Here is a 288,358-nt window from a genome sequence, read left to right as displayed (position 1 = left end):
TGTCTTTCAGAAATAAAGGGAAGATTTAAAAAAATTCTAAGCAAACAAATACTGAGGTCTAATCACTACTGTATCTGTTTTTTCAAGAAGTGTTAAAGAAAGTTCTTCAAGGTGAAAGAAAAAACAAAAATATACAACACATTGCTAAAGATAAGCATAGAGTCAAGTCCACATGCTCTAACACTAGAAAACAGTGATGTTTAAATCACTTAACTCTATCATTATGGTGAAACATAACATTTGCTATTTTACTTATTTAAAAAGTATTAAAATAATGATAATTAAAATAAATTTAATGAAATCTATTTTAAACGATGGGCTGCTCACGTAATGAGATTTAAAGACGACCGCTGGACTAGAGCTGTTACTGACTGGAATCCACGGGATGTCAAAAGACCGTGTAGCTGCCCATCTACCAGATGATCAGACTTCTTCATCAAGATCATGAACGATCGGTTTGAGGCTCTTCATGTTCCCAGAGCGAACAGATGCCATTGGGCTACACTAGCACGCGACAGGGACAAATGGAGACGTTACTGGTGCCCGCTCGAGCAAATCGATGACTAAAGGGAAGTTAAGTGATTAAGTGATTAAATAGAGAATGAAAAGAACCACAAGGCACTATATGACAGAACAATACCAATAAATAATTGTACATAAATTTGGGGTACATAAGCAAACTCATCTTGAAAAAATATCTTAATTTCCCTGAACATTGCAATAATATTCATAACATTTAGAGAGGAAAACAACCTAAGTGTGTATATAGATGTAAATGATAGATATAAGTATCACAGATCACAGATCACAGATCATCCTGTTTTTCATCGATTGCCTCGAGCAGGCCCCAGTAACGTCTCCTTCATCCTAGCCCTGAGATTATATTCAAGGCTCTTTAGGAGAATGAGACCCATCATTGTTACTGGTATTTGGCATATTGGGTATGCCACGGGGAGTTTGCCAGACTCTGCCCTGTGGGCAGGCTACATTCGGTAGCCTGCCAGTTTGTCAAAGTAGGAATGAGGTGTCATAATAAGATGTTGCGCGGCCGCAAATGCGGCCGCACGGTTCCGGAAGCTGGTTTTTATAGTCTCAGAGTCTTGGCCGCTGATGGGATTACACGGAGCCAGGGGGCCAGTTGGTGGGTGTGACCCCGCCTACTGGAATTTGGAGGATCTGGGTGGAGGATGCTCGACTCTAATCAGCTCCCGGAGGAGAAGAGCACAGTCTCCTGTCCCCGTGCCTGGCTATTCCTCGCTGGGGCCCTTGGAGGGGAGAGGGTTGAGCTTTCCTTCCCGCCATGGCCAGGGCCCCAGCAGCCGAAAACCTCCAGGACCAGCCACCACCATGCTGAGACCACTCTCCGCACACCTGAAGGTACCTGCAGAGGGACAAAGCCACGTGGGTTCCGGGCGGAGATCTCTAAGATATAAGTATAGATATAGATATATGTTTACATATAAATACAAATCTATTATTCAGTCTGAGCAAAGAAGTAAATTTTACCATTTTCAAAAATATGAATAAAATGAAGGTGTAATGCTAAATGAAATAAGTGAGATAATGGCAAATACAACATGACCTCACTTAAATACAATCTTTAAAATAAAACTAATGAAACAGAATATTGCTAAAGACAGTAAGAGTGCATAAATGTTCAGTAATAAGATAAATAAGTTCTGAGAATATAACAAATAGAAGCCTCAATAGTAAAGCACAACTCTGGTATATGTGGTATACTGACCCTGAGTTCAATTTCAGCACCATAAAACAAACAAAAAATGATAAAGAATATAACGAATAGAATTGTGACTCCATGGATTAAAAAGTTGTGGTAAATGTACATAATAGGTTACAATTCAACTGTAAGAAAGGATTAAACCTTACATTTAGCTGCAAGGTAGATGGAACTGGAGAGTATCATGTGAAGTGAATAAGTGGGAGGGAGACATACTAGATGATTTCACCCATTTATGGCAAACAAAACAAGGGAAACAAAACAAGGGAACACACAGTATCAAAGCGCCAGTAAGCCCTTCACCTTGGATTACACAAATCAGATTACAAATCATATTGTCAAGTAGGTGGAGGGGTGAGAGGAATTAGAAGTGGATTAGAAGTAACATAAGGACTGGTGGCAGAGGATCTGGGGCACTTTGATGGTATTGAAATTCAGTAACTTTATAAATCAAAACCATAAACATCAATAATATCGTACAAGTTTTATACACTAAAATGATACAGCTATTAATACTAGAGTAGTGAGTAGTGACTCTAGTTACAATACTATTGCATATTTGGAAGATATTAAAAGAGTTGAATTTAAAAACATCTCACCAAAGCAAAAGAGAAAAAAAGGAAATATTCAAACTATGTGATGCGAGGTGCTGGGTTTCAAGTAACACTATTGTAGAAAAAATTATATACATATCAATGATATTTTTATACAGGCATGTAGTATTTATATATAAAATTATAGTTCATACATGTACTATTCCAAATACTTAAGATCGTAATCCTTAAAAATCTGAACTAATTGATACAGAAACCCATATAACTTCCAGTTTATGATTAACCTGTGGAAATTTATAATTTTTATTCCAACTCAAGCTCCCAGTTTCCTATAATGTGAAGAAAGAATAGTGATGGGAACTGTCTTTTAGCACATGCCTTTGGGCACATTGTTGGGGATCAAAAATATTTCTCTGAACTACCACGTTAGTTCACCGAAACAAAACAATTTCCTATACAGAAACACCTGCACATTTTAAAGAATCTTTATCAACATAAAGGTGTTGGTCCATTAATCAACTAAAATTGACAAAAATATTAACATTCTTCACATGCATGATGAAGAGCCTTGTGGTCGTAGATTGCTATCGCACAGCTTCCTCTCATTGCTTGAGGCAGCTGAGGAAACAAGTCCCTTCTATTGCTATCTCTGCATCATATTCTTACTCCTCAGCAATAATAACAAAGAGCATGCTGCTTGAGGAACAAATTTAAAACTGAAAAATTTGGACAAGTTTGAATTTGTTGCAACACATATTTCAGAGTTCTTAAGGGCTTTTATTATGGCAATTATATTCTTTCTGTGAGAGTGTTGTGATCAGCATCAGTGCATTCACAAATTTGCAATATCTGCCTAGTTAGATACTGGCTGCTTTATAAGACTACCATTTTTAATCTGGGGTCTTGAAGGATAGGGAGGTACTCCAGAAGCAAAAGTCCGAGGAAATTTTTTGCAAGTAATAGGTGAAAATTTAACTATAAATATTAAAATATCAGATTTTGATCAACTCAAAATGAAATTACTGAATATTTATTCTTCAGATTTTTATTTGCATAAGGAAATGGCATATGGTATTCCTGATAGATTGTGAACGGATTAATATATGTAAAGATAAAAGAAAAGAGGAGAGTTGAGGATGAATTTAAGTTTTTAAGATCCTAACTTTGAAGTGATAGGCCTCGGTATGTAATTTAAAATAGCATAAAAGCAGTTCCAAACTATAAAACAAGAGTAAGAAAACTTAATAACACTGAGATTTCTCCCACAGTACTTTTTAATAAGACCATAAAATAAAATATTTCAAAATATTTCCTCCAACTTTTTTGCATCTCTTATGTTGTTGGTATCTTAAACAAGCTTGGTTTCCTACTGAGTAATTTATCCCTGAGAGGCTGCTAGACTTTCGCCAAGATATTCATTTATTCATCAATTCATCATATGTTAATTAAGGTTCATTTTGTGAAATACTGGGAATTCACAGACAAGCGAAAAGTCCATCTTCTAGAAAGTTTCAATATATAAGGATGAGGTACATGGCTACTTAACAATAGTGTAGCATTATCGTCAAGATACAACCAAGCTCCCGGAAGAGAACAAGGCCAAGTCTCCTGCCCCCATGCCTGGCTGTCCTCACCAGAGACCCTTGGAGGAGGGGGCGTTGAGTTTCCTTCTCCACCCTGAGCAGAGCCCCAACAGCTGAAGACCTCCGGGACCCAGACAAAGCCATGCTGAGACCACTCTCCAAAGACTTGGACGAGCCTCACGCGTGAAGGAACCAGCAGGTGTGTGGGACTCGGGGCGTAGATCTCCAAGCCTGCTCAGATTGGGACTGGACCTCCTCCACCCAGATCCCCCACCTTCCAGTAGCTAGACAGTTACACCACTGACTGCCATGTAACCTCATCAACTGCCATGTAACCCCGTCAACAGCCATGTAACCCCGTCAACAGCCAGGATCCAGAGAGTATACAACCAAGCTCCTGGAAAAGAACAAGGCAGAGTCTCCTACCTCTGAACAACCTCTTATTCTCTAGTTCTCGCTTTCAGGGGACATGGCAGGCTACTGAGAGTATCATGCCTGCATATATGCCTGACTGGGAACACCTGTAAAAGGTGATTAGAGGCTGCTCTAAAAGCCTCCATCCCTGTCAGAGAGCCTGGCAAGCTTCTGAGAGTATCCCGCCTGCATGGTAGAGCCTGGCAAGCTACCCGTGGCATACTTGATATGCCAAAAACAGTAAAAATGATGGTCCTCATTCCCCTGACCCTGAAAGAGCCCCCAATATGTCATTGGGCTACACTAGCATGTGACAGGAACGAATGGAGACATTACTGGGCCCGCTCGAGCAAATCGATGAACAACAGGAGGACAGTGCTACAGTGCTATCTTCAAGATTTAAAAGGACTCAGGAAGCCAAAATAAGGAAGTCTGGAGACAATAGAAACGCCTTTTTGGAGGTGACAATGGAAATTTGTTTTAAATTAAACCTTACATAGAGAATAGAAGGAGACTTCTAGGTACATGATAAAATATTAGTCCTTCAAAAATAAGTCACTCTCAGAACAGGGAACCAGTTCTACTTCTGGGAATAGAAGGATTTCAGGTTTACTTTTACATGCTTCCTTCTTTTCATTTTGTTCTCACTTTGAGTACTTTTATAATTCCTCTTATATTCTGGGTAATTTGGAAATGCTTGTTTTCTTATTTGTTAGGATGTTCAGGGCTATAGATGTCCCACAGTCCTTTCAACTCTTTAGACTATATTTAGAACCTTTGGATCTCCTTTGTTAAGATCTTTAAAATTCATTGCAGTTCTCTTATGATCTTATAGTTGGTATACAAATTTCTATGAGCATTCTTCATTTCCTTTTGTCTTCATTTCCTTTGGTATGTTTGACTAGTCTTTTGTATTTGAATATACTCAGAGAGATCCGTTCCTCTGTCCACATGTATTATGTCAGATTTATGTAACTCTAATGCTCCTCTTAATTTGATGTGCAGATCCAGGACTTGGGGGAGGACGTGCATAGATTTAAGTGATACACTTGGTGCCTCAATGTCTGAGCACCTGGATGCATCTGGGGACTGTTACAGAGCTAATTGTCAGGTGTTGTACAATGCAAGTATAAAGATCTCTCAAGCTTCAAAAAATAACTACCTCATGGGATCCCTAAAGAGAAACATTCAAGTATGCCACCGTCCTATTTGTTAATTATAAAAGGTATTTGTTAATTATAAAAGGTAGATTGTCATGGTTATGGAAGTGGGCTAACTTAGAAGAAATACAACTTAGAAGAAATACAGAGATTGTGGAGCCTGTCATTTATAAACACCAAGATTACTTTATTTCTTTGAACCTAGCTTGAGATATTATAATGCCTCCACTTATGGAAGAAGGCATGAATCATATTTTTTCTTATTTTGCATGGAATACTGGCTTTTTTATTCTCTGTTATTAAAAAAAATCCCAGCTAACTCTTGATTGCTGGGAGACAGAGGTGGCATGTGAATTTGGACAGAGTAAGGATCCTGATGGAAACAGGAGGTTATTAACCAGTGGGTGAACATAAACTTACACACTGTCAGAATAGCCAGTGGAACTGAGTAGTGATAAACATTACAAATCATGACAAGAGAAAATACCCATGGGTTTTTAATTATATAGATATGTGATAAGCTTAGTGTTTCTGAGACAGTAACTGACTTGAAACATGGATTGAAGACAATATTAGTCATATGGTGATCTGCTCACAGTCTATGCTGGCAATGAAAAATGATAAGACCATAAACAGGGGAGTGGGGAAGTGATGAGATTTGGAATTAAGAACAACAGAAGTTCAAGGAATAGAAATGATGGATAAGAATTCAAAGGAATCCTAAAAAGCAAACCAAAACCATAATGTCATGATTGGTGATTAGAAGAGAATTATAGGAATAATACCAAATAATTCTCTTCTGGTTTTAGTGAATAGACGAGGATCAGGACTAGAAACTCAAATATAAAAGAATTAGAAGCATGGAGGAGAGAAATGGTTCTAAAGTTGTTGAATCTATATCCTTCACTTATTCACTCTGTAAATGTGGTCCTTGCCTTTCTATTGGAGTAATGAAAGATCCTATAGTTTTCCTCTCTCATAATAGAACTACTAGCATTAACTTCATTTTTTGTTTTGTACTTTGGGCCACACCCAGTATGCTTAGAACTTACTCTTGCCTTTGTGCTCAGGAATCACTTTTGTAGGATCTCAAAGGAGCATATATGCAGAGCGTGTGCTGGGGACAGAATCCAGGTCATTTATGTGCATGGCAAAGTGCCTTACCCACTGTACTGTCTCTCCAACACGGCTTCATTTTTCTTTAACCAGCACTTTGTGCTTGAAATTTTTAATTAGTTGCTAAGATTTAAAATAAGAAACATTTTACATAAAAATCTGAATTTCTGATTGCTATTGAGAAAGTGAAACATCTGTGTGATGGAAAAGTTATGTATCAGTTTAACTGGGCTTAAGAATGCCCAGATAGCTAGTAAAATATTATTTCTGGGTGTGTCCATGAGGGTATTTCTGAAATGTCTTAGCATTTGAACTAGTATATTGAGTACAGAAGATTATTCTCCCTGAGTAGGTTATATCAAATTTATTGAGGCCTTGAGAGAATACCAAGGCAGAGGAAAGGTGAGCTTGCTCTTTGCTCCTGCTGTGACATTTGTCCTCTCATACCCTTGATAGAGGAACTTACAGTTCTTAGGTCATCAGTTCAGGTAAGCGTCCTTAAAAATCTTTGGAAACAGGGGCTGGAGAGATAGCATAGCGGGTAGGGCGTTTGCCTTGCACACGGCCAACCCGGGTTCAATTCCCAGCATCCCATATGGTCCCCTGAGCACCGCCAGAAGTAACTCCTGAGTGCAGAGCCAGGAGTAACCCCTGTGCATCACCAGGTGTTACCCAAAAAGCAAAAAAAAAAAAAACTTTGGAACCAGTCTGAGATTTAGCATCGTCTCACTAGGCTGTTGGACTGGCACTTAAATATGTCACCAGCTTTTTCTGGTTCTCCAATTTTGTTTTGTAGACAGCATATTGTGGGACTTGTGGACTCCATATTTGTGGGAACCAGTTTCTACAGTATATTCTCTCCCCCAATCTCTCTCTCCTTCCACCCGCCTTTGCCACATATAGATATTACATTGAGTGTTTCATGGGAGAACTTGATTAACACAATCTGCCTCCAAAACAAATAATTTCTTTAGACTGGACATGCTCTCTAAAGTGGTGGCAAAATCCCACCACTCTGTGTTTTCTTTGACAAGCCTTTTTCACTCATTCCATCTTTCCTGTATGGGATCTTATGTATCAAACAGAACCTCAAAGGCCTACCTCACTTTCTTACCTGACCCAGAGGCAATATTGATAGAGTCCCATTGGCTTCCTATATATTTATCTGCCACCACTCTCTCATTGCAGTGCACATGGCTCCTCACTGGACAAAACTAAAGGCAAAAAGAGCTACTTGCCACCTAAATCACCATCAACCAGAGAAATATGAGAGTGATTGGGTATGACTTCACCTTACTTGTCTCCTCAGTGAGACGGTTCTGAAGCATTTCCAAGCAGTCTCTCAGAGATCCCCAGTCTCTCAGAATGGTATGTCAGTCTCCATCCCCAGTGTTCCATTTATCAGCATAGTTTTTTTATCTTTACTTTCTTTTTTTAAATTTTATTGAATCACCGCGAGATATAGTCACAAGCTTTCATGTTTGAATTATAATCACACAATGATCAAACACCCATCTCTCCACCAGTGCACATTCCCCACCACAAATATCCCCAGTATACTCCCCTTTCCCTCCCCCTGCCTCTATGGCAGACAATTTCCCCCCATACTCTCTCTACTTTTGGGCAATCTGGTTTGTAATACAGATACTGAGAGGTTATCATGTTTGGTCCTGTATCTACTTTCAGCACACATCTCCCATGCATCATTTTCTTAGCGATCCCTTCTCTATTCCAGCTGCCTTCTCCCCCGCCCCCACCCCTCATGAGGCAGGCTTCCAACTATAGAGCAATCTTCCTATGTCCTTACTTTCTTGATTGCCTTCCTGCACCTAAACAAACTCCTTGCTGTCACCTTCAAAATAAGTTACTCATACACAATCCATATTTCAGGTTCTGTTTGGTGGAGAATGCAAGCTAATTACAACTTTGGTCATAGAGTAAATCTGACTTAGACCATATTCTAGGTCTTAACTGCTTTTTAAAGGGTAAGTTGGGCTGGAAAGATAGTCCAGTAGGTAAGGAGATTGCCTTGCATGTGTCCAATCTGGTTTGATTCCTGCAATACATATGGGTCTCCCAACTCCCACCAGGAGTGATGACTGAGTCCAGAGCCAGGAGTAATTCCTGAGCACTACCAGATGTGCCCTGAACTTTTTTTTTAAAGAGTGAGTTTCAACTGAGATTGTCAGAGACAAACATGATCATAATGAATGTGAATACCTCGGGATCACGCATAATTGTTTGAGGTCAGTTGTTTCAAATATAAGCTAAGCCTCAGTCTCCTGACCCACAGGAAAGCCTTATCCTACCTCATCTGTGAGCAATCTACAGAATCTTGATTGCCCAAACCCAGCAACTCTGCTTTTAAAATAGTTTGACTCCTCTAAAAGTGATCCCTGAGCATATAGCAAAACGTAAGCCCTGAGCACTGCTGGGTGTGACCTAAAAACCACAACTAAGGGCTGGAGCAATAGCACAGTGGGTAGGGTATTTGCCTTGTACACTGCTGATCCAAGTTTGATTCCCAGAATCCCATATGGTCCCCTGAGAACCTCCAGGGGTAACCCCTATGCATTGCTGGGTGTGACCCAAAAAGCAAAAAAAAATTCACAACTAAAACAAAAACAAATAAAAATAAAGCTGAATGGAAAGAAAGTTACAATTCATTTATTTAATTCTTGGTTTTGGCTGCCTTCTCACTTCTCCAGTGGAGCTGATGTTCTTAATAACCTTAACTAAGATTAGTATCATCCAACCTTAATCTAAAGGTTAAAATCATTTCTATCTGGGAGGAAATATTTGCCACATTCCATACTACCTGGTGTTCATATCAGGGGCATCATACTCCCCAGGTCTTGCCTACAGGTAAAAAAAAAACTACCTTTTCTCTTCTTACATGCTCAATGAGCAAAAAAGGCAACCCCTACCCTTTTATTCAGCTGATCAGAGGATGTTTGAGACAAAGCCAAAGGTTCAAGGCTGCAGCACTGACTTTTCTCTATAAATTTATTTATTATTTAAGCACATCTGCCTGTTTATTTAAAGAGGTGCAGTGGCCTCCACTTGTGCACTTGTGGGGAGGAAAACATCACACTGAGATCTCAAGTGTCACAGCAATTAGTCAGATGGGAAAGATGCTGTTCCAGGATGTTCAGGAACACTGTACTTGATAATCCTTAATTTGCTCAGTATTACAATTAAGGTAACTTCAAATGTGTTATAACCTTAATAATGTCAACATGTTTCCATTATCTCCAGTGTACATATTACTTTTAACCTACTTCATGCACAAGAATGTATTAATGTATTTTTTGGCTGCTGGTAAAGTGGCCCTCCCAACATGCTTGTGAAATACTTAATAACCTTGTGGAAATGTTTTACTGATGAGTATTTGAAAAGTATTGGAAAATCACTCAGTGAGGACTGAAAAAAAATCTACTACATTATCATTGACTGGAAGACAGTTATTCATGAAGGAAGACACAATTAAAGGAAGCCAGATAAAACTGACACTTTGTTGACAGAAAGCAGAGCTGAATGGTGAGGGAAATAAAGCTGAGTTAAAAGTTGAAGACCAGGGTGTCTAACTCAAACTACCAAATAATTAGCTGTGCAATCATAGGAAAGGTGCTGAACTTGTCTGAGACTCAGTTTCTACATAACTCTCTAAAAAAGGTCCCTCTGCTTCTCAGTAGCATCCAGATGAGATTGTAATTAATTGGTGCTGGTGAAAGAGTTATGCAAACTATAAAGAGCTATGCAAAAGTGCATTGTCATCTTATTATCCTACAAACCCGGGGACAAAAATATTGGAATGATGAGTGATGTTGTTTAGTGTGCTCAATTATAGCCATGTGTTTCCAGTGGTAGTTGGAGACAAATAAATTTAAACAATGGGGAAATGTTAGAGAAAGCCCTATTCATTTCCTCCATCTTAGAGCTGTCTTGACAGGAATGATGCATGCTGAGAATTCTCCACCTGTGCCCCTACCCAATATGAGGCAGGTTCTGAGTGGAAGAGAAGCGGCTCACTAGGACACAATCAAAAAATGGAACTTGTGGGAGTAATATTTTATATTATGGCGAGTGTGACAAACAACCAGATTTTATTTTTCCAATTTTGGGAAGAAAATTACTAACCTTAGGCAATGACTGTGTGCCCTCTTCCTTCACAAACTGTCCAGAAGCAGGCATAATCCCATGCGTCGATTATTGAGGTAAACATTTATGTAACTCCAATGCTTTCCACTGGTGTGAAATTACTGATACACTGGGATCCTCCATTTTCCCTAATTAGACCAGTGAGTGAGGGATTTGCAAAAACAATTCCAGAGACTCACACTTTAATATTAACTAATGTGCACTTGGCCTACTTTTTGATTTTCCCACTGAACATATAGGGTCAGTTTCTCATCTTGCTGGGCACCCCTGAGGAGTCAGTGCCAAACTCAGAACTGCAGTGTTTTCAAGGGCGGTGTCTTCCTTCCCTTTACCTCTCACTTGTCCTTTGCTTCCCTCTGGAATGTTGGGCACCGTCCATCCAAGAGCAGAAGCTGTCATTTCCTGGGAATGGAGAGCTATTTTGAGAGTTCTTCTCAGTCTACTCAATTAAGGAAGTTGTGATTCTTCATTTGATTTTTAAGAATATATACTTATATAGACTATAGACTAAATGTTGGCCACTCAATACCTTTATTGCAAACCACAACACCCAAAAGAAGAGAGAGAGAGAGAGAGAGAGACAGAGAGAGAGAGAGAGACAGAGAGAGAGAGAGAGTGGAAAGGGCCCTCAGAGGCAGGATGGGATGGGGGTGGTGGGAGGGATACTGGCATCATTGGTGGTGGAGAAACTGAAACATAGGATTAAAGTTTGCAAATCTGTAACTGCCTCATGGTGATTCATTAAAAAATAAAATATATACTTTGTAAACACCACATATGGATATGTATATATGTGATTTGTTTTTTGCATGCCTTTTTAAACATGGATTTAGTTTTAAAGTTATGGGATACTTAACTCTATACTCAGACACACCTTTGACAAGGGAACCAGGAACATAGAAACATTCTCCCATGAGAATATAAATAAGACACAGTGAGAAGATTGATAACTTAGGGATTGGGACAGAATCTTCAAATTCTGGATTCTGAAACAATTATTTTTCTCCTGAAGTTATTCAACTACTCAGTTTATCTGCATTCCAGATTCCCCACTGGAAAGTGAGAACAAAACTTAACTCTTAATTTGGCCGCAAGGTATATATGAAGCAAATGATTTTCCCTTTGTGGTCTGGTAATAAAGGCACTGAAAGAGTTATTGTTATTGCATAGTAATGGTAATGTGGACTTTCCTGGTAGGCCAATAAATATGGAAGAGATGAGGTGAATAAAACTTCATATGAGACAAAAGTAAATAAAATATTGACTTGGAGGTCAAGAATACTAAGATCAAGACCTTCAATGAGTCACTTTGTCTTTTTAGCATTAGGTTTATTGAAACTCACAAATCTGATGTGTTTGTGGGTAGTGGTGGTGGGGTTTGGGGTAGGGATTCTCAGCAATACTTCATCTGGCAGTAGGGGATCAGTGTAGGTCCTGGTTACTCAGTGTTGCTCAAGCCTAATGGGTTAAATGGTCACACAGAGGTGCTAGGGGGCAGTTCAGTACCATGGGTGAAATTCAGGATTTGCACACACATGGCATGTGCTCCATTCAGCTTTTTAAGCTACCTCCCTAATGGCATGGACAATTTGTTTATTTTTTTGTTGTTGTTGTTTGTCTGTCTTGGCCACACCAAACAAACTGTGGTGCTCAGTAATTTGTGTCTCTGCACTCAAGAATCAACCCTGGTGCTGCTGAGGGACCCATATAATATGTCAGGAATCAAACCCCAGTCAACCACAGGCAAGAAAAGCACCCTACTACTGTACTATCTCTCCATTCCCATGCCTTCGTGATGGTTCACTTGTGTCCTTTTAGAATCAGGCAATCTTTGGGGTTGAACAGACCTCTACTTTGGAAGAGGAAAGGAAGGGGTGGGGAAGAGCAAGACACTTCTCCCTGTGCCCCCAGTTCAGCTTCAACCAAAAGAGTAGTCTCTTGCACACTTGACTTTCAGACAGGATTTGGTTAGTGCAGCAAGCTTCCTCATCTATAACAACCTGGCAAACCACCGGACAAGAGATCTTTTCTAAACTGCATGTTTTTTAAATGTTGTCATATTACTCAAGAGGCAACTTGACAGATTGCCAGGCGGCCTAATATATCAGAACATTTCAAGGGAGTTACAGGTAAAATAGGTTTCACCAAAGTTAGCTTTCTAAAAATTGTGAAGTGGCAACATCATTCCCAAGTCTCTGTTTTTGGAAGACACGTACCTGGTCTTCATTTTTCTGCTTGCACCTCAGGCCCTCAAACCCTTCCAACCCACAGTTCTGTTTTGATATAAACACCCAATCTTTATGCCTGAATGAGTGTTCAGCTTTTCTTGAATTATGACTGATTAGCAGAAAGTACTTCACACTCTTATCCCCTAGGAATGATTTTACTGTCCATAATTATAATAATCAGAAGCAAAGAATTTTCTACAGTGGCATCTTTCCTCAGCTTTCAATTCACACTACAATGTTGTCTGGTGGTCATTCCTGTAAAGCCAGCTTTGAGGTCAGATATCAAAGTCAGCCTTGGTCACTAAACAGTGAACCTTGAGATCTTCCAGACCCCATCTTTGATCTTGGATAAATAATTCCCTTACTTCAGTTCCTAGTACAATTTATTTTGCTTCTTTAATTTCCCTTTATATAAGCAGCCCTGAAAACTAGTGCAGCCTTTCATTTATATCATTGTCAACATCATCACTAAATTAAGAGTTCAAATCACAAAACTCTGGCCTTTGCTTTGTGCTTAGCCAACCTGAGTTCTATCTCCAATACCCCATATGGTCCCCTGAGGCCGCCAAGGAGTGAATCCTGAGCACAGAGCCAGGAGTAAGACCTGAATACCTCCAGAAATCAAAAACCAACCAACCAACCAAACAAACAAACAAAAACCCCAAACCCTGAAAGACTTCAAGACTCTAAGAAACATCACACTTTTAATTTTTATTACAAACAAAACCCCTTGTTTTCTTCTAGGACTGAGTTTATTTTTATGCCTACAACCTCTACATTTTCTGAGTTCAGGGTGTTCAATCAGAGTCAGAGAGATAGTATAGGGTTTAAGGCACTTAACTTACATGTAGCTAACCCTGGTTACATCATTTGCACCCATAAGGTTCCCCAGGCACTGCCAGGAGTTTTCTTTGAGTGTTCTAAAGACTCAGGAGAAAGCCCTGAGCACTGCTGGGTTGTGGCCCACAAGCAAACAAAAACCAGAGTGTTCACTCAGAATTTTCAGAATTCAACTAGGACAAGTTGACACAAGAGGATAAGTGTCAACCTCTAACCAAGAGTAGGGAAAATTTCTCTTACTACCACTGTTTTTCTTTGTCCTTTTTCACCCTTTGTCTCATATTCATGTTTCTTGTACTATTCTACTTCAGGACACACAAGACTTTGTTTAAAATTAGCACAGTTACACACACATTTTTGAGGAAAAGAATAATATTAAAAAATGAGTGAGAGGAAATGTGTATTTATAAGAGAGGCTATAACAGTCCTCTGTCATAACTAACACCATGATCAACATCAGCATCATTTATGCAACTAAAACCAGGAGCACCTTTTCTAGAACATGACACTGTGCAAAGAGAGGACAAAGAAAAGTTCAACTAGCAATATCTTGGGAGAATTTTTTTCTTGTTTAAGGAAAAGAAACACAGACCTGAGAGTCAGAGCAAAACTCTGAAATCTGAAAGACTTGGTACATAGAGGTACCAAGAAATCCTTTTCCTCTCCCAACATTTCGTAGTCTTTTCACCAAGTCTAATCTCCCCTCACAAAGAGATAAGTTATCATAATATACAGGAAAAGAAGAATATTATCAGTGATGACAATAAATCAGCTTGCCATTCAAGTTTCACTTTAAATTTCAAACATGAGCTGGTGGCAGTGAACAAACCATGTTAAATTAGGCATCTTAGTGATGCCTTCACTTTTTTCCAGAAAGAAAGAGAAAGAAAGGCCCTCCCATTGATCATCGATTTGCTCGAGCGGGCCCAGTAACGTCTCCATTGGAGACTTTGTTGTTACTGTGTTTGGCATATCGAATACATCACGGGGAGCTTGCCAGGCTCTGCCGTGCGGGCGAGATACTGTCGGTAGCTTGCCAGGCTCTCCAAGAGTTTTTCCAGATATTTCCTAAATTTGTGTAAGTCTCATGTTACTGATGAAGTATAAAACATTTTCAAAGTCAGGAGATACAAGTGGTCTTGTTTAGTGATAGGAAAGCTTAAACAGAGTACTTAGTATGTTATTCCTAAAACAGTACAGTTTCAGACTTTTGTTGATTATAAGCAGAAATCCCAAATATTCCTCCAGTCCTGATGAAGTAGTAGTAATGTATAAAAACTTAGCTCTCTGCTACCTTCTCAGCAGCAAGATAAAATCTTAACAAACAATATTTCAGTTAATCCTCACATAAGTTTGGAAAAAAAACACCTCATTTCTGAATGGTTACAGAAATTTCAAATACCATACACTCAGGAAGTGGTAAATCTTGATTCAACTTTTGTTTGATTGACTCTAAAACCCATGCTCTTAATTACTAAGCTACACTACTTGGCATGTCCTAGCCCCTTCATCTTATGAAAACAATAAGCCGTTACTAATACAAAATTTGGTTAGTAGCAAACAGCTCTCCCCCACCAGTTTTGTCTACCTTTTTCTGCACCTGTAATTTTTCATCTGTTCAGCTTGAGAAATTGGAGCATTCAATTCCCTTTCATTGACATTCTATTGTCTTCAAAACCTTCACTGCACATTCCCCACATCCAATTCATAGGCACATTTTCTAACTACCAAAAGTATCTTCAGATTATTTCTCTCAGCTTTAGTTTAGACACTTAATATTCGTCTTGTAATTGTGGAAATAGTTTGAATGGAGATTTTGCTGTTCTTCCCTATTTTCATCTGTAAGAACAAGTTTTGAAAGACTTTGAAATATGTGAAGCAAAAAAAAAAAAAACATAAATAAGCTTCTGGTGTCCTATCTGGCACTTCTACAAATTATTTCTACTTTTGCCTTTGACCTACTTACAATGCTCTAAATGTACATAATTTCTATCAATATAATGGATCCAGACATTACACATTATTCACGTAGGCAAAAGGACAATTGACCTTTCCCTGTGTGTGCATGTATATGTGTGTGGGGGGGGGGGGAAGGAGGGGGAGTAGTTTTGCACCTGTAAATTAATTTTAGTTATCCTGATCATGCTATTTTTGTGTATCCCTTTGAATTTGCCTTTGAACCAGTTGGAACATCTTACTGGTTCCCTCATTAATTCATAACTTAAATAAAATTTGACAGGTGTGCATTTCATATTTGTAGGAGAATCATGGTTTTACCTCAAAAAAAAAAAAACAAAAAACTCTTTACATCTTACCTGACTTTGCTATTTATCTTAAATTGGATTTCCCAGAAAACAGAGCCTGCGGCACAAATTTGTTTGCAAGTTTTATCAAAAGGTGATTCCAGAAAGCTACAAAACTGATGTGAGAAAAGAAAGATAGGCAGAAAGGATAACAGTTAAGGTTATATTAATGATCTGGTTAACACTCTGGACTCTGGGACTCTGACTGCTAGGAACTCTCTGGGGACCCATGTAGAATATACATATATCATCTCTCCAAAGGGTAAGAAGCAGGGACATTTCATTGTTTCATAGATTGAGAAGAGATTTTGAGCTAAAAAGATGCTCAAATAGAGGGGGTGATCGTAGCCACACTACAATACTGAGGGAATGTGGTAAAAAACACAAAATCAACTTCTACACAACCAGTACACCTTCTATGAACTGACAACTGTTATCTTCCTCTTCTCATTTCCTTGAATGAAGACAAACTCTTTGTCATTGTAGAACTGAGAATACTAAGTGGTGGGGTGAAGAAAGAAGAGGCAAAGAAAAAATGGCATAGGAACAGTGGTGGAGGGTCTTTAGCATTTCAGTTAAGGTGCAGTAATTTGTGTTTCAAAATCACAGAAGTTAACACTACACTAAGAAATGTTATGTAAACTGCAATTAATAGAAAAAGAATTTGCATTTGCATGACTCAGGAAAATATTTCCAGGTCAAGCAGTATTAGAAAATAAATGGTAAATCTCAGCATTTTAAAACTGTTGAAGTTTATTTTCTACACGAGCTGCATATCAACCGTATCTGGGCAAAGAGCCTCTCTTCATCGCAGTTACTTAGAGTTGGCCAAGCAGTTATCAATCTAAGTATTGTTTTCACTTTACTCAAAGGAAAAAAAGTTCATGAAGATTTTTTGCTGAAAAATAATGTGCTCATTCTAGTAGTGACAAATAACTTTTGCTCAAACTCGTAGTTTTAGACTAGTTTAAGTTCCACTGACCCAAAAATGTTTCTCTAAGTACAATCTTGCCAACTGTCCAGGGGGTAAGGAATTCAAATTTTTTGTTGAATAACATAAATGATTAACATAAAATTTTTGTCATCAATATTTATATGTCTTGGATTGTGTTACCCCCAAATCCTTAACCCCCTTTAGTACCATAAGTCCCAAATCTTTGACCTCCTTAGTACCATAAACCCCAAATCTTGAACTCCCATATCCCTAACATTCTTAATACTGTAACTCCTTTAGTGCCTTGGTATATTTTATTTGTAAATAAAATTTGTCTTAATATAAATAGTTAGGATGAGGTTATACTAGGAAAGGGTGACACCCTAATCCAATATGAGTGTTGTCATAATTCAAGGGAAAATTTTGAGCAGAGGCATGAATAGAGGGAGAACACTACCTAAACGCAAAGGTGGCCATCTATAAGTCAAGAAAAGGTTGGTATTGACCAGGCCTTCATAGTATTCAGGAGGCCAATGGCTTGATTTGGGATTTCTAACTACTAAAGTTGCTACACAAACACATCCATGTTGTTATAGTACTTTTTATAGAGAAAGCTTAACAAGCAAATATAAATTTTCACCCCAGGAGTGTGTGTTGCTCTACCAAACACCTACATATATGAAAGTGGTTTTAAACTGAGTAATGGGTAGAAGCTGGAAACATTTTGAAATTCTTGATTGAAAACGCCTATCATGCCTAGAAAAGACCATTGATGCAAATGGGACTTTAAAGTTTCTTCAGAAGGAAGTGAGGAGCTCTTATAAATGCATAGAAGATTCTCTGCCTACTCATTTCTGGGGAAATAAGAAAGTTTGTTTTCATAATACCCGAGCTATGAGTAGACAAATCTGTCTTGAAAATATCTTGAAAAAGTCATGACTCTAATCAAATATCTCTGCATAATCTATTAATAGGAATAAAGTTATCCAGGAGATATCTGGAGGACTCTTTTGCTCACCAGGACACTTATGAAAGTCAATAAAAGTTTTGAGAATATTATACCAGCTTAAACACTGTCACTGTAGAGTAGGAGGAATAGAGATAGAACATGACAGAAGATGACCTTAAAAGTGGTCTGAAGTTAATTCCTTCTTGGTTGCAGAAGACTGGGTCAAGACTGTAGTACTGTAGTACTACAATATAGGACTATTGCCTAGAGAAAAAGAAGAAGGCCACCACTCCTGTGGGACTAGAATTACACAGCATTGCACCAAAGAGGATTATTCCCAGCCTTAAAATCTAGTGGAATTAACCCTAATGGGTTTTGAAACTTTGTGTGAACTTTTTCTCTTCCATTTTGAAGTGGGCCTATCTATTTTATGTATGTTCCAACATCTCATTTTGGAAGTAGTTTACTTGTTTGGTTTCACAGTTTTACAGATAGAGTAAGATTTTGTGCTAGGATGAATTACGGCCTGAGTCTCACCCATACCTGATTCTGGTGAGATTTAGTTAAATGTCTAGACACACAGTAGATGTTTGAATGGTAGAAGATTTGGTGGTAAGGGCTGATGATAGATTTTGTAAGTGGGATAAGGAAATAACTGTGGGAGGAGGGTAAGAAGATTAACTGTTGTGTGTTAAATTATATTTCTTCAAGAGTTTTGTGTTGAATTCCTAATCCCATGCCTAAGAATATCGCCTTATTTTGCAATAAAGCCAGGAATAAAGTCAGCGAAGATAGTTTGAACATTGACATATTATCCTAATTGGGATGACCCCAAAGCAAACCTGGAGATAAGGGCTAGGATGCATGTAGTCAGCTTAACAAGTAATTTTGTGGAAGACTGTGAAGAAATTGAGAAAGTGAAAAAGGATAGGGAGAAAGTCAACAGGAGTAGACTGACAAGATGGTTTCTATTGCAAGTCATTAGGTTTAGTTCTTCAAGAAACCTATAAAAATGTGCTTCAGAATTGTTTCACTTGATTATAAGAAACCTGGGACATTTTTTTACTTCAACTACCATCCAATTTGAGAATTTACTCCACTTTTATTTAATTCTCTATAACTGCTGATCGTAACAGTGTGTGATACTGTGGCTTGGTGTGCTTAATAGAATGCAACTCAGAGATCATTACAACTTAGGACTTAAATGGTATCCAAGTGCAGAACATAGCCCAAACTGTTCTGAAATCATCTGGCTAAATGGATGTATCCTGGAAAATCCCAAAAATCTGCCACTTTCAGAATTATAGACTGGTCCTGTAAAAATATTTATTAACTACTATACATGAAAATATATATTTGGCATACAAGAAATGCTCCACAAATATCTAATTGGAGGAATGAATGGCAATGGTTGAATGGGATGTCCAGCAAATAATGTTCTTAGACATCCCATTATCTTTAAAATTACCTCTGTTATGAGACAAGACTGTTCCTTAAGGTCTAAAAGAAAGTCATAAGTACATGTCATCCCAACAATGCAGGTATCATACTGATGAACTCCTTAGGTATTGTTTTAAATCATTTACATAAAATATGCATTTATAATGTATTACTTTGGCATATTTTCCATCTTACTGCTGATTAAACCACTTTACTATTTTGCTTTCAATAAAACATAGGAGTTAACCTCAGTGAACATTCCCTTGTTCATGTCTTTCTTCGACAGTATTACTTAGATAGCACTACTTAATCTCATCAGAATTCCCATTTTGAAAAATGATACCCAGTAAGATACTTGATGTACTATAGTTTCACTTTCCTTCCTTCTTTCTTTTTTGAATATTCATCAATTATAGACCCTGAGAAAGGTTTGCAGAAAATTATGTCTAAGGGTTTTGCTAACATCTTATAATTTAACCTTCACAATGATGTAACTATTTAATCTAGTAGAAGTTGTATTTGTTAACACTTTTATTGATATACAACTGTATATCAATTTACCTGTAAATTATATATTGTTAAAATATACAATGTACTGTATCAATGAATTTATATATATATTTGATATTATCATCACCAACATTAGCTAATACCTCAATCTCATCACATAATTATCATTTCTTTTTTATAGTACAATTAAGATATAATCTCTTAGCAACTTGAAGTTCATTGTCTTGTATTGTTTGTTGACTATAATCAATTCTGTGACTAAAACTCCAGAACTCATGTATATAATAGTTGCAGTTTCTACCTTTAAACACCTCCCCAATTTCACACTACTCAGTTCTGTGTAACCACCATTCTACTATGTTTTATGAGTTTGTCTTTTTTATAGATATTAACTTCTAATATTGCATATAATTTGCAAATATTTTCCTCTACTCCATAAATTATCTTTTCATTTTGTTAATTTTTCTTTTGTTGTGCAGAAACTTCTGACTTTAATGTAGTCCTGCTTTTTTGTTTTGTTTGCTTGTGCATTTTGAATAATATTTAAAAAATAATTTTTAAAAGAGAGGAGAAGAAGGAGAAGATGAAGGAGGAGGAGGAAGAGGAGGAGGAGGAGGAGGAAAAGAAGAAGAAGGAGAAGGAGAAGGAGAAGAAGAAGAAGAAGAAGAAGAAGAAGAAGAAGAAGAAGAAGAAGAAGAAGAAGAAGAAGAAGAAGACGGAGGAGGAGGAGGAGGAGGAGGAGGAGGAGGAGGAGGAGGAGGAGGAGGAGGAGGAGGAGGAGGAGGAGGAGGAGGAGAAGGAAAATCATTTTTAAAATAAAAGTTAAGGAGTTACTTTCCTATGTTTTTTTCTAGGGGTTTTATGGTCTTGGGTCACATGCTTGAGCCTCTAATCCAATTTAACTTTTGTGCGAGGTGTGAGACAGGGGTCTAATTTTGTTTTCCTGCATATGATTATCCATTTTTTCCCACCACCAATTGTTAGAGAAACCATCATTTCTCCATAAAGTGTTCTTGTTTCTTCTGCCAAATATTAATTGGATACACTTGTAGAGGCTTATTTCTACACTCTATTATTTTCCATTAATCTATATTCATTTTTATGCCAGTAGCATCATTTTAGTAGCTATAGCTTTTTAGTATAGTTTGAAATCAAGAAGTATGTCCTTTAATTTTGTTTTCTCAGTATTATGTTTCTTGTTTGAGGATCTTTTTGTGACTTTATATGAATATTAGACTTTATCTTATTTCTGTGGAAAATGCCTTTGCAATTTTGATAGAGATAGTATTGAACCCACAGGTGGCATATATAGTTCTCAAAAACTTCTCTTACAAGGTATTCATAAACATTGGTTTGAAGCAGCATAACTGTGACCTCACACATTGTAACATAACAAGCATTTTTGTATCATAATTATTTGCATAACTTCAGTTCCCTTTATTGTTTCCAATTGATATACAAATCTGAAGATGATGATAGATCAATGGAGATATTATTTCTGTGATCTCTGTGGTGTTGGTCTATAAATTTCTTCTATGTTCTTATGAGTCTTTCTTTTTCAAGAGAGTCTGAGGTGTTTTATTTTATTTTTTTTGGTCTGAGTTGTTCATAACTATCTTTCATTTTTTTCCAAAGTAAATTCTGATTCAATTTTCTATCATTTCCTTTGCTTTCTAGGTGACTACAATATGCCATTTTGATTCTGTCTTTCATCAAAAAATGTTAGTGTATCCTTCAAACAATTAGAGAATATATGTTGTCTCCATTGATTAAGTATAAACATAATTGTCACAATTCTCTAGTTCAGCTAGGAATATATAGAAATATTTAATAAGTTTAACAAGAGTTGAATTTCTTGACCCAGTGCAAGTTTCCTGGTGCAAAATGGACATTTAGGACAGTTGTGGCTGTGATGATAATGTTATTAGTCATCTCTACCATTTAGAGATGATATTAATACATAATGTCGACAGCGGTCAGAATATTTGTAACAACTCACTTTCTTGATAAATGCCTTTATATGAATATTTTATGAACATCTATCTCCCTACCAAACACGCATACACTTAGACTCTAGAATTTCATATGAATTTAGAGTTTCATATCCTCAAAATAAGTCAATTAATCTACAAGCCATCTATCATCGATCATTTTCTATATTTAATTTTTAACTTTCTGAGATAAAAAACCCTTAAGAGAAAACCTCCAGTAAGGAAACAGAAGGCTCATAGAGCAGAAGAAAAACTATTTTGGTAAGGAAAATATTTCCATTTAATATTTTTAAGAGGTCGACATAAACAATAGCGAGTTAAAACTATTTTTAAAATTATCCATAATGTCACTTGCCAGTGTTGTGTTAATTAATGCAAATGTAGAACACTGCATCAGTTCATACTTGAATTCTACCAGTGTACATCTGTACAGTAAATATGTTAGAGAATAACCCTAAGCCACTGTCAGAAGATTCTTTTCGAAATTGCTAAATCCTAGAAGAGCCTTGCCAGCAATCTAGGCATATTTTAAAAAGCACAAGCAGATCCAAAGGAACGAATATAGTCTACAGAAGTGAGTGAACTCTCCTGTTATTTGTATACATATATTCTAGAACCAAATAAAAATAAAAATATAAAGAAAATCATATTAATTGGGTACCAATAAAGGAATATTTATTTTAGTTGAAAAATTTATTTTTTCAAAATAGGTATTGTTAGAACATCTCTTAAGACACCTTAGTATCCCCCACACTTGATAATAGTAAGTGCAAAGAGTAGAACAAAGATACTTTTGCCAACATTCTATGTTTGGTACTAGTCCACCACTCCATTATTTACATTTTTATTATTCTAGAAGAATTTCAACAATGACAACATTTTTGAATGAATAGGAAACAAAAGTGTTAATTTTTTAATGTTAGGAATTTATTTTCTTTACATAATATCAAGGAAGAATCTGTATTTGCTAGCTTGAATCTGAGTATTTCTTTATACAGACTCTAAAAAAGTTCAGGGAGAGAACAACAAATCATTGACAATTGCTTGAGTGATTAGTACTGTAAAAAGAGAACTGAACATAATCTAAATAGAAAAAATAAAGAAGAAAAGTAAAACCTCAATTTGGGGGGAGGAGATGAGGAATTTTATAAGTTCCTAAAAGAATAGAAGAAAGTATAGAGACTAATCAGAAAGAGAAGTGTTCTTAAGATACAAGAATTCAAAAATATGGTAATATCAACTGGTATATTCTTTCCACATTAACAAGACAAAAACATTTAAATTGTATTTCAAATTAAATGTCAGACTAATTTTAATGTATATTAAATATAGAGCACTAAGTTTGAAGGAGCTCAAAGGTAGCATATGTTTCATTTCTTCATTCTGTAGGGATGCCAGGCTTTTAGGGCTGGAGTGATAGCACAGTGGGTAGGGCGTTCGCCTTACACGCGGCCAACATGGCCGACCCGAGTTCGATTCCTTCGCCCCTCTCGGAGAGCCCGGCAAGCTACCGGGAGTATTCGATATGCCAGACACAGTAACAACAAAGTCTCCAATGGAGACGTTACTGGGCCCGCTAGAGCAAATCGACGATAAACGGGAGGGCCTTTACCTTTACCTTATTCTGTAGGAATAAAGAGAGTTTTCCTCTCTATCTTTCTAGATAGCACTGCACTGTAGCACTGTCTTCCCATTGTTCATCGATTTGCTTGAGCAGGCACCAGTAACATCTCCATTGTGACTCTTGTTATTGTTTTTGGCATATCAAATATGCCACAGGGAGCTTGCCAGGCTTTTCTGTGAGGGCAGGATACTCCTTTTAGCTTGTGGGACTCTCCAAGAGAGGCAGAGAAATCAATCCTAGGTCTGCAGTGTGCAAGGCAAACGCCCTACCGGCTGTGCTATAGCTCCAGCCCATTTTTCTAGATAATAACATTTTCTTGATTAGTGTGTTTTCTAGGCCTTTGATGTCCTCATATCCTTGGCTTTAACTCATTATAAAAATAGGAGACAGAAAAGAAGTCATTAAATTTGCATTAAAATTTTAGAAAACACAAAATTCTTATTACAAACAATACTGGAGAATAATTAAACTTAGAGAAAGTTGAACAAAAATCAATTATTGAGTTGGAATACTGCTGTGAGAAGATCTGGTGATAATCACTTCTAACGTGGCAAAATAATCATGGAACTCAAGTGTGGCACAGAGCTTTCGGGGCTCCCTTTTGCCTAGTCTCCACTTGCAATGCAGCAAACTTTATCCAAGCCATATCAGGTTGCCATCAACGCTTATTTTTAGAACTGGTGGGAAACGGACTTTATTTGGAATAGAGTTTACACTGTTGGCATCGGGAGTTCCCTGGCCCTGGGAGGCACGGAGAGACCAGATAGACACAATTCCTGCAGGAGTAAAAATGGGGTTTATTTAGACCAGCATGCTGGGACTCCGCAGCATACCCCAAAATGGGCAGTGGCTGAGAGCCCCGAGCTTCTTCAAAGAGGATCTTATATAGGCCTTCACTAGCCGTTACAGCAAGGTCCGCACATTTCATAGCCAATAGATTTGTAACAACATATACTTTCTTAACCAATCCATTTAAAAGTACCTCACTCCTTAGCCTGTAGATTCAAAGATCAGCATTTACGTACATCGATTGTCAGCACAAGCAAGGTTATAGCCGGAATCATTAAGCCTTAGGTAATCTCCCTTGACCATCCTCCTTTTGAGTTACCCAAGTCTGCAGGGTGCTTTAGTGAGACAATACACTCCAGGAAAGGGAAATTTCCCCCAACCACCCGCATCCTGAGTTATCCTTTACCCAAATCTGCAGGGTGCTTTACTGAGACAATACATTTCAGAACAGTAAATACACCTGAATCCTGTCACACTTGGTTTAGAAAGAAGTTATGCCCTGTTCACTTTCCAAGTCCCCTCTCCCCCAGGTGCAAAGCAGCCAAGCAGTTTTACAGAAAGCAATGTTGCAAGTTAGCTAAAGTACACAAAAATTTGATGCCCTAATATGGATTCTTTCAACACCTAAGGGCACTCTCAAAAGCAATGCAGAATTTTTAAAATTTTATTAAAAACAGTCTAGTAGCTCTATGATAACAACAAGGTAGATGGCAGATCAGTCCAAGTTGAACAGAACCGGAGAGAGATCTGAGAAATTATTCTCAGACTTCTGAGAAAGCTTCAGAAAAGGTCTCAAAAAAGGTCTCAAGGAAGTTCTCTGAAAAGATGTTGTGTTTCATTGGATCACACTTTGCAACAGCTTTACCCTAGGGCAAGGTTGAAGAACAACAGAACAATAGGTGGCAATTAGTGAAGACTGCAGACTAACAACTGGGTGTAACCTCCACTGAAGCAGACTAGCAAGAAGTCTAGGAAGGAGAAAGACCTGAGATTGGTAGTTCCTGAGAGAGTCTCTCCAGAACTACTGTCAGGGTGCACTAAAGAGTAGGAAGAAATCAAGATGATTATGTACATATTTAAGGTTGCACCGTATAAGACAAAATACAGGGGAAAATAAATTTCACAGAGTCAATTCATCCACGTTACTGAAAAATTAAAGTATCAAATCATCAAACTAAAATGTACTGTGGTAGGGAAATGAATGAAGAATTTATATAATCTAAAGTGGCTGAGTCAATGAATGAGTGGTGGGTATATACATAAGATTAAGATATTATTGTACAATACTATAGAGCTTTTAAACACTGTATCCTTAGGCTCCACTAAGTTTTAAAATATTTTAAAACTTTGATAATAAATTAACCTTAGTTTACTGCAATCTTTCTACTTTATATACTTCATTTTAAAATTTTCTTACTACTTCAATAGGACTTGGCTTAAGATACAAACATATTACATAATAGTAAAAGTAATTTTATTTTGTTATAGCTGTACTTTATTTTCTTCTATTTTTAATTTTATTCATTTTAATAATTTTTCTTTACTTAAAGACACACGTTAGCCTAAGCCTACACCAAAATGAGATTATTAGTATCATTATCTATTTCCAGCTGCTATTTCACTGGGAGATCTTCAAGTTAATAATTTGCATTAACCTGCCTGTCTTAGGACAACAAAACCTTCTTCTGGAATACATCCTCAAAAACATGCTTGACACTTTTCTTGAAGAGATGTCATTCTTTTCAGAAATATGACCATTGTCATTTGCTTGACTTGTTTCTTTTATCATGATTTTCTTCTAAGCAAATAATGTACCTTGAATACTTATCTTTTTCAATGAAAACTTTTCCTTAGGTTTGGGGTTTTAAACTTGTTCAGTAACTTTTCAGTTCTTCAAAAATTCTCCAGAGGGGACAGGAATTAGTTGGCTAATTAGTTTGCTCTACACAATAAATTTTTTTTCTTTTTTTCTATTTCTTTGTTTCTTGCTCCTTCTTCAGCAGTGTACTTCTGTCCCAGTTTCGACAATTCCTCACTTATCAATTCCTCACAAACTACCTCTAGGAGCACCTCAGTGTCATATGCACAAACACCAACATTAATATTGTTTGTTTTAATAATATTTTAACTTCTTCATAGTTGGGAGACTTTTGAAGTCATACATGCATTTCTCTTTTTTTTTAGTGAAACACCATGAGGTACAGCTGTAGACTTACAAACTTTCATTCTTGGGTTTTAGTTATACAATGATCAAGTACTTATCTCTCCACCAGTGCCCATTCTCCACCACCAATGGACCCAGTAGGCCTCTCTCCACCCCATACCCCCTCCACCCTGCCCCACCTTTGAGTCAGGGCATTCTTTTGCTCTCTCTTTCCTTTACGGTGTTGTGGTTTGCAATAGAGGTATTGGGTGGCCATCATGTTCAGTCTATAGTCTACTTTTAGCATGCGAGTGAATCCTCAAAACATCCTTTACTTGGTGTTCCCTTCTCTATCTGAGCTGCCTTTTTTCCCAGCCATGTGCTGCCAGCTTCCAAGCCATGGAGCAGAACTCCTGGTACTTATCTCAACTATTCTTGGATGTTCATTTCCCATTCTGTTACTTTATATTCCCCAGATGAGTGCAGTCGTTCTATGTCTGTCCCTCTATTTCTGGCTCATTTCACTTAGCATGTTACTTTCCATGTAGAACCACTTGTATGTAAATTTCATGACTTCATCTTTTCTAACAGCTGCATAGTATTCCACTATGTAGAGTTTCTTTAACCAGTCATCTGTTTTCAGGTACTCGGGTTTTTTCCAAATTTGGGTTATTGCATTTCACATATCTTTTTTTCCCAGGTGCCATTCAGAAATACCTTATGACATCAAATCAAAATCAAATAATACATTTTTCTTTTTGTTTTTGAATTCAGTCACTGTGATTTACACAGTAATTCAGAGATGAGTTCAAGCATACAATTATCCAACACCAATCTCATCACAGTGTCAACTTGTCTCTGTTAAAATCCCCAGTTCTGCAGTAATAGATGTCTTAATCTTCCTGTAGCACTGTAGCACTGTTCTGTTCATTGATTTGCTCGAGTGGGCCCACTCCATTGTGAGACTTGTTGTTACTGTGTTTGGCATATTGAATATGTCACAGGTAGCTTTCCATGCTTTGCCTTACGGGTGAGATACTCTCGGTAGCTTACCGGGCTCTCCAAGAGGGGTGGAGGAATTGAACCCAGCTCAGCCAGGCTGCCTGCACACAAAGCAAACACCCTATTGCTGTGCTATCGCTCCACCCTTAATCTTTCTAGAATTTTATAAATATCACTTCAGCGTCTTCTTCAGGTTGGTAATAGCCTGGTCAAAAACTCTCTTCAGGTTTTAGATCTTAAAAGTTTCTGTAACTCCTTGGTCCACTGATTGAATACAAGAGGTTGTGTTTTGGAAGAATAAAAAAAATAAAGGACATAAAATCACTGTCTACAATAAGCAAATGTTTGAAGATGTGTTATTCAGAAAACACTTTTTAATTTCACTGGCATAGCATTTGAGTCATCCATGACTTCTATTGTTCTTGTACAACACTTGTATAATGTACTTATTGATATACTTAAAACCCTTGAAGTTTACATGGTGCCAGATAATAAAAATTTAAATTTGTAAGTAGCAAAACTGACCCCATCAAAATATTTTCCTGTCCTTAAATGCCTTGAAATTTGTCATTAACTTATGAAAAAATTTCTTTCAGGCATCTGTTTCCAGAACAGGGATATTTCATTTATATTGAAATTTTGCACTGGCAAGTAATTTTTCTACACAATAAGCTTATCTAGAGTTTCCAAATTTTTTCAGCTGCCTTTACATCATACATTCAACACTTACATTCACATTTATGCAATGAATGACAATTCAAAAAAATTTTTAAACTACCCAAAGCTAGCAGCAAATTCAGCATCACATTCAAATCCAACTTTTCTTTTAACATAGTAATTCAGGTTTTCAAACTGGGTTGTTAGAAATTTCTCCATACATGATATAAGGCTGTTAAACATTATTTGCCAGTATTGCTACTTTTAGTGATTAAAGATTCTTTAATAGATTTTATTGCTTTTTCCACTTTTATAGTCCTTAGTCACTTTTTTTTAATTTCCAGGTCCATGAATCATAAAACTATTGAAAGTAGGTTTGTTTGTTTGGAGCCTATGATGAACAAAACAGCATGTATTACATCAAACATGAGGGAAAATTATATTGTGAAGGGACATGATAGACCTAGGTTTTATTGGGACCAGGAGATAGTTCAAAATATTGGTTTGCATATTTTGCATGGCCAGGAAGGATTAACCCCTTGAGAAATGCACTGTGAGTAGCTCCCGAAAACCTCAGGGTGTGATTTACAAACCAAATTCTAAAGTGAATTAAAGAAAACAACCATAGGATGCATGAGAATATTGCTGGTATAAACTGCTACATTAAAATATGGTTAACAAACAACATTACTAGAAAACAGGAATTTGGTGGCCATTTTTGGATATGCTGTCTGTCATTTGGTCACAGTCACGGTCCTCCCGTTGTTCATCGATTTGCTCAAGTGGGCCCAGTAACGTCTCCATCATGAGACTTGTTGTTACTGTGTTTGGCATATCGAATACGCCAGGCTCTGCCGTGTGGGCGAGATAATCTCAGTAGCTTGCCAGGCTCTCCAAGAGGGGCAGAGGAATTGAACTCGGGTCGGCCATGTTGGCCACTTGTAAGGCAAACGCCCTACCACTGTGCTATCGCCTCTGTCCTTAGCTAAAATATTATTCTGTTCTTGACTACAGTTTGGGATTGGCAAGGAACTCAAATATATGTGTATATAATATATGATAAAGAATGTACAATCTAAATAATAGTGGGAAAATAAATAAGAAAATCCAGAAAATACAGTCTCAGAGAGAATATAGAATACTTTTAAGTGCACCAATATAAGTCTAGTTAGAGAGGTGAGAGAAGGGAGCAACAAAAATATCTTAAGATAAGCACAGTTAAATCTTCTAAATTTGATGAAAAAATCTAAACCCAAGATATTTAACATGCTTTAAGTAGCATTATCTTTTTTCCCTTAAATTTTTACTAGTGAAACACCATGAGGTACAGTTGTAGACTTACAAATTTTTGTGCTTGAGTTTTAGTTATACAATGATCGAATACCCATCCCTCCACCAGTGCGCATTCTCTACCACCACCAGTCCCAGTATCCCTCCCACCCTTTCCCCCATCCTACCCTACCTCTGTGGTGGGGAATTCCCTTTTGTTGTCTCTCTTCTTTTGAGTGCTGTGGTTTGCAAAAGAGACATTGAGTGGCAATCTTTTTCAGACTATGGTCTACTCTCATCACGTATTTCCCATCCTGAGAGGAACCTCCCAACACCCTTTATTTGGTGCTCCCTTCTCTATCTGAGCTGCCTTTTCCCCTAGTGTGTGCGGCTGTCCTCAAAGCCATGGAGTACTCCTACTGGTACTGATATTGGCTATTCTTGGGTGTTAGTCTCCTATTTTGTTACTTTATGTTCCCCAGATGAATGCAATCTTTCTATGTCTATCCCCCTCTTTCTGATTCATTTCGCTTAGCATGATACTTTCCATGTAGTACTTCTTGTATGTAAATTTCATGACTTCATCCTTTCTGACAGCTACATAGTATTCCATTGTGTAGATGTACCAAAGCTTCTTTAACCAGTCATCTGTTCTCGGGCACTCAGGTGTTTTTTCAGATTCTAGCTATTGTAAACAGTGCTGCAATGAACAAACAACTGCAGATGTTGCTTCGACTATACTTTTTTGCCTCTCCGGGGTATATTCCCAGGAGTGGAATTGATGAGTCAAATGGGAGCTCAATTTCTAGTTTTTTGAGAATCGTCCATACTGTTCTCCCAAAAGGGCTGAACCAGTCGGCATTCCCACCAGCAGTGAAGGAGGGTCCCTTTCTTGCCACTTCCGTGCCAGCACCGGTTGTTTTTGTTCTTCTGGATGTGGGCCAGTCTCTGTGGTATGAAATGATATCTCATTGTTGTTTTGATCTGCATCTCCCTGATGATTAATGATGTAGAACATTTTCTCATGTGTCTTTTAGCCATTTGGATTTCATCTTTGTGGAAATTTCTGTTCATTTTGTCGCCCCATTTTCTGATAGGGTTGGATGTTTTCTTCTTGTGGAGTTCAACCAGTACTTTGCATATCCTTGATATCAACCCCTTGTCGGATGAGTATTTGGCGAATATCCTTTCCCATTCTGTGGACTGTCTTTGTATTTTGGTCACTGTTTCTTTTGAGGTGCAGAAGCTTCTTAGTTTAAGATAGTCCCATTTGTCTATCTGTTTTCACTTGTTTGGCCAGAGGCATGTCATCTTTGAAGATGCCATTAGCTTCAATGTCGTGGAGGGTTTTGCCAACTTTGTCTTCAATGTACCTTATGGATTCTGGTCTGATGTTGAGGTCTTTAATTCATTTTGATATTACTTTTGTACATGGTGTTAGGCAGAGATCTGAGCCCATTTTTTTGCATGTAGCCGTCCAGTTTTGCCGGCACAATTTGTGAAAGAGGCTTTCCTTACTCCACTTCGCATTTCTTGCCCCTTTATCAAATATTAGATGATCATATGTTTGAGGGGAGATATCAGTATATTCAACTCTGTTCCATTGCTCTGCTGTTCTGCTTTTGTTCCAGTACCATGCTGTTTTAATTATTACTGCTTTGTAGTAGAGTTTGAAGTTAGGGAGGTTCATTCCTCCCAATTTCTTTTTCCCGAGAATTGAAGTAGCATTATTTTTAGGTCTCTTCTATTTAAATGACACATCTATCATTTTATGATAATAATTAAGCATTTGAAAGGTTAAAAAAATGGAAAACCTTGACAACAGTGAGAGAAAAGTGACCCAATAGACAAGTGGAGCCTGAAGACTGACCGATGACTTCTCACAACAAAGAAATGACTGTCAAGAGATAATTTAAAGTGCTAAAGTAAAATTTAAAAAGTCTTATACTGACAGACTCGTCTTCCAAACATTAAGTTGAAGTAAATGTATTCTAAGATGAAAGTAGAATTTGTCGCAATTATCTGTTTCATGAGAAATACCGAAGGAAATACTAAAGAAAGACAAAGACAATTCAATCCTACTAACAAATGACATGAAATTAGTACCACTGATAAACTATATTAATAAATTTTTATTTTCTCAACCAAAAGTGCCTGGCATTTCCCTTACATCCTCTCTATTCTAACAAGTAGAAAAGTGCTCAGAAACAAGAACTTTACCTGGCTGAGGACCTTTGCCCCATGTTTCTTTGTAGCCACACTGTTGTAAAAAGTAAAAATAAAAAACAAGTGCCAAAATATCTCCATGTTTGTTCTTGTCTGACAGGAGATCTAGCTTTATTGTAGAAAAGCTGAGTTAGTGTAAGTCTGAAACAGCAACAGATTATTTAGCCCATCTATTTACAGAGATTTGGGGTTCCCCTACACATCTGTACTGCCCTCCCTCAATCTCAGATGTATAAAGTATTCTATTTTAAATGTTCCATCTGCTCTGTACTGGGGTAAACTAATATATTTCCCAATCACAAATGTACTCTTTGTAGTTTATTGGGCTTAATTCTTTTCATACTTTATTGTGTCTTGTGTATATACTACTCTAATTCCTCCAGTTAAAAAGGAAAAAAACTAAGGTAGAGTTTAGCAACAATATTTGACCCTTGACTCTTCCATCTTGGAATTCTTATATCCAATTATGACGACTAAATATGGAATTTCACTAAATCTGCACTCCCCCCCCGCCCCACACACACACCATACTCCGTTCCTGGCAATTGATCTTTAAACACAGCCAATCTAGCAATATTGAAGTTCATTTTAGAGCAATGGGCCTTATTTATATAAAACACTGTTTATTAGAATTAAGTACTTGAGGGACCAGAGTGTGGATCAATAGTAGATTGCATGCTTAGTTGAATAAGAAATATTAGTCTTTACTATAGATAAAGAAAATTAATATGGTAGAAGAAACATTAGCTTTATCCATTTTTCCACATTCCAGTCTGAAATTTTACACAGTGACAAGGTATTCGGAAGCAATGCTGTGAAATCAGTTATAGGTCATTTGTCCATTGACTTACTTCACAGTCCTCCAGAGTCCTAGAAACTCTTTGTCTTATATCCTTCATGTTTAAGACTTTAAGAGTCTGAAATATTTTGAGACCTTATCAACTTTTATAAGCTTAGACATAACTGCTATTTTATTTCTGAAATCCTTCTTTACTTGTAGGTAATATAAACTTTTTCTCTCAGTTGTCCCTTTTGTTCCTCAGAATCAATAACGCTCAGACAAAGTAAAGTCTTGTGTGTGTGTGTGTGTGTGTGTGTGTGTATGTGTGTTAATAGTTCTTTATTTTTTCCAACTCTTGACTTAATCATATAGTTAGAAAGGGAATGTCCTGTTCTTCCAAAAACCAATTATTTCACCTCATCTAACATCATACTTAAGAGAGAGAAAAATAGAAAGCATTCCTTCTCAGATCGGGCAACAGCACCCACTTCTTCCACTGTTGTTCAGCATAGTTTTGGAACTCCTCATCACAGCAATCAGACAAGAAAAAAATATCAGAGATCAAAACTAGAAAAGTGATTACACAATCACTACTTGCAAAGGACAGGATGGTATACATATAAAACCCTAAAGAGTCAAGCTAAAAACTCTTAGAAACAATAAACCAATAAAGTAAAATCAACATACAGAAATGTTTGGCTTGGCCCACCTCCTCCAGCAGTTACCATGTTGCCTCACCCATCAGCCCAGCTCTGCCAATTAATGACTAAATCTCTGAGGAAATGCAAGTCAAGCAGTGAAAATTCATGGACATACAAGTTTCTTGGCTGAAAACTCTGGGGTACCCTGGAGGGGGGGGTCGGACTAAGTCTTTGTCCTGGCAAAGCCCCAGTAGCTGCACCCACACCCCGTGAATATGCAGCCACACCAAAGTCTCAACGCAAGTGCTTCACTAATAATCTTTGAGAGACACCAAGCAGTGAAAATTTTCAGGTGCTACTGTGTCCAGGCTGAGAACTGTAGGGTCTTCAGGGAGAGGGATGGTCTATGCAGCCCCTTACACCTGAAAGCCCTGACAGCCATGCCCACCTCTCACATTGACCACCTTCTTGACTCATTGACCCAGATTGGAGATCCTAAAGTCTCTGAACATCTAGGCTGTGGCATGACATTTCTAAATTTTACAATACTGAAATTCTAGTAGGAAAACACCAGATTAGACTGGAGAGTAACTTAAAAGCCAACTAAACTCAACAACAACAGAAAAACCCAGAAGGCTCAACTTTCACAAAACAGCTTAGTTACTAACAATTTTCACAAATTTTCTTTTACTGAAATATTTTTGATGATTCCATTAGCCATTTCATTGTAACAAGCAATATAAAATAAATTATTGTGTTTCTGCTAAGGGGCAGACAGGGGAAGGTTTAAAAAATAGTGACAGTGATGGTAAGAAGGTTGCTCTGGTGGTGAGATTGGTGTTGGAACATTGAAAGCCTCTAACAATTGTAATATGACCAACTTTGTAAAGCATGGTGTTTAAGTAGCACTGTCCTCCCATTGTTCATCGATTTGCTCGAGCGGGCACCAGTAACGTCTCCATTGTGAGACTTGTTACTGTTTTTGGCATATCAATACATCACAGGTAGCTTGCCAGGCTTTGCCATGAGGGCAAGATACTCTCGGTAGCTTGCCAGGGCAGAGGAATTGAACTCAGGTCGGCCACGTGCAAGGCAAATGCCCTACCTGCTATGCTGTCACTCTGGCCATGATGTTTAAGAAAGCTGTTTTAATTTTTAAAAATTTCACTTTTCTGTATGCAAATAATAAACTAGCACTGTAGCACTGTAACACTGTCCTCCCGTTGTTCATCTATTTGCTCGAGTGGGCACCAGTAACATCTCACAACAAATTGTGAGACTTGTTGTTATTGTTTTTGGCATATCAAATACGTCCCAGGGAGCTTGCCAGGCTTGCTGAGCAGGCAAGATACTCTTGGTACCTTGCAGGGCTCTTCGAGATGGGCAGAGAAATCAAACCCGGGTCGGCCACGTGCAAGGCAAATGTCTTACCCTCCGTGCTATCGCTCAAGAGAGAGAAATTAAAAAAAAAAAAGGCATTCCCATTAAATGCAATGTCCAACTGAGACAATGACTTAAATGACTTTGATCAGTAAATGACGGCTACTGGATTGAAGAAAAGATATGCATGCAAGGAAATATAAGTTAAATAATTAGATTCTTTTTTTTTTAGTTTTTGGTTCACACCCAGAAATTTTTAGGGGCCATTCCTGGCTTTGTGCTCAGGAATTACTCCTGTTGGTGCTTGGGGGAACATACCGGATGCCGGGAATTAAACCCAGATCTGCTGGATGAAAGGCAAATGACCTCCCCGCTGTGCTAAGGCTCTGTCCCCAATAATTAGATTCTTAAAGAGTAATTTATGGTGAAAACTCCAAATACAATCACCACACTGAAAAAAATGTGTAGGCTAGTAATGAGGAAGTTTATTATTAGCCACAATACCCAGCATATTGAGATATATGATATAAAAAAATTTTACTATAAAATTATAAGTGAAAACACAGAAATTTATATTCAGTTGAGTAATAAAACCAAGATGCGATGAGTAAAACGTTTCTTGAGGGTCCTAAGTTGTGGATAAATATTTAAATAGGGAATTTTGGGCGAACAAGTCAGAGGAGAAAAGAGGAACACACACAAAAGTTCAGAAAAGCATGGGATATGTTATAATAACAAATGACTTTTTTTCTGCCTACACTATAAAGTTAGTAATAGAAATTTGCAGAAGCTAAAAAGGATAGAATAAGAAAGAGAATAAAATAATCATAGAAGTCTAAATAATTCTCTAAGTGAGAAAAATTTATTATCTTGCGTTTTGTTTCATCGAATGTGTACTTCTCAGAACACTACGACTAGTTCTTCTTGATGCTCTAAGTTAAAAGGAGGTTTTGGATAAAATACATTGTTCTTTATTTTCCTCTTCAAATAAGACAGGAACATTATTCTATTTAAGACTCAGGGAAGTCAGCCTATTTGCTAAGACAGTGTCTCCTATATTTGATTTGGAGATTATTTGGGGAGATTTTGGTTTTAGGCCACACTCAGTGGACTCAGGGGTTACTTCTGGTTTTTCACTCAGGCATTATACTTGGCGGTGCTCTGGGAACCATATGGGATGTCAGGGATTGACTTCGAGGAGCTGCATGCAAGGCAGATACCTTACCCAGAGCAAAATTTCTTCAAGCATTGTCTCCTATATTTGTTGATCGAAAATTCATACAATTAATGTTCATGTAATATGTATATTAATATCCAGTAGTATTAGCATCCAATGGACAAATTTGGTGATTGTTGAGAAAATACAAGGATGAAAATTTTGTATTTTCTAGAGGGAAATTTGCCCATCTTTCCAATGCAGTGCAGAAGCTATACCTAAGAGTTTTAGCTTGTTTTGTTCTCATGAAAAGAACTAGCATGTATCTCTACATTTAAGCAAGAATTGAGTAAATCTATCTAGACATATATAGTTATAAATATATTGATAGAAATCATCACAAAAGAAATACATGACAAAAAAAGTCACTTGAGTGTGTTGCACATATCTTTGTAACTATAGATTCTGAATCAATATTAGAGTATAGTACGAAGTCAGTTTGAAATTTGTATCAAGGAATTGACTTTCAAAGATTACTGTCCGATATATGTGCTGTGAATAATAGACCCATCTGAACATGCACACAAAATCACAACTATTTACAGAGTAATCTGAAAATGAAATAAAGTATACAGGGGGACTTCTTTCTGATGAAATGATAGCATGGAGGAGAAGATTGGTATTTTTAAAATTCAAAAACTTTGTCTTCATAGACACAATCAAAGTATCCTTTCAGCAACCAGATTTTCTAAGGGGGATAAAAAGCAAATCTTTTTTGCCATTAACATTTGCCTAATGCATAGTGTTAGTTGACATTAGGAGAAGTTGGTCAGGTAGAATTAGCGTAGACTGAATTCTTTGTGGGAGGAGGAGAAAAACTAGATTATTCCGGTACTAAGGTAATTTAAAAATCCATAACAAATAAAGTAATGAGATTTCCAGAGAATCACTTAAGAAAAAAGTGGCATAAAGTTACTAAATCTATACAAGAGTAAATGTTTAAAAGTTTCAGGTTTTAATTTATTGAACAATAGTTTTATGTTTATTTTCTGGTAAAAAGGAGCTGTTTTCTGGGTTTATATACAAATGTTGTTCTGTTATCTGTATGAATTTACTGCTAAAATTTTAGTGTTGAGATCATGCATAGCATTGCACATTAAATTGATATTGATCTAACATTAGAAATAAAAAAAAACAATACCCATTAAATTAATCAATAAGGACTTAATTCCTGATGAACTCAGCAGCCTGAGGTGGGGTATTTGTTTGCTTTTTCCCTTTCCAAGCAAACTGTTTCACTTTATAGGAAGTAATCCAGCATTTAAAAGATTATACTGGAGAAAAAACAGCATTGGTGAAAGCTGCAGTTTGTAATTGCAAAGTTAATTATCTTTCCTAAACCATCAGTTGTCACTTAGAGAGACCAGATTCTTGCAGACTCTCCAGGGACTGCCTTTATTTCATTCCTAATGGCTTGGGACCCACCATTTTGCTGTCTCTGAACATTTGGTCACTGAATGCACCATTTATGGAGTATTGTTTAATTAAGGACAAATTAAGAGAACTGTGCACAGAATTTAATTTCATAGACTCTGTAAATTCTTTTAAAGAGGATACTAACTATAGGCATGATAAGTTTTCATTATCCATTGCTTCAATAAGGTATTGACAATTTATTGTTTGCAACAGTTCCAAGTTTTGTTTACTCTTCAGGGGATTTTGTTGGCACTGATTTTTTGTGCTTCACAGAAATCCTCTGAAGGTATAAGATTCTTCATTAACCGTTTAGGCTCTGATTCACCCAGATATGTGTTTGAAAGGTTGCACTGGCTTTTGTAAAGACAAGGGCATTATGGTAAGGGTCAAATGAGAACTGATAGCCCTAAAACTTGTGCTTAAAGTCTGGATCTTGGAATATAAAATATCTCAAGTGGAAGTCATTTATTCATTCCTTTGTTTAGAAAATATTCACTGAGTGTATGATAGAAACCAGGAAATTTAATGGACAAAGAAGCATTTAAAATTTTTAAAAATTGAATTATTTTTTAACAAAAAGGAAATTAATATTTTTAATGCTTTAAAAATTAATTTTTTTCAGAAATCTTCTGTATCATTTTGTTGTTTTCTCTTTTTTTCCCCCTCTCTATCTTTTGAGAAATCAATTACAAATAATAAATTCCCTTACAGGCACTCTGATAAAATAAATCTGTATTAGATATAGACTCAGTATTAGAGATCTTATTATCCAAACTCAGCTATTAAATCAGTTAAGTAACAGAAAGGTTTTTTAATATGTCCAAATATTAAATATATTAATATCAATTTTGGAATCTTTGAATCCTTAATTATAAAATTATTGAAAGAAGTCATTACTTATAAAATAGCCAGGAACTGTGCTCACTATAGTGGAATTCACTAAAATTGGAACAGGTGCCTGGGCCAAGACCTTCAGAGTTTGTGAAGGTCTTCACACTTTCAAAAATGTATGAATAGTGTCTAAAGTTGGTAGTAGGTCAATATTGTTGGTGTTCTTGCATTTGAATATTACAAAAACCCTATTTAAACTCTCTGAAGTCAGGGGCTGGAGAAATAGTATAGCAGGTAGGGAGTTTGCTTTGCATGTAGTTTACCTGAGTACAAGCCCCAACACTCCATATGTTCCTTTGAGCACATCCAGGAGGAATTCCTGAGCACAGAGTCAGGAGTAACCCCTGAGCATCACCAAAGTGCCACCACTCTCCACTGACCAAAAAAATCGACCAACTAAACAAACAAACAAAAAAAAAACAACAAAAAAACCTCTCAGAATTTAAATAAAAATGTGTTGTAAGACTATATAAATTTCAGAACAAAACTTATGAAATCAGGAATTTGCTCATCAGTATTAACAGTCTTACAGTTTGCGCCTTTTGGACATGCACATTCACTTCGTTCTCTGTGATATTTATAGTTTTATTTCCTCTGGTCCATTTGAAGAACAGTGATGTTTTCTAAGTAGGAACAATCCTAAATTAATAAACTAAACCCTAGCAACTCAGAGACAAACTCTTCTGCTCTAATTCAAAATTTTTAGGAAATCACTCATTGGAAAACTTGAGACAAAGTAGCTTCCTGAACCAATCCATTATGGCCAATTAAGCACATTTTCTTGCACTGTGATTAACTCCTCGTGTCAGTTATCAGTGCAATCTGAATATGGGAGCAATTATGTCAGTTGGGGGATGGAGAGCCTATGTGTTTTATTTCTTAGAGCAATTGCTCTTGCTAAAATCATCTGAATTCTTAGTCTAAGAATGGAGAACAATTCATTTTTCTTTAACAATAAAATTATTAAACCAGTTTTGTGGTTTACATGGAATATTATAAGACAATAGAAAATGAATAGATTTCAGCTACATTCAATAACATGCGTGCACTTCTCAAACATGATTTTTGATATGAAAAAAACCACAAGCAAAAAAACTATATATGATTTTTTATATATAGAAAAAAATACGATTCCATTTTCAGTAATTTTTAATGGACCAGGGGAAGTATTTAGTAATCCATATTTAAAGCCATAAAACATTAAAAAACAAAAATATTAACAGAAATAAAGATTAACTTTAGGAAACAATGAAGGAAAAATTATTGAGAAGACTCATGATGAGAGTTTTGGAGAAATAGCCATGTTTTATCTTTTGAACTGGACAGAGGGGAATATGTGCTTTGTGAGAATTCATTGGGAATTTTTATATTTTGGAACTTTTCTTTGGGAAAGTATGATTATGAGAAAAGATAAGCCAATATTTCTTTTCTTTCAGCAGGGGATTGTGTTTTGGGACACACCTAACAGTGCTCAGGGCATTGCGCAGAGCTCAGAGCTCTGGGCTCAGTGGTCATTCTTGGTGGACCTTGGGAGACTAAATAGGGTTTAAGGATTGAACTCATGTTGACCAGATGCAAGATAAGTGTCCTAACTTCTGTTCTTTCACTCCAGCTCAATAAGCCAATATTTCTGAAAAGGGATATTGTTTTATGCACCATCCCCCAATTCAAAGTTGTTTGTATGGAGGAGGGCCAATAAAAATTCCCCACGTAATTTTGTGCCTCTAAGAATAGAGGAGCCTAAGGCTCTATTTCTGCTCTGATTGTTCAGGTGCTATCAAGTCTCAGGAGCCTGTCTTCCTGCTACCATACATCAGCAGCATAGGGAAAGAATATTTGCACTATTTAGGGAAAGGGATTAGCCTGGACAGCCTTGAGTGGTGCCTTGTGCTGCCTCTGGTAATAGGAGAGAATTCGATGACCATTTCGTGAAACGACAGTTAGTGGGCTTGAAAAAAATCTGTGGTAAAGAAACAGGGGTGAGGGGTGGGGGGAGTAGTAGGGAAAGTTCGAATGAACGAGCCGAGTTTGGAGGGGTGAAGATAACGGAAACTTCTATTCATAGGCTTTGACTTCACAGTTTTCCTGTCTCTGCTGCTTCTGGACTGTACTCAGAATCCTGAATCTTTAGTGAAATAGGAGTTCCCAGAGTGCAGTTCCAGCCTTCTGACTGATACCTTACAAAGACACATTTTCAGATCTCTTATTGGCTTTCAGTTTTCACTAGATAAAGATAACTTTGTGCATCAAAAAAAAAGTTCACTGAAACTTACCTTTATTCTCTTCCTTCAATTCTAAAGTCTTCCATGGATATGTTTTTTTAAAGAAGTCATCCAGGAAATACATTGCAACATCTCTAGGAATCAAATAAAGATCCTGGAACTTATATAAATTGGGGTTAAGAGAAGAAAAAAGTACAGGTCAAAAACATCAACAGAAAGTTGAGCATCAAATTATAAATTTAATATGTATAAGTAAGCTTTTTAATATCTACTTAAATTAGTTAAAATTGACTAAAAAGCAGCAAAGACTTTCATGATAGTAAAACCAGTAGAAAATTATGTTCTCAGTTTACAAGTCATGAAAGAAGCCAGTTACTACCATGGGTTCAGCATTTGTTTATTATCATGACTCAGAGCTTTAAAATTTATTAATTTTTTCCATCTGGTCACAGTATGACTGCCACAAATGAACCACAAGGCTTCACTCAAGGCAGGAAAGAAAAGAAAATTGGTGGAAGAGTGGTACAACTCTGTACAAAAGGTTTTTTTTCACAAGAAACTACCACTTTATCTGTTTACAAAATTAATTGTTGAAAATCAAGTTCCCTGTTAACTAAAAAAAAAAAAAGACTTGAGACATTAGCATTCAACAGACTCAGTGCTTCCTGTTGCCTAGGAAAAACATCTATAAAACTTGCATGGCATATTTTTTATAAATTAGTCCTATGCCATTTATCCTGTGTTAACATTAATTTCAGAGAAATTTTTAAAACTGGGAAGTTTGTCAAAGGCAACCCCAATTTGAACCATTTAGAAAAATTACTTTCTCTTATTTTGACAAATTTTCAATGTGCCACTAAGTTTGAATGAGGACTCTTATTCCTATGCAAAAGAAAATAAATTTGTTATTATTTAATTTTAGTTTTACTTTTGAAGTATTTATTTAATTTTAATGGCTTGCTTTGGTTTGGGACCACATCATTGGCTCATGGCTTACACCTGGCTCTGCTCAGGAATCACTCCTGGCAGTGCTCAGGGACTATATTTGGTGTCATGATTGAATTGCAGTCTACTGTGTGCAAGGAAGCTTTTTAATCCCTGCCCCGATGCTCCAGCACCTCATTTCTGTGTTTTTAAGGTAATAATTGGATGGGATGAAGAAATATTTTTAAAGCATTTCAAATTTCTTCTGACCCTATTTCCTGACTTTCATATTTCAACAGTCCCACGTCACTTTTGGAATCTGGAATACTGATGTTTTACCATAATTACAACAAATCAGTACTTTTTAACTACTGTTGTGATTGATTCATAACTATTTTACCTCGAACTGTGAAAATGTATTATTTTGAAAGAATAGCACTATTCTTTACTGAATAAGAGATAGAAAAAGAGATAAAAAGAGACTCATTAAAGAAAACAAAGGCCTTGTGTGTGTTTGTCTGTATGAGTGTATATGACTACATAAAGTGGGGCCAACTCAGATTTTATGAAAGACTGAATCACTAAACAAAGTAGAGGGGACTAAATTATTTCAATTTACATTTCTTCTATCACAGATGAGGATATAATAATGTTGGGTATAGAAAAGATAGACATAAGGATATCAACAGAAAAATAGATTCATAAAATTCTGCTCCTTATCCTCATATTTGTAGATGTGTACACTCAGATGTGCAGCCAAAGAGTATTTAATTATCATATTTTAGAAATAATTCTCTAATTAGCCATGAGCTAACTGCTAAAATATTTAGATAAATTGGATGTATACAGAGAGAGGAAAAGAGAAGAATATAACAGGGAAAAGAGGGAGGATTCAAAAGGAGAGACTAAAGGGCTTAGAAAGTGTCATCTGAATCATAGCTAACATATTGCTCACCCAACACTAAAATGCTATAGAAAAATTATACCAAATTCAAAACCCGTCAAATGAGATTTAGCAACACAGTTCAGAAGTTATCCCCCACCGGGTAACTGTCTATAATCTTGCAACAAACCCCATAAGCATTCACGGTAGTTATTCCATATGCTAAGGGTAGCATATCATTTCAGAGCTGTCAGTTTTAATTTCTGTTTTATTAATTTTACCATAAGCCTACAGACATATATTTCAGAAGACATATATCATGAAGATCGTAAACTCCCACAAAGAAGATGGCAATAGTTATAGGTTGTGTCACAGGTTGACGGGAGTTAGATTCATCAAGAGAATTGTAAGAGAAGGTTTAATGTATATGTCAAAGCATACATGAAGAAACTAGTCAATCCACAAATTGGCAGACAGTATGTGTCCAAGTGATTAAAAATACTTTGGGGATTCAAAAAAAATTAACAGTACATTGTGTTAAAAAAAAAATAAAGTAGGCCTTGGACCTGAGCTTGTGATGAAGGGTTGAAGTTTTTTAATTAAAATTATCTTTTATTTTAAAGTAGTTCTTCTTATGTCAAAATTTCTCACAAACTTGATTTTTATATTTCTGAGAACAAGAGTCAAATTTTTATAGTGTATTAGAAGCATCTTTCTAATACTGAGTGTCTAGGAGTTTTAAAATATGAAGAGGAATGAAACATATTGTTGCCAATTAAAAACGGTTGAAAATTTCTTGCCATCTATGCCATTGAGAAACAGAAGTTATTTCCCTCCCCTTGAATCTGGGGTGACTTTGGAACATTTTTTTGTCCAATGAATGCAGTAGAATCTTCCACACTGAACTTTCACCTTGAGACCCAAGTCCCAAAATAATCTGAAAATGGCCCTGTCAACTGAAAATCAATCACAAAAATTATTCAATCTTAAATTTAATCCAAGAAGGTGATTTTTCCTTTGATTGTGATAACATGATAATTCAGAATCACAAAATTTTTACCTTCAATTCTCCGCACCTTTCCTCTTGTCAGTACTTTACCCCTAAGATGATCTTCCAACCTTTGACCCCTACATTGCAAAGGAACTCACCTCATCTGCAGGAGGAGTACAGCAGTGCCAGGTACTATGAACCTTCCTTTTGTCTTCCAGCTCTGTCCTATTTGTAGCCAAATGTAGCAAAACGAATGGCTTCAACTGACACCAGGCAGCAGAGCACTGTCCAGTAGAGCACCACCCAGATAACTCATTCAACGAATAAGTGAGATATTACAGTTGTTTTGGTTTCAAACTACTGATTGTTGTGATGGTTTGTAATGAAGCAATAGACAAAGCAATACAGGTCGTAGATGTATTGAATGCAGATGTATAATTATACATATAACACATGTTCATGAATATTATTTTTTAAAATTAGTAAAAAAAACTTAATAAGAGATCAAATTAATACATTTTAGTATGTTTGGGGGTTACACCAAGCAGAGCTTACTGTTTATTGCCAGCTCTGCACGCAGGGATCACTCCTGGCAGGGCTTTGGGAACCAGATGTCATGCTCAGGATTGAACTCCAGTTGGCAATGTGCAAGGCAAGCTTGATACCCTCTCTACAATCAGTCTGATCCCTCTATTATTTAAAGAAAATACATTCTTTAAAAACACTGGTAAACATGGAAAGTTGGCTAGGAACACAAGACAACTAGGAAATATATGAGAGGATTATCATTGTTTAAAACTAGTTTTGAGTTATAGAGCGGCAAGAAAAATATTCAGTGTATGACCAAATTTTAAAAGGAACTACTTGTGCAAAAAAGGAAGAGGGGTCAGAGAAGAAGATAGCTCTAAGTTTTGGATGTTATTGATTTTTAATAAATCAACTTGCCAAATAGCATTCTACAAAGAATGGCTTGGTTCTGGAAATACTTCTTCCAGGGATTATAGCTGTCTGGAAGGTGGCCCTAGAATAATATTTAAATAGTCCCACCAATGAAAATGCTACCTTGGAAAATGATTAAATCTCAAGTATGGCCCATTGATAGGCCTTTCGATTTTTATGACAAAAAATTTAGCTCCCTAGGGTCAAGAACATAATCATAAATAATCTTGCCAAATGGTGCTCACCAATGTATAAATGAAACATCTTGCTCAGTAAAAAACTTCAATTTTATTTAGTAAGTAAACACTTTTACTGAAGTCCATGTAAATAACCTAAAGCCTATAAACTGTGCATTTAATATTGAAATGCCCCAAATAGCAAGCCTTTTTTTACAAAGCAGGCATTTCAAGTTGTGTGTGTAAATGATGATAAGATCTTCATGAGTCTGAAGTGTTAGTAAATATTTATAATGTTAACTCAAGAATTTTTTAAAGAAATAAAGACATGGACCAAGAGGTAGCACAATGTCTAAGGCTCGTAACTTGAAAACAGTTGATATGGAGGTTGATTCCCTGATGGTCCCCTTAGCCCTGTCAGGAGGGAGTGGCCTTTGAGCACAGAACCAGGAGCAAGCCCGTAGTAAAGCTGGGTATGGCCCAAAAACCAAAAAGAAAAGTTTATTATTTTATCACAAGTCATCTTGATCTCCCGTCATGAAAACAATGTGTTTTTATTGTAGAATCCTTGCTAGGTTCACATTAAAATAAAAAAGCCAAGAAAAACTGTATTGTAATGATATACCATATAAATGAACACATGTGCATTTCAAAATTGATGGTTAAAACAGCTTTCAGTGGAATAACCTGCAGCTTTGCTATTGCCCTAATCATTAAAACAATCGAGTCAGAGTATTGAATTAGTATTGCTTTGCAAACAAGAATGTGAATATGTTCCAAGAATCCACATCCATACTCATAAACATTTCTTTCTCAGGATAGAGCAGTCTTAGACCAGAGAAAATGAATCTTTTCTAAATTCTACATATTTCTGAGTCATAATTTGTCTAATATTTTTAAAGTATTATTTCTCAGTATTGTAGTTTTTCAAGGACTTGAGAACTAAGAATAAGGAGTAAGAGAGATCCTACACTGGGCAGAGGATTTGCCTTGCATGCCTCTGACCTGGGTTCAATTTCTGACATCCTATTTGGTCCCCTGAGCCCTGCCTAGAGTGATCTAAGAATGCAAAACAAGGGAAACATCCTGAGTACAGCCAGGTATGATCCTCAAAATTTAAAAACAAATTATTTAAAGGAAATGTATCTGCCATAACTAGTAATCAAAAGACAGTGACTGCAGGGGTGTTCACAGAAACAGCGCCTACAAAACTTTTAATAGCATGATCTTTAACGTTATGGAAAAAGTTGTGATTGTATGTGCTACAAGGTTGAAAGCACATACACATAAACCCCTGTTCAATAATTGATGAATATTTTATTCAGGAAAAACCTTCCAGGGTAGACTTAGTGTCAAAGTATATTGTGCAATATCCCTGTAGATAGACCTACTTTGATTAGTATGTGCCATCTTTTATATCTCTTTTACCTCCATAAGAAATCATGACATGGTAATTCTGTCCTTTTAGCCTGGACTCCAGGTAAATTAACGCAGAACAGACACAAAATATCAGCATAAATCAAAGCAACAAACCCAAATGAATCTATAGTTAGACGCACCAACCTGATTCATATACAGGTGAGAAATAAGAATCGTTGGAATATACTGCAGTGGTGATGTGAATATCTGTTAAATAGAAATACATAGGTGATAGTTTATTAGAACATTAGATGAAAGGAAAGTGAATTATATTTTGAGGGTTCAATGAGTTACACCCTTCGATACTCAGGGTTTACTCCTGACTCTGTGCTCAGAGATCACTCCTGGCAGTTCTGGGGGTGGTGGAGACAAGGGCACCAGAAACAGTGCCAGGGACCAAACTAGGATTGAGCATGTTCAAAGTAAGCATCTTAACCTCTATACTGTCTCATTATCACCACTGTGGATTTTTGAAAAGCATCTGTGAAATATTCCCTACTAATACCTTAGAATTCTAGCTCTACTTAACTGAATGCTAGACAGAGAAAGTACAGGAGAACTGCCATCTATATCTAGCAACAACAACAGCAAAAAAAAATCAAATAGGAACAGGTGTGAGAAAAGGAGCAGATACAGACAGAAAAATGAGCAAAAGAAAAATCGTAATAGACAATGCCCTATAGAACTCATTTGGTATCGAGTTGATAGTATCGATCCTAAAAGTGGGTTTTATTAATTATTTCATTTATATTACCTTTCTCACCCTCACCAAAGATCTTTTTATTGTATAGTATTTTTTGTCATTTGACCCTTACAATATGTAAATGAAGGAAACAGGAAAGATTTTTTCCCCCATCTTTGTTTAATAAACTAGAAAAAGTTCAGAATTCAAGTGCATTATCTATTGTTATCTGATGCAAAGATTTGACCCTATCTCTTTGCCTCCTAGATCTGGATCTTTCCCCAAGGATGTTGTTCATTTAACTTTTATTATAATAAAACTAAAAATAAAAGTATATCTCAACTTGGGATTCAATATAGCATCTTTCCTGAGAAGCATAAAATACTGTTGAACATTAGCAATGCTTATCTAAGGACAATGATTTATGCTTCTTTGGGTTTATTGGTTTTGTCTGTTATAGGTATGTCATCAGGGTCAATCACTCACCCTCCTTAGCGGTTGGCCTCTTACCTAATGTTGCTAACTGAAGCTGAATCCCAGCAATGGACAAAGTCAGAAATTGGAGGCGGAAAAAAAGTTTGAGTTTGATTCTCATGTAATGGATTAAGTAGAAGCAAAATGCTAGCAGTAATTAAAAATATATCTTTATCTTAGGTTGATATTTAGCATCTTGTCCATTAGTCTACTGGCTTGAGAGTTCACAGCCTTTGTGGTCATTCCATTTGAGGGTTTTGATTTGGGCATTGTGGTAAATTAAACATTTGTCAGCACTCACAGGGTCTATTAATAGCAAAATCTACAAGGTTACAGTATATTGGGTTTTTGTTGTTGTTTTGATGTATTTTTCCATCAGAGCAACAGAACCCTGACTTTCCCATTAAAACAAATTCTATGATGATATTCCATTAGACGAACACACAAGTTCTTCGGCTAGTTTTTGCAAAGGTTTTCTCTGAATCAAAGCCATGTTTTTCATTTTGCAGACAATCACCTTTTATGCTCCAGGCATTATTATTCAAGGTTAAATAATATGCAATTCCACATACATTGCTTTGATTGCTATTTAGTAGTTTGTATAATAATAAAATAATTAAATCTTTCTTAAGATAAACTAAATTAATTAATCTGTTTAATGATTCAGTCTTTGGACAGCTACATGCAAAAAAATGGGCTCAGATCTCTACCTAACACCATGTACAAAAGTAGGATCAAAATTGATAAAAGACCTCAACATCAGACTGGAATCCATAAGGTACATTGAAGACAAAGTTGGCAAAACCCCCCACGACATTGAAGCTAATGGCATCTTCAAAGATGACATGCCTCTGGCCAAACAAGTGAAAACAGATAGACAAATGGGACTATCTTAAACTAAGAAGCTTCTGCACCTCAGAAGAAACAGTGACCAAATACAAAGACAGTCTACAGAATGGGAAAGGATATTCACCCAATACTCATCCGACAAGGGGTTGATATCAAAGATATACAAAGTACTGGCTGAACTCCACAAGAAGAAAACCTCCAACCCCAATCAAAAAATGGGGCTACGAAATGAACAGAAATTTTCTCAAAGAAGAAATCCAAATGACTAAAAGACACATGAGAAAATGCTCTACATCATTAATCATCAGGGAGATGCAGATCAAAACAACAATGAAATATCATCTCACACCACAGAGACTGGCCCACATCCAAAAGAACAAAAGCAACCTGTGTTGCCACCGATGTGGCGAGAAAGAGATCCTCCTTCACTGTTGGTGAGAATGCTGACTGCTTCAGCCCTTTTGGAAAACAGTATGTATGCTTCTCAAAAAATTAGAAATTGAGCTCCCATTTGACCCAATAATACCACTCCTGTAAATATATCCTGGAGAGGCAAAAAAGTACAGTCGAAATGACATCTGAACTAGTATGTTCATTGCTGCACTGTTCACAATTGCCAAAATCTGGAAAAAACCCGAGCGCCTGAGAACAGACGACTGGTTAAAGAAACTTTGGTACATCTACACAATGGAGTAGTATGTAGCTGTTAGAAAAGATGAAGTCATGAAATTTACATACAAGTGGTACTACTTGGAAAGTATCATGCTAAGTGAAATGAGTCAGAAAGAGAGAGACAGACATAGAAAGATTGCATTCATCTGGGGAACATAAAGTAACAAAATAGGAGGCTAACACCCAAGAATAGCCAAGGTAAATAACAGGAGGTTCACTCCATAGCTTAGAGGTCAGTCACACATGCTGGGGGAGAAGGCAGCTCAGATAGAGAAGGGAGCACCAAATAAAGGGTGTTGGGAGGATCCTCCCAGGATGGGAGATGCGTGCTGAGAGTAGAAGATAGACCGAATATGATTGCCACTCAATGCCTTTTTTCAAACCACAGGACCCAAAAGAAGAGAGAGAACAAAAGAAAATGCCCTGCCACAGAGGCAGGGTGGGATGGGGGGGGGGGGGGGGGATGAGAGCCATACTGGGACCATTGGTGGTGGAGAATGAGCACTGGTTTAGGGATGGGTACTCAATCATTTTATAACTGAAACCCAAGCACAAACACTTGTGTGTCCACAACTGTACCTCATGGTGTTTCACTAATAAAAATTTTTTAAAAAGAGAGAATACGAAAAATGATGAGAGTAATCATTTGTATATATATATATATCAATAATATATTGATTATCACAACAAGCTCCCGGGAGAGCACATGGCAGAGTCTCCTACCCTGTGTCTGACTATCCTCGCCAGGGCCCAACAGCTGAAGACCTCCAGGCCCCAACCAAGGCCTTACTGGGGCCACTCTCCACACACTTGGATAAACCTCAGACATAACAGAACTGGCAGAGGAACCCAGGTGTGTGGGACCCGGGGCTGAGATCTCCAAGCCTGCACGGTTTGGGACTGGACCTGTCAGTAGCTAGACAGTTACACCCTCCAACTGCCGTGTAACCCCAACAAAGGCCAGGATCCAGAGATTATCACAACAAGCTCCCGGGAGCGCGCGGCCACATTCACGGCCGCGCGACTATTTATTTACTTTTCTCTAAATTTTCAGGGTACCTTAAATATCCTTAAATATCCAACCCGCACGACAGAGACTGGCAAGCTATCCGTGGTCTATGCCAAATAGACCAAATTGATATGCCAAATCCAGTAATAAATGGATCTCATTTCCCTAACCCTGAATATGCAGAGTCGAGAAGGATATGGAAGGAGAGGCTGATAAAACACCAAGGCAGACATAGGCTGCCCAAACGCAGAAAAACAAAAATGATTGTCTGTACTTTTAATGCTCGTACGCTGGCATCTGCTGCATCCATTGAAGACCTTATGGTACAAGCACGAAAGATCAAGTACGACATCATTGGTCTGACCGAAACGAGAAGACATCAATCCCATCATGCTGTTTTCGACACTGGAGAAGAACTGTTCCTTGGAACATGTGATAAAACAGGCGTCGGTGGTGTCGGTATCCTTGTCAACACAAACTTAGTCACGAGCATTGATTCATTCGAATGCCTAACAACCCGAATCGGACGATTACACTTGAATAAATGTGGCTCACTACCGGCAGTTTCTATCTTTGTTGTCTATGCACCAACATCCAGTTATGGTGAAAGAGAAACTGAGAAATTCTACATGGAGCTGGAGAAATTCTATAAAGAAGATCACACCTTCTACAAGATCATTGTCGGTGATTTTAATGCCAAGATAGGACCAAGAAGATCAGTCGATGAACTCCACATCAGAACCCATGGCCTGGAATGGAACGAACAGGGTGACAGACTGTCTGAGTTCATCATGTCAACCAAAACCTTGCATGGTAACTCACAATCGCAAAAGGCTGAATCTAAACGTTGGACATGGGAGTCTCCCGATGGACGGTTCCACAATGAAATAGACCACATCATATTCAATTGGCGGTTTTGCCTAACCGATGTTGCTGTTGTCCCAAAATTCCAAACGGGATCAGACCACTGTCTTCTTCGTGCAAAATTCTACCTCACAGAACGAGGAGAAAAGAATGCAAGGTTTAAGAAGAGGACTCCCAGAACAACCACCAACTGGGAACTCTTTGGCTCTGTTCCGGCAACATGGGAAGATGCCGTCATTGACAACATTGATGAGGAATACAATCGAATGATTCAGCACCTCCATGATTGTGCAAGGAATGCCAAGAGAGAGATAACCACAAAAAACCGTCTTTCTTCGAACACTCTTGAACTTAATCGCCAACGTGGCTTGGCACATGCCTCAGGCAACCACAAGCAAACATCCAAACTGGCAAAACAGTGCAGAGAAGCCATCAAGGATGACCTCAAAAACAGGAGAGCAGCAGTACTGGTAGATGCAGCAGAAGCTGGGAAAAACATTCGTATTGCCCGCCTGTCCTTCACCAACTACAAAACCAAGATGACTGCCCTCCGACATCATGATGGATCTATCACATCTTCCAGAAGGACAATGGAGAAGATTATTCATGACTTCTACTCAGATCTCTTTAATAGCCACATCCACTTGCCCACATACCACATACCACATGATGGATATGTCATTCCCAATGTTCTCCCTTCCGAAATCCAACATGCCATCTCGTCGGTAAAGAAACAAAGAGCACCTGGCCCAGACAGATCAGACCTGAACACCTGAAGAACTTACCATCAGTACTCATCAATACATTGGCTCGACTCTTCACACGCTACCTGTCTGAATGCAAGGTTCCATCCCAATGGAAAACCAGCAAGACTGTACTACTATACAAGAAAGGAGACATCCACGACATTGGCAACTATCGCCCTATCTGCCTATTGTCTGTCATCTACAAACTATTCACTCGAGTCATCCTGAATAGGATTAGCAGAACACTAGATGAAGGACAACCATGTGAACAAGCTGGATTCCGAAAAGGATTCAGTACCATCGACCATATCCACACAATAACCAAGCTCATTGAGGTATCTCGGGAGTTCAAGATGCCACTCTGTCTAACGTTCATTGATTTAAAGAAGGCCTTTGATTCTTTGAGACGGAAGCGGTCATGGAAGCCCTAGCCAATCAGGGCGTACAAACTCAATACATCAGGATCCTTCGTGAGCTCTATTGCGGATTCACTACCAAGATCTCACCATTCTACAAAGAAGTAATCATCCATATCAAGAGAGGGGTTCGGCAGGGTGATACCATTTCACCAAAACTCTTCAGTGCCACCCTCGAGAACATCATGCGACGACTGGAATGGGAAAACATGGGAGTGAAGATAGATGGTCGGCAACTACACCACCTCCACTTTGCTGATGACATCTTTCTAATAACACCAAACATCAACCAAGCAGCACAAATGCTGAACGACTTTGACGGTGAATGTGGAAAGGTCGGACTACAGCTGAATCTTATGAATACAATGTTTATGAGAAACAGCCTTGTTCCTGACACTCCATTCGCTCTCAATGGAACCACCATCTCCGAATGCAACAGTTATATATACCTAGGTCGAGAAATCAACATGATGAATGTCCTGGCACCTGAGTTGCGCGGGAGGAAAAGAGCGGCTTGGAATGCCTTCAAGAGCATTGAAGAAATAACTAAAAGGACAAAGAACCTCCAGCTACGAGCACATCTCTTTGATTCCACTATTCTTCCTGCATTAACATATGCCTCAGAGACCTGGACCCTACGAAAACAGGATGAGAACACTATTCGGGTCTCTCAAAGAGGAATCGAAAGAACTATGCTTGGAATATCACGATTCACTCAAATGAGAGATAGAATTCGGAGTTCTGATCTTCGTCAACGCTCAAGAATCAGGGACGCTGTCTCATTTGCCAAGACATCAAAAATCAGATGGGCTGGACACGTAATGATGTTTACAGACAACCGCTGGACTAGAGCCATTACTGATTGGATTCCACGAGACATCAAAAGATCACGTGGACGCCCACCTATAAGATGGTCAGACTTCTTCGTCAAGACCCTAAATGATTGGTTTGAGGCTCTACATGTTCCTAAAACGAACAGATACCATTGGGCTACGCTAGCACGCAACCGGGATGAATGGAGACGTTACTGGCACCCGCTCGAATAAATCGATGAATAACGGGGATTAAGTGATTAAGTGATTAAGTGATATCAATAATAATTTTGAATGTAATATTAAATTCAATAAAAATAACGAGATAAATTAAAAAATAATATTCAGTCAAAAATGATTAATTCAGTCTAAACACTTTTAGATAAACCATCTTGAGTAAACTGTTGTTCCAGAAGTTTACCCAGGGATCTTCTCCTATTAAAACCCGTGAGCTAAATTGTGAGACAAGCACTATAACACTGCACTGTCCTCCCATTGTTCATCAATTCTCTCGAGCAGGCCTAGTAATGTCTCCATTGTGAGACTTGTTGTTACTGTGTTTGGCATATCGAATATGTCATGGGTAGCCTGCCAGGCTTTGCCATGCGGGTGAGATACTCTCGGTAGCTTGCCGGACTCTCTGACAAATCTAAATCATTATTATCAGCCAGGTGACAACTTGATGGTTGGGATTTAACTACTTCCGAATGCAAGTTTTGTTTTCTCCTAATACTACTGAAGTGAGGTGAACAGGATCCTGGAATGTGACCATCCATTATTGTTAGTCATCACAGCTGATTGCAAATATATCTATCTATCTATCTATCTATCTATCTACCTATCGATCGATCAATAGATAGATAGATAGATAGATAGATAGGTAGATAGATAGATATCACCAAAACTCGGGGTTTTGTTTTCTGCTCCTAACATACATTCTCTTTAATTTGTCTTGGGAAGGTTCTGGGGGAGGTCATTCAATCTTGTGACTTCTAATTTGACTTTCACAAGACTATTCTGGTCTCCATAGCCCCCTACAGATTCTACTGCTGTGCTTCAAAGAAAGGAAAAAGTAAATAAAATGAACTGCTCTCTATCCCACTGTGATGCTTTTGTCACCTGGCTTGTTCCAAATGCCCTATGGTTTCAAGTTTCTCCATAAAAACAAACAAACAAACAAACAAACAAACAAACAAACTAGCTTATATCTTTGTGATATTACCATAGAAGAAACAAACAGGTCTTCATCCCTAACTTTTGGCTTGAACTCCTAAAATCTTTGTAATTTCCTAAGTAATAACGAATTCTGGGCTGGAGGGATAGCACAGTTGGTAGGGCATTTGCCTTGCATGCAGCCGATCCTGGTTCAATTCCTTTGCCCCTCTTGAAGAGCTGGGCAAGCTACTCAGAGTATCTCGCCTACACAGCAAAGCCTGGCAAGCTCCCTGGACATATTCGATATGCCAAAAACATTCTCACAATGGAGACGTTACTGATGCCCACTCGAGCAAATCGATGAGTAACAGGAAGACAGTACTACAGTGCTACAACAATGATGCAAAGAAAATTATTTTACTCTAATATTCAGTCTTTGACCCCAGTCCCAACTCACAACTCTTTCATCTTTAGCAATTCCTTGGGTGTTAAGAAGTCTTTGTTCATGATCGTGACTCTTGGTGGACTCTTATTTATCTCTTGGTGGATCCTAGTTCTAGGAAAGGTGCTGGTCACCGAAAGGCTAGAGTCATGAGGAAAAGCTTGGATCTTTTACTCTCCAGGTCCCATTCTCCAAGAAGGACAGAAGAGCTAGTGGTTAACACTTAAAGTGCCAGGGAAGGTGGCTGAAGCACTGTTTCCCTTCCCACATACCTTACTCTATGCGTCTCTTTCATATAGCTTTTCCTGAGTTGTATCCCTTTATAATAAACGATAATCAAGTAAGTAAATATTTCCCCTGAGTTCTGTAAGCTACTATCGCAAGTTATCAAACCTGAAGAGATAATCATGATTTATAATTTATCAGTCAGAACTATAGGTGACGACTTGGGAATTTCCCCTGGCTTCTGAGGGCAGTCTTGTGGGACTTAACCCTAACATGTGGGATTTGATGCTAACTCTGGATAGATGGTGTCAGATATGAATTGACTTGAATTGAGACTCACCTAGCTGTTATCAGAGAATTGGTCAATATCTGTGTGTGTGTGTGTGTGTGTGTGTGTGTGAGTCTGGGGGAGGAGGGGGTGGAAGGGAAGGGAAAAATACTATAAAGTTGGTCATATAAATAAGTAGAAAAAAGAAGCACTTTTTTTAAGCTCTTATCTTTAGTCAAGAGTCACATTAGTCAATGTTGTAATCATATATGGCCAGTTAGCTCTTGAAAGTGGTAAATCAAAATCAAATATAAGATATTCATATTTACGGGGTCAGAGCGATAGTACTACAGGTAGAGTGCTTACCTTGCATGCAGTGCAGACCCAGGTTCAATCTCCAGCAGCCCATAAGTTTACCTAAGCACCATCAGAAATGATCTCTGAGTGCAGAGCCAGTAGTAAGCCCTAAACACTGCCAAGTGTGACCCCAAACCCTAAAAGAATAGGTCAATAAAAAGATATACATATTTACAGAGCAGGGAGCTATTTCTGAGCAGTTGGGTGTGGTCTATACCCCCTTAAAGATATTTCAAAGATTTAGTATAAAATATGTAATATTTCATCAGCTGTTTTCTATCAATTACATGTTGAAATGATATGTTGAAAACCTTGGACTATATGTCATTAAAATGAATTTTACTTGTTTTTATTATTGTTTTAATTGACTTTTGAAAAAAGTATACAAAACTTGTGTAAAATTCTGTTGAATGACTCTTCTGTTCTGTATTCAATACACCAAGAGTGATTGCCTGAATACTTAAGTTCTTAATATTTTATTCTACCTTTTGTCTGTCTCAGGCACTGTATTCTAGCACCATCTTACTACAAATCCATACAAGAATATAATTTCACCATGCATATCAAAAAAATTAAAACAGATGCCTGGGGGTGGGTCCCTTACCAGCATCTTAATACCTTTAAAATTAATTAAGGTTTAAGCAGAGCATCCTGTCAGACCTGGTGGAGTTAACATATTGTATTATCTTTCTATTACTACATTAAAAAATGACCATAAACTAAGTGACTCAACAAAATTAATTTATTATATTACAGTTCTGCATTTCCAAAGAGTGGACTAGATCTCCCTAGGCTAAAATCAGAGTCTGCTGGGCTATAATTCCACAAACTCTAGGTGAGATACATTTCCTTACCTCTTTCAGGATTGTTAGAGGCCTTTTGCAGTCTTAGGCTTGCAGCTTCTTTTTTTTTTTTCCCCCTTTATTTTATTTTATTTTTTTTAAAGTTGTAGATTTACAATTTTTTGTGCTTTGGTTTCAATTATACAATGATCAGATACCCATCCCTCCACCAGTGCCCATTTTCCACCACCAGGGATAATATCCCTCCCACCCCCATCCCCCCATCCCCCCTGTCTCTGTGGCAGGGCAATCCCCTGTGTTCTCTCTCTCCTTTTGTGTGTTGTGGTCTGCAAAAGAGGCATTGAGTGGCAAACATGTTCAGTCCATAGTCTACTTTCGACATGCATCTCCCCTCCTGGGAGGATCCTCCAAACATCCTTTATTTGGTGCTCCCTTCTCAATCTGAACTGCCCTTTCCTCTAGGATACCCGGCTGGCCTCTAAGTTATGGAGTATCCTCCTGGTGCTGATCTCAGCTATTCTTGGGTATTAATCTCATACTTTGTTACTTTGTATCCCCCAGATGAATGCAATCTTTCTATGTCTATCCCTCTCTTTCTGACTCATTTCGCTTAGCATGATACTTTCCATATTGTACCACTTGTATGTAAATTTCATGACTTCATCTTTTCTAAGAGCTACATAGTACTCCATTGTGTAGATGTACCAAAGTTTCTTTAACCAGTCATCTGTTCTTGGGCATTCAGGTTTCTTCCAGTTTCTGGCTATTGTAAAGAGTGCAGGCTTGTAGCTTCTTACTTAATGTGAAAGTCAGTTACTATGGAGCAAGCCCTTAAAACACATATTACTGATCTCTGCCACCCCCCACCTTTTTTTTCCCTTTTAGGATCCTTTTGATAATTTGGGCACACCCAGATAATCCAAAATAATCTCCACATGTCAAATTCTTCAACTTAATCAAATTAACAACATAAGCAAAGTTTCTTTTGCCTGCAGGTTCCCAAGGTTATTTATGGGCTAGAGGTGGGCATTTTAATGCCAACCATATTCATTTAATCAAACAAAAATAAGCGAATGCTTTCATTTTCTCCCCTATTTCATAAATAGAGTTTCTCATGGGACTAGAAAAGCCGTGGGCAATAATTAGGCAAGAAAGTATGACACAGGTATGTGAAGTGAGGGTGATCTATCCATGAAGTGCTTCAAGATCAAACATAAGCTCAAAGGATATTGTTTCTAGAATTTAATAATAGTAACATCTGCTCCATATGACTTATGAAAATGTGTCATATATGTGAGAATATTGTTTTTTTTCTTTTTCAACAGGGCTAATTGTAATTCCCAGAAGACTTATAAATTAGGGCATCATTGCCTAGATAGGAAACTTTCAAAGTAAACTTGCAAAAAGTATTACAAATATTCAAAGAGTTGAAAATTCTATGTGTCTTCCATACCATTCTCTTCACCACTTTATCTTGTAATATTCCCTTTAGTGCTACCAGAATCTATGAATCAGTTTCTGAAATCCTGGTCTGTTAACACTTTGGCCCAGATAACATTTTATGTGGCATCCTGTGCTGTACATATGTTTAATAGCATCCCTTGTCCCACAACGGCATACTTTCCACCTTATTCCAAATGTTTAAAAAATATACCCAGGGAGATAAATCTATAACCTGTTGAGAGCCATTGTTCTAGATAAAAACTACATGAGAATACTTTTATTGAAGTAAAACCTTATTCTACTACATTCCTGCAACTCTTTTAGACTTGAAGTGTGATGTCATGTGTGATATCATGTCTGGCTGGAATTTTTTAGGATTTTTTTTTTTACTTTTTGGGTCACACCCGGCGATGCTCAGGGGTTACTCCTGGCTCAGGAACTCAGGAATTGCTCCTGGCGGTGCTCGCGGGAACTGTATGGGCTGCTGGGAATCGAACCTGTGTCGGCTCTGATGGCTGTGTACAAGGCAAACACCCTACTCACTGTGCTATCGCTCCAGCCCTTTCAGGATTCTTTTTAACTCACTGCTCCCTCAAGCAGTTTAACTTGAGAGCTCACTTTTCCACATAAAAAGAAATCACCATATAGGAGATCTCTCTCTCTCTCTCTCTCTCTCTCTCTCTCTCTCTCTCTCTCTCTCTGTGTGTGTGTTTGTGTGTATAAAGAGAAAAGGAGAGAGAGCACACTTTGGGATCTTAAAGACTTATTGTGACCTTAGTTGACATTTTTGAGCTTTAATTACAACATTAATGCATGTGGATTATAAATCTTCCTTAATAAACTATCAGTAGAGTACTCATTGATACTGTACAGCTGCTGTTACTCTCTCCTAGATAAAAACCTCTTCACAATCCTGGGGGGGGGGGGGGGGAATGAAGAAAAAGAGAAAAACTGGCAAAAGAATTTACACTTGTGAGCATGCAGAAATACAAGCACATGCAAGATATATAAAATGACATTAAATTGCTAAAATCACAGGCATAGACTATCTCATCTTGATTTAACCATTGCTTACCTCTTTGGAGCCAAGTTTGATATACTTTCAGACCACAGTTGCCAGTGCTTTGAGGTATATCTACCTCAAATGTGGCACAGATGGCTATTTTGATTTATCCTGGAGGCTTTGATATCATGAAAAAGTCCTTGAATTTTGAAAGTGGAATCTTGCCTGTAGATTACCTAGTATAGCAATGTTCAAACTAGGCACCCTGAAGCCTCAGTATCCTCACTGGCAGAAGGGTGCTAGGAGCTAGATCAAACTCTTACCCTTTCTAGTCAGGCTTCAATTAGAGTTAATTTCACTTGATCTGTTTTAGATACACAGAGTACTATGTTGAATTTGTCTGATGGAAGATTTCTGCTGAATTTTTATTTCCAATTTTAAGCCATTCATTTAATACAACGGTCTCATTTTATCAAAATGAAAGTGAGTTGACCTGTGTTACTCAGTCCATTAACGGTATCCTTTTCACTTCAGTTTACTGTCTTTCTAGGGATCCCAATTGTGAGAACAGGATCATTGTCAGACTGAGCATCAACTGTTCTACAATCAGCCAAGGGCATTGTGCTGAGAAGCCATCAATTATCCTGAGTAGTCAATGAGAGTTTGCTGTTGTAAAGGGACTCAATTGAAGATAATCCATAAAAAATCAATTACATTATTATTTCTTAATTAGGGCACTTGACAATATAGCTTTCCTCAGCAAAGCCATCAGTGAATAAGCACATAAATACACATAAATAAATGACGCTTCCGTTCCACTGAGCTCCTCAATAAGTTCACAGTGACCTTTATCACTTCCAGACAAGAACATTGGACTGTTTAAGGAAGTCCCCAAGCTGTTTTTCTCTTTTGGATAGAAAAATAAGTCTCTCACAACTGATAACAATAATGATGATGGTTATGTACAAATTATTGAAATATCACTTCATATTTCTGTACTGCTTTCTGTAGTACAGAGTACTATTACTCATTTTCTTCCTGAGGCAGTAGTAAGCTCAATACTATACCCTGAAGTATGCCAAATATGCCCTTGAACTAATCATTAATAAAGAAATACTTTGTTGTAGAAGATAGTTTTCAATAATTTTCTCCAATTCTCAATAATTAGGGATTAATGGAGAAAATTGTTGAAAACTATCTTCTACAACAAAGTATTATTATTAATATTATTTTGGGATATGTCTGTGAAGGTGCTTCTGGAAGAGTTTCATATTTGAATCAGAAGAAAAACAATTCACCTTTTGGTCTCAAAAAATTGAATAATGCCTGTCCTTAGTGGTGAGGATGGATCTCAGGTACTGTCTTCTGATTCAAATATGTATCTCTTCCAGAAGCACCTTCACAGACAAAGTATTTCTTGATTAGAAACGAGTTTTGTTCTTCTCTGTATAATATGTTTCGTAGAGTAATCAAATGTTCCAGACACAGGAATCATTGTCTATTCCACTAATATATTACCCTGCCTCAATGACTTTGTACTTGCTGTTTCTACTACCTGGAATGATCTTCTCCAGGTATTAGGATGACTGATATTAACAGAGCTATTATTAGCACAAATGTCATATTAGAGATCTTCTTTTGCTCTACTGTCATGTTGCCTTCTATTCAACTGCCTGGTGTTCACTGGTAGATCATTCTGTTACATTTTTTGGAGTTGTATTTCAGTACCAGATAAAAGGTTTACTGACACTTCTTCACTCCATTCCAAAGTGGAATGGCTCAAAGACAATAAGAATCTATCACAGTATTAGTTTGAGGTAAGCATTCCTGATTACAGGATGAATTTTCTATCTGCAAAGATATATAAAAAAAAAAGACCCAGAATGCTTTCATATGGCACTGTGACTTTCCTAAAGTTTCATCCAGCTTCTGGGAAAAGTAATATGTAGCAAGTAATATGTAGCACACAATGTCTTCCCTTCTTCCACTGGAGAGCCTGATTGTCATGAGCACTCAGCTAGCTAAAAGAGCACTAGGCAAAGGGAAAATGGATCTTAGCGTATATATCTGCTAAGGTACATGATCTGCACTGCACTGCACTGCACTATCCTCCCTTTATTCATCGATTTGCTCGAGTGAGCCCAGTAACGTCTCCATTCTGAGACTTGTTGTTATTGTGTTTGGCACATTGAATATGTCACAGGTAGCTTTCCAGGCTTTTCCGTGTGGGGGAGATACTCTCAGTAGCTTGCCAGGCTCTCTGAGAGGTGCGGAGAAATAATCAGTGTTTAAAAATATCTAAAATATTTAAATAAGTAAAAAACAAACAAATAAATAAATAGTATTTAAAAAATTCCTTTATTACTTGTAGAATTATTTTATTCCCACATCAAAAATTAAATAACTCTGTGATGTCAGGTACTTTTCCTGCACTGAAAATGATCGTAATTTCAGTTCTCAGAATAGAGCTCAAAAGAGACAACAATCATTTTTTGTTTTTAAAAATATGTTTAAGCCAAAGCATTTGAAGCTTGATCTTCATATCCAAACCCACTCTCTCTCTCTCTATGATGGTGTTGTCTCAACTTTCCTAAAATAAAGCTGAGACCTGGCTGTCTTGAGAAGTACAGATACAGGTTACAATTATCAGAATCTGAATTTCACCAGCTCTCAGATTCTGTGCATCCTGATTTCCTCTGTAGTGTGAAAGGTAGAAGCTTCTTTCTGTCCTGAGAATCTAGGAGAACCTTGCATTAAATAAGACAATGGCTTACATTCAATGGTCTGGCTTATGGACTGGGGCACATTCTTAAAGCTGAAATGGCCTTAATGTGGATCCTGACACCTTTAACTATGGAATCCTTTCTGCAAGGCTAACATTATATGGTATCTCCTGAGAAAGACAAGCAAAGGGATTAAATGAAATCTTTCTATCATTTAAATAAAGCTAAAATGCAATATTCCTAATTCATGAACCAATCCTCCTGATTTCCTCAATGTTCAACAATTTCAGGCAAGTCACTGTCACTCCCGCTATTCATCAATTTGCTCGAGCGGGCCCAGTAATGTTTCCATCGTAAGACTTGTTACTGTGCTTGGCATATTGAATGCGTCACGGGTAGTTAAAGAACAAATACATCCAGGTTTAAGATAACTGATGACAGTGTGCATATTTAAATTTCTAAAAAATGCAAATAGCTGACCAGCAGAATGCCATAAAAATGTTTATGACTAACAAATTCTCCATTATTTTTAAAATGTCTGTTACTCTCAGACTTTGCTGCCTCGGTTGCTGTTATTCTTGTCCTGCTTTATTGTCTGTCAAAAAACTGCAACTCTCTCTTTTATTTTCCAAAAAATACCCCAGCCACTTTATGTATTAGACATTTTCTGAAAAGCTCAGAAAAAGTAGCATCCTGAAAAATCTAACCTAAAAGTAAATCCCAAACTCTTGAAAATTCTACTATTTCAAACACAGAGGTGTTCATTTGGGAGGATAGATTAGGTAAATCCAGCAGTGGCCAGGTTTACTCCTGGTATGTGTTTTGATTACTTGTTTGGGGATTACTCCTGAGAGTGCTCAGGGAACCATATGAGAGTCCTCTTTTCAAGCTGGAGTTGACTGTACACAAGGCAAGTACCTTAATCCTTTTACTATCTCTCTGGCCCTGAGGTAATCAGTTTCTAAAACTCACCGGTTAAGGTGGTCTTATTCCATTTACTACTCCAGTTTTTTGAAATCCTTGAGATTTACTAAGTACAAAAATTATTTTTATTTGCTTCCTTTTTTCTTAATGGTATGCTTTTTACCTCTCTCCCCATCTATCATGAATGTCATCACATGGCTACTGTATGATCATTCTTCATGAGTAACTGTCGTTTGTACATATCCTACAACTAAGTTACAGACTACCTTTAGTCTTGAAAAAGCATTTTAAGAATATTTATATGCCATCTAAAACCACTGGGAATGATACATAGCAAAAATAAAGCGAACAATATTTATTTTGGGGGCTGTGAGGATAAAAAGGGATAAAAGGAACTCTCATCCACTGCTGTTGGGAATGGTGTCTGGCTCAACCCCTATGGAAAACAGTACATCAGGTTCTAGAAAACAGTATGGAAGCTTCTCAGCAAGCTGAAAATTGAGTTGGTATATGACCCAGCAATTTTACTTTTGAATATTTCACTCCAGGACAGAACAGCATTAATTCAAAACGACTTGTGCCCCAAAAAAGCGGGGGAGGGGGCTTATGCACATCATTATTCACTGTGGCACAGAGGACAATAGCTAAGATTTGGAATCAACATAGCATATCAGTGGATCATGAAGATGTGGTATATATACACAATGGAATTCTACAAAGTTATAAGAAATGGTGAAATCATGCAATTTGCTGCAACATGGAGGGAACTAGAATATATCATGTTAAATGAAGTAAATCAGAAGAAGAAGGATAAACACACGATGTTATCATATATATGGGATATTTAGAGTAGCTGGAAGAAAAATGCCCTGGTTTAAACAGGGATGCCCAGATCACTCTTGGTTCCCAAGTTAAAGGGGAAGAGGGAAAGTTGAAGAATGGCAGTGGGGTGTGGAGAAGAGACAAATAAGAAGCAAAAGGGGAAATATCTAGGACCACTGGTCATGTTGAAGAATGATAGAGATAAATATACAAACTACAGTGTCGACAAACTGGAGTCATGAGACCCAAACTTTAATAACCAAACTTTAAAGGTGCCTGTCCAGATGGCAGGATGAGTGTGGGGGTAGGGGTAGGAGAGAGAACCTGGAGAAAATTGACATTTCTCATCAGTGATGATGCATTTTTGTGTCTAAATGAATTCCAACTATGAATAACTTTGTAAATCATAATGCTTTAATAAAATAAAATTTGGAAAAAGTAATATTTATATGATTAATTTTCTTAGAATAAGTAGTCACTGGAGCTATGGAAAATTTCGCTTAGCATTTTTCTTCTTGTTTTTTATTTGTATGTTTATTTGGGGGGGAGGGTATTCTCAGCATCGCTCAGGGATTACTCCTTGTTTTGTGCTCAGGAATCACTTGTGGTTGGCTTCTAATTTGTGGCAAAAGCTAATTGGTTGGGACTTCTAATTTGTGGGAAGTATATATTTGAAATGGTGACTAAACAAAGCAGATAAAGATTACAGAAGGTGAAGCTCACCAAGTGAAATACATAACATATTTTAAAATACACATCCAACTTTACCAATACAAATGAATTTATATTTTTCTCATCATAGTGGTAAAACAGCAACTTTCTGAAATGGTTATTAGGTCAGAAAAATAATAAATAGCAGTAGAGCTAAAAGTAAGGATCAAATTATTTCCATGAACTAAGAGAGTTAAAGCTTGGGAGAAATAGTAAAGATTTTATTTTCTGAGGGTCCTGTACCATTCAGGATGGTCCTGTCAGCTTTTGTTTGTCTCAGAGCACAGTTTTACTTTTATGACTGTGGAAAGAAAATTGCACCGTCATAGTGGAGATTATAAAACCATGACACTATATTTATTGTGTCACGTATCTGAGTTTAAAATAAGTCATTTTCATTAAAGTATTTGGTGCTCTTAGGAATAACTCTAAAGGCAGTATAAAATAGGATAATGTTATTTAAAATTTAGCATGTTTCAAAATCAATTGTTTGTTTTTTTAATACTCTGATTATAGATCCCACTCTAGATTTTCTAATTCAGTGGATTTAGAATAGAATTTGACAATCTGCCTTTCTTTTCTTTTTTAAAATATATCTACATTTTTCAAATGTAGATTTGTTCCTGTTTTTTAAAATTTATTTACAGTCTTAACAAGCTAAATTGACAAAACATTATAACATTTATGATTGGTGCTTTAATATATATATGTACATGTACTGAAAGAATTACTAAAGTAAAGTTAGTTAACAATCTATCATCCCAAATAATTACAAATGTCAATATGTACTGGTTGAGAACTTTTAACAGGTATTTAGCAACTTTCATATCTCTAATACAAAGTTATTAATTGTAGATACCAAACTGTATATTATATCCCAAATTTACCTGATAATTGGAGGTTAGTTTTTATATACTACCTTCACACATTTCCTATGCATCACTGATATACTCCATTTCCTATGAGCTCTATTTCTTAAATTCTACATTCGTGTTTTCACATGAGTAGTTATGGGATTTCCTTCTTTTTTATTCAGAAGAATATCATGCATACAAGTATACAAGCATATATACAAAATTTTCACTATCCATTTATCTATGATGCTACACATGTTTTCAGTCTCAAGTGTTGTGAAAAATAAATGTGGTAATGAGATATGCAGATATTTCTTTAAGAAAGAATCTGATTTCCTTAGCTGGATACCCAGAAATTGGAATTACTGGATCACACACAGTTTTATGATTAATTTAGGAGAAAATTAAACATTCTTAAGTCCTTTGCCTCTTTACCATTTAGTGCTGCATTGATTTAAATCCTACTAACAATGCATGTTCTTTCTCTCAGATCCTTGCCAACACTTGTTCTTTCTTGTCTTTCTGGTGATAGTTATTTTACAAATGTGAAGCTCTGTCACATGTGACTTTAATTTGCATTTTCCTAATGATTAATGGTGTGGAGCACCATTTCTTGTATTTGTTGGAAATTTAAATAACTTCTTTAGTATAATATCTCTTCAGGTCCTCTGCCCAGATTTTAATCAAATTGCTTGTTTTTATGCTTTTGGATTTGTATGTTGGCTATGTATTCTTGATACTAATTATGTATATGGTTTACAAATATTTTATTTCTGTTCCATAGGTTGTCTTGTCATTTTGTCAAATATTATTTTTCTGTGCAGAAAGTGTAGTTTTATGAGATGCAACAGAACTAAGCTGTTTATTTGAGCTCTTTTTTTCTCCTTTAACATTTTGAATTTTTACTTCATTGTATTTATATTTGTAGTGCCAGGGATTGAACCCAAGACCTTACAAATGCAAAACAAGTGTTGTACTACAGAGAGATACCCCTTGCCTGTATTTTTCTTGATATATGTGTGCATTGCCTTACAACTGGCTTTGTTGTATCTCATAAAATTGCAGGTGTTTTGCTTTAATTTTAATTTGCCTAAAGATATTGTCAATTTTTCCTTTTGATTTTTTGACCAATTTGCTGTTCATGGAATGTCATATAAATGCCATATGACTTTTTTCGAGCTTTATTTATTGGTAAATTTCCACTTCCAAAAATTTCAGGTAGGACTGCTGTTGTTATTTCAGGAATAATAATTTGAGAAAGACTGTATTACTGGATTGTAGTTAGAAAATGTTGCTACTGCTGTAGCTGTGGCCATCTAGATTTAAATTCTTGATCCTTAATTTACTTTTCTACTAGGACTGTGCTTAATTTCTTCATAGAAATAATAAGAAAAATTAGACATTTAGTTTTTAAAAAATGCCAAACAAGGAAACCAATGTAAAGTTTGTGGAACAATTCCTAGCACTCAATAAGCACTCATGTGTGCAGGTGTTGACAAACTATACACTGAAATATAGCCTTTAGAAGAGATCCGTTGGGCCAGAAATAGTACTAAAAGATGAATGGACACTCATCTTGCATGACATTGACCCAAGGTCAAATATCTGGCACCACAATAAATAAATAAATAAATAAATAATAAATAAAGCACCATTGGGGGTCACTTTTTAAAAATGATATTGAGGGGATAGAGTGATTCTTGAGTTCAGAGCAGATACTAACCCATGAACATTGCTGGGTGTGACCCCCAAAATAAAAAATAATATTAAACTAACTGTAACACACAAAAATGGTCTATTATATTCTATAAAACATTGTTTTCATATATGTGTATATATGTGGTACATATACATATATGTATATAGTGGCAAAAAGAAACATATATGTATGTACATATACACATATATGTGTATAAATATATATACATATATATAGTGGTGAAAAGAGCTATCACAATCTAGTTAAATAACTTCTCTCCCACCTCTATGTGGCTATCATTGTGCCTCAGAATAGATTTAAGATCTAAAATATTGGCAAATCTCAAATATACTATAATACATTATTAACTATTTTCACAATACTACAGCCCACCTCCAGAACTTATTCATCATTAGTGAGATTGTATTCTTTGACCAACTTCTCTTCATTTCCCACACCCAACCCCTGGCGATAACCATTCTACCCTGCTTCAATGATTTTAACTACTCTAGATTGCACATATAAATAAGATCATGCAATATTTGTCTTTTTATATCTGACTTAATTAGTTCTTTTCCCTCTTTACACAGCACTTTAGTAATGCTTTAATTAAACACTATCACGTTGACTGCATGCTATACATTTGTATATGCCTAAACACAGTATCTGGCATGTAGCTAATGCATTTATATTGCATTAGCCAAGAAGGGAAAAAAAAGGTATCCAAGGAAAAAACAAAGATCCAGCATTTTAGAAAACAGAAGAAATTACATTTTAAATAATGAAATCAATGGAAATCAATTTAAATGTATATGAAAACTCCTTAAAGGTAACATAATCAAGTAAGGGAATCAATCATAAAGCATTTTTTACATAATACAATACTTAAATATTTACGTATATTCCTTTATTTCATTCTTGTTTTGTTTCTGAAAGGTTAAAAAACGAAAATCAAAACTCACAGAGGAGAAACAACTCACCTTGAATCACCAAGCTAATTATTATGGAGTCAAGATTCAAATTTTTCTAATCTGGTTTTTCTACTGAAATATGAAGTCAGTCTAATCTATACCCCAAAGCACCATAAGCTTCCTACAGCATTTGCACTCAACAATCACTTAATAAATATTACTGACTTTTGCCAGCCCAAGCCTGGTAAAAAAGTAATTCAACTGTACACATTTAATTCATTTTAGTCTTTCAACTTTTGATAAACTAGTGTAAATCTAGGACTTGAAAAGCACGTTAAAATTATAAAGTGTATAATTTTCTAATTCAATACCACAACACTAATTCACCCCTCCATCATGTATATATTGTTCACCCATTATGAAATAGCTTACATTCGTTGTCCTTTTAATATGTTCCAACCAGGATGCTGAAGTTTTTACATATATTTTCTTTCTTACATCTATTTGAAACAGATACTATTATTATCTGTACTCTTCAAATAAGATTAGTATCTTAAGATATTCAAGGCCAACAACTAGTTCATGACTGAGCTAAAATTTACACCCATGAGGCCAGATAGATAGTACACCTGCTTTGTTATGGCCAATTTTAGTTCAAATATCCAGTACCACATATGGTCTCCAGAGTACTGTCAGGACGGGGAGGGGAGGAAAGGCGTGAGGAGGGGAGAGGAGGAAAATAATAAACCTAAATTTAATACTTGTACTGTTGACCTCTATAAAATATAACTTTATGTTGCAAAATAAAGCTATCAAAGCCTCTTTTCATAAACATCTATGCTAATATTTTTTGGTAGTAGAGACTCAAGAGTCACAGAATAAGTTCTTGCCTCAAATGCATATATGGTCTGTTCGGAGAGAGAGATTTTGACATAAATAAATTTAGTTAAAGTTACTTTTTTGCTTATTTTTCAGTAATTCAGAAAATATGGGATATGGCAACTAAAGTATATAAATGTCAAAATGTGAAGTAGACACTGAAATATAAGTATAAGAGAACAAGAAGCAAAAGTCAACCGTTTCAACTTTTGGAAAGTTGGAAAGAATGCTGATAATCATGTGTCACCAAGTAATTATAAGTCATTGTAACATGGAAGTTTAGAATGCGAGATTAATATTAGGTAGCAGAAGCTTCTGAGAAAGAAAATTAGACTTTATTTTTTAACCATTTTTTATGGAAGACAGATTCATCAACAAAAGGCAAAGGATGCACCATAATATCTCTGTCACATGTTTGTCAAAGAAATTGATGGGTGAAGGGTTTGGGAGAGGGTAGGGTATAAACTAACCTAGAAATCTACACTGGAGATGAGATAGTGCTGGGGATATGAATTAAAAAGATATACTGCAAAAGCCATTATGAAGGAAGACTCAATATGATTTCCTGATTACAGATCGGGGACTGTCAAAGTTTGTAACTCTAGTAATCTGTAAAAAAGAATGAAAAGCAAGGATACTCAAGGACCAGTATTTGTTTATGAATATAGTGGCACTCTTGTTTGCAGATACACAACATGCAATATAATAGAAAAGTGTCTAAACAGAAAATACCGGGCAGCAAGAGATTTTTATGAAAATGGAATTCAGGGAAAGGTTCTAGACCAATAGTTAGAGAGCTATGTACTAGAGATAATGATATCTTGATATAGGAAAAAATTCTGATCAAATATAGCCAAAGAACAGTAGGATCTAAACCTGATATAGTTGACATTTAGGGGATGAAAAGAAAGTGTGATCAGCAGAGGTGAAAAATCAGTAAATTTTTCTTAAATCAGCTAGTGTCAAGAAATCACAAGTGAGAACATGGCCAGACATGCTAAGTGCTTAAAAAGAGCTTCAAATAAGATATGGGATGGAAAAGTCTATTTCATTTTACTACTTATGTACCGAACTCAGATACAATGAGTTGTACAAAAATCAAATCGCTGTAACTTAAAAATGGTGAAGAATGGAAGACTTCAAGTACAGATAAAGTTTATAGTGAGCTAAGAGAAAAGGCAGTAGGATTTGGGCAAGTTATTTTGCCAAAGTTGAAGAAAGGAACAAGATTGGAGAAAAGACAGAGAAAGATGAAGGACAGATGAAACAAGAACCTTGAAAAAAGCAAGAGGTGCTGCTATAAAAGGAACAATTTGGAGGAACTACCTATAGACTGGAAGATAATGACTTCTTTTTCTTCCTGGACAAACAAGGCCGAATCAGAGAGAATATTTTGCAGTGAAAGAAAAGGTATAGCTATTAGGAAAGGAAATTGTTTTGATAATCTACATGCATCCAAACTCAGTCATCCTGCCAAGTTGTCAAATCATTGTTTAGTGGAAAGACTTTCCCTAAAGGGAGCAGGTGTGATTGGAACCAATTCAAGAGTGAAGGAGGTGACGCTTCCTTTGGCAATCTCCCACCATTCTTCTCACTCTTTTTTCTACCACATCCCGCAGGTGCCCACTGGCCCCCCTCCCCATCTGAGAAACTACATCCAGTTCTGCTGCCTCAACACAATTCTCAGGACTGTACTTATTATAAAAAGTCGTGCCATACGGTTTCAAATGGGAGTGGAATCTGTATCAATAGCAGGGTTCCACAAATATAAAACATAGTGGCTGAGATAAATCTACAGTTCAACCAATCAATAGCTAAATACATGGAAAGGTGAGTAGAATTTGTTTTTAATTTTGAAGAATTGACCTACTGATTTGTGAGATAGAGTTGGTAGTCAGGCTTGAGCTCTCAGGCAAGAGCTGATGTTGTAGGGTTAGGTGGACTTTCTTCTTAGGAAAACCTCATCTTTGCTTCCATGACTTTTCACCTAAGTAGATAAAATCCACTTATTGAGTAAAAGCTCTTTAACCTAAAATCAGTTGTTTGCAGCTGTGAACTATATCTATGAAATACCTTATTATCTTAAGATGTTCAAATAACAAAGTACTATAACCCAGTCAAGTTGACTTGTATAGTTAGTCATCCCAGGAATTAAGCAATAACCTGTGAGACTAAGGATACATGGGGCATAGTTTTAAATTGATGTTTGTGATATATACTCAATATTTTCACATCTGCTCTGCATCAGAGATGCTATAGGAATAACCAAAGCAAGTGGTTTTGATTAAATCTAGATAAAGAAAGGAGACCAATCACTGTTGGAGAAATATTTAGAGAAAAATTCTGTTTCAACTGATTTAGAGAATTAAGTAGAAAGAGAAAATAGTATTTCCATATAAGAAACTATCAAAATTAAAGAATCCTCATGGACAACTTGAGAAAATAAGGAATGGTTTTCAAACTATTTTCATTTATATAGCTAAAAAAGTTTTCCCATAATAGTAGACAATTTTTGTATACAGACAACTGACACAAAATTTCATTTAAAGAATGAAATACTGTTCTTCTCATCTCTTATCTTTGGTCCTTTTGCATTGAATCTTTCATTTTGCCTATGAATTATTTTTTATATTTGGGATGTAAAATCAGATATTATCACAACCAATTACTGATCAAAGCCAACATCAATTTTTCTACTAAGCTATGTAGTCTTATAAGGAATAAGATATGGCATGTTAAGCAGAGGGCTGGAGCGATAGCACAGTGGTAGGGCGTTTGCAACATGGCTGACCCGAGTTCGATTCCTCTGCCCCTCTCCGAGAGTCTGGCAAGCTACCGAGAGTATCTCGCCCACACGTCAGAGCCTGGCAAGCTACCCGAGACGTATCTGATATGCCAAACACAGTAACAACAATTCTCATGATGGAGATGTTACTGGGCCCGCTGGAGCAAATCTATGAACATCAGGAGGACCGTGACCTTGACCACGTTAAGCAGAATGGTATGGGCAAAGGAGGAGAAGGAAGAGTTCATATTTGCTGTGTGCTTACTGTATGCCAAGCCAGTTTACTAATTTCCTCACTTTCTTCTTCTCCTAAAGAGGTCTATTTAAATTAGGCATAATTATCTTTATGATGGAGCCGTTACTGGGCCCAATCGAGCAAACTGATGAACAACGGGAGGACCGTGACCAATTTTGTGTAAGCAGCAAAATGAAAGAAATCAACAACACTCCCACTTTGTGGGCCGTCCCCCACGCCCCACCGAGGTCGCCAGCTGCCCCCCACGAGCGGCTCTCCGGCACGGCCACGGCCCCGGAGGCACAAGGACTTAGCACAGAGAACCAGCCGCTTGGAGCAGAAAAGCAAATGGACTTGTGTTGATCCGCGCCACCAAGCCTGCCCGGAGGGGGGAGGGCGTTGCCAGCCCGCCCGCTCCTCTCTGGAAAGAAAGATGGCGGCCGCACGGGAGCCTTGTGGAAAGCGGGTTTGAGCCGGGCTCGGGGGAGCGGCGGGGACCTCATGGGAAGGGGGGCTTTGTGGGCCGTCCCCCACGCCCCACCGAGGTCGCCAGCTGCCCCCCACGAGCGGCTCTCCGACACGGCCACGGCCCCGGAGGCACAAGGACTTAGCACAGAGAACCAGCCGCTTGGAGCAGAAAAGCAAATGGACTTGTGTTGATCCGCGCCACCAAGCCTGCCCGGAGGGGGGAGGGCGTTGCCAGCCCGCCCGCTCCTCTCTGGAAAGAAAGATGGCGGCCGCACGGGAGCCTTGTGGAAAGCGGGTTTGAGCCGGGCTCGGGGGAGCGGCGGGGACCTCATGGGAAGGGGGGCTTTGTGGGCCGTCCCCCACGCCCCACCGAGGTCGCCAGCTGCCCCCCACGAGCGGCTCTCCGACACGGCCACGGCCCCGGAGGCACAAGGACTTAGCACAGAGAACCAGCCGCTTGGAGCAGAAAAGCAAATGGACTTGTGTTGATCCGCGCCACCAAGCCTGCCCGGAGGGGGGAGGGCGTTGCCAGCCCGCCCGCTCCTCTCTGGAAAGAAAGATGGCGGCCGCACGGGAGCCTTGTGGAAAGCGGGTTTGAGCCGGGCTCGGGGGAGCGGCGGGGACCTCATGGGAAGGGGGGCTTTGTGGGCCGTCCCCCACGCCCCACCGAGGTCGCCAGCTGCCCCCCACGAGCGGCTCTCCGACACGGCCACGGCCCCGGAGGCACAAGGACTTAGCACAGAGAACCAGCCGCTTGGAGCAGAAAAGCAAATGGACTTGTGTTGATCCGCGCCACCAAGCCTGCCCGGAGGGGGGAGGGCGTTGCCAGCCCGCCCGCTCCTCTCTGGAAAGAAAGATGGCGGCCGCACGGGAGCCTTGTGGAAAGCGGGTTTGAGCCGGGCTCGGGGGAGCGGCGGGGACCTCATGGGAAGGGGGGCTTTGTGGGCCGTCCCCCACGCCCCACCGAGGTCGCCAGCTGCCCCCCACGAGCGGCTCTCCGGCACGGCCACGACTCCAGGGCACAGAAATCAATCTCTTAACTAGCTAACTTTTAATAGAAATTCTTACAGGGTCAATAAGAAAAATAGCAGAAATTCAAAACCGCGCGGCCGCTATTGCGGCCGCGCGACATCATTTTATTCTTAAACCAAGTTGTAGAAAGCAAATCATCTCACAACACTGTTTCAGCATGTCTGATTGGGGGGGGGGGTCGTAAACTCTAAACAATAATTGTGCATCTTCTATCGAAATAATCTATCTAGTCAAAGTAGATAGAGTATTAACTAGAACTCATCTGTCTCACAAGAATTGGGAGGGGTGGGAGGTGGGGTCTATTGGGGTTCGGGATTAAAAATGAGTATTGGTAAAGGGAAATGTGTTCGGTATCTACATGACTGAGACCTAAACCCGAAAGCTCTGTAACTTTTCCCACAGTGATTCAATTAATAAATAAATTAAAAAAAAAAAAAAAAAAAAAAAAAAAAAAAAAAAAACACTCCCAGTGATAAATGGAAGAATTCAGAGTGACTCAAGACATCCAGATAGGACCTCCAAAGTCCAGACTCAACCAATATGTTAAAGTCCCATCCCAAAGTAGCAGAAGATTGTTTCTAGAGGACTTTCCAAATGTGTTCCTTGGTGCCTTATTATGCCATCCACTGCCCTCGGGATAACCTAAAAATATTATATTGGGGTTGTAATGCTCAGCTGCCAAATCTCGCACAACAATTAGATCAATATTTATGTGCATATCATGAACGTATTGTTTTCCAGGACTGGGGAAATATATATATACCTATATATATTTATACTTCGTTTTAGATCATTCAATCCATGTAGCTATTAGACAACCCAGTGGCTGCAATTGTTCTTGAAAAGCACTTATGATACAAAGGACTTGCTGTGGTTTACAGTTTGGTGATTCAGGTCCAATCACAGTTCAGAAGACTCACCATTTAGAATAAAGATCTCCTTACCAGCAGAACCAACCTCAGATCTAAGTAAGATAAGTGTATTCTCTGCATAAGTGGCCTGGGGCAAACTAAAGTCATTTTTAGATTTTATTTCATCTCAGGCTGCCTATAGAGGTATGGCCATAAATCAGAGGCTCTCCTCAGTAAGAGTTCTTTCTAAATCTAGATAGATCGGACTTAAGCATCAGTTCTTACTATAGCACACAGTATAATACAAAAATCAAAACATAAGGAGTCTTTAAGTGTTATCAAATCTATTAAGTTCAAAATAGTTCATTGATGACCAATTTCCAAGTGCTTAAATGGTGCAACTGCATCTTGGCTTATGTGAAAATCAATGCAAAAACATGAATCACCAGAGAGTATGCTGGAGCCTTCCAATGACAGTTTGTAATTAGCAAAGCATCGATCCAAAGAGACAGGACACCGAAAGCTACAGAGACCAGGCAGGTGAAAAGCCAGAGTCCCTGTCCTTTACAATTAATCATTCTCACTCTAAAGCCACCCCCAATCCCAACCACATCAGAAACTTCCATCCAGACTTTGTCATTTCAGATGATTTGACAATCACTCAGCTGTGGCACCTAAGAGAGATATGTGTAATATTGAACAAAACTCTTATTACATAAAATAAATGCTCTGTTTCAAGGGCAGCTCTATTTGCATTACTATTAACAGAATCTTCTTTTGACCCCCTCATAATCTGGCCAGCATTATACAAATCCAAATAAAATTCATAATTCACAAAGGCATAGACACTTGTAACAAAAAAGAAAATGAAGAGGTTATTTTGTCCAAGCTATTCATATACACAGGTGATATGGCAATTTATCTAATATTACAGGGTGGGAGACAAGAGGCTAGAATCAGGCTCTCATTCCCAGGTATGACACTTCCCTCCATATCTTATTAACAGAAGCACAGATTTAACCTGGCAGTCTAAATATTTTATTTTAAAGTGATTGATCTTACTGTTAATTACACCATGTCCAAAAAGATATCTGACCTACTCTAACAGAAGACTCCACTCAGGCCTGGATCCATGCCATGAAACTGATGTGTGTTTGTAGTTCATAGACTAATAGAGAATCCCTGTATTTTTTCTTTCATATTCAAAATTATTGTAGAGATTCCACTTAAGGCTGACCTTCCTACTGCTCATTAACATCTAAGTCCCCTCAAGGGAGATTGTTCTGGCATCTCTTTTGAGATGGCAAGGTCAATACTACTTCCTGGCCACTCAGGGGGCTTGTTGACTGTGGTCAGAAATGACATGCATCATATTAGGACCAAATCATTTAATTGCTGGGATGAGTCCGTGCCCCTGCTTTGCTCCTTTTCTGTCTTTTAATCTAAAACACTACAGCAAAATTGATTGTCCATCAGCATAACTCTTGAGTGATTCTATCAAGCAGTATTGAATATGAGTTATTGGTATTTGGGGTCCCTTATTACTAAAATATCAACAGGTTTTTTCTATTTAATACAATAATATTTTACCAAATCAAGTTTCTCTAGATTGATATCAGATTGGGAAACACTGACACACCTTCACGGTTCAGACCAAACTGTATTGAATCGTCCTCAAGAAGATAGAAGTGTGATTCTTATTTCACCCCTCTCGGAGAGCCCGGCAAGCTACCGAGAGTATTTCGCCCCCACGGCAGAGCCTGGCAAGCTCCCCATGACGTATTCGATATGCCAAACACAGTAACTATAAAATAATAAAAAAAAAAACAGCTAAATGCCACCTCTCTGTTTCCTTGTTCCTTTTCTCCGCTTTAAAAAAAAAAAAAAAAAGATGTACCAAAGTTTCTTTAACCAGTCATCTTTTCTTTGGCACTCAGGTTTTTTCCAGATTCTAACTATTGTAAACCTATGTAGCTGTTAGAAAAGATGAAGTCATGAAATTTACATACAAGAGGTACTACATGGAAAATATGATGCTAAGCTAAATGAGTCAGAAATAGAGGGACAGACATAGAAAGATTGCATTCATCTGGGGAGCATAAAGTAACAAAATAGAAGACTAACACATAAAAATAGCCGAGATAGTACCAGGAGGTTTACTCCATGGCTTGGAGGCTAGCTGCACATGCTAGGGGAAAAGGCAGATCAGATAAAAAAAAGGGAGCACCAATTAAAGGGTGTTGGGAGGATCCTCCCAGAATGGGAGATGCATGCTGAGAGTAGACTATAGACTGAACATGATTGGCACTCAATGCCTTTTTTGCAAACCACAGCACCCAAAAGGAGAGAGAGAAGAAAAGGGAATGCCCTGCCACAGAGGCAGGGTGGGTTGGGGGCGGGGATGAGTGATGGGAGGGATACCGGGATCAGTGATGGTGGAGAATGGGCACTGGTGGCGGGATGGCTGTTCGATCATTGTATAACTGAAACCCAAGCACAAAAATTTGTAAGTCTACAACTGTACCTAAGGTGTTTTACTAATAAAAATTTTTTTTTTAAAAAAGAAAGATACATCGGGGCTGGAGCAATAGCACAGCGGGTAGGGCGTTTGTCTTGCATGCGGCCGACCTGGGTTCGATTCCCAGCACCCCATATGGTCCCTCAAGCACCGCCAGGAGTGATTCCTAAGTGCAGAGCCAGGAGTGACCCCTGAGCATCAGCTGGGTGTGACACAAAAAGCAAAAATAATAAAAAATAAAAAATAAAAAAAATTTAAAAAAAGATACATCTTGTTAAAGTGGACAAACTCTATCTTAAATTGTAAATGCCTATTGAGAATGTTATTATTATTATTATTATTATTTAATCACCATGATATAGAGAATTACAAAATTTCTCATGATTGCGTTTCAGTCATACAATGTTCCAACATCCATTGCTTCACCAGTGTAATTTTCTAGCACCAGTGTCCCCAGTTTCCCTCCAACCCCTTCAAGCCACCCCCCATCCCAGCCTGCCTTTATGGCAGGCACCTCTTCCTCTACTCTCTCTCTTTTTCTTTCTCTCTCTCATTTTTTGCATTATGGTTTGTGATACAGATGCTGAAAGGTCATTATCTATATCCCTTTACCTGCTTTCAACACTCAGTATTGAGGGTGTTTTTTTTTAAAATCAAATTCCTGTACAGTGAACCTTGAATTATAGAAGAAACAGAGACCAAAAACCAATGATTAAAAATTCTGGAGATTCTGGGATATTTGTGAGTAGAAATGCTAAAAAAATGAACTAAAACTAGAAGTAGTACTATTTGACTTGTGGCCCTTCTACCTATGGCAAAAGCTTTTCAGTTCCTAACAGTTTGTTTCAAATTCAAAAAGGTCCCACTCCAGAAATTAAGGTCCCATTATAGAAATTCAGGTCCCACTTCAGATCTAGTAACTCAGAATTCTTAAAGTAAGGTGCAGGGCTATATGTTTTCACAGTCTCTGAAACCAAAGTCTGGGAATAAATTGTGTTGAGTTTTTAATGAACCTCTGTGCATTTTTTTGTATTTCTATTTTTCTCTGGAACTTAGAGGGCACCTCCAGGGCTGACAGATAGCCCAGGGTACATTATTCAGTTGTTCTGAAGCCTCTGTCCCATGGAACCCTGCTGATGGCAATGGTGATAGCGGCTCCTGCTTTGTGTGCTGAGAAAGTGCCAGAACAATTGCCTTTTCTTAGATAATTCCAAGATTAAGGGTCTCACATTGCACATATTAACAGGGCTTCCCACCCTGCAGTCAGACAGGAGAACACACTGTCCTTTCTGTGGGCCAAGGGGCTCGCTTCCCAGCCATCAGTTTGGGCAGGAGAAATCCTGATCAATATAAGTCACTGCCTGTTCCCAGATTGTCACCATTACCCAACCAGTGAGACATTCTGTTCTGGTGCTCAAGCAATGCTCTGCTGGTTTGCCTGGCTCATGCTGTGGTAGGGCAATTGCATCACCAATTGCAAAGGGCATCCTGTTTCAAAGAGAAAAAGGCAGACAGGGAAAATCCTTCCCACCTGATTCTGGGAGGAAATGTCAAAGCAGTAAAATGGTTGTTTACAGAGAGAAGCATCAGCTCCTTGAGCATTCATTCCTTAAGAAGCCAGCTGGACTTTGAAGTATTTAGGGTGCTTCCCAGTGGAGGTTACCATGGGGACATCTAGCCTCCTGGACATTGTGTAAACACACAAAAAATAAAACGGCCGGCAGTCTGCCGTTTCCCCACTCCAGGGAGGTCGAAGGGGATGGTCAGGTGAAGGAAGGAAACGAGGCCAAGCTAGTTGGTCTTAGTAGCTGTTTATTACACGGAAGAGATGTATGTCATGGAGGCCTCAGGAATCCTCGAGCACGTGCGCCTTTGTTCTCTCAGCTTCTGTCCTCAGCCCCATCTTCCCAGGTTCTCTGATGCACGTGTCCCCCCCGTTCTCTGGTGCACGTGTCCCCCCAGAGAGCCCTGAAATCTCCCTTATATAGATCATAGTACCTCTAAAGGGCGCAATATAATGATGTCATCAAAAGGAGTTACAGAAAGAACACTGAGGCGGCAAACATACATTGTTTCCTTACATCCGCAGGCCAGTAATCCTGGCCTCCGGAAAGAAGATACAAAGCCAAACTGAAACCTTTCACAAGCACTTTCACAAGCTGCAAGCACCTTGATTTGCATCCCAAAGACCAGCCTGGCTAGAGCTGGGAATCTACATCCTAAAGATCAATCCTGGCTACCACCTGAGATCTGCATATCTAAGACCAGCTAGGGCTCTGAGAGAAAGGGGAAACTGTCTCAATATACTGGAATCACTTACTGAAGACAGTTTGAAGGGGAGAAAGCAGTCTCATCCAAGCTAGTCAGGACACACAGGAAACTGCTTCTAGGACGTGTTTCTCCTCTCCTTGTCCAAGCAACATATAAGCATACATAATATTAATCATTTCGTATGGACACAGTAAGAAATACTTTGAGCTTATAGAATTGCTCTCCTAGGGCCATCTCAATCTCAGACTGCAGTGCTCAGGCCAGATATCTTTCCTATTCCTAGCAGCAGGGCCCTAGTCTCGTCGTTACTTTTGGATCATGACATCATTTGCCTATGATCAAACTCTTAACTTATAGTTAAGAATCGTGGCGCCTTGGCCTGGCCCATCGCGATGCCAGGGTAGCACATAACTTACCGGCTTGCCCTGGTTCCATCCAGTCCCACGTCGGGACCCTGCCCTTGGGATGCTAGGAAGTAAGGGCAACTGAGGCTTAAGTTGAGAAGGCAGATGCCCATGAGTGAATAATATTCAAAGCCAATCAATTCCTAAGTTATAAAGCATAATATTAATTAATTGTCTTCCTGTATCTATACAAAAGGACATTGCATTAAAGTAAACTGCTCAAAAGACATAAGGAGAGGAGAAAGGCAATATTAACTTACAGTACAGCTTCAGTGTCTAAGAAGGATGAGACCTTACAAATTGGTTGGGGAAGAGAGCATAGAAGAGGTTACAGACAGACAAAGTAATGGGAGTGACTCGGGAGCACTGTGATGGGTACAATCTGATAAACCCAAGCTCCGTGTACTCCAACAGACATAGGGGAGGAGTTAGAGAGACTTCCATAATTCTTTTTTCCCTAAATTTTAGATGAAATTATTTTTTAAATCAATTTGGAACTAGTTTTAGTGTATGTGGTTTGTTGGGATCTTTCAGAATCAAACAGGTATATATATCATGAAGTGGTAGCTGTCCTCAGCAAAACTGTTTTTTATGGGCCATTGCTTCTATTCCAAAATCTGCCAAAGGCAATGAAGGTAAACAAGGGCTTTCTTTTTTAATTTTTATCAGTGAAACACTATGAGGTACAGTTGTAGACTTACAAATTTTTGTGCTTGGGTTTCAGTTATACAACGATTGAGTACCCATCCCTCCACCAGTGCCCATTCTCCACCACCACTAATCCCAGTATCCCTCCCACCCCCCATCCCTCCCATCCCACCCTGCATTCATTCCCTTTTGTTCTCTCTCTCCTTTGGGGTGCTGTGGTTTGCAAAAAAGGCATTGAGTGGCAATCATGTTTGGTCTATAGTCTACTCTCAGCATGCTTCTTCCATCCTGGGAGGATCCTCCCAACACCCTTTATTTGGTGCACCCTTCTCTATCTGAGCTGCCTTTTCCCCTAGGTGTGTGGCTGGCCTCCAAGCCATGGAGTAAACCTAATACTTATCTCGGCTATTCTTGGGTATTAGTCTCCTATTTTGTTACTTTATGTTCTTCAGATGAATGCAATATTTCTATGTCTATCCCTCTCTTTCTGACTCATTTCGCTTGGCATGATAGTTTCCTAAAGGCACAAGCTGAAGTTCTCACAAAACAGCTCTCAGAGATAATACAACAGTTGTCTTGCACACTGGCAACCTGAAATTTGACTCTTGACACCAAAATATGGACCCCTGAGCCCCACCGGGAGTGATTTCTGACTGTATAGTCAGAAGTTAGCTCTGAGTACTACTGGGTGTGACCCCCCCCCAACCAAAATAAATAAATAAATAAATAAATAAATAAATAAATAAAAAGAACGCAATTCATTTAAAAACCTCTAGCCATAAGATAAAATTAAATTCACATTTTCAAATACGCAAATGTGTATCCTAAAATAATACTCAGTTTTGCACAACTTTGTTAAAAGGGTGTAATTCTCTCCAACTCCATCAGATGAATGGATATAATAGAAACAAGTGGGTGGGGGAGTAGGGAAAGGCTTGCTACAAAAGTAGCAATAGCAAAAGTCTGGTTTTCTCTCCAGCCTCTTAAAAAAAATTATTCAGGCTGCCCATTATAACACCTGCTGCTCACAATGAAAGCCCAAGCCAAGCAACTCATGGTCTTCCATCCAAATATTCAATCTACCCACAGAGAATTCAAGCTGTCCAGCCACACACCAGCTGCTTGCTTAGTCACTGCAGAATGCTCACCCTCCACTCCCTGGTCTTTCTGAATGTTTATCCTCTTGATTTCTCTCCTTTAAGTCCCCTCTAAAGCAGGAAACAGAAACACCAAATCTCTCGTAAATGTCTAAGTGCTTCTAGCAAGGATCATCAAATTTTAGTCTCTCCTTTTGTCTTCCTTTTCTACTGTTTCTAGCATGACACAAAACCAAGTATTTCTAAAATAGATGGAATAGCTAGCAGGTTTCACTCACCACTTAGGGACAAACATGCTTTTTCTCTTGGATGAGAATTCACAGAATGGAATCAGCTGAGACTTAACTTCAAAAATCTACTTCCGGCCCAGCAGTCACACCTATAAACCACCTCCAGTGCCAGATAAACTCATTCACCAGCCATGATCCAGAGATTCATAAATAAATCTTGAAAGAGATCAACAAGTGGCAGATTTTTCTCCTGGACCCCACCCAAGGCTGAGTCATTCGGGGCACCCGGATTGTGGAGGGAGAGGGGGAACATGAGCCCACCCAAACAGAGGCCGAACAACTGAAAACCTCCACATTCCACAATCACTGTGATGCTCCCAACCAAACTCCACTGTCAGAAGAGCCTCAACCAGAAATAAATCTGTTAAAAAATACAGGTATGTAGGTCTTGTGAATGAAGTCCCAGACTTTCATGGAGTCAGGGATGGGCTACCTCCTTCCATGTCTCCCGATCTTCTAGAAGCCCTGCAGTCATACACACACCCCAAAGTCATGCTGCCACCCAGTTAAAAGTTTAACCAGATATATCTCCCTGTTAGACACCTTGGACCACGTAGCTGTGAATTTCAAATTCTATAACACTGATAAACCAGGAGTAGCACACCTGATTGGATGGATGTAATGTAGAAGGCAATCAATCTTGATTAACAAAATATAAACACAGAGCCTTAACCTGTAACAATATCTCACTAATCTCTTATGTAAGGGTTTAATGGATCCAGGGTGAGATATAGCAATTCACCAACTTTCTTTTAAGGAAACAATTTTCGATTATTCTGTTAGTCAATTATTGATAGCAAGCAATATAATTTAATCTATTTAGGTCCTGCTATGGGAAAGGCTTAAGGAATGGTTAGGGAAAATGGGGGAAATGGTTATGAGAAGGTACAATGGTAGTGTAATTTTTGCAGGAATATTTAATGTCTGCAACTGAATTGATGACTTAAAATAAAAAATAAAAATAAATAAATAATAAAATAAATAATAAAAATTACCTGCATACCATTGTCCAATTATACATCAAGGGGTGATCTCATGATGTCAAAAATGGAGTGGGGAATTCCCTTTCTCTTGCCATTTTGCATTCTTGAATGTTTGCTTTGCCAAAAATATTTTATCTTTGTTTTAAGGTCTTCATTATTATATAGGTCTATTTTTAAAACATTTAAACCTTGGGGACCAGAGCAATAATAATATTGGGCAGGGTTCTTGCCTTGCAGGTGACTGACCCAGGTTTAATCCCTAGCATCCTATATGGTTCCCTTACTATCTTCAGGAGTAATTCTTAACTGTAGAGACCAGAAATAAGCCTTGGGCATCTCTGAGTATGAATCAGAATTAAAAAAATTAAATCTTAAAAAAACAAACTATATTTTCTCATGAATGTACATTTTTATTTCAAAGACTCTTTGACTTTATTATAGATTGATTATGGGCAGAATTTCTTAATGTTTTAACTTTAAATGCATCTTACTTGGGTAGCAATACCTACTAATCTAGCAAGTCAGATGTTTATGGTGCTCTAAGGATTAATATTTGTGACATAAAAAGTGATTCTATGGTATGAATACTCCAAGCTGATTATCTTTGCAAACCATTGATGACCTTTTTACAGTTCTTATAACATGCTGCTCCATCTGTGCCCCTATTTGAGACTGTCAAACCAATGGAAAATCAAGGTTAGCCCTAACTTGGCTGGCTAAAACAGGTATCTCAATAGAAAGAATTTCCTTCAATTTAGCTATTCAAAAAGGGGGTTCTTTTGCAGTTCACACTGAGTTTTAAGGTGCACTCACAAAGAAATTCTAGTCCTGAAATGTGCTTACTTGACTTAGGTGAGTGTGTTTTATTTACATATTTCAGCTCTCAGTGCTCAGAGAAGTTCTCCCCCCACACCATTTTGAGGATAGGGGAGGCTGTTCCCTGCAGTGTCCAGGGGCAACTCCCTGCTCAGTTCTCAAGGATCACTCCCAGGAGATTTAGGGAGCCATGCAATGCCAAGGATCAAACCTGGGATACTTTTTTATGTCCTAAACGCTTTTTAAAAAATATTTATTAATTTTAAAATTTTTATTATTAAAACACCATGAGGTACAGTTGTAAATTTACAAATTTTTGTGCTTGGGTTTCAGTTATACAATGATCGAATACCCATCCCTCCACCAGTGCACATTCTCCAGAACCAATGGTCCCAGTATCCCTCCCATCCCCCCAACACCTCCATCCCACCCTGCCTCTGTGGCAGGGCATTCCCTTTTGTTCTCTCTCTCCTTTTGGGTGCTTTGGTTTGCAAAAGAGGCATTAAGTGGCAGTCATGTTTGGTCTATCATCTACTCTCAGCACTCATCTCCCATCCTGGGAGGATCCTTCCAACAACCTTTATTTGGTGTTCCCTTCTCTATCTGAGCTGCCCTTTCCCCTAGCGTGTGCGGCTGGCATCCAAGCCATGGAATGAACCTTCTGCTACTTATCTCAGCTATTATTGGACATTAGTCTCCTATTTTGTTACTTTATGTTCCCCAGATGAATGCAATATTTCTATGTCTGTCACTCTCTTTCTGACCATTTCGCTTAGCATGATACTTTCTCTGAAGTACCATTTGTGTGTAAATTTCATGACTTCATCTTTTCTAACAGCTACATAGTACTCCATTGTGTAGATATACCAAAGAAACCTGGGATTCTTGAATGTGCTCTAGTTATTTGAGTTACTTCCCTGGCCTGAAATACACATACTTTTTACTGAATACTTTTTTTTATTAGTGAGACACCATGAGGTACAGTTGTAGACTTACAAATTTTGTGCTTGGGTTTCAATTATAGAATGATCAAATACCCATCCCTCCACCAGTGCCCATTTCCCACCACCACGGATCCCAGTATCCCTCCCACCTCCCATCACCCCCTCCCACCCTCCCTCTGTGGCAGGGCATTCCCCTCTGTTCTCTCTTTAAAACAACATTTTCATTCCTCCACCCCTCTCGGAGAGCCCAGCGAGCTACCGAGAGCATCTTGCCCCCACAGCAAAGCCTGGAAAGCTCCCAGTAAGGTATTTGATATGCCAAACACAGTAACAAGTCTCACAATAGAGACATTACTGGTGCCCGCTTGAGCAAATCAATGAACAATGGGAGAACAGTGACAGTGACAGTGACTGGGGAAACAAAGCAGTGATCAAGTTTGGGATAGATCCTTCTCTGTCTCTGCTCTTTTACATACAACTTTCTAGTTTCTATTCATTTGATCCTTCTGATTTACTTGGTTGAATAGAATGATTCAGAAGTATAATCACAGATGTTAATGGTAACCTCTTAGACTGAACAAGTACATGAGAGGGGGAAAAGGAGGGAAAGGCAAGTTTATTTGACAAAGATCATAGATTCAGGGAGGAATAAACATTAACCAATGGCTTCTAATAACTCAATACAATCAGTTATTCAGTTTCTGCCAATTCCCAGTGACTTATTTGAAGGATTTTGAAGTTTCAACTGAGATCATTAAAAAGTAGGCTGTAAATTAAGGATCCAAAAAAGAAAAAAAGAAAAAAAAAAACCTTTACAAAGTACATATCCAGATGGCCAAGAGCGCATGAAAAAATTTCTTTTTCATTAAGGAAGTGCAAATAAAAATACATTGAGATATCATCTCACACCTGTATGAATAGCTAATATAAAACAGATAAAAAATAGTGTTGGCAAGAGCAGGAGGAAAGGGGGCTCTTGTGTACTGTTGGTGAGAATGCAAATTCTTACAGCCATTATGGAAAACAATCTGAAAAATCCTCAAAAAAGAAATGGGAAATAACATGTGGTCCAGTTATTCCACATTTGGAAATTTATCTGGATTTTTTCCTTAATTTTGAAATTATATGAGTCTCTTGAATTCTGCATCATTACTTTCAATAGTCAAGATATGAAACAGATAACTTCCCACTGAGGGAATGCTAGATAAGAATATGTGGTATATGAAATACAATTCAGCTCTAAAAATTATAAAATGAGCTCCACCTCCTAGAAAGCCGGTTTCACCCCTGATCTGCGTGGGACGGGCACGGAGGCCCAGCTCTGGGCAACCAAGCTGAACGGCTCCTATTCCAACCAGGTACAGCCCGCCCCCAAGGGCCTAGGACCCTCTGTGTGCATGCACAGCTAGCTCCACCTTCTAGAAAGCCGGTTTCACCCCTGATCTGCGCGGGACGGGCACGGAGACCCAGCTCTGGGCAACCAAGCTGAACAGCTCCTATTCCAACCAGGTACAGCCCGCCCCCAAGGGCCTGGGACCCTCTGTGTGCATGCACAGCTAGCTCCACCTTCTAGAAAGCCAGTTTCACCCCTGATCTGCGCGGGTCGGGCACGGAGGCCCAGCTCTGGGCAACCAAGCTGAACGGCTCCTATTCCAACCAGGTACAGCCCGCCCCCAAAAGCCTCGGACCCTCTCTGCGCATGCACAGCCAGCTCCATCGACATTCCGAACTCCTCGCTCAGTGCCACGGACTCTTTCCGGAGCCGCGGCCGCTAATGCGGCCGCGAAATATTTTCCCACTACATATGCCATAGGAACCATAAGCTACCTTCTTCGATGGAAACTTCTCTAGTTTAGCTCAGTCACTAGAAACACAGTACCCAATAACTCATAAGCCTATCTTAACTCACACTGCATATCAAGCAGAATAGTAACAGTGAATGTTAAGGACTAAACCACAGTTTTCACAATGGTAAAGCAACGCAAAAGCCCACCAAACTTTCTTATTGAAGAGTCTAGCCCAGATGACACCAAGAGTACTGCAGTATTAGATAACCTCTCTGATAAGGAATTCAGGAGGGAGCAACTTAGCATGCTTAGGGAACTAAAAGAAACAATGGAAAGCAATGCCAATAGAAGACAAGAGGATTTGAAGGCAGAAATGAGGAAAATGCAATCAGAAATGTCAGACCTGAAAAATCTCGTAGGCGAATTGAAAAGCTCAGTGGAAGGCCTCAGCAGCAGAGTAACAGCTGCTGAGAACAGAATCAGTGAGCTCGAAGATGAAGTTCAGAGACTCTCCAGAAAAGAGCAGAAAATGGAAAAGAGACTCACAATTCGGGAACAGATGGCAAGAGAAGATCGTGATGAAGCCAAGAGGGGTAACATAAGAATTATTGGAGTCCCAGAGGTACAGGAAGAAAACCTTGATGAAGAAGAAACTGTCAAAGACATCATTGCTATGTTTCCAGAGCTGAAGAAAACTTGTGACCGTATTCAGGAGGCCCCAAGGGTATCAGCTTGAAGAAATCCGAATAAAAATACCCCAAGACACATTCTGATCAAAATGACCAAAACCTTAGACAGAGACAAAATTCTGAAAGCAGCAACATCGAAGAATGAAATCTCTTACAAAGGAGCATCCTTAAAATTCACAGCTGATTTTTCTGATGAAACCCTTATGGCCCGAAAACAGTGGTGGGACATAGTGAAAAAACTCAATGAAATAAATGCCTCCCCAAAAATACTTTACCCAGCGAGACTCTCATTCATAATAGAAGGAACAACACACAGTTTCACAGACAAACAACAGCTCAGGAACTTCATAGACTCAAAACCGTGGTTACAAGAACAACTAAATGGGCTACTTTAAGGCAAGAAAGGCCCCTCAAATACACCAAATTTCAACAGAACAATGGGACAAAATCCCACAACAATAATCTCTCTCAATGTCAATGGGCTAAACGCACCAATTAAAAGACACAGATTGGCAGGATGGATTAGAAAATTGAACCCAACATTCTGCTGCCTGCAAGAAACACATCTCAATAGTCAAAGCAAACACAGACTCAGAGTCAAAGGCTGGAAAACAATCCTACAGGCAAACAGCTCCCATAAAAAAGCTGGGATAGCCATCCTAATATCAGACCACATCGATTTCAGAGTAAGGAAGGTCATAAGAGACAGTGAAGGCCATTTCTTATTGATCAAAGAATCTGTACAACAGGAAGAACTTACAATAATAAATGTATATGCACCTAATGAGAGACCAGCAAAGTACTTAAAACAACTACTCATAGATTTGGAAAAAGACATCAACAGCAACAAAATACTAGTGGGAGACTTCAACACTGCTTTGTCACCTCTTGATAGATCAACCAGACTCAAGCTTAGCAAGGACATACTTCATCTGAGGGAAACAATGGAAGAAAGGGACTTAGTAGATATATACAGGACACTTCATCCACAAAAAGCTGAATACACATTCTTCTCAACCATACATGGAACATTCTCCAAGATAGACCACATGCTGAGCCACAAAACATGCCTCCAAAAAATTAAGAAGATAGAGATTGTATCGACAATCTCCTCAGACCATAATGCGCTAAATTAGAAGTAAATCACATACAAAAACAGAAAACTAAATCAAACACCTGGAAATTAACCAGTGCTCTACTGAACAACGAGTGGATTAGACAGGAAATCAAAGAGGAAATCAAAAGATTCCTAAAAACAAATGAAAATGAGGACACGAGTTACCAAAACTTATGGGACACAGCAAAAGCTGTTAAGAGGAAAGTTTATAGCTCTACAAGCATTCCTCAGGAAGGAGGAGCGAGCACACATAAGTAACCTAACCTCACAGCTTAAGAGCTTGGAGAAGGACCAAAAAAAGGAGCACAACCCGAACAGGAGAAAGGAAATAATAAAACTCAGAGCAGAGATTAACGAGATGGAAACCCAAAAAACAATCCGAAAGATCAATGAAACCAAGAGCTGGTTCTTCGAGAAAATTAACAAGATTGATAAGCCTCTAGCAAAACTCACAAAGAAAGGGAGAGAGAAAACCCTAATAAACCGAATCAGAAATGAAAAGGGGGTCATTACAACAGAAACCACAGAAATTCAGAGGATCCTCAGGGAGTACTTTGAGAAGCTTTATGCCACGGAACATCAAAACCTCGAGGAAATGGATAAATTCCTAGACTCCTACAGACTCCCAAGGCTGAACCAAGAAGACCTGGAATACCTGAACAGACCTATCACCAACAAGGAAATTGAAATGGCAATAAAAATCTCCCCAAGCACAAAAGTCCTGGTCCGGATGGATTCACTAGTGAATTCTTCCAAATCTTTAAAGAGGACTTACTCCCAATCCTCTTTAAGCTTTTCCACGAAATTGAAATATCAAAAACACTTCCAAACAGTTTCTACGAAGCAAATATCACACTGATACCAAAAGCAGACAGAGATACCACAAAGAAAGAGAATTACAGACCGATATCCCTGATGAACACAGATGCAAAGATCCTCAACAAACTACTAGCAAATAGAATCCAACTACTCATCAAAAAGATCATACACCATGACCAAGTAGGATTCATCCCAGGGATGCAAGGATGGTTCAACATTCGGAAATCAATCAACATAATCCATCATACCAACAAAAGAAAAGATAAAAAGCATATGATTATATCAATAGATGCAGAGAAAGCATTTGACAAGATCCAGCACCCCTTTATGATGAAAACCCTAGCCAAAATGGGTATAGAGGGGACCTTCCTCAACATAATTAAAGCCATCTACCACAAGCCTACAGCAAGCATCATCCTCAATGGGGAAAAACTGAGAGCCTTCCCTCTAAGATCAGGGAAGAGACAAGGATGCCCACTCTCTCCACTGCTGTTCAATATAGTACTGGAAGTACTTGCAGTAGCGATTAGGCAAGAAAAAGATATTAAGGGCATTCAGGTAGGAAAGGAAGAAATCAAGTCTCACTATTCGCAGAAGTTATGATGCTCTACTTAGAGAACCCAATAACCTCCACCAAAAAACTCCTAGAAACAATAGACTCGTATAGTAAAGTTGCAGGCTATAAAATCAATACCCAAAAGTCCATGGCTTTCCTATATGCAAACAGTGAGAGAGAAGAAAGCAACATGAAAAAAACAATCCCGTTCACAATTGTGCCCCAGAAAATCAAGTACTTAGGAATCAGCTTAACTAAGGAAGTAAAGGACCTGTACAAAGAAAACTACAAAACGCTACTTCAGGAAATAAAAGAGGACATGAGGAAATGGAAAGATATCCCCTGCTCATGGGTCGGGAGACTTAACATTGTCAAAATGGCAATACTACCGAAAGCATTGTATAAATTCAATGCAATCCCTATAAGGATGCCCACGACATTCTTCAAAGAAATGGAGCAAACACTCCTGAAATTTATATGGAACAATAAGCCCCCACGAATAGCTAAAGCAATTCTTGGGAAAAAGAAAATGGGAGGAATCAACCTCCCGAACTTCAAACTGTACTACAAAGCAGTAATAATTAAAACAGCATGGTACTGGAACAAAGGCAGAACTGCAGACCAATGGAACAGGGTTGAATACACTGACATCTCCCCTCAATCATATGATCATCTAATCTTTGATAAAGGTGCAAGTAATGTGAAGTGGAGTAAGGAAAGCCTCTTTCACAAATTGTGCTGGCATCACTGGACGGCTACATGCAAAAAAATGGGTTCAGGACTCTGCCTAACACCGTGTACAAAAGTAAGATCAAAATGGATTAAAGACCTCAACATCAGACCAGAAACTTATGGTACATTGAAGACAAAGTTGGCAAAACCCTCCATGACATTGAAGCTAATGGTATCTTCAAAGATGCCACAGCCCTGTCTGAGCAAGTGAAAACAGAGATAGATAAATGGGACTATCTTAAACTAAGAAGCTTCTGCACCTCCAAAGAAACAGTGACCAAAATACAAAGACAGTCTACAGAATGGGAAAGGATATTTGCCGAATACACATCTGACAAGGGGTTGATATCCAGGATATACAAAATGCTGGTTAAACTCCACAAGAAGAAAACATCCAACCCCATCCAAATATGGGGCAATGAAATGAACAGAAACTTTCTCAAAGAAGAAATCCGAATGGCAAAAAAACACATGAGAAAATGCTCTACATCATTAATCATCAGGGAGATGCAGATCAAAACCACAATGAGATACCATCTCACACCTCAGAGACTGGCCCACATTCAAAAGAACAAAAGCAACCGATGCTGGCGCGGATGTGGCGAGAAAGGGACACTCCTTCACTGTTGGTGGGAATGTCGACTGGTTCAGCCCTTCTGGAAAACAGTATGGACGATTCTCAAAAAAATTAGAAATTGAGCTCCCATTTGACCCAGCAATACCACTCCTGGGAATATATCCCAGAGAAGCAAAAATGTATAGTCGACGTGACATCTGCACTTGTTTGTTCATTGCAGCACTCTTTACAATAGCCAGAAACTGGAAGAAACCTGAATGCCCAAGAACAGATGACTGGTTAAAGAAACTTTGGTACATCTACACAATGGAGTACTATGTAGCTCTTAGAAAAGATGAAGTCATGAAATTTACATACAAGTGGTACAACATGGAAAGTATCATGCTAAGCGAAATGAGTCAGAAAGAGAGGAATAGACATAGAAAGATTGCATTCATCTGGGGGATATAAAGTAACAAAATATGAGATTAATACCCAAGAATAGCTGAGATCAGTACCAGGAGGATTACTCCATAGCTTAGTGGCCAGTCGGGCATTCTAGAGGAAAGGGCAGCTCAGACAGAGAAGGGAACACCAAATAAAGGGTGTTTGGAGGATCCTCCCAGGAGGGGAGATGCATGTCGAAAGTGGACTATGGACTGAACATGTTTGCCACTCAATGCCTCTTTTGCAGACCACAACACCCAAAAGGAGAGAGAGAACACAGGGGATTGCCCTGCCACAGAGGCAGGGGGGGTGGGGAGGATGGGGGTGGGGGGGATATTATCCATGGTGGTGGAAAATGGGCACTGGTGGAGGGATGGGTAAAAAAAAGAAAAAAAAAAGAAGAAAAAAAATTATAAAATGTTGCATTTTCATGACATGGATCTAGAATATCATGCTAATTGAAATAAATTATGCAAAGAAAATACTTTATGATTATATATCTGTAAATATTAAAGAGAAAACAAAAGAGCAAATAAAACAAACTTTTTGATTACAAAAATAAAATGATGGTCACCAGAGGTCAAATGGTAAGGAGTGAATAATTAAGTTGAGTATCAATTATAAGGTGATAAAGAGAAGTTAGATATTTTTGTGATGATCATAATATAGAACATACAGGTGTCAAATTATAATGATGTACATCAGAAACTCTTAAAATATTTAACACGTTTTATTATTTTAATTGTAGCACTGGTTTACGTCGTTTCATAAAGTTGATATATGGTTTATATGCTTTTTGTATATAAATCATATACACATGGCTTATATACTTCATGAGTATTTTTCACACCTTTGCAAAAATAAGTTGTCACACCACATCCACCACCAAAGTGTTGAAATCCTTACATAGCCATCTATTGGACTTCTTATGCATTCCTTCTCATGATAAAAAAAATATTTTGTCAAGGTAACATTATTTTACAAGAGGGCAAATGTTTATTTATTTCAGGGGTGCAATGGTAACTGTTCTAAGTTCTTTCAGTAGTGTCCAGAGAACTCTTCACTTTCAAAGCTAGTTTAAGTGCTAAGAGCACATGTAATATGTGCAATGCCCTTAGCTAGATTCCTAGTACTGCAAAGCCTTCCAAAGCACCATTGTGTATGACTCTGGTGGTCCCTAAATCATCGGGCCTGTGCAACAAAACATCAGTCTTGCAGTGTCAGGCTAAGCATCACTAAAAGTATCTCCTTCATCTCCTCCCCAGTCCAGGAGGATCACTCGGTGATGTGGCCTCTATATTTTTTTAATTGGGCTATAATCAATTTTGCATGTTTGTCATTTTTTAATGGTATTTCTGATAACATAACCAAAAAAACAATTAAAAAGTTTCTGGTAACATAACCAAAATACTATTAAAAAGCAAAACAAAACCCAAAAACCAGTCAGAATCAGATTGAGGGATCAAAAGAGCAAATATTTTATTAGTCCACAACCCCAGAGTTTAGGAAACATCACTCATCAGTAACTTTGTGATAAAATTGGTGTCCTGTGTCTCCTTTGCACTTTTCCAAAGCTTGTGTTTTGGAGGCGACTGGTTGTATTTGCTGTAGCCAGATGCTCATGTTTCCCTTGTCTAAGAACCAAAAATGCTGAGCAGAGATAGGCGGCAGATCCCGGTGGAAAGACTAAATGTAAATGTTTGACTGAATTGAGCTTAGTTCTTTCTCAAGGTTAACCCCTCAGCTGTTTTTTTTAAGTTTATTTCATCTCCTATTATTTGGGTTGGTCTAAGAATTTTTCTAGGTAGACTCCTTACTAAGTTTTCTTGATAATTCGCTTAAAAGCCACACAATTTTCTGGCATAGCATGCTGGTTTATATCTTTTATTGCACCTCTGTTTGAACACCATCAGAAAATCTATTGTTTACTCCTTGTATTCATTTATGTCCTAAGTACCTTCAAGTTGTTTGTTTTTACTTAATACGTGTCTCTAAGAGAAAATATGTGCAGTCAGGGAATGCCACACTTCTGGTCTGGAGGTGCTTTTAATTCCCTCTCAGTGGAGTGGAGTTTTTTCTCTGCCAGTGTCAGCAGCTCTTTTCTATTTTTGTTTTCTGAGAAAGTTAGATGGTTTTTTGACCAAGTGTAAGGGCACAGTTATGACAAGAGGAAATGGGCAGAAAGAAGAAATTAAATCAACAAGGCCCCCATAACACAAGCTTCAGAAACCCAGGACTTAGTAAAGGGAGGACTTCATCTCTTTTCTCTTCCAGCTCTTTCCTCTGGATCTCCCACTTTAGTGAATGTGGTCACTATGTGCCCATTACACTAGATGCAACCCAAAGACATTCTCATGATGCCACTTCTTCCACATGTTTCAGGTCCAGTAATACTGACAGCTACATAATGACCATGTCAAACCAATTCTATTTTCCAAAGAGGTTTCATTTGTCACTAATTTCTCTCCTCATTCCCAACCCACTTCACCCACATTATTTCATCAGCTCATTTTTGTCTCTCAATTCTCAATTATATTTGACTCTAATCCGTTTTCCAAACAGCCAAAATGGTCTTTCTAAGCAGCTGCTACACAGACAACCTATCTGAATATTTGATGACTGCCACCCTTTTTTTTAAGGTAAAAATTCAATTCTACAACTTGGGTCCTGAGATTACCTTCCCTTCATGGTCATTTGGTTCTATATATTTTAAAACTGTTTTGATTCTCTGACTCCACCATGATCTTCTCAGAAATACTACTCACTCTTCTGAAGAACCTATCACCTGACTAATTCCTACCAAGTCAGGCACAGGCTTTATTCTATACTGTATGCTTTGCCTGATGCCCTAGATTGGGATAAATAAATCAATTGCATGTCCTATCAGCAGCTTCCCCTGTGGAACTATTACCACATTGGTTAATAATCTGATATGAGTGCAGCACTAGACTGTAAGCTCTAGGATGACAGAGTCCTTGCCTTCCTAGTTTATAGTTGATTCTATTCATCAACTGGCAGATTGCTTGGCACATATTAGACATCCAATAAATATTTGTTGAGCAAATATGGAAGGCTGGAAGGCCATATAAACTTACTGCATGTCCTGAGGACATGTCCATAAACGGATTATACATTCAACAAAAGTGATAGAGCACAAATTCTCTTGCCAGAATGCCTGGATTAAATTCCTTTTGTACCACTTAGCAATGTATGATATTGACAAGTCAGTTGTCTTAAGCCTCAAGTTCCTAGTCATAAAATACTTACTCTAAAAGATTCTTGGAGATGAGATACTAAGTTAAAATAGTACCAATGTCTTATTTAATAGGTACTAAATAAATGAAAATTTTACTGTTTTTCCAAACAAAATAGTCAGTATAATTGGATAGGTATAGTGTACAAAATGAAATAGAATTCAAACAAAAGAAAGAAACTTAAGAAGCTGGATGAAATGGAGATATTCAGGAGGGACAGTTTCTGTTTAGATATTATCTTACATTAAACTTTGATTTTCAATTAAGATTCCTTCAAATTTATTGTATGTTTATTCTTTTTTTTTAATAATTTATTTCTTTATTGAATCACTGTGGGAAAAGTTACAGAGCTTTCGGGTTTAGGTCTCAGTCATGTAAGTATCAAACACATTTCCCTTTACCAATACTTATTTTTAACCGTGAACCCCAATAGAACCCCACCTCCCACCCCTCCCAATTCCTGTGTGGCAGATGAGTTCTAGTTAATACTCTATCTACTTTGACTAGATACATTGTTTCAATAGAAGATGCACAATTATTGTTTAGAGTTTATGACCCCCCCCCCAATTAGATATGATGAAACAGCGTTGTGAAATGATTTGCTTTCTACAGCTTGGTTTAAGAATAAAATGATGATTTAAGAATAAAATGATTTGCTTTCTACAGCTTGGTTTAAGAATAAAATAGCGGCCACGCGGTTTTGGATTTCTGCTGTTTTACTTATTAACCCTGGAAGTATTTCTATTAAAAGTTAGATAGTTAAGAGATTGGTTTCTGTGCTCTGGAGTCGTGGCCGTGCTGGAGAGCCGCTCGTTGGGGGGCAGCTGGCGACCTCAGTTGGGCGTGAAGGACGGCCCATTACGTCCCCCTTCCCATGAGGTCCCTGCCGCTCCCACCCCCGGCTCAAACCTGCTGTCCACAAGGCTCCCGTGTGGCCGCCATCTTTCTTCCCAGAGAGGAGCGGGTGGGTGGGACAACACCCTTTCCCCTCCGGGCAGGCATGGTGGCGCGGTTTAACACATAGTCCATTTGCTTTCTGCTCCAAGCGGGTGGCTCTCTGTGCTAAGTCCTTGTGCCTCCGGGGCCATGGCCATGCCGGAGAGCCGCTCGTGGGGGGCAGCTGGCGACCTCGGTCCGGCGTGAAGGACGGCCCATTACGCCCCCCTTCCCATGAGGTCCCTGCCGCTCCCACCACCCCCGGCTCAAACCTGCTGTCCACAAGGCTCCCGTGCGGCCGCCATCTTTCTTTCCAGACGTGTATGCTTATTCTTAATTAAGAATTTTGTAGATATATCTGAAGGGTTTATTTACTCCACTTTTGACTCTATGGCCAAAACTATAATTCACATGGTTTAAAGAGGAAATTAACTTATTGGTTTATGAAGTACAATGCAGAGGTACTAATGACTCCAAGTAAAGTTTGAACCCATGGCTCAAAAAGCACCAAGAACCTAGTTACTTTTATATAATACTCTAAAAATTATTTCCAAAGGCTCCAGGATTCACGCATCTACCTTCATATTCAGTACGAAACCAATCTTCGTCTATGCATTCAAGCCAAAGTCCTCACATATAACAGCATTACAGAATATGGCGTTGTGTTTCAAATTCCCAGAAAGACTGACATTGAGACATTCTAATGTCCATTAATCAATTTAATATAATCAAGGAGTTTGATTTTCACCTATTTGCTTAAGCTAATCTGGACTCTCCAGTAAAATTGGAATTAGTGTTAATTCCATTTAACTATAAAGATAAAATGAAGGGAGGGGAACTTTTCCAAAAACCTCTCTTTTTAAATTTAAAAGAGAGAATATCCAACTAAAAAACAAGTGGAGCAAGGAAAATCTGTACCTGCCAGCTAATGTTGGTGCTTGGAAAATCAGAAAGTAGCCCAAAAGAAAATGTCATCACTGATATTTGGATAAAAGCATTAGAGCCTAATCCAGTGACCACATCAGTAGAAGGGGAACATGGAGAACAGGAGGAGTAGCCTCTCGCAGGGAGATTGGGAGTACTTCCTTAAAGGAAGTCTCAATAAAATTGTGAAAAGAGAAACCATGGATCTTAAAGTTGATCATGTTTCCTGAGCAGTATAGAATTCAAATTGAAAAATTCTCACTTCAAGAGATGCCTCCCTACCCTGTGCCATGCTAAATCTTATCTGGGATGCCCCAGAAGGGGGCCAGTGAGCCCAGCACCTTTCCCAACAGGACCCTGGTAGGCTAAAACCTCCAGAACCCAATTGCTGTTATGCTTATGGCCAATATCCACACAATGGGAATGATCTCATGCAAGAGAATGAATCTACTGAAAAACCCAGGTTTGTGACAGAAATCTCCAGGTTCTCATAGAGTAGGGAATGGGCAACCTTCCGCACACCCCTACTCCCCACTATCTCCTTGTTCTTCCAGAAGTCTAGTAGTCATGCCTACAAGCTGTCTCTGGTACCATATAAGCTCATTAACGGCCATGACCCAGACCCCCAGACTCACAAATAAATCTCAGAAGAGAACCACAAGCTACAGAGATGCTTCCAGACCCCAAAGTCACCATTCAGTTAAAAATCTAACTCCAGCTCTATCAGTCTATTTTAAGTTTTGAAATTCCTGGAGCAAATGGCCTCATTTGCCACTGATGTACCTGTAATAGAGCACCACATATTATGGGGTGTAAAGTAGAAGGCAACCAATAAAATAAATATAAATGGTGTATATATGTATATACATATATATAGATATGTATATATGCACACAAGGTCCATCCTGTTTTTATTCTCTTATACAAGAGCTTAATATTTCCAGGTTGAGATACAATAATCTTCACAAACTTTCCTCTAAGGAAACTTTTTGGATCATTTTTAGCAGATCATTCATAATGAGCAGTACAAAATAAATTATTTAGAATTTGTCTTTGGCGTGGGTTTGGGTGGGGGTGGCGAAATTTTAAAAAATGGTGATGGGAAGGTATCATGGTGCTGGGATTGGTGCTGGAATAGTGAATGTAATAAATTATTGTGAAAAATTCTATAAAAATAAAAATTAAAAAATCTGAAAATCCTCACTTCAAAAATCATGTAGCTTTGCACAATCACATATAAAAGAGCCCTACTGAAATAATCAAATTTCACAGTCACTAGCAAAACTTTAAAAACAATAGTTATAAAAGTAAATTGATTAGTTTTTTCTAAGAAGTGTATATATAATAGGTACAACTATATTTAGTGTCTTCCAGTTGATTTCATTCAAAGATCAAAGACAATAGTGGCATCTCATGAATCTATAAGCCTCAAATCTTTTTCCATTTGAATGCATAAGTTTTTGTAGCATATGAACTTCTTATATTTATTTTTAGGCACTCTTCACTGATCTGCTTGCATCATGTCAATGTTTGCTGTGCTAACTTTGCATCTAAAGGTTATTCAACACACTGATATGAAAAAAAAAACCCTCACATTTTTTTACCTCGAAGAAACTGTGATTGGATTCTGCTGTATGTTCTAATGGTGTTAAATGTCAAAAAATACTGGAAATATAAGTATTGAAACTGTGCTGTAACTGCTGCCCTAGATTACTTCTGCAGCTAAAGGATACGAAGATGTCATGGCACTTCATTGTAGGGTTGGCATTATGGTGTCAGTCTATCAGATTTTGAAAAGGAGTACATACTGGTAGGAATAGGATCAGCCTGTGACTATCAGTGCCTGTTGTTAACCATCTATTAGTCATAAACAAGAGGAGCAATAACTGAATGAAGGACTGACAAAATGGTTACCATATGTTATGAATAACAAAATCTGCTGGTGAGTTCACCTTTGTGAATTTCATCTGATTTATTGCATACCAGTCCTAAAAAGTAGGGATGATATACAACTTCTGCAAACAAGGAGTTTAATGGGGCATCAAGTAGAAGGCAACTGATCTTGATCACAACATATATTTTAACACACAGGGTCAAATTATTGATATCAAATTATCAAATTACAAAGGAACTAGTGCTGTTCCTTAGCTGCTACAGAGGTAATAATCTTTTTTTTTTTTTGCTTTTAGGGTCACACCTGGCAATGCACATGGGTTACTCCTGGCTCTGCACTCAGGAAACACTCCTGGCAGTGTTCAGGGGACCATATGGGATGCTGAGAATCGAACCAGGGTTGGCCACGTGCAAGGCAAATGCCCTACCTGCTGTGCTATTGCTCCAGCCCCAGAGGTAATATCTTAATGGGTCATTTTTGAATGTACTTTTTAACTCTGTGAGTCAGTAATGAAACCTCCAGTGTCTCTCTCTAGGTGAACTTCCCCATTGCTTCAAAGCTTAGGTAAGAACCTATTATAATGACTTTTGAATAGTGTTAGAAATTTTTCTGATGATAGATAAGAGAAAAACTTGTTCTTAGTCGGATTTATTTAAAGACTGGAGAAGCAATAGGAAAGATTCATTTCAATCAACATTTCACACACAGACACAGAGGAGGGTTGCATGTTTTGTTAAGTAGGGAGGAGGAGCTAATCTGAAATGTGTTTTCTTGTGTACAGGCAATATTAATTTACGACACGTATGAACATATATGTGTTTTAGACATATGACATCAGACTTCTTCAAATATAGACTACCATAATTCACCCACCACCCATGTACTTCTCTACATTGGACCTTTCTAGCTTCTCATTCAGTAACTCTTTGCCTTCTTGGTAACCTTAACTCTATGGTTTGTTTTGGTTTGGTTTTATCTGTTTTCCTTTCATTTGTTTCTTTATCTCACATATGAGTGAAGTCATTTGACATTAGTCTTTCTCCTTCTGACTTATTTTGCTTACATAACCCATTTGAGTTTCATTCATTATACAAGTTTTCAATTTTCTTTTAGCTAATATTCGATTGTGTATATGTAACACATCTTCTTTCCTATTCTGTTATTGTACACTTGGGCTGTTATATTACTTCTCTATTCTAAATAAATATGAAATAAACATAGGAATGCATGTATTTTTCTATTGATATTTTATGTTATCCACATAGATATGTAAGTGTGAAAGTTATACTTTGAAAATAAGCCCTTTCTTTGGAAATCATTCTGGCTTACAATGTATACTTTTATTAATAGTAGGGAATATTTTCATTTAGGTCTCTACAAAGAAAATATAATGAATTCTTGTATTAATTTTTATAATAGCTATGCTATTTGTATGTTATAACTAAATCATATGGTTACAATTAAATTATAAGTTAATATAGGTATTTTAATAATTACAACAAAACAGAACTTTATTTTGTATTTAGATGGTCAACTTATGACCATATGCACAAGTTCAATGTATGAGTCTGATTTATGCTTGCAATCACAAAACTACCAGGTAATCATCTAGATTGGGATCTTCAAACTGTTACCCACAGACCAAATCCAGTTGGTTGCTTGTTTTTATAGTTTAACTAGAGTACAGATATAACCACTTGCTTATGAATTGTCTATAGAGAACTTTATGGCACAGTGACAAAGCTGGGTAATTTTTAACAACTACTGTAGGTTTACAAAGATCAGCGTTTAAAATCTAGTCTTATACATTCAAAATCTACCTCTTACCTAGATTATGTGGCAATGTCCTACTTTTTAATCTTATTTTTTGTTGTTTGTTTGGGGGGGGTCACATCCAGCAGTACTCGGGTTTCATTCCTGGCTACTGTAGAGTCAATGGCATCATAAGCATGAGGCTCAAACTGCAACAATGAAACTTAAAAAATTTGCTTGTCAACGAGGCAGGTTAGGGATTAGGAAGGAACCTGGGAACAGTGGTAGAGGGAAGTTCACATTGGTGATAGGATTGTAATTGTTGGAACATAATATGCTTAAAACTCTATTATGACCATTTTTGTAAATCATGAAGTACTACTAAAAAAAATAAAAATAAAAAACAAAAAAGATAATTTAAAAAATAATAAAAATAAATCGTCCCATAACCATCAATTGTTAATTTTAAAAATAACTTATTACAAGAAATATTCTGCTTCTCACTGGCAATTTAATTTAATTTAACCACTGTTAATAAAATATCTACTATGTTCCAATTCCAGAAATCCTTATACTGAGCTTAATAGCCCTTGTGAAGAACATTGCAGGATAACAGAACTTAAAAGTTCTACAATGCTCTTTGAAAAACCAGGGCTATCCAAAAGATTGTCAAATAAATGTTTTTGTCTTTAACTACACAAATTAAAACAAGAAGAAAAAAAGCGTAGCTTAATTTATATCAAATAATAATAAACACGTGCTATTCTAATGCACTGCTATATTTCTTTAATATTCCAACAGCACATTGTACCTTACAGCAATACCAAATAATTTCAACTCCCCTTTCACAAAGATTCAAATTATAATCCAATTTTTTTCAGATTAAGTACACGTTGATAGCAATTTCCTTATTCCAAAAAGTATAGCCCAAGATAATGGGCTCTGAGTATAGTTTCAATGCTAATAAGAGGCAGTTTAACAGCCTCGAGAAGTTCATTCTGACTACATTTTCATTGCAGTGATAAACAGCATATAATGCCCCTCAATTATAGCTTTAATGTAAAAAAATGAAGTTATAAGACAATTTATCCCAACTAAATTGTAATTTCATTTCTGAGATGCTGCCCTTTTAATAAATAAAAATTTCACTTACCCATTCCATTGTTCTCAGGTTGGATTTTGACAGTGACATCAATTACAGGAAAAAAAGAATTACAGATGAAATCAATGCCACCACTATAAGTAAATTAGTGAGAGTTTGTTCAAGCCACCAAGCTTAAATACTTCTCTCCCATTTTTCTCAGAGAGCAATAGAAAATAAAATGTTATTGATGATTGCAACTGTAAATGGAAACATGGATTCTTGCCTTCTATGAGCAACAAATCAAAGGAACATATTGGAGTAGCTTTTGAATCACAGTCTAAATAATTTTAATTATTTTATTAGAATGTTCATATATTCATTTATTTATATTACATATTTATAGATCAAAAATTAAAAAGTGATTATATATAATCAAAAAAGTGATTATATATAATCACATAACAAAAATATACAATATATTTTTTATAATATATAATATATCTAAATAGACAATATGTAAATTAAAATATATACGATTCTAAAAAAGTGCATCTCGCACAAATGTACAACTCTTGTGAATTTTCACTGATGGTAAACCAGAGTCAGAAAAAAAGTAACATTATCAGTACCTGAGAAGGAAATGATGGCACTATCCTCAAGTATAACAACTATCTATCTGACTTTGACAATACTGTCTAATTGTGTTGTTTATGCTGTTACCCAACTTTTGTAATTGACTTAATTCACTTGGCATTATATGTGTAAGAGTTGTAAGGCATTATATGTGTAAGAGTTGGCATTATATGTGTAAGATCTTAGCATGTGTGCTTCATTCACAGAGCGCATCTCAATAGCCTTTCTGCAGATAAAGAATTTCCTACAATGGCAATAATTATGGTTTTATTTATTAAATTGGGCAAAAGAATCCAACCAAAACTAAGTCTATGATTTCAAGAAAGTTTGGAACAAAACAAGTTTTAAAGAATTAATTGAGAAGCCAGACCTATAGTACAGTAGGTAAGGCATAAGCCAACATGGCCAACCCACAGGCTCATCCCTGCCCCTGAGTTAGCTAGGAGTGATCCCTAAGCTTAGATCCAGGAATAAACAATTCCTGAGCACAGCCAGATGTGGCCCAAAAACAAACAAAAAAAAGAAGGAATTTATTGAATGGATTCACTGAAACTTTATTCCCTAGAAAAGTATCACTTGCTACAAACCCACCTCCTATCATGATCCTTAGTAATTTCAAAATCCACAGAAATAACAATTCTAAACTCATTCCTTTTTTTTGAACTCTTCTCCATGTTATTTCAGTAAAATTCTCTCAGAGTCATGTCTGCCTTAAATGTTACTAACATTTTATAACCTCTTCTTAATTCACTCTTCTTTGTTCACTGTCTTCAATCTTTCCAGTTTACACCCTCTAATACTCACCATGAACATTTACAATCCTTTGATCTGTCCTTGAAACCCCTTCTTAACTATATCTTCACTGCACTTCTTATCCAGGTAAAATGCTGTAGCTAATCATTAGAACCCTTGCTTTGCTCTCTCTCTTTCTCTCTTTGGCCTGCTCACTTGAAAAATGCAACTCTGGTCAATTCCAACTCTCCTCTTATCCTCACCTGCTCCTCTGTAACTAAATGAAGCTGGAAATAAACACAGGACTGCTGACTAGCTTCACTTTAAATTCCTGTTCACTCTCCACCAGAGAGCCCTTAATGTGGTTGGACAATCATACTATATTTGTCTCATCCATGCACTCTCCTGATTTCCTAGGTGACTATTTTGTACCTTTCCCCCTCTCCTCAAAGACCTTAAAGATCTTTCCTTTGTTCCAACTCTCACTGTATTGAAGGGATAGAAGCAATTAGATTGGACATTTCATGAATTCTGACACCCATAACTGCCAACAACCCACATCTGTGTTTTGTAACCCGACTTTTCCCCTGTTACTGAACATTCCCTTTGCAAGGAAGACCAGTCTTGTCCCATGTGATCCTATGATCCTATCCACTTTTATGTACTCAAGAAAATTACTCTAAGACATTTTCTCTTTCGTCCCTACAACTTGTTCACTGAATGATTTTTATCAGTATATATAGAGAGAAAGCAAAACAAAACACTTTAACTCACTTTCAGTACCTTATTTCTCTGTTCTTTATAGTAAACATAGGTCTTCACTTTGAATCCACAATTTTTCCCCTACAATTCTATTTAAACCCATTTAACCCAGTTTAATTGTCACCACTCGATGTAAATAACTCCTGTCAAGGTCATAAATGACCTCTGTGTTCAAAATCCAATTATCAAACTCAGTATTTAATTTACTTGATCTATGGTTAATTTTTTCCCCTTTATTTTATTTTATTTAAAGTTGTAGATTTACAATTTTTTGTGCTTTGGTTTCAATTATACAATGATCAGATACCCATCCCTCCACCAGTGCCCATTTTCCACCACCATGGATAATATCCCTCCCACCCCCATCCCCCCATCCCCCTGTCTCTGTGGCAGGGCAATCCCCTGTGTTCTCTCTCTCCTTTTGGGTGTTGTGGTCTGCAAAAGAGGCATTGAGTGGCAAACATGTTCAGTCCATAGTCTACTTTCGACATGCATCTCCCCTCCTGGGAGGATCCTCCAAACATCCTTTATTTGGTGCTCCCTTCTCTATCTGAACTGCCCTTTCCTCTAGGATACCCGGCTGGCCTCTAAGTTATGGAGTAATCCTCCTGGTGCTGATCTCAGCTATTCTTGGGTATTAATCTCATACTTTGTTACTTTATATTCCCCAGATGAATGCAATCTTTCTATGTCTATCCCTTTCTTTCTGACTCATTTCGCTTAGCATGATACTTTCCATATTGTACCACTTGTATGTAAATTTCATGACTTCATCTTTTCTAAGAGCTACATAGTACTCCATTGTGTAGATGTACCAAAGTTTCTTTAACCAGTCATCTGTTCTTGGGCATTCAGGTTTCTTCCAGTTTCTGGCTATTGTAAAGAGTGCTGCAATGAACAAACAAGTGCAGATGTCACTTCGACTATACATTTTTGCCTCTCTGGGATATATTCCCAGGAGTGGTATTGCTGGGTCAAATGGGAGCTCAATTTCTAATTTTTTGAGAATCGTCCATACTGTTTTCCAGAAGGGCTGAACCAGTCGACATTCCCACCAACAGTGAAGGAGTGTCCCTTTCTCACCACATCCACGCCAGCATCGGTTGCTTTTGTTCTTTTGAATGTGGGCCAGTCTCTGAGGAGTGAGATGGTATCTCATTGTGGTTTTGATCTGCATCTCCCTGATGATTAATGATGTAGAGCATTTTCTCATGTGCTTTTTTGCCATTCGGATTTCTTCTTTGAGAAAGTTTCTGTTCATTTCATTGCCCCATTTTTGGATGGGGTTGGATGTTTTCTTCTTGTGGAGTTTAACCAGTATTTTGTATATCCTGGATATCAACCCCTTGTCAGATGTGTATTCGGTGAATATCCTTTCCCATTCTGTAGACTGTCTTTGTATTTTGGTCACTGTTTCTTTGGAGGTGCAGAAGCTTCTTAGTTTAAGATAGTCCCATTTATCTATCTCTGTTTTCACTTGCTCGGCCAGTGGCGTGGCATCTTTGAAGATACCATTAGCTTCAATGATTAAAACAGCATGGTACTGGAACAAAGGCAGAATTGCAGACCAATGGAACAGGGTTGAATACACTGACATCTCTCCTCAATCATATGCTCATCTAATCTTTGATAAAGGTGCAAGTAATGTGAAGTGGAGTAAGGAAAGCCTCTTTAATAAATTGTGTTGGCATCACTGGACGGCTACATGCAAAAAAATAGGCTCAGAACTCTGCCTAACACCATGTACAAAAGTAAGATCAAAATGGATTAAAGACCTCAACATCAGACCAGAAACCATAAGGTACATTGAAGATAAAGTTGGCAAAACCCTCCATGACATTGAATCTATGGTTAATTTTTGCTCTAGCTGATCTCTCCCTTCTCCTTGAAGCATTTTCCACCCTCCTTGACTTCCATCTTGTTTCTCTCTGCTTCATTAACCATTTGTACTTGGTAAGTCCTCCTCAAGTAGCCAGTCTTAGAATGTTGCGTTGCCTCCGTGTTCAGTTTTTGGAGCCCTGGAGTTCTTCTCCTACTAACCTATCTAATCACTAACCTATTTCTATCTCCAAATTGAACTCTCCACTGAAAGACAGACTCATTATATCCAAAGTGCTTTTTGGTGTTTGCGTGAAATAATTAATAACTACTGCAAATTTAGCACGTCAAAACTTAGCTTCTGATATGATCACCACTCCCTCTGAAAATCTTTGCTTCTACCTTCTTTTGTTTGATAAGGCACAAAAGCTTAAATTTATATTTTATTCTTCTTTGTAGCTCTTATCAATCAGCAAATCTTATTGACCATTTCCAGAACATAGCTACAATCCCATGCCTTATTTCATCTGTTATCAGTTTCACCTTCATTACTACAGTGGTTTTCAAATGAATCAACTTACATCTACTTTTGACCCCTACATTCTATTCTCAAGCAGATATACCAAAATGATACCTGTGTGGCAATGTTCTCAAAACCCACTCATTTTTAGTCTTAGAGAACAAGCTGATAGTCTCACAATGACCTGCAAATACTATAGTCAGCCATCCCCATTAGTTTACTGACCTCATCCCCTACTAATCCACCCTCCATGCTGGCTACCACCACTGGCTCACTGCAGTTCAGCCTCCATGGTCTCCTGCTGTACTCCTAACATGCTGTGCTCCTAACATGCCAACTGTAATTCAGGATTCTTGGATAGGTAATATTCTCTGTCTTTAATGTTTTTCCCCTAGATATTCACTAACTCCTTTACCTCATATAGATATTTTCTTAGATATTTCTTACTCAATGAAGTCTTCTTTGACTAGTGTATTCTAGTGTATTTATTTTTTAAATATTTTTAAAATGTCTATATATTAGTGGCACAAAAATGCCTGTACTGATAGCAAGTAGGACGTTTGTCTTGCACATGGCTGACTCAGGTTCAACCCTTGGTACCCTACATAGTCCCCTGAGCACCACCAGTAGTGATCCTTGAGCACAGAGCCAGGAGTAACCCCTGAGCACTGCCAATAAGCTTAGAACATGGTCATGAACAAATTCTGTCATGACCCAACGAGAAGTGACTGGAGAAGTCCTGCTATTCCTCACTTTTAGCACAACATATTTGGAGGCCATTCTTTATAGGTGGTAGTACCTTTATGTAGAAGGAGCATGAATTCCAGACTAACCAGCACTAGACTGTGACACATCTTGAAATAAATCCCTGTCCTTGCATAAAGCCATTGATACTTAAGAACTGTTTAAGGAATTAACATATTCTGAATAATGGAGTGTTCAAGAAATATTGTGAAAGAGTAAACTTTTTAAATTATATTATTATAAATCAAGCTCTCGTAAAGACAAGACATTCAATCTTAACAACATAAACCAAATATGAGTACAATTCAGCAATTTTTTTATCAGATATTGTTCTGTGCTATACAACTTAATCTACACAAAAACTTTTGAATATTCACTCTGTACATGCTATTTACTTTTCAAAAACTATTCTTTATCAAGAGTTCTTCTTTCTCTTTTCTTTCTTTTTCTGATGTTACCTGAATTTTCTTATTATTTCATTGATTTCTGGGTACTTTATTGATAGTTTTAATATCTAGTCTTAATTATAAAAATACCCATATCTACTAACTTTTGTATTTTCCTTCTCATTCTCCCCTCTCTCCTCATTGTATAATCTTGGCTTTTTCAACCAAGAGTGGCAATACTTGACATTCAGCTGTCACCATTGAATAAAAGCACTTTCTGTTTTACAATCTATCATATAATGTTGTCTTAGAGAGATCTTGGCTTGTCTCAGTCCTTGTCATGAGTACTTACATAAATACTCACTTGAAGAATACTTATTCAAAGTCTTTTGGAATTTGAGTCCATCAGGTATATAATCACCAAATAAAGCTAATAGAATAATGCAAAAATATTTTATGTAAGTTTGTTTCCCTATTTTCTGTGGATTTACATTATCAAGTGTCACTGTTCATAAAAGTTACATTTTTTTCCATATTTCCAAATGTAATGGTGGACTAAAACAATCCTTTGAAAACAAGAGGAAATGGTATTCCTGGTGGTAATGCTGAGATTATTTTCAAATACAACCTTTTTAAAACAATTTAATCTAATCAAAATGTAGTTATAGTCTGGAATTAAAATATGCAAGAAGTGGGTTTCTTAATGGTTTATTTCAATGGGATGTGAAGTTAGAATTGTTAAGAAATGCAGAGTGCTAATTAACCAGAGTTAGAAAGCTCAAGATACGATAAAATATCCTGATGTGAACTCTTTATGTTCCTTTTTTAAAGGTTCTCTGAGGCCAGTTGACCAGATGACACAAAGGCATGTCCATTCAGATTCCTAGGGGTAGTTATCTTTAACTATCCCACCAACCAGCAGGGGGAGACACAGAATGTTCCTTGTAGCCCAAAGTATCACTCTCTGTCCCTTCAGACCTCATCAAAACTCCCTTTGTCTATAACAGGTAGGACAAGTTGATCCAGTCTGACAAAACTCATCTCTCTGTGTTTTGGTTTCTTGAATTACAGTTGATTTTGCATTCAAGTGACTCATTCGAAGGAGGAATTTTGTATCTATTGGTTGTATTGGCATTAGATAATATCAATGTTTTATATGTGAATTTAAACTCTGCCTCAAAAACATTGAAGATTCTGATTGAAATCCAGCGATTTAAAAAAATTAAACTTTACTCTTAATCACTACCTCCAATCATCATTGTCCAACAATCAACTTTAATATATATTAGCAAAAGCATTTGTAAAAGACATAATGGTCTTTTACATTAAAATTTGGAAATGTCTAACAAATAAAAGCCTAGGATTTTTGTTGATCTCTCAGAAACAAGAATTTATCTTGTATCTATCAATCAGTTCCATCAGCTTAGTTCAATACATATCTATATTCGGAGATCTAACAAAAGTGATGCATGCCAGCTCCTTAGTTAAGTACTGGGAATCAAGGAAGGTCATGACCCTCATCCTTTGAATAGATACTTCACAACTAATTGCTTAACAGTATTATCCATACAACATACATACACAAAGAGGTAAATAGGGCACTGAATGTACCGTTTAGGAAAGAGTAACTAATTTTATTTAAAGTCAGAAATTGAAGTAAGCTCTCCACACAGAAAGGTAATACCTACACATTGTGATAAAGAATAAGAGGGAATGAATTTATATTCATTTAAAAAATGATATCAAATTATTAGAGAATTCTCTTTTATTCATGTTGGTGAATAATAATGTGATTAGGGGAGCTTGGGGAAGGGGACATACATAAAAGATCAAACTGAGAAGGCAACCAAAGGATGGGCAATAGAAAACTCTGGACTGAGGGATGGGAACAGGTGCGAGGCCAACCAGGAGTACAGGGATTTCAGCTGACTGAATGAGTATTCAAAATAAGATGATTATTCAGTCTTTACCAACCTGCTGGCATAGAGACTAAAAGAGATCAACATATAAATGAAAACTCAGCAGCTCAAAGAACACCCAACACCCATGTTTAGAGCCCTATGAGATGACTTGACTTGTATGTATGGAGTACATATTTTATGCGTAGGAGCCTCAGCTTTGACCCCTGGCAACATATGAGATCTCCCTCGAAGTACGTGGAGCAATCTCCAAGCACCAGGTAAAAAGCCTCCAAATACTGCCCTGTGTGGCTTGAAAGTCAAGTCAAGCGTGTGTGGGTGGGGGTGGAGGGATCTGGGGGGGAGGAGTGGAGATGATGTTTATTTCTTTTAGAAAGATTATTTTCTCTCTGAAAGAATAGTAGATAGAAATTACTAGGCATCTTAGGTTCTCAAAGCTTAAATTTTATATTTAAAAGATAATTTGAACTTTAAGTTTATCTAGAAATTCAGCATTCTTTTCTCTTTTTTTCCAGACTTGAATTTTAAAGATTCAATGCCAGTTCACTGAGAGACCTCAAAAGAGTTCCTTAACATGTATATCTCGGAGTTCTTAAGAAAACAACAGAGAAAAAACAACTTTGAGAAAACACCTATTTTACTTTTCCCATTTTGATTTCCTTGATTAATAATTTTATCTAATCTTCTACTAATTTTATAGAACATTGGTTAGGGATGATGACTTTGGAGAGTTAAATTCCTACTTGGGTTATATAAAAAGTATGTGGGTTGTTGCTTTTTAATAAGTCATTTGAAAAAAATAAAGATTGGATGTGCCAAAATCCCCACCCAAATCTCACTTAACACCCTTTTCTAAAAGGCAAATAAAACCCTTAAATGTTTACACAAAACCTAATTACAAGTTTGCAAGCATTTTAGGTGAAACTGCACAGTCTTGACTGATAAGAAGTAGAATGAGATTCAAAGATGTTATCTCCACCAAATAAAGCAAAGGTCAACAAATTCTGGGGTCTACTTGTACTTTGCCAATGGAAATGAATAAAGGGAATTAAAAGAGGAAAGAAGTAGAGAGGAATAAGAGGAAAATATCAGGAGCAATATTTTCTCTGATACACATCCAGAATCTCTTACTAAACCTCACATATAGTAATGAAAAGATTTGAACTCTGATTTGTTAGCCTTGGATGTCAGTTCTTCTGCTTCTTGGTAACATGACCCTAGCATAGTTATGTAATTTCTGTGGATCTGATAGCACAGCGGTAGGGCCCTTACCTTACAAGCGGCCAACATGGCCGACCCGAGTTCGATTCCTCTGCCCCTCTCGGAGAGCCCGGCAAGCTACCAAGAGTATCTCGCCCGCACGGCAGAGCCTGGCAAGCTCCCTGTGACGTATTCGATATGCCAGACACAGTAACAACAAAGTCTCCAATGGAGACGTTACTGGGCCCGCTCGAGCAAATCCATGATCAATGGGAGGACCGTGACCGTGGGATCTGCTCTGAATCTGCACAATCAGGGCAACCCCAATCATATAGACTTGTTGAGATGATTAAACATATAACACATTTAGACTCAAGTCAGAGTGGCTGAACAGAGATGTGATCAATGAACATTGGTACTAAACTTTCCACAACTATTATCAGTATCATTATCAGTAGAATTATAGAGTCTACCCACCCTAAAAGAACTCAAATTCATGTTACTCCAAAAATCTTTGTTAAGTAAAACTTCAGTCTGATAGAGTTTCTAAAGTCAATAACCTCACAATTCAATTAGTAGTGAATATTTCCTGATAGCTTAAATTAATAATAAGGGCACCAGAATTGCTACATGTAGTGGGTCTGGAGAGATAGTACAGGGATTGTGGCAATTGCTTTTCATGTGACTAACATTGATTTGATCCTGGGCAACATATGGTCTCTTGGGTACTGTCAGGAGTGAACCCTGAGCCCAGAGATAGGAGTAAGGCCTGAGAACTGCTGGGTATGTTACAACCTCTCTGCCAAAAAAGAAGCACGTGGTTATAATGGGAACACATAACAGAAAACCAACTTAGTCTATCAAGAGAATCAAATGAAGCATTTAGGGATCAGAGAGATGGTACAGAGGGTTAAAAGCTTGCCTTGCATGTGGTCAACCCAGGTTTGATCTCCCATATCAGTTCCCCTCAGTACTTCCAATAGTGATCCCTGAGTACAGTTGCAGGAGTAAGCCCTGAGCACCACCGGGCAAAAAAACCCAAAGAGGCATTCAGGGAGTACTGAGCTGGGACTAAAAAATAGAGGAAGGGGTCATTTGGGCGAAAGGGGGGAACCCTGGAGCAGAAGTTGGAAAAGGCAATGGAGACTTGCAGGACTATAAGAAGTGCAGAGTGTTTGGGTAATAAACATGAGGTACCTTTAGGCTTTTGCATCTATATCAAGTTACCCAATTATTTCTTTTTCCTTCTTTTTTTTCTTTACTGCCAAATAAATGTTCAATAATATAAAACAGTGTCAATAAAACAGTACTTCTCTTGCCAGTAGAAGAATCTTAACCCCAAGTTATGTTTACTAATTCTTAGTAAAGATGTAGAAATTGACAGGTGAGACAATTTCAGAATATATATCCTTCTACACACTGAGCCCACATACTCAAATGAAAGACTAGTAATATGAATGTGTTCAAACTGTGTGGGTAAGAGTTCAGTGATTTCTTGGCTCTTGGCAAAGGTGTTGCCCCTTTCTATAACTAAGAATTCATTATTTTAACCAGCTCTTTGCAACTTATTCTCTGTATGACAAAGGAAAAAGGGCACAGTGGAAAGAGAGCAAAGGATAAAAGGGACAGTAGTACGGGTATTTGTATAGGTTAGCTATAGTTACTGCAGAAATTCAGAGATAGTCTGAGCTCTACGGGAAGACCATCAAAGATCCATCATCATTGAAAACTAATTCCAGTCACCCCTCCCACATTGAAGAAAGATGTTTAGAACCTTTGCTTTGTTCCAATCCATTCTTTCACTCCTTCAGAATTCAGAGAACATTTCCTTTTTTATTCTCTAGTTTCACTGCTAGCTTCCCACTCTACCCACATATAGTTTCTCACCTTTCCTGATGAACTTCCAAGTGAGTCTTGGACTTCCAAGTTACTACGTTGGGTCAGAGGGCCAAATCCTTTCACCAGACATGTCTTTCTCTGCTGGCCACGTTGCTCTTCAATAATTGCTCATGCTCTTGCTCAATAGCTATGGTCAGAAAAGAATCATGAATCATTTACCTATCCTATGTGTCTATTTTATCATCCTCAGATTCCTTGCCTTTCAATACTGAGGTAAATGAGAAATGGGGATGGGAGACATGAGACAATACAGCTCTTCTCAATGAAATATGGTGAGGATGATGGTTTGTTTTAAATAATCAGATTATGAAATCCTATATAGCAGTGTCTGGTAAATTTAATTGTCAAGTGCCGGAGAAAATATTTTTCACTGAGAACCTCACATGAAAATGTCAGTTGCAACTACTCAGTTCTACCATCATATCCTAAAAGCAGTTGTGGACAAGTGCAACTGACCAAAAGTCACTGTTTTCATGAAACTTTATTTACAAAATAAACAATGGGCAGTAATTGACCAGGACCTGTGGTTTTGAGTAGCTGCTAAAGTAAAATGTGCTATTTGATATTAAGTACATTTTACCTGAGGTATAATTAACATGTGCTTGCAAATTTCACACCCCAGCAATCCACAGAGGGAGTTTCTGTTTTTCTTGTGTAGTACATTGCTCATTTTGACTTCAGGGAGCCCCCCAGGAAAGAGTGGAAACATTCTGATTTAAGGTAAAACAATCTACAGAGTGGGTGGGTTTTTTTATGATTTTAATGAAATTTGTAAAATAGAACATTAGCTAGAACTAGTTTTCAAAATCAAAAGATAATAATTGTGATTTAAACCATATTTAGCCCATATTTTAGTTAAATTCCCATTGCTACTCAGATTGGCATTGAGACCATATGCCACTTATCCAATAACTTCACAGGAATCATTGTGATTTTTTCATGTAAATCTTGCTAAGCTCATGGATCACTGACCTGCCTGCAATAGCTGATGTATGGCAATCAATTCATCTCCAAGTACACACAATAAGCCCACTCACCACCCTATTTCCTTTTGAGTTTTTATTTATAAAGCAGACTCATGAGCACACATCCACCCAATTTTAAATCAAGGTAGCTGACCATTCTGATTTTTTCCCCCTGTCCAGGTGCCAAAAGCATTTAGAGCACGTTACCATTGTCCCACTTGCCAAATTTTCATTTTAACATCAAAGCTATTGGAGCCCAGAGACAAAGCACAAAGCCTTCTCAGCCAGTCAACTTCTATTGTTCTGTTTTACACTGGTTAAAAAAAATAAATAAATGAATGGCGAAACAGATTGTTTTTGAAACTGATAACACAATTTGTTCTCCTGCTTCATATGTTAGATTTCCGCCTGCAGCAAATATTTACAGCAGAGTTTTAACCCTCTCAAAATCAGCTTGGGAATGTGAGGGCTGTGGCTGTCTTTCATGCAGTTCCCTTGCCAAAAGGGCTTTAAGAAAGAAAAATAGTGGCCCTGGACACTGTCCTATGTGCATGGTCAATGTTTAGTTACAAGGAGACATGCAGATAGAAAACATAGTCAAAAATGTGTTGTTGTCAATTATTTAGCATTTCCATAAACCATTAGATGGTCAAAAATATCTTTAATTGATTCCATTGCTACCTATGCTACTTATTATTTATTACTATAACAAACTTCTCCATGGGAACAGCTAATTGTACCTCCCTGGTGGCCACTTCAAGAGGAATAAGCCCTGCACAGTGCAGCCTAAGATTCGCTGAAAGGTCTTCAGCTTTGGGGATTTGATTAAAACTGTATTACATGAACACATCAGCAACCATTGCCAAAACAAAACACTAATTTAAAAAATCCTTCTGCTTTACTGCTTAACACAATTGAAAGAAGCTTTGTGTGTGTGCGCACACATAAGTGTGTGTATCTGTGAGTGTGTGTGTTTGTGTGTATGTGTGTGTGTGTGTGTGTGAGAGAGAGAGAGAGAGAGAGAGAGAGAGAGATGGGGTGTGGTAGCAGGAGGGGGTTGGCATATGTTGTCTCCTTTGTAGATAGTCATGCTTCACGGACATAACGGTGGCATTCTGTGTCTTATGAAGGCAACAGGAAAGGGCAATCCTGTCTGCTGCATTATGGATACAAGTAAAATCTCTGACCCTGTGAGAGAACCACAAACTATTGTACCAGAAAGCAAATTATACAAGAAGTGAATCTCTTGCTAAGCCTGCCTGAAAACACAGACACGCACACCCACACACCCACACACACTATACACCTTTAAAAGAAGCATAATTGTTAATCTGCTCTTTAGGAGAAAAGACAGATGTTATGGAAATAGTAAGCCACACTCTGCTAAGAGTGTTCTGTGGAAAGAGATTCCATAGGCAGCACTCTACACGGGAAGATTTAGACAATTAAGCAACCGTTGTGAGGCATGCAGATGAATAACACATGCTAAATTAAATCAATACCAAACACTGTGTTGAAAATAGGTTAATTGTTTATTTTAAACTTCATGGAATGGAAAAAAAACCCTAAGCAACAGTGGAATTTGTCAACTACTCGAAGCAGTATACTGGCCTAGATTTACCTCTGCAGCCCAGATAAGTGTACCCCATGAAGTTCTGTCTACAAGCCTTATAAGAAACATTGTTTCTCCACTTAAATGATTTAAGATTTATTTTAAAGAAATTCAGGTGAACGTGGAATATGTAGAAACTTAAAAACCAAAGAACTGAAATGGTGTTCCATTAATTTGTATAGATACTCAGGCTGAATTTTGTGCCTTAATTTACCCCATTATTCCAATAGCCTTAGAAGAAAAGAAAAGAACTTTGCCACGGTTTTTTCCAAACTGCTTAACAAGCTGAGTCTCTGCAATATTATATGAGTGAAACAATAGCAACAGTTGTCAAAAGATAGTTTTGTGACATTCTAAGAGTTACACATTTTAAATATTACAATATAGTAAAGGGCTGGTAGATTTCTTTAATACAATGTTTATGTGTAGAGAATTAAAAAAAATAAATCTCTAATATAGAATGACAGAGAGAACAGTGGAGTGATTGCCTAGTACCCCAAATGATAACTTTAGTATTTGGAAGAGATAAGAATGACATGGGATCAGTTACTGAGTGTCTGAAGACTGTTGTAATGCCAAATACTTTCCTCTAAATTATTGTGCTCACTCTTCTGCACAGATCTGGGAAAAAGAAATCATCAGTACTGTTTTACAGATAAGGAAACTGAGTCTCCAAAAGGTTAAATAATTTGTTCAAGATCTCATGCTGAGCAGTGAATGGAACTGAATCATGCAATGTATGTCTGGTTATCACTAAAGCCCAAGTTCTTTCCACTACCAGAGGAATGGATCAAATATAATTCTCCAAAGACCACTGATAAGCTTTAAGTATATATTTTTTTTATTAGTGAAACACCATGAGGTACAGTTGTAGTCTTACATATTTTTGTGTTTGGGTTTCAGTTATACAATGATCAAGTACCCATCTCTCCACCAGTGCCCATTCTCTACCACCAATGGACCCAGTAGCCATCCCCCCAGCCCCACCCCACATCTATGGCAGAGCATTCCCTTTTGCTCTCTCTTTCCTTTAGGGTGTTGTGGTTTGCAAAAGAGGTATTGAGTGACATCGTGTTGGGTCTATAGTCTACTTTCAGTGCATGTCTCGCATCCCGAGTGAGTCTTCCAAACACCCTTTACTTGGTGTTCCCCTCTGTATCAGAGCTGAGTTTTCCTCCAGCTTGTGCTGCTGGCTTTGAAGCTGTGGAGCAGACCTCCTGGTACTTATCTCAACTATTCTTGGGTCTTCGTCTCCCATTCTGTTACTTTATATTCCCCAGATGAGTTGCAGTCTTTCTATGTCTGTCCCTGTCTTTCTGAATCATTTCACTTAGCATAATACTTTCCATGTAGAATCATTTGTTTGCAAATTTCATGAATTCAACCTTTGTAACTGCTGCATAGTATTCCATTGTGTAGATTTACCAAGTTTCTTTAACCAGTCATCTGTTCTCGGGCACTCGGGTTTTTTCCAGATTTTGGCTATTGTGAACAGTGCAGCAATGAACATACAAGTGCAGATGTCATTTCAACTATACTTTTTTGCCTCTTTGGGATATATTCCCAGGAGTGGTATTTCTGGGTCAAATGGGAGCTCAATTTCTAATTTTATAAGAAGTGTTCATACTGTTTTCCAAAAGGGCTGAAGCAGTCAGCATTCCCACCAGCAGTGAGGGAGGGTTCCTTTCTTGCCACATCTGTGCCAACACCGGTTGCTTTTGTTCTTTTCGATGTGGGCCAGTCTCTATGGAATGAAATGATATCTCATTGTTGTTTTGATCTGCATCTCCCTGGTTATTAATGATGTAGAGAATTTTCTCATTTGCCGTTTTGGCATTCAGATTTCTTCTTTGAGAAAGTTTCTATTCATTTTGTCACCCCATTTTTTGATTGGGTTGGAGGTTTTCTTCTTGTGGAGTTCATCCAGTGCTTTGTATTCTTGATATCAACCCCTTATTGGATGAGTATTGGGTGAATATCCTTTCCCATTCTGTAGATTGTCATTGTATTTTGGTCACTGTATCTTTCGTAGTGCAGAAGCTTCTAATCTTTGATAAGGGAGCAAGAAATGTGAAGTGGAGAAAGGAAAGCCTCTTTAACAAATGGTTCTGGCATAACTGGACAACCACATGCAAAGAAATGGGCTTAGACCTACACCTAACACCATGCACAAAAGTCATATCAAAATGGATTAAAGACCTCAACATTAGACCAGAATCCATAAGGTGCATTGAACAAAAGGTTGGAAAAACCCTCCAAGATATTGAGGCTAACGGTTTCTTCAAAAATGACATGCCACTGACCAACCAAGTGGAAACAGAGATAAACAAATGGGACTATATTAAATTTTGAACATATGTTATAATCATTTATATACAGCCTGACTTCATGTCAGCAAGAAAATTCTCAACAGTAACCCCAACATAAGAGAATATATGTCTTAATTACCCATTTCTTCATTACCAGGATAATATAGCTAAGTTGAAATAAAGATATGGAACTTCTCAAGCACTCATATATTAATATTACTACTTTCTAAATATACTTTAGATTTATATGTCTCCTATTGAATATTTGAGTATTATTGATTTTTGCAGCAGATATAAGCTAATTTGATATAATAGTTGGTTAATTGTACAACTCTGTTACAGGTGGAAATTATACATAAAATATATACACCTTAATCATCCCATTTTATAAATACCACACTTTCAATAGGGGATATGAATCTTTTCCTGGAGAATGACCACACTCATAATCCATCACTACCTTTAATTCAGAATTTTGTTTCTTAACAAATAAAGATAAGCTTAGAAATTCTTTCAAATTATGAGAACAAGATTTTGGAATCCTCTGAGATAAACAAATTTCCCCAAAATTTACCATATGCCTCATTCATGACTAATTACTCATACCACTTTCTTTGCATATAAATTTTCCCATATTTTTACACAATTCTTGAAAATAATGGAACATTTTTAAAATATGTATTATAATTGTTGCCATAACAAAATTGAGACTCCAGTTCATTTTAAAAGACAAAGAATTCCATTAAATACTTTAAGTTTAGGTAGCAGATTTAATACATGGAAAATGTAAGGTTGGATCATTCTGTTTCTTTGTTGATTTTTTGAACTATACCAGGCAGTGTTCAGAACTTAACTTTTGTTTCTGTGCTCAGGGACCACTTCTGATGGTGCTGGGGTGACCAGACCGAGATTTGGGGGATTAAAACTGGGTCAGCTGAATGCAAGACAAGTACTTTATCTGCTGTGCTATCTCTGGCTCACAGTTTGATGATTACAGACTCTCTGTCATCAGTTTTATTCTGTCATAGTTTACTCATTTCTGTTTATCCATTTAAAATGATGATCCATGGTTGAGGAGAGAGCACAAGCAAGAGTACATGTTTATGTGTTCAAGGCCTTGAGTATATCTCCAGAACAAAGTCAGCTCCAAAACTGATGGGAAGGATCCTGGTGATGTCCAAACACCAAAGGCTTAAGCACAGAATAATCACAGTTTTGCCACTACACCACCCCTATAAAGCAAAAATGAAAATTGGAGACATGAATTTGGAACTGTAGGTATTTAATTTGGAAAGGAAACAAAAGGCCTTCTAATCCAACCATGTCATAAACTGATGAGAGAAAAAGAAAAAAAAAACATAGTACTAAGAGGGTGAAAGAATGAGTGGGCCTGATGAGAACAAGGAAAGCTTCCAAAACTTACAAGTCTCTCTGTTAATATTCTCCCTTGGCACCATGTTTTGGGAGATCGGAAGATTAAACTAATAAATGAGTAGAGCTGGAAACAGATTCCTGCTTGTATTAAAAGAAATGCTTGACAAGTACATCCTATTTTTGTTAACTCCTTAAAGAGTGCCTGATGCATATTAAGTACCATGGAAGAGTTAGTATTATTGTCATCTTGCATCCTCTAAAACTATGCCTGTTCTGTGAGTCCCTTACAAGGTAGTGAACAGAGGAAGAGATTTAGGCAGCTGAGGAGTGTTTGGATTTAATATCATTCCAACCAGGATGTTCATTGAAGATGTTATCTGAGTATAAAAGATGTTCTGCTGATATGCACATGCATTTAACTTTTAGACTGTGGTCAAAATACCCTTTCAGAGACTGTATGCTTCCCATTTCAGTGTATATTTCAGTGTATATAGGTAAAAGGTAAAGGTAAAGGCCCTCCCGTTGATCGTCGATTTGCTCGAGCGGGCCCAGTAACGTCTCCATTAGAGACTTTGTTGTTACTGTGTCTGGCATATCGAATACTCTCGGTAGCTTGCCGGGCTCTCTGAGTCAGTGTATATGTCATATTGAATTTCTAAATTATGATTAGAAATGCTTTGGGGAATTTTTCTTTCACTTTATATCCAATTTATGTTTTCTCTTTCCCCAAACAAGTCTCATAATACCCCCCCCACTGAGTCAATGACAACAATGGGCCAAATAATTGAAAACTAGAAACTTAAAATTATTCTGGATTACTAATTTCATGGGCTGGAGCAATAGCACAGCAGGTAGGTCGTTTGCCTTGCACGCAGCTGACCCAGGTTCGATTCCTCTCTCCCTCTTAGAGAGCCCAGCAAGCTACTGAGAGTATCCTGCCCACATGGCACAGTCTGGCAAGCTCCCCGTGGCGTTTTTGATATGCCAAAAACAGTAAAAACAAATCTCACAATGGAGACATTACTGGTGCCCGCTCGAGCAAATCAATGAACAATGGGAGCACAGCGCTACAGTGCTACTAATTTCATCCATCACTAATCCTCTCTAAAGATGGCTTTTAAATTCTGTCTTATAAGTAGGTATTTCATGATGTTTCTCACAGCTTATAATTATTTTATTTTTCTTCTATTTTACTAGAAAAGTTAGAGTTGTTACTGACTGGATTCCATGGGATGTCAAAAGACCGCGTGGCCGCCCACCTACCAGATGGTCAGACTTCTTCGTCAAGATCATGAACGATCGGTTTGAGGCCCTTCATGTTCCCGGAGCGAAGAGATGCCATTGGGCTACACTAGCATGCGACAGGGACAAATGGAGACGTTACTGGCGCCCGCTCGAGCAAATCGACGACTAACGGGAAGTTAAGTGATTAAGTGATTAAGTGACTAGAAAAGTTAGAGTATGAGAGAAGAGATATATTTGTTTCATTTATTTTCTTATCCCTGTAGCATCTAATGGACACATTTTAAGTATTTATTAAATGAAGGACTAAATAAATAAATTATGTAGGTAAGTTGTTATAAGCACGTGTGGTCATTTTTAAGGGAGAAGTTCTAAAAGAAAGTGAAATCTGAGAGACATATCACATCAAACCAACACTGATGGCTATTGGTTTCCTTGTTTTAGGGATAGTAACATTCATTTCTGGTTTTCAGCATTGTTTTGACCTGCCCTGTACATCAATATATCTGGTTGTTTCAATTTTTAATGATCTATCACTAATTTAGAATATTCTGCACAGTGCAGATAATACTTCTTCCATGAAAGGATGAGGTAAAAATTGAGTTGAAAGGGACATGGTGTTAACTTATCTTATCTATATTTTGCCATTTGGATAAAATGCTGTGTTTCTGTGTTTTGTCTTTGTGTAAACAAACAGAAAATTGTTTTGTAATTAAAATTGTTGAGGACATCATTGTGCAAGTAATGATCAAGAAGTATTTTTTACTATAATTCATTGTTTTATGCACAGAGAACAGGGGTTATACTTCAGTTTCTCAATTTTAACTTAGTTAAGACAGTGTCTTCATCCATAATTACAAGCAGTACACTCACCTGCTATGGATCCCAAATCTTTCTCTAAAAGTTTGATCATTAATGTTATAATCTGACAATGTGGTTTATCATACTAAAAGCATAAAAACAATCATAATTACCAACACCAATATTAGTAAATTACACTAAAAACTTATGAAGTAGGAGTCAGTCAATTTTCTGATATTTTGATACATATTTCTGATACATATGTTTACAGTGTCTATCAAAATGAGAGCACAAACTCAGAAACACAGTTTTTTCTGTTTACATGCATTTTTGAACCAGGAAGGAATGAGGAAAACTTCCCATAAGCCTAGAGAGTAATCATACCTCAGTTCTTAACACAACAATTTTGAGGGATTCTCTTCTAGTCACGAGTAAAAGCCAGAGTCTCTAATACACAAATCATCCAGAATTTATTTGGCAGTACATTTAAAAGGAGATTCTTGTACTCAGAATAAACATACTACAAAGTTGTCGACAAACATTTGAAGAGCAATTCTTGCATATTTTAAATCATTGAACATCTAAGCAAATAAGGCATAATATACATCTGTAAGGAGATTCAGGTGTATTTTTAAAAGACAGGGAATGGTAGTTTTGATCACTTTCTGCTCTTTTCAAGTACCAGAGACTCTACCTCCAATACCTATCTCACATCCTCCTTTGCAAAAGAAATCTACAATCATTTCTTTGCAAAAGAAAACTGTAAAAATATCTTTCATTAGCTTAGTTTTCAGCTTCCAGAACACATACATAACTTTTACTCATTATTTTTCCTCATCATGTGACTACAATGGGGAAAAATGCTTTGATCCCATTTTTAGGTAAAGATAAAAGTTAACCAATTTTACAAATATCTCACAACTAACATGTACGGAAACCTATAATCTGGATGACAATGGATTATACAACATAGATTCAAACTCTACAAATTAAATAAACTTGTTTTTTAATTTCTGCTGTATATTCTAACCTGAGCACATTTTTAGATAATTTTAGATCTCAGTGTTTTCATGTGAAAAGGGAGAGACTAGTTAGTATCTCTTTCAGGATCATTATGAAGATTAAAAATCATAAACCATATAAACTTTACCATAGTGCCTCAGTGGCAGTCACTAAAATACTTGCTGTTATTATTATCAGGAATTTGTCCCAAGACTCTCTGATTCAAAGACCCAGCACCACAACCACCGAGTTAGTAGGGAGGCCACTAGGTGAAAAGATTGCCCAGGATATCCCGAGATGCCTTGCAAAACCACAGTTAGTGATGTTTTTTGACTATTTAACCAGATCATACCCTTCTCTAAAAATTCTTCTATGGCGCCCTAATGCCTCTAGAATAGTATCTAACACAATCCTGCCTGTCATGCCGTGAATTGAAGAACAGTAAAGAGTAAGACTGCAGGAGCTGGAGCAATAGTACAATGGGTAGGGCGTTTGCCCTGCATGCGGCCGAGTGGGGTTCCATTCCCAGCATCCCCATATGTCCCCCAAGCACCGTTAGGAGTAATTCCTGAGTGCAGAGCCAGGAGTAACCCCTGTGCATTGCCAAGTGTGACTCAAAAAGCAAAAAAAAAAAAAAAAAAAAAAAAAAGAGTGAGAGGGAAACTGTAAAGTCAGGCTGTCCTTATTTTATTTATTTGTTTTTTAAAAATTTATTTATTGAATCACCATGAGAACAGTTACAGAGCTTTCAGTGTAAGTCTCTGTCATACAATGATCAAACACCCATCCCTTCACCAGTGCATATTTTCCACCACCAAGAACCCCAATATATCCCCGATCCCACCCCTCCCCATGCCTGTGAGGTAGATCATCTCCCTACTTTGATTACATTCATTATTTTAACAAAAGACGCACCATTATTATTTGGAATTTTACCCCAACTATCAGACTTGCTGAAAAGACTTGCTGGGTTCCAACTATCCCAACTATCAGACTTGCTGAAAAGACTTGCTGGGTTCCACTCCCAGCATCCCATATGGTCCCCCAAGCACCGTTAGGAGGAATTCCTGAGTGCAGAGCCAGGAGTAACCCCTGTGCATTTCCCTGTGCATTATTTTAACAAAAGATGCACCATTATTATTTGGAATTTTACCCCAACTATCAGACTTGCCTGGCTGTCCTCACCGGGGCCCCTTGGAGGGGAGCAGGCTGAGTTTTCCTCCCCGCCCTGACCAGGGCTTCAGCAGCTGAAGACCTCCAGGACCAGCCACCACCATGCTGAGACCACTCTCCACAGACCTGAAGGTACCGGCAGAGGAACAAAGGCAAGCGGGTCCCAGAGCTAAGATCTCCAAGCCTACTCGGATCGGGGCTGAGCATCCTCCACCCAGATCCTCCGAATTCCAGTAGGCGGGGGTCACACCCACCAACTTGTCCCCTGGCGCCGTGTAATCCCATCACGGCCGCACAACATCTTATTATGACTTCTTATTATCTCATTCCTACTTTGGACAAACTGGCAGGCTACTGAATGTAACCTACCCACACGGCAGAGTCTGGCAAACTCCCCGTGGCGTACCCAATATGCCAAATACCAGTAACAATGATGGGTCTCATTCTCCTAAAGAGCCTTGAATATAGCACTTTCTTAAAAATCTCAGGGCTAGGATGAAGGAGATGTTACTGGGGCCTGCTCGAGGCGGTCACGGTCACGGTCCTCCCGTTGTTCATCAATTTGCTCCATTGGAGACTTTGTTGTTACTGTGTTTGGCATATCGAGTACGTCACGGGTAGCTTGCCAGGCTCTGCCGTGAGGGCAAGATACTCTCGGTAGCTTGCCGGGCTCTCCGAGAGGGGCGGAGGAATCGAACTCAGGTCGGCCATATTGGCTGCGTGCAAGGCAAACGCCCTACCACTGTGCATTCCAGCCTGCTCGAGGCAATCGCTGAAAAGACATTGTGAAATAATTTGTTTTCTATTGCTGCTTATGAAAACCATATGATGTCACAGGGCCGCTATTGCAGCTGCGGGATTTTAGATTTCTGATATTTTACTAATTAAACCTGGAGGGATTTCTGCCCAAAGCTGCATAGTTCCCAGATTGGTTTGTGTGCCTCTACATCCATGACTGTGCTGGAGAGCCGCTCATGGGGGCAATTCGTAGTCTCAGTGGGGTGGGAAGGATGTGCTGGTTCCACCTCCCATCCCATGAGGCTGCAGTTGCCCTGTCACCACCAGCTCATACCTGGCTGTCCAATAAGCTCTGAGTCGGCAGCCACCATGCCACCGGGTTTCACGGTGTGGGGAGGCAGAAGACACAGACATCCTTTCCCTCCTGGGTGGGAGGGGCACATCGCTGTAGCTTAATGTAGAGTCCATTCATATTTCTGCCAAAAGCCGCTGGGTTCCAAATTAGGTCTGTGTGCCTCTGGGACCATGGCCGTGCCAGAGAGCTAGCTGCACATGGTGCCAGAGAGCTGCAGGGGGCAACTCGTGGTCTCGGTTGGGCAGGAAGGATGTGGCTGTCTTTATTTTAATGCTACCTCTGACATTTATGCTCTGGGTGACCATGAGAAGATCATTTAAGAGCAAAGGACTCCAAAGGTTGCCATGAAGTTCAAATAAGCCAATTGATGTAAAACCCTTAAGAAAATGTCTGACACTGTTTTGTGTTGTATTGTACTATATCATGGGCTAGTGAAGTGAATTAGCAGATTTTTGCTGAATATTGGAAGTCCTTCCTCAGAAATTAGCAGTGATCAAACTATTATTTTTGGGTGGCTGTGGGTTTTATCATGAAATAGGTGAAAAGTATTTCAAATAAACATGTTTAGGAACTGAACAATAAAGGGGGTAAGGCACTTGTCTAGCATTTGGCCAACCCCAATTCAATTCCCATCACTGGACAGCTTTTCCTTTCACATTTAAAAATCAAAGAGCCATGATCTACAAAGTTATTCATGGGTGAGTTTTAGACATTTACGGTTGTAGCACCAGTTGTAGTTGCTTCCACCAGTGTCCCAGCTTCCCTCCTGCCTCCTCAGTCCCCAGCCTGCCACCTTAATACCTTAACAGGCACATTTTGAAGTTTGGTGGTTGTAAGTTTGTATCCAGTATTTTTAGTGTTGTTGAGTCTGTGGTTTGGATACATAAGTACACCAGTCTCACAGAATACTAGTGTAACTGAGACACCTGAATCCTGTTTCTCCCTTTACTTCCCTTTCTGATATTCACCCTCTCCACTCCCAACCCCATCTACACACACACACACACACACACACACACACACACACACACAGTGATTTCTTTTCTGTTGCTTAGGAGATTTCTCAAACACAGAGCCCCTGAGGACTTTAAGTGTAGCTCCCCAAATCCAGTAAACAAAAAAAAAAAATATGAAAGAAGGAAATGCTATCAGTAGAAGTGAATAACTCACTAGAATAAAATAGGATCAACTCTAATACCTAAAACAGCGCAGTATCACTACAGAATTAAAGAAATCAGTTGGATAATTTACATATTTTTGGTGCAGATTCTTGGAAGGAGAACACCCAGTGATGTTTAGGGGCTAGTCCTGGCTCTGCATACAGGAATCACTCCTAGTATTCCTTGGGGACCATATAAGATGCTGGGTATCAAACCCAGGTTGGCCTCATGCAAAGCAAACACTCTACCTGTTGTATGCTCAGGCCCAATTGTACAGTTTTTAATTTCTGGACGGGCTACAGAACCTCAAATTATCTGTCCTAGTTACAATTAGTGCCAATTGATGTATTGACTTATAGACACTTATGAACCTTGAAATTATTTCAAATAACCTTTCATAAATTTTCTGGGTCATAATTCATATCTCAGCATCCTACTTTCAAGAAAATGTGAGGCCTCTTAGGACCTACAATCTGCCTCTCTGCTTCCCAGAAGAAAGAAGTCTGATTGCCTTTTTCTACTACCTTAGTCTCCCCAAACCAACTCCCAACCTCCAGAAGTCTTCAGCTGAGAACAGAATGAGAAGAAAAAAACATCACTAATCAAACTACATACAAATTTACTTTAGTAGGATTATCACATGTATTCAGTACTGTTTAGGTTGTACTAGAAACTGTAAAGTCACTCTTATTATTGAAATTTTAGCCCTTGTAAACCTGAAAACAAACCAGTCACAAAATCATAACCCTTTTTATTAAAACATAATAATACCATTTTCATGCATAAAAATTTGATCATTGACAGTATAATGTTAGGATCACAATAATGATGTGCATGAAAGTATTAGAGAATATATTTTAGTAATGCTGTCGTATGAAGTGTGAATATACAGCAATGAGGTTTTAGAGTTAGAAAAAAGGAGTTCAAAAGAATAAGAAGAAAATTCCAGGCACAAGAAATATTATTCTTTATTATACTGCTTGCTTACTTGGTTCTTTCTCATGTAAGAAGCTGTTGATGGGGGAAAAATATTATTTTATTTATTTTATTCTGTGGATGTATTTTAGTAGCTTACCTACACTAGACCCTCCAAAAACATTGATGGAATAAATTATAACAAAACAAAGATACAATTGCATGAAAGGGAATGGGATACACTCAGAAATAAGACAATGGAAGGAGAAGCTTCATTGGCCTTCCAGTTATTTGCAGTTAAATGGCTTTGGGTGTTCCCTGTTTCAGCTTTGTTACAAACTGAACCCAAAGGATGTTATCCTCAGGTTCATCAGTTCAGTCCTGTCTGAGCCAGTAGTTTCCCTAAAAACTGGAAGAAAGTAGAAGAAGGAGAGTAGTACTAGCATAAAGCTAATTTCTGGCCTGAAAACAAAGTTTAATGCTTTGTATTTATAATATGGTCTATGAGCCAGCAACAGGAGCATCCTTACCCAGGGAGTTGTGAGAAATGCAGAAAACTCTCAGGGGATGTGTGTGTGTGTGTGTGTGTGTGCGCATGCGCGCCTGTGTGTGTTTGCCCACGTGTGTGTGTGTGTGTGTGTGTGTGTGCATGCCTGTGAGTGTGTGTGGGGGGGGCATTTCTGAGAAGCACTGAGTTTACGCACATGCCCATTTAAGGAGTCTAGTGATGTGTTAGGTCTGACATACAACACACAGTAAGGTCAGCAAAGACTGTGGTTTTATGTTTGGGTGATTAGGAAAATGATAGTCAGGTTAACTGTAATATGAAAGATTAGAGGGGAACTTGTTTGGAATGGGAGTGAGAGAGAAGCAGGGGCTTAGCATTCTGCTTTAAGAAAAGAGGAACTAGGTTGCCCACATGTTTTGTCAATCAATCAATAACATTCAAATATAGTTTGTTTCCAATACCAAGAGTCCACATATGTAGAGAGAGAATATGAGAATAGGAAATGTGAAAAAATATTTAGGTTGTGTTTGTGTCAAGGAAATGACTGTGTCTAAAGATACTTGAACATCTGAAATGACAGCTAGGTTGTTAGTGTTCCAAAGCCTCACTGCCCTCCCAAGCTTGTTCATTTTCTAGCACTGAATTATATCAACCAGTTCTCCATATTTTTATTCTGCTATTTACTTCTTTAAAACCTTGGAAAACCAATCTTCTTAATATCATGTAGAACCCATTTTGGATATCCATACTGTGTAAAATGTGTGTAAAAAGCCTCTTAGTACAATTGTTTTCAAATGACACTATCCATGTATTTTTCCTTATTTTTTGTAATTATTACTCACTATTGCTTATAATAACTCCCTGCAGAGCCTATAATGGGTATATTTTCTTATTAAGTTTTTTAATCTTCATTGTATGTCATGGTTCCTCTTTTTAATTTTTTTATTTGATCATAATTTTGTCAGGTTTTCTTGAGAAATTCCACAAGTATTAATTTTTGTTAACATAAACAGACTGGAATCATTTACATGAGTTTTGCAAAAGTCTGTGTGCAATGGAGCATAGATTGGGGTGGGGGTGGTGAATGAGGAGAAAAGCGAACATTACTTAGTATAACGCACCTTTTATCATCAGATTTCAAAGTGCTTCACAAATACCAATATATCACATTACTTCTGTGAGAAACAAGTCACTGTGATTAAACACATTTTACAGATGAGAAAACTGAAAGCACAGTTTGACAAAGTGATCTGTGGAAAGTCCTAAGGAAGGTCAGGGTGCAGTGGGACTAGAACTCAGTATCCTGGTGACTGTGATACACATCACCTGTCATTGGTCAGTTGGCCTTAATTTTTGATTTAAAGCGGGGGAAGAGGCGCTGGAGCAATAGTACAGTGGATAGGGCGTTTGCCTTGCACACGGCTGGCCCAAGTTCGATTCCCCACATCCCAACGGTCCCCAAAGCACCACCAGGAATAATTCCTGGGTGCAAAGCAAAAAAAGCAAAAGCAAAAAAAAAAAAGGCGGGGGGGGGGTGGAGAGTATGGTTTATCAATTCAGCATAGAATGTTTGTTACAGGGTCTGAGTTTTAACTTGTTCTTCTTGCGGTCCCCACATTCTTCTAACATGGGTTCTTTATCCCTAATCTCTCATGCCACAGTAGAATCTATACAGGTTCCCTGGAGATGAGATAAAATAAATATGATAGCAGTATTTATGAGAGAGAGTGCATGTGAGTGTCTGTGAGAGAGTGAGCATGAGAGAGAGCATATACTTAGCTATGAGAAAAAATGAATGTATATGGAGAGTGTATGTGTGAGAGATTCCAAGTCAAAGGGTTTCTTCATATTCAATTATCTAAAAGAATAGTTGACCTTTCTTCATATTTTAAATAAGAAAGGACACCTTTAGGATTACTGTTATCACTGGACTAAAGTAAAGAAGGTTAGTGTGTTACACAGATTTGGTTTAAGGCAAAGGCAAAACCACCTACAGATTTAGAAAGTCCTAGTGTTGAAATTCGACCAAGACCAATGGATGGGAGATCAGATCATGTCTTACTAAACCTCTCCCAGAATATACAATCTCACAGTGGAGAAGTTAAAGCAACTCAGTGGGCACCTGCCCTCTGCAATGCCCTCTGCAGTCTACTCAAGTCACAGCCTTCCAGCATGGTGCCAAGTCTCTGGGGAACTAATATGTCATAGGTCACTTGGAAATGATGATAATAGTGCGCTTAAATGAATTGGGCTGGAGCAATAGCACAGCGGGTAGGGCGTCTGCCTTGCACGCAGCCAACATGGCCGACCCGAGTTCGATTCCTCCGCCCCTCTCGGAGAGCCCGGCAAGCTACCGAGAGTATTCGATATGCCAGACACAGTAACAACAAAGTCTCCAATGGAGACGTTACTGGGCCCGCTCGAGCAAATGAATTGGGGAGAAGGGTCAGACTAGAAGAGAGCTCACAGAGATAAAGGCAAGTTTGCTGCTGTAGCTGTAGCAGGCTAAGAAGGAGGACTACAGTATGAGCTGACAGCTTAGCCTGAATACTGTAAACAATTTTCATTTTTCTTGTGATACCAGTATGATACAAACTCACCTTCTTTTTCAACAGACTGATTTTTGCTCCTTTTGATTTCATCTTCTCCTGCCTGGGCGCTGGCCTGGCTATCACCAGCATTTGTAGGAATGTTTTCCATCTAGGTTGACTTGTCACCTCCAGGAGCATGTTTGGATTCACAAAATCTTTCCAATCACTGAAGAGCCAGCAACCAGTTCCCTGCTTTGATGAACCCTCCTATTTACCTACTGAAACCCTCCATCTAAGATCTCCAGCGAACACCAGCTGGGTGGCTTGTTTTTGGGTGCAGTTTTGCAGTGGCCACTATGATGCAGGCACTGAATCTTTCATTCAGCCCAAACCTGATTAACTGGCCTGCATTGTTAATAATGATAGCTATCATTACTGCTGATTATAACAATAACTCTCAAACAAAGCAAGAATCTCACTAATGATGATTAAAAGAATGCTAAAATTCTAAACTAAAATAACAACATAATTTCAGGTTTTAATCCTAACAGACTGGAAATTAAATGTGAACCCAGAAGTCAGAGATGAACTGAAGCAAAGTCTACGAATGTTTACAGATCTTTCTCCTTCCCTCAGATTGAAAATTGGATGAGAACAGATCCCCTTTGTGACTGGAATTTGGTGCTAATGAAACTTTTAAAATTTTACCAGAAACAGCTTTCAGAAGATTCAGTATTAATTGAATCAATATAAAGTGTTAAAAAAAATCCTTCAGTTTTATTTTCTCATGGAATGGAAAATAGTAGATGTGTTAAAAATCATTGAAGGATGATTAAGGTTAATTAAGCATAAAGTGCACTTTAAAAATTCATGCTTCTTTTGATATGTTTGAAAAAATGACCTGTACTTATGTATATGTTCTTCCATCAAAATAGTTAATTAAATAATGATACATGTAAATAATGAAATAAATAGAGAAAAATAATACTGCAGTCTAAAAATTAACTGTAACTATTTTTCCACTTCTCCATATACAATACTATACAAAATAGAGACTGGATAATGGCAGATGGCAGTCTTGAAAAGGTAAAAACAGATATCATTTTAATTTTAAAATTAATTTAAAGAGAAAACAAAGTACCTAGGGAAAACTAGGAGAATAAAAAGAAATGAGGACAGTGAAGAGTTGGATAAAAAAATTTAATGTAGAAATTAGTTTTGTATACACAAACACAGATGACTTTGCAGTGTATTTTTTTCTTTTTCAAAAATACCAATTAATCAGGGGCTGGAGCGATAGCACAGCGGCAGGGCATTTGCCTTGCACGCAGCCAACATGGCCGACCCGAGTTTGATTCCTCCGCCCCTCTCGGAGAACCTGGCAAGCTACCGAGAGTATCTCGCTCGCACGGCAGAGCCTGGCAAGCTACCCGTGACGTATTCGATATGCCAGACACAGTAACAACAAAGTCTCCAATGGAGACATTACTGGGCCTGCTTGAGCAAATCGATGAACAACGGGAGGACAATGAAAGTGACAGTGACCAATTAATCAATATGTCTCCCTGTGCTGCTATTCTATTTGCCCACACATCATCAGTGGATCTTTCTCAAAAAAATAAAGTTGAATTAAAGCCATTTGTATGTGGGCCAAAGAGATAGTACAGTGGACAAGGTGCTTGCTTTGCACTGCCCAACCAGGGGACCATATATAAGCCCTGCCAGAAGTGATCCCAAACACAAAGTCAGATCAGGAGTATACCCTGAGCACCACTAGGTGGGTCCAAATGCCAAATGAATAAATCAAATAAATAAAGCCATTATGCAAATATAAAAAAATGGTAGATGTGCTTGAGGGTATCTGTATTTGGGGGGTAGGGGGACTTGTGTTTGCATTTTATTTTCCAGGTAGAGATTTATAAAACCATAACTATTTTTCACCAATTATTTTCTCTTCAGCTTTATGGAATCAAATCCATTCAACTAGCATACAATAAACAAATCTGGGAAGAGTTCTTTAAAGCTGAAGGACAATTTTCCATTGTTGGCTTACCTCTTAGAAACAGGAAACAGTGCTTTCTCTAGCAAAGAAGAGTGTGGTTTAAAGTGTTCATATTTGTCTTCTGTTCAAATCTCATACTAAATCTGGCAGAACGTAGTACCAATGGAAGGAAAGAAAATTTATACTATGGTGGATAATGTTGAATGTATTTTTTATAATTGATTGGGACATTCATATTATTCTTTAAATATGCTTTCATGAGGCATTTCCCGAGAAATTCTGATGACAATCTGTGGTGACCTGCTGGGTAGAATTTATATGTTCTGAGGAACCACAAAGTAACAATTGTGTGAATTAGTTACTTCCTATTAAATAAATGACTCTTCTTTCACATCTGTCAGATTTAGACTTTACTTTTTTCCCTCTGCTCTCCCAAAGAAGTTTCTGTCTCCCCTGTCATTTGTTGTTGTGATGGTAAAGTTATTTTTCTTGACTAGTCCCACCTACTCTCAGTTAACTTGAAGGTCTTTTCCACTGTAGACTCGCAGTGAATGCGCAGGAAGGAAGCTTGTTATTGCAAGATCAGCGGCTCAGATTACAGCGTGATCAGAAATGACATCACAGTGTGGTTTCATTAATGATATTAGAGGGAAACAAACTATTTTCAGACATTTGGCTTAGCATCAAAAAACGGTGTCTTCTTCACTCTGTTGTTCCCCTTTCCCCGTTCTTGGCTAAATGGTACCAGGAATTCCTCCTCAAAACTTCTTTCTCCTTCATTTCTGGGCCATCATGAGTCTGTACAGCTCTTTGTTCTGCCAGTATAAAATAGAGCAAAAACAAACCAAAACATACACATTAACTCTATTGACCTGTTAACTTTCTTTTCCCAGAATAAGATCTAAAGAGAATTCAAGAAAACCACAGATACTAGAAGTGATGAAGCCTACTTCCTGTGAATATGTGTGGCTTGTTCATCAAGTCCTCCCCCTCTGCTACTCTTATTCTTCATTCTATACTCACAGTATTTCTGCAACTTTCTGTGAACCCCGCTTACTACAAAGCTGTGATTATTATAAGTGAGAACCTTGGTCCAGCTCTAGTCCTGTAGCAACAAAGACAGATATTGCCTTTTCACTGGGCTTTTATCTGGGCTCACCCAGGTAATCACTAATTTGCTTAGTTTGAAATAGATGTGATCAGAGGGAAATTTTCACTTTTGCTTAAACTAGTTAAATGCTCTGCTTTACTTTTTCACAACAAAAATTTGTGTATGATGTGTGTTTGGGGAAGAGAACAAGTAAGAACCCACAAGTTGATAAAATGGAAAAGACAGATCCACAGTATAATAGGGAGGTTTGGAATATTAGAAAAGACTCTCAAAAATGATGGGTAGCCTGCTTCCTTCTAGACTAGTTTAGGTATCCTATCATTGATGGGAGGGAGCCAAGAAAAAAGGGAGAGAATATCTTACAACCAACTAAATGGCTACATTTTTTACCCTCTCTTGACTTCAATTTTCTTAAGACCCAAGATGAGTTTCTTGAGTCTGAAGGAGTTCCTTGGCTTCATCACTATTGATTTTTGGAAGAGGATTATTCCTTATTCCTTGTCATAAGGATGTCGAACAGCATCAGTGATCTCTCTCCACTATATCCTATAACATTATCCCATTCTACTCCCATATTAGGGATAAGTTTCTGGACATTGTCAAAATGGTGTCTTAGAAATGGGGAGAAGACAAAATTTCCCTCAAGTGAAAACCAAGCAGTAAAAATTTATGATAGCTTTCTGTTCCAATTTTCTATAAGCATAAAATTCTATGACACAAATCCTGTGACAAATTTGCAATCTGTCAATACAAAGCCACTTTTTTCCCCTTCTTTTAGCTGTTGGGCCACACTCTGTGGTACTCAAGGCTTACTCCTAGCTCTGTGCTCAAGAATCACACCTGATGGTGCCCAGGGAAGCATAGACTGGGATCAAACCAAGGTTAGCCACATGTAAGGCAAACACCTTAGCCCCTGTACTATCACTCAAGTCCCTAATACCTATTTTCAACTCTTAATTTATACCAGTAAGGACAAACAAAGAAAAGGTAACTAAATCATTCTTATCCCTTTCAAGTCAATCTAATTAAAGAGTTTATAGCAAAAGAGGTTTAGGATTTAATCCCAAATATTCACTGAAAGCCTATTTCATGAAATAACAGTAAGCAGTAATATCCAATAAACACTTGCTATGTTAAATGCTTTCACCACGTTATCTCACTTGATGGATAAAAGTTCAGGGGAGCATAGATATTTATATCAACTTACAGAAAAGGCAAACCAAAGTTTACGGACAGTAAGAATCTACCCAGAATTTCACTGCTAATATAAACTATTTGGGACACTGTTTTATATTGTTTTATGAGGTTTCATGTCAGATTCTAATATTAACATTTTTATTTCTTGTTTTATGGTATTTATGAGGTAGATAAGATCGTTGCTCTCATTATAAGTGGATGGGAAATTAGAAACATGCTATGTCACCAGCCAAGGTCCTATGTGCTCCAAAGGAGGCAATACAGCTGAGATTTTAGCTCACTCTATAAGCTCAGCTTCTATTCTCTGTTGCCTTTCAAGACAAAATAATGCAGAGACCTTGGCACATTGTGTATCAATGTAGATCACTATTTACTTTGTCATTGTCAAGTGTCTAGTGAGACTTTAAATGAATATGAGAGGGGTATCACGAGTCTAATTTCTATAAAGAAGAGAGTGCTAAGTAATAACATTGAAACTATAGCTATAGTAAATGATCCTTTGCTACGTAAAAAGGATGCCAGACCTACATTTCTCTCACACAAAGGATGAGAAATTTGAAATATCTCCAATGGCAATGCCATCTGAAGTTGGATCAATAACCATCCAATTACTCTCTCATTTTATCATTGTGTCCTTATCACTGTGCCAAACACCAGGGGTATCATGACAAATAAGGATGAGTCCTGAAAAGGAAGAGAAAAGATAATTCTCTTACTAGTAGTAAGAGAAGTCTACAAAAATAAGGCAAGTATTGAAGAATAAATGAATCACAGATAAGAGAGTATCTTTTTCTCACTTGAAAAAGCCTGGCCCAAAACAGTTTCCAAAGGAAGGAATTATCTGACATCCCAGTTGGAGAGAAAAGTATGAGATGTGAAAAGAGGTAGAAATTTCAGAGGAAGAGACATTTATGACTGGAAAAGAGACCGCAGAAGATGAGAAAAGCTAAATTCGAGTTTCGGAAGAACTCAAATTTCATACTACAAAGGTAAACTTTGGGAAAAGGTAGCATTGATTGATCAAAGACTCTTAAGAAAGGGAGTAGTATAATCATACTTGAATTTTGTAAAACTGTTCTTCACTTATGTGAAAGAGGAATGGAATAAGACATATAGACAACATTACCTCCTGCCCCTGGAAAGCCAAATGATTCTTCCTGGATTTTATAGTTTATCAGAAAAAGTTAGATCTAATGCAGTGCAAAGTTCCAATCTGGCCCCAATTTTTCTGCCAGTGCTCTACCTTGGAGCTAATTAAACTGCCTGATAGGAATCCTCCTGGGACAAATTTCCTTGAGCAATAGGGTCTAGGGAATGCAGTTACAGCTTAACCTTCTTTTCCCACAAAAGAAGTCTCCTGAGTTTAACTGATCTAAAAAGTCTTGGTGTTGGTGAGTAAAAGCAGGCAGTGCCAACAGCATTAATATTTTATGCTTACAAGGCAGACTGTAGCCAGAGTTTTCAAAGCATTAACAAGCATGCATTTTTAAAATGCTTCTTTCTGTGTGGTTGAAAGCAGAGAACTGGAGGTAGTGATGACTGAACTTACTGTGATCTCACTGTCATGAACAGAACCTGGAATTAAACCCCTCTCCACCTCATGTGTTGTTCCCCCTAAACTGAAAAAGACTCCATCCTGGTTGATGCTGAGTATCTGATGAAAGAAGAAAACTTTGAAAGAGATAACCTAAGTATGTCGGCCTTTAAGGATCCTAGCATTGCTAGAATAATTTTCCATCTAGATGACTGTCAGGAACAAGAGGAAATTTGCATGATTCATAGAAATAAAATGAAGCCATTCTAAAAAGCCATTACATGAGGTGAAGCAGCTTTAAAAATTTCTCATTTGCTCTTACTTTCCACTTTGCAATGACCACCTGGTAGTTACACTAACCATGATGATATCAGCTTCCAATGAAAAAAGATGTATAGTACCTAAGATGTATAGTATACGCAAATGTGACTAAAAATATTGCATACAATAAGATATTTAAAAGGGGGAGGAAAGAGATGATGAAGTTCACTTCTTCACTTATAAGAATATCTTACTTCATTCTTTTGAGGCTTTTTTTTCCTTTTCATCATTCATATGAAGAAGGAGCCTATAATACTATAATTAGAGAGCTGGAAATAGGTTCTAGAATATTTAGATGTGATATATATATAGAGAGAGAGAAAGAGAGAGAGAGGTAAATAGCAAATCACCTCTAGTCCATTTGATTTTACTCTAGTTGTCCTAACTTATTTTTAGGACTGTAGGACAATAGAGACAATGTAGGCAATCTACAGCTTCCTTCGCAAACTATATCTTATCTCTTTCCCTGACCTGTTACAGAATCCTTCTGAGTACTCTTACTTAACATGACTAGTGTCCACTAAATATTGTGGGTCATTTTCTAATCAACAAAATCTAGTATATGATTCCAGGAAAGAAAAACTTGGGGGAAAAGGTACAGTCTTGCTCCCAGTTGCCATTACCCAGAGGTCAATGGGTAGAATTTCTTGCTCTATCTGGAGTATTTACTGAATCATTCTCTCCACAGTTTCCATGGCTGTAAGCCAAGAAATTAGTCCATTTTCCTATTCATTATTTTGTTTGTTTTGGAGATTTATTTGTTTGTTTGTTCGCTTGTTTGCCTGGGAATGATGGGGTAAAGAACAAGGGAAGTAGAAGAGCGCTTTATTTTCTATTACATTAATCCCTCTTCATGGCTGGATTCAAAATTTTATCTTGTGTTTCAAGACAATTATATCAAGTATAAGATTTTTGGATAAGCTACAGTTATCTCTTCCTGTAGAACCACCAAACAGTTAGTGAAGCATTTAGCTGAGACTTAAACTGAGCTCTATCTATAACCAAATGAAAGATTTTCAACAAAGTACTCATGTCAGATACTACACTTGATCTTAGCCAAAAGGCCGAGAAGCGACTTCTGGGTCTTTATTTTCTCACTTGATAAATGAGTTATTCTAGAAAACTGAGCTTTAGAATTAAGAGTCACAATTCTAACCACCTGCAATACTCTACTGGCTTTGACATTGTGCTATCAATATGTTCCTCTGGGAACCCCATAGAAAAAAAATGCCAATGCTTTAGAAATTGTAGAAACAATTTAGGGGGTTCATGCTTTTTTTTACTCTCATTACTCCATTCCTTTTCTCTGCCTCATAAGCCCCTCCCCTGTTTTTTCTGAAAGAAGGGAAAATTCTTAAAAGAATCAAGAATGGGCATATAATGTGTAATCAAAAATACTTTGGAAGAGAATGGATTAAGTCTGCCATACATGGTATAATGTAGATTGTTTGTATTATCTGTCTCAACATATATAGCCTTAGGCCATCATCCTTAATATTTAGTTAATTCATTAGCTATATGCTTGTGGGGGTTAGGAACCTCTCAGAGAGGTTGGGACATTTGCCTTGCATGAAGTAAATCCCAGTTCAATCGCCAACACTACATGTGGTTCTCCAAGAGCCATCAGGAATGATTCCAACTAGGAAAAGTCCCTGAGTACCACCAGATATGGTTCTAGACCTTAAATAAATATCTATTTGTTCTTATTGCTAAATAATCTTTGACTATTGATATCCATTTAAGTATTGGCTCACATTTTGTCGATTCTAGGTCAAGATTTTATAAAAATGAATTACCCAGATATACATCAACCACTTGATTAATCACCAGAGTTTCTTCTGCTGTTAGGACTATCAGGCACTCACTTCTTCTGAAATTCTGTCTTTATTCAAAGAGCATGGATCACCTGGACAGAATAGGGCATTTCTTTCTCAAGGATATCTGAGTAGATCCCTTTAAGCACATCAAATGAAATCTTGACTTGAGTAAATTCGAGGGCAGAACAGATTTTCTGAAGGCACTAATACTGATTTCAAATCTTTCTAATTAATTGGTCTTTTCCAGAAAAATTATACTGTCTTCTTATTATCTTATTTTGTATTATTTTGATTACCTTGGAAAGCATATAATTTTTATGGAATTGCATATTATTTGAGAAAAAAAGTAAATCTCTTTAAATATTCAGCACCAGTTACAAGGAATCAGGGGGTTTGATGAAGGATTAAAAATCAACTGTTACTGTAGCATCTGAGTGTAGTTATTTTCTTATTTATTGCCAAAATAGTTTGGGTAGAAGATATTTTTATATTTGTAAGCTGTATCAATGATGCCAGCCAAATGCCACCTTGATTTCTCATTACCATAATTTGGCTTTTGACTTATCTCAGAAGAAATATCTGGCATAATTTTTACATTATACAATTTCATTCCCAACTCTGGCTGCCTGGTGTAGTGTGGTAAGCTAATCCAAAACATCTGTTCTGTACTTTCTACTGAAAATCCCTGAAAGAGGATATAGGATAATGGAAAGTAGAAAATATTTCTTTTGTCTTTTAATTATTCAAAACTTAGCTCCTTAAACACTCAGAAACAAATTTGTCTTGTATAATTGATTTCACACACGTTAAAATTAATAAGTGTGCATAGCCCTTTCTAGTACCCACACAACTAAAAGCTGTCTAGTCAAATCAGTGTGTCCTCCAAATTCACTAAATTTTCATTATTCAGAAGTTATTGGCAGTGGTTAAGTGTTGCCTTAGTAAACCCTCAACAAACAAGTTTCCTAGTATTCATGTCCTTATATATTTGTGCTCTTTTTTGTATTAATTCTATACTTGAATATGTAAATAGATTAGACCAACAGGACCTCAGAAAATTTAAAGCAAACTGAGGCTTACTAAATGCTTACATGTTGAGTCTTCAAGTTGAGTCTTCAACATACAAGCCTCTTGGAATATCCCCTCTTAGAAGCTCACTTCCATGCTAAAGGAAATTTGGAAATGAGTAATGAAAGATAATGTGGATACATAATCTGGAAGAGGAAAGAATCCTCAGTAAGTCTCCTTTCTGAATGTAGCCGATAAATGAAATCTGCTATATCATCACTGTATAAATGTATCACTGTCATCTGGTTGTTCATCGATTTCTCAAGCAGGCGCCAATAACATCTCCATTCATCCCAGCCCTGAGATTTTAGCAACCTCTCCTTACTCGTCTTTCCCAATGCTGCCGTATTGGAGGCTCTTTCAGGGTCAGGGAATGAAACCCATTATTGTTACTGTTTTTGCCTATGGAATACACCATGGGTAGCTTGGCAAGCTCTGTTGTGCAGGTGAGATACTCTCGGTAGCTTGCCGGACTCTCTGAGAGGCATATCATATTGAATAAGGATAGTAGATACATGGGACAGATAGATTGCTCCATAGCTGGAAGCCTCATGAGCAAAGGGGAGAAGGAAGCTGGAATAGAGAAAGGATCACTAAGAAAAAGATGGCTGGAAGAATCAGTTGGGATGGGAGATGTGTGCAGAAAGTGGATAAAGGACCAAACATGATAACCTCTCAGGGTCTGTGTTGCAAACCATAATGCCCAAAAGTAGAGAGAGATTATGGGGAATCATGTCTCCCATGGAGGCAGGGGGAGGGTGGGAAAAGGGGGGGATATACCGGGGATATTGGTGATGGGGAATGTGCACTGGTAGAGGGATCAGTGTTTGATCATTGTGTGATTGTAACCCAAACATGAAAGCTTGTAACTATCTCACGGTGATTCAATAAAATTTAAAAAGTTTTTTAAAAAATTTAAAAAGGAATAGAAAATAGTTGTAGTCACCCAACTCTTAAACTCGTGAGTCAAAATAAATGATTGTTGTTTTAAACTTCAAGGTAAATTTATAAAGAATTTTGTGTATAAAATATTAGTCATATGGTTATGTAGTTTTAATCCCACATTTCCATACACATATATATGTGTGTATACGTTTCAATGTATGATAAATGCACACATAAACATTGTAATGTAAATGGTAGTTCTTGTTGTTTTTATGACTCACATAAAGTATAAGTTCTAATGTCCACAGTGGGGAAGAAAAGTTACCAAGAGTAAATTGTGCTTGAATTAATGTATCTTTTCCAAAAGTATTTTTCTTTTATTCCCAATTTTTTCTTTTTTCTGTTTTAATAAATGTATTTTTTATTTTTAATCTAAAGAACTGTGATATGCAAAGTTATTGATAGTTGAGTTTTAGGCATATTATATTTCAACCAGACTGGAGCGATAGCATAGCCAGTATGGCATTTACCTTGCATGTGGCTTACCCAGGATCGATTCCTCAGTCTCTCTCGGAGAGCCCAGCAGTTTACCAAGAATATCCCAACCCCATGGCAGAGCCTGGCAAGCTTTGGCATATTTGATATGCCAAAAACAGTAACAACAAGTCTCACAATGGAGACGTTACTGCTCGAGCAAATGGATGAACAATGGGAGGACAGTGCTACAGTGCTACAGTGCTATATTTCAACACCAATCCCACCACTAGTTTCAACTTCCCTCAACTAGTGTTTCCATTTTCTCTCCTTACCCCTACCCCTGCCCCATCCTCCACCTGTCCACTTGACAGGCACATTACAAAGTTCCAGTGGTTGCACCTTAGATCTCATGTTTTCAGTGTTGGTGAGCCTGTGTTTTAGGTATATTGTTATACCACTACCCATATCACCAATATATCTGAAGCCTTGATGCTTGTTCACCAATTACTTCCTGTTCTCTTCTTCCTCCCCTTGATTTCTTTCCCTCTAGATCCTTCTCTAAACACTAAAGGTTAAGGGTAATCTAGGCATCCACTCTTTACTGTAATACATTTCTTCATCCAGTATTCTTTATACCACAGAACAGTGAGATCATTCTATGTTTGTCTCCAAAGTGGTTTTCTACCTATTACACCCAAAATAAATAAAACCACTGATTACTATGTATAAAATTCAAAACATTGAGATAGATGTACAAATATACATTTGTATTAATTCATTGGCTGCATTCAAGGCTATTGATATTAAGTATACAAATAATATTAAAGTTGACCTGTAAATCTAACTATGTTTCATTACTTTGAAAATTTAGTTTCTGTTTTAGCATTGAAAGCCTAAACTTTTTCTTTGGTGTCTATCAAACTAAATAGCTTAGTTGCTAAATTTTGTGTATTTTTCTACTTTCAGTCAGACTGAAATATAAACTAACAATTAATATACTTCATCTAGTCTTGTGTGATTAATATTTTTTCAGTAATTATAAAAAATGTTAGAAAATTTGTTGATGCTTCTGCCTATATTAATCGATGATCTTGACTTACAAAGTAGTCTTTATTTTCAAGAGAAAACGAAAGATCATGTAAAAATTTTTTCTAAAGTAACAAAGCATATGACTAAAGTCATATTTTCTGAAGTCACAAAGAAAAGAGAGCAGGCCATACTGGGAGTGATAATTTGGTAAGCCTCTGTGACACAAAGAAAACTTTTTGTAAAGGATAGGAAAGAGTTTGCTACCACTAAATTCTGCTTCTGGGGTACAAAAGCAGTTAAAGGTAAAAAAGTGATTAAAAGAAAAAAAGCTATGGTTGTTTCCCAGTAATTTATGTAAACAAGGGGTGGGCTAATTTAGTTTCCAGCTATATTTTGACAACTGCATCTTTTGTGCCTCTACATAGCACTGGAGGCCTAGTGATTATCAAATGTAAGCTCTAAGAATCATATTGAGCTGAAAGACTTTTAAAACTCATGGGTTCTCTATCCCTCAGAATGCCTAATTCTGTCAGTCTAAAGCTCAACCATTTGAATTTTCATCAAGTTTCAGTGATGGCTGACGCTGCTGGTCCTGAGTCCATATTTTGAAAACCATTTCTCCAAGTGTACAAGACTTGGTGGCTGACTCTAGGCAAGAACACCAATTGAGGACTTAAGCCTGATTTGCTACAATTTTAGTGAATTTAAGCATTTTGGGATTGGGACTTAAATCAAACCCATGTCTTGATTTCCCCTTCCTCTTTATTTTTCTCTGGATCCATAAAAAATTTGAGGAAGAGAATAATTATAGTAAATTTGAACAGAGACTGAGAATTATCTCCCCCTGTTCATTGCAACTTTTTTTTCCCCCACTTCTTCATCTTTTGACAATAGGTTTCAATTGCATCTTAGAAGGAGTCTTAGAGATGGTACAGGAAAATGTTACTTGCCTGGAATGAAGCAGGCCTGGTTCAAACTCTAAAACTGGTTACAGAAGCACTTCCAGGAACAATCACTAAACATTAAGTCAGGAGGTAAGCCCTGAGACTGGCTTAGAGTGGTTCAAAAAGCAAATTAAAAACTAATGTGTTATGAATAGAGGCAATTCAATTTTGTGCGAATGTGAGTTACTCCATTTTGTGTGCTGTTGATAGTCGCTTACATGGCCACTGAAAACCAGGCACCAACCAGGGCCTGAAACATCTAAATATCAATGCTGGGAAGATGCTTCACCTTGAACTCTAATTGACCAGTTTAATTGATGGCACTCCAAAATGATTGGACAAAAGACCCTTAAGAGTAATCTTCTAACAGTACCAGTTAGACTCAGACAGAACCTGTGGATCTCTTTGTTTCCAACGTGCTGCGACCTGGATCTCCACCTTATGGCATTGGGATGGACTCTGTCCAATGTCATCAAACTGTCCGACAGGCAGTGCTGATGATGCCCCACCTCTGCTCCGGCCCCCATCACTCTGCCAATATCCCATCGTGTGTACAGACAGCCAAGAGTTTATACTGCAGAGCTCACCCAAGATACATCACATTAATAGTGCCTGGGTTGTAGCTTCAGTTAGCTGGAAATAAGGACATGATTTGGAATGTTGTATTAGTTAAATTAACATTCTTAATTGTATTTACTTATGTTATGATTTTAGGGATGGTATTGTGTGGACTGTTATTCAATAAGTTACAAGTGTTTATGCATATCTGACTTCACTCACCTTTATTCCCTAGTGATAAATGTCTTAGACAAGACTCAGACAAAGTCACACACTTGTATATGATATTTAATGTGAAATTTGTAAGTTAGTAATTTGATACAACATAACCTCAAAGAATACACTAATAAACTTTCTTATAAACGTTACAAAATACAGGTTATTTTTAGAATGCACCAAGAGACAGGAGTAATCATTACTAGGGACCTGGGTGTTGAATGGAAGAACAATAGTATTTACTGCATTTTCTCAGAGCCAGGAACCTCCCTGTTTGGGAAGTAGTTATTGTCATTTCTCTATCTTCACAATAAAGAAACATTGTAGTTTGGGAGACATCATCACAAAATAGTTGAAGTCAAGGACTCCTGAGTCATAACACCAAAAAGAAAGTCCATGCTTTTACTTCCTATATCTATGTCCTCAAACATGAGTTTTTCTCTTTATTCTGCAAACATAAAGCTGGGCATTCACTGAATTTCCCATAATGTGTTGTGTGTGTTAAGACTAGATGGATTAATTTGTGGACAGAGACTAAGCAGATGATAAATACTTATTGCCATGACATACACAGTTCTACACATTTCTCTCATATACAGTTTGAGAGAAACAAAGCAATCATTCACAGCTATTTCACATATGTGATTATTGCCACAGCAAGATTGAAAACTGGCTGTGACTAAGTTCAAATCTTTAATGAGTAAAGAATTAGGTGTACAAGCCAATTGAAAGGAGCACACAAACCCTTTAACAGGATAACAAATTGAGGAACACACCAAAAGGTAAACTCAATGTCCAGGAACACAGAGAACTATACTGGAATATAAGAGCAAAAAAGAATATTTTTTATGAACATGGGCAAGAAAGAGGGAAAATCATGTCTGCATAGAGGAGAGGGCATATGGTACAAAACAAACACAATGCTGTCTTAGATACAAGCAATATTAGTGGAAACAAGGGAATATTCCTGTAGCAAAATTAAGGTCACACTTACGATGACCTCCTCCTTGCACACATAGATACAAACGTACACAGAAAAAATTAAAGAGCAACTTCCTAAATAAAAAAAAATTAAGTGATTTATTCACAAATTTTAATGAAAATATTATTAAAATAATGTGATATTTATCAATAATAATAAATGGAGGAAAATCATTATCCCTTCATCAGTGCTGCTCCCAGAATCCAGTAATTTAGCAAAGTAGGGCAGAAGGGGAAAAGTGCCTGAGGTAGCTTGGAAAATATTAAAGAAAAAATTTTGCGAAAATAATTTTATAAGCCCTTCTGTTTTCCAACAAGGGGCATATCTGTCCCCAGAGCCTTGCAGCTGTGCCTCGAACAGAGCAAGCTATTAGGTTTACAACTCCCAGAAAATAGCTTCACACAGCTCTGATTGCATGGGGCCCTCTGAGGTCTTGCTGCAGGTTTGGTTTGGTTTCATGGTGATTTTATATTTCCTGTTCAAGTTTTTATTAGTTTTATATAGATACATAAGCATGAGGGGTCAAGGGGGAGGGAGAAACACAAGACAACAGAATGGAATTTTTATGCTAGTAATAGGAATTTAAGGAAATAAAAGGTTTCTCAAACCACAGGATCTTGGTGCTGGAGTCTGGACTTCTATATGCAGATGAATCAAAGATCTAATATGTCAGAAATGTGCAGAGTGGGGCTGGAGTGATCAGTACGGTAGGTAGGGCATTTGCCTTGCACGAGTATGACCAGGGTTCAATCCCTGGCATCCCATATGGTTCACAGAGCACCACCAGGCATAATTTCTGAGTACAGAGACAGGAATAACCTCTGCGCATCACCCAGTGTGGTCCAACCCCCAACCCTACCAAAAAAAATGTACAGAGTGGACCTATTTCATCTCCTAATATGCTCTTCCCTCCATTCCTTCAAGGTATAAAGATGATCTTCTCCAAGCTGCTTCCCCATTGTTAGATATTAGGACAGAGGAGGAGAAATACAGAATAGAAAAAAGTCATTCTAAATTTATTTTAGCTGCTAAGCGCATGGACTCAAGAACCAGACTACCTGATTTGAATTAGAGCTTCTACACATTCTACACATGGCAACTGGCACACCAGTGTCCTAGTCTCTCATTATGAATTCAGAACAATAGTAAAACATAACTCAAATGTCTGTGCTGCATAAAAGTCTTACTTAAAAATAAATGAGTGAATGGATGGTAGAAGAGGGAAATTGGAACATGGATGGTGAGGTGGTAACAGTTTGATGAGTTTTGAAATTCCCCTAAAACATAGTCTGGTAAACTAATGCTGCCTCAATTAAAAAATAGAGATAAATAGAGACATATGGAAAAACTTTATTAATTGTAACTATAAAATTATAAAAATGAATATGCATAAATACATAATGATTATCTTATTAATAAAGTTAGAAAAGAATCAGACATATAGAAAACATAATAAAATTCTTAGGAAAGTATCTGCCATACAAAAATGCTTAGGAAATGTTATTTTGACATTGTGATTATTAGTATTGTTTTAATGAAATATTGATTTATACAACTGATTTGTTTCCATCAATTTTCTGATGTGCTCCTAGGTATGTTCCAGGTCTGCTGCTCTTGGCTCATGGTCAAACCAGACAGGTAAGCAGTAGAGAATTCAAGGTAAACAAGTGAATCCTTTGGGAAGTAAAGAGGTGTAGTCTAAATTGATGGCTTCAACTTTTGGTCCTGTAAGCATAAAATGGTTTAAAAAGATTAGTCAAGACTCTAGAGCCATGTCTCAGTATTTATGTGTATAGGATTTGCCTGGGGATATTGTGATAGGACAAATTTTAATTTTGTGGGACTTCAGTAGACATGAGTCTTTACATGTCTGCTGTCAATAGGCCAGACTTTTGAGTCATGATAAAATCTAGGAATAAGCACCAATCTGCAAGGCCAACAACCCAGACACATTAAATAGTGTTTTTAGAAATCACCTAGGCCCCTTCTGCTCCGTTTTGTCACCATCCTTCTCTCAGAGGAATTACCATCTCAGTGTGTAATGACACACTGTGCCCACACAGGACATAAAGCTCCACCCAAAACTACAAAGAGAAACTATTAAGTGTCCAGAAAATGGTAGAATATCCCCTCAACCAGAAGGAAATCAAGCCAAGTAACACACCTGACATTGATTTTCCTCAATTCGTCCAGGTACAAAGTGTAAATTTTGTATCGATTCTTGCTTTATCATTTAAGAATAAACTGGCTGCCATTTTCAAAAGAAAGCCTTTACTTTTTTCTGAATACAATATATTTTTTAAATTTTTTTTATTAGTGAAACACCATGAGGTACAGTTGTAGATTTACAATTTTTTGTGCTTGGGTTTGATTATACAATGATCAGATACCCATCCCTCCACCAGTGCCCATTTTCCACCACCATGGATAATATCCCCCCCACCCCCATCCCCCCATCCCACCCTGCCTCTGTGGCAGGGCAATCCCCTGTGTTCTCTCTCTCCTTTTGGGTGTTGTGGTCTGCAAAAGAGGCATTGAGTGGCAAACATGTTCAGTCCATAGTCTACTTTCAACATGCATCTCCCCTCCTGGGAGGGTCCTCCAAACACCCTTTATTTGGTGTTCCCTTCTCTGTCTGAGCTGCCCTTTCCTCTAGAATACCCGACTGGCCACTAAGCTATGGAGTAATCCTCCTGGTGCTGATCTCAGCTATTCTTGGGTATTAATCTCATATTTTGTTACTTTATATCCCCCAGATGAATGCAATCTTTCTATGTCTATCCCTCTCTTTCTGACTCATTTCGCTTAGCATGATAATTTCCATGTTGTACCACTTGTATGTAAATTTCATGACTTCATCTTTTCTAAGAGCTACATAGTACTCCATTGTGTAGATGTACCAAAGTTTCTTTAACCAGTCATCTGTTCTTGGGCATTCAGGTTTCTTCCAGTTTCTGGCTATTGTAAAGAGTGCTGCAATGAACAAACAAGTGCAGATGTCACTTCGACTATACATTTTTGCCTCTCTGGGATATATTCCCAGGAGTGGTATTGCTGGGTCAAATGGGAGCTCAATTTCTAATTTTTTGAGAATCGTCCATACTGTTTTCCAGAAGGTCTGAACCAGTCGACATTCCCACCAACAGTGAAGGATTGTCCCTTTCTCGCCACATCCGCGCCAGCATCGGTTGCTTTTGTTCTTTTGAATGTGGGCCAGTCTCTGAGGTGTGAGATGGTATCTCATTGTGGTTTTGATCTGCATCTCCCTGATGATTAATGATGTAGAGCATTTTCTCATGTGCTTTTTTGCCATTCGGATTTCTTCTTTGAGAAAGTTTCTGTTCATTTCATTGCCCCATTTTTGGATGGGGTTGGATGTTTTCTTCTTGTGGAGTTTAACCAGCATTTTGTATATCCTGGATATCAACACCTTGTCAGATGTGTATTCGGCAAATATCCTTTCCCATTCTGTAGACTGTCTTTGTATTTTGGTCACTGTTTCTTTGGAGGTGCAGAAGCTTCTTAGTTTAAGATAGTCCCATTTATCTATCTCTGTTTTCACTTGCTTGGCCAGTGGCATGGCATCTTTGAAGATACCATTAGCTTCAATGTCATGGAGGGTTTTGCCAACTTTGTCTTCAATGTACCTTATGGTTTCTGGTCTGATGTTGAGGTCTTTAATCCATTTTGATCTTACTTTTGTACACGGTGTTAGGCAGAGTCCTGAACCCATTTTTTTGCATGTAGCCGTCCAGTGATGCCAGCACAATTTGTGAAAGAGGCTTTCCTTACTCCACTTCACATTACTTGCACCTTTATCAAAGATTAGATGATCATATGATTGAGGGGAGATGTCAGTGTATTCAACCCTGTTCCATTGGTCTGCAGTTCTGCCTTTGTTCCAGTACCATGCTGTTTTAATTATTACTGCTTTGTAGTACAGTTTGAAGTTCGGGAGGTTGATTCCTCCCATTTTCTTTTTCCCAAGAATTGCTTTAGCTATTCGTGGGGGCTTATTGTTCCATATAAATTTCAGGAGTGTTTGCTCCATTTCTTTGAAGAATGTCGTGGGCATCCTTATAGGGATTGCATTGAATTTATACAATGCTTTCGGTAGTATTGCCATTTTGACAATGTTAAGTCTCCTGACCCATGAGCAGGGGATATCTTTCCATTTCCTCATGTCCTCTTTTATTTCCTGAAGTAGCGTTTTGTAGTTTTCTTTGTACAGGTCCTTTACTTCCTTAGTTAAGCTGATTCCTAAGTACTTGATTTTCTGGGGCACAATTGTGAACGGGATTGTTTTTTTCATGTTGCTTTCTTCTCTCTCACTGTTTGCATATAGGAAAGCCATGGACTTTTGGGTATTGATTTTATAGCCTGCAACTTTACTATACGAGTCTATTGTTTCTAGGAGTTTTTTGGTGGAGGTTATTGGGTTCTCTAAGTAGAGCATCATAACTTCTGCGAATAGTGAGACTTGATTTCTTCCTTTCCTACCTGAATGCCCTTAATATCTTTTTCTTGCCTAATCGCTACTGCAAGTACTTCCAGTACTATATTGAACAGCAGTGGAGAGAGTGGGCATCCCTGTCTCGTCCCTGATCTTAGAGGGAAGGCTCTCAGTTTTTCCCCATTGAGGATGATGCTTACTGTAGGCTTGTGGTAGATGGCTTTAATTATGTTGAGGAAGGTCCCCTCTATACCCATTTTGGCTAGGGTTTTCATCATAAAGGGGTGCTGGATCTTGTCAAATGCTTTCTCTGCATCTATTGATATAATCATATGCTTTTTATCTTTTCTTTTGTTGGTATGATGGATTATGTTGATTGATTTCCGAATGTTGAACCATCCTTGCATCCCTGGGATGAATCCTACTTGGTCATGGTGTATGATCTTTTTGATGAGTAGTTGGATTCTATTTGCTAGTAGTTTGTTGAGGATCTTTGCATCTGTGTTCATCAGGGATATCGGTCTGTAATTCTCTTTCTTTGTGGTATCTCTGTCTGCTTTTGGTATCAGTGTGATATTTGCTTTGTAGAAACTGTTTGGAAGTGTTTTTGATATTTCGATTTCGTGGAAAAACTTAAAGAGGATTGGGAGTAAGTCCTCTTTAAAGATTTGGAAGAATTCACTAGTGAATCCATCCAGACCAGGACTTTTGTGCTTGGGGAGACTTTTTATTACCATTTCAATTTCCTTGTTGGTGATAGGTCTGTTCAGGTATTCCAGGTCTTCTTGGTTCAGCCTTGGGAGTCTGTAGGAGTCTAGGAATTTATCCATTTCCTCGAGGTTTTGATGTTCCGTGGCATACAGTTTCTCAAAGTACTCCCTGAGGATCCTTTGAATTTCTGTAGTTTCTGTTGTAATGACCCCCTTTTCATTTCTGATTCGGTTTATTAGGGTTTTCTCTCTCCCTTTCTTTGTGAGTTTTGCTAGAGGCTTATCAATCTTGTTAATTTTCTCGAAGAACCAGCTCTTGGTTTCATTGATCTTTCGGACTGTGTTTTGGGTTTCCATCTCGTTAATCTCTGCTCTGAGTTTTATTATTTCCTTTCTCCTGTTCGGGTTGTGCTCCTTTTTTGGTCCTTCCCCAAGCTCTTAAGCTGTGAGGTTAGAGCACTTATGTGTGCTCGCTCCTCCTTCCTGAGGAATGCTTATAGAGCTATAAACTTTCCTCTTAACACAGCTTTTTTTTTTTCCCTTTATTTTATTTTATTTTTTTTAAAGTTGTAAATTTACAATTTTTTGTGCTTTGGTTTCAATTATACAATGATCAGATACCCATCCCTCCACCAGTGCCCATTTTCCACCACCATGGATAATATCCCTCCCACCCCCATCCCCCCATCCCCCCTGTCTCTGTGGCAGGGAAATCCCCTGTGTTCTCTCTCTCCTTTTGGGTGTTGTGGTCTGCAAAAGAGGCATTGAGTGGCAAACATGTTCAGTCCATAGTCTACTTTCGACATGCATCTCCCCTCCTGGGAGGATCCTCCAAACATCCTTTATTTGGTGCTCCCTTCTCTATCTGAACAGCCCTTTCCTCTAGGATACCCGGCTGGCCTCTAAGTTATGGAGTAATCCTCCTGGTGCTGATCTCAGCTATTCTTGGGTATTAATCTCATACTTTTTAACACAGCTTTTGCTGTGTCCCATAAGTTTTGGTAACTCGTGTCCTCATTTTCATTCGTTTCTAGGAATCTTTTGATTTCCTCTTTGATTTCCTGTCTAAGCCACTCGTTGTTCAGTAGAGCACTGTTTAATTTCCAGGTGTTTGATTTAGTTTTCTGTTTTTCTGAATACATTATTTTTTAAGTTTCTGGCCACCCGAGACCCAGAGCTTCCAGTGGAGTTTTGTCTGAGGTCTCTTGTAGAGACTATATTAAAATCCATTTTTTTCTCTTCACAATCCTCTTTTCTCCTTTTGTTTTCCCTATATATTGAACTCAGGCTCAGACATTAATAAACATCATGTAAACTAATCTGTATCTCAGTGTTTCATTCTTGGGAATTAGACCACATGCCCCTGCTATCCTGCCATATTACCCTTTAACCTTATAATCCATCTAGCAAAACTCACTAGTCTCAGCAACCTGAGCAATGTGCTCTCAGCTCTAAACTATTTTGTGCATATTCTTATCTATTAAATCAATCAATACCTAAGACATAAGGCGAAAGTTCATAAAACAGTTCTTGCTGATTGAACAAATACATGAATCTGTATCTCACACATGTCTTCTTGTTCTTCCTCAAACCTCCTTTCCCTGAGTCACACATTCTTATCTTTGCAGATAATTCACCCTGAAGGTCATCTCTTCTGCAAAGAGTTTTCTGACACTCCTTGCCCCTATCCTGAAATAATTCTTGGAATTATTACCACACCCCATCTCTATTCCATCAGAGATTTTTTTCTTGTTCTACATTGTAGCTGCTTACTCCCTGTTGCTCTCCATCCTTTTTTTTTTCAATAGATTTCGAAGTCATGACTAAATTTTTTTCAACCTCTGTTTAACTGGTAAATAGTATATGCTCAATAAGCATTTGGGAAAGAAACCTATATCAGTGATATAACATTTATCTGCTTTAGAATCTCCTGGAGAAACATTTTAAGTAGAGACTATTGTGTCTGACCTCAGATGAAACAAATAACTGTAGGGTTAGGGGCTGTATCGCTGGTCTTGCTTTAGGAACTTCTAACTAAAATCAGCTTGGCTATTGACTATTTCTATTGAGCAGACATACATTCACTTATAGCTTCAGCTTTTGAGCATTAGTTTTATCATTTATTTAAGGTGTGGCTATTGGCAGGAACATGCAGGTCAATGTTGCCTCGCTTTTATAAGAAAATATATTGTGTTGTACAAAGATGTAGTTTAGTGACTCAGCTCAGAGTTTAGGAGACAAGTTAAGTAGTTGACTGTCCTGCTGTTACCTGGCTCAACAGCCTCAGATAAACTACATCCCTCACTGTGCTCAATGTCCCCGTTTAAAAGAAGACAATAATAATCCCTACTACATGAAACTGCTGTGAGAATCAGATGGGTGAATGCATAGGTATTGGTCAAAACTGAACTTTGCTTGGAGGGAAACCTTAACACATGTCAGTTAGTTTTATTACAATTGTTATTACTACTTTATTATTGTTTTAGGAGATTGCTTTTGAGAAATATGTATTTATTGGAGTCATTACTTAACTTTCAACATTTAAAAGTAAGGCAGGTAAATGAATAACAAAATTTACAATTTGAGACTTTAATCCCAGGACCAACAATATTTTCCCATTGTTAGTTATTTTTCCATGACATCCTGATTCCTAAAGATCTTTCTCACACTTTGTTTTTCAGGCAGAACTTTCCAAACGTGAATAAATATGCACTATAGTTCATTCACCATTATACAAGAGACTTGAATGAAGGACTTTTTGTATCTCAGTAGTTTGAAATTGCACAATTCTTCAGGTATAGTATTTCAACTGAGAGTGGCCTGTTTTCTGAAGCCAGCCTTCTGCACAGACAGTAGTATATCAATTTGTCACCAGCTTGGAGATCCTGGCAGAAAACTGTGAAAATTGCATACCTGTAATTTGGTTTTCTCATTATAGAGACCTTGAATGTCTGGGTGCTGTTGAGTAAGGTCATTGACACTTAACAGAGAGCAGCTGGACTGAAGAATTTGATGCCAGAATTCAGCAGCCCCTCCTCTCCACTCCGCCCCCACATCCCCCTCTGGCAGGAAATTACACCCAAACCACAGAAAACATTGCAAGTGTTTGCATCCAAAGAGTTATAATTAAGTTGATCAGCTTAAATAAAAAAGACTGTGACCTGTTTTTTACTTTATATAAATAAGTCAGGTGAAATAATCCAGTTTACTTGTCTCTAAAGTATTCATCCACCTAAGGCAAGAGAACGTTTAAATTTCATGGGATTAATTTAGGGCAATCTTAAAGAAAGGCACTAAAGATTCAAAAATATTACTATAAAAATCTGTGAACAAATTTTTTCACTGAAAAACATAATTGCCTCTTTGAGAACCCTAGTCATGGATTAAAAACAATATAGGTTGTTCTTTTGGCTTGTTTTTGTAAGAGTAGGACTAAGTATTATATTTGCAAAGTTGTCTTGTGGAAGATAAACTTATTGGATCATTCTAGAGGGTAGAAACAAACTGTTAATTAATAAAAATATTTCTAAAGCAGTATCAACAAGTATTTATGGTATAAAATATCAGTATATGAACAGCCAGTACTCTATTTTTTTATTGACTTTTTGGGTCACACCCAGCGATGCACAGGGGTTACTCCTGGCATTACACTCGGAAATTACTCCTGGTGGTGCTCAGGAGACCATATGGGATGCTGGGTATCAAACCCAGGTTGGCCATGTGCAAGGCAAATGACCTACCCGCTGTGCTATCGCTCCAGCTCCCACTGGTACTCTATTTTTAAGGGATAATATTTGCTTAAAGCCATACCCTGATAAGTATTTTAGGAAAAAGAAGAACATTATGAAGAATTAGGTGGAGAAAGAATTAGGTATGATTTATGTGTTATAATCTTTCTTTTTATCCATGAACTTTGGGGATTAGAGGTGTGGGAAGAGAGGACTACATCCAGCAATGCTCAAAAACTATTCCTGGCTCTGTGCTCAGGAGTGACTCCTGTGGTGGTTCCAGAGCACTCTGTCTTGTCAGGGCTTTTAACCAGGTAGGCCAAATGCAAGGCTCATAAACTAACACAACCAATATAGTAAAGCAACACAAAACTAATTTCTAGAGCATCTTTTATGAAAACTTGAGTGCTGCCTCCTGGACAATACAGAATAGAAGAGAAAACTCAGGACTCAGCTGAACTACTGATGGATAGATGCATGAGGACCAGGAATGTGCACAGAGAGAACCTTGATCCTTCAGAGAAGTTCTTATTGAACTCACTTACATACTTGAAAAACAGAGTTACTGAGGCACAGTCATCTGATTTTGCATGAGAAAGAAAACATATATATATATATATTTTTTTTTTCTTAGAGCTACTTAAGAGACTCCTTCGGGTAATAAAATTCTACTGTTTTTCTAATTAGGCTATATATTTTTTTTTTGGTCAATGAGTTGTAAGTCCTTATAGGAATGATGAGACTCTGATAATCCAAGAGGTATACATTTAGAGAAAGATGCACTCTCTTGTTCACTTTGCTAAGAAAACCCAAACTCAGCTCTAGAGGAAGACATTATCAGAGAAGTTTTCTCAGAAGAGATGATAGGGCGGGGCAGGGGGTAAATCTGAATAAACAATATGTTCTGAATAGAGAATAATACACTGTTGAGCATCGCTAGCTCTTCAAGGCTTATTTGTACTTCTGGAAAACAGTCCTAGGAAAGCAGCCAGGGGCCACATCATAAATGGTTTCTTTTATGTCAACCAGCTAAAGACTTAGGAATTTATTTTGAAGACAATGGGAAACCATTGAAAGCTATATCAAGTAGGAGAGTGATGTGACATCTCTGGAACACAGAACTAAATATGTTAAGATTCTTTAAACTACTCTTTACTTTACATAGTTTAGATAGTCACCTTTCTGAACATCAGTCTACTAGTCCAATAATTTATGTTTTCTTCAATGCCTGCCTCCACAATGAAATTTTACCTGATAATGCCATCTTTTATCCTCCTTTCATCCCTGTAACATGGATTTTGTTCCAGAATCACCAAACTTTGTATGTGTTTTCTTCCACAAAATCATTCTTCAAATGTCATTTCATAAGTAAATCTTTGCAAATCTTTCAGGGTAAGAATTCACATGACTACAGAAAGTAAATAGAAAAAGTAAAACAAACATTGTTTATGAGACATTTACCCATCTACTAAACAGGTAACAATAAACAACTTTGACAAAGAAGAGGTGGAAGAAACAAAAGTACAAAAGCAGTGCTAATCAAGATGTACATTGACTACAGACTTGAAAAAATAGGGGATATTTGCATGATGCTAGGCTAGCAATATTCATTTTTGTAAGAGTATCAGGCCTTCAAAGAGATTTTTACCATGAAGAGTTAGAATGGTAATATGTAAGATCACTTAGAAAGTCCATTTTTATATAAAATAGCATGACATTCTTATTGAGGATCAATATTAGCATACTATTGACTCAAATCCATCCCACAAATCCCCAGATTATGTCTTCTTTTAGACATAATGATATTAACATGGGGTCAAGACATTTTCTTAATAAAATAACTTGTTTACATTTATTCCTTATTAAACTTCCTCCTGTATTGCTCCTCCTGGGGCTGGAGCGATAGCACAGCGGGTAGGGCGTTTGCCTTGCACGCAGCCAACATGGCCGACCCGAGTTCGATTCCTCCGCCCCTCTCGGAGAGCCCAGCAAGCTACCGAGAGTATCTCGCCTGCACGGCAGAGCCTGGCAAGCTCCCTCTGATGTATTCGATATGCCAAACACAGTAACAACAAAGTCTCCAATGGAGACGTTACTGGGCCCACTCGAGCAAATCAATAATCAACGGGAGGGCCTTTACTTTACTTTTACTTAAACTTCCTCCTGTAATTCTCAACATGCTTGTAATGGTCATCATTTGGTATTTTGTGGTGATTTTTATTGCTCTTTGTTTTCATGCTTCTTTCAAATCTCAAATATATAAAAATTTTGAGATATGAACAATCACTTGGATATCATTCTGTCTGCAGACCATCACATGCTAAATCTTCCTCTGTAAATTTGCTATATGACAATACAATAGAAATTTATTAAATGCTTGCTAAGACACTATGGGAGTGATTTAGTCATACTATTTTATTTACTTCTTAACAAAATGTTACACAGTGACTATTAATACCTTAATTCCTTTATTACAGAGGAAATGCAAAATTAGAAAAGGTTAAACATTTTGTCCAGGGTCAGGTAGCAAGATACGGACGTAGAAATCAGCCCTGCAAAGCCATTTACACTGCTGTAAACCAACAGTGATGAATCTGTGATGAAGTCCATGGAACTCAGAGATGACTTTTCTTTTGTTCCCTGAAAGCTCTGTGATACAGGGAGTTAAATCATTATAAATATTCAACGTAAAGTTGTCCATCACAAAAAGAAGTTGAAGACATTATTTGACTTTATGAAAACAGTTCTCAGAAGGCAATGGAAGCAGGTAGTGGATAAACTGGGTAAAAGCAAGCAAATGTATGCTGGGATGTCCCTCAGCAGTACAATGAAACCCTGGGCTTAATCTTTGGCACTAGGGAAAACAAACAAACAGCATGGAGAGGGATAGAACTGAATACTTAGTGGAGAACCTCCTGTACTCTATATGTTGGCTTCAGTGATACCTTCACGTATATTCAAAACACTAACTTTAAAAAACGCTACCTGTTCAAATGGAATCCCAACCTACTAAAAGTCTCCAATATATTAGCTAGTCGTCTCAAAGATTTACCATATAATAAATATATAATATATATGAACACAAAGTACATTTGTACTGATAAAATCCCACTTTTCTCTACTTTACATATCAGAGTTTTATGTCAGATTTTGTTTGCTTAGTGCCTTCTGCCCTGTGAGAAAATTGGAAAGCCTCTTCCCCAATATGTAGCTTCTTACTTACTAAATCAGTTCCTACTTGCCTCCCTAATTACTCATGCCTTAACAGTAAGTAGAAGCTGATTAACATTGTATTATATTTATGGCATCTAAATATAATGATTCAGAAGATATATTATTATTTTACATCTTACTTTATGCAAAGAAAGAAAAACATTCCCAATAAAAACACAGCAATCAATTAATTCAAAGGCCTTTTTCAAATGCAAGTTCTCAACTCAACAAAATGTAGTAATTAAGAACTAAACTTTAAAATCAGATTACCCCAGGTTCAATTTAAGAGCATCCTACAGACTGAGCTTTCATCTTCATCTGAAAAATGGGATTATTACAACAATTCAGAACGCTATTGTGAGATTAATATATAAAAGTAAATATAAAACTAGTGACTTGAAATTGAGTAAATTCTTGATAAATGTTTTCTATTGTCATTGTTATGAGCCCTAACAAAGACCTTGATCCTATGACCTGCTTGTGTAGAATCGCTACTATTAGAGGTGGGGGCAGAGAGGTCATCCTTGTGTGATACCCAAATAAATGCCTCCAGGAATCCATGCTTCTTTTAATCTCTTTTTCAGAAGCTCTTTATTCTTAGTCAGAAGAGTGAACATGTAACTGATTGAATGGCTTTTATCCCTCAAGGAAGAGGTTTGCTGAATGATATAAAGCTCTGTGCAGATGCCAATTTAATCTCTTCTGAGAGAGGTTTTAGAAGCTTTTAGCCCTCCTTGGTGACCTCCACATCACACAAATAGATTTTTCCTGCTCTTGTGTCCTATAGCCCCCAAGTACTTTGGAAGGCAGGAATAGGTTTTTCTTCTAAAATTTTGGTCTTGAGTGCAATGATGAGAAGGTTTATTTAGATAAATGATGGATTCAAATTTTGGAGCTAACTTCACTTCAGGTTTTAGCTCAGTGGGGGAAAATAAAGTTTCGGTGCCCTTTGATTGCATATGCCATTCATCTCATTATGAATGTTTGATGTGGATAAATAGGTAAGTAGCAACGCTAATCTTAACATCCTCTTTGACTTCAAATATGTGTTTCTGATAGCTGACATAAACTCATTACATCTCAAAACATAGTGAATAAGTTCCTGTGGATTAGTCTACACTGCAGTAACAGATAGTAAAAACCTCACTTCACAGTACAGTGGCTGTCAGGTGGCTCTCCTCTGTGCCATGTATACAAAAGCATCTAGGCTCCTTCTATTATGTAACTAGATACTCAGGTACACTTCCCAAGGTTGTTATTGAAGGAAGGAGATGACTAGTCACCAAGGATGTCTTGAAGACCAGACTTACGGATTTATCTTACTTCTAACCACATTCCTTTGAAGAGAATTTAGTGACAAGCACTGCCTCAAAACCTGTTCATTCTTCAATGGTATCTCAATGTTTCTTCTTTCTGCCATTTGCATAGAATGCCATTTTTCAGGTACTCTTTTTTATCAGACCCACCAAAGAAGTCATCCCACCTCCTTTCCTGAAATCTTTAGCCCCTACTGAACAGTACACCAGGTAGGGTACTTTCCTTTACATAACTTACCTGGGTTCAATTCCTGGCATATGGTTACCCAATTACCACTAGGAATGATCCCTAAGCACAGAGTCAGGAATAAGCTTTGAGCACTGCTGGGTGACCCCAAAACAAACAAACAAAACCCCCATAAAGCCACCATGCTTATAATTGGCTATTTCCCTTTTTTCCCTTTTTTATATTTAATGAATCACCGTGAGGTACAGTTACAGACTTTTGTGATTACGTTCTCGTCATACAATGATCGAGTACCCATCCCTCCACCAGTGCCCATTCTCTACCACCAATGTTTCCAATATTCCTCTAACCACCAACTCCATTCTCACCTGCCTCTGTGGCAGGCACATTCTCTTTTATTCTCTCTCTCTCTCTCTCTCTCTCTCTCTTTCTCTCTCTCTCTCTCTCTCTCTCTTTCTCTCTCTCTCTCTCATTTTGGGTGTTAGGGTTTGCAATACGGATACTAAGTGGTCATCATGTTCTGTTGACTGGCTATTTTCATTGGCTTATTCTCCAAACTTAAAACAACTTCATTTAATAGCCTGTAGAATTATGGAAATTCTCTTTGGGTGATGTTTAAATATTATCAGTAGCTAGTGCCCTTGTCCAGGCTCATCTCCCAGTAAGCTTCCTTGTGTGTCAATATGTTCATCTTTTAACAGGACTTCTTGTTTTCTTGGTAATTTCTTTTTCTTATTCTTGGTCTTACACTAGTCAATATGTTTCTCTCTCTTCAAGTTGAACACATTTAACATTCAACTTAGGTATGTCCCTTCTGTCAAGCTTTTCTTGATTAAAACAACATCAAGGACTCCTAAAGAATATTTAAGGATTTTTTATCTCACACTTACTCTATTTTTCTGAGGTTTAAAAATTAATGATGTATAATGAATAGATCCCTCGGAATTATTTCTTTAAAAATGTAGATATCAATACACTTATATCCATTCCATCAATATCAACATGTTTAGTAGATACTTAATGCTTGTTTTACTACATTAACTAGCTTTTAAACTCAGCAACTGCTAGAACCTCAAAATTCCAAGTATAAGATTATTCAACACATTTTCTGCTTTACAGGGTTCAAACATTCTGAAAGCAGAGATTCTTTATATTAATGTTGAAAAATTCATTCATAACTTTTATAAAATACTTAAGACCCAGAGAGAATGTACAGAGGGTAAGACACTTGCCTTGCAAGTGACTAACCTGAGTTTGATCTCAGGAACCACATAATGTCCTCCAAACGCTGCCTGGAATGACACTGAATGCAGAGTCAGGAGCACCACTGGGTGTGGCCATAAAACAGAAACAAAAGTATGTTCAAGATGGAAAATGATGTGAACCGTCAATTTCATGTGATCCAGTTTAAGGCTCCATTGGTTTCATTGGCTGAGGTTTAATATTCACAGATTTAATCCTAGACCACTTACTACATCTACCTCTATTTAGCCTGAAATATATTTTTTATTCTGCTCCTTACCAATATCTCTTGTTTTCAGATATATTCATTACTTTTGACACTGTTTCTGTCATATTATTCTCCAAAAATATGAACTTTTCCATTGTTCTTTTGTAAGTTACTTTATTATATAAGTTTACAGACTTTATTCTCTTCTGACTTTTAAGTAAAAATGCCTTTTATTAGAACAAAGTGAGGAAAATAAAAAATAAGGCATATCATATAGAATTATTTGAGCTGCAGCCTGCAGCAAACTAACTCAAACAGTATAAATAATATAGTTTTAATAACTTTAATAACTATAATAATAGAAACCCAGATTAGGATGTATTCTGGGTTTTAGGATGTATTCTGTTTCAATATTTTATCAATTGTCCTTAGTCACCCTTTCTCTGTGTCTACTTCATCTCTTAGATAACAGAAAACTCCAACATCATACTAGTCACCACAACATTAAAAGAAAGTGATCAAATATTTGTCCTGTGATTTTTTTCCCTGTGGAAAACAAAATTTATAGATGTTTTCCTATAAAACTTCATCACATTTCATTAGCAGAATTAGGTCACATGCGGTTCATAACTGAGTCATTGACAAATGGAATGAAATAACCCAACTAAAAATAATACTTATGATGGAGTGACTTTTGATGAATAAACCAACCAGGCTAGTCCTTAAAAGGAGAACTAGGGAGGACAGAAAGAGGGGAAAAGGATAAAAAGTTAAAGAAAGTAGAATCCGTCTCATTGGCAAAACCTACCTATTACAAACAATTGCTATAATTTAAAGATTTTTTTGAATGTCTAATTTTCAGAATATCTCAGAAAAGAAATTTCCAAACTCATTAGCAAAGAGAATAAAAATTTTGGGTTCACTCTACATTAATGTATACAGCATGTAGCTCACTGCTGCTTTCAAGTCACTAGTCAGAGCTAGTCATATGATCCAACCCAACCCAACTACGGCAACTTTTTGTCTGGAAGACATGAGACTAGAAATATATATATATATGTATATATATACACATTGCTTAATATATCACGATCACGATCACGACCACCCTGTTGTTCGTCGATTGCCTCGAGCAGGTGCCAGTAACGTCTTCTTCGTCCTAGCCCTGAGATTTTTTTTTTTTAAAGTGCCATATTCAAGGCTTTTTCAGGGTTAGGAGAATGAGACCCATCATTGTTACTGGTATTTGGCATATTGGGTATACCACGGGGAGTTTGCCAGACTCTGCCGTGTGGGCATGTTACATTTGGTAGCCTGCCAGTTTGACCAAATTAGGAATGAGATGATAAGATGTCCGGGAGCTGAGTGTGATGATCTCTGGATCCTGGCCGTTGTTGGAGTTACACGGCAGTTGGTGGGTGTAACTGCCAGTAACTCTGGCAGGTCCAGTCCCAAACTGTGCAGGCTTGGAGATCTCAGCCCCGGGTTCCACACACCTGGGTTCCTCTGTCAGTTCTTTTATGCGTGAGGCTCATCCAAGTGTGTGGAGAGTGCTCTCAGCAAGGCCTTGGCTGGGTCTCGGTGGTCTTCAGCTGTTAGGCCCTGGTGGAGACAGTCAGGCATAGGGTAGGAGACTCTGTCTTGTTCTCTCCCAGGAGCTGAGTGTGATGATCTCTGGATCCTGGCCGTTGTTGGAGTTACACGGCAGTTGGTGGGTGTAACTGCCAGTAACTCTGGCAGGTCCAGTCCCAAACTGTGCAGGCTTGGAGATCTCAGCCCCGGGTCCCACACACCTGGGTTCCTCTGTCAGTTCTTTTATGCGTGAGGCTCATCCAAGTGTGTGGAGAGTGCTCCCAGCATGGCCTTGGCTGGGCCTCGATGGTCTTCAGCTGTTGGGCCCTGGTGGAGACAGTCAGGCATAGGGTAGGAGACTCTGTCTTGTTCTCTCCCAGGAGCTGAGTGTGATGATCTCTGGATCCTGGCTTAATATATATACATTTTATATATTGTGCATATATATGCATATATATAAATATATATATATTGCTTTTTGGGTCACACCCGGAGATGCACAGGGGTTACTCCTGGCTCATGCACTCAGGAATTACTCCTGGTGGTGCTCAGGGGACCATATTGAATGCATGGATGCTGGAAATCGAACCCAGGTTGGCTGCATGCAAGGCAAATGCCCTACTCGCTGTGCTATCACTCCAGCCCTGAGACTAGAAATATTTAATGATGACCTAACAAATATTTATCCCATTCAAACTCAAAAAATCTTAAGGACTTATTTAAAAAACACCTTCATTCCTTACTACATGCCCTTCATAAATTGATGATAAGATTTTTCTCTTTGGAGTCACCCTGTGACTTTAACTGGTAACCCTAATTAAGGCATTATCTTAACAATTATTTCACAATGTATTACAAAAATAGGAAGGAAATATAGCAAGTAGAATACTAATTTTTAAATTTTCTCAGAAATGATATTTGTCACTTTACTCATGTTCCATCAGTAAGGAAATGAATTTGTTATGATCATGACTAATGGCAAAAGAAAGTGTGGAAGTATAATTTTTTCCTGTGCACAAAAGGAAAATTTAACTATTTGGTTTGGTGTACTTATCAATACCCTTCTCTTTATTTCTATTTCCCCCACATGACATCTTTGGTTTTCCCATAACTTCTATGTTCACTGTTTGGTAATAAGTAGTTTGTTTCTACGAAAATAAGTGTACTGTAAGATCAGAACTCCAAGTGCCATTTAGTTAAATATGCAGTCCATTCCTTTACTGGGCTTAGAAGATTTTGTGTAAAAGAAAGAGTATCTTGACAAGATTTTTCTGTTTCCAAAAAATTTATCTAAAAAAATTTATCTGAATAAACTGCAGTCTTAAGAAGTGCTAAATTTATTATCTTCTTACAAACACAAGTACAAAGATGATGAGTGAGGGGCATGAGACACTTGGATCACAGTTTATAGAGGCTTAACTTTCAGGGATATTCAAGCACAGGCTTGTTATCTCTAGAGTGAGTCATGTGCCTTCATTGATTCCCAATCTTCACACACACACACACACACACACACACACACACACACACACACTCACACACACACACAAACCAACAAGAGGCCAGAATGATAATAAATCAAGTCGAGTGTTTGCCTTGCACATGGCCTACTTGGGTTTGTTGTCCAGCATCCCATATGCTCCCTGTGCCATACTAGGAGTGATTTCTAGCACAAAGCCATGAAAACAACCTGGGTGCGACCCCCAAACAAAAGAAATCAAAACATTAAAAAAAAACAAAATAGAAAACAAACAAAAACCTAAACAGGGTTAATTTAAACAGCTCTAACAAAAATAGGTCAGTTACCTGGTGATGGATGCCTACCAGAATTCGGTGGTAATAGCAATATGTAGATACAGATATTTTATAATAATGCTATATACCTAATATTGTTAAATATTAATATTAAATGTTAATTATTAAATAGCAATGGAACTCCAATCAAATATTAATAATTTAAGAACTTGGAGCAAAATTCCAATTTAAAAAATACATTTGTTTGGGTAACTCATAACATCATAAAAAGAGCTGGGGATGTAGCTTTCTAGGTAGAGAAGGCTTTAATCTACACCACGGGTTCAATGACAACAACTACTGTTGGATACATAGACCAAGACATGCATTGTCTACCACATTAGGATTTGACAACAGACCAGTCTACTCTATCCTAGGTCCCTGCTATTTCTAGAAGCCAGGTTAACCACTGTTGCTATTGCCATTTTCACCAAAGTTTATTTTGAGCAGTCCCTCTTTCATCACTTCACCTCTTTCATCATTCAATTCTAAATCAGAGTCCGGGGAACTAATATAAAACACACTGTCCAGGTGATATGTCTAAGATGAAAGCTCCTCAGAAAATGTGATTATTGGGGCCAGAATGATAGTAGGTAGGGAGCTTGCCTTGCATGCATCTGACTTGAGTTAAATCCTCAGCATCCCATTTGGTCTTCAGAGCACCACCAGGAGTGATTCCTTAGAGCAGAGACATAAGTATCCCCTGAGCATCTATGTAACTAACAATAGTCAGAGAGGGTCTTAATGTGAGATGTAATGGTTGCAAGGATCAGGCTATGCACACTGCTTTCAGGAAAAGAAACAGTAAGAAGGCCTCTAAGGTGGAAGAAAGTTTGGTGTACCCGGGTAACTAATTAGAGGTGGTTCAAGGGTTGGAAAAGGGAGCATAAGAGGTTGGAAATAAGGGCAAAAGTCCAACTACATAGGGCTCAGAATCTGGTTTAGATGTGTATATTTAATGAAGTCATTTTGAGAATTTAGGTAGAGCACAATGTTCTAATTTTCACATTTTAAAGAAAGTCACTTTTGGCATTCTGGAGGAGTCTTTAAAGGAAGAATCAGATGAGTGGCACCAGTTAGCAAATGACTGAGGCATTTCTAGGGAAAGGAGATGGCCCAGAATAAGGTGGTGACAGCAGGATATAAAAGTTGGATCTGATGTCTATATTTGGAGACAGAATCAATTATTTGAATGGGAGAAGTTAGGAAAAAGGAATGCTAGGTAATTGCTAGGTTTTTGAACTGAGTAATTAAATGAAATGTTGTAACTTTTACTAAATTGGAAAAGTGGGAACCGGAGGTGGCGGTAAGACTTCAAGAATTCTATCTAGGACATGTTCAATTTACAATGTCAAGAAGTCTTCAAATGGTCAAGGCATCAGTTCAAACTGTTAAAGTATGAGTCAAGTCTCAATGGCCAACTTGCAAGCATTTTGAGATAATCTGGTATTAAACATTCCCATGATATTTGGAGTCCAGAAACATTATGATAATTTTTTCTTTGTTTTTTTTTATTTAAAAAAACAACCAAATGTTTCAAGCATACAGAAAAATACAGGAATAAAAATTTGAGACACCTGTATATCTACCATCCAGATTTAACAAATGTTAACATTTTACTATATTTGCTTCGGATCTTTTTTTAAATAAATAACACTATGCACACAGCTCAACTCCCTCATCCCATTTCTCTTAACTCCATGATATCATTTATATAAAATTCTAAAACATTCCAAACAATTCTATGTATTTTTATGGTCTGCTGCATATGTAGTAAAATTATTTTAAAAAGCATGTGAGGACATGCCAAGAGCAGAAATATTTTTTGTTATTCTAATTTACATTAAAAGTAGCTCAATCCCAACACATCAGTGGTTCCAAAAAATCATTTGGAGAGTGGCTTTCCCCCTAACTTAAAATTTTGCAAGATATCTATTGCAAGAGCATTGAAAGCAACCTCTCATTTTCAATGGATAGAGGCGACATCTAAGAGATCTATAGCCCAAATTCACATGGTTTCTTGAGAGAACAAAGGATTAATCTTTGCAGCATATGACCCTTTGTGTCAGCTATGCCTCTAGAACCTGTAGCATAGCTCACAAAGCCACCAACACTAATTATTCAGGACTGTCATGCACATAATACAATCCCAGAGTCCCCTCTTTAGAAATTCCAGAATCTTGACACAAATGGGCAAGAAGCAAAAAAATCTACCCCCTCCTCCCCAACCACCCAGTCACAAGAAATTTAATTCTTCCTAAAGTTAGACCTCCCCTCAGCTCTTTCATCACTCTAAATATGGCAACATACTTCTCAGCCACTAGATTAACATATTGAAGTCTTCTTAGCTTCTCATCCTTTCTCCTATTAGGGGAGAAAAAGCATTCAATACAATAAGCTTTAGCAATCTTTAAAGAAAAACACAAAAATATCTCTCCATCCCCATTTGGTAAGATACCTTCCTTTTCAGCAGGTAATCACATCCCATTTAATTTGGGTTTTTTTTCAATGCTGATTTTTTTTCCCTAAGATTTTATGTGGACTGTTCCCAGGAGTTACTTCCACTGTTTTCTCTTGAGGAATGGCATGCAGATGCTGGAGCCCTGACTTCTCACTGGTTCAATCTCTCACTTCTCTTATTTCCACCACTTTGCCTCTTTTTGGTCTCTTACTAACTACAGCCATTTCCTAAATTCCTCAAGAAAGACTTGATTTGTTCTTCAGATTTTATTTTCTTGTTGGATCCTCTCCCCACCCCAAATTATGCAAAGAATAAAAAGACATTTCTAACCATAAACCCTAATTGATAAAACAAATACAAAATACAAGTGAAAGTATTAGATCGCTTGCCTACCCACCCCTCACAAAAGAACCAGGAGACAAACTCTCCAAACTATTCAAGTCAGTGACAGAGCTGGAAAAAATATTCTCCAAATGTCATGTGAAGACATCTATGCCTACATCCTCATGCACTTCCTAATTAAACCCATTTTGAAGTAACAACCAAGCAAAAGAACAAAGTTTTTTTATATTTGAAAGAAAATAAAACGTTTCTCCTCAATTCACACACAAAAAAAATGCACTGCAGAACACTCTGGAAAGGATTGGGAATCTACTCACCTCTTGTAGATATCATCAGATGATTTTCTTCATTCTCTTACACTTATAGCGCAAGTATGAACATCTATGTAAGGGTTCTAGAACTTAGTAAACAAGATGGGCAAAATTCCTCTTTCTATGTAGAGTATTTAGTCTCCTTATTTTCATGTCCAAGTAATAGATAAAAGTAGACTATTGGGTCAGGGTGAAAGTACAGCAATTGAGCCACTTGCCTTGCATGAAACCAACCTGGTTTTTATCTCTCACCCCATATACTGTCTCTTAAACCCTTCCAAGAGTGATCTCTGAGCACAAAATCAGGACTAAGTCCTGAGCACCAAAGGGTGTCATCTTAAAGCCATTCAAAACTTTCAAAATGACTAAAATTTCAACCATTTTAAAGCTTTAAAAAATAAGGTAAAAATCATTTTTAAAATATCATGCTGAGAATACTCATGCACACAATAGATAATGCAATAAACATTTGAGAAAGGATTTTCTCAAGTAGTTAGAGATATACTTAGAGATATAGCCCCACTATGAGTGGGGGAAGAATGGGTGGGGATAATTTACCATCTTTTCAAATCCTCAGCGTGTATTTTCTCAGCAGAACGTTGGTATTCCACATTCCCTTTTTCCCACACTCCTAACCCCACATCTTTAAAAGGCTGAATTCAGGAAGGCAGGACTGGACAAATCAAATGCCTCATTAAAAATGCCTGAATAAATGTGTCTAAAGATGAAATTATAGCTCTTAGACCAGCACTCAAAACCTGGAATAAAAGAAAACAGAGAAAGAGGAGGTGGGGCCAAATTATGCGATATGACCATGGTTACTTATCCAGCAAATGTTTCTGAAAGCTACTAACTACTAATTGTGGTAAAGGATTTTAAGCCAAGAAATGGTGACTCTCTCTACCTCTCTACCTCTCTTTCTCTCTTTCCCTAACAATCTTGTAATTCATGTTCAATTTAGGGATGGCAGTGGCACTATGTCTTAAACACAATAATATTTTAGAGAAATTTGAAGACTAAGTTAACAGGTATGCTAATTTAGCGCCATATGAGAGATGCAACTTCAGAGATTTCAAATAATTTAGTGAGGCGTAACTATTTTTCTAAAGTTTTGTGGCTTTTTTTTTATCAACATAAAAAGCTCTACCATGTAGACTAATTCGAGGCTGCAGGTAGGAGAAATTATGGGCTTTATTATGCCTGCCTGGTACTCTATAGTAAAAGCATTCAGCACTAGCACTTCATTCTAGAAGGTCTGTAGAAAGCTTATGCCCTGACATAGCTCAACTGGTGTTTTGTGAAAAGCAGCAGAGAGGAGGTTATGGTGTCTTGTGTGCCAGACTCAGAGGTCTGCATCTCTCTGTCTTAAAAAAAAAAAAGGTCCACAACAGGATGTAGTCACACATGGATCATAGAGGCCCTTGGGTCACTGAATGCCATTTTGGACTTGATAAAAGAGATTAATTTTCATTATTATTATCTCCACGGCAGAGTCTGGCAAACTCCCCGTGGTGTACCCAATATGCCAAATACCAGTAACAATGAAGGGTCTCATTCTCCTAACTCTGAAAGAGCCTTGAATATGGCACTTTTAAAAAAAATCTCAGGGCTAGGACGAAGAGACGTTACTGGGTCCTGCTCGAGGCAATCGACGAATAATAGGATAGTTGTGATTGATTGTAATTATTATCGCCATTAATGGTATTGCTGATTATTCTTGTTTCTAGCCTTTGTGTATTAGAAATGAGCACTCAGTGGTCTTCTAGAACATTCCATTGCTTTCCCTGAAGTGTGTAGAATAGATAGTTGACATGTACCAGGGAACAATGTATAAAGGTTTAACAATCATTTTTTCCCTTTACTTCTTTTGAGTGAAAGTAGACTTGTGTTTTTACTTAAGTATTTGCTCTGAACCATTTTTATTGATATACCAGGATTTATAATGTTTAATTATACTTTTCATGGATACATCATTCCAACACCACCCCCATCACCAGAATGCCTGCTTCCCTCCACCAGAATCCCAAGTAACCCTCCCACACACAACCCTCTTATATTCTCAGTTCTGCAGACAAACTCTTCAGTTTTGATGACTTCACTTTTGATGATTGTGTGGTTCCTTTTCCTCCGTTGCTGTTATTCTGCTCCTCAGACCTAGTTTCTTTATATAAGCTACCATACTCTTTATTTCTGCTTTTAGTTCTCTCATTTTGTCTTCAATAATTTCTGGAGCTTTGCTGACTACCTGTGCCATCACTTCTTTGAGCTCATTAAACATCATCATGGTGTCACTAAAGTCCTTGGCTGAGGATTTACTGATAGGGTGTGTGCTAATTGAGCTTCCTGTGTTATTGTTTTCACTCATTGAACACAATGACTTTTACTTGCCTTCCTTGTTATATTTTTTCAGTGTTCCTGCTATGCTGAGGATGAATGTTTGGAGTTTGTCTCCCTGGAGCCCATTAAGGGAGTAGGCTTAGAATTGCTCCTTTCCCTGCCCATCTTCAGCCAGTGATAAGAAGTATAACGGTGAGCAGTGTGAAATTTGTTGAAGAACGGTCATGTGGTGTCACACACTTTAGAAGATGTGGATATGAGTCCATTGAAAATCTGACCTCTGTTTTTAGTTCCTAGGACAGTTAAGAAAGCAGGAAAGAACGGCATCTTCAGGAGGCTGAAATTAGCTTCTCTGAAGAAATAAATTCCTAAATCTCAGAAAAAGATTGTTGCCACAATCTTTTTCACTCACCAGAGAACTGAGATAGGCATTTGTGAAGAGCAAAACAACACTTCTTGCAAACAGGTGTTGGTTCATTTCTGTTTTGAAGCAACCAAGTTCACTTTGGTGATTGCCTCCAATCAATTCAGGGAAGACCACATAAAGGAGATGTCAATGAAGCACACACTTCTGCTCCCCTTCCATGGTCCATACATATATGCTGGTAAGTTTGCAAAATGTAGTCTTATAAGTAGTGGAGACAGTACAGTAACCTGAGAAATCCTACTTAGATGACTTTTTTTTATACAAACTGGTGTACTGCATTCATAGTACAAAGAAGGCTTATATATGTAAAATCTAAAAACATCACACTTAGGATCACAGACATAGTACATTAGGTAAAGCATCTACCTTACATTTGGTCAACCCATGTTCAGTCTCCAGTATCACATATTGTCCCCCAAAAAACTTCCAAGAGCAATTGCTAAGCACAAAGCCAGGAGGAAACCTAGAACACAGTTTGGGGTCATTCCAAAGCCTTTCCATCCAAAACAATAAAAACAAAGAATGAAAACATCAAACTTAAAAATAAACAAACTGGCAAGCTCCAAATAAACAAATAAACAAACTTAAAAATTATATTTTTATAATGCTGATTCCCAGAGTTGGGGATAGGAAAAATGGGAAGAAGTGGACTTGACAGTACAAGCTTATTAGATAAATATTTCTCCAAATAAGGCATGGTGACAACAGTTACTGCTATTATATCACATCTCTGAGAAGTTATAAGGATAGTTTTAGTACTCTCACCATAATAACAATAGTAACAAAACAATAATTATTTGAGGTAGGGATATGTTGAATACCCTTACAATGGTAAATATATTATATATTTTTATATATTCACACGGTCCTCCCATTGTTCGTCGATTTGCTCTAGAGGGCCCAGTAACGTTGTGAGATTTGTTACTGTGTTTGGCATATCAAATACATCACAGATAGCTTGCCAGGCTTTGCCGTGCAGGCAAGACACTCTCAGTAGCTTGCCGGGCTCTCCAAGAGGGGCGGAGGAATCGAACTCGGTTGCCATGTTGGCTGCGTGTACGGCAAACGCCCTATCCGCTGTGCTATCACTCCAGCCCATTTTTATATATTATAAATTCATAATATATCTGTGTAGCAAACCATCGCATTATACTCCTTATACTTAAACAATTATTTCCCAAGAAAGCTGGCAGGGAGTGCAAGAAACTCATAAGAAGGTCTAGATAAGCATTTATAGGTAACATTGGTGTGGATGGCAGCATAATAGAACCAAATCTAGCTTCCCTTTGCAATTTTAAACATATCTAAAGTATTTTTTTCTCTTCGTTAATTGGGGGTGTGTTGTTATGAAATCTCCTAAAGATAATTTCCTTTGAAGCAACTTTTACATTTCCAGGGCTGGCTGGTGTGTTAGTTTCTTTTATCTGGAGTCATCGAACTTCCTATATGATAGAAAGAGATATGCTCTGTGGAGATGTCAACTGTTTCTCTACTGAGAGGTAGGGAAATCAGCTCCTCCAAATACAGTTCTTCATCCAATGTACTCCCAATTTCAGTTCCACAATTTACTCCTTCCTCTAACATCTTGGTACATCTGGACTTCTCAGGCACAGCCTCCTCTTTTATGAATTCATCAGAGAGCACTATCCTAAGCCTTCCTAAGCTTTCTCCCACTCAACTTTGTCAATTCCCACATCTCAATATGTTTTCCATCTCTAGAATGTTCTAATATTTCCCTCCCCTCGTCTTTGTTCTTATTGGTTTATATAATATTATTAATTTTCTGAAAGATTTTTGTTGTATATTTTTCCATATTTTAAATTATGTATTGTCTTAAATATAAATTATATAGATTTCCAAAGTATGTCATTAGAAATCAACAGTTGCACTAAGTTCACCAGTGAAAGTTCAATTCTTTGACTTATAAAGCACCATAGAACTGACTCCTTTTGCCTTATTTGTTAACTTTCGCTCCCTTATTTTCTGGTAGCAACTAATTTTAATCTTCACTGTCACTGTCACTGTCCTCCCGTTGTTCATCGATTTGCTCCAGCGGGTCCAGTAACGTCTCCATTGTGACAATTGTTACTGTGTTTGGCATATCGAATGCGTCACAGGGAGCTTGCCAGGCTTTGCCGTGCAGGCGAGATACTCTCGGTAGCTTGCCAGGCTCTCCAAGAGGGGCGGAGGAATCAAACTCAGGTCGGCCATGTTGGCCGCTTGCAAGGCAAACTCCTTACCCGCTGTGCTATCTAAAAATTGTTTGCCTTATTTAATTCATTTATAGTTTTTTTATATGCATATCACACATGAGTGAAGTCAGTGTCTTTTTCTAACATGTTTTACTAAGTATGATGTCCTCAGAGATTTTTTTTTAAAAATCCAGTTTCTGTGTCTTAATACTGGAAAATTCTAAACCTGGTTTGGAAACTAGTCTATCAAATATCTAGTTTATGTCTATTTATTATATAAACAACAAATGGTTATTTATAGTCAATGATTCATATGTCTATAGATATGTATATACTATACACACACTCATATATACATATATATGATACTAAAAGAGAAAGAATGAAAGAGAGAGAATAAGAGATGTAGAGAAGTAGAAGGATTTATTTCCCTCTGCCAAGCAGGTATTGGAGGGACAGGAAAAATGCTATCTGACTTAATAAAGTATATTAATATATTTCTATCATCCAATATGATCTGACTTCAAAATAATTTATAAAATCTTTCTAAAAATCCACATATGTACCATACATGTTTATAAAAAGATTCAAGTTAGTTGTATGTTTTCTGCATAGAATGCAACATTTAAATCTGGGTCTTTACTAGCTGTGTAAATTTTGCCAACTCATTTAAAAATGTAATTTCTGTATCTATAAAATCTTTCTAAACCATTTCAGGGTGTTACATCATGCTTCTTTACCCTTAAATATTTCAGTGTGAATTTCTCAAGAACAAGAACATTCTCTTATATAATCTTATTGCTGTTATCAAATTCAAGAAAAATAACATTAATACAGTGCTGCTATCAAATTTGCCTTCAAATATTTGTTACAATATAAACATTGATTTGCTACCTGAATAAAGGATAATAAAAGCTATCATCTATTATAGTATAAATTTAATAAATAATATATACAATAAAATTAGAAATTATTAGAACAGAGTTGTATAAACATATTAATTAAAATTTTGAAGTTACATGCAAAACATCTCTTAAGAATTGAAAGTGGTTACCTTGGAGATCAGGTGATTTGTATAGGACAAACTAAAGGATGGCTTTTCTTATAAACTTTGTAGTCCAATTTATCCTTAAAAAATATTTGTAAGAGTAAGTCTCACTCTCCATCTGTTACCTAACTCTACAGTTTCTCAACACTTACTGTGAAGCATTCTTTAAAATGTCCAAAATAACCAAAAGATAAATATGGGTGAATGGTATTTTGTTCCCTTATTTTGTTCCCTCTTTTACTCAGAATGGACAAGAAATGGAGCCTGAGGAAACTAGGAACATGTGAGACAGCACTCTTGGATGGAACTAATTTGAAAATGCCTAGAGCAGGCAACGAGTTTGTTGTGGTCCCTAGGAAAGAGAATGTCTAGTATGACTGAATGCTGACAGGCAGAGAAAGACCAAAATGGAGCAGTGGGTCTGTCACCAAAAGAGCTCCATTTGGTGAATGGTAGGATAAACATTCAATGTGATGGTAGAGGTAGGAAGCTGGCCCCTGTGGACAGACATGCAATTGAGAGGGATGGCAATGAGGACATTTGAATTATCTGTGCAGTGCCAGTGATTGCACCAAGATCAGTTGTATAAAAGTACCTTATTCCTGTACTGTCTTCCCACCCTGAGGACAGACTTTATTGAGGGGGTGGGGTGAGGAGCAAAAAAAAAAAAAAAACAGAGAGATAGTACAGGGGGTAGAGTGTTGCCTTGCACTACATATGGTACCCCTAGACCTTTCAGAAGTGCCCCCTGAACACAGCTGGGTATGGCTCCAAAACAAAAACATAAAAACTATTTGCTTCACTTAAAAAAATTAATAGAAGAACCATTAGACCCTCCTGATTAAATAATGAATGAACTTATAGGGGAAAAAGATGGAACAGAAAACAGGATGTAAGGTCAAGGGATGTCCTTTTGCTGATTATTTGCTTCTGTGTATCTTTAAGATGGGAGAGACTAGAGCATGTTACTATGCTGAGGGAGTGAAGATGAAAATAAAAGATTGAAGTGACAAGGTAATTATTGGACAATGGTACCTTTGCTCGAGCGGGCCCAGTAATGTCTCCATTGGAGACTTTGTTGTTACTGTGTCTGGCATATCGAATACTCTTGGTAGCTTGCCGAAGAAGCAAAATCTAGGACTCAGAAGAAAAGGCTATTTGTTGGATGGTTTATAGACTTGAAAGATCTGGTCACTCAGACTCTCCTAATGTTACTCATTTATTCCTGACTTCTATTTACCAACAAATTTCAGTATCAGTACTGCATAGTCTTGGCCAACTAGTATTAATTTGCACTGTATTATTATAAAGCCTATTATTTCTGTCCTCCAACCACAATGGAGGCATCTTACTATTTTAAAAATTATGTTAGCAGTACTGGGAATAATTTTAAGATGATGTTAGCAGGACAGCTCAGTGAGCTGAGCACGTGCTCCACATGCACACAGAGCATCAAGTTTGACCCTCACCACCATAGAGTTCCTATAGCACTGCCTAGAGTTATCGTAAGGCACTAGACACTGAGTAGTTCCTAAATATCACCAGGTGCAGAACAAAACAAAACCAAAAATGTTTCAATTGTCATTAATTCTGCTCATGGAAGTGTGAGAGATAGTATAGAGGATAAGGATTGCATGTTGTTGACGCTGGTTCTATCTCCAGAAATGCATATGGTCCCCAGAGTACTGCCAGAAGTGAGCCCTGAGCATAAAGCCAACTGTAACAACTGAGAACTTCTGGGTGTGATTTCCCCAAAACTTAACAGGCGTAGCAATCCCCAAATAAATTTTAAAATTATGTGAATGTAAGACTAAGTCCTATTTTTGCTTGTCAAATAATTAGCAGAGAATCTGGAATAGTTCAATATATACTATTGTTGATTAAACAGGAAAAAAAACTCATCAAATACAGGATTTCTTTATTCTAGAGTATATTGTACTCTAGAATATACATATCTATCTACTTATTCCTTGAACGTGATTTTAAAAATTGAAACAAAATAAGGTGAGAATATCCTGGTGAGAATAACCTTGGTACACTTGCTAGGTCCTACTAGAAGGGTTATTCCAACAGAGAATTCCTAATTCAGTAAGGCAGGCACTTTTCATTTCCTGTCTGACCACTGCCGTCACTACTTAAACTTTTAAACTTTTTCTTAACCTTCCCACCCATGGTTTACCGTGTGTGTGTGTGTGTGTGTGTGTGTGTGTGTGTGTGTGTGTGTGTGTGAGTCTGGCTGGCTGCCTGTATGTGTGTATATGTGTTTCTCTCACACACACATACACACCAAGAAAAAAATGTTATAAAGTCTAAATCTAGGTACACAAGGGATCCTGAGCTACTTTAGGTGATATGAACCTTAGATGTGAGATCAGTGATCAGGGCCCAGGGATGTTGGCGCCACTAAGAGTATACTGGCAGTCTTTAGGGAGGCAGGAAGTATTGAACTCAGGCTCTAGCACATGTTAGGCATGTGCTCCATCCATTTGAATCATATTCTCACATCCATAAATAACATCTCTTTTAAAAAAATAATTAAGTCTGCATTAATATACTGTGGTTCACAGTTATTTGTAGTTGAGTTTTAGTTGTTCAATGTGCCAGCACCTGTCTCGCACCACTGTCACCTTCCCTCCACTAGTGTCGCCAGGTTCCCTCTTATCCCCAGCTCCAATCCCCAGCCTGTACTTTGACAGACACATTTTTAATTTTCTTTTTTTTTTTTTTAGATTTTGGGTCACCCACTCAGAGATGCTTAGGGGTTACTCCTGAGACAGCAATCAAGAATTATTCCTGGCATGCTCAGGGGACCATATGGGACCCCAAGGAGTGAACCCAGTCAGCCTCACACAAGGCAAATGTTCAATACACTGTACTCTCTCAAGTCCCTCCCCTATATTTTGGGGGGGCGGTTTTGTGAGGGGGTGCGGTTGAGGAGGGTTATACCTGATTCTCAGAGACACTCTTGGTGGGCTCTAGGGCCCATATATGGTGCTGGGATAGATCTTAGGTCAGCCGTGTGCAAGGCAAACATTTGACCCACTATATTACTGCTCCAGGCTGACAGGCACATTTTTTAAGGTTCATTGTGATTTAGATTTCCTGCTTTCATTATTATGACTCTATGGTTTAGATATATAGATACATCACTCCTCTATACCTCTGAGTACCTGAAGTACCTGAAGACCTTCACCCTTGCCCCTACCACCCAGTTATCATCAGCTTCATCCAACTACCTCTGTCTATCTTTCCCTCTCTTTCTCTTTCTTATATTCTATACTCAAGATTAATTTAATAAATATTTTTATGGATACATTCTGAAAAATACTATGGCTAGATCCAAACTGTTTATTTTTATAAGAGGTCTAAAAGCAGAAAGTAAGAAATTGTTTTTTGTTTGTTTGTTTGTTTGTTTGTTTGTTTGGGGTCCGTGCCTGGTAGTGCTCAAGGATCATTCCTGGCAGTGCAAAGGAGACCATATGGGATACCAGGGATTGAACCAAGGTCTGACGCCTGCAATGCAAGTCCCCCACCCACTGTACTATTACACGTTTTTTTTTTTAATTGAATGAGACCACCTTACCCATGCATGGTATCCTCTTTAATTAGTTACTATGACTATTTCACTTCTGATCTGATGATCCTTCAAAATTATTCCTTAAATTTTTTCTTCATTTCATAGCACTGTAGCACTGTCCTCCCGTTGTTCATCGATTTGCTCGAGCAGGCTCAGTAACGTCTCCATTGTGAGACTTGTTGTTACTGTGTTTGGCATATCGGATACATCACGGGAAGCTTGCCAGGCTTTGCCGTGAGGGTGAGATACTCTTGGTATCTTGCCAGGCTCTCCGAGAGGGGTAGAGGAATTGAACCCGGGTTAGCCCAGTAAGAACACTATGTATCTGCAAATAATGGTAGGATCATGCAATTTTCTGAAACCTGGTGGAACCAGGAGATATCATTTTGAGTGAAGTAAGCCAGAAGAAGATAAACACAGGGTGACCTCACTTATCTGTGGTATACAGAATACTGGATGAGGAAATGTCTTGTAGTAAAAGAAGGATACCTAGATCACCCTTCACCCCAGTGTTTAGAGAGAAGGACAGAGAAGGAAAGAAATCAGGTTTAGGGTGGGGAAGAGAAAGGAAATTAATGGGCTTCAGTAATAATGATGATGTGGGAGAGTGGTATAGCCATCTATTCAAACATAGACTCAAAAACATTTAAAACATTATATCTAAGCTGCAACCACTATCTAAACATTAAACTCTTGCAGATTTATATATAATGTTTCATGAATACTGATAGAGAGTTCTGAAGATTAGAAGCAAGAATATGGAAAGGTGAATTGCTATTCTTTGCAATGTGTAAATTAACCAAGAGATAAGTCACTGTAAAATAGTATGTTGCATGCATACCATTCCCATCCCTACATCCCACATTAGGCTAGTTCAAAATATCAAAATAAAGCTGTTCTTTTCCTGTGTTATAGGTACAATCTCAGAAATGTTTTCAATTTAAGATAATGAACTTTATGATTAACTGGAGTTAGCAAAACATGATACTGCTTACTTGCCATTATTAATTTATATTTTGAAAAAAAGAATTTGATATTACTATTTACATACATTTGTAACATTATATGTTTGATTTTAAATGCCTGATGACAACTAAAATATGATGAACAGAGTACATAAAGAATAATCAAAATGCCCAAAAAATAGCCTGAAGATTTGAGGTTTAAAAAAAAATAGAAGAGATAGTCTAAAAAGACTTTTAAAAAATTTCATTTTGAGATCATTTACCAAACAAACAAGCTTAATTATTGGCTAGAATAATTTCAGGGAAAGCAGACAAGACTATCAGAGGCAGGCAGGATGAAAATCCTAAAAGAGATTCTCATACAAAAATCCATAAAGACTTACATATTGAATGTGATCAAAACTCCATCTATGCCAAAGCTTATCCTGCCATTCAGATATTGCCTATTTTAATATTGGTGCTCAATGGAAAGAGAGAATGTATTTTCGAAATATATAATTATCAGTCATTGATCAAGAGATTATTATCTGAAAAGTTCCAACTGAAATTTCAGTTTACAGTGGTCCTGAACTGGTAATACATTTTAAATGCCCAACAAAATAAATATAGATCGTCTAAGTAAGGAGTTCCTTTGATTCCCAGATCTCAAAGAACTCCCCAGAATAAAGTTCCAAGGGTAATCATCAGTGTTTAATTAAAATTATTAACCCCACAATGAAATTAAGCACCACAGTCTATCAATGACAACACTATTAGTAGATTCATACCCAAAATATACAATAAAAGTATTCAATGAATCAAAAATAAAAAAAAATTGGATATATAATAATAAGCATATTTGCTAAAAGGCAAATAGAACTTTAATATGAAAAAAAAACAGTGGTAGTCGTAATCTTAAAAATATATATATAGGTTTTCTTCCAAGCACATGTTTTTTTAACATCTTTCCTCTTTTTCTCATCTGAATTTTTCCACTCTAAAGAAGCCTGTGTTCTCTCTTGAATATGTATTCACTCCTCTCACACTTCTCTAAGTAAATTTATTTCAATAAAACTATTTTTGCTTCACTTTAAAATAGAATTTAATAGGAGAAATAACAATTTAATAGAAGAATTTAATAGAAGAGCCCACTCCAGGAAAATTGGAAGACTAGAAATTAACATTTATTATCCGATGACAAAAGTGGATAGTTTGAAGAGGAAAAAAAAGACAAATGTAAATGAATACTTGACTGAAAAATTCAAGAAATTCTATTATGTGTCTGATTAGAGTTCCAGGAAATAATGATGGCACAGAGGCAATATCTAAAATGATAATTATTGAATATTTTCATAGATGATGATAGTCACAACTGGTTATTGATTTTTGTAAAATAAAGAAGGGGTCAGAAAGATAATACAGGAGTTAAAGACACTTGCTGACCAGAATTCAATCCCTGGCATCACATGTGATCACCTGAGCCCATCGGAAGCCATCTGAGTGAAAAGCAAGAAACAAGCTCTGAGCAACACTGGGTGTGTCTCCCAGACAAGCAAACAACAAAAAGAATACCTAAAAATAAAAAATAGAGGACAGCACAGTAGATCTGAAGAACGTAAATGAGAAAAATCTGAAACGCATTAACACAGAAAAAATGTCTAAGAATAAACTGAAATCAAAAGCCAAAGGAGTATTATTTTCAATGTGCTGAGAGACTATAAATATCAACCTAGAATTACATACCCAACGAAAATGTCCTTCAAAACTGAATGGAAAATAAGAATATTTTAATACCCTCTTCTATCCCCTCAAATAAGATCCTAATGGTTATTTGGGAGAAAGAAGAGAAGAAACATCCTAAAGAAAAAATAAAAAGTAAAGAATGAAGAGCAAAACATGGTACAGACACAAGAAATCTAAAGAAATACTAGTTTTGTAGAATAATATACCAACGTGTGTAGTCTACATCAATAGCATGATTAAAATGAAAATAATCTAAGTCTTATCCCGCCTTGATTGAGAGATTATGAATATGAATGATATTTCAGGGGTTTTTTTTGATATTTTAAGTTAGCATTCTTAGGGTGCTAGCCAAAAATAGAGTTAACTTATAGAAGTTCAAAGCTAGTAAGAGTGGAGGTGAGCCCGTGTCCAGCCCGCGAGCACCACAGGCTGCCCGCAACGCTCCAACACTCCCCACCACCCCAGCCCACCATGGACGAGGAAATCTCCCCGCTCGTGGTGGACAATGGCTCTGGCATATGCAAGGCTGGTTTTGCAGGCGACGATGCCCCCCGTGCTGTCTTCCCCTCCATCGTGGGGCGCCCCAAGCACCAGGACGTGATGGTGGCCATGGGCCAGAAGGACTCGTACGTGGGCAACGAGGCCCAGAGCATGAGGGGCATCCTGACGCTCAAGTACCCCATCGAGCACGGCATCGTCACCAACTGGGATGACATGGAGAAGATCTGGCACCACACCTTCTACAACGAGCTACGTGTGGTCCCCAAGGAGCACCCAGTGCTGCTGACCGAGGCCCCCCTGAACCCCAAGACCAATCGGGAGAAGATGACCCAGATCATGTTCGAGACCTTCCACACGCCGGCCTTGTACGTGGCCATCCAGGCCGTGCTGTCCCTGTACGCCTCTGGCCACACCATGGGGACCGTGATGGATTCAGGCGACGGGGTCACCCACATGATGCCCATCTATGAGGGCTACGCGCTGCCCCACGCCATCCTGCGCCTGGACCTGGCCGGCCGGGACCTGACCGACTACCTCGTGAAGATGCTCACGGAGCGTGGCTACAGCTTCACCACCACGGCTGATCGGGAGATCGTGCGGGACATCAAGGAGAAGCTGTGCTACGTGGCGCTGGACTTCGAGCGGGAGATGGCCACGGCGGCCTCCTCGTCCATCCTGGAGAAGAGCTACGAGCTGCCCGATGGCCAGGTGATCACCATGGGCAACGAGCGCTTCCGCTGCCCGGAGGCGCTCTTCCAGCCCTCCTTCCTGGGCATGGAGTCCTGTGGCATCCACGAAACGACCTTCAATTCCATCATGAGGTGTGACGTGGACATCCGGAAGGACCTGTATGCCAACACCGTGCTGTCCGGTGGTACCACCATGTACCCGGCCATCACTGACCGGATGCAGAAGGAAATCACTGCCCTGGCCCCCAACACCACGAAGGTCAAGATCACGGCACCTCCGGAACGCAAGTACTCGGTGTGGATCGGGGGCTCCATCCTGGCCTCACTGTCCACCTTCCAGCAGATGTCGTGGGTCAGCAAGCAGGAGTACGATGAATCCGGCCCATCCATCGTCCACCGCAAATGTTTCTAGGAGGACTGTGATTTGGCTGTGCCACACCCTTCCTTGACAAAATCTACTTCGCGGCAGAAAATAAGATGAGGTTGTCGTGACTTTATTCATTGTTGTTTGGGGTTTTCTCCTTATGGGGTTGGGTTTTGTTTCTGTTTGGGTACTTGAGTCAGGATTTAAAAACTGGAGGGGAGATGGTGACAGTTGTTGGAAGCATCCCAGATTCTACAGTACGGCCAGGACTTGATTGTATGTTGTTCTTTAAACAGTCATTGTGGACCTGGCCTTTCCTAAGGCCTCACCCGAGTCCCTGAGAAGGGTCAATTCCTGCTGTAGTCCACAAGGGGGGGCAGAGAACTTGACTGTTGTGTAAATTATGTCATTTTAAAAATGTTTTTTGAACCTTAATATTTGTTCCTTTGTTCTGTTTTGTTGTTACTGTGTTCGGCATATGGAATACATCACGGGTGGCTTGTCAGGCTCTGCCCTGCAGTTTTACTTGGGTTGGTCAGTATGGTGGCCTCTTTTTGTCCCCCAACTTGGATGGAGGATTTAGTCTCCCTGTAGGGCAGGATGGAGGTATGGCAGTAAGGGCTTCCCTGTACACTGCCAAGACCAGTTCAATTAACTGTCCCTCAAGAACAACTAGAAGAAGCTGAAGTGGTAGCACAACATGTAGGGCCTTTGTCAACCTGGGTTCAATTCCCAGCATCCCATATGGTCCCCTGAGCACCTCCAGGCGTAATTCCTGAGCGCAGAGCCAGGAGTCATCCCTGTGCCTTGCTGGGAGTGACCCAAAAAGCAAAAAAAAAAAAAAAAAAAAAGGACAAAGTGAAGTAAGGAATAATGAAAATATAACACGTTTATTTGGAATAAGAGAAATGTAAACAATATAAACAAATATGAAAAATTAAAATTTAAAAATCATTTAAAATTTAACGCATCAATAATTAAATGTAAGTGGACTAAGGGTGCCAACTGAAGATCAATATTTTTCTTAAAAACTCAGCTATATGCTAGTGATACAATAAGTATCAATAGATACCAAAAGTTTAGAAGTTAGAAGAAAAAATTCTATGTTCTAAAAAAAGGAAAGATTGTGTAGCTGTTTTTCAATAGACAAAGCAGACTTTGATGCAAAAAGCATTATTGATTCTAAGAAAATCATTTCATAATGTAAAAAAAAGTATCAGTTTGCTAGTAGAACTAACACATAAAACTTGAATGCATAATAATAAATCTCAAATTACATGAAAAAATCTTAAATAAGTAAGTCTATTCTTATTGAGCGAAATTTATCAGATTTTCTCAGTAGGTTTCATAGGAGCAACAAAATGTTAAGTATTACATTTGATGAAATAAACATACATTGAGCCCTACAACCAACAGCCATACAGAGCAAATTTAACATACATGACATTTATAAAATATGAGTATGCACTGAATGAAAAATCAGGTATCAACAATACTCAAATGGTTGCAATAAAAGATCATATTCCCAAATCACTGTATGGTTAGTTTCTGATTAAGTTGATAATAAAAACACAACTATAAAACCCCTTTACTGGAAAAGTCAAGGAATATTTAGAGTTATATAAGGGGAAATAAGAAGTCACAGAGTATGTTGGAAGGTATTGCAAGAGAATTTTGAAACATAGCTATTAAGTTTTGGGGGATGCAAGGCTGGGGATGTGACTCAAGAGCAAGAACTAAGTCTTACAAGTATGAGGTTCCGAGTTTTATCTCTAGCTCTGCATGCCCTCCTTCCTCACTACTAATGTTGAGTCTATTATTCCAAAGTTAGCTTCTGGTGACCCCACCCAGCACTGCCAGGTGTAGTCCAAGTGATCCTAGCACTACCAGGTAGGATCCCTACAAGAATAAATATAAATACAGTCTAGGAGGCTCTTAAGAATACATGCAGGTGATCTAGAGAAGAAGTATGGAAGACAAGGCATTTGCCTTTCATGTGACAGACCTGAGTTCAACCCCAGCACCACTATGGTCCCCTGAGCATATCTCAAAGTGATACCTGAGCACAGAGACAGAGTAAGTTCTGAGCACCACCAGTGTGGTCCTGAAACCAAAAAATAAATAAATAAGTAATATTAAAAACAAAAAGAAAAACTGTAGTGCAGCAATAGCAGTTTTTGGAGAGAAATATATTGCCTTAGATGCTTATTTTAGGCAAATAAGAAATATTTGTTCTAATAACACCAAACATTAGCCAAGTGGTACAAATGCTGGCCGACTTCGACCATGAGTGTGGAAAGGTCAGACTACCGCTGAATCTCAAGAAGACAAAGTTTATGAGAAACAGTTTTGTGCCTGACATTCCATTTGCTCTTAATGGACTAAACATCTCTGAATGCAACAGTTATATGTATCTAGATTGAGAAGTCAACATGACGAATGACCTGGCACCTGAGTTGCTCAGGAGCAAGAGAGTGCCTTGGAACACCTTCAAGAGCGTCGAAGAAATAGTTGAGGATGAAGAACCTCCTGCTCTGGGCACATCTCTTCGATTCCACTGTCCTTCCTGCATTAACATACGCCTCAGAGACCTGGACCCTACAAAACCAGGATGAGAACTCTATTCGGGTCTCCCAAAGAGGAATCGAAAGAGCTATGCTTAGAGTATCATGCTTCACTCAAGTGAGAGAAAGAATCCGGAGTTCTGACCTCCATCGACAACTGAGAATCAGGGACACTGTCTCATTTGCCAAGGCGTTGAAAATCAGATGGGCTGAACACGTAATGAAATTTTGAGATGACTGCTCAACTAGAGCCATTACCAACTGGATTCCACGAGATGTCAAACCCTGAACAATCGGTTTGAGGCTCTTTGTGTTTCTGGAGCAAGCAGACACCATTGGGCTACCCTAGCATGGGACAGGGATGAATGGAGACGTTACTGGCTCCCGCTCGAGCAAATCAATGAGTAAGGGGATGTCAAGTGATCAAGTGATCAAGAAATATTTGAAACCTGTGAGTTAATATCTATCTCAAGGATCTCTTTGGGGAAAAGAAACAATAAAAGTAAAAAATCTCTTTTGGAAATACAAAGGAGAAGAAAAACAAACAAACAAAAAAACAGGACAGGGAAATAGCTCATCAGTAAAACCATTGTCTTGAATGTGTGAATCCCTATATTTTAACCCTGACACTAAGTCCTCCACCCTCTAAAAAAAGTTTAGGAGAATTAAAATATTGGAATAATCCCTTAATTACAGGAATTAAAGTATTAGATTAAAAATAAACACAGAGTGTAGTTCCAATCCAGGGATTAATTTTACCTAATAAATAAAACAATATTTTGCATAAATGACAATGAATATTTTTGACATGCAGTTCAATAATTTTTGCTGGACTTTTACAGTCATGTAACCATTGTTACGATTAAAATACAGAAATTTCCATCACCTCAAGTTAGTCCTTATTATAGTCCATTCCCTCATTAGTAGCTTCTGGTAACTTCTGACCTTACTTCTGTACCTGTAATTTTCCTTTCCAAATGTTTTATAAATGTGATTGGAAATTTCAAAGATATTTCTGGCTTTTATTTATCACAATACTTCTAATATTCTTCCATATTGTTGTATATGTAATTTACTTAAAATGTGTCATAAATTATTAATATCTAGCAGAATAGCAATGACTATGAAAACAGTTTTTCTTCTTTCCCCTCCCCCTCATCCCCATTATTCCCTCATCCCCCTCTGACCCCTCCTCCTCCTCTTTTCAGTTTTTGCTTTATGCCACTAACCCCACTTCTCTCATTGGCATCCTACCTTCCACAAATACAGAGCTAATATCATGTCACTGATATCTTTGATCAGGATTAGTTTCCTTCAATACAGTAGAAATGCTGAGACCATTGCAGTACCCCAAACTCATGTTCATTTCTCTTTGAGAGGACAGGATGTTACTAAAAAAGGAAGACAGGAGTGTGGTGAACTCTTCGTAAATTACAGATTTTAATATACAACAGAATATCAAAAGATTCCTCAGAAAACTCTGCAATGTAACCTGAAAGATAAGAGACGTAGATATTCTAGTATTTACTAAATTGATCATTTGAGGTATTACCACAGCCTTGACCTAATCATCTCTGTATTAGTAACTGTTCTGAGTTAGAATTTCTGATACATATTTTAGCTGATAAAGCAGATGAAAATTTATTATTTATTTGGGAGCATGTGACCTCTACCTTTTATCCAGCACCAAATTCACATAGGCATTTAATTTTAACCAAAAAATTAAAATAACTTATATTCTATTTAATTGAAATAAATAAAAAATAAGTACAAGAAATATTGGTAAATTTTAGACCAAAGAAATAATACAGGCACTTGCCTTACATGTGGTAGATTCTAGGTTAATCCCCCCAGCAACACATATGGTCCCCCAGTACTACCAGCAGTGACCCTTGAGCACAGAGCCAAGATTATGCCCTGAGCATCACTGGGTGTGGCCCAAAAACAATAACAACAACAAATATTTGGTTCATTTACCAGAAGTATTTTTAATATTTAGATAAGACTTTTCATAGCAGTCATTACATTACAGCTCTACCTCAATGACTAATTTATGTATCATATAATTATTATTTTTGTTAGATTTTAGTATAGCAATAAAAACCTAAGAGCAGTAATACAACTTGTAAGTTTTATTTATCATTCTTGCATTCTAATATCAGAGCAACAAAAACCAGTCAGAAACATTATAATAATTTTTAACTATGCAAATATTGGTTTTCTTTGTATTTTTATTTTGCTCTATCTTGTTGGGAGTAGAAGGTGGACTTGGGCCACATCTGGCAACAGATGTATATGCAGAGCAAGCACCTTCCCCTGCAGTGGAGCCATCTACATACAAGTCAAACACCCTACTCCTATTCCATTTCTTCACCCCTTCCTTGCTTATGTTCTTAAGTCATGCTAATAAAATTGATTCTCTACAATGTTCTTTTTCTTATATTTTATCATAATAATCAACACAAAGCATAATATTGGTGAACATAAAAATTCCTTCAAAATAAATTAGCCATTTTTTATCTTTATCATTGTAAGATTTAGAGTCTGTGGTAGAGAAAGGCAGGTTATATGAAATCCAATAGTGGGGATACTCTCCTATATAGCATGCTTGCCCACCAGAGCTGTGAGCCCGGGCAGATCTTATCAGAAAAGGAACCAGTAAAGGCTTTGGAGATTAGGTGATCCAGTTACCTTAAATTACATTATAGCAACTCAAGGCCCATCATTCTGTTTTTGGTTGGAACTTTGAAGAATTGGAGGGGACCATAGTACAGTGAGTATGGCACTTGTCTTGCACGTGGCCAATCCAAGTTCAATCCCTGGTACCTCTTCTGGCCCCCTGAACCTTGCCAGGAGTGATCCCTAGGTACAGATCAGGAGTATACTCTGAACACTGCCAGGTGTGGCCCCAAAATAGACAATCAAAAATGAAATATTTTAGTTCTCAAAGCTCTCTGCCTAAATAGGGATTTACAATCTCCATTAAAGCATCCTGGAATTGTTCTAGATATGTGCTTGGCCCTGTAGATCCATTGAACAGATCCATAGAGACTTCTTTGTTCCAGAAAGTTGACCTGTACAGATTACATCAATTGGTCACCTGTCCTCTGACCTCCAGTTGAATTTGACCAATATGAAGCACCATGGAAAAGACTTGAAGCCAAAATCAGAGGTCTGGAATCTGTTAGTTGTATCCTAACAAAATATTATTCAATCCTCTTTTGAAAAGTCACATTTTTTCTCACATAAATCTCTTACACAACAGCAGGTACTCTCCCTGAGTTCCACTCACCATTTCTTCCATTTGTCCCATAAGAGTCAAAGGCAGTCATGGCTCCCTGATATTATCAACCCCTGAGAAATCAACTTGTCATGGTTTCCCTTTAATCTTGCATATACTATTGCAAAGAACTTCTTTATTAAGTGTTTTCCAACTACTACTGCTGACAGTGCTATTTTCTCCTTTCTAAACCTTAATTGAAACTTCAGTATTTCTGTCACTCGTGGACTGTGGTCTTAGCCTTTGACCCAACCCAAAGAAAACCAACCTAGGTGTTTGCTATCATACTCCATTGCAATGTCTGTCTTCCACTAACTCTCTGCTTCCTAAGCATTGCAGTATAAGCTATTTAATTTTCATGTTATAATTTTAGAAATGTAAATTTCCTAAAAGTGCTGAACCCATAGTTACCCATGGTTACACATCATGATTATGAACACAAAGTCACAAATCTTCTGAGTTTTGTTTATAAACTTATGTTTATGCTTACACTTTCTCTTAGGTTGTTTGACCTAAAGAACCATGCCGCTCACCAATTCTTATTTTCTCCTTTTTTATATTTCACCACCTTGTTAGTTCTTTACCAAAAATAAGATGTGCTTTTCAAGGTTACTGTAATCCATAAATAAGGAGATTTTAGCAGCAAATTAATATTCTCTGCTCAATTTTTATCATAATTTAGTACCACATATAATAATTATGAATAAGTATTGAAAGTTTCCTACTCTTTTTTACTTGAGCCAAAAGAAAAATATTTTTAAAATTTGAAAGAGTCAAAAAATAGTTCCAATTAATAGTTCCAATAATGGATCCAAATTTTAACCAGTAGAAAGTAATTATTAGTCAGTCACTATCACTGTCCTCCCGTTGTTCATCAATTTGCTCAAGTGGGCCCAGTAATGTCTCCATTGTAAGACTTGTTGTTACTGTGTTTGGTATATCTAATATGTCACAGGGAGCTTGCCAGGTTTTGCTGTGCAGACGAGATACTCTTGATAGCTTGCTGGGCTCTAAGAGAGGGGCAGAGAAATCGAACCCGGATCATCTGGGTCAGCCACGTGCAAGGCAAACGCCCTACCTGCTGTGCGATCACTCCAGCCTACAAGCCAAAATAAAAAATAAAAATAAATAAACACATTTAAACAACAACAACAAAAAATTTGGAAGGAAAAAATTTAGTCCAACCTTTCTTGGCAATGAAAATTTCTTAAAAGACAAAAATGGCAGCAAGACCTCTAGATAAAGATCTCAGCAGAGTTACAATGAAAATACTGTATTCCCTGTGATGTTAAAGTGAGAAGTGAGATGAAGCAATTTCATAACAAAGTATAAGATTCTAAGAGAATTATCCAATAATTCTAGTAAAACGTTAGTAAGGAAGCCTAGTGCTAATGAAGTACCAACACTATCCCCGCACTCAGCCAGAGACGCACACAAGTCAGCAACATCCAATGTGACCAGAACAGCCCCTTCTCCTGCAAGCATTCTCCCCTGTGCTGACAACCTCAGAAACAAGCCTTGGGGTTTTATTATACAGAGATGGCTTAACAAGGTTGTTTCCAAGAAACTCCCTTTTATTAGTTACAAAAGAGATATATACACCTTGGGTTAATTCACTAGTTCACTTTTTATCATACTAAACAAAAAAATATATTTAGAAAGTCACAAACTACGAGAAAAGTCTCTCTACTTTTGATTTCATTTTCTCCATTTCCAATTATCTTTTATTTTGAAAGTTGGGGGACTTGGGAGCATACCAGGTGGTTCTCAGAAGGTTTTCTCTGGGGATTTGTGCTCAGGGATCACTTCTACTGGTGCTCAGGGGATCATATGTGGTGTATCTATCTGGGATCAGCCTCATACAAGGCAAGCACCTAAACTCCAGTCGTATCTCTCTGGTCTATCCTTTCTTATGAAGCACAGAGATGAAGGTAGAAAGAAAATTATATATATATAGATATATATATATAGAGAGAGAGATATATCTATATATAGACACACACACAGAGACAAACCCAGGGACCTGCACTTCCTCAACATTGATTGCAGTTTGCCTGTATTTAAAACAAAATTCCTATACATGCAATATCCTCCTCAAAAGTATAATTGAGCCAAAGCACATAAAATTAGAAGAGGGAAGTTTTTGTTGTTGTTTGTTTGTTTTTTACTAGATCAATGATTACAGTAGTCAGAGAGGTAAGTCTGTATCTTTGACTAAAAGATATTCAGATCTTTTGATAACTGAAGGTAGCAAGCAAACCATAGTATTATTGTTTTCTTCATGGTAACCTTTACAATGACCTCTTCTTCTGTTTGGTTTTGCTTGTTTGGGGGCCAACCCAAAAGTGCACAGGGATTATTCTTGACTCTGTGCTTAGGAATCACTTGGGGGACCATTTGTAGTGATGGTGATTGAACCCACATATGCCACATACAAGGTAAGTTCCCTACCTGCTGTATTATCTATCTGACCGCTACCATTATCTCTTTTAAATTCTTGACAGAGCATAACTTCTTTCTCAGAACTTCTTTCTAGCTGTAAATTTAATAATAAAGAAGTGCTCCTTTAAAAATGTAACTTACAAACTCATATGCAATTAATATTAAATAAATGCCTTGGTATCACTAGGTTCACGTGGAGAATACTGATGTTGGTTTTACTAAGAAGAATATGCACAAGAAAATAGAGGGTTCAAAACATTGTATTATAAAACAACTTTTGAAGTTTTAGAAGCATACATTTATTTATTAACTATAATGTCAGCTCATATATATGTTACAGTAAACAGAACAATAGCATTTAATAATTTAATAATCAATAATGAACAATGTCAAGCAAATGAAAACGTTCTTATTTTTTAAAAAAATTCATAAAAGAATGTTATATCACAAATAAAATTAATGTGGCAGAATGAGAATTGGATTTAGGTTCTAAATTTTAGGTTCTACCTTGAATGAGTCCAAGTACCCTTCCTGGACACTCATATTCTTCAATACTAGTACTTGTAGTAGAGAGTTTTGAAGTGGATGATCTTTACTGTGTCATAATTACAAGTATTAACTGTCATAAGTTTCATTTCTCTCTTTCTCTCTGTCTCTCTGTCTTTGCCTCTCTCTCTCTCTCTCTCTCACACACACACACACACACACACACTTACACACGCAACACAACACACACACATTCAAACACGATAAAAATGCTAGCTATATTTTTTCCTAACGCTTTGGTTTTGTTTCAGGCCTTATTTTGGAAAAAGAAAAAAAATCACAGATGAATCACTGCAAATTGTGATACCAGTCATGGATCTTATCAAAACTGGCGACTCATCCATTTTCAGCATATTTGCTAGCCATGGGGAAAATGCAATTTCTTTCACTCCTTTCTCCAAAGGCCAAAGGAATACATTAAGTCTTTTCCCTACTCGAGAAACAAAAACATGGCTATGACCATATATTATTGTTTTGTACACATTCATACCTAATACTTAGGGACAGAATGCACAAGTCTACTTTGGAGTCACCCTTTTCAAAATACTAATGTTCATGCTTAGATTTTTTTCAGTTGAAGTAATGAAATTTGTAATAATTGTTTATCATAATGTCTTCTTGCTGTTATTCATTTAAGGGACAGCTTTGCTGTGGTTCATAAAACTGCCGTATTTATGTATTACAAGGAGCACTGAATTTCTAGTTAAGAATGTATTTATTTGGGTGGCCAGAGCAATAGTACAGCGGGTAAGGTGCTTGCCTTGCACACGGCTGACCTAGGTTCAATCCCTGACACTCCATCTGGTCCCCTGAGCCTATCAGGAGTGATCCCTGAGTGCAAAACCAGGAGTAAGCCCCGACGACCAAGAGTGTGACCCAAAATCCAACTTAAAAAAAGATAATTCATATATTTGCATGCATCCTTGCTACTTAGAGCTGTGTAACCATAGGCTTGTTATTTATATTATTTGTCCTTAGCATCTTCACTGGTAGGAAGAAAAAACTGATCAAATTTGTCAAATGTACTTTCAAAGGCTATTGTGAAATTCAAGTCAAACACAGTTATTTAAACTTGCCAAGCATTCTACAACTAATATTTATACTAACTATTCTTTCTCTCCTGAGCTATATTCTAAATGACTCTATTTCAAGGAGTTTCAAATTTCAATGCCTATCTGAAGATGGGATTTACTATTAATTTTAGGATTTCTTTGTACTTTCAGAATTTTTCAATGTTCTTTTCAGCATAAATAGCTCAATTCTTTTTTTATATAATTTTTATTAGTGAAATACCATGAGGTACAGTTGTAGACATACAAATTTTTGTGCTTGGGTTTCGATTATACAATGGTCAAATACCCATCCCTACACCAGTGCCCATTTTCCACCACCATGGATCCCAGTATCCCTCCCACCCCCATCCCCCCATCCCACCCTGCCTCTGTGGCAGGGCATTCCCTTTTGTTTTCTCTCTCCTTTTGGGTGTTGTGGTCTGCAAAAGAGGCATTGAGTGGCAATCATGTTCAGTCCATAGTCTACTTTCAACATGCATCTCCCATCCTGGGAGGATCCTCCAAGCACCCTTTATTTGGTGAATAGCTCAATTCTTAGACTGAAGAGATAGCACAGGAATTAAAGCACTTGCCTTGGGTGCAGCCAACCCTGATTTGATCCCTGATGAGACCTTTTGAACACCATAAAAGTGACTCCTGAACACAGAGTCAGGAGAAACCCCTAAGCCCTGCAAGGGAGTGACTTAAACCCCAACCCCAAATAAAATAAATAGTTTAATTCTTAAAAACTCAAAACAGGTCTAGCTAATCCAGAACTAGAATAAATTCAGACACAGCTTCATTTGCCTTTCATTTAGCTAAAAGCTATGACTTATAGCACATCCAAATGTTTAAATACACAGTATTGAAATATCTGCATAGTAACTGTCCTCATCATCTCATTTAAGTGGAAGCACTATCATTGGGATGGTAACAACTGAAAAAGAAAACAACATTTTTAATACATCTTTTAACCTCAATCTGTACAAAATTTAAAATCTTTCTGTTGGGCAAAATTACTATTTGTTTTTAGTTTCCTTGTGCCTCCAGAATGAAGGGAGTTTTTGTTACCAAGTTCACTGCCAGGAAATAAAATGAGAGTTGTGATTGCTAAAGATCTATGGAGAGATTAAAAGTTCACAAAGATGGTGGAAGATGCTATGAAGTGCCAGTTCTATATGCAGAAACACAGTGAGAAAGTTTCTTCTAGCTTTCTTTAAGAAAATCATTATGGGAACCTGGAAATTTAATAAGGTTCCTTGAATATAAGTAGCCTGGGGAATTATTGGTTGTGAATTACTGGCAGTAGTGAAGAGGGTTAAATAGTTTCAGAATGAAAATCAGTTTTATTTTGCAGGAAGTGGAGTGAACAAAGAGGTGCAAAGGCAAGAAAAAGAAAAGAGAGAAGATCACTGGGGCTGATACCAAAAAGTGCAACCTAAATTCAGAGATGACAGAGCAGGTGAAGATTTGCAGTGTGGTCACAATGTCACCAACAGCTGAGAATCCCAGGGAGGGAGGGAAAACCACAATGCAAATGTAAAACAAATTCATAGCCATCCACTTGATTACTTGAAATCTGAATGAGAACTGGTCTTTTCTTTCTCCACTTTATTTAAGCCTGTGTTAGAAAGAGTAGAAAGATACATTTAAAAAAAAAAAAACTCAAGTTCATGGCTCCTTCTTTCTGGCAGAAAACTTCCTAGCAGTACAATTTAGATGAATATTAACCATTCCAGATCATCTTTTGTGCAAGTTTGACTTTTAACCTTCAAAACACACTCCAACATAACTCTTGTTGTTTTTTGATTTAATGAAACATGTGTCCACCTTCAAACTGGGCTCAGTAATTTTCCCCTGGCTCATTAAGTCTCAGGAAGACAATAGTTTTTCAGTTTTTGCATTCAGATACCCAGTATTGCAATTTCATTTTACATGTTCACGTGACTGTGTCATTTCAGTCACGCATTATGAAAGGCTAGGATCAAAAACCAAAACTTAAAATCCTATGGCATTAATAATAGCATTATACAGGTCACTTAATTTTTAAGTTCTCTGAACTTAATATCCCTTTATTGTCTGCAAAGGAAATAATCTTGGAGGGTCAGAGAAATTAAGCAGGAGGTAAGATGCTTGCCTTATTGACAGACAACATAGTTTCCATCCCCGGCACCGTGTGTTATCCCCATGCATGACTAGGGATCGATTTTGAGCATAGAGTCAGCAATAGCATTTACAAAGCATTGGATATTACCCAACCCCTATTCCTCCAGCTCCTCATAAAATAATGAACTTGCAATTTCAAGGATTATTTTGGGAATTAGCTGCAATGTTTCAATTACATTTCAGAAAAGACCCTAAAATAAACATTACCAATCATCATCCTTCACTAAGGGTCTAGTCATCCTTAGCCCATCCATAGAAAAATCTACATCTAACATCCAACAAGTAAAACAAAGTCATTGTGAATGGCAAAAGCACCTAAAGATAAAAGTCTCACACTTTTACAATAAATTCGAAGAAAATCAAGGACAGAGAAGGAAAATAAAACTATGTAGAAAACAGTTTGATATTCACTATTTTCATGAACTTTCATTCTCAAGCTCTCTGAGTCTCAGTCTCCTCTCCTAAAAAATAAAAACAACTATTTACGGTCACTGTAATTTATTTGAGTATTAATAAGATCATTTACTTATGAATTATTGTTTTACTCAGATATCAAAATATGTTTGAACCAGATTACTGTCCCAAATAAAGTTCTAGGCATTTAGGAATAGGTTAGTGAACAGAACAAGTAGAAATTGGCTCCATGGAGATTGTTGGGGGGTTTTTTGTAGCAGAAGATAGACATTAAATAAAAAAGAAAATAATAAATGCATAATATGTTAAAAGGTAATAAATTGTATACGCCAAAGAAAAAGTAAAGCTAATTGGAAGTTTTGTGGGGTAAATGGAAAAGAAAGGTATTGTAGTTTTAAATATGAGCAGGCTAGAACTCATCAAAATGGTAAGAATTGGTCAAAAACTTGAAATGGGTCAATAAGTATTCAAGTAGTATTTGAACAATAGGAATATGGGTAGGACAGAGGCAGAGAACAATGGAGAAAAGTTATACTGTATGCCTTACAGTCTTAGTGAACATTATTTTTTTTATGTGGAAGAAAATTATGACCCTTTTCAAGGTGTTTAACCTTCTAAAAGGATTTCTTGGCAGTTGTGATGAGATTTGCCACCTATAGGGACATGGGATAATAGCAGAACAAGTAGCTTACGAGGCAGAATATTGGAGAAGAATAAAGTAAGTGGTAGCATTGAAAGGTTATTTGTGAATGTGTGAACCTAAATAGAAGAAAAACTATAAGATTCCCTCATTAAATATGAGAGATAGAAACCAAGAAAAAATCTCTAGATTTGGAGAGTAGGCAACTGGGAAAATAAAGTTGCCATCAGTTGCAATGAGGAAAATTATGAGTTCAGCCAATTTGGAGGCAGAGACCCTGGGAATTAAACATAGACATAATCATGTTAGAGGTATCTATTAAGTATCTGGTAAAGAAACCTGACTGTATCTATAAATGTAGAGCTCAAAGAAGTCAAGGTTAGATGTTTTATCAGGAACCATCAGTATTTAGAGTCACCTAAAGCCATGGAACTACACAAGAGTAATAGGCAGATGAGTAAGACTAGAGAGGGTCAAAGAAATAAGAATACAGAAAACAAATCAGTGAAGTAAGAGAAACACTTAGGGTACACACTTAGAAGCCAAGTCAAGAAAGTGTATCTCAAAGACAGAAATGATCAGTGTTTACAAATGTTGCCAAGGGTGACGTAAGGTGAAGAATCCAATCTGTTTTGGCAATCAAATCATTGGTAAGTTGACAAAAACCATTTTGGATAGTAGAAACTTTTGAAAAAGAATGTATAATTTTCCAAAGAGTTTTGCAGTAAAGAGGAGAAAAGGAATGGAATTATGGCTGTTGTAAGAAGTGATGTTTTATAAAGGGCTTTTAAAGGGAGAAGAAATTCTAGTGTGCCTTAATAGTATGTACACGTTATACTGTGTAGAGTAAAGCATGGTTGAGTGGTGATGTTGTGTTTGTCATGCTCTTAAAACAAACCTTTGCTTCTTGGTAGCTAGTATTATCTAAGTTGTCTATGAACTCAGTCAAACATTTGGCAATCTTGGCTGTCAAGATGTATTTATGTATTGATATTTCCTTATAAAATGCTTGTGAATAGGTGTTGGGTTAGTTTAACAAGATAAAAGTCCTCCAGTAAAAGAATACTTTCTTTGTTTGGTGCATTCTTTTTACCACATCCCAGGCCCACTATTTCTAAGAAGGATGCCATTGTTTTTCTCCTCTACTACTTTGGAACCGTCACATGTGCTCCAAGACTAGAAGCACTCTCCCTAGAATGCTGCTTTCTTTTCTTGATACAAAACAAACATATCATCCCAGAGAAGCAATCTCATGGTGATTTTTAAATTCTTAACTTAGAACTTCTCTCCCTCCTCAGGCTGATTTAATTTGCAATAGAGTAAAAGGGCTGCATAGTATTTAGTAAGGAGAAGAGAAGAGGAGAAATAGGAAAAGAGCTAGAGAAAAATGAGTACTACTTAAGAGTTCTATTTGAGTACCACTTGTGATTCACTTGAATGAGAAGGAATAAGTTAACTCTTCACCAATTATTAAAATGTATATAGAACTCAGTGGAATTAAAATGCTTCTGTTACTTTCATCTCCCCAGTGTCTGGTATCTGTTTTCTGACCTTGATTTTCTCCTGGCAACTCTTTCACCACTATTGCTTATAAGTTTTGGTGGAATGTAGAGCAAGTTTTTGTATCTTCTTGGCAACTATAGGCAAAACACATTATGTGGAGTAATTAACTCTCCTTCTTGAAGGATATGCCATCATGAAGGGACAGGTTTGCTATTGTCATCTTGCCATGGGAATTTCCTTAGGAGAAATCCTAAAAGTTCTGCATGCCAAGTTCAGAGCCAATCTTGAGTCAACATGGTCTACTATAACTGTATCATATGTTCATCTAAGCATTAATTTCATTTGGTAGTATCTATGTTTTGCCTAACGAATTGGAGTACATCTTCTAAATTACCCTGATATCTATCTATTCTATGGCTCAATTCTTCGTGTCTTACTTTATATCTATGAGTTCTTACATATTTAAGAAATGACATCTCATTATCTCCATTTTTCTTTTTTATTAAATTAGTCATAAATATTTGCTAAAATTTTTCAACCAAAAAGTATAGTTCTAGAATGTAAACATTCAAATGATTTCTTTTAAAATACCTATTAACAGGCTGAGATCTGCCTGTGTAGGCAGCTTTAGGGCCTGCTACTACTTTTACTTACTGATTTGATATAATTCTGTACAAGAATTGAAAGTACTTTTTAATCAGAGTGGTTCTGGTCACTAAGTCCTCAATGACATGTCAACACGTTAATGCTCAAAACTACTTGCTCTTGCAACCAACAATAATCATAAAACAAATAGAACCAAATCGCTAAATATTAACATAGAAGAATTCTTGAAATATTTTAGACCAACATTTGGTTGGGGGAGGAGTGGTTTCTTTGTCTACTAACAATTCTTCTTAATCTATAAAATAAAAATTAGTTATCTACATGCTACTCTCAAAAACCTTTTGCTCTTGGCTATGAAGCCTTCATTTCAAAGCCTTTCCTTTGAATTCTCTGCCACAGTTTTATGGGATGCTCAATGTAAACAGATGCCTCATATAAATTTCATTTTTATAGGTAGCTAATATACTAATATCCTACAGGGATAATTTAAGCTCCCAGGTGTCCAGGTTTTAACAAGCCTACAAAGAAAATTTAGCCAAGGACAACAGGACAAACCACCTAAACTAGAAATGTCATGGTTCTTTCATGAGGCACAGGGATTTTGGCAAACTTCAAAATAACATTACACAAGGAATAATCTGGCAAGGAAAGAAGACTGAGGTGAATCAAAGTTATAGATCATGTTGGGACTATTTAGAGGCAAGAAATCCTCGTATATATAATTTGTATACATAATTCCACATTTAAACTTGGAGTAGTAAAATATTTCATAATGAGATGATATCTAGGAACCAGAGAGATAGTACAGTGGCTAAGTCAGTTGCCTTTCACATGATTGACTTGGTTTTAATCTCTTGCATGCCATATGGTACCAATGAGCCTGATAGCAGTGATCCCTAACGAAAGAGTCAGAATCTCTGACCACTGCTGGGTATGGACCAAAAAAAAAAAAAAGAAAATTCAAATGGTATAAAAACTTTATCTCTTCCTACAAGAGTTGTTATATTCTGAGACTATATAACAAAATCCATACTAAAGATACTATATACTGCAAACATAGACTAGCAATACCTTTTACACACACACACACACACACACGCACACTTACGCACACACACCCCTTACATTTCTGCCTATAGTAAAGTTCCTGTTAAAATAAAATTTGAACCTTTGCAGAAGTTATCAGTCAAATTTGGTAGCCAGAAATTGGCTGGAAAGCAGATCCTTAACACTTAACTACACACACATAAAAATCATCTTTGTAATATCCAAACAGAGTTGGTGAGATTCCCATTACCCTGCTGTAAGAATTCCTTTTATAGCTATCTTGTCAATACAACATGGGATATTGAGTTCAGAACTGCAAAGGAGGTTTGGACAAATGGATTCAAGTGAGAAGTTTTCCAAGAGAAAAAAATACCTCCTTCTTTTTAAATGTTGAATATTGTTTAAACTACTGCAAATGATTAACATGGCAACTGAGATCTGCAAAAGCAAAGGTGCTGGAAATAGAAAGGTACTAGTGGCACACACCCTACCTAAAATTGAGTAGCATATGAGTTTTCTGCAGCATCGTTCCACAAATGGAGATTTCTTAGGCATAGAAATAATGTTCTGGACAATGATCCAGTATAAAGTGTAAACTAACTGATCTGTAACTTTAATTCTTGAGCATGTATCAACACCACACTGCAGTGAAATGTAGGTAAATGAGTTTACAACTAGCAAATTACAGAACTGTAACAGATGTAACACATCTGTCAAAAGTACAGCCAGAGGTCTGAAAGTTCTATCCAGTGCTCTTCAAGATACAATTGGAAACAAGATGGATTCTTATAATGATATAAATATAAGAAAGTTTTAACAATTAGGGAGGAGGAGGAGTTTGGCTAAACCAAATGATAAATTTTCTTTTAATCTAATATGATAGCTTATTTTATATATTAATTTAGCTATGACAATCAATTCTTTATTTGCTGATTTATATGTATTTGAGGACAGCACCTTGTGGTAACTCCTGGCTAAATTCTCAGTATCATTCCTAGTGGTGCTCAGGTGATTGTAAAGGGTGCCAGGGATTGAACTCATGATGGCTACATGCAAGGCAAGAACCTCATCCACTCTACTATCTCTCCAACCCTGATAGTTATTTGGTCAAACACCACTATAGCCGTTCCTATAAAAGGATCTGATCTGATAAACATTTACAGTAAGTTGGCTATACATAAAGAAAGTTATTTTTGAAAATATGGACTGACCTATATTTGATCTAAATATTGAAAGTAGCAAGAGAAAAAATAAGTCTTGTTAGAGATCAAAAAATATTATCTAGAAGTCTATAATACTCAAGTTTACTGAGTTACTCAGTATGGCAACCAACCGTAAGGATTTCATACTTCTGGTCCCTGTAATAATATGAATCTATTCTTTAAAATGGACTCTGGAGAACTCTAATAGTATACAGCCAGAGGTCTGTAGGAAGGAAAGTTCTTGAAGAATTATTTGAAAACTGCAAAACATGTTACTATGTGTGTAACTCCCGCTATTGACAGATTGGCCCATCTCTATATAACTTACATGGAGTTATTCTCCACATGGAGCTAAAATGATTTGTGAAGAGTTGCATAGTTTTCTATATAAGCATTGCTTCTCTTTGATGAGTATTATCCCTGACTTTTATGTTTTAAAACAATTTTTTTCTGTAAATTGTCATCTAGCATAGTTTTCTACTCAAAATGAAACTACAAGAAAGGGGAATCCCAGGCTGACTTTTCTTGTACCATCAAATCACAACCTCAGAGTTTTGGCACAATTCCTGAGTTGATTTCAGGTGTTTAGAAAGAAGTAGGAAGGTACTCAGAAAAGTCTGGGACAGTTTGGTGCACAAACTGAAAACTCAAGGACCCAAAGAAAGAAAGAAAAAGAGAAGCCTTCTCACCTAAAGAAAAGGAAGACCCAGCTTCATAGCTAAAGAGACTAGAAATTCTGTATCAAATTCATTCACTTAAAAACCTATTAAGTGTTTACATCACACGAAACCATGCCTAGTGTCATGTTGGAAAGAGGGAGGGATAATCAACAGCTTATTCCCTATAGGATAGTCCTGAATGCATTCTGGTCTCAAGTTAAGCATGAAGAAACTGAAACCAAGAATACAGAAATGTGGTGCTTCCTAGAATATATCCTGTGAAATAATACAAGTGTAAAAAGAATATAGGATCAGGACCAGAGTGATAGTACGGTAGTTAGGGCATTTGCCTTGCTCACACACACACACACACACACACACACACACACACACACACACACACATATATATATACATATATATGTATATATAGATATAGATATATAGATATATATCTCCCACCCAAGTTCAATCCCTGGAAGCACATATGGTCCCTGGAGAATCACCTGGAGTGATTATATAACCAGGAATAAGTCCTGAGCACTGCCGGCTATGGTCACAAAACAGAATAGAGTAGAAACTGACTCAGAATAGAAACTGAGTTGAAGAAAGCAGTTGACCAGCGAACAATAATAAAGTGCTCTAGAATTCTAATACACGTTAACACCTACAAATAACAGATAGAACTCTCAAATCAGGGCCAAACTATGGCTCAGAGGTCAGTGGCATAAGCCTTGAAAAGCAGGAACCTGATTTTGATCCAGAGCATCACACAGGCAACCACAAATACCAGTGAGAATATCCTTGGGGGTCCATGAGCAACAACAGGTGTGGCACTGGTGACCCCAGTATTGCTAGGCCCTAGCAATCACCAGATCCTAATATTGAATTGCTGGGCCTAGTTGCCAGAGTATCACTAAGAGTGGGCCCAGAACACTAAAATATTGTACTGATGTTAATTGCCTTAGGCCTTAAAATTGTGATGCTGCCATATAGCGTGCTCTATCACTAACAAACATAACCCAAACAAATGGCACTTAATTCTGTTTTACTTAAAGAAACCTAGCTAAGTTCTGATTGTTTCTCAACAGAGACCACATCACAGTTTTTCTTAATTTAATATTTTATTTCATAAGTGATATTCAAGAGGTGCTGCTATTTCTCTATTTCACTAAATTCATTCTATAATCCCTCTATACCATGATGTACACAGTTTATTGGCACACATTTATGGCCATAACCATCCATCCAGATGTCATCTACGACTGCTTTCCAACCACAGTAGCAGAGCTGAGATTTGCAATAGAGACCAATGGCTTAAAATGCTTAAAACATTCATCTTCTTAACATTTATAGAAAACTCTTGGTCTATAGACTCATTCTCCATAGGCAGATGCAAAAATTGGAATGATATGCTAAGCGAAATGAGTCAGAAAGAGAGGGATAGACATAGAAAGATTGCATTCATCTGGGGGATATAAAGTAACAAAATATGAGATTAATACCCAAGAATAGCTGAGATCAGCACCAGGAGGATTACTCCATAGCTTAGTGGCCAGCTGGGCATTCTAGAGGAAAGGGCAGCTCAGATAGAGAAGGGAACACCAAATAAAGGGTGTTTGGAGGATCCTCCCAGGAGGGGAGATGCATGTCGAAAGTAGACTATGGACTGAACATGTTTGCCACTCAATGCCTCTTTTGCAGACCACAACACCCAAAAGGAGAGAGAGAACATAGGGGATTGCCCTGCCACAGAGGCAGAGGGGGATGGGGGGATGGGGGTGGGGGGGATATTATACATGGTGGTGGAAAATGGGCACTGGTGGAGGGATGGGTATCTGATCATTGTATAATCGAAACCCAAGCACAAAAAATTGTAAATCTACAACTGTACCTCATGGTGTTTCACTAATAAAAAAAATAATAATAATAAAAAAATTGGAATGATAATGTGTGCAAATGCATGTGTGTACATGGAAAATTGAGCTAGCAATCTCATAATAATGCTTAAAGAATAATAGCACTGTAGCACTGTCCTCCCATTGCTCATCAATTTGCTCAAGTGGACACCAGTAACATCTCCATTGTGAGATTTGTTACTGTTCTTGGCATATCAGATATGCCACAGGGAGCTTTCCAAGTTCTGCCTTGTGGGCGAGATACTCTTCGGTAGTTTGTCGGGCTCTCTGAGAGGGTACAGAATAGTGGTGAAAGGAAGTTAGTTAGTTGTTAATTAGTTTACTTTTATAGCATAACTTCCTAATTATATCTCCTTCCTGAGAGCAGTTAGCCATGGTCAAACTGGAAATTGACTAAAGATCATGAAAATCATATGTATGCAAATATGTCACACTTACCAGACATCAACTCTGTGGCTCTCCCATCCTGATTCTATCCCTGTAAGGACAATCATAGTCAACCTCATGTTCATGAGATGGCAACTCAACAGTAGAGTGGGAGAGAGCCTGGGAATAAAGAACTCCTGGGTTTCTTCACAGTGCATGTGTAGACACTGCCAGAATTTGCTTCTGTATCTTCCTTTTTTTAAATAGTGTAACTGGTCTTTCTTCTTGTGCTGCTTATTTTTTTCTTCAGGAATCTGAAGCTATTGAGTAAGGTTACTGTCAAGCTTTACCAGTCTAAATCCCATGTACTCTATTTCTTTAGGTCAAAATTTGTTCTCATCTATTGCTTTTCTTCCCTAATTTTCAGGGCATCTCTCTGTAGTCTTCAAGTTCAAGATGGAGGAGTTAATGGCATTTTTTAAATGTTTTTCATTTACACCAGTTGTTAGTCAGTTCAGCTATTCTCATTGTCATTCACTTCACCATGTGAGTAATTACTTCCTCAGGAGCTCATTTGGTGCCACAAGCATGTGCTCACCTATTCAGGAATGTAGACAAAGAGCTCATTTAGAGGCCCTAAAACCTTATCAAATCCTGATTTATACAGGTAACCACATCAATAAACACATCAAAATCCTGCTGGGTAGTGACAGTCACTAAATAAAACTGACTGGGGCTTTTCTGACTAGCTGATTTGGAATGTATAGCTCTCTTTCAAATTCCTTGGGGATTTCTCTTGTGCTCTGGTGGCAAAGCTGTAGACCCTGCTGACCACATCTAATCTACTTTATAAGACGTATTACATGAGGATTATTGAGAGTTTTCAGTCATTTCATTGTTTATGTGTTCAATAACTTAGTGTAACATCAAATTGATCTTTTATCAAATTCTGCCTTATATATTTTTTTATTATTCTGACATGAACCATTTAGGCTAATGGTTGTTCTTTGAAGAAATAATTGTAAGGTAAAAAGGTTAATCCTTTAAAGCCCTTTGAAAGATATGAGAGACAGAAATAATATTTTGAAAATTAGTTGCAGTGTTATATACTTTCTACATACAGTATTTATTCAAAGCACATGCCTATTTCATAAAAGGAAAATTGAAAATCAAAAAAACTAAGTAATTTGTCCAAGTTTGCACCATCAGGAATAGGTTTGTACCCAAGAACATAATCCAAATCCACCTTGCTTCACAGTCTGATTTCACTCAATTGTTTCTGACTTTTTGCAACAGAAGTTTTCCAATAGAATATGTAGTTTATAAAGCCACTGATATATTATAATGACCTAAAAAATTTTTTTGGAAATTGGGAATTTCACTTAGAATTTTTTTGTTTTATATTTTATAAACTCACTATCTTATCTACAATTGTTGGAAATGCTCTCTGAAATAAGATAAATATCAACACGAACATTTCCATTCTCTTCTTAAAATATTAACTCCCTAATATTTTTCAAAAATATCAACTACAGTCAGTTATCATTCAAATAATGCAGATTTGATGTCGGTAGGCCCCACGGGTGATTTATGTGAAGCGGGGAGGAGAAAGACAGTCACTTTCTCCCCAACAGCCTCTGCCACCCGGGACCCAGGATTACTGGGTTCTTGTCTCACTCGCAGAAAGGAATTTCAGGAGTAGACAAGCAGTTAAGTAGAACAGATTTTATTTGGAGGTATTGGAGGAGAGAAGAGCGAGGTAGTGGGAGTGAATAGAGAGAATGAAAGAGTGTAACTCGCTCAAGAGAGAACACCGGCTCCTCCAAGAATGGAGAGAGCCCCTACACACAACCTAGCATTAGACACAAAAGCATGAAAGTACACATCTCAAGAGCGGAGATGTGGGCGACACATGTGCTCAGGCACTACATGTGCTCCGCCACGTGGGCACAAGCAGCACATGGGCTCAGACAGCATATGCGCACCATTCCTTTGTTTAAGGTGGTTTTTATAGGGTTTCTCCAACCTGCCCCCAGGTGGGCCCGTTGCTAAGGAGGTTACCACGGGGGTTGGGAAAGGTGATGGTCTTCTCTGAAATTCCTTTCCTGACCTTTTGTTTCTGCAAGAGCTTCTTTGGGTCTGTTGCTGGAGCCAGGTAGGGTCTTATTAAGCCTTAGTTCCTGTTTTCCTATTTTCTGCAGGGCTGGCTTTTGTCATTGCCTTAGGAAGGGGACTTCCCTGTCTACCTGCCTACATCAGATTGACTTATAGGCTAAACATGCTAGTTGTGCAATGGCCAAAAGAACCAATACAAAGATGAACAAGAAAAAGTTCTGACAATTTTGAAAAAGAGACATTTTCTTTTGGTTTATTTTATTTTATGTTTTTGGTTTACAACTATTAGATATGTTTTCTTATGGACATAATTTCAACACCACACACATCACCAGTGCTCCTGTCTCCCTTCCCTGTCTCTCATCTACCTTCCCTCTCTTTCACTGACCACCAGCTCAGTTGAGTGTGTCAGTTCCACATTATGTACTTTTGAATCTCTGTTGCTGCCTGTCTTTAAGTCCCTCAAATGCGAAAGAGAATTCTGTATCTGTCCCTTTCATTCTGACTGACTTCATTGAGCATGATATCCTCTAATTCTACCCATGTTACTGAAATTTTCATTATTTGTTCTCTCTTAATTTTGCATTGTGTGTTAAGACAAAATTGCCATTCCCATTATATGGAGATCTTGTAATTATAAGATCTTGATCTTATTGATCCATTCATCTGTAGTTGGGCATTTGGGTTGAAAAGAAATGTTTTTAATCACCGACTTTTATTGTATAGGAAAGGCAGCAAAGTACAAGCAAGCAGTCAAAATTCTGTTAACTGCATAATTCACGATTATCCTCTACTCAGAACAGCAAACCTCCTTAACAGAGAAAATCCTGTTTGGTAGTGAATATTTCTTGCTTCCCATATTACAACTCATTTTACCAGTTAAGAGAGTTAAGCAGATCTTCGAAGTGATATCAGCATTCACTAAAATCTCCACTGCTCTTCCTTTGGAAGTGTTCTGTCTACTGACACACTTCATGTACATAGCAACTAATATCACCTACAATACACTAGTCTATCAAATAATTAAAATATTAATTTTCTTTGTGACCCTCAGTATCTTATTCTATTTGGGGACGAGGTCTTTGAACCACACCTGCCTCTGTTCAGGGTTTACTCCTAGCTCTCCTCAGAGATCATTCCTTGTTGCTCAGGGAACCACATGTGGTGCTAAGGATGGAACCCAGATTAGCCATGTGCAAGGCAAGCACCCTACCTGTTATTCTATCTCTCTGGTTCAAACCCCAGCATCTTCCTTCTTATAACAGGAATGACAATTCTGTCCTAGAAGGACATTGTCAACTAAATGAAATAAGATTGAGTTTCACTCATTTAACAAAAGATTATATAACTTACCAGACCCTTATTATAAACCATGTACAGTACCAGACACTAGGACTGCAAGAGTAAACAAAATGACTACTACACATGTTCTCATAGGTGTTTATGTCTAGAGGGGCAGACAGGCATTAAATAAATTGTCACATAATGAACTAAGCTATTAACATTTGTCAAATGTCATAAGGAAGACTATGAAGTGTAGAATACTACAGGAGAGTGTCATAAAGATTCCCTACAGTAAATTAAATATAACTTCCCCCAAATGTGCTCATGTCCTAATCCCAGAACACTTGAATGTTGCTACCTTACAGGCAAAAGGAACTTGAAAGATGTGACTAAATTAAGGACCTTGTGGTGGGTGAGAGTATCCTGAATTAGAGGGTCCTGAACAAGATTCCTTAAAAGTTTAAAAAGAAAACAAATTTTAACTAAACAAAAATAGTTTGGAATATATAATATGTGGGTTCAACCTATTTGTACTGACATTGAAGACAGAAAGAGTCACAAGTCAAAAAATATGGGTAGCTTCTAGAACTGTAAAAGGCAAGAAAATGTTCCCCTGGAACCCCCAGAAAGAAAAGAAGACTGCCAACACCTCAATTTTGCCCAGTGATACCTTCATCATACTTTTAACCACTGCCTGATATTTTAAGACATAAGTTTCTTTGCAATCTGTTATAGAATTCTTGGACAACTAACGTAGTCTTCAACTTAATGAGAGGGCAGCTGGGTAAGAGAAAGTTTCTTTAGGAAATAATCTGAGACTAGGTGATTTGCAGTTAGATTAAATGTCTGGCCCACTGAGTTCTGTCTCTTTAGTTTCTTTTAATGGCCCTTGTGCTGCTACCATGGCTTCTTCTGGTGGCTGCTTTTATTCCTAAGAAAACTGGTCCTATAAACCATATGTTTTATAGGTTCCATGGGAACACAGAGTTTGTATGAGGAACTCTTGCCACCAACATTCACAGTACATTTTTTCATTCTACTTACAAGTATTTATGGAGCAGTTAACTTTTCATAGACACCATCTTAGATGCCGGGTATACAGAGCAAACAAAAGAGAATCAATGTGTTTGGGGTTAGAGTATAATTGGGTTTCATCTTTATGCAAAAGATTCACCATGTATAGGTAAACTGATGTGCTCTTCCAAAATACTGAAAAATCAAGGAGCTTAGACCCACAGAAAACCCATGGAAAAAATTTACACTAACTCTTGTTGGTCAGAGAATCAACTGATATTGTTGTTGCTATTTAAAAGAAAAAAAATCATAGTGAACAATGTTAACTGCATTCAGAATAAAATCACAACTCAAGCTCTAGGAATTGCTGATGGTAGACATAATCCAACTCCAGATTTAAGAGTTGATTTTTTCTCCTTGAATCCTAGCGGTAAGGCTTAAGATTAGATTTTACTTCAAATCTTAGAAGTGAGAAATTCATAGAAAGGTAAATCTATGCACTGTAGCACTGTCCTTCCATTGTTCATCGATTTGCTCAAGTGGGCCCAGTAATGTCTCCATTGTGAGACTTGTTGTTACTGTGTTTGGCATATCAAATACCTCACAGGTAGCTTGCCAGGCTTTGCCATTCTGACGAGATACTCTCGGTAGCTTGAAGGGCTCTCCGAGAGGGTGGAGAAATCGAACTCAGGTTGGCCGCATTGGCCACGTTCAAGGGAAATGCCCTGCCCGCTATGCTATTACTCCAGCCCAGGAAGATAAATAGAAAACAAAAAAGTAATACCATTGAAAATGGACTGACATAGACACCGTTAATGTCCTACATTAACATCTACAAAACATTTTTAAATACTTGTGACCCCAAAATCCATTTGTATTTCTAACACCTAATGATTTCAGTATGGACTGGAGCATTAGTACAGTGGGTAGGATGTTTGCCTTGCACACGTCCTCCACGGCTGACCCAAGTTCGATTCCTCCGCCCCTCTTAGAGAGCTCAGCAAGCTACCGAGAGTATCTCACCCACACAGCAAAGCCTGGCAAGCTACCCATGAGGTATTCGATATGCCAAACACAGTAACATCAAGTTTCACGATGGAGACGTTACTGGTCCCACTGGAGCAAATCAGTGAACAGTGGGAGGACAGTGCTACATTGCTAATGATTTCAGTGAGGATTAGAGGAGGGGGGTATTTTGCTTTATATTTCTTTTTTTTTATTACTGAAACACCATGAGGTACAGTTATAGGCTTACAAATTTTGTGCTTGGGTTTCAGTTATACAATGATCAAGTGCCCATCCCTCCACCAGTGCCCGTCATCCATCACCACGGGTCCCAGCATCCCATAACTGCAATACATAAAAATAGATTAGCATCCATAGATTTATATCTGGACTCCCAAAAAGCTAATGCAAAATTGAAGAAATCACCCTACTCCTTCCAGAAAGTCAAGGCAAACCTGAGATCTTGGTGGAGCGTATCCTCATCAAACTTTTAAAGCATGTGGCAATCATGCATAATAAAGAATTCTGAAGTATCTCAACTGCCTATTGGTTTGAGAAGGTGACCTGCCAGTCCCTGGATATTTGGGTGGGAGACATTAATCAAGCATTCCTTTGTCAGTGTTAGTTAAATATAGTTAAATGATCCTATCTGCCTGTGCTGTTTAGACCTGTCAGAAGTAATCTGCCCCTTCTTGAGGATTGCCAAACAGGTTTTCATCCCAAGTGACTCAGTCATTTATTCCTGTTTAAATACAAATCTTACTTAGTTCTCCAAGTCCTGGCTCACCCTTAAAATCTCCACATTTGCTTAAAATGCCACACTGTACAAAGTGTTGATAACAGTTATGGATTCTTCTTATTTCTCTGGATACTACAATGAATGTGGCCAAATTTTAGAGACCTGGGAGAAGTCAAAAGTACATGGATGGCAAGCCACAGAGACAGCAGATAGAGATTTTCAAGCTGTTTAGGAAGAATAAACTTGAAATTTTTTGTTTTTGTATTAGGATCTGTATTCAGATTTCTACGCCAAGAAGCAGGAGTAGGAAGGCCCAGATAATATGTCAAAGAGTACAATTTAATAATGACTACCCTGGGCTAGAGAGAGCATGAGAGGTAAGGTGTGGCTTTGCCTGGTTCCATTTCTGGCACCACATATGGTCCTTTGAGCACCACCAAGAGAGATCCCTAAGTACACGGAGAAAGGGAAAAAAACACTGAGCACCCCTGGGTGAGACTTCAAAACCAAATACTAGACTGTGCCACATGATGAAGACTTTCAATCTAGAAAAAAAAATGTAATTCCTGGGCCAGAAAGATAGCACAGGGACTGAGGTACTTGCTTTGCATCCTGATAATCTGGCTAAAATTTCCTAATAGTACCCCCACCACAGTAAGTCCTGAGTATGGAACTAAGGGTTGCCCCTGAGCACCTCTGGGTATGGCCCAAGCCTCAATCCCATCCCCCAAAATGGAATTCCTTTTCATATGCACAAAAATATATATATATACATATGTATATATATACACATATATATTCATTAAATTGAAATAAAGAACTAAGAACTGTTCCCTTCATTGTCAGAGGGGCCTTATTTATTTATTTGTGGGGGTTTTCTAAATCACTAAATTGATTTAATTATACTTCCTCCTTTTTTTTAGTGCCAGGATTTTGCACAATGGTGCCACAGCAGCATTATGGTTCCAGCATCCAAAGTGCCAACTTTCTATCCAGAATTGGTTTTTGGATGCAAGTATCTGAAAAGTTCCTACTTTCACCATGATATCTCCTCTGGGAATCTCTCCTAATGGGTTGTTTGGCAATACAAAGAAAGATTTATGTACAAAGATGCTCATACTGGTTTTGTATAAAAAATAATAAAATTAAAATTAAAGGGCACACCCACATTAGCCTATCTCTTCCAGAAAAAAAAAAGCAGGGGGATGAGGAACTAGGTGAAATTATGCTGCATCTACAGGAAAAAAAATGTTTTTAACCATCAGCAATTGTATTTAAGAACTTCTGGGCCAGAGGGATAGTGCAGGGGTTAAGGAACTAACCTTGAAAGTGGCCGACCCAGGTCCAACACCCAGTACCACGTATAGTTATATAAGCCCCACCAGGAGTGATCCTGAACACAGAATCAGACGTAAGCCCTAAACAATGCTGATTGCACCCCCAAAACAAAATAAACAAAAAAGAATAAAGAAAAGAAAGTTCTAAGAACAAAGGGAAATATTTTTATTCATTCACATTTTTCCACACTCATGCACACATTTGTAATATGTCTCTAGAAATTATAATTTGTATGGTTATCAGGAGACCAAAAAAAATGTGACAATAACCACAAGAATCTGGACATAAAATTCTAGTGTACAACACTGTAAAATGCATCTCTTTTTAAAACATTACAGTACATGTAATGCCATATTAATTATTATTCAACAAATACTTCATAATTTAAGTGAGTATACTTTACGTTGTTCACATTTTTGAACTATCAGCTGGTATTGCCTCTTTCACCTGTTCTCTACTGGAAAAAAAATTGCCAATTTATTTTGTATACTTGGATGATCTAGCACTATTTTGTTTTTAAAAAGTCCATTAGCTTATATGGGTTAACCTGTACTGGAAGAGTCTCTTTCCACTAGTTGATACTTATATAAAATAAAAGTTTGCATTTATACACTTACAGAAGTGCTTTTGAGCTGTGAATTTTATTTCAGTTTAAATATGCTTTTCATCTGTAGTGGTTGTCATGCCTTTTATAACAGACTTTAAGTTTGTCCTTGAATTGTTGATATTGCCTGAGACAAGATTTGATTTTGGTGTGTTTCAATAAATCCTGCTGAATAAATAAATGACCTGTTTCAGTAAGTTCTCATGTTTTTGCCTCAGTTTTTTCTCAATCAAACCTTATGCTGCACCCCAATCTTTCAAGTAAGTCATAACAGAGCTACTCTGATTAAAGTGAGGTTGGGAAAGACCAAAGCTGAGAGTGACCTTATAATTTATTGCACAAGCTAGTACATTCTTAAGGCTGAATAGAGGTATTTTAAATTGTTGCACAAAGACAACACCTTTTACAAAGCATTCCTCTGCTTTAGAAAGAGCACAAGATCAAATTGCCCAGAAGCAGTAAAGGAAATGATTGACAATTGACTGCACGAGATAGAAACTCCATTTTGTGAATGGGAGGTTGGGTGGATGGAGAGGAGAGATACTGAGATTCCAAAACCAGAAAATAAATTGGACAAAATGTACTTTTTCCAAACACAGATGATGGATTAATTTGGCTTATTTTAAATGGTTTTGAACTAAACCATGAGAAACAGATGAACCTCTCCCATATGAGCAAGGGACGGTTGCAAAGATAGCAAATAGTTGCAAAATGTACAAATGACAACTGTCAATATATATAAAAAACTTTAGCTTCTCACTCACAGTTAAAGAAATTTAAATCAATACAAACAGCAGTCATAGCAACCAAGAAACATTCTCACCTAGCAAACCAACAACTGCTAATATAAGGACACTTGAGATTAGTTGCTCCCAGTGAAGCAATAGTTCTTCAAACAGATGATAACCATGTTAACAGGCTGAAACTTTTTAGATGACCATTAGGTAACTAACAATTAAAATAAAAACACATATTGCCTGTGACCCGGCAATTATACAACTAGAAACTGATTTGATGCTTAAAAGCAAGAGTAGATAAAAGGAACAAGAACCATAGTCTGACAGAGCCAAAAAGAAACCTGGAAACAACATAAACACGTCAATTAAGGTGGGGTTAAATTTATAACTTAATAGGATATTCGTTTGGTAAAATGATGAGCAAACAAGATTAATTAAATAAATCAACTTTGGCAGTTTTATGTGTTCTGATACAGAAAAATTTCAAAAACATATCACCCAAGCAAAAGACAAAAAGTAGGGTCAGAAGAGCACATATTATGACATTTATATCATGTATTATAAAGAAACATATACTATCTATTGTAAATATAATATATGTATTTTATACATACTTTATATACATCATTTTATACATCATTTTTATACATCATTTTTAAAGGCCACAGCAGAGATAGTTACCATGGTTGTTTTTGTTAGGGAACTGGAGCAGAGGATTGAAGGGATGCGATGTCTCTTACTCTCTTTACCTTTCTGTCTTATTTGAATTTTCTAAATATCTTCATGTGCTTCTATAATAAGTTTTAAAATATCAGTAGAAGTTATCTATGTGATCAGTAGAGATTATCTCTGTTCATGAGTTTTCACAATAAGTTTTATAAAAGGTGAAGAAAATTGTGGAGAGTGGAACAAAATGGGAAGCCCAAGTTAAAAGGTATTCCAATCTTCTGGAAATCACACCATCTTCATTATCTGTGAATGCATTTGAAACATCAGTAACTGGCTTTGCAAAATATAAAGCATTTGAGACATCTACTTATCGAAGGGTTTCTAACAATATTGAAGTTACTGAAGAGGTCATACCTTGCCCTCAAGTATAAGTATATAAAAATTAGGTATAAGGAGTTGTGGAAGGAGAGTATATATTACAACAGATATCAGTATGCTCAAAAGAGTGCCTAGAATATTCTTTCCACTTCTGTTGTTATTTTTGGTCTCCAGAAAAAGGAATCTTCCCTGATGTTCCATTGAATGGGGTTTCATTTAGGAAGTCCAATTCAATAGAACTTTTAAATAATTTTAAAATAGTTTTATCTTTTAACTATTTTTCATCCTCCCCCCAAAAATTAATGCAACCCAGGCACATAGGTATATAAAATATTCAAAACTCAAATATTTACAGTTAATACAGCATAAGAGAATAAATGTCAAAAGACACCCACGTTCAATTGTTTAGTTATTCAAGGGCAGAATCTCAGAATATAAAAGCTTTCCTTTCACAAAATTTCATTATTATGCATGCAGCCAACCTAGGTTCAATCCTCAGCCCTCTGTAAGACCCTTCGAGCCCTTCCAGGAGTGATTCATAAGTAGAGCTAAGAGCAAATCCTGAACAAAAGTGAGTGGTCCACACTAAAGAAGATTTGTACCTCTGTTTATAGTAACATTTTTCACAACACCCAAGCACATAATCAGCCTAACTGCCCATTGACAGAGGACTGAGTGAAGAGACGGTGGTATTTTCAGTGGACTATTACTCTAAGTCAGGGGTGAAACCTAAAAAGAATCAAAATTAAGTCCTGGGCCTGGAGTGCTAGTACAGCAGGTAGGGCATTTGCCTTGCATGCAACTGAGCCGGGTTCAATCCTCAGCATCTCATATGGTGCCCTGAGCACCACCCGGTGTAATTCCTGATAGCACAGCAGGTAGGGCATTTGCCTTGCATGCGGCCAACCTGGCCGTCCTGAGTTCGATTCCTCTGCTCCTCTCTCAGAGAGCCCGGCAAGCTACCGAGAGTATCTCACCCGCACGGCAAAGCCTGGCAAGCTACCCACAACATATTTGTTATGCCAAACACAGTAAGAAGAAGTCTCGTGATGGAGATATTACCGGGCCCACTTGAGCGAATTGATGAACAATGGGAGGACAGTGCTACGGCCAGGAGTAACCCCTTAGCATTGTGTGACCACAAAACCAAAAAAATAAGTAATTTTTTTAAAGAGTAATCTCTGAACATAGCTGAGTATGCACTCCCCAATATAGGGGGGGAAAAATCACTGCTTTAATATCTACAACCTTTAGGAAAGGAACATGGTTGGGATATGTCAGAGTTAGAATAAAGAAAATCTAAAAGTCAACTAGCAAGCTAGTAACCTCATTGAACCAGTGTTCACTTACTTCTAACATTTTTCATGTAGCACTGTAGCACTATCCTCCCATTGTTCATTGATTTGCTCAAGTAGGCACCAGTAATGTCTCACAACAAATTGTAAGACTTGTTGTAACTGCTTTTGGCATATCAAATATGTCATGGGTAACTTGCCAGGCTTTGCTGTGCAAGCAAGATACTCTCAGTAGCTTGCCAGGCTCTCCGAGAGGGGCAGAGGAATAGAATCCGGGTCAGCTTCATGCAAGGCAAATGCCCTACCCGCTGTGCTCTCACTCCAGCTCAACATTTTTCATAAGTAAAATATTTCTGTTTATTTTATGTTCTTACAAAATTTTATTCTTGTGTTAGAGAGATAGTATAGACATTACGGAGCTTGCCTTGGATGTAGCTAACCCCACATACGATACCAATGACTGTCAGGAGTATTTCCTGAAGATAGAACCAGGAGTAGCCCCATAAACACCAGTCCCCCCCCAAGAACTTAACAAAATAAAACAAAAATTTTATTCTTACCCAATATTTTTAACAAGTAAAAGTTTTTAAGAAGTCTTACAGTGACCTACGTGTTTCCGCTCAATGATTCACACACCCAGGGATGTTCAGGAGTCACTCCTGGCTGTGCTCTAAGGAATTACTCCTGGCTGTGCACAGGGGAACATAAGAAATGCCACGGGTCAAACCCAGATTGGCCGTGTGCAAGGCAAACACCCTGCCTGCTATAGTATTGCTTTGGCCCCTTCACTAAATGGCTCTTAATAATAATAATGATAATAATAATAATAATAATAATAATAATAAACACTATCCTCCCATTGTTTATCGATTTGCTCAAGCGGCCCAGTAACATCTCCATTTTGAAACTTGATTTTACTATATTTGTCATACTGAATATGTCACGGGTAGCTTACCAGGCTTTGCCATGCGGGCATGATACTCTCGGTAGCTTGCCAGGCTCTCTGAAAGGGGCGGAGGAATTGAACCTGGCTCAGCCGGGTTGGCTGTGCGCAAGGCAAATGCCCTACCGCTGTGCTATTGCTCCAGCCTAATAATAATAATAATGGCATTAGATATATACTGTCACCCAGCACTATTCAGGGTAGTCTACACAAAATTTTCTTGAAGAACAGATGGTATTATAGGTGAAGAAACTGAAGCACAGAAGGGTTGAACGATTTGTACGCTGTGCAATTTGTATCACAGACTATGAGTTCCTAGTAAATGCCTTAATGATACTATAGAATATCATCAAAGATAAACTGAGTAAAGGTGAATTTTCCATAAGAACCTGATTTGTGGCTAGAGAAATAGTTCAGCTGTGTACAGTGCTTTCCTTGCATGTGGCTGACCTGAGTTCTACCCTATGCACCATATAAGAGCCCTTGAACCCTCTTAGGACTGATACCTGAGTATAGAGAATCCAAATAAGATCCTTAAGATATAAGAAAACCATGAGCACTGCTGGGTTTGATCCTAAAACAAAAATGAACCAAATAAATTTTATTTTTTAATCACCATTCATAAATGAAACACTAAGTTCTACCAATTAAGTGAGTCTGATAATTTAAGAAAATAACTCAACCACTGATTCATTCAGCACATGAAAATGTTTGTATCTGTGCTGCTCAATCAGGTCGCCACTAGCCACATATGCCTGTGGATCACTTGATATTTGACTAGCATCAATAAATTTTCAATTACAAATTATATCCATTTTAATCTAATTATCTTTAAATAGCTCATGGTCACCATGTTTGACAACGTAGCTCACCCACAGTCCTTCAAGAAACATTTATTGTTAAATTTCATTTTTTCATCATTTCATCATCCTGTTATTCGTCGATTGCCTCGAGCAGGCCCCAGTAATGTCTCTTTCATCCTAGCCCTGAGATTATATTCAAGGGTATCTAGGAGAATGAGACCCATCATTGTTACTGGTATTTGGCATATTTGGTACGCCACGGGGAGTTTGCCAGACTCTGCCCTGTGGGCAGGCTACATTCGATAGCCTGCAAGTTTGTCCAAAGTAGGAATAAGACAGTAAGATGTCATAAAAAAAAAAGTTCTGTTAAGATGTCTATTGTTAAATAGAATAAGAAAAAAAAGGAGGTAAAGGGAAAGTTGATGATATAAAATAACTAAAGATTTAGAGCTGGTAAAAAGCTATTTTGAGACCATCTTGTCCAGTTCATTTATTTTACACAGAAGAACCGAGTGTCCAAATGAGATTAAGCATTTCTCTCAAGTTAGACAAGCTAGTAAGGTCAGGATATTGTATATCCCATATTGCATCACCTTCAACAAATGCTAAATGTAGCCCTGATGTTAAAACAATTGCATTGAGTTGAATAAAGGAAATAATCAAATTATTTTTTAATTTGTACTCTTTTTTTTTTTTTGCAGTCTGCATGAGACAAGGAATAAGTGATAAACATTCCTAGGCAAATGCTTCTACTGTGTCTTAAGACTACATCTGTACAAAATAACTTCAGGTCACATTCTCTCAGAGAAGGAACATAGGTAAAATAAAACAAAATAAATAGGGAAAATAAAGCTAACCTGCTAGATAATTCCTTGACCTCATCTTAAGGAAACACTGAGTATTTTCAGAGTTTTGTTTTGATGTCCCAATTCCATTATTAAAAAATATTGTTCCAAATTATAATATTCCCTAAACTATGTCCTCTTTCCCAACCTCCACCCCAGAATGGGAGGAGTCCTACATACCTCCCTCACAGAGAAGCTTTTCTATTTAATTAGGTTAATAGGTTACAGATAGGTTAATTGGGTTAAATCCTGGGCAGAGCGAAAGTGCTTTCTAATTGCTGCTGCCATTCCATTACCTGAAGCTGCATTGGCTCTTTTGTCTATCCTAGTCTACAGTCTGCTCATCGGGGGCCTATTGAAACATGGTGCCTGGTGGTGACTTACACACAGGGCTTGATCAGTCCCCTAAATTCTCTGGCAGAGGTATTTTGAAAAAAAGTATTTTCTGCTTTATAAATGATTTCTTCCAGGTTTCCAGTGAAACAAGTCATTTAAAAAAAAATTTTTTTTGACAAATGAAAGGGGGAAAAATGCCTTTTCAAATCCAGGGCACTTGAAAGTTTCATTTTCCTGTTTTAATTTGCTTCAGCGTTTCAAGGGAATAATAATAGTTTTTTAATGCCAAAGGTGGCTTTCATCACTCAAAGCCCTCTAATTTCCTCCCATATTGCAAGTAATGTGTTAATAGTTCCAAAATGAAATATTACCTAAAACACAACTTGGTAATTTTCCTCACAGTTCAAAGTTATTTGAAAAAGAAGCATCACCTTTTACAAATATTTACTTTACGACAACGGAAGACACTGCAAATTATCTGCAATAGCGTCTATTCTCTTCTTTCTTGTTCTGTCTTTGAATCCTCTGCTGGGAAAAAAGAAATAAGTGGGGAAACCTCCCTCTTTTCTTTCATGTCCTAATGCCCAGTTCCATGTAAGGACCTGAACTCTACCTTTAAAATTAGATAATGCTTATATATACATATATTTATGTATGTATGTATAATAGAGAGAGAAAGAAGAAAGCTTGATATTCGTGGTCTCATTATAGAATACACACACCAAAGAAAGGATGTGCATAGAGGCCATAGAGAATTTAAAAGATTTATTTATGATGTATTACTGTAATTTTTAATTTAGACATGCAAATTTTTTAATTTGCACCGACTGCTTTGCCTTAATGGTTTTGATTAATACTTGGAGGTAGTGTTTGTGAAAGAGATTTATACTGTGATTCATCTGCAAAATAATCAAATCATTACCAGCTAATGACAAAGCTGTGAAAAATGATATAGATATTGTGTAACTTCCAGCTATGGCTGAACACGTGGAGGTACCCAATCCTTCCAGCAAATGTGGACTTGTGTTAATAACTGCTGGGAAGTTCGCTCTAGGTCCACTCTAATTTGGCAACAAAAAACATTGATCTTAATAAAGCTGTCTGATAAAAGGAGCAGTGATTAACATCCCGAACCCTCTATTCTGCTACTCATGCCAAGGTCCCTTTTTTTTTCCAGGAATGAAATTCCACTGCACTTCCTGCTTATCTCTCCATCCCACCTCAGCCCTCTGTGAATCTTCAGACAACTCTCAGACGGACTAAACAGGGAGACAGAAGGGGATGGAGAGGACTAGAGAGGGCAGTGCTGGTGGCTGCAGGTGGTGGCTGTTGAGGGAAGAAGTCACTGCCCAGTTTGTTTCCTGAATATCTGAACCCCTTCCAAAGCCAACACCCATTTCTCCCAGAACGCAGAGACACCTCCTCTTTGAGTGGTGCTGGCCAGCCTGGATTCAGTCATTCAAGACTGACACTCTCGGTCTCTGCTGTTAATCCTGGAAGAGACAGCAAAGGTGGAGAAGAAAGCTGTAGAACAAGTCCACAGACAGCACCAGGAACTCTCCTACAGTATCAGGAAACACAAGAGGGAGGAAGCAGAAACAGATAATCCCTAAATCATGCCTGGGGACATGCTCCTCTTCCAGTTTCTTATCCAAATGGCTGACTTGAACCAAACTAGTAGATGTGGATTTTACCTCCTTTCTGGACTTTCACCTTCAACCAAATATTTTTTTTTCTTTTTTGCTTTTTTTGGGTCACACCCAGCAATACACAGGGGTTACCTCCTGACTTTGCATTCAGGAATTACTCCTGGGGGTGCTCAGGGAACCATATGGGATGCTGTAGATGGAACCCGGGTCGGCTGCGTGCTAGACAAATGCCCTGCCTGCTGTACTATCGCTCCAACCCCCAACCAAATATTCTTAAGAACTGTTTCTTCAGGTTACCATGTGCTAGTTGGTGACCTTTCTATTTCCCTTCATCACAAACCAATGAAGTAGGTCTTAATCATACTATTATTCACATTTTATAGATAAGTAGTTCTCCCAAACCAAAGAGATGTGGCATGTGATGAGAAAGCAAAGACTGTTTCTGGTCCATTCTAGTACCACGAATAGGCCCTGTCAAAAGAGTGTCTTTCTTTCTTTGAAATTTCTACTTTAGAATCAAACTACCTCCAAGGAGCGAACCCAGAGAGTTATGGACTGAGACAGAGGAAGAGGGGTTCCTAAAGAAGACAACAGAAGAGAAAGAGAAGCCAGGATAAGTCAGAGTTAAAATGGAAGTGATCACATTTTAACTCTATCAAGAAATCCAGCTCCTTTTTATCATTTTAGTCCTCACAAAGGAAAAGCCCAGTGAGTTGATAATCATTAATATTTCATTGAAAACCAATCCACATTTTCTGTGATGGTGACATGGACAGTCCACTTCATCAGGAAACCATTTCAGAAAATTAGAAAAAGCAAGGCACCATTCTGGAAAGCACATGCCGAGACTACTTATCATCATTATTTATTACTTATTGGGTGCCAAATGGGTCCCCACTGCAAAGAAGGAGTTACAAAAGCCTCATACAGATGCATCCAGCCCCTGTTCACTGGGTGCACAATCCAATTTTGATGGCAGGGCTGCAGCGGGTTCTGTGTCTTTAATTATTGGTGACTATCATTGTCCTGGAACCACAAAAGGGAGATCAGAACTTTCTATCACTTTTCTAGACATGAAAACAAATGAGAAGGGAAGCCTTAAGCGTAATTAATTTCAACCAGAGCTAGAAGAGGAAAACTTTCAGCTGTGGTAACACACACAACATTTATCAGGCTTGCTTCTCTCCCAACAGAGTACCAAGACACTGATTCACAGATCAGAAAGAGGCCGCCATTTCCAAAAGAATTCAGGCAGGAAAAAGCATAGAACTTGGCAACAGTATTCTTTCAGGGCAAAGTACCCATGAAAGAAGTAAGTGCATGATTTCACTGTGCATGTGGCTGAAGAAAACAGGAGAAAGGAGTTTTGTCACTAAAAGTAAAATAATTTGAAGAGCTGTATATTGTGGGGGAAAAAAATCTATCTTTGTGAGACATGTGAACTGTCATCCAATTTGCTCAAGCAAGCCCAGTAACGTCTCCATTTTGAGACTTGCTGTTACTGTGTTTGGCATATTGAATACGTCACAGGTAGCTTGCCAGGCTTTGCCATGTGGGCGAGATATGTTCAGTAGCTTGCCGGGCTCTCTGAGAGGAGCAGAGAAATCAAACCCGGCTCAGCAGGGCTGGTTGCGCACAAGGCAAACACCTTACTGCTGTGCTAAGTTTATATATATTATAGTGAATGGTCAGAGAAATGCCCACATTGAAGTGAAGCTTTGTATCTGCTTTCAGGGGAGGGGGAGGTGAGAAAAAGGGAAGTCAAAATTTCAGCCACTCAGGTTAAGACAACAGAATAAGACAACAGAATAATAATCTTTGGGCAGATGGGCATTTTATGCAATTCAAGACAAGATCCTGTAGAAATAATACGGCTGAAGTGTTAAATAAAAGGGAAATAGACTCTCAGAGGAAAATGTGCCTTCAACTCATTAGGATTTAGCTGAATATTCCTTCTAATGTTTAGATAAATAGTGCTGCTAAATTCCTGGGAATTAAACTATTTCTCCACCCCTTCACATTCTGGAGACCCTAAGGACTGGACTGAGTCATAGGAAAAATGAAATCCAAAATATCTTCACCCAGATCATTTTTAAAAAGGAAGAAGCTCCCTGTACATACTGCTAAGAGAAAAAAATAAATAAAACCGAACTTGATAGTATTCCACAAGCCCAAATGGTAACCTTGGTTATTTTTGAGGAAGCCCCCAAACTAAACATTATTGTATGTAGATTTTATTACTCATGCTTCTGCTGCCAAATGATTGCAGATATTCTGAAGGTGGTCTCTATCCAATCCCTCAGTCTCTCTCATCTAACACCATCTACTGTTAGAAACTTGGTTTATCACAAATACATCAGTTGTTTTTTATTCAGTCAGTTTTCAACTTCTGCCAGCTCATCTGCTAGATTCTGCAACTCCTCACATTCATCTCTAAAGGCCTGCGGCAGAACTTCTCTGAGAAAATGATTATGCTCTCTGTCTGTTCTTTCCAATATGGTAGCCATGAGCTCCACGTGGCCAGTGTTACCAAGGGATTGGATTTTCTATTTTAATTAATTTAACTTTAAATAGACAGTTGTACCAATTGACTGCCATTTTGGACAGAGCGACTCTAGATAAAGCACTGTGGAGTTTACAGAAGCTGTATCAGCACAGATAGAGGAATTACACATGTTGCAAGACCCTCTCCCCCAAATTCCCTTACAGTTAAGGATAGTCACATGACTGTGCTGGCTAATAAGAGCAGAGATGAGGGTTACAGGATATGATTATTCTTTTTTCATATAAAATTCAATTTTCTATTTGCCCTTTTTAATTTTATTCTGCTTGAGACATATATTTGATAACTTCACATCATGAGCAAACGTCTTTTTTTTTTTAGTTTTCTTTTTGGGTGCTTGTTTTATTAAATATTCACCCTTCTATTATCAGGGTTTTGTTAGCGCTGTAGCACTGTCCTCCCGTTGTTCATCGATGACTCGAGCAGGCCCAATAGCGTCTCCATTGTGAGGCTTGTTACTGTATTTGGAATATCAAATACGTCATGGGTAGCTTGCCAGACTTTGCCGTGCGAGCAAGATACTCTCGGAGAGGGGTGGAGGAATCGAACTCGGGTCAGCCAGGTCGGCTGCATGCAAGGCAAACACCCTACCTGCTGTGCTATCGCTTCAGCCCACCAGCAAACGTCTTAAGGACATGTATCAACTGTCAAAGCAGGAAGTTGGAGAAAAATTAAGACTTTCAAACTCTCTAACCCATTACACTAGTCTTAACTGCCAATTTATGGATTTCTGTGGCCCAGGACAAGCAAAATCCTTACTCATTTAAACTAATTTTCTATTCATAGAGCTAAACTTACTAAACCTGGTGTATATACTTGGTTCCATTACAAAAGTTTGCCACATCAAGGCTAAAGAGATAATTACAGTGGGTAAAGTGCTTTCCTTGCATATGGTCAACCCAGTTTGATCTCTGGCATCAAATATGGTTCCCTGAGCTCTACCAGAAGTGATCCCTGAGCACAAAACCAGGAGCAAGGTGTGGCCCAAAAGACAAAATAAAAAAATAAATAAATAAGATAAATATAAATATATATACATATATAGTTAAATTTAGAGATTTCACTGCTTTAATGTACACCCACCTGCTGGTTATTCTTATCATGGTTTTATAACACTTAATGGATATAAATATTCTTTTTCATCCTCCTATTTATATCAATGCTATTTAATTTTTTAAGCTATTATAGTAGGATAAACATCAGTCTCAACATTACTCTTCATCTCCTACTAGGACAGTTGCCTCCCACATTCTTAACTCTCCATGGCAGAGCCTGGCAAGCTCCCCATGGCATATTCGATATGCCAAAAACAGTAACAATAATGAGCCTCATTCCTCTGACCCTGAAAGAGCCTCCAATATGGCAGCATTGGGAAAGACAAGGAGAGGCTGCTAAAATCTCAGGGCTGGAATACCACTCCTGGGAATATATCCCAGAGAGGCAAAAATGTATAGTCGAAGTGACATCTGCACTTGTTTGTTCATTGCAGCACTCTTTACAATAGCCAGAAACTGGAAGAAACCTGAATGCCCAAGAACAGATGACTGGTTAAAGAAACTTTGGTACATCTACACAATGGAGTACTATGTAGCTCTTAGAAAAGATGAAGTCATGAAATTTACATACAAGTGGTACAACATGGAAAGTATCATGCTAAGCGAAATGAGTCAGAAAGAGAGGGATAGACATAGAAAGATTGCATTCATCTGGGGGATATAAAGTAACAAAGTATGAGATTAATACCCAAGAATAGCTGAGATCAGCACCAGGAGGATTACTCCATAGCTTAGTGGCCAGTCGGGCATTCTAGAGGAAAGGGCAGCTCAGACAGAGAAGGGAACACCAAATAAAGGGTGTTTGGAGGACCCTCCCAGGAGGGGAGATGCATGTCGAAAGTAGACTATGGACTGAACATGTTTGCCACTCAATGCCTCTTTTGCAGACCACAACACCCGAAAGGAGAGAGAGAACACAGGGGATTGCCCTGCCACAGAGGCAGTGGGGGATGGGGGGATGGGGGTGGGGGGGATATTATCCATGGTGGTGGAAAATGGGCACTGGTGGAGGGATGGGTATCTGATCATTGTATAATCGAAACCCAAGCACAAAAAATTGTAAATCTACAACTGTACCTCATGGTGTTTCACTAATAAAAAAAAAAATCTCAGGGCTGGGACGATTGAAGACGTTACTGGCACCAGCGCTAGCAAATTTATGATCAACAGGATGACAGTAATTCAGTGACATAGAATTGTAATATCAGTGTTTATTCTCTTCACCTTCCCACCCATGGAGCCAGCATAGGCAATATTATGAGTTTTAAGTAGATTTTTATCAAAATACCCATCCCCTCTTTCCACATCCTTTATATTTTTGTGATGTATTTCTGTGTTCTTGACCATATCTGATTCTCAGTATCTCTCTTCCTTCCCTGTGTAGTTTCTATTATACGCTATTCATGCAGGACCCTCAAAATTGGGAGGGTTCTGGAGATTGTGGGAAAGGCAATATAAATTTAGTCACAGTAATAAAATTTTAGTCACAAGGAAGAAAGGGAAAATAAGGTATCTGGGCAGTATACAGGTGTACCCTTTCACTAAAAGAATTTTGATGACACATTAAGAAAGAAATGAAGGGGCAGGGGGGTGCTGGAGAAATAGAACAAGGCATTTTCCCTTGCATGTAATTTACATGTTCAATCAAAGCATAGCCAGGACCGACCCTTGAATGCAAAGCCAGGGATATCCCCTAAGTCACACACACACTCCTAAAATAGACAAAGCCAAGGATTAAACTAAATAATTAGCAGTTTCCAGAAGGCATAGTGAAAAGACCTATCAATCAGGTAATAAATAGGAGTCAATGGAGAAAGATAGAATTGGACTTTTAGTGTTAAATTAGTGTATATATGAATAATTATTTTTAGGTAAGTGTGTTTGAAACATAAAATATTATAGCAAAGCTTAATGCTAATATGCATTTTTAAGTTTTTGGTAAATAAGTTCCTACTAGTGCTGACAAAAGGGCTTCCCAGATCTCATTTCTCTCACCCTAATGGTGCTTCCTTTTTCTCTCTGATTACTCTTCAGTGAGCATCTACCATATGCTGAACTGCTGCTGGGTCCTTATATGGGCAACATTTATCTTATTCAAAATAACCCTCAACAACAAACCTTGGAAGATACATGTGAATCTTTTGAAACTGATTCAGTTCATACCCTTTATCTGTGGTACCCCTTTATTAAACTTGCTGTGAGTTCTTCCTTACGTGTATTCCAATTGCCTCTCTCACTTCCATTTTATAGGTGAGGAAAATGAAACCCAGAGAGCAGAAGTACTTTGTCATAATAAGCGATGGTACCAGAATCTCTGGGTGTAAGTCAGATTTTTCACCATTGGAAAGAAAAAGAGTCTGGAGTTGATTTTCCCAGGTGAATCTAAATAGTGCCAGAGAGGTCTGTTTATATCCCCTTCATGAGACTCTGCTGGAGATGGAAAGGGCAATCTAGGGGGAGGCTCTGTGTGAAGAGAGAAGTCTGGAAGTCTGTTCTCTGTCCCTGCCAGGCCTCCTGACAACAAGGCACTTAACCTCTTAACCACTTTACTCCCAGGATGTCAAGGGTGTTAATAAGCTTCCTAACCTCACAGGGAAGTTCTAAGGATTAATTCTTGTTTAATGCAAGCTGTGATCTAGTGATGAAAGATTCCCTTGTATTGTTTGGTCCCCTTCATTCCTACTCCCACAGACGTGACTCATGAAAAGCAGACAGGCAAGGAGTTGGGTGGAGAGAAAAGTAAAGACAGGCAGTTAAGAGAGAGTGGGAAATAAATGGAGTAGAGTCTGCAGTTCCAGAATTCATAGAATATGGCCAGGAACAACTGGAAGAAGACACACTCTTTTCCTAGATATAAAATATATAGAGAGATATAAAAAAGTTATAGTCTCTTTTCCTAGATATAAAAATTGCAACCGTGGCTTCCCTCACCCCAGCACCATCCCAGCCCAAAGAGGAAAATCAATAATAAAGTTAACTTTGGGGGTCTTTTATTTCATCATGTCCTCTACCCTTTGCAATATATGCTCCTACAAAGATGAAATGATAGCACAGCGGTAGGGCAATTTGCCTTGCACACATCTGGCCTCACCGAGCAAGGTTCGATTCCTCCGCCCCTCTCGGAGAACCCAGCAAGCTACGGAGAGTATCTCACCTGCACAGCAAAGCCTGGCAAGTTACCCATGACGTATTCAATATGCCAAACACAGTAACAAGAAGTCTCACAATGGAGATGTTACTGGGCCTGCTTGAGCAAATCGATGAACAACAGGAGGACAGTGCTACAGAGCTACAAAGATGAAGAATTCAGTCACTCAGTCCTAGTCTTTTGCACATTTGAGTTTACGTGCATCCCCAAAATTGAAATACTTTTTGCACGAGCATTCATTAAATGGGAGTTTTCTCTACATTTCCTCTCCTTTTCTTTGTCTACTTTGTCTATAGTTTCTGATTTTCCCTACTCATCTTTTTCTAACTTAAAAGAATGGGTGTAAAAGCACTGTGTCTAACTCTTCTCGGGGATAAAGCCACATTAGTGCAACCCAAAGTCTTGTCTGGTGAAGGAATCCAGAAGTGGTTATAGAAAAGGAGAGACCTAGGGGGTATGGTGCCACCAGCAGGTCAATCTGTACCTGTGAGGCGAGTGCATCAGCAGCCTCATGGTGCCTTCAGGCTTCCAGATACCCCAAAATTGCTGCTGTGCCTTTGGCTAGACCCCAAAAGTTTGGGGCAAAGTTTACCAAGAAAGTAAACGGCCAAAAGTTAGGTATGTGGGAAACACACCCACAAACCACCTCCAGCTCAGCTATATAATTGGAGGCAAGGCCTCTTTGGTTCCTGATTGAACTGCTTAATGGACATGATCCCAGAGACTCAGAAACGAATCTCAGAACCCAGTGGCTTTAGGTAGAAATGCGTCTGGTCTCTGCAGTAGGCTACTGGTGCTGGGCCAACCCAGGTGGGAATAGGTTTCATGCCTTAGCCTGTTCCCCCTGGCGGCCCAGTGGCTGCCATTCGTCTGAGGCCACTGGATAGTCACATTTGGGCCCCCAGTGACGAGACACACAGGGCCTCATGGGATGGGGGTGGAGCCAGGCTTGTCCTCCCCACCCCAACGAGACCCCAAGTCATCGCCCACGAATGGCCTCTCTGGCTCCTGATCAAGCTGATTAATGGCCATGATCCCAGAGACTCAGAAACAAATCTCAAAACCCAGTGGCTTTTGGCAGAAATGCATCCGGACTCCACAGTATATTACTATCGCCGGGGCACCCCAGGGAGGAAAGGGTGTTGTCCCTCCGCCTGCTCCCTCTTGGCGACTTGGTGGCTGTCATCCTCCAGAGGCCATTGGACAGTCAGTCTTGGGCCCACAGTGACAAAACTTGTTGGGCCTCATGGGATGGGGTGGGGGGGAGCCGGGCCTGTCCTCCCCACCCCAACGAGACCCCAAGTCATCACCCACGAACGGCCTCTCTGGCTCCTCATCAAGCTGCTCAACGGCCATGATCCCAGAGACTCAGGAGCAGATCTCTAAACCCAGTGGCTTTTGGCATAAATCCCTCCAGATTTAAGTCTTAAAATTTCGAAATTTCAAAACCACATGGCCCTACTGCAGCCACACGACATCATATGTTATTCATAACCAGCAATAGAACACAAATTGTCTATTGTTGCCTTTTCAGCAAATCTGAGTGTTGGGGTAAAATCTCAAATAATGGTGGGTCTGGTGTCGAAATAGTGAATGTGATCAAAGTAGAGAGAGAGTAATGTGGAAATCATCTGCCCCACAGGAAGGGGAAGGGTGTGGGATGGGGGTATACTGGGATTTTTGGTGGTGGAGAATGGGCACTGGTGAAGGTACGGGTGTTTCATTGTATGACTGAGACTTAGACCCAAAAGCTTTGTAACTGCTCTCACGGTGATTCAATAAATAAAATTATAAAAAATGGAAAAAAAAGTAAGGTGGAGTTCATGCACAATTCAATCAGCTAATGAGTGGCTGAATAAATAGCAGTACTCCTACAAAAAAAAAAAAAGAAAAGAAAAGGAGAGACCTAATGAACAATAGTGACCTCAACATTCTCATTCTTTTCTATTAGTTATCTCTCACTAAATATGCAGAAAATTCATCCCGTTATGTGTATACCAGTCATATCTCTATACACAACAAAGATTGGTACCTAGTATTGGTCGATTATGAAATAAACATCTACCCTCCCATTTACTGGGAAATGGGGGAGAAGAGTTAAAAAGACTATCTTTCTTCTGTCCACAATATGACAAATGTCATCTCCAAGACATCAGATGGACTCAATTTATTTTTACAGTGATCTTTTAATCTATGTGAGCAAGATAATACACAGTAAATCATTCAAGAAACAAAGATCTCCGTGCTGTCATACATCAGAGGCTCAATAAATACTCATGAATTGAGGAGCAGAGGGACAAAAAAGGAACCATCTTGTTTCCAGGATTAAGAAATGATGGCATTTATGTAGAAAAAAATCAAAACAATGAATTATGGAGTTCAGATTTTGAGAAAGAAAGAGCAAGAAGTCAAAAGCAGCGACATCTTTCTCCTTCTGCTGATGAGGGCACTGTCCAAGTTATCCTAAGGAACTCTATGTGCCATTGCTTACTCAGTGCTCTGTACAAAATGCCTGGCCAAATAAGTATTTGGCTGACTCTACTTGCCAAAGGGAGAGCCAGTGGGTCACTTCTGCCCAGAGGCCCAGGTGCCTTTTAGGAATTCACACAAAGACATTATGCATTTTAGTGTGGTCTTGTATTCCTAACTAAAAATAAAATCCCTGCTGTAGATTCACTCTTCATATACAATCATGATGATTCTGTGAACCCAAAAGAAAATAGAATTTTGCAATGCAACTCTCAACTCATGGATTAAATAAAATGGTGTATCATTGATTTCTGAGCACTAAACTATCCAGAGATGTTGCTGGTGTCTATTTAATAGAACTGCCAAAAAACATTTAATTTTTTCATATAAAACACACCCAGAAAATTGAACAAATTTCATCAAAATGTTTAAGTGCCAAAAACGATTCCAATCTAATAAAACATTAAGGCCATGCGTTGTCTGCCTAGCACATGTGGCAGGCCTCCGCTAATGACATGGTTGGAAAGTAGTTTTTAATTCTTTTGCACAAAATCACCAATTTAGGTTCTGCTGGGAAACCTTTTGGAAGGGTCTCTTTGAAAATAAAGCAACCAATTTCTTAAAATAAAGTTGGCCAGGAGTGCGGTTCCTTTGGGGTCTGAGAGGAATCTTCAAATCCAATGCTGAGACAGGCCTGTACAGTCAGCTGTTGTAACAGAATCTGTTGGTGTCTGCCGGCGCGCTGAGTGACAGCAGTGTGTAATCAAAGAGACACACAGATACACATCAGACGGCAAGAACACAGAAATAGGCAGCGGAATGGGAGTGTTTTGGAACCTAAATGGACCTTGGCACACAACACTTTCAAACTGCCATTTTGCAGAGCCTGATCATTTTTGCTGGTTGCATTTGGAGTCTAAAAAGAAGGGAGGAAGAGGACAGGGGGATGACTCATTTTTGTGGAGTGCACCTTTGTGTTTCAGGAGCGAATGGGTTTTGCCTATATCGTGGATCCAATCCTCATTCTCCCAATATGGCGTTAGGTGTATAGATGAGTAAAGCTCATTGTCAGAGGCACACTGTCCTGCCCATGGCTGCAGAGCTGAGTGACCAAGTCTCTCTGAAAGGTCAGTCTCCAAGGGCCACTGTGTCCCCCTTCTTCTGTTTCCAGGCTTGGTGAGAATCTCGGGACAAACTCTTCAATTCCCATGCTAGAGGCTCTCACCTAGGAGTTTCTAAATATGTGGGTGGAGTTTCACCTTCTGCAGGTGCCCTACCCTGAGTCTCTCAACCATCATGAGAAAAGGAGAATTCATTCTTTTCTGCTCTCTTTTTCTTTGTAAGTTTCGTGGGCAGTTGGGCCAGACACTTTCGGGATGAGGTTCAAGAGCTTGACCAGTTTCTCAGGTGTCTGCCCCGGGAAGTTGTCTCAGCAGCATCTTTTCATGTTAGATGAGAGAGAAAGAACTGAGACTAAGTCCCGCAGCCCCCACCCCAAGAATTAATCAGCAATGAAAGCTAAGTCCTCCCACCCAGCTCAGAGCAAGGGAGATTTACAAGAAAACAAGTGATGTTCTCTGAGGGGAGTAAACCCACTTTATGTAAACCTGAAACATCAGTTAGAGTTCCCAGAATTCACCCACAGATTGTGCCCCTGAAGTCACAAAGTTATGAGGAACTGTGAGAAACCATGTGAAAGGACTCAAAACAAAACAAGACTCACCTGATTACAAGTTTCATTATGAACTTCGGGTTTTTTTTTTTTAGCAGCTGATGACATCACATTGCTTTGAAATGTTGGGAGGGAAGAGGAGTTATCTCCAGGCTTAATGCACACGTGAGTTCGGTATGTGTCTCAGGCCTCCCTATTGACATCACATAAAACGTTGTCCTCATTTGGGTCCCATTAGCTTGAAGGGCCAGCCCTGTCCTTCTCTCCCTTCAGTGGCAGGTTCCTACTGTTTCAGAGGCAGCCTCAGGAGGATAACATGGTTACTGTGATCATCAGCTGTTGAAAGGATGCTGAGACACATCCATCTCCAGTGTACCATTTGAATTCGAGGTATATGAGAGCTTGACTACTCCAAGTATGGTCCATGGGTAAGCAGAAACAGCCTCAAATAGACCTAAACGCCATTCCTGCCCTAGCAGCTCCAAATCTGCTTTTTTTCCCTCTAAGTTCCCCACGTGACTTTAAAGTACATTTGCAAAGCATGAAATAAACTCTGAGTTCACCAGCAACACCATAATTTTGCTATGAATGCAGAATCTACTGGAAGTCAGTGTCCATCTTAATGAATTCCCAAGTGACCTAGACCCACAATGCAATGGGAAAAGTCTTGTTTTAGGGTCCGGCAGATGTGGTTTAGGTCTTGGAACCACCACTTGCTAAGTAAATGATCTTAGGTGAAGCACCTCTTCTCTTTAAAATTTGCTTCCTTGACAATAAAATAAGGCTAGTAGATCCTTGTATTAGGAAATTCAAATGGATTAAATTAAGCCCTGTCAGTAAAGTCTTTGCACATGGCGAATGCATATTAATCTCTTCATAAGTAATTGGTTTTAGATTTTGCTGCTTGTTCCTTTTCCTCTTGTCTGTCATTTTCTACCCTAGAGACATTTCCACGAGGCCTTCCTGGGTCCTTTCCAGTTTTAACATGCTCTGATTTGACAATTAGTTCACTGCTATTAAAAATGTTGAGTAGCCGCTAAACCAAGCCCTGTACTGTAATAAAAACAAAACTAGATTAAGAATCAGTTCCTCATCTATGGCCAACGTCCTTCACTTGCCAACTTTGGTTTTGTTTCTAGTGTGGAATGTTAAGTCTCAAGAGGGCAAAGTCCCCCTCCCCCAGCCCCAACATATTTGTTAAGCACTTGCCATGTATAAGTTCAGACAATAACTCAGAAGGGATCAAAGTAGGCCTGGCCTCTACCTCCGGAAGTCCATTTGGGGACAAGGGTGGAATTCACAAATAAATATTTAAGTGCAATTGTAATTCTAATAAGTATTGTGTTTCATGAAGAAAGGTCATATGAGCAGAAAATAGAAAGATGATAACATGTAGACAGTGGAGGTGGTGTTAAAAGTGTGAAATTGGAAAGAAGGCCTCTTGGAGAGAATGATACACATGAAAGCTGAGACATGATGTGGAAGACTAGGAATGAATAGGGTTAGAGTGGTATGAACAGAGAACCATTGGCTTAAGCAACTATAGAAGCAGCGGGCCTGAGATTGAAAGTGCTTTGAGAAGCCAAAGAACCCAAGAAAAGTTTCATGTAACTGAACTCAAGACAGTAAAGATCTGGTCTTCAGAGAGGCCTGGAGACTAAAGGAGGGGGTTATTTGGTCTACAATTTAGTAAGACCAAAGCAAGACATCACCACAGTAAATTCATGAATATGGGTAGCTAAGGCAAATGTTCAGACATAAACTTTGGCACCTAATGGAGCTTAATAGAATTTGTGGGTAAGCAATAATAAAGATAGGGATGAGAAATGCAATTCTGAGGAGCTGAAGAAAGATATAAGGGAAAGTTATAACCAGAAAATGCACCTTACAAAAAGATCCACCAAATAGTTCTATCACTTGCATTTAATTTTTTTGTTTTGCTGGATTTTTTTTTAGTACACACACAAATTGGTGTAATAGCTCATGTCTTTAAAAATAACCTTGTATGCCTTCCACATTCTACTTCAGTTATTGCCCATTATCTAGTGCCTTTTATAGTAGAACACTGAATTATAAGTTTTACTACCCTACTTTTTTTTTCTTCTCATCTCTTCCTCTAAAAATGAAAGTTTTGGACACACCGGAGAGATTATAGACTTTAGTGATAAAGAATCTAGTGAGTTTTTCACTCATCTTCACTCTTAGATCTTTACTAATTCCATTGAAGGGATTTTTATATTATTCTACTCTCCACCCTCTTACCTTCACTAATCCAGGCAATGATAACCCCATATTGTGTGCTTATCATTGCCTCATTCTATACATAGTTTTGTCACAAATTTTTATGTCCCTAAACAGCATAAATTGAATTTTACCTGACTCTTTGTACTTTATAAAAATGGAAAATCAATCATGCAAAATCAATTCCAAATGGAATTGCCATTAGCAAAATATTTAAACGTTTAGAAGAAAATTTAGATCAAAATCTTTATGACTTCCAGTTAGGAAACTATGTTTTAAACAAAACAAAAAAGCACAGATGATTTTTTTTAAGAAAGAAAGAAAACAACCTCCTTCGCTCTATATACATAAATCATTCCTCTCTCACTCCCTCCCAGATGTCACACTGTCAAGCAATTTAACCATCAGTGACTCTTCCATTTGAGATAAATATAAACTGAACTTTATGGGATTCCTTTAAAACACAACCATCCTCCAGGAATTGCTATTATATTAAGTTTCAGCTATATGTTGGGTTTTTTGAGATGCAGACTCTAAGACAAAGATAAGTATGAAAGAATTTTATTAAGAAGGGCTCTTTAGATCAACAGTTGTGGGGAAGGAATGAAAACAGGATTGGAAGGAATTGAGCTGTGATACTCAGGTAAATGCCAGTGAGACCTCAGCCAATATCACATGGTTCTGAACCAGAGAAGGCCTTGATAGAAAAAAAAAAGTCTAGGCACAGAGATCTTTATCACTGTATCACTGGTCATTCAGTGCACTTGACCTTAGCAATACTGCTCTCCTAAACCATGGTAGTTCTCCAAGGGGCTGGTATTTGGTGACTGTCTACCAACATTACTGTTGGCTGTTGGGAGGAAAATCTAAGTGATATATCAGAATATATATTAGCTATATATATATAAAACATATAGCTAATACCTCATATCTCACAATAATTGAAAATATCAGGTATCTTCTTGATCCTGGACAGATTTCATGTGGAAAAAATATTTGTCATGAGTACACCGATAAAAGAAAGAGAAAGGAAACAAGCAACTTAGTATAAAAAACATTGGGAAGAGAATATGTGCTGGGTCATTAACTTCCTCTACAGCTTCAGGACGCTTTTCAGAATCTATCTTGATCCTTGTCTCACGAATACTGAGTTACTCAACTAGCCAATTAACTATGTTTTTAGAGACCCAACTTCACAAGTAAGATTTATCCACCTGAAGTTTGTCAGTTTGCTTTGATATACTTACCCAGAATTCTGCAATCAGAAAATCTAGAAAGAATTTCTTTAAAATTTCAACATGAATTCAAGTGTTGAATCATTTCAAAAATTGAATAGTTATAGGTAGAATTGGTAGGTGGGAGAGGGGAACCATGCCAAGGGAAAGAACCTAACCTTTCTAGACTCTTGCACCTTAATCTCTTAATTAGAACAAGCCTCAGGGAAACCCTGAGCTCCAGGTAACAGGTAACCAGAGGAGGTTTACTGTAAACCACATGGAACCCAAAACCATCTCACAAACAGCTCTATCATGACCAATCTTCCAAGAGTCCTCCCTTACCATTTTTTCAAGTAATAAGGTTTTCAGCAATTCTTATACAGTTATTTTTTAAAAATATCATTCAAATATTACCTATCCTCTCTTTATGCTGACTTGCTTCAATGGGGCTACACGGGTAGAAAAAAATCACAACTGAACATGAAGACGTTGAAATGACTCATCATAATTATTCTCTGGGATGTCAGTGTTCAATAAACAATATTTCTGCAAGTTAGTAATAGGTTTCTTAAGAAGGGGACTGGGAGAAAGCACTTCCATATCTGTTTTGGAAATGTCTCTCTCTCCTAGATAGTCTCTGTGCACAATAATTTCTAAAGAGATTTAAGAGGTCTTCCAAATGAACTCACAAACAAACAAACCTCTGCTATCTTGAAGTATGGACTCTTCAAGAGTTATCGCCAGAATGTTTTTCCTAGAACAACCATTAACATCTTGCCAAACCAGAATATGAAGAACAGTTCGGAAAATGCTCTTCTAACCCTACCAATCCCATTTATAGATGAGCAGCTTAAGGTTAAAACAGAAAAGCTCCACTTCCAACCCTGCCTGCCAGCTTTCTCCTTTTTTGTGTTCATGCTGGTCTGCTGTAAATAAGCAGGGAATGTAGATTTACTAAAGTCCAAACACTTATTACGCAGACACAGAGCAACAACAAGATCACTGGCACCTCAAACTAACATCTATCCAGTCAACTAACTGGGAAAGAAAATGGAATTTGCTATTTTTATAAAGTAACCATTGATGGGGGGTTGGGGGAAGTGGGCGGGATAATATAAAGCAAGATAGCTGTAAGTTTTTAAGATATGCATTCTCTCTTTTTTCTTATTTGTAGAGTCAGATAGATTCTTCTCATTCATAAGTACTTCTTCAGCCCTGGTCCGGGACAGAGAAATGGAGAGTCAGAGGGTTAAACATATTCAGCATGATATGGTGAAAGTGTTTTCTTGGGCCATGAAATCCTGTATGGGACCTTTACAGAATTTGTAGACTTACTATGGAAAATGAAACAATGGAATGGGCAGGATTTAAGACAGAGGAAGAAAAGGTTGAGAGAAGACAGTGCCCAGCGATGCAATATTAGAACTGACTGGAGGGAAAGAAGTTATCATCAGATGTCTTCCTCTGGTGGACTTTTGGGAAGGAATATGCGCATCCTAATTTGAAATATTCAGTGCAGCAGACCTCATGACACCATTCCCTTCACCCTTCTCACTCCCAAGGTCCGTTAGTGACGGTGCTTTATAACACTGGGTATAAGGAACCTTGAAGGAGAGGGTGGAGGCCCAGTTCACATTTGAAGGTAGACAGTACTGAGGAGGTACTGAGAAGTCATAGGAGATTAAGAAAGAACCTGAATTTTGGAGGCAGTAAAGGAAGAGGTGACAGGGAGAGCTGTTACAGCTATTAGTACCTACCCCCAACACAAGAGGGCCCAGATCAACTGGAGTAAGGACTGAACTTTTCAATTTAGAACAAAGTTGAGACTCAAATTTATTTGTTTGGACATTCAGGTAAAAAGTGAAGCAGAAGGTTAAATAAGACATTTAAGACAAGGAATTGGGAACACACACACACAAACACACACACAGAGAATTATGTAAGAAATTTTTCATGTGAGGAAGTCATTCAACAGGACTCGTTCTTTCATCTGGACTGATTGTCTTCCCTATGCATGCATCTCCAACCTTCTGTTATGTTTCATGGTATTCAGAGTTAAGTTGTCTTTGTCTTTATTCACTAAAAAAGTTTGTTTTACAATGGAAAACAATGCCAATAGAAGACAAGAGGATCTGAAGGCAGAAATGAGGAAAATGCAATCAGAAATGTCAGACCTGAAAAATCTCGTAGGCGAATTGAAAAGCTCAGTGGAAGGCCTCAGCAGCAGAGTAAGAGCGGCTGAGAACAGAATCAGTGAGCTCGAAGATGAAGTTCAGAGACTCTCCAGAAAAGAGCAGAAAATGGAAAAGAGACTCACAATTCGGGAACAGATGGCAAGAGAAGATCGTGATGAAGCCAAGAGGGGTAACATAAGAATTATTGGAGTCCCAGAGGGACAGGAAGAAAACCTCGATGAAGAAGAAACTGTCAAAGAAATCATTGCTACAAGATTTCCAGAGCTGAAGAAAACTTGTGACCACATTCAGGAGGCCCGAAGGGTACCAGCTAGAAGAAATCCGAATAAAAATACCCCAAGACACATTCTGATCAAAATGACCAAAACCTTAGACAGAGACAAAATTCTGAAAGCAGCAAGATCGAAGAAAGAAATCTCTTACAAAGGAGCATCCTTAAAATTCACAGCTGATTTTTCTGATGAAACCCTCATGGCCCGAAAACAGTGGTGGGACATAGTAAAAAAACTCAATGAAATAAATGCCTCCCCAAAAATACTTTTCCCAGCAAGATTCTCATTCATAATAGAAGGAACAACACACAGTTTCACAGACAAACAACAGCTCAGGAACTTCATAGACTCAAAACCATGGTTACAAGAACAACTAAATGGGCTACTTTAAGGCAAGAAAGGCCCCTCAAATACACCAAACTTTAACAGAACAATGGGACAAAATCCCATAACAATAATCTCTCTCAATGTCAATGGGCTAAACGCACCAATTAAAAGACATAGAGTGGCAGGATGGATTAGAAAATTGAACCCAACATTCTGCTGCCTGCAAGAAACGCATCTCAATAGTCAAAGCAAACACAGACTCAGAGTCAAAGGCTGGAAAACAATCCTACAGGCAAACAGCTCCCATAAAAAAGCTGGGGTAGCCATCCTTATATCAGACCACATCGATTTCAGAGTGAGGAAGGTCATAAGAGACAGTGAAGGCCATTTCTTATTGATCAGAGGATCTGTACAACAGGAAGAACTTACAATAATAAATGTATATGCACCTAATGAGAGACCAGCAAAGTACTTAAAACAACTACTCATAGATTTGGAAAAAGACATCAATAGCAACACAATACTAGTGGGAGACTTCAACACTGCATTGTCACATCTTGATAGATCAACCAGACTCAAGCTTAGCAAGGACATACTTCATTTGAGGGAAACAATGGAAGAAAGGGACTTAGTAGATATATACAGGACACTTCATCCACAAAAAGCTGAATACACATTCTTCTCAAGCGTACATGGAACATTCTCCAAGATAGACCACATGCTGAGCCACAAAACATGCCTCCATAAAATTAAGAAGGTAGAGATTGTATCAACAATCTTCTCAGACCATAATGCGCTGAAATTAGAAGTAAATCACACACAAAAACAGAAAACTAAATCAAACACCTGGAAATTAAACAGTGCACTATTGAACAACGAGTGGATTAGACAGGAAATCAAAGAGGAAATCAAAAGATTCCTAGAAACGAATGAAAATGAGAACACGAGTTACCAAAACTTATGGGACACAGCAAAGGCTGTGTTAAGAGGAAAGTTTATAGCTCTACAAGCATTCCTCAGGAAGGAGGAGCGAGCACACATAAGTAACCTAACCTCACAGCTTAAGAGCTTGGAGAAGGACCAAAAAAAGGAGCACAACCCGAACAGGAGAAAGGAAATAATAAAACTCAGAGCAGAGATTAATGAGATGGAAACCCAAAAAACAATCCGAAAGATCAATGAAACCAAGAGCTGGTTCTTCGAGAAAATTAACAAGATCGATAAGCCTCTAGCAAAACTCACAAAGAAAGGGAGAGAGAAAACCCTAATAAACCGAATCAGAAAAGAAAAGGGGGTCATTACAACAGAAACCACAGAAATTCAGAGGATCCTCAGGGAGTACTTTGAGAAGCTTTATGCCACGGAACATCAAAACCTCGAGGAAATGGATAAATTCCTAGACTCCTACAGACTCCCAAGGCTGAACCAAGAAGACCTGGAATACCTGAACAGACCTATCACCATCAAGGAAATTGAAATGGTAATAAAAAGTCTCCCCAAGCACAAAAGTCCTGGCCCGGATGGATTTACTAGTGAATTCTTCCAAATCTTTAAAGAGGACTTACTCCCAATGCTCTTTAAGCTTTTCCACGAAATTGAAATATCAAAAACACTTCCAAACAGTTTCTACGAAGCAAATATCACACTGATACCAAAAGCAGACAGAGATACCACAAAGAAAGAGAATTACAGGCCGATATCCCTGATGAACACAGATGCAAAGATCCTCAACAAACTACTAGCAAATAGAATCCAACTACTCATCAAAAAGATCATACACCATGACCAAGTAGGATTCATCCCAGGGATGCAAGGATGGTTCAACATTCGGAAATCAATCAACATAATCCACCATATCAACAAAAGAAAAGATAAAAAGCATATGATCATATCAATAGATGCAGAGAAAGCATTTGATAAGATCCAGCACCCCTTTATGATGAAAACCCTAGCCAAAATGGGTATAGAGGGGACCTTCCTCAACATAATTAAAGCCATCTACCACAAGCCTACAGCAAGCATCATCCTCAATGGGGAAAAACTGAGAGCCTTCCCTCTAAGATCAGGGACGAGACAGGGATGCCCACTCTCTCCACTGCTGTTCAATATAGTACTGGAAGTACTTGCAATAGCGATTAGGCAGGAAAAAGATATTAAGGGCATTCAGGTAGGAAAGGAAGAAATCAAGCTCTCACTATTCGCAGATGATATGATACTCTACTTAGAGAACCCAATAACTTCCACCAAAAAACTCCTAGAAACAATAGACTCGTATAGTAAAGTTGCAGGTTATAAAATCAATACCCAAAAGTCCATGGCTTTCCTATACGCAAACAGTGAGAGAGAAGAAAGCAACATGGAAAAAACAATCCCATTCACAATTGTGCCCCAGAAAATCAAGTACCTAGGAATCAGCTTAACTAAGGAAGTAAAGGACCTGTACAAAGAAAACTACAAAACGCTACTTCAGGAAATAAAAGAGGACATGAGGAAATGGAAAGATATCCCCTGCTCATGGGTCGGGAGACTTAACATTGTCAAAATGGCAATACTACCGAAAGCATTGTATAAATTCAATGCAATCCCTATAAGGATACCCATGACATTCTTCAAAGAAATGGAGCAAACACTCTTGAAATTTATATGGAACAATAAGCCCCCACGAATAGCTAAAGCAATTCTTGGGAAAAAGAAAATGGGAGGAATCAACCTCCCGAACTTCAAACTCTACTACAAAGCAGTAATAATTAAAACAGCATGGTACTGGAACAAAGGCAGAACTGCAGACCAATGGAACAGGGTTGAATACACTGACATCTCTCCTCAATCATATGCTCATCTAATCTTTGATAAAGGTGCAAGTAATGTGAAGTGGAGTAAGGAAAGCCTCTTTAATAAATTGTGTTGGCATCACTGGATGGCTACATGCAAAAATATGGGCTCAGAACTCTGCCTAACACCATGTACAAAAGTAAGATCAAAATGGATTAAAGACCTCAACATCAGACCAGAAACCATAAGGTACATTGAAGATAAAGTTGGCAAAACCCTCCATGACATTGAAGCTAATGGTATCTTCAAAGATGCCACACCACTGGCCGAGCAAGTGAAAACAGAGATAGATAAATGGGACTATCTTAAAGTAAGAAGCTTCTGCACCTCCAAAGAAACAGTGACCAAAATACAAAGACAGTCTACAGAATGGGAAAGGATATTCACCGAATACACATCTGACAAGGGGTTGATATCCAGGATATACAGAATACTGGTTAAACTCCACAAGAAGAAAACATCCAACCCCATCCAAAAATGGGGCAATGAAATGAACAGAAACTTTCTCAAAGAAGAAATCCGAATGGCAAAAAAGCACATGAGAAAATGCTCTACATCATTAATCATCAGGGAGATGCAGATCAAAACCACAATGAGATACCATCTCACACCTCAGAGACTGGCCCACATCCAAAAGAACAAATGCAACCGATGCTGGCGTGGATGTGGCGAGAAAGGGACACTCCTTCACTGTTGGTGGGAATGTCCACTGGTTCAGCCCTTCTGGAAAACAGTATGGACGATTCTCAAAAAATTAGAAATTGAGCTCCCATTTGACCCAGCAATACCACTCCTGGGAATATATCCCAGAGAGGCAAAAATGTATAGTCGAAGTGACATCTGCACTTGTTTGTTCATTGCAGCCCTCTTTACAATAGCCAGAAACTGGAAGAAACCTGAATGCCCAAGAACAGATGACTGGTTAAAGAAACTTTGGTACATCTACACAATGGAGTACTATGTAGCTCTTAGAAAAGATGAAGTCATGAAATTTACATACAAGTGGTACAATATGGAAAGTATCATGCTAAGCGAAATGAGTCAGAAAGAGAGGGATAGACATAGAAAGATTGCATTCATCTGGGGGATATAAAGTAACAAAGTATGAGATTAATACCCAAGAATAGCTGAGATCAGCACCAGGAGGATTACTCCATAACTTCGAGGCCAGCCAGGTATCCTAGAGGAAAGGGCAGTTCAGATAGAGAAGGGAGCACCAAATAAAGTATGTTTGGAGGATCCTCCCAGGAGGGGAGATGCATGTCGAAAGTAGACTATGGACTGAACATGTTTGCCACTCAATGCCTCTTTTGCAGACCACAACACCCGAAAGGAGAGAGAGAACACAGGGGATTGCCCTGCCACAGAGACAGGGGGGATGGGGGGATGGGGGTGGGAGGGATATTATCCATGGTGGTGGAAAATGGGCACTGGTGGAGGGATGGGTATCTGATCATTGTATAATTGAAACCAAAGCACAAAAAATTGTAAATCTACAACTTTAAAAAAAAAATAAAATAAAGGGGGAAAAAAAAAGTTTGTTTTAAGGCTTGCGCCCAGCAAACATTGTCTGAGTCCTTCATGCCTGCCCCATGATAAAGTACTTTTAAGATTAACTAGCAAGACCAGACACTGGAAAAAGACAGAGAAAGGATGAACAACCTAAATACATTTCATTTTCAAGATTACAATACTAGAATATTTTGTAACTTAAAAAGTTTAGTAAGTTCAGTGAATAGTCTTTGGAATGCTCTGGCCACGGCAATGAAGCACACTAACTCTGGTTTAAGTCTCTAGTAGCCCTAGAATTCTTCCAATTATCACATCTTTCTCAGACTTCTAGCAGTTTTTTCCTACAAACCTAGTGACCCCCTGACATGTTAAATTTCATGCTTCTGGGCTGGAGAAATATTGCAACAAGTAGGACATTTGCTTTGCATGTGGATTGATCTGGGTAGGATCCCTAGCACTATATATATGGTCACTCAAACCCCACCAGTAGTGATGCCTGAACTCAGACCCAGTTGTAAGCTAACACCACTTTTGGGTGTGACCCAAAAGTCAATAAATAAATAAACTGCATGCTTCTAATAAAGACTACACTTAGAAGTGTTTAAACTTTTTTCCCACTAATAAACGATCCATGACTCATGGGTAGTCATGTTTGTTCTCCCAATCACTCATCATTGTCCTTGAATGCAATTTTTTCAGCCACTGATACTCAGATCTAGTCTTTCCCAAATAGAATGAAAAACCTGAGGAATTGCTTTCTCAATTGTCATTCTTCTTATGCCACGAAGTGGTGTGTTCTTGTTCCTCCAAACATGTTACATGAGTAAAAATCTTAAGTGATAAGGAATCTTAATCTTTAGTGGATACGGTTCTAAACTGGGTAGTTATGTCTTCCACAAACTTCAAAACTTCTTGCTGTGGCATTGTAGCAATATGTTGTGGTTATTTCAGTCTGTCCCTGTATAAGCAGCAAGGCTTCAGGACCCTTATTCACATCATTTGCAAAAGCCATTGATTGCTCATCAAAAAAGTAAATCCAAATATTGTTTTCCATAATGCCAATGTCCCATGCATTCAAGCAAGCAAGTCCATCTGTAATACTGCTTGCTATATGTTTCTTCTGTAAGCAGAGCTCTCCCAGAGCACAGCTCATCAAGATCACCCTTAGCTTTGAAGCTCAATGTTAGGGTCAGTATTTTATATTCCAAGGACTATCTGGTATACCCCACCAGCAAAGCTAAGAGACTTTTATTTTGACATTTCTATCCTTAACTATGCTTTTTGTGAATGAACTTCTACTTAACAGACAATTCTTCCACATTCTCATACTATACAGTTTAGATAAGGAAAGTTAAAGCAGTTCACCATATTATGTTAGAATAAAGCAGTTAAGCATATTATGTTCAAATATGGATACACACACTTAAAATTCTGAAACTAGAACATTAAAATGAGGTAATGATTTAGCGTTTAAAGTGAATGTGGGTGTGGGATTTATTTATTAGCACTAAAGAATAGTTGCAAGGAGCAGCTTCTAGGCAGTACAAGCTAAAGGGTGTGTCTGTCAAGACGTTTTGTAATTTAGCCAAATTGAGTAACCTAACATTGTTTCATCTCTCTAGTGAGAACAGCAAAGACAATATACAAGGCTATAGGTTTGAAGGATAATCCAGGATTAAATGTTGAGAACAATGCAGAGGAAATGTGGATCCATCAGAAAGCATTTTCCAACTTCCTGCACTTGCAAAAAGAGAATCCTTCTCTTAGGAGCGGGAGGGAGTGCTTTGGCTATAATGGAAACTGTAAAGACTGAAACGTGCTTCCACTGTGAAGGAAACCATTGCTTCTGACTTAGTTAGACCTTTACTATTAAAGAAAACATTCCTCACCAATAAATCATAAATCGTCTAGACCAGAATTTGGCAAACTTTTTCTGTAGAGTCAAATAGCAAGTGTTTTGGTCTTCTAGGCTCATGCAATCTCTGCAGCATGGCTGAATACCTCTGTAAAAGGAAAGAAGCACAGACAATTCACCGAGCACAGTGCATTCCCCACAGCTTTCATACAAGGAGCCACAAAGGGGGATTTGTCCCATGCACATTCGTCCCACCACACACAGTGGTTAACTACACTATACTATACACGACACTGCAAAGCAATTGGATAGGAACTATGTTCCCGAGGGCTGGTATGCTCAAGATACTCAATAAATATTTGTGAATATCAACATAAAAAATAACATCAACATATATTGGGTTATTAAAAGTACCATATATGTGGGCTTGGGGTGGGGGTAAAAAAAGTACTATATAAAGTTATGTATTTTTATATGTATGTCTTCATTTAATCTTCCATCCTCCAATGTACCAATCTTATTTTATCAAAAATAAGGAAACTAACCAGAAAAATAAGGAAACACCTACAGAAGGTAGGTGTTTGCTTTGCATGTGACAGATCCCAGGTCAACCCCACTTGCCACATATGGACCAACACCTCCCCACCAATACTGCCAAGATTCATTCTTGACTACAGAGCAGGAATAAACCCTCAGCAGCACCAGGTATCAAAAAATGTTTTTAATATAAGTGCATAGACTTTTGTTTTGTTTTGTTTTGTTTTGTGTTATGTTGTGGCCACACCAGACAATGCTCAGGGATTCCTCCTGGCTCTGTACTCAGGAATCGCTCCTGGCAGTGCTTGGGGGACCACAAGGAATGCTAAGGATTGAACCTAGTTTGGTTTCATGTAAAGCAATCAAATTATGCACTGTACTATTTTTTTGGCCAGTACATAGATAGTTTAAATTATTTAAAGTCATGTAGTAAATGGTTCAAGTGTGAGAATACACGCACACAGTTATCTCTAAACACTATTTTCTCCAAAATAGAAATGAGCTATTGAAAAGTTTTTCTTACTTTATTTGTTTAATTTGCTGAGTGAGCACACCTGGCAGAGCTCAGGGTTGACTCCTGGCTCTGTGCTCAGGGATCACTCCTGGTGGACTCAGGAAATCATATGGGGTACTGAAGACCGAACCTGGGTTGACCACATACAAGGCAAGAGCATAACCCTCTATCCTCTGTCTCTAGCTCCTCTGTAAAAATATGTGTTTTATATATTATTGAATGGTTTATTTTATGTGACTAGAAACTCTTTATAGTCTTTTTTGAACTTGTCGATTGCCTCGAGCAGGCCCCAGTAACGTCTCTTTCATCCTAGCCCTGAGATTATATTCACGGCTCTTTAGGAGAATGAGACCCATCATTGTTACTGGTATTTGGCATATTTGGTAGGCCACGGGGAGTTTGCCAGACTCTGCCCTGTGGGCAGGCTACATTCGATAGCCTGCAAGTTTGTCCAAAGTAGGAATGAGATAATAAGATGATTCGCGGCCGCACGGTTCCGGGATCTGGATTTTATAGTCTCTGAGTCTTGGCCGCTGATGGGATTACACGGCGCCAGGGGGCCAGGTGGTGGGTGTGACCCCCGCCTACTGGAATTTGGAGGATCTGGGTGGAAGATGCTCGACTCCAAATCGAGTAGGCTTGGAGGTCTCGGCCCCGGAACCCGCGTGGCTTTGTCCCTCTGCCAGTACCTTCAGGTGTGCGGAGAGTGGTCTCAGCATGGTGGTGGCTGGTCCTGGAGGTCTTCGGCTGCCGTAGCCCTGGTCGGGGCGGGGAGGAAAGCTCAACCCGCTCCCCTCCAAGGGACTCCGGGAAGGAACACCCAGGCGCGGGGGCAGAGACTGCACTTTTCTCGTCCGGGATCTGGATTTTATAGTCTCTGAGTCTTGGCCGCTGATGGGATTACATGGCGCCAGGGGGCCAGGTGGTGGGTGTGACCCCCGCCTACTGGAATTTGGAGGATCTGGGTGGAAGATGCTCGACTCCAAATCGAGTAGGCTTGGAGGTCTCGGCCCCGGAACCCGCGTGGCTTTGTCCCTCTGCCAGTACCTTCAGGTGTGCGGAGAGTGGTCTCAGCATGGTGGTGGCTGGTCCTGGAGGTCTTCGGCTGCCGTAGCCCTGGTCGGGGCGGGGAGGAAAGCTCAACCCGCTCCCCTCCAAGGGACTCCGGGAAGGAACACCCAGGCGCGGGGGCAGAGACTGCACTTTTCTCGTCCGGGAACTTGTATGATTGAACTTGTATGATTGTTGAACTTGTATGATTGTTCAAATGCCATTATTGATGAACTAAGGAGCATTGATGATAAACCATGTAAGATTCTTTTGGTGCAAACAAAATGCTGGGAGCTACTGCTAGAGGTACAGGGAAAATATTTACTAGAAAAAAATAGTTCATAAAACTGAGAGCTGAGCAAGGCTTTGGAATGAAATAGGAGCTATGCAACAGAAGCTTGAAGGCATTGATCATGAAATAGTGGTTTGAAACCAACTCCTACCTCTAAATACTAGGTTCATGTTTCAAATTCCCTGGAAAGAAAATCTTCTTTGTCCTGCTACATCAAGCATTTCCATCCATCCTTATACCCAGCAACTATTGCTAAGGACCAAACCTGGTGACAGCATGAAAACCATTGACAGAATAGATCATAGAGTGAGTACCCAAATCACTGGGTTTACCATAAGTGGAATATCAAATTTCTGTTCCATGTTCTGTTTTCTCTCAACTCTACCTGCTAAACATTGTTATGTTGTGACAGTTTTTGGCTTGAAAATAAAGGCAGTCAACATACAGAATTTCTTCAGTTTTTCTTTTATAGACCCGAAACACAGCTTAGAGTTCCAAATGCTGCTACCTTCCAATATTCAAATTTACCCTCCTTCCTGCATCCTCCATTCATTCTCTCTTACTGCTTATCTTTAATCTTTCGACCACATGGCCCAGCCATCCCATAATCTTCTCTCACCCTGTTCACCAAACCTGTTACCAAACAAAAACATGCTGATAAAAAAAACTGCCATGATTTACTGCTCTGTAGGTTTGTCTCAACAATAATATTCATTCTCAAGACCCTATTTCCGTAGGAATATGAGTTTTATAGTTATACGGCTAAATACCCTTTGAGTGTGACTATAAATATTTTAAATCAAATGGCACTGATTTATCATTGGATTTAATATAAAATTTCAGGAGTACAGTTTCACACCTGTGTGTAAATCTGACCACAGACTCTGACCACACACAATCACAGAATCCCAGACTTTCAGTTATTTTTGTTGTATTTTGTCAGTTTGTTTATCTTTGGCTATGTGTATTCTACACATTGGAAGACCAATTACAAGTTGGCTTTTCTTTTAACTCAGGTTCTGTCTATGTTGCCACAAAAGGCACAAACTTATCCTTTTTTAGAGCTGAGGAGTCTTCCACTGGGTACAATAACTTCTTTATGCAGTCATCTATCCATGAGCATTTAGGTTGATTCCAAGTTTTAGTAATTATAAAAATATCACTATTCACATAAGGGTATGAACATTCTCTTATTTTTTTTATTAGTGAGACATTGGGGCTGGAGCTATAGCACAGCGGGTAGGGCATTTGCCTTGCACGCAGCCAACATGGCTGACCCAATTTCGATTCCGCCCCTCTCGGAGAGCCCGGCAAGCTACCGAGAGTATTTGATATGCCAGACACAGTAACAACAAAGTCTCCAATGGAGACGTTACTGGGCCCGCTCAAGCAAATCGATGATCAACGGGAGGGCCTTTAGTGAGACATCATGAGGTACAGTTGTAGATTTACAAATTTTTGTGCTTGGGTTTCAATTATACAATGATCAAATACCCATCCCTCCACCAGTGCCCATTTCCCACCACCACGGATCCCATTCTCTTATTTTTTAAAGGATTCATTTTATTAACTTATATTTAAATTGAGCTATTATAATTTGGGACACAGGTCTACTGATGGCTTTGATGTCAAACTCACTTCACCTCACCTCACCCCAGTATAGTGATCAAGACTCTCCACCTGGTAGCTGCATTTCTGCTCTTCTGCACTACCTGTCCTTATACCTTTTGTCCTACAAGCCAATGTCATCCATCTCATACTAGAAAGTAAAGTCTGGACTCCAGAGAGAGCATGAAACTTTCTGCCACAGAAAGACTGGAAAGAGTTTGCAAAATTCTGGACATTTCATGTTTAATGTTCTGTACAATCAGCTGCTGTTATCTTTTTCTCTCAGACCTTTACATTATTATGCAAAAAATGAAAATATTAGCAACTAATAACAATCAATTCATAATGCTAAACTAATTTCCAGGTACTTTGCTGAATACATTACAAGCATTATCTCATATGATTTTTATTTGGGGGGACTTTGGGGCCACCCCTGTCTGTGCTTAGGCTTTACTTCTAACTCTACACTCAGAAATCACTCCTGGCAAGCTCCTGGGAATATATAGGGTGCTGAAGAGCAAAGCCAGGTCAGCTAGCACCCTACCTACATGCTATACTATTGTTCGAGCCCCCATTTCATATGAATTTTTTTTAAAAACTTGGGTCATGTTACATATAGCATGGGAATGTGATTGTTGACTTTATAGTCACCTTCCTTCATCTAGCCAAAAGGTTTCCTCTAATTTCAGAGTAAGTAGAATTTATTTTTTAATTCAACTTATATTTGTTGCCTTCTTGTTATATGTCTATGCTCCTAGACAAAGTTAGGAATTAATGGTCCCTTCCTTCATGGAATTTAGAAGACAAAATACTAGAGAAAATATAGAGGATAAAAAAGATGAGAAAGAGGAGAAGCAGACCAAAAATTATGAATTATTAGTGCTGCTAAATTCTATAAAATTTAATCAAAATTTACTCTGCAGAGAAATTTTCAAGATTATTTCAGTCTTAAATTCTATGTTTTTGAGTATAGAAATACTACATGCTTTTATTTTATCACTCTAATTCAGACATTTCTATAAGCTCCCTGAAAACTCCCATCATTGAGGATTCTTAAAAATCATGGTGGTCGGAGAAAGAAGTTGATTTATAAGCATAGTAAGAGTATAGCCTATTATAAATACTAAAGAAAAAAATTTTGTTTTTAAGTTTGGGCTTCATTGTAGGAAATTATAACCATATCAAAATAAGAATAAACAGTATCATAATATCTTCAGAAATCTTTAATTTAACTAATTTAATACTAACAGAGAGAGGGTCAAACCACATTATAATAAATACCATGGTAAAATTTCTAGAATGACACCAAGAATTTAAATGGCTTTTCTTTTTTTAGTACTATATACATACATTTAAATGTTGCTAACAGAATTAAGAGTAGATAGATATTAGTCCTCTGTATTTTAACCTAAGTGATAAATGTTTACTTGGAAAAGCTTGTTTTTGACCAAAATAATGACATAAAATAACCAAGATTAAATCAACTTGAATTTTTAAGCTTTCTCTCTCCCGGAGCTCATTTTAAGTTAAATTTATTTTTGAGCTCTTAGATGATTTCCCCTCCCCTTGTTTGCTTGATTCTTGTTTTGTTTTGTTTTGTTTTGTTTTGTTTTACATTAATGTTCCCTTTGCTTGTTCCACTTCTGCCAGGTTTGGGAAGGGAAAGCACAGATAATTCCACAAGACGGTTGATTAGATTGAGGTTCCAACAAAGCATCAGAACATGCTAGTGTGTCTGTCCCTCAAACCTTCAAACCCACAGAGGTGCTTCTCCTCACTAAAACAACAGACCATAAAGTTTGTTTGATGCAAACAGATTTATTTATTTGTACTCAACCACCACCATAAAGGTTTATCTTCTGATCAGAGAAAGAAAATAAACAAAGCAACCAAGGTCTTCAGGAAAAGAGAGATTTGGAGCCAAATTAGCATGGTCTTTGTTCTTTCCAGGTTGAAAAAAAAAATGGGGGGGAAAAAAAAGTAGAAGAGAAAAAAAGAAGCCCTGGACTTTTTTTCCTGTTACTTTGATTCCTGATAAGCAAACTTTAGTGTGTGTTTAAAGTCTTGAAGATTTATATTATTAACAAACAAGAATTTTTACAATCAGGGAACATTTGTCTGGTTTCCCCCTCGCCTCCTCCCTTCCCACCCATCCCCCCAACCAGCACACACAATTTTTGTAGAATATTTTGTTGGCTATAATTAAACTATGTGTGTTAATTAGGATTAGATTTTAAATGCACTGCTTGGGAAGTTGAAAAATACAGGATCTGAATGAGCCCAAATTGAGATGACACTTGAATTTTCGCAGATGTTTCCATAATCCTAATTTCAAATTGATTGTACTTCCTGAACAGTGAGAAGCCATTTTCAGTTATTTATTCAGACGTGTGCACTACTTTTCCCTCTGCCAGTGGGTAGAAAATATCTAGCACTTTCATTAACTCCTTCAAATAAACGGATTTCTACGACAGGTTTTAATGGGAGAGATACCAAGGAGGAGCCACCACAGCTTCTAGGGTCACCCCAAAGCTCACATGTGGGCAGAAGCAGAAATTTTGACTACAACAATTTCTCTTTTTCCTGCCCTCTCATAAAGGGTTCAGCTGGCTTTTGATTGACATTGCCCAACAGGCCAGGAGGGAAGCCAGGGGAGGTAGGGGAGGAAACTTCTCAAATTATTGGCTACCAGAAGCCTATAATATATGACACTTGATTCAGTCACAGAGATGTGCAACATTCTATGGTACATAAGCCCAGAGTTTGGACCCAACAGCAGGGCCACCTGTAAAACACATTCCCAAATAAATGGTCTGTAAAAAAGATAAAGCTCCGCCAAATCTAAGTGTGTCAGTTTTCAAGTGGCATTTCAGCTAAGGCTGAAGCCTAACGCTTGAAAGAAAGAACGGCCTTCTCTTGTGTATATTTCTATAGGCCGGTTGTAATTTCTCGATTTTATTTTATGTTCAGCCTGCAACCAAGAAATCCTGCCTTGGAAGCAACCCCATTCCCCTGACAAGTCTTCTATTTGATTGTAATTCCTTGCAGCTTTCCTGTGAGGGAGGGGGTCTCTGCTGAATTAGAGGCTTGTGCCTTCTTCCACCTGTAACGATTTCCCACTCAACTGTAAGACAATGGCTATGATTGATCTAATGAGGGACTGGAAAAGCCAGCTGATTACTATAAATAGTTGAAAGCAAAAACTTGTGCTTAGCTTCTCAAAGAATTTCTCATCAACTCTGGTATCCTAACCAAAATAGGTAAGCAGCTAGGAGGAGATTTAGGTGAAACAAGCGTTTTCCTCCATGGGAGTATCCAGAGGGCAAGGCGGAATTCAAGCCCAGTGAGATGACTGATGAAATTGTCATGTTTTAAAACAACAACCACATGTCATTCTACATGTCTCATGAAAGCAGATTTTTTTTTAACTGAAAGCAGTTTAAATAAATGCGAGTGTTCATGAGACCAGAGAGTTGGGATTTTTTTTTTACTGTTGTTTTTTAAAAATAATACTTGAAGTCCATTGGAAATAGCCTTTGTGTATTCATTTATTAGAGAAAATGGCATGCTACAAGGGTACATAAAGGTAATTCACATAATGTCCCTAAAAATTGTATAATTTTTCCCTCATTGCATCTTGAAGACTGTTTTTTCACCCTTGCTGCACACTAGAATTGCCTCATGTACAGACAATGCCCACCCTCCATCCTCAATTAATTACATTGGTCGGCTATGGCTTGCAATCCAAGAATCGCTATTTTTTTTTAACTCTCCCAAAACTACTAATGGATAGTCAAGTTTGAGAACCTATTATTGAGCATCACAACCGCATGTAGAAATGTGTTCCACCTGTTGTCTTACCTGCAGAAAAAAAAAAGAATCAAATATAATGGTTCCTAACCCTTGTATCTTGGGCTGTGAGTTACCTGAGGATATATCATATTTATATCTAGGCTTACTTGTGATTACTGCAAAAGTGCTTTGTTAAGAGGAACGGAGTGGGAGGTAGTGGAGTATGGTCTCTGCGTCCCTTAGGAAAAGGCTTCAAGGAGTTTAAGTACCTTGCCTAAGGCCACTAGCTGGTAAGTGGCAGAACTAGATCTCAACTCAGACCAGTAATGACCCCAGAATATATGCTATTTACCATTATAAAAGTAAAGGTAGAATGAGCCAAATCCAGATGAAGGCACATTTCATTTCCCTACAAAGAGGTCTTAAAATGTCACATTTTTGTGCCTACATCATGAGCATATGATCTCTGTTTTATCTGAGTCTCAACTATTCCCTACAGTCTTTATATTGAACACTTCAGTCATTTACACTGAAAGCAGGGCCTCTGCAGGCATTTAAATTCACATCCCTGTGTGAAGAAAGCAAGAAGACCTTTTAAATGATCATGAAGTCACAAAAACATAAATACAGCCACATAGTTCCTTCCATTACCTATGATGAATTTGCCCCTTTCCACTGAAACTGATGCTCCTTACTGATTTCATTCTCTTACTTGTTCATTCACTCATTCATATGATGCATTACTACTAGATAGAAGACCATTTATAAGAGATAACCCAAAAGGACAGGAATTAACGTGCATGTTCCATTAAGTGAAAAGCGTTTGGTAGGGCATTTTACAGACTTTTTTTTCAACTGATATTTTAATCTATGCAGCAATCTCTCTGACAATACTAGTATGAATATGTTTCTGATTCAACAAACTGAGAGGATGAGAAGCTGGGGCATTTTCGTTCCATCTTTTAATATATACATATGAATGAGCAACCATCAGAAGCTAAGTCCTTTTCTATGGTGACCCAGGAATTTAAACAAGACTGACAAGTTGCCCATCCTCCATCTGTGATGTGCTGGAGTCATCTCCAACCTGTTTGCCAGAGCTGCTTATTAAAATCTCAGCAATTTTGCAAGGCTAGTTCTTAAACTACTAGTAACTTGTATTAGGTAACACGTTGGGTGTATTTTTCATCATGGAAATAGACTGAAACTACAAACCAAGACTTTTTGGATAGGCAATTTATAGCAATTTAAGAAACCCCAGATTTCTAAGCCAAGTGTTTGATCCAGAAGCTAAGATCATTCCTACCATGTAGCTGAAGGAAGTCAATCTGACAAGAGAAATAGCCTCATCACCATGTGCCCTCTCCTGAAGAAAACAGTCTAGAGTTAGAGAGAAATACAAAAGGGCTAGAACACACACACACACACACACACACACACACACACAAACACATACACACAAACACACAAACACACACACAGAGGAAGGAAGCTGGGTTTCTATCCCCAGCACCACACAGCACTCCATGAATAGTCAGAAATGACCCCAGAGCACCAGTTGGCAATAGCCACTGAGCACAGCAGGTGTGGTTCCAAAACCACAAATTAATTAATTGATTTTTTTAAATAAGAGAACAAACTCAAATGCCAGACTTGGGACCAACCTTCTATTTACTAACTATATCTCCTTGAGGATGTCAAGGATTTTGCTTCAGTTTTCTCTGTAAAGAACAATAAAATCTCCTTAGGTTAAAAGACAATAATACCTCCTTAGGTTAATTATTTAATTGATCAGCATATAAATAAATGGCTTATAATCGAGATTAAACAGTATCTAACATATAATAAAAGAAAAGTCATCACCTTCTTTTCCTTTTATATGACCAAGGATCTTTATTACATAGATTCACTTGAAGACTTAAGAAATGCATGCTTTCGAGAGAGAACACAGGGGATTGCCCTGCCACAGAGACAGGGAGGATGGGGGGATGGGGGTGGGGGGGATATTATCCATGGTGGTGGAAAATGGGCACTGGTGGAGGGATGGGTATCTGATCATTGTATAATTGAAACCAAAGCACAAAAAATTGTAAATCTACAACTTTAAAAAAAATAAAATAAAATAAAGGGGAAAAAAAAAAGAAATGCTTGCTTTCATTCTTGAGAAGATTGAAAATCAGAATTTAGATCAGAATTTAGGCCCAGAGAGATAATACAATGGGTAAGGTGCATGCTGTACATGTGCCCAACTCAAGTTTAATTCCAGGCACCACACATGGTCCCCGGAGCACTGCCAGGAGTGATCCCTGAGTGCATAGCCAGAAGTAAGTCCAGAGCACCACTGAGTATGACCTGCAAACAAACAAAACAAAATAAAATCTAGAGTTAGAAAAAGCAAATTAATGTGTAGATATACTTTTTGTAACTGATAGCAGAAAAGTGAAGCCTGCAATGTTATACACAAAAGAATCATCGCTCTCATTCCTTTCCATCTTGTTGAATTATTGGAAAAAGCTTTTGTAATTTTTCAAAGGATGCAGGAAACAACTCATTTGGCTATGACTTTTCATTTTAGTGTGGGAAAAGAACAATTTTTTTGACTGGTCTGGTGAGATTCATTTGAATCCAGAAGAATTGGGTCTAACTTACGCTATTACTTCCAAACCCAGCTCACCAAGTTTCCTGGAAATTTGGAGCAGCTATAGAAGTATGTGTGTCTCCTGGCCCACAGAAGGAAATCAGTGTAATTCTATTCCATCTCTCAGTGATTCTTTTCAAAACAATATCTTGCATTTTTAAACTGTTAAACACTTTTGATCAGCATTGGTTTATTTCTTTTGTGCATGTGATTTGTTTTGGTTGATTATAACTGCACCTTTTAATAGGAAGCAGGTTTTATGTGTCCACTGAAATATATAAATGTTGTTATTTAAAACTACTCCTCTGTTAGAGACAATTCTGATATAAAAATAAAAAAGATGAAATGGAGGAGAGAGCTGCATAGAGAGAAAGACATTTAATTATCTATCAAGATGTGAGTCTCTGCACACAGTTTGTAACAAGCATAGTCGTGTTTCAGTGAAAATTCAATAAGAAACAAGCTTTTATTTTAAAAAACCAAGTGTAGTTGTTTTAGGTTAATAAGAATAAGTAAGTCTTGAGCTGTGTTTCTAGAAATGGTCAGGAAATTTATAAACTGAAAACAGAAAGTCATCCCATTGCTAATAAAGTCAATCAATCTTATATCCACAAAGATCAGCAAAAATGGCAACTCAGACTGTCCCAGGATTTAAGTCAGTAAAGGGTTAGTGTGTCATATTTAGTGTGTCATATTTAGTGTTGTCTATTTCTTTAGATGTCAGATTAGCAATCAGTAGTTCAACCAAATTACTTAATATTATTACTTGATATAAAATGCTTCAGAGCCTTTGTACACATCAAAGTGTATAATTTACACCAAAATCATTACTTGCCAATATTCGGGGGCCTTGGTAGGAAATCAAGATGCCATCTAATCCAGCCAGTCACAATGAAATTTCTTTCCTTCCTTCTCTAGGCACTGCATTCCTTGTCTTTGTTAAAGACTATCAAAACTTCAAGCTAATAAAAGTGAAGTCTATACTAATGGTTTTAGGATCAATTATTCCAAGTGCTGTATATTCCTATGTCCAACTATTCTGAAACTTCCTATTCAGGCTCTTAACGTTATGACTCAGCTCAAAATCCAAAAGAAAGAAGAAAATTTTAGAAACAATATGTAAGAAAGATTTTTTAAAATTTATTTGTTTGATTTTTTAAAATTTATTTGTTTGATGCTCAGAGCTTACTTCTGGCTCTGCACTCAGAAATTGCTTCTGGCGGTGTTGGGGGACCATATGGAATGCCTGGGTCAAACCTGGGTCAGCGGCATGTAAGGCAACACCCTACACACTGTAGCATCTCTCTGGCCCCTATATAAGAAGGATTTAAAGTAAGTTGAAGAAAGTTACAGAAAATCAAATAAATTATCGAATTGATAACAGGTTAATGGTAACTTCCAAAGGCAGCTGGAACTTTCAGATTCTCCCTCTCCACCCCTCTTCCTGCCCCATCTTTGCTTTCTCATTCTTTCTCATTATCTAGCTTTTGAAACCTATATTTTCAGCATTTAGAGGTCATTTAAGGGTTAAAATTAGAATAATTTGTCTTAGTGATTTTTTTTAATCTTGGTAGTGACCTAATAATAAAGTACATTTTATGAGGCTCCTCCTCCACCAGAAAGTAACTCAGTTTAACTAAGAACCCAAGTATGGAATGCTTAGGATCTGTGGGATGTTTAAGGGCTTAAGATAAGTCTTCAAGATTAGATTCTGAGAGAAATATTCATCATATATTAAGCAATAAGTGGCTTACACATATTAATTTTTTAAATGAAAGACATTAGGGATAACTAAACTCTGAAAACATCTCATTTTATTTTTCTTTTTTTTTCTGATGATGTGATTATTTTTTAAAAAATACCCTGACACAATCGTAGACTGAAGCAAACACATTGGTAGAAGATGTGGTGCTGGAACTTTGTGTGAATGAGCTCTTTCATGAATAGAATTGTAAATCACATTGCCTCAGGTAAAATATAAAACAAATTTTTCAAGACATTCTTAGACAAGACAGAGAACAATTTCCTATAGATAATTGCCATCACCAACATTTTTACTTATAGGTTGCAAGCCTGAAAGACAAATGATACAATGAGCATGAGAACTGTGTTGAAGTTAGAATTAATAAGACTTGACCACTGAATTTATTTTGGCCATAGCACTGCAATGTAGCACTGTTCTTCCATTGTTCATCAATTTGCTCAAGCGGGCACCAGTAACGTCTCCATTGTGAGACTTGTTCTTACTTTTTTTGGCATATCGAATGTGTCACAAGGAGCTTGCCAGGCTTTGCCATGCAGGTGGGATATTCTTGGTAGCTTGACAGGCTCTCTGAGAGGGGCAGAGGAATCAAACTCAGGTCAGCCACTTGCAAGGCAAACACACTACCCGCTGTGCTATCACTCCAGCCCATTTTAAATATATTAAAATTAGAATGATATCAAGATTAGCATGGTCCCCATGCAAGTATAATGCACAAATTTATGGAGTCATTACACACACACACACACACACACACACACACACATATACGTATATGTATATATTTTAATTGATCACAGACTGAATGTGGTGACAGGGGAATTATCACAAGCGGGTCCAGTAACGTCTCCATTGGAGACTTTGTTGTTACTGTGTTTGGCATATCGAATACGTCACCGGGAGCTTGCCAGGCTCTGCCGTGCGGGCGAGATACTCTCGGTAGGTTGCCAGGCTCTCCAAGAGGGGCGGAGGAATCAAACTCGGGTCGGCCATGTTGGCTGTGTGCAAGGCAAACGCCCTACCGCTGTGCTATCGCTCCAGCCCACGATTAACAATAATTCTTTTTTAAAAATATTTTATTGGAGGTAATGCAATTTACAAAGTTATTTATAGCACCCAAGTTTTACAATCAGCCACAATCACATTCCATGTGTAAATTCTCCTGCCATCAACCCCATCACCAGTATCAGAGACCACTCCCACCTGGGCTCTAAGGCCATATGGGGTGCCAAGGACTGAACCTGGGGTGCTTGTTTTACTTGTAGGAGAGTGGATTTGAACCCCAGCATCACATGGTCCCCCTGAGCACCACCAAGAGTGAGCCCTGAGTACCGAGCAAGTAGTAGCCCCTAACTATGCTGAGTGTGGCCCAGAACAAATAAATTTATTAAGATTCCAATTTTATGGGCTTTGTTCAATTCTACAAATGAGACAATGTCACCAAAAAATAGTGGAATAACAAAGATATTGAGTCAAATGGCTAGAACCAAGATTGAGAGATCCTACACAAAAGCAGTAGGTAAATATTCATCTCCACTTTCACTATCTGTGCAAATCCTTAAAGATATTTCAGCAAACGCAAATATCTTAAGCAAATAAATAAATAGTAGCCACCATTGTTTATATACCAAAGTTTTGTTCTCCCTTATCCATGTTACAAGTGTTCATGTTAGCTATGAACCTATAACTGGAAACTCATTTAATGAAAAACTCATGATAATTTATTTTATTTCACTAGCTATGAACTAAGTGTAGTCATGAATTGTAATAATAATTATAATAATTCTATGAGTTGTAATAATAAGTCTATTTCTGGATTCTGAAAAATTTTTGCCTCCTTAATGCAAGAAGTGGAAGTAAAATGATGGTCTGACCTCAGGCAACCATTTTGACCATATTTTAAAAGATATGCTGAGGATGTTGTAACAAACTTGAAATCTATATCTCCAAACTTTCTGATATATTATCCATTCATTGACTTCAAAGTTTAAGCTTTAGTTCATCATCATTACTATATGATTTCAAATGACTAAAAATTTAAAAAGCGTGTATTATGTATGCAGCAGATTTTAATTTAAGTAAAATTAATGGGCAAAATAAAGATCATTAGGTTCAGATGCATATTGTGAAGATCAGTATATCTCAACTGGGGGGTCATATAGGTCCTTACAATATTCTGTATATTTTGATATACAGATAAAAATCTTGTAGATAGGCAGGGCCACGAGAAGTTACAAAAGAGGATCACAATTGTAAAGGGTTCAGAAATATTGGATTCTAAATGAAATGTGTGTCTGGGTTAGGCACTACACATCAAATTTGCTCATTGTCCACATCTTAATAATATCTTCTCTGGATTCTTGGTTTGTTCTCCAAAGTTCTGGGTGAGTGCCATGAACTGACTCTAGTTTCTAAGTTCCCACAAACTCCTGCCCCTCAACATACACATCTATAGGGCTGGACTTTGTTCATCCATACCAATATTCAGTTCTCTTAGCTTTGCTATGTGCTACAAGTCACCATTACATCTTTTTGTCCTGCTTCCTTCTACCACTGGGAATAACCAACTTGGAATAGAATAAACAAGAAACTGGCAGGATGAGACAAATGGAAAAGAAACAGAGGGCTGAATAATCCATCAGATGGCTAATCCGTCTCTAAATAATTCATAGGCTGACTAATCCAACCCTACATCCCATTTGTACATCTAGAAAAACAGAAAGAAGCCTTTAGGCAACTAGTCTCTTTGCTTCTTCTGATGAGCTCCAATATCTCAGGGAAAAGCCAAGAACTGTTTCTGCTACCACCAAGTCTAGGAGGCTTGGAAAGTGCAGTCATTCAGTTATATGTCTCTTCATGGTTTCAGTAGCATGACAATAAAATATTTCAGGTAGAAGGAATAAGCCTCAAATAACACAAAGTTTATAAGGTATCAGAATTCAGTTCCCAATGATCCCAGGAAGACAGTCTTCGTGATTTTAAAAAACAAAATCAATAAAGGAAAACAATACACTTGAAAAAGTTGATTCCAAGCTCTGGGCAACAAAGCTGAACGGCTCCAATTCCAACAGGTACAGCCCGCCCCCAAGGGCCTGGGTTCCTCTCTGGGCACGCGCAGCTAGAAACAGCCCCGAGACAGCCGGTTTTCAACCCCTGATCCGCGTGGGACGGGCACAGAGGCCCAGCTCTGGGCAACAAAGCTGAACGGCTCCAATTCCAACAGGTACAGCCCGCCCCCAAGGGCCTGGGTTCCTCTCTGGGCACGCGCAGCTAGAAACAGCCCCGAGACAGCTGGTTTTCAACCCCTGATCCGCGTGGGACGGGCACAGAGGCCCAGCTCTGGGCAACAAAGCTGAACGGCTCCAATTCCAACAGGTACAGCCCGCCCCCAAGGGCCTGGGTTCCTCTCTGGGCACGCGCAGCTAGAAACAGCCCCGAGACAGCTGGTTTTCAACCCCTGATCCGCGTGGGACGGGCACAGAGGCCCAGCTCTGGGCAACAAAGCTGAACGGCTCCAATTCCAACAGGTACAGCCCGCCCCCAAGGGCCTGGGTTCCTCTCTGGGCACGCGCAGCTAGAAACAGCCCTGAGACAGCCGGTTTTCAACCCCTGATCCGCGTGGGACGGGCACAGAGGCCCAGCTCTGGGCAACAAAGCTGAACGGCTCCAATTCCAACAGGTACAGCCCGCCCCCAAGGGCCTGGGTTCCTCTCTGGGCACGCGCAGCTAGAAACAGCCCCGAGACAGCCGGTTTTCAACCCCTGATCCGCGTGGGACGGGCACAGAGGCCCAGCTCTGGGCAACAAAGCTGAACGGCTCCAATTCCAACAGGTACAGCCCGCCCCCAAGGGCCTGGGTTCCTCTCTGGGCACGCGCAGCTAGAAACAGCCCCGAGACAGCCGGTTTTCAACCCCTGATCCGCGTGGGACGGGCACAGAGGCCCAGCTCTGGGCAACAAAGCTGAACGGCTCCAATTCCAACAGGTACAGCCCGCCCCCAAGGGCCTGGGTTCCTCTCTGGGCACGCGCAGCTAGAAACAGCCCCGAGACAGCTGGTTTTCAACCCCTGATCCGCGTGGGACGGGCACAGAGGCCCAGCTCTGGGCAACAAAGCTGAACGGCTCCAATTCCAACAGGTACAGCCCGCCCCCAAGGGCCTGGGTTCCTCTCTGGGCACGCGCAGCTAGAAACAGCCCTGAGACAGCCGGTTTTCAACCCCTGATCCGCGTGGGACGGGCACAGAGGCCCAGCTCTGGGCAACAAAGCTGAACGGCTCCAATTCCAACAGGTACAGCCCGCCCCCAAGGGCCTGGGTTCCTCTCTGGGCACGCGCAGCTAGAAACAGCCCCGAGACAGCCGGTTTTCAACCCCTGATCCGCGTGGGACGGGCACAGAGGCCCAGCTCTGGGCAACAAAGCTGAACGGCTCCAATTCCAAACAGGAGACATTCCCAACTCCTCGCCCAGTGCCAGGGACTCTTTCCGGAGCCACGGCCGCTAACGCGGCCGCGAAATATTTTCCCGCTACATATGCAATAGGAACCATAAGCTACCTTCTTAGATGGAAACTTCTCTATTTTAGCTCAGCCACTAGAAATACAGTTGCCAATAACTCATAAGCCTATCTTAACTCACACTGCATATCAAGCAGAATAGTAACACTGAACGTGAAGGACTAAACCACACCTCTCACAATGGTAAAGCAACGCAAAAGCCCACCAAACATTCATATTGAAGAGTCTAGCCCAGATGACACCAACAGTACTGTAGTGTTAGACAACCTCTCTGACAAGGAATTCAGAAGGGAGCTACTTAGGATGCTTAGGGAATTAAAAGAAACAATGGAAACCAATGCCAATAGAAGACAAGAGGATCTGAAGGCAGAAATGAGGAAAATGCGATCAGAAATGTCAGACCTGAAAAATCTCGTAGGCGAATTGAAAAGCTCAGTGGAAGGCCTCAGCAGCAGAGTAACAGCGGCTGAGAACAGAATCAGTGAGCTCGAAGATGAAGTTCAGAGACTCTCCCGAAAAGAGCAGAAAATGGAAAAGAGACTCACAATTCGGGAACAGATGGCAAGAGAAGATCGTGATGAAGCCAAGAGGGGTAACATAAGAATTGTTGGAGTCCCAGAGGGACAGGAAGAAAACCTCGATGAAGAAGAAACTGTCAAAGACATCATTGCTACAACATTTCCAGAGCTGAAGAAAACTTGTGACCACATTCAGGAGGCCCAAAGGGTACCAGCTAGAAGAAATCCGAATAAAAATACCCCAAGACACATTCTGATCAAAATGACCAAAACCTTAGACAGAGACAAAATTCTGAAAGCAGCAAGATCGAAGAAAGAAATCTCTTACAAAGGAGCATCCTTAAAATTCACAGCTGATTTTTCTGATGAAACCCTCATGGCCCGAAAACAGTGGTGGGACATAGTAAAAAAACTCAATGAAATAAATGCCTCCCCCAAAATACTTTTCCCAGCAAGACTCTCATTCATAATAGAAGGAACAACACACAGTTTCACAGACAAACAACAGCTCAGGAACTTCATAGACTCAAAACCATGGTTACAAGAACAACTAAATGGGCTACTTTAAGGCAAGAAAGGCCCCTCAAATACACCCAATTTTAACATAACAATGGGACAAAATCCCATAACAATAATCTCTCTCAATGTCAATGGGCTAAACGCACCAATTAAAAGACATAGAGTGGCAGGATGGATTAGAAAATTGAACCCAACATTCTGCTGCCTGCAAGAAACGCATCTCAATAGTCAAAGCAAACACAGACTCAGAGTCAAAGGCTGGAAAACAATCCTACAGGCAAACAGCTCCCATAAAAAAGCTGGGGTAGCCATCCTTATATCAGACCACATTGATTTCAGAGTGAGGAAGGTCATAAGAGACAGTGAAGGCCATTACTTATTGATCAGAGGATCTGTACAACAGGAAGAACTTACAATAATAAATGTATATGCACCTAATGAGAGACCAGCAAAATACTTAAAACAACTACTCATAGATTTGGAAAAAGACATCAATAGCAACACAATACTAGTGGGAGACTTCAACACTGCTTTGTCACCTCTTGATAGATCAACCAGACTCAAGCTTAGCAAGGACATACTTCATTTGAGGGAAACAATGGAAGAAAGGGACTTAGTAGATATATACAGGACACTTCATCCACAAAAAGCTGAATACACATTCTTCTCAAGCGTACATGGAACATTCTCCAAGATAGACCACATGCTGAGCCACAAAACATGCCTCCATAAAATTAAGAAGGTAGAGATTGTATCAACAATCTTCTCAGACCATAATGCGCTGAAATTAGAAGTAAATCACACACAAAAACAGAAAACTAAATCAAACACCTGGAAATTAAACAGTGCACTATTGAACAACGAGTGGATTAGACAGGAAATCAAAGAGGAAATCAAAAGATTCCTAGAAACGAATGAAAATGAGAACACGAGTTACCAAAACTTATGGGACACAGCAAAGGCTGTGTTAAGAGGAAAGTTTATAGCTCTACAAGCATTCCTCAGGAAGGAGGAGCGAGCACACATAAGTAACCTAACCTCACAGCTTAAGAGCTTGGAGAAGGACCAAAAAAAGGAGCACAACCCGAACAGGAGAAAGGAAATAATAAAACTCAGAGCAGAGATTAACGAGATGGAAACCCAAAAAACAATCCGAAAGATCAATGAAACCAAGAGCTGGTTCTTTGAGAAAATTAACAAGATCGATAAGCCTCTAGCAAAACTCACAAAGAAAGGGAGAGAGAAAACCCTAATAAACCGAATCAGAAATGAAAAGGGGGTCATTACAACAGAAACCACAGAAATTCAGAGGATCCTCAGGGAGTACTTTGAGAAGCTTTATGCCACGGAACATCAAAACCTCGAGGAAATGGATAAATTCCTAGACTCCTACAGACTCCCAAGGCTGAACCAAGAAGACCTGGAATACCTGAACAGACCTATCACCATCAAGGAAATTGAAATGGTAATAAAAAGTCTCCCCAAGCACAAAAGTCCTGGCCCGGATGGATTCACTGGTGAATTCTTCCAAATCTTTAAAGAGGACTTACTCCCAATGCTCTTTAAGCTTTTCCACGAAATTGAAATATCAAAAACACTTCCAAACAGTTTCTACGAAGCAAATATCACACTGATACCAAAAGCAGACAGAGATACCACAAAGAAAGAGAATTACAGGCCGATATCCCTGATGAACACAGATGCAAAGATCCTCAACAAACTACTAGCAAATAGAATCCAACTACTTATCAAAAAGATCATACACCATGACCAAGTAGGATTCATCCCAGGGATACAAGGATGGTTCAACATTCGGAAATCAATCAACATAATCCACCATATCAACAAAAGAAAAGATAAAAAGCATATGATCATATCAATAGATGCAGAGAAAGCATTTGATAAGATCCAGCACCCCTTTATGATGAAAACCCTAGCCAAAATGGGTATAGAGGGGACCCTCCTCAACATAATTAAAGCCATCTACCACAAGCCTACAGCAAGCATCATCCTCAATGGGGAAAAACTGAGAGCCTTCCCTCTAAGATCAGGGACGAGACAGGGATGCCCACTCTCTCCACTGCTGTTCAATATAGTACTGGAAGTACTTGCAATAGCGATTAGGCAGGAAAAAGATATTAAGGGCATTCAGGTAGGAAAGGAAGAAATCAAGCTCTCACTATTCGCAGATGATATGATACTCTACTTAGAGAACCCAATAACTTCCACCAAAAAACTCTTAGAAACAATAGACTCGTATAGTAAAGTTGCAGGTTATAAAATCAATACCCAAAAGTCCATGGCTTTCCTATACGCAAACAGTGAGAGAGAAGAAAGCAACATGAAAAAAACAATCCCATTCACAATTGTGCCCCAGAAAATCAAGTACCTAGGAATCAGCTTAACTAAGGAAGTAAAGGACCTGTACAAAGAAAACTACAAAACGCTACTTCAGGAAATAAAAGAGGACATGAGGAAATGGAAAGATATCCCCTGCTCATGGGTCGGGAGACTTAACATTGTCAAAATGGCAATACTACCGAAAGCATTGTATAAATTCAATGCAATCCCTATAAGGATACCCATGACATTCTTCAAAGAAATGGAGCAAACACTCTTGAAATTTATATGGAACAATAAGCCCCCACGAATAGCTAAAGCAATTCTTGGGAAAAAGAAAATGGGAGGAATCAACCTCCCGAACTTCAAACTGTACTACAAAGCAGTAATAATTAAAACAGCATGGTACTGGAACAAAGGCAGAACTGCAGACCAATGGAACAGGGTTGAATACACTGACATCTCTCCTCAATCATATGCTCATCTAATCTTTGATAAAGGTGCAAGTAATGTGAAGTGGAGTAAGGAAAGCCTCTTTAATAAATTGTGTTGGCCTCACTGGACGGCTACATGCAAAAAAATAGGCTCAGAACTCTGCCTAACACCATGTACAAAAGTAAGATCAAAATGGATTAAAGACCTCAACATCAGACCAGAAACCATTAGGTACATTGAAGATAAAGTTGGCAAAACCCTCCATGACATTGAAGCTAATGGTATCTTCAAAGATGCCACGCCACTGGCCGAGCAAGTGAAAACAGAGATAGATAAATGGGACTATCTTAAACTAAGAAGCTTCTGCACCTCCAAAGAAACAGTGACCAAAATACAAAGACAGTCTACAGAATGGGAAAGGATATTCACCGAATACACATCTGACAAGGGGTTGATATCCAGGATATACAGAATACTGGTTAAACTCCACAAGAAGAAAACATCCAACCCCATCCAAAAATGGGGCAATGAAATGAACAGAAACTTTCTCAAAGAAGAAATCCGAATGGCAAAAAAGCACATGAGAAAATGCTCTACATCATTAATCATCAGGGAGATGCAGATCAAAACCACAATGAGATACCATCTCACACCTCAGAGACTGGCCCACATTCAAAAGAACAAAAGCAACCGATGCTGGCGTGGATGTGGCGAGAAAGGGACACTCCTTCACTGTTGGTGGGAATGTCCACTGGTTCAGCCCTTCTGGAAAACAGTATGGACGATTCTCAAAAAATTAGAAATTGAGCTCCCATTTGACCCAGCAATACCACTCCTGGGAATATATCCCAGAGAGGCAAAAATGTATAGTCGAAGTGACATCTGCACTTGTTTGTTCATTGCAGCCCTCTTTACAATAGCTAGAAACTGGAAGAAACCTGAATGCCCAAGAACAGATGACTGGTTAAAGAAACTTTGGTACATCTACACAATGGAGTACTATGTAGCTCTTAGAAAAGATGAAGTCATGAAATTTACATACAAGTGGTACAATATGGAAAGTATCATGCTAAGCGAAATGAGTCAGAAAGAGAGGGATAGACATAGAAAGATTGCATTCATCTGGGGGACATAAAGTGACAAAGTATGAGATTAATACCCAAGAATAGCTGAGATCAGCACCAGGAGGATTACTCCATAACTTAGAGGCCAGCCGGGTATCCTAGAGGAAAGGGCTATTCAGATAGAGAAGGGAGCACCAAATAAAGGATGTTTGGAGGATCCTCCCAGGAGGGGAGATGCATGTCGAAAGTAGACTATGGACTGAACATGTTTGCCACTCAATGCCTCTTTTGCAGACCACAACACCCAAAAGGAGAGAGAGAACACAGGGGATTGCCCTGCCACAGAGACGGGGGGATGGGGGGATGGGGGTGGGAGGGATATTATCCATGGTGGTGGAAAATGGGCACTGGTGGAGGGATGGGTATCTGATCATTGTATAATTGAAACCAAAGCACAAAAAATTGTAAATCTACAACTTTAAAAAAAATAAAATAAAATAAAGGGGAAAAAAAGAAAAAAAAAAAAGTTGATTCCAGATCTCCCTTCCTTCTCATGAAAGGTAATATATATTTCTCACTCCTTAAATTGAGATCACCTAATAAAGATCCCTCTGCTCCTGAAAAAAAAATAGGGCTATACTTTTGTCAATGTACTACAAAAAGATAAGCACATCTCAATTTATCTGTTACTGCTAACTGCCTTATTTGAAGTCTACATTTGAAACGAAAATTATTTTACCTATAGAATGTCTCCAGGCAGTTAGTAATGGATAGCTAGACAACAACAATTTTTTTAAGTTAATGAGATTGGGAATCAGGTAGCCAGTAAGCCTCGAAGAAAAAGAGCTCTGTCACTGCTCTTTGTCATTATTTGTTGTTTATAATAAACCTGAGATGTAGTCTTTCTAGACTAAGAAGGAAAAGTCCAATGGAATGAAAGTAGGTATGTCATGAATGCCTCAGGCATTTGTTTTTTCATTCTCCATACCCTCAATCCAACCTAATCCAACCCTACATCCCATTTACACATCTAGAAAAAACAGAAAGAATCCTTTAGGCAACTAGCCTTTTCACTTCTTCTAATGAGCTCCAATATCTCAGAGATAGATAGCCAAGAACTGTTTCTGCCTCCACCACGTCTATGTGTTGTCTCTATGCTGGGTTCAGTGTTCAGAACAGGGACTCCAAGAAGAATCAGGAAAAGCCACTGCCCACAGAATCTGCTACAAATTATTCATCTAGGGACCTTGAATTGATCATATTTGGTCACTGTCATTTGCTTTGTTATAAACAACAACAAATTTCATACACTGCTGCAGCCAGAAGAAATCCTAGACAGTGACCAGTAAATGGAAAAAGAAAATGACTGAAAGTCTGAATGACCTGTAAACTGCTTTGTCCATTTCTAACTAATTAATGAACTTGCCAAACTGCACTTTCAAATGGGCAGCTCCAAATTAGAAGCTGCCTTTAGTGAAGGTACTCAATAACATTGATAAAATTAATAAGCCCCCGTATGCAAAAATGGAAAACAAAAACATAAAATATAAAAGGGCAAATAGAGGGATGGGGTAACAAATCTCCCAGTCCCCACAATCTCTAGTTCATCAATTTGCCATACAAAATGCCTTATAAGGGAAAATAAAATCTCTTATTTTCTAACTAGCCCTTTCTTTGTCATTCACGATTTGTGGCTCTTGTCAATGTCTTGTCATTGCTCTGACCTGCATCATAAATTTTATAGAGCTTTTTATTTAGTAAATATCTTATTGACATATAACATTCAGATAAAAAATGCACATAGGAGGGTACAGTTCAATGTAATTTTACCATCTCATCATGCCTAACCATCATCTTATTAATAAATAGAGATTGCTAGCACCTAGATACCTTTTTTGTGCCTCTGTGTTCACTCACTTCTGCCCTTCCCTTCCACAACTATCCAACAGATACTCAGAGTATTTAATGTTCTTTTTTTGGGGAGGGGGAGGGTCAAAAGTCACAACACTTTATGATATAATACTCTTCTTTTGAAACAATATATATTCTTTTTTTTCATTTTTAGGTTTATATAACAGTGTGCTTGGGGCTGGAGAGATAGCACAGCTTGTAGGGCATTTGCCTTGCACATGGCTAACCAGGGTTCGGTTCCCAGCATCCCATATGTTCCTCCAAGCACCACCAGGAGTAATTCCTGAGTGCAGAGCCAGGAGTAACCCTTGTGCTTCGCCAGGTGTGACCCAAAAGGAAAAGAAAACAGTGCGCTTATAAGTGTGTGTTTGTATGGTGCTAGAAACCAAAACAAGTGCCTCACACTTGCAAGACAAGCCCCCATTGCTCAACTTACATCCCCACCCCGATGGCATACTTTCTTGCACCTAATTTCTTTGATTCAATAATTGAGTCATCTTTTGTGGTAGCACATATTTGACTGTATAGCATTCAACATGTGTGTTCATATATAGTCACATGTATACATATATCATAACATTCTCTACACATATGTGTTCACACACACTTGCACACTCACATGTATACATACATTATGGCATTTATTCCTCCTCTAGAGGTTTATTAATTTTGCTGCTATAAATGTTCTTTTTTCTATCCTTTGATGCATATTTGTGTCCATTTTGGGGAAGGACCACATCCAGCTGTGTTCAGAGCCTATTTCTGGCTCTTTACTCAGGGATCACTCCTGAAAGACTAAGAGCACCATATGGGGTAGCCAGGGATACAACCAACCCAGGCTGGATGCTTTCAGGACAAGTACCCTACCTGTTATATTAACTCTCTAGCCTACATTTTTACTTTCTTAACAGAGTCATCTAATTATCAGAAGATCTTTTTAATGAAGGTCAGTGCATTAGTCTTTTTTCTGTATGGATAGGCCTCTTATGTCTTGTTCAATCTTTATTCTATGTTCATAAAGATACCACCTTATGTTATCTTCTAGAACTGATGCTATCCAGCCTGGTTTCCACTAGACAAGTTTAACTATTGAAATTTAGACTTAAGGAAGCTAAATATGTTTATCAATCTCCCCATTTTCCAACCTATATTTTCAGTGGTTAAAAATGGTACATAGTTAACACCTAGAAGTGATTTTTCCCATAATTGCAAAACATTCCCTTGGACTTCACTGGCTTAGAAATTTTGTTGTTTTAACATTCACATTTTGTATCTTCTTGGAACAAATTACTTTTGTACGATCACAGATCACAGATCATCCTGTTATTCGTCGATTGCCTCGAGCAGGCCCCAGTAACGTCTCCTTCATCCTAGCCCTGAGATTATATTTAAGGTTCGTTAGGAGAATGAGACCCATCATTGTTACTGGTATTTGGCATATTGGGTACGCCACGGGGAGTTTGCCAGACTCTGCCGTGTGGGCAGGCTACATTCGGTAGCCTGCCACTTTGTCAAAGTAGGAATGAGATGTCATAATAAGATGTCGCACGGCCGCAAATGCGGCTGCACGGTTCCGGGAGCTGGTTTTTATAGTCTCAGAGTCTTGGCCTTTTGTACGATACAGTAAAAAAAAGGACATTAAATCTTTTCTTTAGTTACCTGATGAGATATTTGGCAATCAAGGTCACTTACACATGAGATTCTGTGAGAGAATAAAAAAAAAAATTTGGACACAAAAAGAAAAGCTCAAAGGACTAAAACACATATGTTCAAGACCCAGAGTTTTACCACTGGAAACACATGGTAACACATAGAGTTGGGTACAGTCCTGGTACTCCCCAACACCATCAGACCCAAGTAGCCTCACATCCCTGGATTCAAACACTGTCAGGTCTACACAGTCAAGCCATATATCTATAGGAGAAATCCCCAGACACCTTGCTACTGATGGGTAGCACTACCTTCAAAAAAGCCCATAAAATTTCACTGTGTGGTACCACTTAGATTTTTGGCATTGTTTTATCAGCTAGTGTTGCCTTAATGAACAGTCATAATCAGTAATCCTTACTATTCTCCTATTTCCTAATCATCAGTTTCAGTTCATGCTATCTTTGAGATGGGGTTTCTAATTCGTATCCTGTATTGTCTTCATTCTAGCAACTAATCTTAAATTCCCTGTTTATTTCAGGATGTTTAAAATATAGAGTACATAGATTAATATAAAAGGATGATTTTTAAATGAAGCATCTGCTATGTGTAAACTATACTCTAGCCATGTCTAATTCTTCATCACCAGATTTACAATATAATACTATTCTCCCAAGTTTTCTTTATTTAAATACTTTCATAAAATATGACCTAAGCTTTGTAGGTACATCCATGCTTCCACAGAATTTTCTTGTTGGAAACAATTCCAAAACCTGCATTTCATAGGTAGGTTTCTAATCACAAGCTTCCATGAAATAGTTACTGTCCTGAATTGAAAGTGTGGGACTGACACAAGTCCCACCACTACCGCCCTGTAAATTCATCTACCAGTGCTGTTCCAAAGACTCATAATTACATCTCAAAAGCGATCAGCGACCTGAAAAACCTTTTTATAGACCTATTTCAGGTGAGACTTCCAGAGCCATCTCAGGAGTGGGTTCAGACCTGGTTCTTAACTTGCCAAAGCCCCGGAAGCTCCACTCACATTCCAACACCTGTTCCCACGTCCATGGCAAGGCTCCACACTCATGATTGAGTTCCATGGAGGTTCAAAACTGCCAAAATTTCAGGCACACTCGGGTTTTTAGGGTGAAAACTCTAAGCCTTCTCAAATGGCCTCCCCTCAAGTCCCCATACTTCCAGCAGCCGCACCCCATATTCCACCGCCATCATCATATAAACTCATAGCCCTGGTAAATATTCTGTATTTTCTGGAGCCACACAACATCTCCGAACTCCTCAATACTAAAATCCCAGTAGGAGTACACCAGACTGGATAGGAATATAACATAGAAGCCAACTAAGCTTGACTAACAAAAACACTAATATGAAAGACTTACCTTGTAGCAACAGCTTAATAAACTCTCAGACATGGACTTAACATAGCCATGGACAGATACAACAATTTTCACAAATTCTATTGAAGTATTCTTAATCATTCAGTTAGCCATTTAGTGGCAAGAAGCAATATAAAATAAATTATCGTGGGCCTGCTATTGAGGGGTGGTTAGGGAAATGGAGAAAATGGAGAGAAGATAAGAGTGGTGATGGGATTAGCATTAGAATATTAAATGCCTGTAACAAATCATCATGAGAAACTTTGTAAACCAAGCATTTAAATAAAGTGGAAATCCCGCCTCCCCCAGATGGAATCCCGGTGACCAGAAGCCTCTACAAGCACAGCTCGAGTATGCGGGAACTAGGACTTTTCCTCAAATCTGCCGGGACTACAACTCCCAGGTAACCTCAGATTCCGGAAGTCACGCCCACAGCCCGCCCCCCCAGGGCCATCTTTAAAGCATTCAGCCGAAGAGAAGGACTACATGGAGGGCGGGATCCACAGATCCCGAAGGAAAAAAAAAAACAGGTTCCAAAAAGAGCTGAGATCATCGGGAAGTCCCAGATGGGGTAGGTACCACATCCCGCCTCCCCCAGATGGAACCCCGGTGACCAGAAGCCTCTACAAGCACAGCTCGAGTATGCGGGAACTAGGACTTTTCCTCAAAACATATAGACATCTCTCTATATACAAAGTGAACCATGGGAAGTAAACCACCCAACGTTTCTCTCTGAAAATCATAGTTAAGTTTGGAGCACGGCCACAGCCCAGAAACACAAGGACTTAATGCATAACCCAGCAGCTTGGAGCAGAAAAGTGAACGGACTATGCATTAATCCAGGCCATCATATCTGTCCGGAGGGGAAAGGGTGTTGCCCCATTCACCCTCTCTTCTCTGGAAAGAAGGATGGCGGCCGCATGGGGGCCTTGTGGACAGCAGGTATCGGGGGTTTGGGGGCGACTAAAACCTCATGGGAAGGGGGGCGTTCCGGTCCATCCTTCACGCCCTACCGAGGCCACCACTTGCCCCCCACGAGCGGCTCTCCAGCACGGCCACAGCCCCAGAAACACAAGGATTTAATGCAGAACCCAGCATCTTGGAGCAGAAAAGTGAACGGACTATGCGTTAATTCAGGCCATCAAGTCTGCTGGAGGGGAAAGGGTGTTGCCCCATTCGCCCTCTCCTCTCTGGAAAGAAAGATGGCAGCCATATGGGAGCCTTGTGGACAGCAGGTATGAGCCGGGGGTGTGGGGGGCGACTAAAACCTCATGGGTAGGGGGGCGTTCCGGTCCGTCCGTCCTTCACGCCCTACCGAGGTCACCAGTTGCCCCCCACGAGCGGCTCTCCAGCACGGCCACAGCCCCAGAAGCACAAGGACTTAATGCAGAACCCAGCAGCTTGGAGCAGAAAAGTGAAAGGACTATGCATTAATCCAGGCCATCAAGTCTGCCAGAGGGGAAAGGGTGTTGCCCCATTCGCCCTCTCTTCTCTGGAAAGAAGGATGGCGGCTGCATGGGAGCCTTGTGGACAGCAGGTATGAGCCGGGGGTGTGGGGGCGACTAAAACCTCATGGGAAGGGGGGCGTTCCAGTCCGTCCTTCACGCCCTACCGAGGTCACCAGTTGCCCCCCACGAGCGGCTCTCCAGCACGGCCACAGCCCCAGAAGCACAAGGACTTAATGCAGAACCCAGCAGCTTGGAGCAGAAAAGTGAAAGGACTATGCGTTAATCCAGGCCATCATGTCTGCCCGGAGGGGAAAGGGTGTTGGTCCCTTCCGCCCTCCTCCCTCTGGAAAGAAGGATGGCGGCCACATGGGAGCCTTGTGGACAGCAGGTATGAGCCGGGGGTGTGGGGGCGACTAAAGCCTCATGGGAAGGGGGGTGTTCCGGTCCATCCTTCACGCCCTACCGAGGCCACCAATTGCCCCCCGCGAGCGGCTCTCCAGCACGGCCATGGCCCCAGAAGCACAAGGACTTAATGCAGAACCCGGCAGCTTGGAGCAGAAAAGTGAACAGACTATGCATTAATCCAGGCCATCATGTCTGTCCGGAGGGGAAAGGGTGTTGCCCCAGTCACCTTCTCCTCTCTGGAAAGAAAGATGGCGGCCGCATGGGAGCCTTGTGGACAGCAGGTATGAGCCGGGGGAGTGGGGGCGACTAAAACCTCATGGGAAGGGGGGCGTTTCGGTCCGCCCTTCACGCCCTACCGAGGTCACCTGTTGCCCCCCACTAGCGGCAATCCAGCACGGCCACGACTCCAGAGCACAGAAACCAATTTCTTAACTATCTGACTTTCAGTAGAAATACTTCCGGGGTCAATAAGTAAAATAGCAGAAATCCAAAACCAACATTTAATTCTTGAACCCAGCTGTAGAAAGCAAATCACTTCACAATCCTTTTTCAGCATGTCTGATTTGGGGGGGGGGGGGCGGTAAACTCTAAATAATAGTGGTAATTCTTTTATTGAAACAATGACTCTAATCAAAGCAGATAGAGTATTAACTAGAATTCATCTGCCCCACAGGGACTGGGAGGGGTGGGGGGTGGGGTTTTATTGGGGTTCTTCATGGTAAAAAATAAGTATTGGTAAAGGGAAATGTGTTTGATATTTGCATGACTGAGACCTAAACCTGAAAGCTTTGTAACCTTTCCCGTGGTGATTCAATAAATAAATAAATAAAAATAAAAATAAAAATAAATAAATAAAGTGGAAAAAAAATAAAATTGTTTTTAAAAGTGTGGGACTGTATGAAAAGGACAGTCTCATATATGCGAGGGGGCACTAAATCAAACACAGCAGTGGGGTTAGTGCCCTCTGGGGGTCTTTGGAATCAGAAAATTGCATGAAGTTGATACTAGCAAATGAATCATAGAGACAAAAAAGAAAGATCATTGGTTAAATGCAGAAACCTAAATCTATTGTCAGGTGTATTCAGTCAAGTTCTCCAGAAGTGGACCTTGAAAGGAGGATCTGTGTCCAAGGAACTTATTAAGAAAATGGTTCCAGGAAGTGGCAATAACTTGGGGAGAGAGTTGGCGCTGTCAACTCATGGTTACAATTCCAAGAAAAGTTCCAGGCTTAGTCTGATCTCATAGGGGAGTTCTGGTGTGTAAATAACCCAATTCATGGCAAGCAAGCTATGTATTTATGTTTCTGAACTCAAATCAGTCATTGAATTAAAGTTTGTATAGGTGGGGGAAAAAAGGGGAAACAGGGAGCCAGCGCAGAACAGAAATACTAGACAGAGCCCACAGTTTGTTATGTGGGTAAACTGACATCACTAGCCTGCTGTATATCCTTCAAAGGGAGTCACTTATGGGAACAGTTCATTACAAACCAAAAACCGAGAAGCTGAGGAAAGAGCACCCAAAGTCAGAACAAGATCCCCATATCTAAGAAGAGTAACATTAGTGTCTACATGCCAGCTTTAAAGGACAAGGTCTTTGCCAGTGGTAAAGAACAAAACCAAAAGTCAGGTAGCAGATAAATTCAGAAAATATCCCATCATGAGTCCAGCTAGATCAGCCTTCCTTTTTATTAGTTGGCTACTCAGAGCATTGCTAAGCTTGTGCTACCTATACAAGTTCAGAACAGATTACAGGTGAATTTGCTATGATTGACTTTCTTATGTAAATTCTGGAGGTGCTGGAGTGTATTACCACTCCAGCACCTCCAGAATTTACATAAGAAAGTCAAATCTGTATTACCAGTGGGTGTACAGTAGGGTGTTTGTAGATAGAGTAGGGTGTATAGTAGGATGTTTGCCTTGCATGAAGCCAACCCAGGTTCAGTCCCCATCACCCCACGTTGTCCCCTGAGTCTCACCATGAGTAATTCCTCAGTGCAAAGCCAGTAGTAACTCCTGAGCATTGCTGGATGTGGGCCAGAGACCAAAAAAAAAAAAAAAGTTCTGGAGTAAATTTTCTTTTACAGGAGAGTTACACCATCTAATAATTTTACCACTTATTCATTAACAAATATTACATATTTCTGTAGAATGAATAAGGAATATGGCTATTGAACATTCTTTCATATCCTTTCCTGAGGCACACACATTTCTTGAAGAATAAACTGGCCAACATGGCCTTTCTTTGCCCTCATGAAACTTGCACTCTAGCAAGAAGAAATTAAGGTTCAAAGAGGTATAAAGAACTCATCCAATGAAGACAGCTAGAAATGGACAGAGGTAGCACTCAACCCAGACACCCAGTTCCTTTGCCTAGGACTTTTCTTCCATTTCACTCTGGGGCAGATGTAAGCAATCAAATCATCCACAGTAATAAAGAAGTAGTGGCACATTTTCTTCTTCCCTAAAAAGGCTTCTTGGGATAGTGGGGAGAAAGGTCAAATGAATTTAATTATCTTATTAGCAATTTTGAGAGAGGTGTTGCTTTTTCATTAAAACACAATTATAAAAACTGGGCAAAAATTAAAAATCAAATTCAATTTTTATATAGAGTGTACACGGCTAAAAGACCATCCTTTCCCTTTTACAAACACCTCTCCCAAGGTGTTAAAAGACTTGGTGATAGGTATATAATTTTACTAATCTCTTAGAAGCAGCTGAAATGTGGAAAAACCAGAGAGCTGGCTCAGAATAGATCCCCTGCCTTAGCTTCGGTGCCTAAATGTGGTCATTTCAAGACAGATTCCCAAAGTTAATTATGTTTTCCTGTAAAATATAGCATTAATTGTAAGTGCAGAGTATTAAAATGGAATGTATAATACACTACTCAGATGGTTTGTTGTATTTTTTTTCCAAATAAGTGTACCGCACATGCTGTCCCTGTAATGGTATTAATTATTTATCACTCTGTGGAGAAAATATCAATTATAATAAAGTTTAAAAGGGTTATTAGCTTTTCTGAACAATAAATAAAGTGGAAGTTGTGAGATCAATATGATGAATATATTAAGTTAAAATTCTCTTTTGCCATAAGAGTTGATAGGATTTTATGTACCAATCTCATGAAAGTGTGGCAGACATTTAAAAGAGAAATATATTAAATAAAAATAAAATCTATTATGGAAGGTAATTTTAAATATTTAATGATATAATTAAGTCTTATTAATGTTACATTCTTTATTTTTCAGATTAAAAATTCACAGAATTGTCATCCCTTTCATCTTAATCAGATAACGTGTTTGTTGTAATTATTTGTTATGTATTTTCATTAACATTTGATGAATATTAACTGTTTAAAATAAAACAGTGTTTTTTTCTTTTGTAGTGAAGACTAAGGGGGAGTGTTTACAGTAAGAGATGAAGAACCAAGAAAGGAATGGGGAGTCTGTTCCCCATCTCTTCTTTGCCAAGAGTGGGGCATTAACCACAGTTCTTAAGATTTCCCTACTTCCATTTGTGGAGGATTCCGATGTTTTCATATCTGGCAAAGCCCATTCCCAGATACTTTGATGAAAGTATCTGGGAAGTACAGAGTTCCAAGTGATGTAGAACAAGAAGCAAACCCACCTTCTGGTACTTTTTCCATCTGCAGTGGGAAAATTACTACACCACCTGAACCATGGTTTCTTTACTTTCATTTCTTTATATTTTCATACACACATGTCTTTGCAAGATGGTTGTGAGAATTAGAAGGAAATGGAAGGAATTAATGATGAGAGCCCAGACCAGAATATATGCTCAGTAAATTGAAAAATAAAAATTTAATATACTCCATTCAGTGTTTGATATGATGGAAAAGAAGACAATAAAGTTGTTTCTCACTCAATTTAACTGAATAAATAAGAAAGGAATCTTATATATCTAATGATAGTGTTTAAGCAACATGCACTAAAATTAGTGAGAAACTTTATGCTAAAAAAACACCATTAAGAAAATCAAATGACAGATGCAGCATGGAAGAAATTATTTGCAAGCCTCATGTTTGATAAAGGACTTGTATTCAGATTATATAAAGAATTCATACAATTAAATAAGAAGACAAAACCTCAAGTAAAACAGAAAAAATATTTGAGTAGATGCTTCAACTAAGAAGACATATAAACGACTAATATTCATATAAAAACATATACAACATCATCAGTCATTAGGAAAATGCCAATTAAAACCACAATGAGTTTTTTCACACCTGCATTATATATTAAAATGGTTATAAATTTTTTCAAAAACAATACCAGGTGTTGGTGAGGATGTGGAGAAATTGAAAACCTCACATATTGTGAAAGAAAATGTAAATTGGACGTGGAGGAAAAGAATTTGGCAATTTGTTTAAAGATAAAATATAAACTTATCCTATGATGCAGCAATTCTATTCCTGGAATCTATTCAAGATGTTTACTCCACCCATCCTCCTGTGGCAGCACCTGTCAACCTACCTTTAATATTTTTCACTTCAATTTTATTCTAAAGACTAAAGTACGAGAGAAATAAGAGGTTAAAAATATGGATGGAAGTAACACACTAGTCATATGTAAGGAGATTTCAATCAATAGCTAAGACTCAGAGTTTCACCCATCAACTAAATTATTTCCAACTTATTCTCCTTTCATATATCAAATCTATTAAGTAAAGTAAAGTAAAGGCCCTCCCGTTGATCATCGATTTGCTCGAGCGGGCTCAGTAACGTCTCCATTGGAGACTTTGTTGTTACTGTGTCTGGCATATCGAATACTCTCGGTAGCTTGCCGGGCTCTCCGAGAGGAGCGGAGGAATCGAACTCGGGTCGGCCAAGTTGGCTGCTTGCAAGGCAAACGCCCTACCGCTGTGCTATTGCTCCTATTAAAGGATTAAATTATGTAATTTTCCTCTTTGAGCAGGAATGATGAATATTTTATGCTCAAGAAAGTAAGGAGTTCTGGGAAAATGACTTGGAGGGCTAGAGCACATGCTTTGCATGTGGGAAGCCCAGGTTTAATTCCTAGCACCACATAGTGCTTTGAGCACCACTGGGAATAACCCACAGCCCTGGGTTAGGGGCACTAGGTTAGGGGTAGTCAGTGAACATCACCAGATGTTTCCCACCCCTAAAAAGAAATAAAGTACCCAGAAAACTTACTCCTGGATAATAGTATCATAATCTATTACAGAGGCAAACAAAACATTATCTGGAAACTGAAGACCAGTCTAAAGATGTAAGCTGTTATTCTAATTAACTGCATGATGTTTAACTTTTGGCAAACTGCACATTTGAAGTTATTCTGAGGGAGTAGGTAAGATATTACAGCGTTTAGGATGCTTGCCTTGCACATGGCTGACTTTGGTTCAATCCCCCCATATAATCTTGAACCACACCTGGACTGACCCCTTAGTGCAAAGCCAAAATAAGCCCTGAACACCACTGGATGTTCAAACAAATAAATAGTTTCTCTGTGCCTTAATAGTCATAATTTGTATGGTCAGAAATTGTGTTATGTTAGCTAATTGCCTTGAGTTTTAGGTTACACACCGAGGACAAACACGTGCTAGAAAATCCAATGTTCCAACTGGATTCTTTGGAGTTTATCATTGTAAAATAATTGTGTTATTAAATGAGTTAATACATATAAGAAAAGGTGACTATGCAGAAGTGCCACTTTAAAATTGACACTCCTGAACATTTGCCTCAGCTTTCTGAGGAATTTTGAATTAAATTTACAACAGAACCATAACATGAAAATTTGGTTCAAATGACTTATGAGAGAATAATGGAATGAGAGAATAGCTAATACGCTTTGATAGTAATAACGATGGCATACGCAGGGAGTAGAGAAGGTGATAAATGCTATCTGGATAATAAAAGGGAAAGACATGCTTAGAGAGTTTGCCTCATCTTTGAAATGTTACAACGGTACAATTCTTATGTGTGAAAAAATTTCACAAATTTAGCCTATGCATCGCAGATATTTCTACCCCCTGTTAAGCTGTGAAAGACCTCATGGGAGGAAAACATAAAGATGGAATGAGGGATGAAGAGCATCAGACCGTGAATGCAGGCAAACCAAACTACATCCAACCAGTGTCATTTACACAAAACACAGTAGCATTGGATCATTTTTTTAAAGACTTGGTTTTGTCTCCTTTTTAATTATGAAGGATAAAATAAAATTGAGTGACTGGTAGGAATAAATAGATAATGAAATATCAAGGGTTTTTATATAGACGCTCCTTATTAAAATGACTGTCTCCTTCAACTGTTTAATCTAATTTCTGCAAGGCAGGTTTTTGCTTGTTCTGCTCATATGAATGCACAGGTATTAGAGGTATTATTAAGACATGATGTAGTTCACACCCAGAGCTTGAAGAAAGACTTTAACCCCTTGAATTCTCACTGAATCAACTTTCCACTGGCATCGAAGGAGGGGGGGGGGTTCTATTTGTTCAATTGACAGTCCCTTCCCGCTAGGAAAACTTATGCTATGAGACTGACTCCTGGAATATGTTTTACCACAGTATGCAATATTTGTAATATCTCTCTGTGTAGTATATAACACAAATAAAAAACAGATCTTCTTTCTAAATAATATATTATCTAAGTATTGAAGAATATAAGAATGCAAATTCACATATCCCACCCATTTCTTTCATATTATCAAGTAGCAAACTATATATTTTTTAAACCAAGACGTTGTCTAAAGTGAATATAGTATACAATAGGGATTAATTAAGAATGCCTTGCACAAACCTGGACAACTGATGACCCCATTTCTGGATCTGCCACTGTCACTGCCCTCCCGTTGTTCCTCGATTTTCTTGAGCGGGCCCAGTAACATCTCCATTGTGAGACTTTGTTGTTACTGTGTTTGGCATATCGAATACATCACGGGTAGCTTGCCAGGCTTTGCCATGTGGGCGAGATACTCTCAGTAGCTTGTCGGGCTCTCCAAGAGGGGTGGAGGAATCGAACTTGGGTCGGCCTTGTTGGGTCTATAGATCATAAATTCTATTGAAATTTAAGAAACAGAGTTCATTACCAATTTCAGTATCTTTAATATATACTACTAAAGTATCAAAATTGAGTCCTAAATTCAATAAACCTGGATTGCAATGGGGTGACAGCTTGTGCAGTGGCTCTCATTTAGAGGAGGAACATAGATCTAGTCTCATTGCTCACAGATTCTTTTACTGTTTTCCTGTTTTCCATGATTACTTTGTTTTTTTCTCACTTCACCTTGTCTCTCTTCAACATATTTTTTTCTTTTTTGGTGTTTGAGCCAAACCCAGTGATGTTCAGGTCTTACTCCTGGCTCTGCATTCAGGGATCACCTCTGGAGGGTATCAGGGGACCATACTGGGGGTCAGGGATTGAACCCAGCCACATGCAAGACAAACACCTTATCTGTTGTACTATCGTTCTGGCCTTTTCAATATATCTTTTCTGGGCATTTTTTTCAGACCTTAAATCAAGTACTTCTCTATCATAATGCATCTATGGTTGGCTAAACTCAAGGTCTCACCATGTTATGCTTTAGCTCCATTTGATGATTTTAACCCTTTTGTTCTTTAAATATGATCTTTTTGAAGAGGGAGGACATTTTGGGGCCACACCTTGCAATGCTCAGGACTGATGTCTGACTCTGTGCCCAGGGATCACTTCTAGCAGGCTCAGGGTACCATCAGGGATGCTGGGAAGTGAACCTGGGTCTAAAGCATGCAAAGTAAGCACCCTACCCTCTGTACTATGTCTGCAGCCCCAGGTACAGTCATTTTTGGCGGACATTTAATATCTTTGAATATCATACCTCTCAAACACCAGCAAAACTGCTCCCAAATTTCTGACCCACAAAAAATCAGAATTTGTTGATTCTGATCAGAATTTGTTGATTACAATAGAGCGTGGGGATCATTTATTAAGAAGCTAAAGATAACTAACATAGGAAAGTCCAGAATGTTAGGTATTTGTCAAGTACTTAGCACAGTATCCAGCCCAGTTCAGCTATTCCACAGTATTTGTTCAGATTCCTGCTACAGGTCAATGTTTTCAAACTTTTTCTAACCATGGACCCCTTTGGACTTTGTTTCCTTCCTGAGTCTACATTGTCTTGCCAGTTGACCTTTTAGTCTCATGTTAATGGCTCCACATTTATGCGATTTTCACCTATAGTCTCTTTTGAATACTTGGAGGGTCCACAGTCTTCCAACTGACAAATGCTGCTATAAGGACCGAATTTATACATAACAATAAGAGCAGGTGCATTCCTGATGTCATAAATCCTTACAAATATTTAGGACTGATCCACCTCTACAGTTCATTGAACTTCATCTGCAATAATACCTCTATGATTTAGAAACTATTGACCTTATTTGAAAGCCCAGCAAGCTACCGAGAGTATCTCACCGGCACGGCAAAGCCTGGCAAGCTACCCGTGACATATTCGATATGCCAAACACAGTAACAAGTCTCACAATATTACTAGGCCCGCTTGAGCAAATCGATGAACAATGGGAGGACAGTGGCAGCGACAGATTTAATAGAAAAATAAGTTGACACAAAACAAATCAGGCATGTGGCTTCTGACCTCTGTCACTGTCACTGTCCTCCCATTGTTCATCGATTTGCTCAAGCGGGCCCAGTAACGTCTTCATTGGAGACTTTGTTGTTACTGTGTTTGGCATATCGAATACATCACAGGTAGCTTGCCAAGCTCTGCCATGCAGGGAAGATACTCTTGGTAGCTTGCCGGGCTCTCCGAGAGGGGCGGAGGAATCGAACTCGAGTCGGCCGTGTTGGCTGCGTGCAAGGCAAATGCCTTACCGCTGTGCTATCGCTCCAGCCTAAATTGAGTACTGAACTTGAAAAACCTGATTCCAATGATCATGATCTTAACATTACATAATCCTTCCTGGAAGGGGGTGGTGGGGGTTGCATAGATGGGCAAGGCATTAAACCTCTAGGGTATCCTAGTAACTATCTCGGAAGAGTCTTAACTTTTTGGGTGTCATCAATAAGCCATACTTTTATTAAAATTAAACAGCAAAGCAAATTATTGAACTGCATACTAGCAGCCTCTGGTTCTGTACACTGTAGACCTACTGAATCAAAAACTAAGGAGTGGGACCCAGAAATATGTAGGTTTTATTTGTTTATTGGTTTGTGTTATAGTTAGGATGGGGCTGGAGCAATAGCACAGAGGGTAGGGTGTTTACCTTGCAAGTGGCCTACCTAAGTTCGATTCCTCCAGCCCTCTCGGAGAGCCCGACAAGCTACCAAGAGTATCCCGCACTCATGGAAGAGCCTGGCAAGCTCCCCGTGCCGTATTCTATATGTCAAAAAAGCAGCAGCAACAAGTCTCACAATGGAGGTGTTACTGGTACCCACTCAAACAAATCGATGAACAACAGGAGGACAGTGTCACAGTGGACAGTGCTACATGGTTAGGATGGTACCTACTTCCAGAGCTGGAAGCTACTCCAACTTTGTGCTCAGGAGTACTTGGCAGACAAACCAGGGTTGGCATATGCAAAGCAGAGCTGTAAACTCTGTACTATCTCTCTAGCCCCCAGATTATGTGTTTTAGTAATCTCTCCAGGGAATTCTGATACCTTCCCAATCATACGTGTGTCTTTCTAGACTGTCTTCACTTCAAAGATTGTTTGAAGAGCCATCTAGGTCTGTGTCTGCCTTTCCAATGTTGGCCCTTCCCACAAATGATAGCAGTGCACCAAGTCAGTCATTTTAACATTTAAGACACAGAGTATCTGGGAAGTAGTGTGGGTGAAAATTGGCAGGATGCCACAGAGAAAGATATGCAAATCAAAGGGGTTGCACAGTCTTTGATGACACTTTCAATATTCCTCATTGAATTAGCAAAGCCTTTGAATGGGTCAGGGACTGTCCCCAGCCCTGGGAATTCCCCATTAAAAGATAAAACCTTTTTTTTTTAACCTTGGAAAATCCAAGTGTTTGTAAGGCTGGTGGAGTACCTGATGATCTTATTCATGAACATTTGGCCTCAAAGAAACTCAGTGTGCAAACACAGACATGCAAACACACACACACACACACACACACACACACACACACACACACACACACACCTAAAAACCAACCCACTGAGAACAGAAATTCTAACAAACTTTTTCCTTTACAGTGATACTACCCTTTAAAAATATCATGATTGTTGCAATATGTGCTATAATAGCAAATAAAGCTAACTTAATACACACTAGGGGTTACTTTGGGGCCACAATCAGTTGTGATTATGGCTTACTCCTGACTCTGTGATCACTCTTCACAAGGCTCAGGGTCCATAAGGCAGGGATGAAACCCGATTGGGCATATGCAATGCAAGCACCATTGTACTGTCTTCCTGACCCTAAAAACAGATGAACCAGATTGTTACCTGAACCTCTTGAATTATGCACATCACATTGAAAATGATTACTGCTGATACTTCATAAAAGCCTGGTTAAGTTTAAATAAGCTTTATTTATATTTCTGCACACTTTACCATAGTAGACGTTTCATGTTTTACTTCCCTTATTTTGAATAGTGTACTCCTATCTCTTTCTTCTTTTAATGAAAAGAAAAAAATGAAAAAAGCTACAAATGAAAACACTCCTATATGCCATTGAAAGATCGTGCACTTAGCAACAAAAATTCTAGGAAATACAAGCTTTCCGCCTACACTGCACACTCTTTTTCTTTTGTTACTATTTAAACACTTACAAGTACAGTTTAAGCATAAAATAGCTCAAACATTATGACAATATTTCAGTAACAAATACTCCATCAAGGTTCTTCTGAGAGCTCAAGGAGTGTCCCAATGTCAGTTATTTGCTTTTGTTTATGCTAAGCAAAATTGGAGATCAAACACAAATTGCTCTGCAAGTTTGGTTTTAATTCCTTGAAAAAGATCTCCCCTCCTAAGAAGGGGAAGGCACTCAAGAATGTACTCAAACCCAGTGTTCATCTTCAGCCATATCACCCTGAATGCAGTCTTATCTAATCCAGTGTTCTCCCATCTTTTTCCAGCCATGGCCTCCTTCCAACTTTTTTTTTCTTTTTGGGTCATACCAGGCAATGCAGAGAGATTACTCATGGCTCTGCACTTAGGAATTATTCCTGATGGTGCTCAGGGGACCATATGGGATACTGGGAACTGAAACCAGGTCGGCCGCATGCAAGGCAATCACCATATCAGCTGTACTATCACTCCAGTCCCTTATAAAACTGTTTTCTCCAAGTTACCCTCCCCTGTCCTAGTGATTGGTCCCCAAGTACTATCTGATACTATGTCCATCCTCCAGTTAAGTGATTTTCTTTTTCTTTTAGGGTACTCCTTCTCAGCAGTGCCAAGGAAGTCTCATGGCCCCGCTGGTGATTCTCTGTAAACTGAGTCCAATGTAAGGGACTGAAGCTGTCATGCTGCTTGAGCTTAGTGGTACTGGGGAAACCAGCCCACCCTGACAGTCTCAGGGCCCTCTGCAACTGTATGTGGCATTGTTCTGGGTCCTCAAGGGCTGTGAAGGACCATGTGGTGCAAGGAATCAAACCTGGTTAGATCCATGCTACACACATCCACTAACCATTATACTATCTCTCAGGGCCCAGTTATTTGATTTTTACTAGTGGTCCCCTTTTAATATACTAGAGTCCGACCTCTGGCCCTGAGTGAGAAACATTACTCTAACCCAATGCTCCTACAGTATTAAAAATGCAGAACACTGATTAGGTAAGTTTAAAGAATGCTCCGGTTCAAAGTTAGCAATCTGAGACCAGCACTGGGCTTAGGCATGGTCAACAAGCACGAAGGTGATGGTGTAATTCTTGGCCCCTGATCAGCCTTTGAGTAACACACCACTATTCCAGTTCTCCTTCCCAAGAACAAACTATCTCTTACCTAGCACAAAAGTGACAATGAGAGGGAACTATTCTAAAATTACTTCCTGATTCTTAAAATCCAAAGGTAAAAGGATTAATTCACTGAATAAGCAGTTTTAATTGAAAAAAAAAGTTGGTAGAATGTCATCCTTTCCCGAGGGAAACCTCCCAGACAATAAACAAAAGCTCATTTTATGTATAATCTTGAATAAGATGTTTAACTCTTTGAGCCTCATCCATTTAAATAATATTCAGTTATTTTTCCCCAGAGTCTGAGGTAAATGTTGTAATAGGAATTGACCCAGTAAGTCCTAGGAACCCCTTAGAAAGATCACACCCTACAAACACATATGGTAAGCTAATAAGCATTAGCCAAGTGAAAGATAAAGCTATTTCAATTATTTTATTATAATGGCCCTCAATGAATCATGAATGACTCTGTTCATGCAAAGAACCCCTTTGCAACATGATGTGCAATTAAGCAATAGAGTTGTGTGATTTGCTCTGACCAATATAATATAAAAGAAATAGCATACCAAATTTGGGCTAGAAATGAGACCATGTGGAGAGACATCACAACTTTCTATCCACTCTTTCTAAGTCTTCAAGCATGAGAGTGAAGGTATTTTTTTAGAACCCCTAGTTTCACTGTCTACAGATGGATGAAGCCACAGGACTATGTCCAAGCCAGATTGGTAGGACATTCAGCTAACCCACTGAGCGATGAGAAATAATAATGCATTGTTATTGAGTCACAGGGTGTTGGGGTGGTTTATTATGCAGAAATATGTAACTAATCACTAGAATCAGAGGAAGGAGAGAGAGAGAGAGAAAGAGAGAGAGAGAGAGAGAGAGAGAGAGAGAGAGAAGCAGAGCATAATATAAAGGAACTCAGTATACTTGAACACAAGAGTGTGAAAGGACACAGGTAGGAATTAGACCTGGTGGCATTGGCAATCAACCCCAAAAGAGCCATGTTGAGGGTGACACATGCACAGCTAACTTCTGAGTCAATGCCCTAAAATTGGAAGCACTTCCTCAAAGATGAAGAACAGGATAAAAATGTCACTCTTATTACATAATACTGCAAGTCCTAGTCAAGAGTAACTAAACTAGAAAGAAAAATAAATGACATTAAGTTGGGAAGGAAAAAATTAATTTTCTCTTTGTATATATGACAACTCGGGTCAGCCATGTTGGCTGCGTGCAAGGCAAACGCCCTACCCGCTGTGCTATCACTCCAGCCCTAAATTTTTCTCGAGCGGGCCCAGTAACGTCTCCATTGGAGACTTTGTTGTTGGAGCTGGAGCGATAGCACAGCGGGTAGGGCGTTCGCCTTACAAGCGGCCAACATGGCCGACCCGAGTTCGATTCCTCCGCCCCTCTCGGAGAGCCCGGCAAGCTACCGAGAGTATTCGATATGCCAGACACAGTAACAACAAAGTCTCCAATGGAGACGTTACTGGGCCCGCTCGAGCAAATCGACGATCAACGGGAGGGCCTTTACCTTTACCTTTATATATGACAACATATTGTATAAAGAAAACTTTAAAAACTGTGAGCACACACAACTGCAATAATGAATTCAATATATTTGAAAACCATTAAGTCAACAAATAAAAATCTATTGTCTTCCATACACTAACAAGGAAGTATCAAGAAATAGAAAAAAAATCTACTTCAAGTCCAGTTGTAGCCTTAGTGGCCCTTAGAACTGATGGTCCCTATCCAAGAAGTACCACATCACTGAGCTAAAGCCCTGAACTATCAGACCCATACATCAGAGCTAAGCATCACTGAAAGTGACCTCAGGTTCCCTGAGCACTGCCTGGGAGAATCTCTTTCCAGAAACATAGAAAAGAGTCCCATTTAAAATAACATCGATAGACCAAACATGATTGCCACTCAAAGCCTCTCTTGCAAAACACAGTACCCAAAAGAAGAGAGAGAGAACAAGGGGGAATACCCTGCCACAGAGGCAGGATGGGACGGGGGTGGGGATGAGGGTTGGGGGGGGGATGCTGGGACCCGTGGGGATGGATGACGGGCACTGGTGGAGGGATGGGCACTTTATCATTGTATAACTGAAACCCAAGCACAAAATTTGTAAGCCTATAACTGTACCTCATGGTTTTTCACTAATAAAAAAAGAAAAAAAAAGCATATAAGTTGAATAAAAAGCAGATATAATATCAAAAAAAATAAAATAAAATAACATCAAATCCTCCTAGGATGGGAGAATCATGTGGAAAGTAGACTATAGACTAAACATGATTGTCACCCATTGCCTCTTTTGCAAACCACAACACCCAATAAGAGAGAGAGAACAAAATGGAATGCCCTGCCACAGAGGAAGGGAGGGATGGGGGGATGGGGGGTGGGAGGGATACTGGGATCTGTGGTGGTGGGAAATGGGCATCAGTGGAGGGATGGGTATTTGATCATTGTATAATTGAAACCCAAGAACAAAAATCTGTAAGTCTACAACAGTACCTCATGATATCTCACTATTAAAATTTTTTAATAAAAAAATAAATAAATAAAAATAAAATAACATCAAAAACGGTAAAATTCTTAGAAATAAGTTTAACTAGTAAAGTGAAAGGTATGTTCATTGAGAACTATAAAACATTGATTTTAAAAATAATAACAAAGAGAATTAGAAAGGTATCCTATGTTCATGGATTGAAAGAGTTAGTATTCTTATAATGTCTACAATACTTAGTAATAAATCTCAAGTTGTCATTTAATACATTTGTCTTTGAGTTAATGTGGTTCTTTTATCCTGAAGAATTTAAATTACCTTAACATAAAAGAAAAACATTTGCCATCTTCTCCCTTCATTCATGACCAGGGCTGTGTGTAAAAATCCAAGATGACTTGGGTAACTGATATCTGTGAAATTTTGGTACTGTTTCCTGAGAAACTTAACACAGGAAATAACCTTTTTTTTTTTCAGGAATTGAGGAGAGTACAAAGATAAATAGAAAAAAATCTGAGACCTATTCACCACATGATGCCATTCTTGCTCTGGTAGGGTCTAATTGATCTCTTGTCCATTAGATAAGAAAGACCTGTAACATTTGCTTCTCTAAGGATGCAAAAATTTATAATTTTTTATTAGAAGAATCTGACTTATTCTGATCATTATTTACCAAGACACAAACACCACCAGACAAACCTCAATACTCTGTACTCTACCTTTCCCAACACTACACCATTAGAACTTAACCCTATACTAAGTTCCTTCCACATGGAGAGTACCTTTCACTCTCTCTTTTACTTTCCAATAAACTTTAAAGAACAAAACAAAACACTACACCATTACTCACCTGAATGATGCCACGCATACTAAATTGTATTTGTGTGTGCTCTGAGTTTTCTCCTTAGTTTATATAAAAATAAATATGATACATGCAACTATAACTACCTCAGGAAAATTATCTTATTTTCCCTGTCAGCAAGGAAGAGTGTGGGGCCAGTGGTATTCGAATTTAAAATTTAAAAGGAGAATCCTCTGTAGTTTGAAACATTCTGTGTAGATGGGATTACTTTTTGGGAAAAATGCTTGGTGAAGAGCCATAGGGATACTTGAGAAGGCTCTTTTATTTTGCATTATAAGCAGAAGATACATGGATCAAAACGAAAAAGTGGTAGATTTATGCAGGAAAATGATCTCACCAAATTATTCCTAATATTTGGTAGAAGAAGGCTTTATTCAAGGGGAACAGAGACGAGAAAGTGGGTGTTATATGGTAGAGTTTTTAATAGGCTGAATTTATGCGCAGTTGTATAGTTACTTGTCAAGGAACTAAAAGAACTCTAGCTTTCTCCCCCACTAGCTTTTAATTCAAATCCACATATGGTAGAGAAGTGCTCACCTCAGGATCCTGTAGCTCTGATATGGAGTATGATTGTAGGGTGTGTCACAAGTAATTTTCTATGAACGCTAGTTAAAGTATGGAAATGTCAGGTTGGTTGCTTTTTGAAATACATATATATTAACTCAGGTTTAAAGTCTTTTTAAGAATTAAGTCTAGGTAGAATTACATCTAAGATTTGGAATTAAAGACTGCATACGGCACAGCCAAGGGTGTACTTTGAATTCCAGGATTTTTAATCTGGAACTGGTAGGCCAAGGAAGTAGGAACACTGCTACAGTGGCAGTGGCAACAATATATAAAATGTCAAAGGCATAATCCAGGGTCTGTTGCTGATGGTGTAAGGACTATAACACCTCCCCCCCCCCCCCCACACACACACACCTTTTCACAAAACTAAGTTAGGAGGACTATTTGATATTTATTAAAATTGCATGAATTCCCTCAGTTTCTCACATTTTTAAAAAGCTTAGTCTTTGGGGCCCAAGAAATAGTAGAGGTTGAGGCCCTAGACTGGCATCCACCAACCAAGGTTCAAATCCCCAGAATTGCATATGAGTCCGCTGAGCATTGCCAGGGGGTGACTCCTGAGTACAGAACCAGGAATAGCATCTTAGCACCGCTTGGGTGTGCCCCAAACCACTCCATCCCAGAAAACAATTAGTTCTTTAATATTACCAGAAATCTATGAGACACTCCATTTTTCTATCAATTGGTTTTCAATTATATCACAGAGAGTGTGTTTCTGTGGCTTGCAGCTCATAATCCTAACTGATGTAAGAATAAATGAAACTATCCTGAAGTAGTTGTATGAGAGGTGGAACATTAAAATTACCACATTCATTTTATTAGACTTCTCTTAAGAGATTAAAAACCCAATTAAAAGAAGCTCCAAAATTTTTTTGTGAATTTGGCAGCATTGCTGGTCTAAGCTCCAAGTTTTCCAAGATGACTAAACTGAGGGAAATGGGTGTTGCCTGTATAGACATCTAAATGGGGGCACTTACTGATGATTTTTAACCATATGTGGTATATAATGATATCATATAAAACATATTACATACAATAAGTACAAATAATTATATAATAATTATCATATTATATTAATATAATGTACAAATGAGACATTATACTAAATTTATGGATTAAGTTTATTATACATTTATTAATCTACATGTGACTTTATAGGTTTTTAGGTTTACATATTATTATAATTTCATATTCTGTATACCTTGCCTTTATAGATAACTAGGCTAACATACCCGCAAAATATTTTCTACCACACATAAAATATTCCCCAATAGCCTTCCTTTTCAGCTATTGTGTAAAGGATAATTCATCAGCAAACAATAAGATAAAGGGTTACATCTTACATAAAAGCAGTCACACACATTTTTTTCCTTAAAGCATCTATGATATATTGTAATTTTTTAAAAATTTTTTTGTAAATGAATGGTTAGTAAGCTCAACCCTGTGTTTGAAATTTATTCATACCTTAACCCACATATGACCTTGGACAATCTTTTCTGACTTCAGATTACTCCTGCAACAAGGAAAATATCAAGTACAACTTGGTGGAGGGGACAGAGTTAAACAGTCTGGGTTATTATCAAGGTTTAGTTTCGTTTTGTCTAAAGCTCATGCAAGTACTGTTTACATATTTTAAATAATTAACAAACTATATAATGAAATTAAACTGAATCATACAAAAAACAATTATAAGAATGTATAAGGATTTTGATTTATTGAACACTACATACTCAAGCCCTCACTTCTCTAAAGCAAAAACAAAACAAAAACAATGCAAAATGTTATCAAGTAACCACATTAAATAAATGACCCATATTCCTGGAAATACTTGAAGACTCATTGGCTTAGAAAGTGAACTCACTAAACTGAATTCCCATTTCTGCTATTTATACTGAAATACAGACAGTCCGTTTTCTAGCCCAGATCTAAAAGGATCAACCAAGCACAAAAGCTAGTGACTTCAAATTTGCTTGCTTGGTTCAGAAATGCACCATCCATTGCAAAACAAACACTATTTAGAGGCTTCAATTTACTATTTGAAATGGAAATAGAATAGATAGTGTTAATTGAAGTATCTGAGTTGTCATTTTATGAATATTTTAGTTCCATTATAAATTACTCCCTTGTTCAGATATGTCAGCTTTCCTCCCTCCACCCTTCCATGCCCTAAAACATCTCCAGTCTAGTAAATAATTAAAGGGTTATCAGAAAAAGTCAAAAGGAATCTGACATCGGAATATCTCATGATAGATAGTATTAAAGTTAGCCACAAATAACAAGTGTCTCTTAATTAACAGCAACTAAAGGCATCACCGTCTGATCCTGTCAGTGAGAATTCATTCTCAATCACCTCTCCACTTGTAATATGATATAGTACAGTCACTTTGTCATAATTCTTACATAACAGAAGAAGACTCAACAGGCTTTATTTGAAAGGTTACTTATGTAGGTCTTCTGGCTTTTCCCACATAAGTCTTGAAGACGTGGTCCAAAGACAGCTCACTAACAAAAAGATACTGATATTAACCCTACTATTAATCTTCATTTCCCTCTCCAGTCATGCCTTTTAGATCATCACAACAAAAATAGCAAGTAAAAAAAAAAACCAAAGAGTTTTCTAGATTTCAGCAAAAGTGATAAAGGGCAAAGAGGGGAGAAATTCAGCCAAATGAGAAAGAACACTGACAACAATGCCAACAATAGTTATGAAAATGCGACAGAAATTTCACAATTGTTTCTGGTCACTAATAAAAACCAGTGAGTCATTGTCAACTCTTATATGTAATGGTTATGCCATGAACAGGTTTAGTGGTTATTCTAAAAGACATTTATTAATCAAATTCCCATTGTAATATGAATGTCAGTTCAAGGTCATTTCTTAATAATCAAGGGATATGTACATCAGGAAGAAATTATACTCCTAAACATATCCGCACCTAATGAGAGGCTGGAAAAATACTTAAAACAATGCAATAGCCCTCTGGACAGCAAGATGGTGGCCTCCTCGGAGCTTTTTGGAAAGCCAGGTATGAGCCAGTCATGACGGGACAACTGAAACTTCATGGGAAGGGGGGCGTTCCAGGCTCATCCTTCACGCCCTACGGAGGTCATGAGTTGCCCTTCACAAGTGGCTCTCCTGCACGGCCATGGCTCCAGAAGCACAAGGACTTAATGCAGAACCTGGCAGCTTGCGGCAGTAAAGTGAATGGACTATGTGTTAATCCACACCACCATGCCTGCCTGGAGGGGAAAGGGTGTTGCTCCCTTCTGCCTTTTTCCCTCTGGTCAGCAAGATGGCGGCCGCCTTGGAGCTTTTTGGAAAGCCAGGTATGAGCCGGTCGTGATGGGGCAACTGAAACCTCATGAGAAGGGGGGCATTCCGGGCTCATCCTTCATGCCCTACCGAGGTCACGAGTTGCCCCCCATGAGCGGCTCTCCAGCACGGCCATGGCTCTAGAGCCACAGAAACCAATCTCATAATTATCTAACTCTCGGCAGAAATACTTCCAGGCTTAATAAGTAAAATATCAGAAATAGCGGCTGCGTGATATCATTTGATTCTTGTAAACAGCCGTAGAAATAAATTATTTCACAATATCTTTTCAACAGGTCTGATTTGGGGTGTAAACTCTAAATAATAATGATGCATCTTTTGTCAAAACAATGAATCTAATAAAAGTAGATAGAGTGTTAACTAGAATTCATCTGCCTTACAGGCGTTGGGAGGGTGGGGGGGTATATTGGGGTTCTTTTTGGTGAAAAATAAGTACTGGTGAAGGAAAATGTGTTTGATGATTGCATGACCAAGACTTAAACCTGAAAGCTTAGTAACTTTTCCCACAGTGATTCAACATATAAATAAATCTAAAAAAAGACATAAAAAACAAACAAACAATGCAATAGACTTCAAGGAGGACATTGGCAGCAACACAATAGTAGTTACAAATTTCAATACCACCTTGTCACCTCTTGCTAGATCAATGAGACTAAAACTCAGCAAGGAAAAACTGGCTTTGAAGACAGAAATGGAAAAGAGAGGGTAGATATATGTGGGCTTTTCATGCCCAAAGGACAAAATACACATTCTTCTCCAGTGTACATGGGACATTCTAAGATAGATTATATGCTGGGCCACAAAACATACCTCTATAAAATCAAGAAGATAGAAATTGTATCAACTATCATTTCAGACCATAATGCACTTAAAATAAAGGCTAATCACACACAGAAATGGAGAATCAAATCAAACACCTTGAAGTTAAATAGCTCACAACTTAATAATCAGTGGGTTAGAGAAAAAGTCATGGAGGAAATCAAAAGATTCCTGGAAACAAAAAGAATGAAGACATGGGCTACCAGGACTTGTAGGACACAATAAAAGCAGTGTTAAGAGGAAATTTTATAGCTCTGCAAGCATTCATCAAGAAGGCGAGACGGCCCACATAAATAACTTGACTTCACAGCTTAAGATCTTAGAAAAGGACCAACGAAAGGAGCCCAAACCAGACACGAGGAAAAAAATAATAAAACTTACAGCAAAAATTAATGAGCTGGAACCCCCCAAAAAAATCCAACAGATCAATGAAACCAGCAAGAGCTGGTTCTTTGAAAATATAAGTAAGATTAATAAACCACTGGAAAGATTCACTAAGAAAGAGAGAAAGAGAAAGAGAGAGAGAGAGAGAGAGAGAGAGAGAGAGAGAGAGAGAGAGAGAGAACCCTAATAAACCAAATCAGAAGTGAAGGGGGGGACATCACAACAGAAACCACAGAAATTCAAAGGATCATTAGAGATTACTCTGAGAATCTTTAGACCACAAAAAAAGAGAACCTTGAAGAAATGGATATTCCTGGATTCCTATAACTTCCCAAGGCTGAATCAAGATTTAGAATGCCTGAATCAATCACTATCAAAGAATTGGGACAGTAATCAAGTCTTCACAAAAACAAAATCAGAAGCCTAGATGGATTCACTAGTGAATTTTTCCAAACATTTAAAGAGAATCTACTGCCAATTCTTTTCAGACTTTTCCAGGAATTTGAAGAAACACTCCCAAATAGTATTTATGAGGCAAATATCACCCTGATATCAAAAGCAGACCAAGACACCAAACTCAAAAAAAAGATAAATAAGGGTCAATATTCTGATGAACAGAGATGCAGGATCCTCAAAAAAATTACTAGCAAATAGAATTCAATAACTCATCAGAAAGATCACACACCATCACCAAGTAGAATTCACTCGGGAATGCAAGCATGATTTAACATTCACATGTCAGTCAACATAATACGCAATATCAATAATTGAAAAAATTAAAATTACATGATCATATCAATGAATGCAAAGAAGGCATTTGGCAAGATCTATCACCATTCATGATAAAAACGCTCAATAAAATAGGAGTTTAAGGAATTTTCCCCAATAGAGTCAAAGCCATCTAACACAATCCCACAGCAAGCATAATCCTCAATAGGGAAAATCTAAAATTCTTCCCTCTAAGATCATGCATAAACAAGGTTGCCCACTCTCACCACTTCTATTCAGTATGTGCTCGAAATACTTTTTATAGCAGTTATAGAAGAAAAAGATATCAAGGGCATCCAAATAGGAAAGGATGAAATCAAGCTCTCAGTATATGTACATGACATGATATGAAGATAATCATTAAGATTCTATCAAAAAATCTCCTAGTAATAATAGATTTGTACAGTAAAGTTACAGGCTACAAAATCAATAACCAAAAGTCTATGGTTTTCCAATGTACAAATAATGAAAGAGAAAAAAAGTAATATTAAAAAACAATCCTGCTCACAATTATTCCTCAGAAAATCAAGTACCTTGGAATCTGCTTAAATAAAGATGTGAAGGACCTGTATAAAATGCTACTCCAAGAAATAAAAGAGGGCATGAGCAAATGGAGACACATCACCTGCTCATGGATTGGGAGAATTAACATTGCCAAAATGGCAATACTCACCAAAGCATTATACAGATTAAATGCAGACCCTATAATTATACCTATGACGTTTTTCAAAGAAATAGACCAAGTACACCTGAAACTCATATGGAAGAATAATTCCCCCACGAATATCCAAAGCAATCTATGGGAAATAAAAGATGGGATGCATCACCTTTCACATCTTTAAACTGTACTACAAAGTGGTAGTAATTAAAACAGCATGGTATTGGAATAAAGACAAACCTGAAGACCAATAGAATAGTTAAATATCCTGACACAGAACCTCATTTTTATATGATTACTTAATCTTTGATAAAGGAGCAAAAAATATAAATTTGAGCAAGAAAATCCTCTTCAACAAGTGGTACCGTTAAAACTGGGCAGCTACATGTAAATAAATGAACTCAGACCTCTTTCTAATGCTATGCACAAAAGTCAGGTAAAAAGGATCAAATATCTCAACATCAGACCTGATTTCATGATACATGAAGGAAAATGTAGGCAAAACCATCCATGACATTTAAGCTAAAGGCACATTTAGAGATAAAAGAACACTGACCAGGGAAGTGAAAGCAAAGATAAACAAATGGGACTACATTAAACTAAAGTTCTGCACCTCAAAAGAAACAGTGTCTAAGATACAAAAATAGTCCACAAAATGGGAAAAGTTGTCTAACCAATACCCATATGATAAGGGGTTAATATAAAAGTTATATAAGGCACTGACAGAACTTTACAAGAAAAAAAAACATTCAACCCCTTCAAAAAAAATGGAGAATAAATGAACAGAAACTTCTCCGAAGAAGAAATTCAAATGGTCAAAAGACACTTGAAAAACTGCTCCACATAACTAATCATCACAGAGAAGTAAAATAAAAACAACAATGAGATATCATCACACACCACAGAGACTGACACACATCCAAAAGAACAAGAACAACCAGTGCTGGTGTGGATGTGGGGAAACTTCTTCATTGTTGGTGGGAATACCAACTGGTCCAGCCATTTTGGAGAACAATATGGACATTCCTCAAAAACCTAGATACTGAGTTCCCATTTGACCCAGCAATCCCGCTTCTGGTATTCCTGGGGACCCAAAAATGTACAGTAGAAATGTCATCTGCACTTCTTTTTTTTTCCCCCCCTTTATTTTATTTTATTTTTTTTACAGTTGTAGATTTTTTGTGCTTTGGTTTCAATTATACAATGATCAGATACCCATCCCTCCACCAGTGCCCATTTTCCACCACCATGGATAATATCCCTCCCACCCCCATCCCCCCATCCCCCCTGTCTCTGTGGCAGGGCAATCCCCTGTGTTCTCTCTCCTTTTGGGTGTTGTGGTCTGCAAAAGAGGCATTGAGTGGCAAACATGTTCAGTCCATAGTCTACTTTCGACATGCATCTCCCCTCCTGGGAGGATCCTCCAAACATCCTTTATTTGGTGCTCCCTTCTCTATCTGAACTGCCCTTTCCTCTAGGATACCCGGCTGGCCTCTAAGTTATGGAGTAATCCTCCTGGTGCTGATCTCAGCTATTCTTGGGTATTAATCTCATACTTTGTTACTTTATATCCCCCAGATGAATGCAATCTTTCTATGTCTATCCCTCTCTTTCTGACTCATTTCGCTTAGCATGATACTTTCCATATTGTACCACTTGTATGTAAATTTCATGACTTCATCTTTTCTAAGAGCTACATAGTACTCCATTGTGTAGATGTACCAAAGTTTCTTTAACCAGTCATCTGTTCTTGGGCATTCAGGTTTCTTCCAGTTTCTGGCTATTGTAAAGAGTGCTGCAATGAACAAACAAGTGCAGTCATCTGCACTTCTATGTTCATTGCAGTGCTATTCACAATAGAAACAATAGAAACTGTGGTACATCTACACAATGGAATACGACGCAGCCTTTAGGAAAACTGAAGTCTTGAAATTTGCTTATAAGTGGATCATACTGAGTGAAATGAGTCCAAAGGAGAGGGACAGATATAGAACGACTGCATTCATTCGTAGGTTTTATATATCTATGTATAGATATAGATATAGATATAGAATGGATACAGATATGTGTGTGTATGATAAGACTAATATCCAAGGCCAGGAAAAAACAGAGGCTAGGAGAACTGGTTGGAAGCTTTTCACAAGAGTGTGAGGGTGGCAATGGGAAGTTAGGAAAGAGGAGGGATCAGTATGACAATAATAGTTGGAAATGGTCATTTTGTACAGGAGCTGAGTGCTGAAAGTAGGTAAAGGGATATACCTAGTAAACTTAATGCTAACCATAGGCTCAAAAGGAAAGATAAAGAGAGGGGGGAAGAAGGGGAGAGAGAAAGAGAGAGGGAGAGAGAGAGAAAGAGAGAGAATAAAAGTGCCTGTTATAGAGGCTGGTGGGGGTGGGGAGGTGAGGGAAACTGGGGACATTGGTGGTGAAAAGTGTACACTGGAGAAGGAATGGGTGTTGCTACATTATATAACTGAAACCCAATGATGAAAAACTTTGTAACTGTGTATCTCACTGTGATTCAGTTGTTTTTATTTTTTTTTATCATTTTTTTATTAATGAAACACCATGAAGTACACTTATAGACTTATAAATTTTTGTGCTTGGGTTTCAGTTATACAATGATCAAGTACCCATCCCTCCACCAGTGCCCATCCTCCCCCACCACGGGTCCTAGCATCCCTCCCACCCCCCATCCCCCCCCGTCCCACTCTGCCACTGTGG

The 288,358-nt window shown here is 38.3% G+C and overlaps 1 protein-coding gene and 1 pseudogene across 1 annotated transcript; one reads left to right on the top strand and one right to left on the bottom strand.

Moving 5' to 3' along the window:
- Positions 1 to 133,540: 133,540 nt before the first annotated feature.
- Positions 133,541 to 133,681, bottom strand: LOC130038007 (uncharacterized; annotated as a pseudogene).
- Positions 133,682 to 174,857: 41,176 nt separating this feature from the next.
- LOC130037343 (actin, cytoplasmic 2-like) lies at positions 174,858 to 176,001 on the top strand. The gene has a single exon (XM_056129146.1). The coding sequence runs from the start codon at positions 174,858 to 174,860 to the stop codon at positions 175,986 to 175,988; it is 1,131 nt and encodes a 376-aa protein (XP_055985121.1). The 3' UTR covers positions 175,989 to 176,001.
- Positions 176,002 to 288,358: the final 112,357 nt, after the last annotated feature.

Source organism: Sorex fumeus, unplaced genomic scaffold, assembly GCF_029834395.1.
Source record: "Sorex fumeus unplaced genomic scaffold, SorFum_2.1 ptg000072l, whole genome shotgun sequence".
In the NCBI taxonomy this organism is placed as follows: Eukaryota; Metazoa; Chordata; class Mammalia; order Eulipotyphla; family Soricidae; genus Sorex; species Sorex fumeus.
The sequence above is the reverse complement of the archived record's forward strand: the minus strand, read 5'-3'. Positions and strand labels throughout refer to the sequence as shown.

Bases quoted from the DNA above. Each gene is read 5' to 3' on its own strand.
- LOC130037343 (XM_056129146.1), top strand. From the start codon at position 174,858: ATGGACGAGGAAATCTCCCCGCTCGTGGTGGACAATGGCTCTGGCATA.